The sequence below is a fragment of the Lonchura striata genome, chromosome 1, assembly GCF_050655825.1.
Source record: "Lonchura striata isolate lonStrDom1 chromosome 1, ASM5065582v1, whole genome shotgun sequence".
NCBI lineage: Eukaryota > Metazoa > Chordata > Aves > Passeriformes > Estrildidae > Lonchura > Lonchura striata.
In genome coordinates, this window is record NC_140703.1 from 51,662,996 (window position 1) to 51,951,353 (window position 288,358).

The following is a 288,358-nucleotide window of genomic DNA, read 5'->3' on the forward strand; positions in this document are numbered from 1 at the left end:
TGTCAAAGCACTTCAGCAGTCATTTTGCCGTGAGCCCCTGGGCTTCTGAGAGAGCATCACAACCTCCTCCTCTTTTTCCCATCTGTCAGCTCAGTAGTGACAATAGGGCAGACTGGAGTTTCTTTCAGCTCATTCGATTTCTATGGTTAGCATTTGCCAAATGCTCAACCATTTGTAAAAATCATGTCATCAGTTGTCATTAGAAAGAGAATTGATAACTGGTACTTAACTGAGCTTTGCAGTCACTCAAACAAATTTATTCTCTTAGCTCAAAAAACCAAAAATTACACAAACAAGCCCAGGCGTTAAGTAAGAAATTGCTATAATACCATGCTTAGATTTTTTCAACTGTTATATTGATACCCAGTGGTACAACTATGGTTAATAATCTGTGAAATTCAGCATTTAAAAAAACCCCTAAAATAAATTTTAAAAATTTACTCAATTTAGTCATCTGTAATGTGATATGTACAACTGAGTCCAGATAAAGCCTCTCAATGCTTGTGTGTCATCAACAATCCATATCAAGAAAGCATACCATCCAGAAAATAACCACGATCATGGATATGTCCATGATGCTCAGGTGCAAACCCAGGCATTTCAAGCCTACCTAATTACATAACAGAAGAGTTGGAAAGAACCATTTTTCATTTGCAGTCACAGAAACATATGCTGAGTTGAAAGAGACCCATCAGAATCATCAAGTCCAAACTCCTGGCTCAAGAGTTACACGCTGTGCCTCAGAGTGTTGTCCAAACACTTCTTGAACTCAGATAGGCTTGGTGCCATGATCAGTTTCCTGGGGAGCCTGTTCCAATGCACAACTACCCCCTGAGAGACAAATCTTTTCCCTGATACTCAACCTAAACCTCCCTTGACTCAGCTAATGTAATTTCCTTGAGCCCTGTCACCAGTCACAAGAGCGGTACCTGTCCCTCTGCTTCCTCTCACAAGGAAGTTGCAGACTGCAGTGAGGTCTCCCTCAGCCTCCTCTTCTCCAGACTAAACAGACCAAGTGGCCTCAGCCACTCCTCATACGGCTCTCTCTCCAGACCTATCCTTGTTTCCCACTTTTGGATGCCCTCCAATAACTTCATGTCTTACATTGTGGTACCCTAAACTGCACACAGCACTCGAGGTGAGTCTGCCCCAGCACAGAGCAAAGGGGACAATCCCCTCCCTTGCCTGGCTGGTGATGCTGTGCCTGATGCACCCCAGGACAGGGTTGGCCCTCCTGGCTGCCAGGCACTGCTGACTCATGTTCAACCTGCAAGTACCTCTCCCCAGAGCTCTGTCCCATTTCTAATCTGATTTTTAATCTCTTCCATTCTTGATGCTGGGTTAATGCTTACTCAATTGAAGAGTTTCTGGTACTGGAAAAGCCAAGTTGAATGGCCTTGAAATCAAAATTTATCAATACGGATGCTTTAGTAACACCAGAAAGCATCTGTAAGATGGGGAGGAGGAATGCTGTATGAATAAAGAGGAAACATCCAAGTGCTTATGTGTGGGAGATTTATTCTGTTGTAATTTATTTAACACTTCCATGGAGAACAAAGAACTTTGCTAAATTAAAAACAACTGGGATAAAAACCCTAAGTTCTTGCAAATATTTGTTATACCTAAAATTTGTCAGGAAAAGCATGAAAGATTGTTATGATAATACCTGCAAAGAAGATATCCCAGATGTTTTTGGCTGCCTAGTAGATGCAAAATCCATGTCCAGCTAAAGGCTTTCCTTTGCTAACCTGACTGCAGAACGCTCCTTATTCCTGTGCACTACCTGCCGATGCTTCTGAAACATTTCTTCTGGCTTTGAATCTTCTCCTCCCCTCCAGGTCTTTAACATGCAGAACTTCTTTTGGAGCCTATGGAACCCAAGCACAGGGAACAAGTTAGACATCATCGATTTTACAAAGACGCAGTGGAACACAAAATTACCAGGAGCCATAGATAACACACGACAGTAGGACTTAGAGGGAAAATTGGGAAGGATTGTCTTATACAATGCCTGTATCTTACCATGAGAAATGTAGTAGTTCTAATGTTCATGTGAGACTACTGTGTGCCTCTCTTTATAAAGCAGTTTAATGGATGACCTGTTTTTTTTTTTTGGTCTTCAAACCAACCAAACAACACAGTGTTTAATGCAAGGAGCTGAGATCATGGAATTGAACACAGACCTTAAAACAATGTAAGAAATTTTATTAGGGTGATATTTAGGTTCATAAATTCAGCTACAGAGTTTTGAAATGAAAATACAGAGCAATACATTCCACTCATGGGCATTGCATTGATATAAGTATTCAGAGCCAGTAAATGCTCATTGCCATTTCTTGTTTGCTTTTTTTTGCAAAAATGTTAACCAAACATTGAAGATATACACATATCAAACCTGCCCCAGAACATGTCCTTTGATGACTTCCTACTCCCTATTAAATTTTGCCAGTCTCAAATTATACTAAATAAGGAACTGTTCCTCCTGTTCCTCTGGATTTTGAATAAGATCATAAGCCTTTAAGGGCTCTTTCTAAAAGAAGGCAAGTTTGAAAAAAAAAAAAAAAAAGCATGATCTCAGTTCAAGGTTATAAAAAGGGCACAGAGCTTTTGGATCAAGGGAGTGAAGCATTAATACTTTGTGGCCCCACTTTCCTAGAATATGTGTCTTGGCAACATTGCCAGTCTAAATCAGGCAAATTGAATATTTTGATCTCTGTCCCTGGAGAAAAACACACACCTATTAATTATATCGGATTATAATTTTCCTCTCTTGTGTAATGTAACTGAACTACTCTCCATTATATACTTTATTGTATCATAGAGGCTTCATTGTTTACACTAACACTACCATTTATGCAACGAGCTAGGTTGTGTATTTTTAGTGGGGGGGGTTTAGTATCAGTGGGCTGAAGGAAAGATTTCCTGACAGCCTAAGAACAAACAATTTGTTTATAAGACATACAGAAAAAGATATGGTGTCCAAAAGCTCCAACATTCATACACAAGGAATACTACTGCTGATGTTTGAGTGAGGCCCATGAAACTTGATAGTTGTGCTTCCACATTTTAGACTGACTGTTTTGGTTAATGGTCACCTAGAAATTGACTACAAAGCTTAGCATTCAATGGCAGAGTGGTATGCATGTTGAAACACTTCCTAAGTAGGTTCAAAGAAACAGAAGTTGATGTCCTGGCCCAAAAGAATCTGTACTCTCATGCTTGATGCCAGCTGTCAGATAAAGGGACAAGGTCCACATATTCATGTTGAGCTTAACACCAGTTTGAATGGAGAAAGAGTGGAGGAAGCACTTTGAAGATGACCACAGGCTGTATTGCAAGACAGCAACCATACCTGAAAGGTTGTATCTGCTGGTGTGGTCAATTCCTTGGCAAAGAAAACACATTTATTTGCCTGTATCCAAAAGGGAAGGCTTGTGAAAGGAATTAGTAATACAATCCCTCAGCTGTAGGTATTTGAATTGATTATCTGTCAACCCAAAGGTTTCTCTAAGTTCAGCAAATGAACACAATCTGTCTTCTAAAATGCATCATGTAATTTGTTAAAGCTTTTGTCTAACCATGCATCCCAAATAGAAATGCATTTAGGTTTTTGTTTGAGTAGTAAGGTTCATATTTTTTTGTGTGTGTTGTTTATTTGAATTAAACAATTGAATGCTATCTGAAATGGAATATACAATAGGTAACTTAAGTGATTTTTTAAAAAACTGGTGTTAATTTAAATTACAAAATCTCTCAATTTCAGGCATTGTTAAAATATGCTATTGATTTTTTGTTTTCTTTTGTTCTGAGGTTCCAGTGTGCTCTCTGCTGGTGGTGCCATTCTCCATTTTGAAAAATGATTGGTTATTAATATAACCTTAATGCATGCCTAAAGGTAGAAGTTGCTAAATTGCATTGAACAGTATTATTTATTTGCACATGGATGAGGATCTAAGACAAAATTACAAAACAAAGAAGACAATGAAGAAAATTTTGTATCAGTGGAGAGCAAAAACAGGAGAGATGAGAGGTTGAGGAACATCAAGGGTAGATTTTGTAGCATCTTGTTTTTGGTAAGTTTTAGGAAACTCCATTGGGGAAAAACAGCTACAGGAAGACTGGAAAGAGCCACCTGATATTGTAAGCAGTGGGACTCAATAAAAGTGATTCAGTAGTACTGCTCTGTAGGTAATAGGGAGAATTTGAGAAGAACTACAGAAAAAGTCTAAAATCACACATAAACACAGTTGTCGAGCTTTAGAAAAAACAAGCAACCAAAAATGGTCTGTGGGCTGATTTGTTCTCCTGGCTTCAAAAGTACAGTTTTCTATTTTTAGAATAATATATGGCAGTACACTGTTACGGTTACTGTTTCAAAATTCAGGACTGTGTTTCTGAAAAAATGTTGAAAAATCCTGTTGATCCAAAGGAAATATAATTAAAGTTTCTTCTTTCAAGGGAAAAAAAAAGAATAAAAGAGAACTTTCTAAATCTTGAGAAATACAAAATACTTTTAAAGTATTTCTGTGTTAAAATGTAAGCCAGAACATTTTCATACTGACAACGCACACCCAGCTTTGTTAAGCTAGAGGAGACTGGAAACAGAGGGGTCAGGTGTATGGAGTGAGCCAAGATGGTGATTTAGTAGGACAGATTTTCCATAAAAGCATGTGATTGAGAACTACATTTCTCTATAAATCTGTGTTATATATCAAATACTAATGTGTAATATCCCTACTTCTGTATCAATCTATTGATATATAATCATGTAATACATTCCTCTTGCAAACGTAACCACATATTTTTTTGCTTTAGATACTGCCCTGCACATTCATGTATATGGGTAATAGTTTTTAGTAGCAGGCAACAGACCATGTAAACAGCCAACATAGCACATAATGAAACTCAAGAAGAATGAATTTTATCACCCAATGTCAGTCAGCCAATGCCTCTTCTAGATGATTTCTTAAGATATTTTATATAAATGAATAAAATATTTTTAAGTATGACAAAATAAATATTGATGTTTTAAAATATTTTATCTGAAATTCAATGGAAATGAGCTTTGTCTTTTTCTCAGGGCACAGCAATGTGTGTAATGCGATGTTTCTCTGTTACACACCTTATCACTGTCTACATGCAATCTTCTTCTGGCTATCACTATTCATTTTTCGTGTGCCAAGTATTCATTAATCCTTTAACCTCGGTAGGTAGAAACCAGTTTTTTTTTTTCCTGCAGAACACTCAGCGCTCCCTGTTCCAAGTGGTTAAGAAGGATGAATGTTGTTAATACTCACATTTTTTAATTGATAAATCTGAATATAAGCTATGCATCTGTCCAGGGAATGTTTCCAGCCATCTTCTATAGCAGCTGGCTTCCTATGGGATTGCATATTTTATCTTTTAAAACAAGTGTTACAATGTTAACTTTTGACTTAGGTGAAATCTAATGAATCACATATGTAATTTACCAGGAGCTGGAGCTGGTTCTGATCTAAACTACTAGCATAAGGAAATATGTCAGTTGGGTCATTAGATTCCATTTTACTCTGTGCTCACTTTTGTCCAAAGGAAATTATTAGACCAGAGACAACATTACAATAGCAAATTACGCTTAATCCCTTTTATGCCTTTTGCAGATATCTACTTCTGTTTATACCCATTTTAACATTTCTTATTTATTATTCTGCATTTTTTCCCCTTGTGGAAATAGAGGTAAAATGTAAAATAGTAAAGGGTTATATTATCCAAAACATTTATGCCAAGAGGAGGCAGAGAACCATTACAGGGAAAGAGATGAGTAGATGTATTTCTGGCAGCTGGCATGAAATCCTCTTTGGGAACAAACATTGGTTCTGGTTCTTCTGGCTTCTTCAGTAAATACTGTGATGAGCAGCAAATATTAGTTTGTATTTACTGAAAGTAATAGCATTTAGCAGCAATTATTTATCTGCACTCCGCCTGGCTTTCTGTGCAAATACACAAGCTGTATGGGCATTTACAAACACCTTCACATGACAGGCCAACCTCCTAGACACGGGATCCATCCCTCTTTTTGCTTTTTATTTACCCAGTAATTATGATGGGGACTCTCAGGAACTGTTGAGCTGACTGTGAATTTGAGAGAATAAGGGGTGGCATTCATAAAGAACTTGCCATTTTGTACCTGCTCTGACCATGGCTTCTGCCAGGGGCCAGCACAGCACCCTGATTATTCAAAAGGCTATTAAGGTTCCTTAAATTGAATGGCCCCTGACCATTGGCCAGAAACCATCTGAACAGGCAGCGCTGGTCAAAGCTCACCTGTGCTCTGGCCACACCGTATTTACTTTATGCAACACCAACCACAGGCAAGGAGGCAGAAAACAGCCACAGCAGTTTTACATTAACAAAAGGCTCTCCAAGGCAGGAGAATCCATAGGTACCCTATCAGGCCAGCTTAATAGCTTCAATACTGCCCAGGCAGGGACAAGGATCCTTCCACCAAAATACTTCACAGTGTAAACACGTGTAAGAATGCTTGTGAAAAGAAATAGATATTTACTTCTAAAGGTTTAACTGACTCTTAAGGGTTTATATTTTTTGTTTCCTAAGGTTCTGAAAGTTCTTTTAAAACAAAGACTTCGTGTTTTAAACAAACTTTAAGATTATGGAATCTGTTCCTCTATACGTTGTTATTAAAATCTTTACAACTCAGTATCTGCAGCCCTTACGTGAGAAAAATCTTCCCCATAAAGGAAGTTCTCAGTTTGCAGGGGCGCGACTAGGGCTTACAAACGCTGACCAAAAAAAACACAAAAAACCACAACCCCACGCCTCGCATACTTCTCACGAGCTGCAGTCTGGCTGTGCGAAGAAAACAAAATAAAAGAGAAGGGAAAGGCTTGCAGAGCACAGCCCCAGGTAACAGCGGGGGCCGGTCCGGCAGACCCTCTGGGGCGGACACACCGCCCGGCGCGTCCTGTCCCACCGGGACGGCCCCGGGGTCGCGACCGCGTGTCCCCGGGGCCCGCTCAGCGCGGCCACCGCCCCGCGCCCACCGCCCCGTGACCACCGCCCTGCGCCCGCCCCTCGGAGCTCCCCTTGCTCCCCTCCGCCGGCTCCCCCAGCGCCTCGCCCCGCTCAGTGCCCCCTCAGCGCGCCCAGAGCCCCGGGCTCCCCCATGGCCCCGCACCCCCCCACGAGCTTCCCCCGGCGCCTCCCTTCCCTTCCCTACCCCGCCCCGCCCTCGGCGGCCCCTGGCCCCGGGCCTCCCCTCGGCGCCCCCGCTGCCGGCCGCGCCCGGCCCCTCCCCGCGGCGCCCCGCTGCCCTGCCCCTCCCCGCGGCCGGGCCGGGGCCGGGGCCGGGGCCGGGGCCGGGAGGGGGAGGCGCGGCCGGGCGTTCCCGTCCCCACCCCCGGGGCGGGGCGGGCGGCGCACCGGGGCGGCCGCGGGGCGGGGGCGCGGCCCCTCCCTCCCTCCCCTCCCTCCGCCCGGCTGCCGGTGGGGGCGGGGACGCGCCGCATGCCAGCGACGCCACCGGCGCCCGCTGTGGCCGGAGCAGGGGCCGGGAGCTGGGGAGGGGGACACCGGTCCGGACCCTTTGTCTGAGCGCCCGGCGGGGCGTCGCGGCGGCCCCACGCGAGGCGCGGCCAGGCGGCGCCGGGAGCCTCCACCCCCGGCCCACCCTGCCCGGGCTCATCATGTGACGCGGTAAGTCGGTGGCGAGCGAGCGCCGCGGCTCCCCGGGCTGCCCCCATTCATTTCCCGGGGACGGCCGCCGGCTGCCTCCGCCGGTGCGGTGTGCGAGTGCGCGGGGCACTGCCCGGGCAGCGCGGGGCGGGCGGACAGACAGACACAGAGCGGGGACCCTGTGTCAGGGAAGGAAACAGTTTCTTCTCCTGCTCTGCCGCTTCTGCTCAGGTCTGTGCCGATTCCCTTTCTTAGCAGGATAAACGGCCAATGTGTGTGGGTTTTGCTGCTGCTGTCCCAGCCAGCCTCTATTTAAAAAAACAAACAAACAAAATACCGCTCCTATACTGAAGTTAAATAATTTTAAAGAACAGGCGGGGGGGCAGGGCACCCCCCCGCTTCCCCCGGCGCCGCCGGGGCGAGCTGGGGGTTAACGGCGGTGCCCTCCCTCCCCCGCTCCCTCCCCCGCTCCATCCATCCCCTCCTCCCTCCTGCCTCCATCCCTGCCGGTGCCCCGGCGGCAGCGATACCGGGGTAGGGTGCTAGGCGCCGGCCCGAACTTTTCCCTCAACTTTCCCGCTGAGGCTCTAGGAGGGGGAAAAAGGGGGTGGGGGCGGCGGTGAAAAAGGCGAGGGGAGGAAATAAAAAGCGATAAGCGGAGGGTGATGAGCAGCAAGCTGGGAGCGCCTAGCCCTTTGTGCTGCTGTCCCCGGTGGGGGGGGTGGGGGCGGGCGGCCCCCGTGCGCATTCGGGGCTAGGCAATTAATATAAAAAAAAAAAAATATCAAAAAAGTATAAAGTGTAGCGCTCGGTGGAGGGGAAAATCGAAGTGTAACGCTGTATGAGGGGAAGAATCGGACTATAACCCTCTATGGGGGGAAAAAATAAAAAAAGAGTGTGGTGCTGTATTACCTTCTACAGCTTCTGTGAACAAATGCTCGCTGTTGGAGAAGTCGGGAGCTTGGGGAGCAAACCGCTGGTATTTACATTTAACGCGTGAGCCCAGAGCCGCTGCGGGAGCTGGGTTACCCCGTGGCATAAGCGTCACCCTGTGAAGCCCTCCGAAAGCTTTCCGCTGCTGGGATGAAATTTCCTCTGGGATGAGATGTGGCTCCTACCCGCCTCCCCCAACATCCAACCACCAGCGGTGGTGCAGGATTTTGGGGGAGGCGGATAGGAGCTACGAGACGGGTTATTTTATATTCTCCTCCCCGTGGTTTGCAGGGATGCGATGCTCCGGTCCAGACAGCGGATATTTTTTTTTTTTTTTTTTTTTCGGATCTCCGAGTGCAATTCAGTCCCGCAAACGGGCTTGCTTGGGCAGTGAGGTATTTTGTGCGCTTAGGGAGGAGGTACGAGCCGTTTCGGTGGGAAGCACTGAAGAGAAGTTCACTTGATCGGGGTCTGTATAGAGCTTGTAAAATCCTGCTACCTCTTGGCAGCCCCCCTTCCCCTGAGTAGACAGTAAACTAGTTTATTTTTTGAATTACATATCGTGAAGTAAATGGTACTCTTCTTCCTCCCTCCACCACCCTTTTTGGTTTTTTTTTTTTTTTTTTCCTTTTCACTTTTCTGCCTTCTCGCCACGGCAGGTAGATTATTCGCGGCAACTTTGCGAGGCTGCTTTATATAGCGCTGGCATATGGGCTCCATTTTCTGCTCTCTGGTTGGTCTACAACTCTGAAATGCACAGGAACAGCAAAGTGGTCACAGCGTGGGATTAGTAGCTGTGCTGAATAGGTCACAGATGGGGCGATAGGAGCATTTTATTAGTGACGTAAGGCTGCATAAACCGAGGCTGCTTTTTTTTTTTTTTAATTTATTATACGTGCTGGGAGAGGGGGAGTGTCTCAATATCTTTCTAATGGGACGTAATCAAGTTGAAACCGCTCTCTGCAAGCTGGCATGTCACCTATCGTCACAAACGAACCGCGCATAGCGAAGGGAAACATTGCGGATTTTTTTTTTTTCACCGTCTTTTTATTTTTTTGCCCTCCCCGTGCTGCCGGAGGCTTTGGCAGCCGCTGCTAGGCTGCTGCTGGCAGGTGCCCGGGCTGGAGGCTGGTGGATGACATCACCCCCTCGGTGACACCCATGCGCGCCCCTCCCCGGGCCAGCACCCCGCCCGCCCCACCACTGCCTCCAGAACAACAGTGGTGGCATTTTCCTCTTTCTCATTCTTTTTCTTTCCCCTTTCAGTATTTTTTTCCCACTTATTTTTTTTTTTTTTTTTCTTCTTTTTTACTGTGCGTGGTACCTGGAACTGGGAGGAGGGCGCAGTCTGAGAAGCTCCTTTTTTTTTTTTGTGAGGAAAACAGCTTTTTGACAAAATGTATGTCATAGGTCATTTGATGAGTGAGTGCATCTATTCTGGAGGGGCTGGGAAGGAGTTTAGAATATGGGAGATACTGTTTATTTTCTGTTTCTGATAGTGAGGCAATATCAGACGTGTAAATAGAGGGGATGGGAAATTATGTATTTTTAATTCTGTCTTTTTTTCCCCCAGCAGTAGTTCATGCTAGTATTTCCAGGCCGTTCTTTGCTTTCTCGTAGAAAAACCTTTTCTGGAAAGTCCTCTGACAGCCCAAGAAGACTCTGTGTAACAACTTTTAAAAATAAACTTTAAGATTCCAGGACAGGCTAATCGTGGAGTCTTCTGCCAGCTGTTTCTGTCAGGATCAGCCAGACCTGAACATGCATGAGCAGAGTTTCACTCCAGATGAGAGGAGGCAGAAATGTGGGGCTGAAATAGCTCTTCCCCTGGGAGATGTTAGAATGGAGTCAGCAAAGGGCTTGGGCTGCAGAACCCTGTGGTAGTGACTGTTTTCCTTTTCTCCTAGACCAAGGTGGTATGTGATGATAACCACTACAGTGAAATAGAAATACAGACCATGTATTTGAGGAAAGTGGGCAACGCCTTTTCTGGATGCTTGGGGAGCTCTATGCTGCACAGGAGGGTTGCAGAATGTCTGTGTAATTTGATGGAGTTTTCAGTGCTTCTGGGGTATCCCATTGTTTAGATTTTGGATGATCTGTAAAATAATGGAAAGCTGAGTGCCCTTTCTCATGGCTGGGTGCATGATGTCCACTTATGCAAGCATTCCCTGAGATAAAGTGCTGTAGTCTCCTTGCTTCAGGCTGCTGGATGACCTCTGTGAACCTTGCATGGCTCCTGGCACCACTTCTCTGCATGGCCAACCTCCTTGCTCTTCCCTTCAGTGTTTGCTTTGTGGAACAGGTCAAATCAGTACAAAGTTGGTTTTGACCAAGTCTTTGTTTGAATCAAGTAAAATAGGAGAGTGTGAATGATGTGTTTGTTCATTAATAAAGATGGAGATCTGAAAACACTTATTTTTACTGATGTGTCTTGCTTGTGGCTTTTGAAATACCATATCTTGGTTTCTTTTGTTGGAGAATGATTGTGGTTTGCCTTTCCTTGACATTACTACAAAATGAGTAAAAAAATTAATTTCCTGAAATAAAAATCTTGTTTTTAGAAAGGCTGAAATGGATGCAGCACCCAGACTTTGACCTTCTCAGTTCTTGACTAGTGGTTGTTTACTACAGCTGCAGCTGTGTGTCTTTGAAAGAGGAGGAGCTGCAAACACAAGCATGCTCACTTTTCCTGCTAAGAGGAAAACATGTAATAAACATATTGTTTCAAAGTGAGTTGTTAAGTAAAGTGTTGAGCAGCCAGGTTGGGGGTTTTCCTTTCCCTTGTGCCAATTGCACTGTGCTGTATCTGTATGATAAGTTTTGAATCGTGTGAATGCAAAATGTGAAAGCATGAAATGACTATGTTTCCTATGCACTAAAAAAGATTTTTTTAAAATTAAATTCATGCTTACACTAGAAAGGAGAAATACTTTTGCACTGAAGTATTGAGGACACTGTCAACATTGTCATTGGAAAAAGTTCCGTGTAATCTTACCCTGCGTTCAACAACTGAACTTTAGACAGTCCCCTTGCTTCAGCTGAATGATTTTTTTTAAAGTTGCTGCTAAACACAACCCCCAAACAACAGCAAAAGTTATGTTTGATGATTCAGTGTCAACACGATTGCATTAGTTTATAGCTAGATAGACATATGTTGACAAACTTGACTGTAGTGTTGATCAGTCCTTGTGGCACTGTTGCAAAACTGGGTAAAATTGGACCAATTTGAGGAAAGCTGTGGAGTCAGTTTTGGTTTTTCTGTATATATGTGTGTGTGTATGTATATATATATATATATATAAATTCCAGCCCTAATAATGCTGTGTTTGCATTTTGAATCTTTCTTCTGTGCAGAAAGTTTGCTTAGATTTTGTGCCCTGAATATGTGAACTTTTTCCTACTTCTGCAGAGTTTGGTGTGTCTAACAGGTTTGAAGTTCGTATGAAATCTATGCTCTCGTTTGCTCCCAAGCAATGACTATAGGAGATGAGCTTAGTCAGACAGACAGACAGACAGACAGCTTAGTCAGAGCATGGTGCTAATAGTGCCAGGGCTGTGGGTTCTGTCCCTGTATGGGCCATTAATTTAAGAGTTGGACTCAATGATCTTGCAGGTCCTTTCCAAGTCAGAATATTCTGTTATTGTATCAATGTGAAAAAGATAGACTGTTCTTTAATTAGTTCTGTTTACCTTTTGACTGCAGAGAACTCTTAAAATAATACTGAGAGATAGGAAGATGAGGGAAAATGAATACGTTTTTTGCCCAGAAAGTGTATCTATGCTGCATGTAACACCGAAGCTGTATGGACTTTCTTGAGTTCAGTGTAATAGCTCTTCTTAATTAGAAAGCCTTACCTAAACTTGGGAATAAACCAAAATTTAATTATTATGTACATTTATTTTTGCATCTATGTCTGCTGCAGAATGATGTATTTTGATCTGGAGAAGGCAAATTTAAATTATGGTGTGTCTTGGTTCTGTAGCTATTTCTGTAATTTCTTGGATTTTTGGGATGGCATGGTGGCATGAGCTATCCCAGTGTTTCTCAAATACATGGTAAAACTTGGGAGTGAATATGTAAAGTCATGTGATATATATTCAGGGACTGTATGTTATGATCTATGTTTCTTCATGCACTCAACATCTGTACATATCAACTCCTGTGCCAGAAGAGTCCCTTCAGCTGCAGCTACAAGGGTAGGACTTACCTTGGTGTTGGCTTGCTGATTTTTTTTTTTTTTTTTTTAAGTTCGGTATAATTACAAGGATGCAAAAGCTAAGGTTTATTTGAACTAAAACTGTTTGTCAGGATCAAGGGAGATGCTATGATTCAGGACTATTAAAAGTATATGTTTAGTGATACTAAATAAAGTTGGCCAAGATTGTCACATGCTGATATTTCTGACCCTCTGGATGTGATTCTAGTACTGTCTTGTGATTTTTTAAAAATCTGTTTTTTTTATTTATACACAGAATTGTTTTTATTTTTTGTTTGTTTCTTAAAACAAACGCCCTCATGTGCAGTGGTGTTTATACTTTCGTGGGTGGCTGGCAGTGCTGGCACTAACAGCGTTAGGCATTGCAGTGCAGACCAGCACCACTTGAGTTAAGGAATGTCTGGTTTGCAGTAGCAAGCTTTTGTCCTCTCTGTGAACCAGCCTTCAGGACGGGAATGAGGCGTGCTCTTTGCTAATGGCTGGCACGGTATTTGCTACATAGCAGAGTAATGATGGGACTCAAAAATCCTGAGCTTTGTTCCTGGCCTGGCTGTGGGGCGAGCATGTTCTCCTTGTTTTAACATAGAACAATCAAATGCATGACCTTGGACATCAGTGCCACTAAGGGGATAATTAATTAATCAGATGATGTATCATGTCGGGACACCCGAGTTCTAGTCTCGTTTTTGTCACGTGTCACCTGGGACAGGCACTTTGCTACCCTCTCTGTAAGGTGGTAAGCAGTGACCCTAATTCCCTATTAATGCGGGGTGTTGTCCAGTGGTCAGAGCAGCAAAGAGCACAAGGTTTTGCGTGCTAATGCTGATCCTCCTTCTGACTGCCTAAATAATTTCTTTTTCTCTGCCTTGCCCAAGAAGAGCTTTTCTGGTGGTGGTGTTGCGCGTCTGTTCTGGAGCCTTACAGGTCCCTGACAGCAGCATGGGCAGCACTGATGCTGGCAGGCTGCGTGGGTGCGGGGGGTGTGTGCACAGAGCTCAGGCCAGCTGGAAACAAGGTCAGGTCCATTGCAGAGCTGGAGATGCTATCAGGGAGCTCTGGAACCCTTCCTGAGTGTGAGGGAGCTGTAATTCTCATATACTTTGTTCAAGTCTTGACAGGCTGCCATTGACAGGAGTAAAGGCAACTATATGTAACCCAGTATTTTCGTATTTTCTATTTGTAGATACCTGAGAGAAGAATCTTTCAAAAAAAGTACTCTTTACAGAAAAAGTACTGAGTTTTTTTTTGCTTTTTTTTTTTACTACCAAAGTTGTCAGAGGTGGCTGGTTCAAATACTCAGTGTTCTCAGATGCTTTCAAATCAGACTTTGAAGAACCAGTCACTGAGCATTTCTATTTAAATGATTGAAGTTTGTTAGCTGGAATATGCAGTATTAGAAATTTGTTATGTTAGTTTCAGAGAATACTTGTGACTTGTTATTTACCATTAATATTATTCTCCTGTTTTTTTTCCCATTCTGTTTTTTTCCCATTTTCAGATGGTCTGCAAAAAAATTGAAGGGACCTGTTATAGCAGACAGAATTAGTTGTCATCTGAGGTAGTCACTGAAATATTTAGGATTAATGATATCAATTGCCAATTCCTCCGAGTAAAAAAAAGGAAAATAATGACTATTAATACTATGTAGTAACATTTTACAGGAATCTGAGTAGGACTTAATATTAGAATAATATAGAATTTTTTTTTGTATCTGTCTTTATTTTGAATGTTTAATGCTGGCATGAAACACTTTTGAGTTAGTCTTCAAATGTGAGTTGGCAGTGCTCTAGAAGAGCATGTAAAGACCTGTGATTGATGACACTTTAAAGTCTTTTAAAGTGTTGGACAGTAGTTGGAGCTGTTCCAGTTCCTTTTTCAGAGAATCTTTCAGTTGCAAGAAAATTCCAAGTGGGAAATGAAAACATTTTTCTTAAAAAAAAAAAAAGTAGAGAAAAACATTCTTTTCCCCTTTCTATAAATTGGTAACAGTTACAAGGTGACTTAATTTTTCCCTTGTTCCATTTGACAAAGGAAATCTTTTGTATAGACAGTGCCCTACACAATTTTGAAAGGAAAAAATGAGGTTTTGAAAGTGAGAGCATGCAGAGTTTGTCTAGTTAAGAGGCAGATTTGGAGGCTGCTATTTCTGATAGCATTGCCATTTTAATTTTTACTGCCAAGATATATATTCAGCTAAATCAACATTTGGCTAAAGTGTCTATCTTAATACTTGGAGACCTCCTATTTTGAGAAGATGGTAGATTTGTAATTTTTGATTGTGTCTTCAGTGGGATAAAGTTTATAGTAGTCACGTCAAACAATTAAACATAGTAAACTGAAAAAAAAATTTATTTAGTGCACATTCTCTGCTTTGCATCCCAGCCAGTATCTGAGATTTATTTTGTGCTTGCTGGAGATGTGCTGCTGTTTGGGTTTCATGTGTTGCTGGATTTAGGAACACAGCATTTCTTCTGCAACAGCGATGCTGAAGAAGTATGTGGGATAGGCAGAGATTGAAGACAGAATTCTATGCAGAGCAGTCACAGACATCTGCCTAAGTCAGTTCTGGTGGAGAGTTTGAATAAAATACTTTCCTTTTCCAAAAACAAAGTGCTTAGCTCATCCTTGCCTCAGAAGTGTGTACTAAAATCACAACACCAGAATAATTCTTACGGTCAAGAGACCTTCAGAAAACCCCTCTGTTGGCTGACAGTACAGGAAGTCTCAGATGTTTAGTTCACACGTAAATGAGTACATTGAACTTGCTAAAAAATAAGTGAGAGATCATTCGTAGTGCTCAAATCCTGGGAAAAGCACTGGAGGCCCTGAAGGGTTTGGTGGTGGTGAAGAAGGAATAGCAGTTTCTGTGGGCTTCCTTATGGCTTTAGTTATTTGGTGTTAACTTAGCCCATGTATTGTGAGAGCAGTAGACTCAGCCAGGCTGGGATTTTCTATAGTAGGGACAGCATCAGGAGCATAGTGTTTTGGTACCCAAGTCCTCCTGAGGTCATAGCTTGAAGTCCATCAACAGAAATAAAAGTTATTTATACCTTCAGATCCCACATCTGCCCAATACTACTGAAGTTGACTTGTGTGGCTTTCAAAACAAAAAGGAAATAAAAAAGAGGAATTAAAGGAAAAGAAGGAAGTTTCTTCTTGTGATCAATTCTAAGTGCAGTTGATGCTGCTTTTTCCCATCCATCAGTTCTCATCCTTTAATGTTTAATTATTGCGTTGCTTTCTGCCTCTTGCCAGCAGCACTGTTCAGCCTCTCTTTGGGCGAAGAATGCTGCTCTCTTCCTCTTGCTGTAACCCTTCTGTTAATCACTTTGTCATTAAAAAGCTGCTGAATTCTTATAAACAACTGCATTTTCTGGATACTGGATTACTTGAAAGTGCATTCCCTTTAACAAAAACCCTAGCCACTTTACCTACTTACCCCCTGTTTTTTCTTAACATTTCTGCTTGTACAGTTGTGTTTTCAAGACATCTGATCAAAGAAGCCTTTATAGATTGCATTTATATGTGTATGTGTGTGTATGTTTGCTAAAATTGCTACTTGCTTTGCATAAGGATTATATTCTCAGTAGTTCGGTGCCTAACTGGCAAGCCCTTGGAGCAGGCCTGCCCTCCTGAAAGCATGGCTTTCTGTGGCAGAGAGAGGGAAAGGTGGGGTGAAGGTGTTCCCTGCATTTAGTTGTGGTCACCATAGTAGTGTCTTTCCGCAGATCAGAGCAGGCTAGGGTTACTGCTATACCCAAGCTGACTCCTTGCATATTACTGTGATATCAAAAATAGAAACGTGAGGTTAGTGTGAAAAGTCTTTTCATATTGCTAATGTAATAGAAACACGAAAATAATCAGTGGAAATACTCCCCTTGTGTAAGGCAGTGTTAGAAGTAGTTCAGAAAACCCAGAAGTTCTAATCTCTCAAAGAATCTGTAACAGTAATTTTTGAAGGAGAGAACAGAAATGAGATTCATACTACGGTAATAATTTGGTATGATCTAAAACAGTAATTCCAGTCAGTATTTGACAGACATTATAGAATTTTCAAGTTTAAAAGTTGAGTGACTAGATTGCAGCTCTTTTGAAGCTTGAGGTTTGGCAGCTGGTTAAAGTACAGAAATTGTGTCCTAAAAGTGTCTTGCCAGTGCTGAAATGCCATAGAAGAAGTGAACCCACAAAGCCACATTTAACTAACATACAAGTTGCAAAGACTTTGCAAAGACTTCTAAGGATTTCTGCCTGGATGAACAAGTTGGAATTTAGCCACAGATGTTCAGAATCTTAGGCGGTGATGGACAGGTTGGCATTTAAGCAGGATAGCAGGAGGTTTGCAAGTCAAATTCAGTATACTCACTGGAGGCAGCACTTGGTGAAGTGAGAAGAAATAAATATTATAGTATCTCTCATGGGGTCAAATTGTAGTTTCATTGATTTGTGTATCAGAGGAGACCACTGTGATCATCTAATTCAATTTCAGTAATGCCATCAGTAGAGTATCACCTTGTCCTGTGCAAACCATGCATGGTCTCTTGGAACTGGAACATTCTGTGAGTAGATGTTTGTAATGTAAAAAACTTTATGCAGTGGGCAATCAACTGTCGCCTTTGGTGAGCTGTTCAGTGGTTATAATTACTCTAATCTCTATGCATTATTTCTTCCCTGAATTTAGCTATATATTTGGCTTCCAGCCACTTAACCTTGTTATACTTCTGTCTCTTAAATGAGTGGTCAAACTAGTCTCCTGTCAATTCCTTCTCTATCTTATTTTCAGAATATGCATAATTGAACAGTGTTTACTTTGTGGTTGTTAAAGAAGGTGAATTGATTTAAATAATTTTGACTTCAAAATAGTGGGCAAGACAACTCGATTTAAACAGTTTAAATCTTGTTTGGTTCCTGTAGTTCTTACTCATTTTGCATTCCTAGTATTGTCTTTTGGGTAAGTGATGCTTAGTGTGCTGATACACAGCAGATTAAATAGTCTTTACACAGAGAATACTCAAATTGTTATTTGAGTGAATGCATTGTATGGATACCTGTATATTTTAAAAGTTCATGGAATTAATGTTCATTTGCTGTGTTTGAATTTTCATATATTTAATATTACAGTATGGCTGATGTGTTTCTGATTTACTAGGTAGTTCAGTTTTACTATTGACTTTGTCAGCTATACTTAGAACTCATAAACCACGGAAAACATAATTAAAAAAATTAATAATATCTTGATTTCTTTTTGATATGCCAGGTTTCTTTAAATATCTTAATAAAATTTATTGGTATATAATTAACTTTTACAGTGAATAAAGGAAAAGTGTTATTTTATTATTAAGACAAACTCTCAATTTCTGTTGAAAATACCCTTGGGAGTTTTAGAACTTGTAGCTATCACCCTTCAGCATATTATTTATATTTAAATACTGTAAGAGAAACATCATTACTTAGTTTAATTTGCTCATGGTAGATTTTTTCAACTTCTGAATGATCCAGTAATTTGTGGTGGTTGAATAAGCTGTGAGAAATGAGATATTCTGTTCTGCACCTGCTTATTGATTAGTTTGTGTTTCAGTTTTGTTTAGTCTGTGTTTTTTATAGGGTAAGTAGTTTCTTTGAAACTTTAACAGCAAATGGGCACCACTTGAGCATTGATGAAAGAAGGAATGTAAATTAGTTTCATAAATTCAAATGTAATTTTGGTGAAAAATTTAAATAATAGAGTCAGAATTTTTCATGGGGAGATAAAATAGTGTTACAGAAAAACGCCATTTCTTTACCAAACAGGTTTTGGAGCAGCTTTGGTTAACCTGCTCTTTCTAAACATTGTCAAAAGGTAGGATTGGCCAGCTACTCTTGCTTTGTGAAGCTGCTTATGAAAATAATTTTTTCAAATACTTGATTTATTCTCAGCTGATGACACTGCCACCCCAGTTCTCAGGTGCCTTTTTGAGCATGTCTAGTCAGTGTATTATCTAAAGTACGAATAGAATGCTCTTAGGCCAAAGGTACCAGCTGAGCAGGAGCACCCAGGCTCCAGTGTTTGGTGTCCTTACCTGGTGCTGCACTTCTCAGACCTTCAAGTCTCTTGCTCTGTTTTTTTTTTCTTTTTCTTCCTATGCTTTTTCTAGATAATTACATATTTAATAATTCAGATTTAATCCTGGGATAGTCTGCTCCCTCTCCCCTGCAGCTGCTTTTCATTAATTGTACCAGTTTTAAAAGAGTTAGTAAGAAAACCTGGGAATTTTTCTGAGTTTTGCTCAACTTGGGGAAGTTTTGCTCTTTAACAGTAATCTTATCTTTGAAGCCCTGCTTCAAACAAACTGTACCTTTTCACTTTAATTATTTCATCTTTTTTTGGGATGTTTTTCAGTGCTTAGGTATACACTGCTCTATTTCCTCAGTCTTCGAAGAGATACACTTATCTAAATAAAACTTAATTTCTGCTAATTCTGACTTCAAAACTGTGATCATAAGTAACCTTATATTACAAGGAAACTGTTTAAAGGTGTACTTTTCTCTGGTTTTTTCCCCCCCACCTTCTCCCTGTCTTCCTGAAATAGCAACTAAAGGCCAAAGCAAGATTTTTTTTTTTGCTTGCCTGTTTTTTCGTTGTGTAGTTTTACTCAGTGTGATAACTTTCTTTCTACTTCATCATGGAGCCAGGCAAAATGATGTAGGGCACAGAGCTATCAAAAAGCAGTACAGCTGAAAAGGTAATTTGCTTCTTCCTTAAAGAGGGAGAAGGAAGCTTGTTGGCTATTTTGCTTTCTTTTTGCAAATTGACGTAACTAGTGCAGATCCTGTGAGAAGGATCAGGGCTGGAAACAAGGACCATTGTGCAGTCTAGCCTTGTGCAACAAGTTAGGAACTAGAAAGTGGTGGCCAGAGGAAAGGTTTTATTAATGCTTCAAGCTGCTTGAGAGCAAAATGAACCAGGTTAAGAGCACTAGAAACACATCTTGGCCCGATGGAGACTCTATGATGAAAGAATGTCTCTTTATGTTCATGAGAGAAGTCCAAGTGAGTGTTTACTTATCTGTGCTTTAAAAAAGGAAAATGAAATAAGTTACAAAGCTAATTTTACAGTCATCTCATGCACTGCTACTGTGAAACAAATTGGCCTGTGAAGAAAGATAACACCTTTCTAAGATCCAGTTGACTTTCGGTGATTTGTTAGTCAAACATTTGCTCCAGTTCCTCCTCCTTGACAGACTGTTCTTCAGTGAAGTGTCTGTTGAGGCTTCCAGTGGGATGCTTTCACTTTCCTCTGTTGAGCTTGTTACTGTTTATGATCTGTATGCTCTTTAGGAGCCATCAGTTTATTAAGATAGCCCTGTGCTATCTGGCAGTGATATGCAAAGCTCTGAATGAAGTTCATGAACTTCTCGACACAGAACTTCTGAACTTTGTCATCTGAGTACAGTGCTTTGCATGGCAAAGAAGAAATGTGACCTTAAAGCATTTGTGGTCATTAGCTTAAAATTGTTTCCCTGCAAAGGCTAATACTGATTCCGTTTTCTTATTGGAATGGAATGTTAAGGTGTTGTTTCTTGCTCTTCGCCAGTAATGTTGCTCTTGCTTTCTCCATGCAATGACTGTTAGCCCTTTTATCGTTTTTACTTTTGAGGTTTTAGGGATTTTAAATGCAAAATTAGTTTCTATTGCACAATTCTAAATGTAAAAATCAGTTGTACCTTATTTACATTTTTATGTTATAGATGACATAGCATGTTATAGGTCCCTGGAGCCCTGAATTTCTGCTGAGGATTTATTGCAGCAGTTCCTGAAAACAGCGTGATGAAGCAGTAACCCCTTGGTTTCTGGGCAGGTGCCATAGGCAGCTGGAGCTGCATGTGGTGGCTCAGTGCTGGTGTCTTGTTTTACCTCTGGAAAAGCTTGTAGTATCTCAAAAGTTGCTACATGGAAAGCAACTCCATTTCTTTCAGATGCTTTATGTGTCCTGCTCTTCTGTAACTGGGACAGCTGGGGTTTGAGGTGACCATGACTTTACTTGCAGTCCAGCATGAGGGTCCTGGGGGTGCTTTCCTCTCCTTGCAGTCTGGGTGTGGTCTGCCTTTTCTATGTGTCCTCGTATTTGTTCTGCCTCCCGGATCTTAGGAAAGTATTTCTGTTCTGTACATCTGTTTCCCAGTTGTGCTCTTGAACTATGTGCATTGCCCTTCTCTGGGATGAAGACAGGTTATAGAGGAGAGGAACTACTAAATTAAAGAGTGTGGAGAGGACATAAATAGTCCAAGAAAAGTGAAGATGTGTGTTTCATGAATAAATGCTAGCAAAAGAAAACCCTTTGTTGCTCAGTGATGACTTAAGGTCTTTTAAAAGCTACTTGCTGCTGAATATACTTACCATGCAACGTGGATTTCTCTTAGTGCAGCACTGGTTATTATCCTCTGAACATCTTGTCCATTACTATCATCTCAATCATGAGCTGTGAAATGATGTTTTTTATTCTGCAGAAACCTTTGAGACTTAGTGCAAGGCAGAAACTGGTTTTTCACTGCTTGCCAAAGAAGTTCATGTACCTAGTGTGATGGCTGGTGTGCTAAGTGATTCTGTTGCAATGGATTTATTTTTGTTGTTAGAACAATCCTCTGTTGAAGTGTCAGAAGTCTTCTGGCTGCTCCTTTGAGGTTTTGGGTTTTATTTGTGTGCTGTTCTTGAATACCTGTCTTTGTAAGTTGCATGCTTGTGCTGGATGCAGTGATTTGCTGCAGCTGAAGCCCATGAGTTTGGCTCCATGCATATTACATCCAGAGGAGGTTCTCGAAGGGCTGGTGTTTCTTTGGCTGCCCTGAGCCACCAAAAAACATCCATGTCTTAAGCAGGGTTCAGTTTCTCCGAGTAAGCAAAATGCAGCATCTTGGGCTCTGGGTATATTTTGTGTAGGAAAACACTTGCTGAAGGTGTCTTTTGGGTAGATGTGAGCAGATGAGAGGGTATGATATGTATTTTTTTAGTCTATATTCTTTTGGTGAAGCTTCAGAATCTTTGTTTTTCAGCAGGAATGTTTGGCTACAAAATGCTCTCTAAATATATAGTGTAAAAACACATTACCTGGCTGTTTGGAAACAGGTCTTACAGAACTTCTGACAGACAGGAAAATGAATTTTTGTGTTGCTTTGATCTGTCTTCACTGTGAAAGAGCACAAAGATACTCTTGAAGGTATTTTGTTTTAAAGTTTTAAGTATTCACATTTATCAAAGTGGAATTCATAAGTTTGTTATTTCTATTTAAGACTTTACTTTTTCTTCCTTTCTTCTTCAGGTAGCGACATTATGTCATTGCTGCTTAGCTTATGATCTCGCTTCTTCCAAAGATCCTATCAACAAAATTATTTTGAGTATATTTTGTGCTTCTCACCATTTATTAATGTCTGCAGGCTGCAGTAAGCAGTCATGCCTTAAATTGTTGTAAATATCTGTCAAATAAGTAAAAGAGAAGAAAAAAGATGAAGTAAGAAGCATTCTGTTACAACATGCTGCTCTGTTCCTAGATTTGATTTCTATCTTCATTAATATTTGAACTGTACTATAAAATGCATAATAATGTTTTTAGAGAGGGTGGTGAGATACACCTGTAATTGATACACTGACTGATTTGGATACGTGTATAAGTGCCTCATTTGTACATGTGCAAAATGAATGTAATGCTATTTACTCGGGACACTTTTAGGTCTACCATTGCGAAAAATGCATACAAAAGCTGAGTAATACAGCGGCTCTAAGATGTGTGCTTCAGATAGCAGGGTCCACAGAGATTTCTGTAGATGTACATTACTTCAGTTGCCTCTGCATGCTGATATGTTTTTTTGGAAGATATAAGGAAAAGTGTAACTTCTTTGTCAGACTGAGAATAACTTCCGTGAGCCTTGTAGCCATGAAAAGTGTATTGAAGAAGGCTGCTTGCAAGAGATATTACCCACCTGGTTTCCTTGGAAACATGAAACATGATTTACAAATATTGACTTCAGAAAGCTGCAGCTTAGAGGAAATCCTAAACTGTTGGTTCAGGTTTTTAAATTAATATCTCTAAAGAGTACTGGCCATGTTGAAAGTCACTGCATGTCCACGAAATGCCATTTATAATAATTCTGTGTTTCTTGGTGTTATAGCAAATTCTGAATGCTGGAGGACTGTAAAGAATCTGAATTTTACTGGAAAAGGGATACTGAACTGGGAACCTTGGCTTCAGTTTCACCTGTGTTAAACAGCTCAACTCCAGATGAAATGAAAAAAATTGATGCTCTTAAAAGTCAGGTAGTGTCTTACTACTGATGGAGTGGAATACTTTCTTCATGGTGAAGTTTAGGTACCGTGAATTACCATTAATATATTATAAATGTTTTAAAACTCAGTGGAGAGGGTTTGAACGCTCCTTGTTGTGTTCATGCAAGAGATTGTGTGATAAGCTTAAGTAAATGACATTTACTGGATAGCTTACTTCTATTGTATAGGAATTTTCATATACACTTACTTTTAAAGACTTATGGTCATAATTTGGTCTTGCTGGTCTCCTTATTTTTTTTTAAATGGAAAGCTACTTTATCCCTGGAGCACAGTGTTATCTTGAAAATGGTGTTTGATTTATCCTGGGGGGTTGGAAAGGGGCACCAGTATGAGAGAAGTGTACAGCAGACTGTTGCATATGAGTTGTGAATGCTAACTGCTGGGTAAAGATTAGTGAGGAGCAAGTCTACAGGAGTCAGTCAATCTAACTGAGGTGCTTCTGGCTGTGGTTTAATTTGTGCTTCTGATGTCAGTACTGGCTTATGTGCTTCCAGTTATCACCCATCTGCTGTGGTACATGTCCTTCTGTCACTTGGACATCTTTCTGCTGTCAGCAGACTGGATTGGGTCAAGAAATTGCCCAAACTTCATCTGTTTCACTGGGTTATTCTTAATGTGTTATTTTCCCAGTTCATCTCCCAAAACAGCTGTGGCTGTGCAGGAGCAATCAGGTGGTTGGAGGCATGAAAGCACCTCTAGCCATTCCCCAATTTAAGAGTAGGAAAGCCTTCTATTCCCTGCACTCTTCATCTGGAGGAGAACACCTCAAGAGCAGAGATGAGGTGAGATCTTGGCTTTTCCTACAGAAAAGCCAGGTGTTTGTCTGCTGGTTGTAGTGCTAGTACTTTCATGGCCATGAGGAGGTGGCAAGGCACCGTCTTTTAAGAAGGTATGATGTAATAGAATGAAAAAGTAAAGTAATTTGAAGGAATATGAACGTGCAAAGTCTTTGCTTCTGTTTTGACTGGGGTAAGACATTGTGTCCCAAACCATTGGATTCTTTTCCCCTAAGATGTCTTCCACGTTTTATACAAAACATCATTATTCCTTATGAACTGGAGATTATAAAGGTGTTTATGGTGAGTAGCCTAAGGTGGCCTTATGTAGCTATATTAATTAAGGTAAGGATGAACCTAGGTCTACCTTCATCTGAGGTTGCAGGAGGATTTTACCCTGGAAATGGGAGGTGGGATGCAGGCAGGTGGCTGCACAGGTGCTTGTAAGGATCAGGTCCTCAATATGCAGAGGCATTGGTGGTGTAGGCAAGCAAGGACTGCAGAAACCTGTAGGTCAGCGTGTCAGATATAGATGGCTATGTGTGTGAGCTGTATGTCTTGTGAGACAAAGGACTGAGAGCAAATAATACACCACAGAAACCTCCCTGCATGGGCCAGGTACTTTTCTTATCAAGCCAGTTGAACCTAAGCAGAAATGCTTAGCCCAATGGTTCTCTAAATAGTGTCTAACATCCTGAAGGCTACAAAGCTGTTTGTCTCTCTGGATGCTAACTAAGGAAGCATTCATCTGTATTGTTTTTCAGTGGCTGATTCTAGCTGGTGAGGGCAGCTTGCTCTTGATTTACCCTATGCAATAGCTATGGATTACAGTGGAAGAGGGTGTGAGGAGATAGGGAGATTAATGAATAGGAGGAGGGAATTAGGGACCTGTGGAAAAGAAACTTCATATGCAGAAAAGATACAGAAAGTGGAAAATGGAAATGTTGCAAAATCCCAGAAAAAACAACGGAGACCCTTGTTGTTGGTAACACGTGTGCTGAATCTGTAAGCTGAAGGGGAGGTCAGTAAACTGCAAAAAAGTCTTCTAGGTGTTTGCAGAAGGAAGACTGAGAAAGGGGTGGCACTTGAGTTTCAGGGTGGGGTGTTTTTTTGTTTGGTTATTTTTAAAGGCAACAGATAATCAGAGCAGAACGTAGGGCTGTGTATGGCTGAAGTCAAAACAGGTATACAGAATTGTTAATTGAGGATCGTAAACATGCCTTAAAAATTGAATATGAAGGCTTAGGATGGCAAACATAGGAAGATAATGATACCAAAGGAACTCTAATTCTTTGTGTAACAAACTACATGGATTACTGCAAAGTCAGTCAAAATGGGAACAAGAATCCTGCTAAAATTAGGATTGTTTGAATGCGAAGCCATTGTGCCAATACAAAATGAATTTCATATTGCAGGATTGGTTGTAAGATAAATGCCTCCAGAGGAATCTGAAGACACTAACTTAAACTTAGAAGGACAGAGGAATAACTGCAGTGAAGATGTACAGAGAATTCTTAAGAATACAAAAGTAGAAGATAAAAATGTATGAGATGGCAGTGTGATATTGCTTTTATTATTCTGGGTTTTTTTATTTCATAATATGAGTGTCTTCTGAGTATCAGTCACTTTAAGTGATAAGGACGTGACCATATAAGGTATGCAACCAGTAAGGAAGAAGTGAAAAAACCACCTTTACACGTATTGCTTTTTACTGATTTTCTAGGATGTCACCCCTGAATTGGTAGTTGCAAAAACACTCCTGTAGAAACATCAAGGGAGCTTCATATATTCACTGTTTTTTCTGGCAGAATATTGATATTATTTTTAGTTTTAGAATCCTTGTTGTTTTTAGCATGTACAGGTAGATTTAGAAACAGTTATGTGATATTTATTTAGCTGTTGCTTGTGTAATACTGGAGGTGCAGGGCACCTCTTTTGTCTTTGTGGCTCTAAAGCAGCTCCAACCCAGCATCAGTGTCTGTCCTCAGATACATCAGCTCTTACTCTAGGTTATATTGACTTTTGTGAATAAGGTGATGAAAGAAGTGGGAGGTGACATTAGGCGCAGATAAATACCAATTCAAGTAGAAAGTAAGTATCTTTTTCTTGCTTGCCTTCAGCCTGTAACCTGTGTGAATCTCTGACCACCAGCCAGTTGTCTCACCAGATATGAGAGCTACGAGGTGTTAAAGCTTTCTGGATAGAGCACTTGCGTTACCTGTAGCCCGATTGTGAAAGAAAGGAGAGCTGTTTCTGCTAGAGGAAGATGGAGACTTCCATTTTCAGCTCCATTATAAGATGTTTTTCACGTTGAAGTTGAAATCACCATTTGAAGTGTTCAAGGCCAGGTTGGATGGGACTTTGAGCAACCTGATTTAGTGAAAAGTCCCTGCCCATGGCAGGGGGCTTTTGAACTAGTTGATCTTCAAAGACACTTACAATCTGAGCCATTCTGTGATTCTACATGAGAGGAGCTAGTGTGGAGGTAAGTTGGAGACGCCAAGTCCTTCAAATCAAAAAGGGCTGTTTCATGTCTTCCATTCTCTGTCTGTCACCAAGCTGTCATTGCTGACTGTGAGGTTTGAGCCAGTGGCAGATGGCTTCCTCTGAGAAGAGGAAGGGATGAGAAAGAAAAGTTACAGTAGAATTGGCAAAGCCCAAAGCCTAAAGAGTCATTCCTACTGACTGAAAGGATGTAATTATTCTGGATTTGTGTTTCAGATTTACTTAATCTGGGCTCAGATCTGTATGACTTGAAAATACATTCACCAAATAGCAATATACTGGACTGGGCACGGGTAAATAGCAAAGTTACTGGGAGAATGAAAGTTACTAGGTTTAAGGGAGAATGATTGAATTGTGAAATGGCAAGTTGAAATAGCCCAGTTTTAATGTACTGTTAAAAAAGCCAACACCAAATCTGAGATACTGCCAGACACCTCTTTAGTTAGCAAACTGCAGAAGCATGTCTGTGCTAAAAGGGAAATGTGTTTACTTGGCTAGCTTTTTTGAATTGAAACATTATAGGTGTTGTGAAATACTGTAGAATGTACAAATGAGCATGTTGTTCAGAAAATCACATTGCAACACATGGGGCAGTTCATATACTGTGGTGTTTGTACCTTACTTAGTCATGATGGTGGTCCCAAACTAATGAATCTTGAAATTTTTTGGACAGGACTTAAGAATCTACTCTTAATTGGAGTATTATGAGTATTTTTCTGTGTGTGATGGGGTGAGGTAGAGGTGGGAATGGAGATGAGGGAGGAGGAGCATTTGCTTCTTACCGAGTTAAAGTTGTTTTGTGTTTCTGAAATTAATCAGTAATTGAATTAAAGCAGGGAAGAGTTGGGGGATCAAGGTGGGCAATTTAGAGGGGAGGTGCTGGAGGACTAAAGTGGCTTTTGGTAAGGGGGCAGTGGGAGGTAGGGTGTTTCACACCATCTAGTCTCTTCCTAGTGAATCTGAGAACTGATTGGGTTCCCACTTGGTAACGGGCTGTTTAGGAAATGACAGATAATAACAGAACAAGGGCAGCAAGACCCAGATTCACTCACCAAATAGCATGGAATGAGGGAATAAGGTTGTGCTGCTCAGAAGTGATAAACTACTGGAAGTGCTGTGCTGAAAGCGCTAGGGTGCCATCTGCATTGGTGAACAAGGAATATTGAAATTATGCATTGGTGGGCTTTGTAATTCTCAGTTGAAGTGCCTGTGTTTCTGCAGGAGTACGTCCAGGTTGTTTGATTGTAAGAGCAGCTCTTTGTCCAGAATTGTGCACCTGCGCAGCATCTGTCTCTTTTCTGACTATGTCACTTTCCACGTATTAGCAGAAGCCTCATCCTTGCAGAGGACTGGAGAGGACACCTCTCTGAACCAGAGGTTCATCTCAACTGGAGCTGAGATACTCTACAAATACACAAAGATTGTGGCATAGGGAAAAAAGTGTTAACATTGGATTTACTGAAAGTTTAAAGAATGAAGTTTTCACTGTTTACACAGGAGATAGAAGAGTATCTATTCAGGGAAATAAACCACTTCATGTCAAAATCTAAAATAGCCACTGAGGGATTTTTTTTTTAAACAACTGTGCTTTTGAAAAGTCAAGTTTTTTTAATTTGCAAGCAGCAGGGACATTGCACAGCGTAGTTTCACTTTGAGTTCTGTCACTAGCAGCTTTTTGCTTGAGTTGTTACTTTGGTGTGTCCTGTATGTCACTATAGCTAAACTGAAATATTCCTATAGTTTCATTATAATGTTTGGATTTCCAGTAACGAAAAATCCTGTAGTTTGTAGATACTCTGGGGCCTTCTTTTCTTCTTTTCATAGATACTTAAGCTAACTTTCCTTCATGCAGATTTTCGTATTTTATAATTTTGGTTGGGCTTCAAGTTAAAAAAAAGGTTAATTTTTTTTCCTTTTTAATACTTGACAATTTGAGCTGCCACTTGCTTCCTTTTCATGATAAAAGCACAGCAGATAAATAGAGGCCTCCATTCACATGCAGGTGATAGCAAAGGAATTAAATACAGACTGCTGCATTGTCTACTTTCATTTCCCTGTCTAAGAAAATAGCTTACTTCTTTGGGAAAATACAGGAACTCAGCCCTGTTCATCTTGTTGAAGCATAATACATAGAAGAAACTATTAATTCAAGCTTGCGCTTTTATTCTTCATAGCACTTAAAAGTTCCGCCAGTCTTGTTGCCAGCTGTTCCCCCTTAATTAATCTCTGTGTGTATAATTTCCTTTTCCCCTTTTTTTGTGGTGTTGTTACGCTGTCCTTTATTTCTGGGCCTTGAAATCTAAGCAGGTAATCAGGCAACAGCCTTCTCTAAATCCACTTCCCAGTGGCTAACTTCTCTAGCTGATGTAGTAGTGTACAGAGGAAGAAAAGACTGGGGAGTGTGGGGGTGTAGGCAAGGGCTTTCCCTTTCAATTCCTGGTACAGATTGTCTGTGTGAATCTGGAAATGGTATCAGTGTTCATTTTTCTCTTATTTAAATGTTGGTGATAATACCTGAGGGAGGTGAGTGGTGTTGTAAAGCTTCTAGGACTGGGGGTTGTATTAGATTGGATTGAGACAGTCTGCGGCAGACAAGAGGTGCAGAGTTTCAGTGTATTTACTGAAGGAATAAAATTATCCTGAAAATTTACCCATAGGGTAAATAGTAGGTATCTGCAGTTGGGTACTGAAAAAGTGCATCTGCTTTTGAAACAGAACAGATTCTGGTGTTGGTCTTCATATTGAGACTTTGAAAAATGGGAGGGTTGTATATATTTATAAATAAGCATAGGATGTTAATGACAAGCATTCTTTATAGATGGCTCTCCTTAAAAGTTCTTGCATGAGTAAATGGAGAGAGTTGTTATCCTTCCACATTTGAGAGATACTGAGATGCAACCAAAGAAATTATTACCTTTGCATCATTTGCCTTTGTGTTCACAGACATAAAACTTGGTTTAATATCAACAGAAAGGAGATAGTAACTACTACCCTTTTCTCAAGAAGTTTTGTTGTAATTTTCATCAGTACAGATTGTGAACGGTATGAGATGTTTTTCACATTGTGTCACTTTAAAGGTTTACAGATTTTACCGGGATAATGGCTTCAGACAGATGAAACATGATTCAGGTTTTAACTCTTGCAAATTGTAACATAGCAGTGTAAAGGAGGTGAAATCTTGGAGAGTCTGGCTTTGGATGATATGAGATTTCTTTCAGTGTTTGTACTAGAATGAAGGTTGCAAAAACAATTCTGATTTTTCTCTTCAGATACCAACTATATGAACACATAACCCTATCTCTGTGTTTAGTGTCTCGGAACCCTCTTAAACTGAAATCAGAAAAGTTTTAAAACTATTTCTTCTGTTTTCATATTGAATTATATCAGAGTTACAGCACATCCAAATGGATTATTCAATATTTCAGGAAGTGTATGAATACTATAATCAACCTGTTTGCCAAGATCTTTTGTGCAGGATTTTTTTGTAATTAAATCAGTACTCAAAGCACACTTCAGTTTTGCTACCAGTAGTGCCTGATCAGAAGGCCATGAAGAATAACAGAGAGTGGGTGGTCCCCTTGGAAGAGAAGCTGATCTCCTCATTTGGGTCTGTCCAAAGACTCAGTGACTGCAAATTGTGTAATTTGCTTTGAGAGCACAAAAGCTATTCAGTTATGTTAATCAGTGGTTCTGCAGCATCACAGAGTTGAGCTGTGCTTTTCTTGTTCTGTCTGAGGATTTTATCTATAAATGTATCATATATGTTCCATTTTCAAATAATTTATTTGTAGATCATAGGTCAGGATCCTCTTACGATAAGCATTCTACAAAGGAATTTTTAAGAATCTTTAGAATAAGACAGGGAGTAGATGGACACAAGCAGGCACACAGCAGGGAGCCATGAGGTGAAACTGATCACAAAAAAAAAAAAAAGCCACAAACAAGTCAAGTGAAAAAATAACCCAGGTCTTAGCACATCAGCATCATGCTGAAAGTTTGAATGTGGACAAACCCTACTTAGGACTACAAAACACACTGTAGTGTTTGTGTATGTATATATATATATATATATATATATATATATATATATATATATATATATATATATAGACACTTACACATATAGTGTAAAGATGGTCTTTCCTGTGTGTTTCAGCCATTTTTCATTTGATTGTTGCTGTGTTGTATGTCAACTGCCTTATTCTTTTTTGAGTGTTTGTCATTTCAGTACAACTGGTGCTTGTGCAGCAAAAGAGCTTGTTTATAGCAGCGATGGTTCACTGCTCTCACTGTCTCTTCCCTCTTCTTGACCTCCTCTTACTCTTCCTCTCTACTTAGAAAGCAGCTCCTTCCATCAAATCTACCCGAAATGAATCAAAATTACTTTTCCCTTAGCTTTTAAAACCATTTGCAGCCCTTTATGGTTGGGGTGGTTGGTTGGTTTGGTTACCCCCACCCCCCCAGTCCTGCTGTGTCTTGTCCTTGTTGTTGCCATTCATTGTTGTTCCTCCTATTTTACCTAATTGGCTGACATTCAGGCCAGTTCAGAGCAAAGGATACATGCATTCTCATCTGTCATATTTGCTCAGAATTTTTATTTATCAAGGAGACAACTTTGTCCCTTACTGTGTGTTGAGTATCTTCTGTTCTGTGTCTTTACTGTGCCTGCTTTTAGAGATTTTGAGTCCTCCTGGATACAGACTTAAGAAGTTGGGCTTCATGATGGGTTCTCAAAAATGCTCCCCCACTCCAGCAACCTGTTAACCCAAACTCACCTGTAAAAGTTGAAAGACTGACTTAAGACTGCCAGAGTCTGGTGAGGGGAGACAGGAGGCACAGAGTTAAGGGCTTTGCTGCCACTGAAAGTGGAGTGCATCTCTGCTGGTGGCAGCTGCTTTGCTCTTTGCACACCTTTCACTTTGATGATCTAGACTGCTCTGTGCATGGGGAGGGTGCTTGCAGGCAGGACTGGTCCTGCTGGGTTTGCAGCCCTGTGCACAGGAAAAGAGGGTTTTGGGTGGAAAAGAGGGTTACCAGTTCAGCACTGCTGTGTGAGCTGTGAGAGTAAGAAAGGTGAAATGTGATGCTGTGTGGTGAGCAACTTTGCTGAAAAAAAGAAAGGAGGGTGTAAAATATGATGCTGTGAGAGTAAGAAAGGTGAAATGTGATGCTGTGTGGTCAGCAACTTTGATGAAAAAAAGAAAGAGCGTGTAAAATACAATGCTAATAGTTTAATGGCTGCTGGGAGATTTTTGGAGAAGTCTGGGAAGTTTATGACAGTTGTTGATAATATCATGCAAATCCTTATGCTTAACAAAGCTTTAATCAGCTATCAAGTGACACTAGCTACTGACATGGTGCTTAACTCTTACACCATAACATGTATAGCTGAACAAGAAATGTAAATATGAGGTTGCTTCATGTCATTTCTGGCTGAAAATGCCATCAGAGAAGGAGTGCTTGTCTTTTTTTTTTTTTTTCTTGGTGCATTACTGCATGTAGAGAGATCTTCAGGCAAGTGTGACTTGCCAGTGGTTCCTCAGCCGAGGCATGTTCTGTGGTGTGCTGTAGTGGTTTGGTCCCTGTGGTTCTGTGGTGTTGGGGCTCTGTGTGCGGGAGCTCCCGGCATCCTGTGGGACGGCCTTTGCACGGCCAGACTTCAAAGCTCACTCCTTCATCTCGGATTCATGCAGCAGCCGGGGCACTGACATGGAATCCTGCTGTGTTGGAAGTGGAAAAGAAAGTCGGTTGTGGACTGTTTTTAGAGAAAACTTTACAGACAAAGAATTTCCACTAGGAGCCCAGAACAGGATCTGGTACTTCCATGCATCTTTGTGGGAGGGAGTGGTTGGAGAGAGGAAGCAGCATTGGGCATACCAAGGCCAGCATGTGTTTTTCAGGGATCACTTACATTTTCACCGATGATAATTCTTGTTTTCAAATACATGACTTAAACATGGGGATAAATAAATTCCTAATATATCATGTATGGTTTCAGATAAAAAAGATTCTGGAGTAGGTGAGGCTCTGCTGCATCTCTGATTCTCACCTCCAGTTTTCTTTGTCATTAAGTTGCCCTACCCATGTGTGTAACTTCAGTTGAAATTAGAAACTTGGATAAGTTCAAGTCAGACTTTGCCAGATTATGACCTCCACTGTCTGGAGCATGAGCAGGCTGTGCCAGATAGATTCTTACTTGTCAGTTATGTCTGCTCAGCAGTAAGAAATGTAGCAAGGTACTAAAGAGTTTTTAATGCTCACTTTGAACAAGTTGATAAAACATGATGGAAATAAGCCAGAGATTAATTGAGTGCAGTTTGTTAATAGTACTGCAGCAATTCATGTAGTTTGAGTGGTGCCCATCAGCCTGGTTCCTCCCTTTGCGTTCCTCTTTATAGCTTCCATCATCATCAGACTTCATTGTCCTTGAGTTTTTGGCAGCATTCTGTTTTGATCAGTCAGAGCCAAATCCCCCAGTTACTCCTCTGCAGAAACTCTGCAGAAGTGTGCTGGTTGTGGTGGGTGTCCCTCACCGTGCTCTGTGCTATTAAACATTGGAAGAGATGTTAAGTGCCATGTGCCAGGAGCGTATCTACCTCTTAGGTGCTTACTTAATTTTGACTTGAAGAATGAGCCTTGGATATAAGTACTAAAAATCTTTCCACTAGTGGTTCTTGATCTGTGTCTTCATCCCTCTCTTTGTCCCCCAAGAAATTAAAATTCTATGTGTTTTGTATGCTTTCTCTAGGTTATCTTCTTCCAAGTGCCCAGTAGTTCTGTCACCTTGCAGACTGAGGGGGTGAAAGTTGAGGAGGCTGATACAGAAAATATTGAGTAACAAAAGCTGAAGAGGGTGCAATAGTTTTGATGTTTGATGTATCTCCACAACGAGGCCTGAGTAAAAGGTAAAGTTTCTTGGAAACTTGATTTACATAATGTGCAAAGGATGGTTATCAGATCAGTCAGGCAGTGAGGTGAGCGTGCATGTGTAAATTTTCTCATTAGTCACTCTTTCCTTTCCTTTTACTCTGAATTCCTGTCCTTCTGTTCTATAATTTAGTGGTGCTCTTAAAAAATCAAAACAAATTACTTGCTTTTTTCTTCTTTTTTTCCTCTGAATTTCTTCCCCACTTGTGATCTACGTCTTTGCAAATCAGATTTATTCCCACATTCCCCTGACTCACTGGTAAGTATATTCAGTATTGTCTGGGGAAGAGACACGAAATTGTTGTCTTCCTCTCTTCCCTCTGAGAAGTTTATTTGGCACGTTAATGAATTTCCTATATTCCCAAGAGCAGCTCATAAAGGGGAGATTTCTTCTCCCAAGGGCAGTGAATGTGAAGTGATTGCCAGAGCATTGTTCTTCTAAATAGCTTATTTTTTTCTCTGTCTGGACCCTCCCCCCACAACTATTTTTAGAGTACTGATTATGTGATAATTTGTGTTTAGGCTTCCTTGAAGTACCCAGTAGGTTAATGCAGACTCACCTGTGGGTTTGGTATTCATTGAAACTCAGATGAAAAATATAATTCAGGTTTTCCAGGGGAGTTCAGGGATCCCTTAGCCCATCTATTCCACTGTGCAATGTCACCAGTATTCAGCTGGGCTGTTTGAGGTGGCAAGGAGAAGATGGATCACCATGGTGAAGTGGCTGGATCGGTACTCACAGTTCACATGTAAGCAGGAGTGTCCAGCAGCACGGCTGCTCTGGCACAGAGCTTTGGGATGACTGGAATGCACAGCTGTAGGAGGAGGTGAGCCAGCAGCTTCTCCTGAGGGTGATGTTTCTGGACTTTGTCACACAGAGCACTGTGTCCTGCGCTTGAGAATGAGACCCCCCTGAGATTAATTTTCACCTCCCCCCAGCTCCTTCAAAGCTGATGTACATGTTTTGTGTTCCTCAGAGTATGGGCTTGGCCATTCTGGCCTGCCTGCCTTGCTGCCTCTCTGAGGAACTTTTTCCCCTCTCCTGCACTCTTACTCAGTGCAGCTGGATTGTGTCCTGGCTGCAGCTTCTGCCTCTCTTCCCTGCTGTGAAAGGCTTGTGAACCTTGCTGTTGACCTCTCTCCTTTGCTAGAAGGTTTCTGCATCTCCAGCACAGTCTCTGCGTCTTGGGAAGAAGTGTTGCTTGCTTTCCCTGGCCAGTAGCTCAAGTAGTCACTGGCCCAGTTGCAGTGTTGTGCAAGGATTTAATAATTTGTGCCGATGAGCCCTTGCAGAAGCCCATGGGCCTGATAGGTGTGACATGACTCCTTAGTGGACAGTTACCAGCAACTTTCCAGTGTTCTTTTAGTAATGTTTTCTAGGTTTCGTAAAAGGTTTACTTCACCTTGGGCTTGCAGTGGTCCTGTGCTACGAGGCTGGAGACAATTGAGCAGTTCTGTTATGTTCTGAGCTCTGGTCATCCTGCCTCTGAGGGGCTCGCACCTACAATAACCTGCCAAGTAATTGCTGTTGAAAATTCGACCGATACTGTTGGGCTGTCAGCTGGGATTAATTTCTTTTGAAGTACAATACTCTCAGAAGTATTTACAGCAATGGCACAATCTGTGAGAGTGTTCACAGAAGTCAGCTAACAGTTGTACAGAAGACTGCTCTCGCAAGCTAGCCCTAAAGCATTAGGGTAAACAATGGTTGTTTTATTAAAAGAAGAAGTGTCTCCTTAGGAGTGCCTTCTTGCAAAGGGCTCTCTTTAGTAGAGGTAAAGTGAAGACCTGTGCAGCCAGGAGATAGGTGACCAGGACACCCTGCCTTGCTGCTGTCATGGTGACTTTCTGGCATGAATGTCACAGCTGCTCTTAAAAACAGTGCCTTACCCAGTTCCTTCCTATTTCAACGTTTCTCATAGCCAATTTTTCTACTCAAACCATTCATATTTTAGTTTATTTCTGGACATAAATCATGTGTTAAAATTTCAAAAAGCTTCTTGGTCACCTTGACTTTGAATGAGAATAGGCTTCAAGATGTAGCAGCTTCAGCAATGTTTCTGAAGCATCTGAAGTGGAAAGATGAGTGGGAAAATTACCTAGGTGGTAGTGAAGTAGTTAGCATAGATTTTTCATATCTACTCAGTTCAAACATTTTTGCATTACAATACTTCCTATAGTATTGACACCCATGACTGCTGCCAGTGCATCATGACCACACCTGGGCTTGGGTTAATATCTTACAGGGGCAACTCACATCTTTGATAATCTGATCCTGAGAAGATGTAGAGTGGTCATGGGCCAAAAAAAAAATCATGTTGACCATGCTACCTCACCTGTAAACACAATTTGAGGTTGCTCCTCTGCACCTTGAGGTGCACAAGGGAGATACTGAAGTCTCCTGAAACACTGCTCTGCAAACTTGGGTGGTTGAGGTAGATGCAGCTGTGGCAGCATTGCTCTTCAGGCTCTGTCTGGAGGCAGAGCTGTGAAGTTGTGATGCGTTACAAGCACTTGCACTCTGCATCTGTTTGTGCATTGAAATGTAAAACATTGATTGTAAAATATTGCCCACTCATTTACAATCTTGTTGGGGCAAAGCTTACCACAAATGTCCGTATGGTGAACTTGCTGATTTGCGTTTAAGAAAGTGTACTGAATTCAGATAATCTTCTGGATTATTTTGTACTGTTTAGCAGGCTGAACATCTATCTCCTCCCACTTCTGGAAGCACTGGAGGTATTTTGAGTGCTTTTACTCTTGCACACTTTTCTGAACTGTCCTGTTTTGGTGTGCTCCTCTAGCTCTTTACATCTTTCTTCTCAGCTTCTCCAGAGTACCCATAATTTACAGCAAAATAGCAGAAGTGCGAAATTTGGGCTTGCTTGTCAGTTTTGGGGTTGTCCCCAGGTTTTCTGGACAGAAATGTTTTTGCTCTGAAGTGATGCAAAGAACTAAATCAGCAACACTGGGAGCATTTCTGTAGCTCATTGCTTTGCTATAAAATTCCTCGTGTTATAGAGATTATCTCTGCAGTCATAACTTTTAGGTTGTCTTAGTTTTCAAACAGAAGATTAATTTTTGTAGAACCAGATTACACTGGTGAAGTTTTCTTACTCTCCCGGAGAAGGTGAATGTGTGAATTTTTCAGATTATGTATTCAAAGAGAAATATTTTATTTTTTTCCCATGTAGTCAAAATGAAAGTACATTCAGACCTGGGGAACAGGAAATAATACACTATCCTTTTCTTCCCAGAACAGTACTGCTGCCTCTGCCAATGGGCCTCTCTGAGAGAGCCAGTGAAGTTGTCAAGCCCGTCTGTTTTCATCCACTGACACAGGGCACCAAGGCAGCTGGAGGTGCAGACATACAACAAGCTAGGGTGGGAGGGTGGGGTTTATTTTTCCTTCCTTTGCTCCCTGAGCAGCAGAAATTTTTTCTTGCTCACTGACAGCATCACCGTTGTCAAGATTTTGGTAGATGGAGTGATCTGAAGGGGATGGAAACTTCTCAGCTAGAAGTGTTGAAAGGGCACCTCAACATATGTCATCTTAAGAAGCTGGTCTCAGCCTTACATGCATTTGTTTCAGTGTCAATCTGGTGTTACTAACCGGGTTGCTGGGGGTACATGAAACATCCACTGTAGGGGCTGCAGGCAGAATCCTTAATTTAAACAGCAGAATGGTTTGTTTTTTGTTTTTTTTTTATGAAGTAAAGGTCAGAAATGCTAAGGCTGCTATTAGCTGACTCAATCCTGGAAGAGATAAGAAAAGTGGTAATACCAGAAGTAGGACACACATAATTTATAATTTATCAGTGTATAGGAAAGCATATTTAATGTCCTGCTGTGCAATAAATGTATCTGCTATAGGATCACCAAACAGCGATAAGATGCTCTGCTTGTTCTTTTAAATAATCTTTTTTTTCACCTAGTTAAAAAGAAATTACTTTTGTTCTTTATTGTCCAATTGATCTAAGAGCTTTATTTCCTGTGCTTGTATCTGCTGGGTTAGAAGAATGAATGATGAAAAGGAGCCTACCTTGAGGATTACATATTTGCTGCTACAGCATATATAAAGGTATACCATGAAGTTCATATTGCGGGCAATTAGTGAAAACTTTTCTTTCAGAAACATGAAAATGTGATTAACTGAAGGCAGCCTGAAGGAGCATGCTGGCAGCCTCTCGGCTGGCTTGGGGAAGAGGCAGGCTGTTCTGGAGGTAGGCACAGAAGTGCTATCTCACTGCAGTGTAGTTAATGGAACTAGACAGAGTTGTGGCATGACTGCGTTCGGGGGTCACGGCGGTGAGGGATGCCATGATTCAACCTGATGTAGCAAGGGAGCCTTGGCAGGGAGCCGCTGTGTTTGTAAGGAGCGGAGTAACCACAACTGCCAGCGGCCTTGAAAGATTCCGCTGTGGCTTTCGCTATGAATAGCAGGCACGGCTGCTGAAAGCTCGGGTTAAAAAAAAAAGTAGATACCAGTGGGAGACACCGTGTGAAGGAGACATGAGTTCTGTCTCCCAATAACAATAAAAATTTGTGGTTCTGCACCTGTCCTGGTTGTTGTAAGACAGAAGAGGATTGAAGATCACATAATATTAAAACACCAATTATACTGATGTGTGAGAGGAGTGTGGACAGAGGAGAGCCACCATAGTTCTGGTTTGTTTCAGTAGATGTGGAAAAGATGAGCTCCTTACAGTCTGCTGCTCACTACTGGTTTAAAAGACCTCTCCTATCAGTGGTTTTATTCTGTTGCAGAGATCAGATGGGTTTGTTTTTATTTTAAAATGCTTTCTGAAAATGATCGGCTAATTAGCCCAACTGTAGAAATGTCTTAATCATATGCCACACAAATGCATCTCACTTGTAGTTTGACTTGGAATTTAGACCAAAACTGTTAAACAAACTCTAAGTACTGCAGTAGTTTTTATTCTGTACAAGGGATGTGCTTTTCTGTCTTAAGGGAAGGGAAATCTCTGGATTTAACCTAAGTTAAGGCTGACTCTATCCCAATGTGTTTTGCAGTGTAGGTAGATGATATTTAAGCATAAAGTATCAGATGTGAACTTTCTAGTCTGTGGCTGCGATAACAAATGAAGCATAAGAGCCAGGATTTTTGGCTGATGTGTTGTGAAACAAAATGTCAGTCAGTTTTGCTTTCTCAATGTAAATTACGTTAAAATGGTTTAAATTGCCAAAGACAAATTGAGAATTTTGGGCCAAGCTTTTCCACTGCAAATCTGTTTCTCTACCATGAAGGAGGCATGGATTTTGCTTTTAACCTGCTATATAAGAGGTGATATAAATCAACTTTTAAAATAAGTTTGCTTTCTTTGTTGGCTTTTCATTCTGCAGCCTATTAATCTCTTTTCTCTTTCAAGTCTTGGATGTCTTTCTCTGGTGTCACTGTGGGTGCTTAAAAGGGTGCTGACCCTTTGTGGTACCAGGTTCAATCCTGACTTTAGTTTCTTCTGTGTCAGTATGGACTTCTATGAGATTCCTCCTATTTTGTAGCTCTGAGCTGGGCTTGCCTTGATCCTTGTAGGACTGGGTATCTAGTTGCCAAAACTCAGTGCCTTGCGCTGCTTCTTCTGTGCCTGGGGCATCTTTCCTGGCTTTGCTTGCCCCTTCCAGGGAGTCAGGACAAGGGCAGCCTGTCCCTGCCACCCTTTGCTAACCTGCCACAAGGTTATTTGTGATGAATTGCATAAGCACAGTGCATGAAATTGGTGCAGAGGGGAAGGGGTGGGGGGTGTGGAGGGAAAGTTGCTACATATTTGTAGTTGTGTTCTTTATTGGTGCTTCTTGGTGTTCTGCGTCAGAGGGAAATTTGACAAAATGTAGTTATTTTTTAACTTTACTGATGTTACCTGCTTCTTCAGGAGTCAGGAAAAAGAAAACTTGAGCTTGGTTTGGTCACTGCTGGCTTTGAATTGCTAGTATGGAGTGTGTGTTGGGTATATGAGGAACCCTCCAGCTGGGAAGAGAGGAACCAAGAGATGGGATCTGACTGGCCTACACCTTATTTTGTAACTGATTAAAGTATTTTTCTTGGTACTTTGCTCTTGCCCAGCATTCACAAATAGCATGCAGTTATGGGTAGTCTAGATTCCTGATAACTTGGTTGAATGTAGTGGTATTGTCATAAAATGTCTTGTTAGGTTGCAGAGGTGATGATGGTAGTCCCCTGTCTTGTGATGTCTTTGTAGAAAATGTGAAATTTCCTTATACAGGTTGTTTACATGGCTTTTTGTTTGACTTACTGTGTAGTAAATCTCTGGGGAGCAGCATGTGCAAGAGTCCCTTTCTCTTCCTCTCTGATACCTCTACTCTTGTGATGAGAAAAATTACTCAAACCAGAGTCCTTACCACATTGAGACTGTTATTAACAAGACATTTTCTATGGGAGCTTTAGACTTGATGAATTTGCCCAGATCACTGTTTACTGTGGAGCACAGTGCAAACCGCTCATGCCTGGATGTCTTCTGAAGAGTGGGGATCATTGTAATTTGTGTGCTAAGAAATGAATTTTGCAGCTGGCTTGGGTTTTGCATTTGGATTTTGGTGAGCAGTTCCTGGCTGCTTTCTTGTGTTTGTAAATTTACCAGACTTGGGAAATGCCTAAAACTATGTAGAGGGTTTTTTTTGGTGGTGGTTTTATTTATTTTTTTTTTTTTTTTTTGGTGGTCTTTTTTTTTATTATTATTCCCTTTTGTTCCCCTGTGATGCAGATCTGAAGCTGCTGGGTTGGAAAACTTCAATATTGCAGAACAATGTAAATACATAGGGGGCTGTGATGCCATTAAATCTATTACAACAAATTAGTCTTGTAAAGTCTGCATGGAAGAACTAAAGGTCAAAGCACTGTTTTGCATTGACTTGCAAACTTTCTGAAAGCTACAAGAGTCTTAGATTTTTTTGATAATATGCTTCCAACCTTAAAGACTAGCTTTTAAAGTAATAGCAAGCATAAAAACTAACCACTTTAGGACCTCTCCAGTTGGATACATAAGCTCTGAGAAGACCAGCCTCCTCTGAAAATCCTGGCTGATTTTGCAGGTTTTGTTTAATTTTTTAATGTTCTTGGTGTTTGGGTTTTTGTATGTAGACTCTAGAGTTAGCAAGGTTGAGACCATAGGGCTTGCAGCAGCCTGAGAGAGCCTTGTGAGTGAGTCAGGGATGCATTGGAAATGGGACACCCTTTCTCTTTCATTCCCACGTCTGTTCCCAGCACCTGGGTTTTGGTGGAGCACTTCATCTGGTGAAGGAAGCCTGGGTTTACTTTCTTATTGCTGTGGTGCAGGTCAAGGGATGTGTAAATGAATACAAAGACCTGAGATTGTTTATATGAGGGCAGATGAGAAACCAGCAGGCCTAGAGGACTGATGTGTTTGAGAGATGGGGGAGTGCAAGTGGGGGAAGTGGGAATGGTGGTGAGGAGGGACAGGTATAATACATGGTGTGGGGGTCTTGCTCCCCATCACATTATCCTCCAGTGGGAAGGAAGGGGTTTAGTCCCTGTGTGCTGCTGGCCTGGCTGGAGCAAGTGGCTGCTGCCTGTCAGAGCATGAGCCAGTGGTCTTCAGTAGCAGATACCCACAAGAGGGGTTTTTTTCCTCCTAAGTGAAATTTGTCAGGTTCTGTGATAAACTTCTGGTTCTGGCTGCTCCCACCTACCTGTCTAGAGCTTTCCATTTAGGTATTTAGCTTCAAAAGACATGGAAAAGTATTTGGGTTGAGCCTCAGAGATCTGAAACTTAAAAATGGCCTGGTAGACCAAGATTTGATTTTTGGAAGTTCAAAGTGACTTCTCTGACTTTACCCGAAGTCTAACTGCAGAGATGTACTACATCTTAAGAGCCTATGCATGGATGAGAAAGGTACAATTCATTTGCCAAATCAATGAGCAGGTAGTCTGATGACAGAAATGCCAGTAGGGGAAACCCTGGCAAGTAAGCATTATGATTCAAGAGTTTCCCAGCACAGATGTTTAAGTGAAATGTGAGTTTCTTTTTTAGGGGGGAGGAGAGGAAGAAGGGAAGACCTTTGAAGATGTTTTCGTGGTGATGGTGCAAGTCATGATTGAATAGAATTAATTCAGTTGTGGACATGGTTACATTTTTGCCTCTTCTGTGCTTCAAAATTGGGCAGAAAGCTGTAATCTTTGTCTTTTTCAAACCAAATTCTGCTTTCCAGGCACACTGTAAGTGTGGGAATTCTAATTCTGAATGGTAGGAGCTTCCTGCTGAAGTGGCTGCAAGAGACTTAGGATGGCAATGCTTGCATGACTCCAGAGTTCTCCAGGGTTAGAGTGTCTATTTTAACACCCAGCCATTAGTCATATTACCCACTTTCATTTTTGAGTGTCTGAAGAGAAAAACTTTGTATTTCTTGGTGACTGTAAATATCTCCTTGTGTTTGGGTCTGATGCAGTAACCAGTTAACAGTTGTGTCATTTTAAAATTACCTACAGTGCCTGAAAGATGAAACAAAGCTTGAATGACCTTCTCAGGTGTTGCCTGGAAGTTGTTACCAAATACATTGCAGTTCTGTGTTCCTCTTTGGGGTTGTTTCCTGTTTGAATGTGGTGGGGTTACAGCAAGAGACTTATGTACTTTTTTGTCCATTTCTAAATCTCAAAGAGTGGGAACTTTGGGTTCTTTTGATAACGGCAAGAACACAGGAGGGTGGCAGAGCGAGCATTCCTTGTGCAGAATATGGAAAGCAGTTTTGAAGCTTGGAGCTACATTTCCAGATACTTAAGTTGTAATTGCCTTACAGTATTAAGGAAGAAAAAAGGGAAGCTGCTTTTATGGTGAGAGGTGATTGAAATGAAATGAGCATGTTTGGGATCTATAACTTATGACAGTTAGAAAACCTTGAAAAACTTGATCTTCCCTAATACAATCCTTGTTTCATTTAGAAGTCATTTAGAAGATTGAAGATGCACATAGTGTGTGTTAATTTTTTTACAGCAAGATATGTTGGATAAAGTAAGTTGTAGCTTGTCTTTTCTCCTTTTTGACTTTTCTCAGTTTCTTGCTACAGACCATCTATTTCTTTAATGATGCTTAGACTCACCTAGATCTTGCTGCTCCATCCATCTTCCCTGATGCCATTATGAAATCATCCATGTTCTCATGACTAAGGATAAACAAATGTGCAGATGCATGTGAGGGGCAAAAAGAATGAAAAAACTCCAAATCCCCCAAAAGACTGCAGTACATGTGTGGTTTTTCCCAGGAGAGATTTGATAGACTAAGCCCAAGATGACATCTGTTAATTACGATTCTTTGCATTCTTTTAGAAGATGCTCAGACCCTGTAGAGTTATGGACCTGAATTAATGCTGTTTGTTTAAATATACTTGTGCCTTTTACATTTTGCTTTCTTTATGGTTAGCGGACTTGAGATTGTTCTATAACTGCCTGATTTTTTCCTGCCTGAGGCAAACATTTTAAATGTACTAACAATGTATGAAACCCTTTTTGAAACTCTCACATTTTTTTCTTATTTAGAACTAGTCATACACCAAAAAAAATACCAGTATGTTGTAAGAGAGGCTTTCCTTTTAGTACATTGATCTCTGCAGTTATGAAACCCCTTACAGGATAATAATCTAAAATTTCTGTTACAAAGATTTGTCTTCTTAATGCCAAAGCATTTCCTGGATTTGGTTTTTACCTGGTATTTCAAGACCACTGGCATTTTTGATTTCAAAGTAGCTCAGTTTTCAGCTGGCAGAAGTCTGAAGCTGTATTTTTGATTCCAGACAAGAAGCTGGAAGGCTAGCAATGCATTCTTCCTTCTGTGACAGGCTTCCTATTGAAATCTGCTGAACTGCTCAGCTTTCTTGCACTTCACTATGTGCGTTAGTAATTGGAAATTATTACTTTGGTAATTTAAATAAATTTGGAGATCATTGCATGAAGATGATCTCATGCAGAGTTGAGATCTTTCTTATATAAATACATAATTTATATAAATTACATATATTTAATGCCTTATATTTAAAGGTAAATATCTTAGCAATAAATGACACTATATAGAAAAGAAGGGGTTTTAATCTTTAAAATTCAAAATTATTGAGAGCAGCGTACCATTTGTTCTTGATATATGTTATGCTTTGGCTTTCAGAATTCAACATAGGTTAGTTGTGATTCTTTTTCTCAGCTATTATTGGGGGACATGATAAATATTTCAGAGGTGGGAGGTGATGATTAAGAACTGGAAAATAAGGGAGAGTGGTTCAAAGAAGCAGCGAGAGCCAAGCAGACTAAAGGGAACCATAAAATATTTAACAAATACTGATATAGTAATATTAAGGAACTCTATGTCTTATGTCAGCAGCATGAATTCTTTTTAAAAGGGATTTGATGTGGTTGCAATACCTTGAAATTACCAGATTTAGATTTGTTTTTCCTAACTATGTGCTGGAGGCCATCTCTACATGAGCAGGTGTTGTGCAGCAGCAGGTGTAAAAGAGAGGAGCAGTTGTTATTGCAAGCCCTTATTGCCTTGTTGGGGTTTGGAGTACATTTTTGTGCTGCTGGAGAGGGGCTTCTGGTTTAGCTTCCTCCAGAAGCAACCTGGTTTACAGGTATTGTGGTTCTCCTGGGAACTGGGGTGAGCTGGTAGTCCGGGCCCACCTGCTGGTACAGAAGTGATCTCTGTTGGAAGGTATCTCCTGAGATGGACGCATCTGCAGGGAAAGTTCTCTTGAGTGTATTTGAAACTTAGGGGTCACCAAACTGATTAGGATGGTTTGGCATTTAGAGCTTACATGCAGTGAAACTCAACTGCTTGAAGATTAGTAAAAAATTGCTCCTTTTGCTGTAGAGTTTGTGGTCCTGTGATAAGACTCTTGTTACCACTTGTTTTGATGAAAGATTTCTTGCATGCTAAATTTTCTGAAGTTTAGAGCAGACCCAAATTTACCTAAAAAAGCTTCTTCCCCTTCTCAGAAAGGTAAGAGGGCTCGCTTCATGTATTTACTCTGAACTTGGTTTGCGGAAGGATTGTTTCTTTTGTAGCATCTTTATTTGGCTTGAATATTCCTCAGGGCACATGGATGAATCATTTATCTCTGCACAGGTTGAGACACTTCAGTTTTTTAATGAACAGTGTGGCAGAACTTGTGCTGTGTTTTTTTCCTTGGGAATTGCTGCTGCATAGGAGATCAACCAAATAGGATGTAGCTATACAAAAACAATTTGCCCCTTGCCTTGCCTTGTACTGGAGGATGTCTCTGGTGGTCACAGTGCAACGTGCCATGTGCATGCTGTTCATTTAAGATGTAACCTTACAGAGGACCATTCCCCCATGTCCCCTCACCTCGGGTCTCTGTCCCTTTTGGCACCTGGAGGCAGTTTCATTCTTTACTATTCCCATATCTTCTACAAGGAGAATGTGTTGCCTTATAGCAAATGGATAACTGGAGCTTTAGTTGTGTTTTATAATTTGTCTATCTTGCTTAATGTGTCATAATCATTTCGACTTTCTTGCCCATCTGATAAATGAGCTGTAGGATTGTATAATTGTTGGCTTACACCATAATTGATGTTTTATTTGTGCCTTGGACCGAAGGGCAAGGGAAAGGCAATAACAGTCATGAAGGGTTTAAAATAATTGGACTTAAGTCAAATCCCCAAAAAGTTAATACTCGGAGAATATTGGAATAGGAGTATGTTTGAGGAGTTCAAATGCATAGACTTCCAGCATGGCTAATTACACCAAATTTCCCTTAAAACACCTTAAAATTCAGTTAACTATTACATGCAAATTACTGGGTTTTTTGTGCTGCGTGCAGTTTTTTGTAGCACGAGAGAGATTGCCCAAGTGATGCCTCTCACATCTGCAAGTCTTAGTTCAGGTCAAAAGTGAAATAAACCATACGTGTTCAGAGCAGACGTGCATATATCACAAATGCTGCACAGACTGGCCTGGTCTGAGAGTTGAGTTCCTTTTTTCTGTAGGAAGGATTCATGCAAAAATCCAAGTGTTTCATAAGTGGTACAAATTTAGCCTCAATTGTTACGAATTTTTAATTTTGGGGATTTGGATTAATCTCAAAATGATTCTTATTGGAAAATTTCAGTCAAACTCTTTTACTTAAAAAAAAATTAAATGTATGTTACAATCTTGAAGTTGTATAGCCACAGGATTTGAAGGACTTGCATTGTCTGGCATTTTTCCAGCTAGTCCAGCTGTCTTTGGAGGAACTGAGTAGGTTGGCAAAGTGTGGTGTGAGCTCCTTTGTTAAATGCGTCAGAGAGTAACAGGCAGTAACTGTGGTGAGGGCTTTATTGTATGAGTACTTTCTGTCTTTTCATCTGGATCTCCTAAAATTCTCTTTCCTTCCAAGGCTTCCCTTTTTCCTGAGGATGTTCAGACAAGCCTGGAGTTACTACTCTGCTGTCTTCTCAGAAGCTGCTGGGAGAGCAGCATAAGATTCTGTTGCATTTTTCTCTGGTGTCTGTGCTGCCCTGAGATGCCTTTCAAAAATATGTGACACAGCTTTATCCTGAGGGTGTTCAGCTACAGGAATGGTCTCTGAGCATCCTCCTGGAAAGCAGGAGCAGCTTTCTCATCTTTCAGTTGTAATGTGTGAGGGATAGGATTTCTGAGACTTGTTAAGACCACTGGTGAGTGTGGGACTTGGGCTCTCAGGTGGTTATTTGACATGGCTTACTTGGAAGTATGGATGAACAAATACAAAGATTAAAGCAAGCAGTGAGCTGCACGTATGGACACTTCAGCAAACACAGACAAGAAAAATCAATTTTTCACAAATGAAAGAGGAGGGAAAAAATCAATAGGGAAAGGACTGTTATTTTCAATTTAAAGCCAGAGGACTTAGGGTTTGAGCTCAGAGTTTATGCATTCCTGTTCTCATTCACATGTTGCATGGCTCTTTTATTGGGAGAACTGTAGACTATGTTGTATAGAGATCATTAAATATAAATGGTTGAAAAAATGTGAAATGCTCCCCATCCTTATTTATTTACTTGTCTGCCTGCAGACACTTCTCCCACTGTAGTTAACTCTTGTGGATGCTACTTCCCTGTATGGAGTATTGGAGTGCATTGAGATTTCTGTGCTGTGAAGTCCACCAGCCTTTTCCTCATACATGTTTTGACAATATTTAAAGCACACAAATCAGACTGTAGTTATTGATCTGTGTTTGTTTTTTTTCAACAGACTGTGATTCCATCTGTCTACCTGATGGTGTGTGAGTGCCCCACAAAAACATGACCAATATTTTAAGTTGAAATACAGAACTCGACTTTGCAGTATGATCTGCATGAGGTCTGGTAAATACAGCATGAGTGGACAGAACAAGGTGGAATGCAAAGGACCCTCTTGTCTCGTCTTGGTGCAGCCTCCTGTAATGGCAGGGCAGAGTGCCAGTTTTTGATGTTAAAAACAGAAGCAAACCAGTATTTTTGGCTGATTCCTGATTGCTAGATTCCACATTGCCAAATGCATGTCTATGATCAGTAACAGTGTGAGAGCCATGCTACCTTGTAAATCCCCTTGTCCGGGAAGTAGTAGGCAAAAGTATGAAATGATTCTTCTGACTCTTTCTTTACTAAAGCTCTGCCTGATTGGAAGCTGGTTCTTGCTAGGTTTTGGCTCCACTGGCAACTCAAGAAAGCAAGCAGAAGTGATCATTAGGAAGGTGCTGCCAAATTCATGAGTGATCTGCAGAACCACACATCTGTCTTTCTCTTTTATCGATGGTAATTACTTTTTCTAGAATGTATTTTTTAACTTAATTGGGATTATTTCTTTGCTGTGTATGACTCTACCTATTTCAATGCAGAAGTCTTGGGAGAAGCACCCTCACCCACAAAAGGCTTAGAGATTCTGTAAAGGTGGGTGGAAGGAATGTCTGTTCTGGCTTGTATCAGCTAATTTCTTTGCTAAAGCAGTTTACTGCTTGAGTGCAAGAATATCAAGAACAGTTTTGCTGAGGAATGTGTATGTACTCATTCATGAAAACGTATAGCATGTGTAGATGGATAAGAAATACATCCATAAGGGAAGGTGACCTAAGCTTGTTTCATTTGACACCTGGTGGAGGTACTGTGCTCAGGTAAATGTGTAGCCAGCACAGTGCTGTGGGCAAGAGAGAGCTAAAAAGCCCTTCTAGATCTTGTGTGGACTATGAAAACCTCCAGAGATTCCTGTTCCAGTGCAAATTACATGTAGTGAGAATCTAGGACACCTTGGGTCTCCATCTGATTACTTTGATTAGATGCCTGACATTTGGGGGAAACATTATGATGGCAAAAAATAATGTAAAAGGTAGGAATTTTCAAATTGAATGAGGCAACTAAATGTGACTCTGGCTTGAAGTGGGGGGTGTCTGAGATGCGCTTAAAAATGCCTCTTAAGCTAATACAGAAGGACTTTCAAACTAAACCATAAGAAGCATACAGATGGCAGACTAGCTGCCATGTAAGAATGTGAGACTACATTCCTGTATTCTAGGAGATCCTTGGAAAACCTGATACCCCAACCTCACCCCATCGTAAGTTGCTACATACTCAAGTGTTTAGGGTATTTGAGTATGTTATTGTTCCTTAACAGGAAATACTGGGTCTGAAGAGAGCATACCCACTGGCTGGGACGGATATGCCTGAGCCCTCTGGCACATTGTGTCACTGTGTGGAGAGTGGTGGGAAAGCACAGCTCAGTCCTGTGTTACTCTCTCTCCCTTCCTTGGCAGTTTCTTGTGTAGCTTTTTGTCTCTGCAACTTCCGATGTGAAGTGAACCTGCTGCATCAAAAGAGGGAGAGTTGTTGCAGGAAGAATCCTTGGCAAGGGTTGTGAGGAAAGGTGGTGTTACCGTTCTGAATCTTTTTTTGGCTGGAACTGAATGAAGATATGAGAGACAAAATGGGGTAAAAAGAGCATAATTTATGTTGGAAAATAGCTTTAAGATCATTGAGTCCAATTGTTACTCTTCATGAATACTCAGACTAACATTTGTAGGGAATTCTTATAATTATTATGTGAATGCGTCTAGTGGGAAAACTGACAAAGAAGCTGGAAGAAAACAAGATATTTACTACCTGGAGAGCAAAAAATACAGAAGTGTGCTGGACCCAGAGTGCTGCTCCACTTTTAGGTGAGGTTAATGGCAGAGGGAATAAAACCAGCCCAAGTCTTTAAAAGCAAACCTCAGCTTTAATTGGCTACTATCAGGTAGGGGTTGGAAAAAGTAGAAACTTCTGTAGGATAGTACAGAGCTCTTTTGTTGTGGGATTTTTTTCCTTTCCACAGAGGTTGCTGTAGTAGCCAGCAACTGAAAGTACTTCAGAGAAATTGTTCTTCAAGTAAAGCAGCAACCTGTGGAGGGAGGACTCACATGCTCCTGCAGAGCTGGAGCTTGAGTACAGTAGATGTTATTTGCTCTTAGTGTCTTGCTACTGGTTTGCTAAAACCCAGAATTACCAGAAATACTGGTATAATGAAAGTATTCCTACCATTCTTATCACCATTTTGTTATGCATGTGGAAATTGCCAGATATGTGTATTGTAGGAGCACAAACATTACAGCTGTGTAACTTGATAGTTGCATTTTTCTGAATTTTTTGTCTTCTTGTTTCTTTGAAAGCCTTTTTTAGCTGTTTCTGTATCTGGCTCATCTTCATACTAGTGTCTTATATTTGTCTGATGGTTCCTTTTTATGGTTCACTCACTTCACCTTTTTGTGTCTCATTTCATTCTAGTCTTTTGCTCATGAGTATGCATATGCAAGATGCTCTTGCTATTTAAAAACTTGTAAAATCAATACATGCAGCTTGTCTCAATGACTTCATTTTACTTTCTGATACTGGTTAACTCACTCAATTTTCTTATCCAACAATTTGTATATAAGCAGAAGCAGGAAAAAAACCCACTACACTTAATAAAAAAACAGCAACTGAATGGACTTTTTTTTCATCAGAGGAATATTCTGAAACTTCTTAATGTACTTTAAGATTTTCCATACTGAAAGAGTGATTGAAGTGTACACCATTTCTTTTGTATTTTTCTTTCCATCTCTTAGCCTTTTTTTCTTCCTTTCGACCATCATTTTTTACATTGCATATTCTGTTCTTGTCCTCATGTTTATCCATCTGGTGCTCTTTTCCCTTCCTTTGTCTGTCATTTTTCTTATCAGAGAGGAGGTTATATTGGTGCTGTTCTTCTTGTCCCTAAAGGTAGCTGCTCCTGCTTGCCCTCTCCCTCTCTTTGTTTTTCTGTGTTAGTAAAAGACTTGGAGGACACTCCTCTGCTCTTGTGCAGCTGTGTTCTTTGTTGCATGTCTGATGTGCTTGGTCTGTTCATCTTGTTCCTTCAGGGTAAAAGTTCATGAGTGCCTAAATTCTATTGAAAAATCAGCATATGCTTATGTATTGATGAAACTACAGCCCCAGTGGCTGTTTTAGGAGCTTCAGAGAAGAATCTTTTCTAATTACAGAGCAAGGCAACTTGGTATCCACCAGAGAGGGTCATCCAAGGTGTACATGAGGCTGGACCTCAGTGGAGGATTTAGCAACTTTCTTCAGTGAATATCCAAATTAATAAAATGGCATAGGGAAGGTGGCTCTGCCTTTGCTGCACGATTGTTTGTGCTGTTTCATGCTTCTCAGTGGCTTCTGGAAGAGGGAATCTCTTGTTCCTGGCTGGGAAAAGCTGAGCGTGGGTTTTGACCCACCTGATGCAAGAGGAGCAGCTTAGTCTGCTCTGCTGCTTGTGATGGGTGTGTAGAGTGGTGCTGACCCCCTGTTGCTGCTGCTCTGTTTTAGCCTAGAAGAATGGAACGTTGTCAGCTCTTCTCAAGTGAATAATGTTTGTTCTTTGGTTGTGGGAACCATGGAACTGGTAACTTGTGCAGAGGATTTGGGTACTGTTTGGTGCAGTAGCAGTTTGCTAATTCTGGTCAGCTCTTTAAAAGTGGGTGAAGGTTTTGATCCTTCTGTGAAGTGCCTCTCTCTTCCCACAAACAAAATCCCAATCACGGGTTTTGGCTGCCAGAGCTTGAGGACTGGGATACCTGTGAGTTTGGAGCTGCAGTAGGGGATGTGTGGACACTGCTGTGTACTCAATCATCTGTTTGTAGGTGCCAAATAATTCCACAAAATGAGGCAATTCCTTTAGCTTTGCCTTCTAAGCATCACAGTTTATGGGATCTTTGTTTGTGGTTTTGATACTAGAAGGTAGTTGAGATTATGAATAGGTAGCTGGTAGTGAAAAATCTTTGGGACAAAGTCAAAATGAAACAGTTTGATCTCTTGTTTGAAGGATACTTCATTGCAAGAAATCATACAAAAGAAAGAAAAAAGCTTTTAAAATGAAGGCTGAGATAAGCACTATCAGTGAAAGGACTTTAAAAATGCTGCAGCTTGCAGTCATAAAGATAGGACATGTATGGAAGCAATTGTAGATAATGGCTTACCTTGAACTGTCCATTTCTTTTTATATTAGCCTTGTTATCATAAAAGTTTTTGATAATTTTAAGTAGCTGAAACCCCATATTTCTTTTATCATCTCAAGTTAAATATGTCTGCTGGAATTCCTGTCTTCAGGGAGTGATAAGTCTCAGCTGTAAATATGTGTTCTGAGCAGAAACTTAGCATAGGATAACTCATACCATCTACCTGTAGAAAACAAATTAACAGGACTGGAGAAGATCCATTGTACTGTACTGCAAGGAAGTCCTCTGTGTAATGAAGGATTGATGTATTGTCCAGAAAAGGAAGCTACTGGACTGGATGTGAGGGGAGTTAAGGTGTTGCTCAGTAATACCGTTAGCTTTGAATTACCTTGGAAAGATCAGATTTCTTAAAGAAAAAGAAAAAAGAAAATGAATATGTTGCTTGTAGAGACTATACCAAACTATTCCTAGATGTATGTAGAAGTATGTGTTCTACACTGGCTTAGCAGTTGGATCAGGAATACTGTTTCTCTTTCGCTGACCCTACCAGCAAATCTTGGAGGTTTCATTCTAATTTTATTTTCTTTTCCTCAATAAATAAACATGTAATTTCAACACAACACAACTTCTGTGCTGCCTGCTGTCAGAGGCCATGCATGTATAGATTTGAATGTTTGCTTGTATGGAAACCAGCTCCTGAAAGTCATCACAGTATATTCTGCCTGGTTTCTGATTGCCTGGTCTTTGTTAAAGTGCCTGTTGGCATTGTATCTGACGGATAAATATCACTTGTGGGTTAATTCAGTTTACTATCAAAGTACTACAAAGTAAAGAGAGTGTTCTAAGAAGTAAAAATACTCCTGTGGCCCCTTTATATACTCTTTTTTTTTTTTTTTTAAAGAGTTCTTTTTATGTTTCACTTACTGTTTTGGGAGTACAGTTACATTAAAGATCGATCCCAGTGAAGTTTAATGAGAAAATGTATAGAGATCTCTGACAACAGTAGATGAATCCTGAGACAATTTCAGAATTACAGGAAGAATGAAATGATTGCAGAGCCGGAGAACATCATTCTGCCAGGTCTTGCTGATGAATTCTTTACATCTCCGTCTTTATACACCAATCTAATGTGTTGTCTTACATGGTTTTTAAAATTCATACCACTAATGAAGAATGTAAAAAGTTCTGGGAAGTTTTTCAGTTCTGCAGTAGCAGCAGCTTGCCTGTTCTCCCATTTGTCCACCAGTTATGGTTTTGATGAGACTTTAAGCAAACCTTGCACCTTGCTGTGCCAGAAGCAGTGGTCTCCATCTGCGCTTCTGCTGCTATGCATACTCCCTTCTGTGTGTTGGTTCCAGCAGTGATTTCGCCTCTGGGCAAGCAGAGTTCACTAATCTGGCTGAAAACTAATTATTTTTAAAAGTCAATCATAGATTTGTCTGTTTGGTGACCTTAGTTCTCCAAAGCATTCAGTTCAACATCAGAGGTGGGGAACCTCTCGTGAACCAAGAGTCAGTGATGTCAGCTGAGAGTGGGGGCGGGGGTGGGAAAGAAGGAGCTAGTGGCAGCATTGCTTTTAGATGTGTCCCTCTGTTTTGATGAATTGTGCCCTCACCAAGAGCATGACTGTCTTCTGATAGAGTTGCTGCTCTGTTTTACAACTGAAGTAGCTATGGCCGGGGTGGACAAAGGTAGTACAGCATGAAGAATGTTGCTGGAGTTGGACTTGTACTTGGTCTGGTACCTCACACAATTGAGGCAGTGTTTTTATGTGTGGATAAAGGAAACAGTAGGCCCGTAGCATTACTGATACGTTATCTTGAAAGACAAGTTACAAATTTCTGATACTAAAATTTTGAACTGACCTATGTGGGATTTTTCTCCTGCCCTGGTTTATATTTATGTGGTTGTAATAATTGTCATAAGTGCTTTATTTCCTCTGATTTTCAGTGAGAGCTAATATGTAAAACTGTATTTGCCATACTTCCCTTAATAATTGTATTACTCACCAATATAGTAATTAGCTTAAATCACCTGTGTTTTCCTCTTCAAAATCCATGAGGGTGAAACTGGCATTGTGTTTCATGAATAGTAATATGACAGTAAATGTGTCAATTAACAGATTTAAGATGTCTTAGGCAATATGTATTTATCCTCCTGCCTTCCATCCCTCCCCTGGAGAATATGGGTTAAAAGTTAAAAGAGCTAAGACTTGTGACTATATTTTGAGAAAGAGGATTTTTTGTTTTGTGGTTGGATTGTGTTTTTTTCTTTCTTGGTGGTACAGGGTTTTTGGGTTGTTTTTCCTCTTTTGTCTCCAGAGCTGTATATTTTTGTTAGCATATGATTTGATAGTTTAAAAAATGTGGTATTTCTCTTTGAAATTACTGTTGCAATGCACAGATGGTTATGGGACAGAGAGTTGGATATTTGGCGTCAGCTCCAGGATGTGTTGGGGTTTTTTTAAAATTTTTTTTTGTTTTGCACTGTGTACTGCTGCTGACAGAGAGTTGGATATTTGGCGTCAGCTCCAGGATGTGTTGGGGGTTTATTTAAATTTTTTTTTTGTTTTGCACTGAGCACTGCTGCCAGTTTCTTGGTTGCTGCATGCTTATACAGCACGTTGAATGCTGATGACCTCTGGTGTGATGCTACACAAGGAGGAAGGTATAGTTGCTTGCCCTTGGGCACCTGATGGTGTAGTCTGTGGAGAGCCTTGCTGGTGAGCATTCCTTGCTATTCCTTGCTGAGGGTGGTGGCTGCTCTGGAGAGATGCCCAAAGGTGCTGTGCATGTAGTGAGCTGGACCAAGGCAGAACTACTTTGCTCTCTTTGAGATATTTCTGAAGGATAGGTTTGTCCCACAGCCTGAAACCAAGCATGACCTTCATGATTTACAGTTGAAATGCAAGCAAAATGTTCCACAGTCTGTTTTGTGTTCCTTCTTCCTGTTTCTATGTGGAATCAGTTATACCACTGAAAAAAAAATAAAATTAAAAATTACTGATGTTGCTGAAAACCAAACTCTGAGTGTGGAGTTATTAAGTATTTTGGAATTGACATACAATGTGGACACCATTATCTTTCTAAAAGGGAGAAAGAAAACAGTCAGAGGCTGTAGCACTTTTGAAGTGAAAAGGGAACTGAACTTACCCTCAGTACTGTGAGTCTAACTTTAGCATCAAGGTATAATAATAGTTGTGGATTCCATATGCAGTTCTGCTGATGCAATCTGTGGAGTCCTGGGTGATTAATACTATGTATGTGTCCTGGTGCTCTGTTCACAGATGATGGGAAACTACAGAAATCTGTTGTTCCTTCTGTTTTGTCCTGTGATCTGTATTCTTTGTTTGTACATAAAAGTCTGAAACTACAAATTTCCTTTTGGCATATATTTTATATCTCAGATGGTATATACATGCTTACATAAACATATCATGTGTGCATAGAAGAAAACAATCCAGACTGGTGGAATTGGTATTACTTTGCTTTTCACATCTTAAAAGTTTACAAAGTCTTTGACAGAGCAGTTGATTTGAGTATTGAAGTAGATGTAGTGCAATAGTATGTACTAGTGGTGGCATGTGATTTAGCATTGAAGTAATGCAGGTCATTATATTCAGTTCAAAACCTCCTGTCACTTTTCTGCTGTCTGTATAAGCTATAGCAATAGCTCTTGTTACACTAGTCGGCATCACAAGTATAGGAAACCTGTGGCACAGGAACTGATTTAAAATACAGTTTGTATTATGGGAAATCTGAAATGTCAGTGAGATAAATAAACAATAAACACTGAAAATTAACTATGTGATTTGTATTTCTGTGGTATAGTACTTAAATATGAAGCTGCTGCATTCTTTACCTCGTCAGAACCATGAGAATTTGGAGGCTTCAAGATATGTTAGCAAATGGACTTATATATATTTTGGACAATAATGAATGGACAATATATATTTTTACATACATACTTACCTGCATATTTATGGTAAGGTGTTCTGAAGAAAAAATGCATTTCCTTTTTAGCAGCTTAGAAGGAAAACAGAATTTGGAGGGTTTTTATTTTCATTCCAATTGTGTGAATGCTAGAACTTGTGTGAAACTCCCCTGAGCTTTGGGTCTTAAAAATTTGTGTCACTGGGAATCTTTTTGTACTCTCAAGAACTGTATTGTCAAAGTCTTAATGCTTGGAGAAACCTAATGTAAACAGGGAAAAAAACCCCTCCGAATGGTAGACTGATATAGGTTGCAGGGTGTGTCTGTAGACTATTCATTTGGTCCAGTCCCTGCACAAAGCAGGGCCAAGTTCACTGAGGTTGCTTCAACCCTTGGGTAGTCAAGTGTTGAGTATCTCCAAGGATGAAGATTCAATGACCTTTTAGTCAGTCTGCTGCAGTTTTTGATAACCTTTATCATAAAAAATTCATCTTCTAATTTCCTTAATTGAAATTTCCACTTGCTGCACTTGTGGCCTTTATTCTGGGTTGTGTTCCTGCCTGCCTCAGAGAGGAGTTGAACTCCTCTGTTGTCTTTGCAGTGTATTAAGTAGTTGCAGAGACCACTGAGTTCCCCACCAATTCTTCTCCCTCCGCAGCTCCAAGTCTTGCAGTTCTCTTGCTGGCCCTTAAGTACCACCCTGGGTTTCAGATTGGTGACCTGTCTTGGACGCTGTTGTACTCTTGTGCTGAGAAGCTCAGCGCTGGACCCAGTACTCCAGACATCTCAGCAGAGCAGAGAGGAAGGATCATCTCCCTTGACTTGCTGATAATGCTCTTCCTTATGTATTCCATAAGGCTGTTGGCTTTCTTTTCCAAGAAGGCCCATTTCTGGTTCATGGCGAAGTTTTTGTCAACTGGGAGCCCAGCTCCTTTTCTGCGAAATTGCTTGTCAGCCCCCAGCATGTACTGGTGCTTGGAGTTATTCTTCCATAGGTGCAGGACCTGCCATTTGCCTTTGCTGAATTCCACAGCGTTCCTGACAAAACATTCCTCTAACTAGCTGAGATCACTTTGAATGGCAGTGCTATCCTTGAGTGTGTTGGCCTCCCCAGATTTTGTCACCTGCAAACCTGCTGAAACTTTGTCATGTCATACCAGTTTTAATGAAGCTGTTGTACAGTGTTGGCACCTAGAAATTGGCTGCTAGTGGAACTTGGAATAGCTGGTGAATACATCATGAGGCCAAGTGATCTAGCTGTGCTGTGTAGTCCAGTAATTGGAGGTGAAAGATAATTTATCTGGTGTACGTGATAAATCATAGTAGGTTTTTTGCTTTGCTCTAGGTAGCAATTTTAACCCTTCCTCTTCTAGATTGCTTATCTATTAGCTCATTTTTCTGGTTTTACATCAAAATTTCTGTCTTGGCCGTGCTTCTTCCTTGCACCTCTCCCTGCATGCTGTTTGCAGCTTAGGAGGCAGGGTTTCCTGTTGGTGTGTGAAAGAAGGCACTTAGGCTCAGGCTTGTTCACACAGGAAGGAATCGCTAAAAATGACAAAACTGGGGCACTGGAGTGTGAGCAAGAAAGCAAAAATTTACAGATACACCTGTTTTAAAGGCAGTGGAAGGGCACAGTCACAAAAGAGCAGTCAGTTGCTGGGCTCATCTGCTACTTCCCTGAAAAAAACTCATTAGAATATTAGACTTACACAAAGAAATTAACAAACCAAGTAAATATAAAATGTATTTTTCCATTAGTTATATTTTGCATATCTGTTTAATTTTTTAAAAGAAATTTTATGTAGAACCCTAGTTTTACACTCCAGGGTTTGAAGGTTTCTTCTGTGGTGGCAGTAAGTTTGGTCGTCTTCCCTCTGATTAATACACCTATGTTTCCATTTCTGAGAAGGGAGGAAAACACAGATGCAGCAGCATGAGTTGCAGTGCATGCATTTGTTTTCCTTCTCTACTTTTCATCTGCTTTTGAGTAATTTTTTATCTCCTTCTTGGTATTTCCCTACCATTCCTGTTAGTCTGGCCTTGTCTTCTACAGGTATGTGTTTATGGTCATTACTACTTTCAACAGCATTGTTGTCTCATGTGACTATAACATATAAGAGAAGATAATTAAAAGTTACGTAATTGCTCCATACCAGTGAAAGCTTATGATAATGGATTTACTAATACCCTTTTCAGTCAGTGCATCCCTATGCCACAGTACAGCAGTGAATCATTCTGTCTGACCATTACTTACCTAAATATCTATATAGCCAAAACTATATGATCAAATTATAGTAATATTAAATAAATTATTTTGTAAGGTCCTGTTATGCAATAGGAAAAAAATCCTAGTATTATTTGTGGTGACTCTCTGGGTGTGACTAATCAGCTATAACAAAATCCCAAAAGATCCAGATGTATTTAGAAGTGTCTGTAGATATAGCTTCTGCATGTGATTACCTTGAGAGTGTCTAAATTTTCTTGTGTCTTTTTACTGTACTAAAAATATTTTCATTGTAGTTGTGAAAACAGTGCTGAGTGCATTTACTACTGTTCATTGCTAACATGCAAACTTGGGTGTAGATTTACACTCACAAACTTAATGTTTGTCTTTTTGTACCTTTAGATGCATTGAAATTAGAAAAAAAAAACAACAACAAAAGAACAAAACATGGACCAAATACTGACTCATATTTCACTAGGGATCACAACCAATTAGATCATCATCTCCACAGACTTTGTAATGACCTAGATGTGCCAGTATTGGAGTTCAGTGTTATCTTGAAACTTCATCTGACTAGGGTTAGCAATAGCCTTTCCTCTCTGGGAAAATAAATTTAGCCAGGGTAACATGGAGTTCTGCATGAAGGAACTGACTTTGTCACTCCTGTTGTTTTTTGGGGGGCATGGATCACAAAGCTTGTGTATGAAGTCAGTTTTAAAGAAGCTGGAGGAATGATTGCTATTGTGTATGCTTTTTTTTTTTTCAATTTAAAAGAGTATTCTATTATCTCACACTTAGGAATGAAAACATATTGTTCTTACATTCCCTCTTGTTCAGGACAGCTAAAATTTTATCATAGAAGTTCATAGTGCTTTCCATATTCAAATAATTTTGCAGACGTCATCTATGATAGTTGATTTGGAAAATATCCTTAAAAGACATGTAGTGAGTCATATTTTGTGGGCAGGTTTAATCCTAATTTTTCATTGAAAAATATTTACTTCATAGATGTCTTTAGGAGCAATTGAGGTAAATATCAAAGCTCTGGGAAGCTTTCAGCTCCATACCCTGAGTATTGTTCTATTTGTGGTCCTAGTGGTATGCTAAAGCAGATATTCTGTCTTTAGAATGAATCAGGATGAAATCTTGGTGCTACAGGCAGTTTTTCTTCGCAGGTTCAGTGAGTCTTTTCCTGAAACTTGTCTATAATAGTTATACTAAAGATAGAATGATTTTTTGAGGTAATCACAGTGGAGCAAATTGCTAGGGAGAGACTAGATGATCTTTTGATGTTTCCTCTATCCTAGTTTTTACAATTTGTGTGAATTTTCTATTGATGACTCTTTAGGTGGCAATAAAGAAAATGAAATTGTGAAAGCAGCAGAGGGCCAGGTGATGAGTATCCTGATCTGGCATACTGCTGGCTGGAGTGGAGGAAAAAGTCAGATACTGTTTTAGCTATGCAACCCCTGCTTGCTCAGTTCTTTCAGTTTGGGAACAGCTTGGAAAAGGCCATGGTATTGTGGGGCCTTGCCTCCAGACTGGTGTCAGCTTTAAGCTAATGTAGACCAGCTGCTTGAAGCTTAATGTTCACTTAAGATAGTGTAAATGCCCCTCACTTCTGTGGAAGGGGTGTTTTGTCTTGATTTAGCTTGGGAGATGACTTGGGCAGGAAGCTGAGTCCTGGAACATTAGAAGCCGACACAGCTATATCTTGTCCTTGTTGCACTTCAAGAGAAGGCATGTTACAACTATTTACTAAGTCTTCTGTCTTGAGAATTTATTGCCCTTCTCCTTCCGGAATCCAGAAACAGTGATAGTCTGAGCACACTGGGTGCAGGGTATGGAAAAGCTCGCAAGAGAGAGCAGGTGCTGCAGTTGCCCTTTCTGGCATGCTGGCTTCAGGAAGCCTCTCAAGAGCAGCTTCTATGAAACTGCTGCATCCCTTCTACAGTGTAGAGATGTTTTTTTTGAGGGCGTTTACAGCATAGTAGGAAGACATTTGTGAATGTCATCCCTGGGTTTTAATACAAATGTGCGTATTTAGATAATATGCTCCTTCTGAACTCATTCAATAGAGTGTTTTCTTATGGGCTCTTTTCAAATGCAGATAAGAAAAACAGCAATAAAAATATGGCATTATTTCTTTCAGTACGTGTTTGAAAGAGCTTAGTTGTATTTGCTGACATACTGCAGGTTAAGATGTTTCCAGTTAAGCTTGTAGCTTTTTGGTGAATTTGCTTATTAGGAAGCCAGACCTCTCTGCTTTTCAATTGGAAATGGTGCTGGCTTGTTTTAATCCTTCTTCGCTTGTCAAAGCCCTTTAAACTGCTGGCCCCAGTCTGTGAGATTTTTTTCCATAAAAGAGGATGACTTAACCATATTTGATGCCCTTAAGATTGGGGGCTTGTCGAGATTTGTTGACTGCTTGACACTTGTATTTTAGCGTGCCTGCTGTGCACAGCAGGATGTGGAAGCAGACGGGAGGATGGGTCACTGGGCTGATCTCATGTTGTTGTCACTTGGTCAGTTGATAAAGGAAAGAGAGATGAGAAAAGTAGGCTTTCTCCATGTATCAGGTTGGAAAAGCAAAATAATCTGACTAATGCATGAATGGGATTAAGACTAAAAGCAATGGAGCTGGTGAAAATGGCCCTTAAATGCAAGAAGCCCTGTTAGCCCTCCCCAGCTGTAAGCCTTTGGTTTGGTACCAGGGCCTCATGGGCCAAAGAGGGATAGTAAATCTGCCTGTGCTGAATATGGCCCTGTTGGGAGCAGTTTGGGTTTTAACCCTTATGTGCATTCCCTGTGTGGGTTTGTAGAAATATCTGCATACATTTTTTTAATTTACTTTTTTCCTTTTTATTTTTTTAAGCTAAGCTGTGAAGGGTGTAGTAGAGTGTAGAGCAGACATTGTTTTCACCTCCATATTTTCTCCCATATCAACTTCAGGCCTATAACATGATTTTTGTTCTGTTCTTTTTAAACTGTAAATGCACACTTAGGGGACTCTTATTTTCAGTGGTTTACTTTTTTATTATCTATAAAACTTGGTCTGTGTAACCAAAATTTATGATTTCTGTTTTTATTGACTTATATTACTTTTTCCCATATATATTGAAATTGGTTTGATTTCCTTTCCCCCCAGAAGAGGCTAATCTTTATTTTATTTTTCTAATCTTTAATTCATTGTCTTATGAAAATCATCAAGTTGCAACCTGCTTCATATTATAAGTCTGAATTACAGTTAATTAAAAATAGATATTTGTAATGGGTATTTTAACAGGGTCTTAATTGTGATAACTCTACAGGATGCAACTCAGTAGGGGTTATCATTAGGATGATGACACTTGCCACTTGTGGGAGTGTAAGTTGCTTGTAGTATTCCTTATGTTTATTACAAAGACTATTGCAGCTACCTCTGCTTTTAATAAAACTGTTTTCAGAATGTCTTAATATTCCAGCATGCAGCGAAATCTGCTGTTCACTTCTGGACCACTGTCAGTACTTCGATTGTGTCTGGAGATGTTATTAACTGAAGTTTGCTCCTGTGGTGATGCTCTCATAATTGCTTTGTCTTTTGTAACAAAATCTCTCCAGTAGGAGAGCATTGTGTGAGACAGGTTGCATTTCATGGTGTCTTGGAGTAGGTAGCACTGGCCACTGTACTGCTGACAGTGAATTCAGGATATTGAAAACTCAGAAGGTGGAGAACAGGGAATATTTGTACCTAATGAATAATCAGGAGCACAACTAAGGATATAGAAGAAATAATTAGCTTTTATATTAAAAAAGAAACTCAACCTTGAAATCTTTCATAGTAATGTATTAAACAACAGGATGGAGTCAGGATTTGGCTGTCTAGTGGGAATAAAGCCAGTTTCAGTGATGCTGAGAGGGTTGTTGTTGGATTAGTGCCTCTGGATGAGTGGTCTGCCCAAGACTGAAGCTCAGGGAAGAAGGTGAAGGGTGAGCTTTGGTAAGAGTAGTGATGAGGGTAGGTGGGACAAAACACAGAGGAGTGTTGGGCTCGCAAATTCTACATCAACTTGTTTTAGATTGCAATTTTTAACTCTTTTGAAGCCACTGAATGTCAGGCAGTGGAACATGAGATTATTCACTCCATGGGGTGAGGACAGGGTGGTCTGGTTAGCAGGCTCACACCGCTGAAGTGTGGGGCTGTGAAGGTGCCAGTTGTGGCACTGATGCTGAGGTATGCATAAAGACAACTGCATTTGAGCTGCAGAAGCTGCCAACTCACCTGCCAGAAGTCTATCCTGGAAGCAAGGGAAGGTGGAAAGGGATGTCGAGTGACTGAGCCAGGACCCTGTGTCTCAAGGGTGGCTGAAGGGTTCTTTAACCTGAGAAAGATGGATCCTTAAGGCTTGAGATAGACAACTGCAATGTTTCTGTGTCAGAGTACATGAAAAGAAGAAACTATGTCACCAAAGTGGGTAGTTGGTAGAAAAGGCACAGTGAACTCCAAGATACTGACAGTAGATGATGGGCAACTGTTTGAAATTGGTAAAATGCAGAAGCTGTGTTGGCTATCTCTTACATAAACAAATTACAGAAATATTTTTCAGTAGTTTGTCTAGTTCAGGAGCTTCCTCATAATTGCAAAATACCAGGTAGGTGTATTCCTGGCAATAAGCTAAGGATGGGTATAGCCCCAGTGCATCTTCAGCTAATGTGTGTCCTGTTGCCAGTTGGACTGCTTTAAGCATTTGAAGTCATATATCATGTTACCTGCAAGTCAAAAAAGCAATCAAAGGGAACTGGTAGAAAAGCTTTGATTGTCAAGGAGTTGTTGAATTTATCCTTGGGGAAGTGGTGAATCAAGTTGTTTGTGTAATTCATGGTGTTCTGCATCGGGATAATCTGTGGGGGTTATGGATCATGTAGGTTAGGAAAGAACAGGTTTTTGTGTGTCTTGGGTAGAAGGCATGCTTAATTCTAAACAGCATCCATATTGTCACATTCTTTTTGTTACACCTGGAGTATTGAGGGGGAAGAAAAAGGTGCTGTTTCTCGTCAGTAGTATTGCCTCTGGTTTTCATGTCTCTTGTGATTAATTATATGTATTAATTTATTTGTTGCATTCTTTTCCCTGAAAGATAATTAAATACAGTGAGTCCACTATCTACTATGGGAGTGAGAATATTGGGAGCATAAACTTGAAGTTGAATTTTTTCACCTGGGTGACATAGAGTATGGGATTAACAGTCTGGCCAAGTTTATGAAAAACTTCGGTCTTTACAATTGTGCGTTTCCCCATAAAATGCAGGATTTTTCATTGCAGTGTTTTTGTCTCTCATTTACTAAATCAGGCAGTGTGACTGTTACAATTATCAATTTCTGATTTTTGTAATTTTTTTTATGGTGATGTCTATACAACTGATGAGCTTTGGTGTACAGGAAACTAAGCGTGACTGGTGTCACCAATTCTTGCTTGCCAGTAGTATTTAACCAAGCTTAAGTTGCTTTTCTGTTTTTCCTATTTTCCCTCTAAGCTCTTGTAAAAATGGGATGCTTTTCCAAGTCCTCCTGGCTCCATTGAAATGGTCTCTTCTTAAGTCTTAAAATTAGAGTGTTTGATCAGGAAAACAAAAGAACCCAAGACTGGTTTAAAAAACCAAAGCTCTTAAAACTTACAGTACCCTTCATTTTGCAGACAACTAGGTACTGTTTTATTTAAAAGGATTTTTTGTCAAAAGTACTTGCTGGACTGGCTGCAGTGACAGCGACTCAGGCCCTTACATTGCCCCTTTCTGTCCTTTAGCTGCAAAGCCATGAAGGGCAGCTAGTGCAGGTGTACGTGTCTGTCAGTAGGTTAGATGAACCTGCCACTTGGCAAGAACTTTATCTGCTAAAGTTGCTCTTCAGGTTATGGTTTCTGGGCTGTGAATGTGAACAATTGCCAAACCACAATTACAGGGGTTGTTTGCCCGTGCTGGTCTGCAGAATGAAATGTCACTGGCTTGCTGCATGCAGATGGTGAGTCCTGCAGGCTGCTGCAGTCATCTCAGTAGGAGACTGAAAAGTACAAATTACCTTTGGAAACCAGGCTACTTCTGGATTTTGGAATTTAATCTGCGAATCTGACTACATACTTAGGTCCCCCTGGAATACTTTATGAAATTATTTCCCAACCATCCCCTTCTCCGAAGGGGAGAAGCAAATATATTTCTGTCTAAACAAGGACAGGAAAATAATCAGAGTATCTCTGTGTCCTGTCAAAAATATGAGTGCTGTTGCAACAAGGAGGAAAATTATGATGCCTAGGGAGGCTGACAGAATAGGACCAGGTATGTATTGGGTGGATCTCCAGACATGTGTACCATTTCCTAAGGTTAATGCAGCTTTTCTGAACTTTACCATGGATTGGTAGCTTGAAAAGCTGGGATGGAGAGTTTACAGTGGAAATTCTCTAGGAACAGTACAAAGATAAAGTTTATTCTCCTCATTTCTTCTGAAGGCATGAAGAGCATGAGTATGTTTCAGTGATTTTCTCTGGATTTCAGATTGCTGCTAAAAGATTTGTAGCTCTTGAGTCTGGTAGTGAAGCTGTTTTGAACTGGTCAGTACCTGATGGGAATGTTGTATTGACAGATTTTGGAATTTCTCCCTTTTCTGAGCCTTTTGCCTTCAGTATGCTGAGAGATGATTATTAATAATAATGCCAGTCTGCACTTTTCAGGAAGGGCAGGCTAGGAGAAAAGACATTAAAAATTATTAATTGAAATGCTTATGGTCAATTGATCAATTTTAGAGAGTCTACTTTTCTATTAAAATAGACACTCATCACCCACATTTATAGGATGCCAGCCAAATAGGCTCCTTAAATTGATTAATAGCATCACTGGTGTCATGTAGTGCCCCTCATTTAGAGCCTGATTATATAACTACACAGGTACATAGATAGATAGATACAGTGCTGTGGATACCATGCTGTTTTCTTAAAAAAGCATGGTAGAAATATTGATAAATTTCTAATGGAAAGCAAAAGAAGGGGCCCAAGTTTTCAAAAATACAGTGTTGGAATTTGTCGTGCAAAGGCAGGAATAGGACCTGAACATTATTATCTACTATATAGAGCAGTATGCATTCAGTTTATGACTTTATTTCTTAGAAGTATAACTGAACTTGGAAGTTGGGTTTCTTCAGTGTGTATCACAACTTGGAATAGCATTTACTTGGTTTTCTTTGCTCTTTTTTCCCAACTTTAGGGTAAATTGTGGAAGCCTGTCCTTAGATGCTGTGGCTGTAGTTAGGCAGTCAAGGCTACCTCATAACTATTGCTGCCTCTCCTTTGGAGGATCAGAATAGATTTGTTTAAGCAGTTTGGGGTTTTGCTAACTTATCTTGCATTTATTGACACAGTGAGGTAGAAGTTGAATATGTGGGCACTTGTGAAGTGGTGACCATCTCTAGGCTGGGGCTTGGTGGGGTGAGGTGTTGGCTCTTGCTGCCTATGTGGGACTCAGCAACATCAGCACTGGTTTTACAAACACCTTCTGGTGATGTATAAACTTGAAGTCTGTTCAGCTTTTTTCTGCTGCTTGTGGGAACAATTTTGTTCTCTCTTTTAAAGGAATTTTAATGGGCACAAGTTTCCTTTTTTTGCTTATTCTTTAAGTGTCTTTTCTGTGAAAGTTGGCTCAGAGTGCTTGACACTGTGGTGGAGAGCTGCACAGTATTTTGTTTGTGGTGAGATGGTGGTTACTGCCATTTTCTAACTTCTGTTACAACATCTTGCACAGTGTAAAAAGGGAAGACATGCCAGGGTTTATATAAGCTACTACATAGTGTTACATTTTTTAGTCCTGCTCTGATTTTTCCATTGTTTTGGTATTCCCTCTGAAGTCAACTGTGAGGATACACTTCAAAAATTTTGAGTGGTGTATGGGTAGTATTTGCCATCTGAGGCAGTATTAATCTGTGTCAGGCATTCATGTGTTTCAGACTTTATTGCAGGCTAAAACACCAGTAGCTCTGCTCACTACAGCTGGCTTGACCAAAGAGCAGATTTTGACACAGGTGTGCAGTGAAGTTGTGCTCATTCCTTTGGACTTGTAGCATGAAGCCTTAGGGGTTCATCCACCCTCCCTCACATCAGGTAGTCAGGAGGTTCCCATCACATTGAGAAACATCAGAGACATGATCCACATAGAAATTGTGTTCCTAAGTAAACTGGTTCTTAAGATCAGGTCATTTCATTTATAAGTGCATCCAAGTGTGATGCTTATTTATGCTTCTCATGGTCTCTGGGATTCGGCAGCATCCTAACAGAAGGTGAAGAAAATACTTGTTTTATTTTTGGAATGAGTTAGACTATGGAAGATGATGTTGTAACTCGGAGAAGAGAGAATAAGTACTGCTGCCTGTACCTCAAGTAAGGCTGGCTCAATTCTGTACTTAGCATAAACCTAGTTTGAGTAAATCATTAAACTACAAGTGGGACAATGAGTGATAATGTCTTGTAATGCTAATCTGTATTATTATTATTATATTATTAGGACAAAATAAGAGTAGGAAACCTGTAAAGTTAGGACCTTTCCTCTGCAGTATCTATTGTGTCAACCTAGTCTTGATGGAACTCTCCTGTTGGTTGATCTTTATCCCTTCCCCTACTCCAGAGACATGGAAAAGTCACTAGCAGGTCTCTTCCCTCTTATCCTCCTTGAGGCACAAGCACAAGCAGTTTACCTGTGGTATATTTACCTTTTCATTTAAAGTTTTACTTCATTTTATTACACCTAATCACATTTGTTTCATAGGAAGTCCAAACAAAATGTAGAAACAAAACATACATAATCCCAATCTGAATTAGGAATAACCACTTTTAAATATTTAAATATTATTTTAAATACTTCTTTCAGATGCTTATAAGCCCTTATGAGTACAAATCTTGAATAACCCTTACATGGAGAGAAATATATACTGTTTGCTGAAGAAAAGGGAAAAACAAAGTCTGAAGGGGAAAAGATGACATGTTTTTATTAATTTCATTTCTTTGTGAACTCAGAGTTAAGCTTTTCATCCAGGCTTTAAAATGTGTGTTGTTTTGAATGATATATTAGAAGTTATGCTTTATGCACATTCCTTCAGAAAATGCTTGCCAAAAAAAAATCTAATTAATAAAAAATTTGTGCATATTCTTATATTACTGTATAAGTACAAGTGTGTATGTATATAATTTTTGTAACAAGACAAGATTCATCAAGTCCTTTGACATTGTGCACAGGCTGGTAAATAAAATTTTCACTCTAACCGAGTTTGAACTGTATGTGAGGATAAGATGATGAACTAACAGACCCTGTCCTGCACTGTAACTGATCATTTCCGTATGTCAGAGAAGTTGCTCAAAGTGATGGGTGATTGTGTTTATCACTATTTGTTTCATTTGGATCTAATAAAAAACAGCGTCATTCTGTTTAAGCTAGAATTGTGAAGGGAGCATCAGGGTTTCAGAACTATCCATTCAAACAACTGGGTGTTGAAGTTCACTGCTTTTAGAATAAGAAGTCAAGGAGTCATATTTGACTGTGTTCTTCTCTGCTCCCTGCAATTTATTGCACTTTCTAGATTGACCACTGATTATGACCTAAATACAGTCATTTGAGGACTCCACTACTCTAGAGTTTAACTAAGTCCTATTCTACATTTAAGATACTATCAGTGTGCACATACGCTTTCTAATGTAATTTGTGTACACTGATGCAGTAGCAAGGCTTTTTAAGTATTACTGAAAGACTTCATCTTTCTCTAAAAGTTTATCTAATAGTTGTCAAACCAGACATTTAAGTTCTAGGGAGAGCAAATTGTTCTTGGAATTTATCTTGAGGACTCAGGAGGTCTGGGATTTACCCTTGAAGCTGTTCAGTTCAGAATAATTCATTAATGTCAAATAAAAGACCCTGTAAAGAATAATGTTTATTCCTCTAAGCTTCTACTGAAAGACTGTGTAAGCACTTGTTGAATGTTTAGTATAAACCTTTTAAAGTGAACAGCAGGAGAAACATGGCAGGAAGGTTGTGTGTTCAGTTGATTAATTGTTTGTCCACATTTGGCCAACTGCATGCTTTTTTTAATGGAAACCTGTTATGGGAGTATAGTGATTTGGGGAAAAGTACCCCAAGCATCAGGAAAACAAGACTGCTTTATAGTCAGGTAGCCAAGGATGTGTTTACTTGTGCTGCCATGATTGCAGTGACATTGAGATCATTTTGCTTTGGCATGCACATAGTGGAGCCATCGCTCCTATAGGCTCAGTAAAAGTTGGGGTAGGTGTTTAGGAGGAGCTGCATCATCCCCATCCCAGACTGCAGTCCTCTCATCTTAGGTGTCCTAGGGACCAAGCAGGTGGTAGAGTTGCTGCTTCTTCGAATCCTGATGTACTTTAGTACATGTGTGTGTCTCTTCTCTCTGCTAGATGTCATTCTTGGTGGGAGTCTGGATAAATATTTCAGTCTTTAAGAGTTCAAGAGAGCTAGGTATCACCTAGCAACAAGCATCCCACTCTCTACGTCCTGCTTCTCTTTACTTTTATTAAAGTATCTGAAAACCAGAAGTTGAAGCATTAAGGTAATTTTCAGAAATATTTTGAACAACTTTAGATATTTTTTTTTTAGATATTAGCAGAGCAACAAAGATGTTGGCGTAGTGGCTGGCATACTAACGTAAGTAACTGTACCATATTTGAACAGCAGTTGCAATTAAAAATTAGCAAAAACTTCAGCTGGGGACAGAATAACCCTTATGATCACAGTTGTTAAGATCCATAGCAAGTGATCTTTGGTCTTGTGAGGTCTGCAGTTACACTTAAGCTAAACTGAATGAGTTTTAGGCTTTCCTATATGGTTTGTCTTGCAGCTTCTAGTGACTGCTGGTGGGACAGTGCCTTGTATTGGAATTTCAATTTAATTTTTTTTTTTTTTTTTGCAAAGCTTTGTGGCAAAGTGTATTGGCTAGTTTCAGTTACAGTGGTACAGCATTCAGTTTACAAATATCCTGGGGACCAGACCCAAGTCAGGAAAGGGAGACACTTGAAGTGCAGTTGAGGAAAACTTCAGGATATTCTCCGTTCAGTCCTGGACTGTATGCCAGCATGTCATGGTTTGACACTGGCACAATGCCAGTGCCCCCATGAAAATGTGATCCCTCCCTTGAATGCTGTGAAGTGGAATCTAGAATAGAGCAAAGCAGGCCCAAGCTTAATAACAGGAAAAAAACTTTATTAAACTACTACTACTAAAGGGGAAAAAAAAAACACACAAAGATCAAATGAAAACCTTGCAAAACATTCCTCCCCCCACTACCCAACTCCAACAAACCACAGTGAGACACAATCTGGACCCCAATCAGGTTTCCACCCTCCAAACAACCGATACTCAGTCCATCGAGGGAACAGAGTCTCTCCTGTGCCACAGACCCCCCAAGAAACACAGCTCCACATCCTGTGTTTCCATGTCACACATGGCACTGCCCGGAGAAAAGTTTGCCATGGTGACCTTTCTCCTTTCCATGCACAGTGCTCTCACCACCAAATGCATGGATGGACAGACTGCTTTTAGGATTTTTCCTTTCAAGGATGCCCTGCCAAGAGGGGAGAAAACAACAGTTCAGTTTTCATTGTTTGGGACCACAGTCCCCCCCATTTTCCCCTGGGGCCGAGGGCTCAAGAACAGAGATCTTCTTCTCTTCTCTTTCCTTTCCAGGACAGGGGCGCCACCACAAACCCCCTAACCTTTTCTCTGTTCACTCCAATTTTGTCTTTTTCCCAGCTGAAGCAGGTCTCTTGACTCACTGGCATCCTCCCAAAACACAGTCCCTCTTGAAGGAGAAGATTGGTTCAGGTTGTGGCTAACATGGAAAAGTCCAGCCAAAAGCCACTCCTTGTCCCCCTCCCATCCAGAATTCCTCCTTCTAACATCCCATCCCAGGGTCCAAGGTGTCCCTCTTCCTCTCTTTCAAACTGAGGAGGGGAAGGAAAAATTCACAAAGCTTTCATTTCTCAAGGAAGGGTTAAAAGTCCGAACTCCCAGGATGGCTCGATGCCCGGACATCCAGCAACTCCCACGCACTGGGCACCTTGCAGCAGCTCCCCCCGCTGACTGCCGCTGTCTCTTTCTCTCTCCCTCTCGGGAGAGAAACTCTTGGGGGGGGAAATGGAGACATCCCAGATTTCTTCCACCCTTCCATCTGCAGGGGCCAGCCCGGTTCCAGTCCCTCCACCCTTGGCCTACCTTTCAGGCCATGGGGGCTTCCCCACCCAGCTTGTGGCTGGGCAGGGGAGGTTTGCACTGCATGCTGACTGGAACCAAAGAGAGCGAGTTCCCCTGGGAATTCTGCTCTTAACTCCTCTGTGTTCTCAGAGGCGTGTTCACCTTCAGTTGGTCAATATCTAAATTGACCTCTTCCTTCCGGAAAAAATTATCTTTCCGTGTCAAACCACGACACAGCATCTCCTATCCTGTATCAGTTTTAAGTGCCAAGGACTGATGTGGATCTGTAGCTTGTGGTTAAAATATATTCTATCTGTAGTTTGTGCAAAATTTCACTTCATGTAATTTATGAATGTCCCTGCAAGAGTCAGAAACTTAGGGAAGAAGGACAAGTGTGTGATTACTACAAGGGTAGCTATCCTTAACATTGGGTTGAGGATAACCATTGTTCATCTCTGAATACTGCTGAAACTGAGCTTTCAGTGATCCTGCCTTACCTGCTGGCCAGAGTGGTTTTGATGAGTCTGGGAGAAGTCTTGCTGGTTTTAGGGAAGTTTGGTGTGACTCAGAGCCTTTGAAAGGGGTTGCAGAAGTCAAAATACAGATTTAAGGGCTTTCAAGAAGAGAAGTGCATACTTTAAAAATAAAATAGATTATGTAAGAAGGTGACTAGCCCCCTTATGTCCAAATAAGGAGTTCGTTTTGCAGAGGGAAAAGTTAGTAAATCCTGATTCAGCAAATGACTTAACTTTGCAAATGAGTTGATCTTTTCCAAATGTATGTTCCCATACCTATCTGAATTATAAAAGAGTAAAAATAGCACAAGGAGTAATTTGTTAATGTATTAATGTGAGTTTCCTTTAAAATCATCAGTATATAAAAGATAAGTAAAAGTGATACCGGTGTAGACTTGTGAACTAATGAACTGTGTAGGTTTGTATGTTCAAAAGTGTTCTATTTGTAGAGGTATGGCTACCTCTGCACCCGGAGGGATTTCTGTCTTTCCTGAAATATGCTCAGCATGATTGTCCTGAAACTCTTCTCATGCTCCTTTAATGTGGTCCAGGAGTCTTGCTCAGCTCCACCAGGTGGCAGCCATGCTGGTTGGGGTGACACAACCAAGGCATCTAATCTAATAAAGCCAGGTTTTCAAAATGGACTAGGTGTAGCCAACCAAATTTATTTGGTTTCTTCTTGCTGTAGAAAAAGGAATCTGATGTTTGGTGGCATTCATAAATTCCTGGTCCCAAACCACTAATTTAAGGTGCAAGTTAGGCTTTGGGTAGAAGAGGATATAATTCTGTGTTTGCTGCTTAAATTTCATTCTTTTGGTTGAAAATGATGGTTTGTGCTTTGCTCTATGATTACTTAAATAGCCTTTTTAACTTAAAGGTTTCAAATCAGAAATACTGTGCAGCTGTCTTGTTGGGTAGATTTTCTTCTACTATAAAACCTGCTTGATGCAAATGGAAGATGTTTCTGCTTGGACTTCAATATCTGATTTCATATTCCTGATAGTAGAAAGTAGCATTTCACTGCAAGGGACTGAAAACCAAAGTCCAAAGCAGGTTTCTTGGCAGTGACACGTGTGGCAGAATGGATGGGCCCTTTTTTCACATGCATTTCGAAGTCCTTTTATATGAAGTCAAGGCTTTTCAGCACTTTTGAAAGTCAGGGCTGACATTTGCAAAGTTACTAGTTAAATGTTATTTTCAGAGGAAAAAGGTTTGTTCTTAATCTTCTCAAAAGCAGTCTAAAATAGAAGCCCTTCCATAGAGGAGAACACCCAGTGGTGCAAGGATGTGGGCAATTAAGTGCTTGTTAATTGTGCAGACCTGAAGAGCATTAATAAGCAAACCCAGTTACTTGTCATTGCTAAAGAAGTAGCTTTTCCATGAGGAGGACCCTTGGACTTGACTTAATAATGCAAAACCACAGCTGCAGCTCTTGCTGGTTGGATAGTGGTTTGTTAGTTCTGAAGCACAGACCCGTGTTTGCTGTGTCACCATAGCCACCGTAACATAATAGGACTCCATCGCTAGTGTGTAACTTGAAGCTAAGTTGTGTTGTAGGAACATGTGGGTCTGTGTGCATGTAGAGAGGAGTAATGATGAGAAAACCTGGAGAACTGGAAACAATTACAGTTCAAACCCTGTCTTCTCTCACAGATTCTCCATGAAGCTTTTGGATACGTTGCACTTAATTTAAAGAAAGGAAATGACTAAGTAATTTCCTGTACAGGTTAGGTGACCACATCATGTAAGTTTAGGATATGGAAAATACGGTCCAGTTGTCCCATTTTTGGACGAGAGCACAGAGGAAAGAATAGCTGTAAAGTCAAAGGTCATCCTTCAAGTGTGCAGTTTTAAAAGGAAAAAAAAGGAATCTACTACATGAGATTTTGAAGTAATCCAAATAACGCCAAGGGAGATTAAATAACAAAAGGGAAAGAGGCTACAAGATGCACGAGAGAAGACAAATGGTCTACAACAGTTAGCATGCTTACAGTCTGTGGTATTCAGTTAGGTCAGTGTGGTGACTTTGCAGCTTCTTATAATTCATACAAATATTTGAAACTTACTTTCTTCTATGAAATGTAATATTTTCTTAGGAATAAAATATAAGTGTGTGGTGTTTAGTCAGTATGATAATAACACACTATATGAATGGACTATTTTTATTTTCTTAAGGGAGCTTCTTGTCTTCTTTTCACTGTGAAAGTTTGTGTAGTATTTGGAAACCTGTCATGTTGTCATATATACAGCAGTAATGAAATGCTGGAATGTGGTTTAAAATCAGGCAGGTGATGCTCTACTGGTATTTGAAGGATGGCCTTATTTTGAATGACAGAAAAATAACAGCAGATTGTTTATACTAACTCTGACAGCAGATTTAGATTCTTGACTTCACACCATTTCCATTATTAAGAAAGACATATGTAAGTAGCGTTTGCTTCCAGATACATGAATATAATTCTGTCAAGGAGTTTAAGACATTCTGTCTATTATTTAAATTTTGGACATCTGAAGATTTTTTTTCTCCCCCAAGGCTTTTTGAAAAAGTTGGACTCCTGAGTTTATTTTCTTAAACCTGAAGGAGCCTCACAAAACATAATATTTGAATCTCTATATGCTTTTTTCTTTTAACATAGAATCATAGGATGTTTTGAGTTGGAAGGGGTATACTGTTCATGTCGTTCCAACCTCCCTGCCATGGACAGGGATGCCACCCCCTAAGTTAGGTTGCTCAAAACCTCATCCAACCTGGCCTTGAACAGTTTTAGGGATGAAGCATCCACAACTTCTCTGGGCAGCCTGTGCCAATGCCTCACCACCCTCACAGTAAAGGATTTATTTCTAACCTTTAATCTACATTTCTCCTAATTTCATTTGAAACATTGTCTTGTGGTATGAGCCCATATAAAAAGTCCTTATCCAGCTCTCTTGTAGCCTCTTTAGGTACTGGAAGGTGCTGTAAGATCTCCCCAGAGCCTTCTCTTCTCCAGGCTGAGCAACCCCAGCTCTTTCAGCCCCTCTTCACAGGAGGGATGCTACAACTCTCTGTTCTTCTTTGTGGCCCTCATAACTAAACTGATCATGTATAAATACATATTCAGATTTTGTGGTGGTTTTGGACAGATTTTTGTGTCACTGTTGGGATCATGCATAATACTTTTGGGAAATACAGTTTGAAATATTTGTAAAGAATGCTTGCCCTCTGTAGCTGCTGGAAAGTTTTCCTGTACAAATGCAGGGTACTGGTACATTGTGGGCTCAGAAGACTAATTAAAGCAGTTTGGATTTAGTGAGCTGAAATAGCAGCTCAGAAGTTAAAAACATAGAGCTTTGACTAAAATCATTAGTTAAGAGAAATCATAAGGCTTTCTCCAATATACTTTTTTTTGTTGTATTTATCCATTTTTGTGTTAAGTGCTTATAAAATTACTATTCTTCTGACCTATGTTTTACTATGGAATAGATGTCTGTGGTGAGATTTTTTTATATTTACATACACAACATACTTGAGAAATTATTGAACTTCTCAGAATGCACACAAATTAAATGATTTAATATTTTCTTTTTCAGGATTGAAGTGGATCTAGGGACAAATGGATGACTGAATATTCATATGAAGAGGAAAGCCATAAAAGTTGGTTGACATTTTTACAGCCATTTGCATTATATGTATTAATGCTGGTATCAAAAATTTACACTGTGTTATGAAACAGAATAGCTTACATAACTGGCCTGAGCTTTGTGTGCTGTATTGTCCTTGAGGCAGGGGAATACTGTAGCTTAGCAGCCATGGCTTAATGCAGTGTTTGCTGACAATACCTGAATGTTCAGCAGGAAAAACAGTAGTATGTTAAGGAAATACGCAATTCCTTTGAAGCCAGGTGTTTGAGTGGACTCACACATAGCGGTGTTCATCATTCTTCCATGCAAAGATGAATGGAGAATTAGAGGGGTGTTGTCTTAAATTATAGCTACTATGATGGTTAGTATGCCGTGGAGTGGCACTCAGATGCCACATTGACAGGTGCTGTTTAAGAACTCGATCAGGAGAGGATCTACTTGAAAGTTACCTTGGTACTTTGTTTTCTTGTGATAGAGAGAAGGTTGTGAGAGAAGGCACTGTGAGTTTTCAGTGATCATTAAAAAGGAAGAAGCTATTGGTGGACCTCCGTGACTGGCTAGCGTTTTAATATACCAAGCCTTGACCTCTGCCAGTCTAAGTTATTGGTGACTATGAGGGATAATCTTTTTCTGGGATACTATAATAACCAATTCCCACCAAGGCTGTTTAAACACAGATGATGCTGCCTGCGGATTTACACCAGAGCAAGTGAATTGTATTGACAAATGCAGGGTGTGGTTCAGTGGGATGCAGGGCACAGTCCAGGGGAATGCTGTGCAGCAGCTTCGCTAAATGAAGCATTCAGAGAACTCTAATAGTCAAGGAGGGGTGTTACTGTGGAAAACCTGTTTCCTTGAGAGCTTCTGTCAACCCCTGAATCCCAGTCAGGGATGGAAACAATCAAAAACCAGCAAAATCCCTAGGTTTTGTTTTTCAAAAGCACAGTATTAGTTCAGTACAAGAAATGTAAGTTTACAGTTCTTTTAATTTAGCAAAGTAGTTCAAGAGGACAGAGTCTTATTTTTTTCAGTGGTAATTTGGTTTTATCGAGCTTTTAGTGGTTCAGAAGTTTGACTGTTTATGAACTACTGACCTGGATGCAGATGAGTGTAATTCCTTCTTGGGTAGACTTTGTGAATGTTTGCAACAGAAAGTGGACATGCTGATTCCAGCTACCTTCAAATTCACAAATGGTGTGAGATTTGAGGGAATCATCTGTGTCTTTGAATTTTGTTTCCTGAAATAACAGCCAGCAAAACAATCTTCAGAAGCATCCATAGAACATCTATTTTCTATGCTGCAGGTCCCAGAAAACACCTCCAGCCTCCCAGAGCCAAATTTAAACCCTGATAGAGACAAAGTGGTATTAGTAGCTGTGCAGAAATGTGCACGATTTTTTCCATGGGGTCAGGGGCCCATATGCCCACACGAGGCAGCAGTTGTTGCCTTCTAAAACCAGAACACAAAATCTTGCGGAATTTCTCTTTGGTTTGATTGCTGACAAGTCAGTGGCTGCTGCCCATACCGATGTCTGATAGCTTGGGATGGGCCAGCGTCATGGCAGAGCAAACGCTTCCCTGGTCAGATCTCTTGGCTATGAATAGCAGAGTGAAAACCTGATACTTCCTAAACCATGCTTGCATCTTTCAGAAGTGAGGTGATAAAATCTTGTATTTACAAATGTGCAGAGGCACTTCACTGACAGAAAGTGTGAGAGGGTAAAAAAACCAAAGTAATTGTCTGTAAGCCCTCTGTGGATATAATTTTTTTACAGTGGACTACTCTTGCTGTCCAGGAGACAGAGTAGTACTACAATAGTGTGGTAGTGTTCTGTGTTGGATTGAGAAGTAATGTTACTGGGACAGGCTATCACTTAGGTATTTGGTTTGGGAAGTGACACCAGGGCAGAAAAAGTTAAGGATTTATTTCTTGAGAGGGGCTGTTGTGTGCAGAGGAGGGACAGCTTCCAGATCAAGCAAATGTAAAAGACTCTTGAAATAATTTGACCTTTTTTCAGGCTTCTGTAATTGCACGAGAGCTGTATCACTGTTAGCTTTGTATCACTGTTCGTCTCTTTGCTTTTGCTTTTCTGGTTTAACACAGAGTGGTGGAATGAGGAAGGAAGAACTGGAGAACAGGGTGACCTCTTTCTTGTCAAGCCATAGTTCCACTCTCTCATGCCCTTCTGATGACTTCCCGTAATAATTGTGGGGAAGCTGCTCTAAATATGTGCAGATAAGGAAGGGGGTACTGAGTTATTTCTTTACATGTATTCTGTTTGGCAGCCTTTGCAGATGTAGGACGAATCCTACTGGTAGTCTTTTATACTAGGAAAGTACCGTGATTAAATCATACCGCTGAAGGAATTCAAAGTTCAAGGCTAAAAATTCCTTTTCTGGGAAGAAATTATTCCAGAAGGCTTAAGCAATAGAGATGGAGAAGGCTTCTCTGTGTCACTGTTAAGATCAGTTGATAAAGTTGGATTTCAGCCAGCACCTTCCTTGCCTTAGCTTTTTGTTTTATTGCTCCTCTACTAATCTTATTTTGAAAGATTTTCACTGCTAACATTGAAATGTTGGCGTATTGTTGGGAGTGTAAACAACTTGTGTTGCATTGACTGTATGTTATATTGATATATTTAAGGTCTTCCTTTGTCTGTGTCAAAATATGTGTAAACATTGTGTTGTAGAAATAAGTGATATCTAAGCATATATGCAACTGATGAAGGAAAAATGGGCATAATTCTTTGATAAAATGAAGTTAGATGAATTGAGCACAAAAAAAGAAATATGCAAAAGTAAATCTGATGACAAATGTGTATATTGAATGCATGCAGTTTATAGTGTTTCTGCATTCTCCTTCTGCATCCAAAGGTTCATTTGTCTGTGAATCAGATATATGAAGTTTATTTAAATATTTAAAATTATTTTTCAGTGTATAGTGGCTGAATGGGGGTGTAGGGGGGTGAGACTTGGGTAGGAGCTGGTAAAGAAATGGGTAACTGACAGAGAAAAACTATAGCTCAAAGGTTCTGGACAAAATAAAAATCAAGACTTCAAAACCAGGTAAACAGGACTGAAAGAAGGTCAGAGAGTAAAACTTAGGGGGAAAAAGGTTCAGATTGGAAAAGCACAGATCTGGGTTTTATTAATAAGTGGTCATGTGTGCAATCACACCACTCACCCTGTGGTTTCCATGAACAGCTTCTAGAAATAACACTGGATGGTTCAGCTGATCATGTTTAATGATGTTCCAAGTTATTTAATGCTGGAAAAGTGATGAACTATACTGAGTTTAATTGTGTAAGGATGACTCCTAATTTTCTGTATGTCATGTCTTCAAAAAATCAAAACCAGCCGTTTAGAGGAAGGGACTCAAGAAGGTGTTTCTTGAACTGTTGAAAGCCCACTCCATTTCAGGAATCTCCCAACCTCTTATGTGCCCTTGCCTCACCTCCTCTGGCTCTTGCATGTAGCAGGGCATGGAAGGGTGCAGAGCCTGCTAGCTGCTGGTTGCAGGCCTAGGGCTCTACCCCATGCTCCACTGCTGGCTGGGTCATCTCATCCGGCTCAGGATCTGCCCTGGTTTTGTACGGAGTTTGGATTTACTTGACTTCATCTTTTTCCTTTTTCATGCTTTTTAAAGTCTGATCATAGTAAAAAAATGGCTTTGTAAAATGTATTTGAGAATGCTTCCAGGAACTTATATAGTTTTATTTGCATAGTCAGTATAGTGGTAACAGTGTGGTGGTATGTTTGGTTTTTCCTGTCAGCAGTCCCCACTGTATTGCAAACAAATGCAGTTTTTCTAGAAAGAAAGTGGCTGCTCTTAAGGACTCTTTCTCATCTAGCATCATTCAGTGAATTCTTGGAATATCATTATGATTAGAAACATCAACTTGGTAAAATATATTAATCTCAAGGGAATTACTTTGCACTGACCATCAATCTGTCTTTTTGTCATATGCTTTTCAGTTTAGATTACTCTCAGGCAAAGAGGCTGTAGTTTGATGTTTTGTTTTAATTCATTGTGATTATAAATTAGTTGGATAAAACAGTGTAACAAATGACTACTTAAAAATGACTGATGGCCCCATTCAGCAAGGCAGGGGAATATGAAATTTTGGTTTCATCTATTGTCTAGCATTTATCAAGATGGGAACCTTAACAGTTGATTTTTAATGAATATTTCACAATGTAAATAGATAGCAGGCAGTTGTCTGGAGCTCAGTCATATTCATAGGACAGATCTGCTTTTACTTGCTGTTGCTGAAAAATGTAAAAGTTAACGCTAAAACTGTAGAGTGGGAGGAAAGCTTTTCCCCAAAGCTTATGTTGCAGAAAGGGAGGAGCAGCAGTGATTTTCTTTTTTTTCCTGTTCCTCACATCAGCAGCCACATCCTGTGCTGTCTCTTGTTCATGTCTTTTCCCACTGGTGCTAGAGGGCTGTGCATGGTGTGCACTGTAGCCCCAGGTTGTCTCACTGTGGGCTCAGCCCTCCTGCAGGTGGGGTGAGGTGAATTTGGAGCTGATGCCCATGACTGAAAAATTGCTGAGGTCATTTCCAACACTGAAATTTTCCAAGGAGAAAAAGGCATTTAAGATGGCTTGCAACAAACCAGTTCAGCTTTGCCTATGAGCTCTTTCCTGTTTCCCTTGCATTTGCAAAGTTACGGAATAGTTTCTGGAAAGACCCTGGTGTTCTTATTAGGCTTTCCTTATGAACAACAGTACAAAATTTGTTCTACACAGCTTGTTTCTTCATTTCTTCCAGACAGATGCTTTCATAATCAAAGAAGTTTCTTGTCTATGGATCCTGGGTCTTGGCTACATTCTGTTAGTTTCCAAACTCTCTTGGTGACACATATATGTGTAGATTGCGGACAAATCATATTTAGGAGTTGGCTTGTGATCCAACCTTGTTTAAATAAATTTGGGTTATGGTTTTGAGGGTTTTGTTTTTGTATTTAGTTTCTACCAATGTGGGTTGGGGGTAAAACATCCATGGGGTATCCTAACCATTTCTTTTAAGTTTTATATATGAAAAATGCAGTATATTTCAGAATTATTATTTTAGTGATTGAAGATACCTGTGGTCTTTTTGCACTCTCAGTTTTCAGAAAGGCGTAGAAAGTAGGCACAGTTAGGCTTGCCCTGTCAGAGCCTGGTCTTCTGCAAAATCTCAGGTTTTACTCTAAAATCAATACAGATATCTTCATATGTTATAAATAAGGTTGTATTCTCAAATAGTCAGAGCAAAGTTGCCCAAAAGGCTTTGCTCATGGTTGGGGGAAACATCTTTGGCTTGGCAGTGCTGTGTAGGGTTTGCCTCCAGTGTCTGCACAGACTTCTGCTCTGCTTGGAGCTGATGTGGAATATTTCAGATGCATTGGTTTTTGAATTAAAATCCTTTTTATTAAACCATTTTTTGAAATAGGAAGAATGGAGAATTGCATGAAAGAGGATTTTCATGTGAGGTGATGTGTGGGGGAGTAAGACAGCCCACATTATAGTGCAGTTTACAGGAGAATGGTTTGTCTAGAATTGACAAAATGTGATAAAAATGTGGAATATTTAAAATGTTCTTTTCACAGTTCAAGTCATGAAAATTACTAAATTACCTGTGATTGTAAAGCAAAGGTAGATCTTGCTGGTGTTGCCTGGATCACGTCTCCATAAAGAGATAGGTGGTGAGGCTGGTCTGTGGGTAGTAAATTGTGGATGTAGGTGAAACCTGTTTAAGAGATTACTTCTTCACCTACTGGCATAACTCAGTTCTGTAGAGTGCTGTATAAACTACTTCTGAAAGTTAATAGATTACACTTTATGATCTTATTTAGTAAATGGTTTAGCGTCTATAATTTGTATTACATACTACTGTTGATTATAAGACTTGGGGTGTGGTAACTTCATCTGATTATTTAAGGTGAGTGGGGGCTTTTAAATGCATCCTGTGATCACAATCCTCCTGTAAATGTTGCTTTGTTTTTTGAAGTTTGAGGATTTTTTTGTCAGATTGAGGGTTTTCCTTGTTTGGTTTTTAATTCATTTGGGAATGGAAAAAAGTTTTAAAAACTTCATCTTGAAAAGGTCAGCAAGAGCTGAGAGCAGAGTTAACAAAAGCTAGCCTGTGAGCATAAAATAACAAATAGCTTTATAATGTGGGCAAAGACAGCCTTGGTTCCCATTTCTGGTGTTGAAAATGCATGGTGTGTGTTGGTGTTCCCCTGCTGGGAGGCAGAGATGTGTTAAAAACAAGAGTTCCTGCATCTCAGGTGGAGCAGAAACTGATACCGCCTCTTGTCTCCAAAATTCATCTTGTAGGCTATATATGAAATAAAATGGTGGAAACAGCCTAAAGATCTAGGTGAGACATTTTCAGGTGAGCATTTCCTCAGCTCAGGCTATAGTGGGAAGTCAGCTAAGAGCGTTACTGCTTTAGCTTAGATCAGGAAATGCTTTCATACATGTCCTGGCCCAGCAAGCTTGGTTTCACCTCATGCCATGGCTCAGGGCTGCACAAGCTAGATGACTTAGAAGAAACATGGTTTGGTATTTCCAAACCACTATATGTTTCAAACCACTTTCTTCAGTTCCTTTTCCAGCCGTGACATCTCTTCTGGGGACTAGTTCTAACTGATGGGACATAATCCACAGAGAAGTAAATGGCAAATGCCTGGATTTGTTCAATTTTAGTCATTTTGCTGAAGGCTTCTGTCTTGTACAAATCAGCAGAGAGCAATAAGCATCTCCAGAGGGCAGTTCTTCCATGGGATTTCTCTGTCCTCTCTGGAAGGACATCTGTTCTGCCTGTAAGATACGATGGTACATACACTATGAGTGCACAAGGCTGCTGGACTCATTCTCCAGCCCTTTGGGTTTAGAAAACACCCCTGAGCATCCCTGCTTTGCAGACTGACTTCTTTGCTACCATGCGGTCTCTTGGGAATGAAAGAGCAGTCACCATGATCATTTCATCTTTTAATCCTAGTGCATTTAGTGAACAATTATACTAATTCTAGTAATGACTAAATTTATACTACTCCAGAGAGGGAAGCACAAGACATTTAATTTCAAAGCTGTTTGACAAGACCATTTTGATGTGTGTATTTTCAGAAGTATGACACAAGTTTCCAAAGTGCCAAAGGGGACAAAAATGTTTAAATTCATACTCTCAGGTTTTCAGTTTCCAAGAAATGGAATAATCTTCATTTCTGTTGAGCATAATCCATAAAATAAAACAATTTAAAAACAGATATACAGGACTTGCTACTTCAGCTTATTATGACCTCTTTCTGGTCATTAGTTATGAGCATGCAAGTTTGCATGGGAAAAAAGATACTTCTCTTGTGTGGAGATATTAATTCTCAATATCATGAAGCATCACAACTCATTGCATTTTGGAGTTAATATTTTCTTTGTGATGAGGAGGGGAAGAATCTTCTCCATCTGAATAGTGGTGCAGATTAAGATATAGCAAACTAGATACTGAAATACAACATGTTCTTGTTTTCCTTTTCCTACATATCTGACAGTAAGAATTTACTGGTAGAAATAAATGCATTTGGATTTTAGTATTTTTGACATCCTGTGGAGAGCATGATGTCAAACAATGGCAATTTGTCAGTTCTCATATGATGGTGTAGAAGAATGTGTTAGAATTCAGTAGCTAGCACGTAAGGAGAAGACAGTTAAATACTGGTATCCACTGCTAACAGACCTGACTAATGATTCCACTGAGCATGGTATTTCCTATACCCAAGGACATGTGTCTAAAAGAGAAAACAAGCTCCCAGTATTAATCTAAATCTCAACTCGCTCTTATGCTTCCCACGTGATGATTCATTAAATCTTTCTTATGCAAAGGTCTAGTGATGATTCAGGAAAGGGCAAGTTCTCTGCTTTGAGGCTGTCACCTTCTTTTGAACTTTGCTATTTACTGAAGTTTTTTGATGTTCAGTTTGATAGCAGTCAGCTGCAGCTGTGATTGCAGTCAGCTGTGATGGACATGTGGGCATAGCTCCAGTGAAAACAGGGCCTAGGCTTTCAAACATTTTAGATAAACGTGCTGAGTTTCCACCTTAATTTTAAAGTAATATGGAAGTATTTCAGTATTTGTATTAGGAAAAACAAACAAACAAAACCCCCCCCTCCCCCAAGGCTAAACACGTGATAAAAGGTGCCTTAGAAATAGCAAGATACAAAACATTATTTTTTCCTTGGCTTTGTTTTTCCTTTTTTTTTTTTTTTTTTGAGAGCATGGTACAACCCTCAAAACCCAGACATTTGGAGTACAGTCTGAGTTTCATTTAAAATCATACGAACTTGGCATTAGGTGTTTCTGAAGTGAGATGACAGTGAGAATCTCTCTTGCAAATTAAGAAGTAAGGAGTGCCTGTTGGTCTTAGGAAGATGAAAATTAACTTAGATGTGTAGGTTGTCTTAAGTGCAGTGGAACAGAGATGGTGTTTGTTGAACTACTCTTTGGAGATTTACATAATGGATGAGATACAGGAGCTCCAGGCAGCAGGACAGTGGAGTTTATTTTATCACAGGATGTAAAACAAGTGAATTGCTGTAATAATCTCTGCACAAAGCAAGGGTAATCTTTTAATATTGAGAAAGAGAGCCAGAGCCAGAGAGTTCACAGTATCCGGGCTGTTCATGTACAAGGAAGCAAACCTTTCTTTGGAATGACAATCCATTCAGCCATCATGCTTTCTTGTTGAGCTCTTCAGGGAACATGAGCAACATACATTTCTGAAAATACATTTTTTATGTAGTAAAATGAGATAATAATTCATGGCTTGATATAAGATGCTCATAACAGCTTGGGTAATTATTCTAACTGTTATATATTTAAATATATGGAAAGCATTTATAAACCAAGCCTACCTGCTGTTAGTTCTATAGTCGTAATGATAAATTCAAAAGGTTTAGAACCTTTGTAATTTAAAAGTGGGTGCATTTTGGAAAGAAGCTTTAATGTTAAAAAGTTGCAGGATTTCATTTTTTGTCAAACCAATTTAGCCACTTTGGTTGATGTGGAAGATTCTGTTTTTCTAATTCGGCTGATAATATCTTTTCAGCATGGAAAATGGACAAAGAAACACTGGGAAAGTAAATTATTTAGTATCGGTGGTAATAACAACACCCAACTCCTGTTGTATCCTTTTCAGCTGTGTATTTGGCTTCAAGCAAGAGTCGGACTCTTATGTTATTCTGAATGTAAATGTGCCATTGCTCTTTGATCTTTTGCAGAACTTCCTAATGATCAAGGCTACTTAGCACTTTTTCTTGAAGGAAAATATTTACTTTTGGGCATAGCAAGTTTCCAGAAGAGTTAATGATGTCCTTAGGTTCTGAGTTTTCTGAGTATGCAGCTTAAGAATTCTTTTGTATTAATCTTATGTCAATTGCTTGTTCTTCTAGAAAAGCCTAGTGCACAGAAATAAGGCATTTAATTACCTAATGTGAAACCAGGTTATCAGAAAAAAAAAAGTCTTAATTTATTGGATGTAGTATTATGTAAGTTTCTGTTTTTGTTAATGAAAAAAACATATTTCCAGTGATTTCAGCTGTGATGGACAATAGCTAGGCAATCTACTAGGTATGCTGTACTCCACTCTTAATTCCCAGATGCAGATTGGGATTAATTATGCCAGATTGCCTCTGGATACTGGATAGCATTTATTGTTTATCAGTTGATGTATAAAGTTAGCTTTTTCTTTTTGCCAGTCAGAGTTTTTTTCCCTGTGTTTCTGGTAAATGTGTTATTTCTGTCAAGTCAAAGTCTGTATCAGTAACAGTTACTGCAGTGTGGAAGGAAGGGCACCAACGTGATAACCCATCTGCTTATATTTGCTGGTGTCTCTCCACAGTGCCAGCCTGGTGGGATCAGAGACCGAGTAATCTTTTACAAGAACGGGGTTGTTTTCATCAGAAAGTGTTTTAAAACACTGAAATTCTTCCACCCCGTTGGCTCTGAAATCTCCCACGTGGGGATCTTTAGAGTAAATAAATAAAAGATTACACCAGGCAAATGTGATTTAAAGTGTTTGTAACTGTTCCCCAAACAGCAGTAAAATCCTAAGTATGATATGAGCAAGGCAAACAAGGGGAAAAGTTCACTTCAGCCTCCAGACTTAGTATTTGCACTATGTAGTTATGCAGCACCAGATCCTTGCGTACACAGGAGAAGATTCTGAAGAGTCTTGGTGCCTGAAGGACATCCCTCTGGGTTAGGACAGCTTCCTCATGCCCTGCTTCTCCACAGCTTGCCCTTCTTTGGGCTGTGTGTGCATTTGTATCAGAGAAGTCTCTTATTTGTAATCCAGACCTAAGTGACCTACCAGTAGTTGCCTGCACAGAGCCAGAAATACTAAATGGTTTGAGCTGGGTGGGACCTTAAAGATGCAGCCCCACCGCTGTGGGCATTGACACCTTTCACTAGACCAGGTTTCTCAGAGCATCATTCAAACAGGCCGTGAACACTTTAGGGATGGGGCATCCACAGCTTCTCTGGGAAACCTTTTCCATTGCTTTACCAACCTCACAGAAAATAATTTTTTCCTAGTATCTAATCTAACCCTACCCTTTTTCAGTTTGAAGCCATTCTCCCTTGTCCTTTCACTACAATACACTTGTAAAAAGTCTCTCTCCATTTTTCTTGTAGGCTCACGGCAGGTACTGGAAGGCTGCTCTAAGTTCTCCCCCTGAAAACTTCTCTTGTCTAGGCTGAGAAATCCCAATTCTCCTAGCCTTTCTTCATACGAGAACTGTTCCATCCCTCTAAACATCCTGGTGTCCCTCCTCTGGACAGGTCCATGTCCTCCTTGTGTTGGGATCCCAGAGCTGAATGCAGGGTTCCAGATGGGATCTCACCAGAACAGAGGGGCAGAATCCCCTCCCTGTCCCTGCTGGCCACACTGCTTCGTCTGTAATCCAGGACATGTTTGGTTTCTGGGCTGTGAGTGCACATTGCTGGATCATGTCCAGCCACCAGCACCACCAAGTCCTTCCAGCACGGCTGGACTTCATCTGCTCTAGCATGACTGTGGTGGTTTTGTTAAATTGTTGTTCCTTTAGTTAAATATCCTGAATGTTTCAGTGGAAAAAGTTTACAAGTTGTACAAATCTTAAAGAGTAAGCATTTACTGCTTGTTGTGTCGTACCATGAAGTGTCTGCTGCCGTCACCTCTTTCTGAGACAGCAACTCAGAAATGCTTATCACACTTTGATGAACCTGTATTCTTTGCTAGTGAGGAGTGAAGCTGGGCATTTCCATGCTGCATTGGCTTGCACTGCTCTGAACCCCGGGGAACATTCTGGGCAACACCCAGGATTCTGCCCTGCATGGGTGCATGTTACTACTAACCTCTTAGTATGCATTTCAGAGTGGTGAGCATGTGAAGTACTTAGTGGTATCCACTGCAAAATTTCAACAAAAATAAGCCAATCCAAGTTTAAACCTTTAAATCTGACTCTAAGGCAGTTGTGTGGCAGAATGGATAGGATTTTTTAAGAACTCGTTTTAAAAGGCCTGCTTTGCCCTGTTGAGTAGGGTTCTATGGGACTTGTTAATTAGGTATAGTCAGAACAATATTAACAGTGATGTCTTTAATTAATCTAGTAGTTCCTCACAGTTGAATGGGTGATACTACTATTTTTTTTTTCACATTTGTGGTATGTTCTGGTTAATACTTAATTTTGTGCTTTGAAGTAAGATATTAATCCACTAATTTTGCAAGTATTCTTTCATGCTGCAAATAAATGTAGAGTTATCATTACTTAAAAAAAACCCAACCAAAACAAGAACAAAACTACCATAAACTTCCAAACAAATGGCAAAATACAGACAGGAATCACCACCCCTGAATTTTTCAGAGACAGTTTTAAACCTAAAAAACAAATTATGGTAGAATTTCACATTTTTTTCCTAGGAGTGGATAATTTATTCTCCCTGGCACCAAACAGGTAATAAAATTGCCAAGCTTTTTTCTAAAATTCTTGAAATTAATTCATTAATGTCTTCAGACAGTATAGAGTATACTTCCACATACTGAAGGCATGCACATGCTCACAGACATTGGATGGAAGCTCTGTCTTGATGGTGCTGAGCCAGGGAATGAACATTTTAGCAAACAGCACTAACAGTGATGTAACTTTGGTGCTTGTCATCACGAAACCCATATTCTTTTAGCTGTGAAGTCCCATGAGGAATGCTTTTTAAGAAAAGGTATGTTTTCATGAAAAAATTCTTAATTTTTTTTTTTTTACTTCACATATGAAGTTTTGACTTGGCATGAGCTTTCAGCATAGAAAGCATTCTCATGAATCAGCTACATTGATCAAGGGAATCACTCACCAGATTTGTGTCCAGCATCATTCAGTGTCTGATAAACACTGCTCTTGAAATGACTGTGGCTGTGATTTTAGTGGTGAGATATTTTAGTAATGTTTATTGAATTTCAGCAACCAGAATAATGATGGGGGTAGTTTGTCATATTATTAATGTTAGAGGTTTGGGTATCTTCAGAAAGATTCAGTACACATAACACTCTATGTCTAAACAGATATTGTTGTTTAAAAATATGAGCAGCTTAACCCATCCAGCTCTTGTGGTGCAAAGTAAATCTAATAAAAGCATTCTAGTCTATGTGAGACATAGCTAATGTGGACAGGAAATCGTTTCCATCATTTTACACAGTGTAACTAAGCCACGTGTTGGGAATAAATATGTGATTTATACAGGCACAATTTCTTTTTATGTCTTAATGAGAAATGTTAAATATATCAGTATGACCTGGGGCTTGACACATGCTCTAAAGGCTATGTATAGTGCCAAGCAACCAATTATTTCAGTGCATTATTTCTTGAAAGCCTTGACATGGGTAAGGTCACTATACATTTTTAAAGGGAGTGTGATGCTAGGTTGATACAAGATGAAAGGGTGATACAAATAACAACACTTCGTTTGATCTTCCTGCTGTGCGATGTATAATCAGGTGTTCTGGCTTCAACACTAATGAGGATTTAAAGACCCAGTGGTGCACATTTAGCAGTCACACGTGATTCTGACAAATGCTTTTGCAAAGGGCACCTCTGATGTAAAGTACAGTTCAAAAGCAGGTAGAAATGAATAGTTTTATTGTATAGCTTGGTGTAATAGTTCTCAGTGTTTCAGGGAGCACAGCAATAGGTTGTAGTGTGCTGGTGCTTTGCCAGGTGCTGTTGTTTGGCTGTGATTTTTACCAGTTGTGCAGCTGGCCAGGAGCAGTAGTACGCATGGGCAGGCTGTATCACTGCATTTTCAGTGTTCAAATAGTCACTGAGAGGAACAAAGGGAGAGGGTTCTTAAGTTATTGTTTGAAGTCCATACTAAGCTGTATATGCCATGTGCTGACCATCTCATTTAGCTCTACAGTAAATGCCAGGTGGAGAGATCCTGCATAAGAGCAGATGGTGGCCTACCTAGCTTAAGGTGCTTTTTGGCAGTGATCTGTACCAGGTACTTGGCAGAAGAATGTAAATTCATTCTGGAGCTCTTGAGACCAGAATGTCATGGTTTAGAGCTGATTTAACTTCAATGTTTTTGGTGTGTATTATACATATAGAAAAGACATAAAAATATAAATGAGTTTTCTGTTAGAACAAATGAGCATCTACCTTACCTGCTTCTGCTTTCAATAGTCAATAATGAATGATTAGGGAAAGGATGTAGCAAGGCTGTTGTGTGAGTGATGGTATTGCCCCAGCAGCACTTCCAAGTTTGCATAGCCAGAGGTTGTATCTGTATTTTTGTGCTTGATGATAGCTCTTGGTAAACAAATCTATAGAAAAGTCCAATTGTTTTTCAGCCAATATCCAGCTCATCAGACAAGCGGGCTTGTCATGAGGCCAGCTTCTCTCTGTGTGTAAGTTATGGCTTCCAGTGCAAATCCCATGGTTTCCAGTTACCGCCTGCTTTGGGTAGGAGGTTGGACTGGAGATCTCCTGAAAAGCTTTTCCACTAAATTATCCTGTGATTGTAAGAAAAAAAACAGTTTTGCTATAGTATTCATTGTTCCCCTAGTTTTTTCCATGATATTTCATGCTGTAAATGACTTGGTATAAATGAATTATGCATTAGCTTGTCTTTTGCCTAGAAACACACCCATATATTTTGTTTATAACCTCTAATTTAATATAACTGCGAGTTTGATTTGCTTTATATAGCAAATTTGGTATCTCTGCCTTTTAAAGAAGTTTTAATGAAAGTTCAAAGTGTCTCTCAGTATACTACTATATGTGCTACTTGTAGATCTCTTTCTTATGTTTTCCAGATTTTTATCACTGTCTATCTAGAATCACTTAAACTATTCTTTAATCTTGATGTTTGCCATTATTTCAATAATCTGCAGTAATTTTGTGCGGACCACTTGTTTTGTAAATGAGTTTGAAGAATCACAGTTTCTTTTAGAATCTGTGGGAAACGCATGTTGGTGATATTTAAAACTTGTTAATTAGAAATTCTTAGCACTTAATTTAAATTGTCTTTAAAATGGGCCCTAATTCTACTATGATTTATTGCTTGTGGAATCTAATTTGGCAGTTTTGTACATAAGCATTTTGATAATTCTGTCTTGAGTAAGAAAGTACTTCATGAGTAGTTGGGTATTGGCTTGATGCAACCAATCTGAGAGCAAAATGTTATTTTATACAATTTTAAAAAGTATTTGGTGGATACTTAAAATTATTAGTCATGAATTGAGGCGCTTTGTATTTCATTCACTAAATGAACAGAAGTCCAGTGTTCCCTTTTTTTAAACTGTTTTCCCTTTTTTTGAGCTTTGTGCTACTCACCAGCTTTAATATTCATATTTTCTCAGGAGTTTCCACTGAAGTATGCAAGGAGCAGGAAACCTCAAGCTGTTGTTAAATAAAACAGAGATTGGGTTGGGACAGGGTGTTAAATATTTGCAGTTTGGGAGTTTTATCACAGTATACTCCCTCTCTTTAAACATGTCAGAATGAGCAGTGAGTTTGCTCCATGGTGAGAAGCATGTACAGTTGCTGTTCCTCCACATGCTTTAAGGTGTGGAGAAAGGTCATGGTGTAATGCTCAGTTTCTGGCATGTAGTCTGACTTTTTCATCTGAGTGTGCAATCATTCAGTTTTGTTTAATTAATCCTGTGTTATTTTGGCCTGTCCTTGAATCAAATGAGCTTTATATATGCTTTGCTAGCTGATTGTGCTTCTGAGGCTGAGACTGTGGTCACAGCTCTAACTGGCAGCTGGAAGTTGCCATTGAAAGAGCACTTGGTGTCACCACTTACTGCCTGTGGTATCTGTGACTTTGTACATGAACTGTGACAGATGGTTCCTGAGGCTCTGTGTGAACCTCTGTGTGCTTCGCACTGTGTCCTACCATACCTGCTGTTGGAAGGTGCGACTGCACACAAGGTGTCCTCCTCCTCCTCCTCAACCTCAAGGCTGCTGTTCCTGTCATAGGCAGCATGGCAGGCTGAGTTGGAAATGAGCCACTAACTTCTGGGAACAAGTTGATCTCTTATGGGTGTCATGTCCTGCTCTGTCTTTAATAGTAAAAAACTCTAGAAGTTATTAAAAATTGCATATAAACAAAGTAAATCTGATATAAAAATAAATCTTAGCTGAAGTTCCTAAATTTTAGTTGTTACAAAATCTGGCTTTTCCTTGTTTCCCTTTTTATTCTGCCTCTGTCTTGGAGCTCCCAGATCAGCGAGAAACAAGGAATTACCCTTACTTACCTGCTGTACAGAAGCAGTGTCAGTTGCCTAACATTTCTGTGGTTCAGCTCCTAGAAGGCACTAGGCATATTTAATGTTGGCATAAGCTTACATTGCTCTCATTCAGAGGACACAGTTAATAATGTCTGTGGTTTATAAGAAGCCAGATTTTGGCTCTGACCATCAGTCTATTGCCATGTTTTATTTTAGGGGAGTGAACATGGCACCTGGAGGAGCAGCAGTTTTGTTGGTGATCTGAAGGGTTGGGTATGAACCCATGCAGCAGTGGGACAGACAGTATTATTGGTAGTGTGTTTATTTTCTTTGAAACACAAATGGCAGTGTAATTTCTGAAGCAAGTGTTGATGCCCAGGCCTATGAAACTGCTTACCCAGTTGTTTCACTGCTCCCTCTGGAGCTTTGCAGTTGTAGAGATGAAGGTGCTGTTGCTTTGAGGTGATGGTCCCTTTGGACTGCATGGAATGATGGTGCCAAGCAGATCCTGTAGAGAGCATCCTCTCTTCTTGGCAAATAGCAACAATGTTTGGCCTGCCTCGTACCACCTCATGCACAAATTTTTGACTAAACTGTGGCTACTGCTACAGGCTAAATATTCCTTCTATTCTCCAGCACACAGAGTCCTTGTATCTGTTTTTATGGAAGCACATTTTGCAAAGTGGAAGGTGGGGGAGCTGTGCCAGCCAGCTCCCTGTGCTTTCAGCAGTTAATTTTCTGACCAGAGAAGGTACAGTCAGGATTCAGAGTAAAATTGTAGTCACTGTGTATCTGCTGGCAAACTCCTGGGCAATGCCATTTAATATTCATTTGCTCAGCAAGTACAAAATAGTCACAATTTAGACAACAGTTAAGGTAACCCGTAAGTAATATGTGCAAATTTGGTTGCTGTAATACTAGAAAAAATCTTCCATGTTTCCTGTTACAATTTTTTTTTTTTCCAGGTGGTGAGATTTGTTTTTAATTACAAGCCTTATTAATCTTCAAACGCTTTTTAAAATTCTTCTCCAGTCTCGAGGACAGTTGACATACTAGAACACTGGTTTGGAAATTGAACAAGAGTTTTTTAAAAACACTTGTCTTATAATAGTGGTCAAGGAGAAGTGGCAATCTAAATCAATTACTAGAGAGTTTTTTTGTTGTTGTTTTTGTTGGGTTTTTTGGGAAAATGTAATGAGTTTTAGCTTGATGGTAGTCTTTCCTACTTGTCTGCACTTCAAAAACCCAAAGGAGAAACTATCAGGAGTTTATTTTACTGTTACTTATCAAGTGTTCTGAAAAGATGTATTTTAAAATAATTCTAGTGTAAAGATAAATGTAGTACATGCTTTCTGCACATGTACCCTTTCTTAAATATGTGTCACTCCTAAATGATGGCTCTTTTCCTGCTCTCTTTTTGACTGAGAGGTTGGGCTCTTTTCATTTTGTGGGACTTTTAAGTGTAAGGTTAAGAAAATCCACAGATACTTCCTGAATCCACTGATATTCACAAAAATAAAATATTCTGTGAATGTTGTATTAGGAGGAAAACAATGAAGTTAATGTTGATAAATGTGAGGCTTTGGTGTAAGTACTGTTGGTTGTAACCTGTTGTGTCTAAATTCTGTGCCATAGGAAGGATCCATAATTCTTTGTAGAAGCACTAGAACTGGCAGGACAGCAGAGCTGATGTAAAAGTATTTTAAGCCATCAAAGCTGACAGAGTTGCCTGTCGAGTTTGAGAAGTAGCAGATTGGCCTCCAGTTGCCAATGCATTTGATGATCCTCTGTCACCTGGAAGCTGACCACATCTCTTCAGTTCTGTTCTAAAACTAGCTTAAACCCAAGCTAATAAAAAAGATTTTAGCAGCAAAATTTGCGATCTCTGTTATCTTTACTGAATATTGTCTCAACATGAAGTCTTTTCCTGGAGACAGATCTGTAAAAATATGTTGCAAATTACAACACAGCTACATCCTTAGGTATTTGAGTACTTCATAATTTTGCAAGTCTGCTGTTTTCAAAATTAGTAGTATTTTTTCAAGAGATCTAGGCAATGGACCTGGAATTTGAGAAACTTGTGTTGCATGTGCACATCTTTTTACTGGTACGAGTGGGATACAGCCGGACATGGTCTGGTAGTTCTAGCAAGGATCTGAGCTGGGGAGCATGAGCTGATGGCTGACCCCTGCATGTGCCTCAGGCACTGACAGCATCAAGTCACAGGTGCTATTGAGGTCTGGGCTCTACCTGTCAGGCATAATTGTAATAAGAGACCACACTCAGAAGCCGTCCTAAAAAGCTTAGAGCTGTGATGCCTCCCTGCTCACTGAATACCATGCAGTGGAATGTTTGTGTCTCTTCTCACCAAAGAAATTTAATTTTGAATTGAAATGAACTAGAATCAACCCCACCCAGTTCCATATGAAAACAGTAAGAAGTCTAAGGCTTTACTTCACTTTTTTCACACAAAGTTTTTTCGCTTTCCTTGAAGCATCAGTAAAGGTAAACTATAGTTTTCTGGTGAATTTGACTGAAAATTCAAGTTTGGAGTAAAATACAGAACTACCAGAATCTCTGCTTTCATTATGAACATTTCACACAGCTCTGGATATAATTGCATATGATGATCTTATGGCAAGTCATGGGCTGTTACCCCCAGTTCCCTGGCAGAACTCCCAGTTAAGTGATTCTCTTCTTGCCACATCAGTGTACTTTCTTTAGCTGGTGTGTTTCATCATAGAGAGAACTGCATTTAAATGAATAACTGATCTTGTATGGTGTATAAATGCCTTCAGAAAACTGAGTTGACAGGTTTTTTTGGCTTTTGCTCCCTATGAAGATTGTTACATTCGATAAAAATGGTGATCCTTCAATCTTCTATTATCCCTTGAAACTAGGAGAAAAGACAATGTCATGTTTTGGAGAACTTGCCTAATAATACCTTTAAAAGGTTCTACTTTACCTCAAGTGGATCACTTCAGATTTTTCTCTTGATGTGTTATGCTGACTCTTGCTTTGACTGATGAATAACTTCTGTATAGTGATATAAGAAAAGAGAATAATCCAAAGTTGGGTATACGTATTTGGAAAAATCCACAAGGTAATCTTATTTATAAGGCATATAACTTACATAGGTTACTTCATGGTTAGTTCAGTGATGTTTCTAAGATGTCTGTGTAAAAAAGCAAGACTTAAAACCCTGTGTTTATAACTATCAAGAACATTGTTATAACAAAAATTACCCCAAGAATATAATGATGAATTAAGAAATTATTACAGGTACATAAAACTTGTGTAAAAAGAACTAGAAGATGAGGCAGGGGAAGTTTGTGTCCTAGCTTTGGGTGAGAAGGACTGCCTGAAGGTTGTTCATGGCTCTTAGCTGTTCAAATGTACTCCCTTAAGCTTGAAACTGTACTGAATTTGTGACTGCTCTTCCCCCAACTGATACTTCATTTCTCAAAATCAGAATGTGTCATGTTAGAAGTTAAGTTTGTACAGAAAAATAAAGAAAGATTTGGAATGAAGTGGGCCTAGGCAGAAGAAGCTGGGGATGGAGGTGCTTAGTTTTAGTCTTTGTTTCTCACCATTAATTGGCAATAAATTAATTTTCCCCAAATCAAGTCCATTTTGCTTGTGTCAGTACCCCATAAGTGTTTTTCTTGTCTTTATCTCATTTCCTAAGCTTTTCTTTATTCTGTTCTTCCCTTGTTCTATTGAGGGAGAGGAGGAATGCAGCAGTGGCTTGGGTGGGCATATGGTAGATGATGAAGGTCAAGCCCACAAGAATTTTTAAAGACTGAATTGTCAGCTGAACCTTTTAGGTCACCATGGAAAAAAGCAGAAGCATCAGTGTCTCTGTGTGCAGCTCTTCAGTGAGACTAAGCCTCTCATTAGTGGCAGCAGTAGCAAGCATCAATCATCTGCCTTGCCTCTCTATCACTTTTGTGTTCAGGAGTGAAACAAGACGAGGAGGCTTTCTTTCATAGGAATGTAAATGTTTGTCAATCCGTGCAGGAAATGTGATGGCTGAGTTCTGGGTGCTCTGAAGCCTGAGCTCACTGCTTGCTTTCTGGGGTTGCCTGGGGTAGGGCCTGTCTGAGGGGTAAAGCTTTAGTACTGTGCAGCTAGATGTGAAAATCTTGGAGGGTGAGAGAGACAACTGTGATGTGGGGTGGGGATATCTGGTTTCAGTCATCTTATGCTCAGAAGAAATTATAAAGGGTGTTTAGGGGTGTCTTTGTGGTGTCTCAGAACAGGAGGTGAGTTGTGGCATAAGATCATCTCTGACTGTTAAGAATTTGCAGTCTGATTCTCAAAATATATGGCTTGGCCAAATGAAAAACTTGCCTACAAAACCTTAGCACTTCTTGTGGAAGGCAAATGTCATAATAGTGTAATTCATAATTAAATAAACACTACAGGGTTCTGAGAGGGTTCGTATCAGGATGAGATAACAGGATTGGGGTTTTTTTTCCTTCTGCTGAAGTAGCAAAAGATAATTTAATTAAAAATTACAGCAGAAAGCCATCCTCATGAAGAATATACAAGTGATGGTTATAGAGGTGCTGTGCAGAAAATGTAGTCCTTTTAGGAGTGGGGAGAGTCTGGTTATCAGCTGACTGCTACAGCTTCTCAAAAGAGCTTGTAAGCTTGGAAGCGTATGTGTCTTGTGTAAGAACTGCTCTAGTAGCAGTTTCCCATATGGATCTGTGTATAATTTGTGTTTTTAATTAATATTTCAAGGGAATAAGTGTCCAAAAGTGATTAGTGGCAGGCTCCAGCGGATGGCACTGAGAAAAGAGAGCATTATCTCTGTTAGGATGAGTTACTTATCCAAGAGAACAGATGTTTTGGTAAGGTCACGCAGTGTTTGGCTTCATTGTCTGCCCAGCTTAGGACCTACATCTGCTGTGTGTTTTACGAAGGTGGTAAAGGAATCCACCAGGAGGGTTGAGGTGGGAGACTGCAAAAGGAAGGACTGTCACATGAATTAAGGTACCTTTCACCTGAGCAATTCTGGGGGCTGGAAGTTAGCTACCACAGTTAATGAAGAAAATGGGGTTGCCTGAATAATGCATTGACTCAATACATCACATCACCCATCTCTGCTGGTGAGTCTCATGAGTGTCATCAGTTAATGTGGGTGCTGGAGCAGCTTGGCCTCACTCTGGTGTGGATACTCCATCTGCTTGCCTGACCTTGGAGGCTCCTGGAAGAGCTCAATTCATATCCCAGCCCCAGTGGGAGTAACTCAAGCCCCTTTGCCTTAGGTGACAGCCCACTCTATGCAAGCCTCAGCAATTATACCTGGTTTGCTGCATGGCTTCGAACATACTGTAGTGCAAGCACTGGTTATGGCAGGAGAGTGCTGTTTGGCAGGATCAGCTCTCTGGGTGACTTTGGGCTGAATGTGTCTTCTCTGTGATCACACACAGACTGGATCTACTCGGCAGTGGCCTCTCAGGATGTGTCACACAACGTACTTCAAGTTATAAATGCAGAAGAGATCAAGTAGTTTGGAAATAATTTACTCCTGTGATTATTGCTCCTGTGAATTATAAATTACCCAAAAGGCAAAGCTGTTTGCAGCCAGAGTATTTGCTCTTCAGACCAGCATTCAAAAGGCTGCTTTTAAGAAATAAGATTTTTGAGAACAAAAGGAGAAGCAAACACGATGAAAATTTAGTTAAATGTAAATGTGTTAAATGGTACATGAACTAGTCAGGTTTTCATGATTTATCAGTTTTAAACTTCAAAGGCTCTGTTTAGCTTGCATTTTTAAAACTAATGAGTTTATCACAGCCAGTGGGGAAAAATGGTTCAAGTATATCAGCTGTAAATTGGTACAAAGCACTAAAAGGGACATTAGCCTCTAATCAGATTCTAACAGTTCATTAAACCTGCCTTTCCTCCGTGGCACTTTGTCTTCCCCCCTCCTTCTGCCTGTGCCTCCTGTGTAAGCCAGCGTCATCCCTTTGCTCAGGCGGGTAAAACTTCCTCAGGGACACGGTGCAGCATCAGCTCATCCTTCTTTGTCTATGAGCTAAACAGCCTAAGGGATGTTTGATGATGGTGTATTCCTGATCTTGCTGTAAAATACAACTGTGCTGCCTATAAATCAAGAAAGCAGAGGGACCTCTCAGATTGCAAAATAGGCACTGGGGGAGCCAGGAATGCCATGCTGGCTTCTGCTCTTTCTCCACCTCAAACCACATCCAGACTGATGTGGCTCAGTGGCACCTGAGATCTGCTGCTAATAAGTAAACAATGCAGTGGCCTTGTTGGGAGGAAAGATGTAAAGCCAGGCAGAATTTCATCCAGCTTCTTTGTGGCATCAGAGGCTCTTCCTGTGTTTTTTCCACCTCATGTCTCAAACACTGAATGCACATCAAGGTGAGGAAAATAATTTGCTCAGCAAACATAGGAAGAACTTGTCTTTCTTCCTCTTCCCGTTGTGTCAAGCTTTAAAAGTACAGTAGGTGTACAGCAGTAGCATAGCATGGTGTGAGACATCTCAATAGCTTGACTGGTTTCCATTCTTGTATATCTGATTGCAGAGGTGTCCTGCTGAAAATTACTTGTTCAATCTGAAATTTTATAATTCTAAGCATTTAGGGCTTCTTGTGAATGATCTGAATCTACTTTTAAAGGTAAGAAACTGAGATTGCACTTGCTTATCTACTTCACCATCAAGCTGCTTCCTGTCCTGTAGTAAGTAGCCACAACTTTGGGTGCTAAAATACACAGGACTTAAAGTGAGGGTGACACGGATTTTAAGCAGGTCATTTGCTCTGCTTTTGGTAGCATGTTGGGCATATCAGTTTCCCTTTTCAACATGTTCTTTAAATTACAATAAAGAAGTGTATAAAAAATAAACAGTTTCTGCAGTATTTATAGCCTGGAAAGTGGAGGTCCTGGGATGAGGTGTATTGGTTGGAAAAAAGAAAATGTTTAAAGTAGTTTAAGTTTTTAAAACGTAATTTGGAAGCTCTGTTCTGATAGACCATTTTCCTTAAACTTCGACTGAGGCAAGCATGATAAGAAACGGGGCTATGAATGCATTACTTATGAATAATGGCACCACGCAGTGCTGAATGGATCTGCTGCCTGTGAAATACAGGGAAAACCAGTTAGAGGACTACAAGGTACCACAGCAGAGGTGAGTTTCCAGTCTAGAGCCTTCCAGACAGGGCTGTAGGTTAATAACTGACTGTGAACGGGTTACTTGTAAGTGAAGTGTGCTCCGGTTACATTATGTGGAAAATGGGTGTGATGTTTCCACATTTCTGTAGCACTGAACAAGGTGTCTGGATTTGTAAGCTCACATTCTAGCTTGAAGGATAAAATGTTTTTTTTTTTTTCTCTTCATGTTGTCCAGACTAAATGGCAGCTGAAGGCACTTATTTTCAAACACCAGCCTTGAGCCTTGTCTGGAGTAGAAAATTGGTTCAGGTTGTGGTACTTTTGATTTGAAGGCACAAGAGGACTGTCCTCATAAACTGTTCCAGTAACAGCGGAAATGTTGATTCAGGGAAGCACAGTTTGCAAATTCTTCTTCAGCTTGAAGCTCTCAGCATATAGTGTCCATAACTACATGGACAGTGCATGTTTTTAACTTGCTTTTTTATCTCTCCCAGAGATAATTTTTATTGTTTCAGAGGTGTGTGGAGATTTTAATTTGCAAATGCTGATAACTTTATAAGACGATAAGAGATTTGAGCAATTGTATTTTAATTTGTAATGTGTATGGGTACAGGCCTTCACTGTAACTTCTCTCCATATAAGCTTTCTCTACCAGAAGTACAAGTGTTTTGACTGAAATCAACTATACCTAAGCATACTGCCGAAACCTTCAAACTGTTTGACACTACTGCTTTCTTTTCAGTTCTAAAACAAGGAATTAATATATGTGTACCTGTGTAATTAATTTCAAATTACAAAATAGTAATTGGAGATGATTTTTCCTTGTTGCTTACAAGGACTTTGTTATCTTTTAAGGATGACTGAAAGTATGATTTACTGTTTTAGCAGAAGTAGTACCTTGGCAGCTATTCCTTGAAATTATTATTACATCCTCCTCATTAACTTTATTTCCGTGGAAAGAAACATACTTCTACAGTATCATAGAACTTAAACCAGTGAATTGAAACAAGTGGTTTTTTTCATAATTTTTTATTAACCTTGTCCTTTTTTGCCTTAGGAGATCAGCGCCTTTGAGAACAGAATGTTAATGCTTGATGGGATGCCGGCAGTCAGAGTCAAAACAGAGCTGCTGGAATCTGAGCAAGGGGTAAGCAGAGGTTTGTGTGACCTCACTCTGGTAACCCTTCCCCAGTTTCTCTGTGGTTAGCTGTCCCTCCCATTTTCTTTTCTGTGTTTTTCTTTATTTCCACTGTTCTGGAGCATATTTTCTTGGACCTTGTACTGGTGAACATCTAACCTGATCTGCTGAAACACAGAACAAAACTCTGCAGAAGACTTACTGGAATCATCTGGAATAGCTAAGATGCTGTTGGTGTAATTTTACACCTATTAAAAATAGGTGCAGTTTAATTTAAAAAAAAAGGAAAATGAATAGATTTCAGTAAAGGAAACCATATGTCTGGGAAGTCCATATAAGTATGTATGTATGTATGTTTGCTATTCTGCCTTCTGGGGATATTTGCCTTACTGCAATTGTTTAATCCTTTTTATCCTCGTCCTACTCCATTTTCTGTTTGTGGAAACCTGCTCTTTCTCTCTGGTGAAATGCACTTGTTTATCATTAAGATAAGAGGACTAAAGCTGGTATCACGTCAGCTGCTGGATGCAGTACAGATCATGAATTGGATTTTGAGTTTTTTTACAGAACTTGGTGTTGGAGTGATAGCTTTTAGGAAGATGGGAGGGTATTTTCTTGCATATGTGGTATCAATGATCGTAGATTACAGCCAGGGGATCTATTTTAATGTATTTTATTTCTTGTTATCATGAAACTTTGTTTCCTTGTGTACATGATATGTTATTCCAAAGAATCCAAGCCACTTTAGTAATCTAAAGACATATGTCTTCAAAAGCAGCCTAATAGAAGCAGCAATGCTATTACCTTGTAAGGCTGGGCTTTTGTCTAATTCTGTTACTTGGCTTTTTCCCTTTCTGCTATTTTCTCAGTTATTTAATTGAGAATTGGAATGATATGGAAAAGAGGGAATTAACTTTCAGGATGACTTAATTTGAAATACTTGCAAGGAAATACCAGTTATTTAGGGTATTTTTGAGGCTTTAAGTTTGAGAGGAAGAAAAAGGTTGGCATTTAATTGAGTTCTTGCTCACCACTGCCTTCTTGAGAGCAAGTACCCTCAGAAGATACTCCAATATAATGTAATTTGTGGGAATGTAAAAATTGAACTGTTGTGTGAGCCACAATGATGAAAAGACAGATCTGTTCATTTTTAGTACCTTTTGGATGCTTTGCATGTCTTTGTGTGTAACAAAGACATTTCTATCTAGTGTTCAGAAGACAAAGGTTCCATTGGAATTTGCCTTTGTTCAATATAAAATAAATTCTGTGCATGATACGTATTGCTGTGTCCTTTATGAAGAGTATTTCCTTTTGCAAAGCATGAGTTGTTTCTGGAGTACCTACTTGGTGTTTTAGGAACTGGAAGGAAATGAATAATCTATATAATTTTTTAATTTCCTTAGAGTTTTTAAATAAAATTTTATGGACTTCTGTATAAACAGAAAATGATGTCACTTTTTCCCCCAGTGACTGAGCCATTATACAAAGAGCTTGTTTGATTTGGAACTTTATGCACTTTAGTACTAATTAAGTAGTGTCTGGTCAAGAGTCTCTGGCACCTTTATGATTCTTCATTAGGGAACAATCAATAAATACAGAATGAATTCTCCAGTTCACTAACAGAGGAGCTGGCCATTAGGATGGCAGTTGTCCAGCAAACACCTTATAATCTGAAGAGAACTGGTTGAAACAGATGTTTGGCATATACTTTGGAGGTATGCTTTGAATATGTAGATGCGGTATACATAACAGGGACAAGTGTTTGAAGGTTGTGATTACCAAAATCAGCATGTGGATCTCTTTGGGAAGATGAATATCGTAACTGGGAAGCATGGAGTGGGAACTGAAGTGTGATCTAAGTAGTAGGAGTTTGAAATTGTGGTGTCTGTCTGTGTTGTTATAGCGCCCAAAGTGCCTAGAGTTGCACCTCTATTACAGCATATGTGTGTGCAGGGAATGTGACTTCTACTTAAAACTTTGGGAACTAAGATGGCGTTTTGAGTCTTCTGAGCATAATGGCAAAAGCTTCATCACGTAGGAGCTGAACACCAGACAAACTCTTAAAAACCCAGAGGGGAAGACATTTGGGTTTTTTGCTGTTCTGGCTTGGTATCAGCTGTTGGCTCTAGGTTTGCAAGGGCAAAAGTGAGACGTGGGTTAAGGGTTATGTAAAAAAGGTTTAATCTGTGATTGGAGAATCATGAAGGCAATATCAGTTGTGGAGGAGTGAAACCAACAGCGTCTGGAGCACCAGTGGCCCCTGACTAGGATGGTGAGCATTGCTCTATCAGACTAGAGAACACTGAGCTGTCCTGCATTGCCCATGAGGCTTTAGGGTGCTATTGTCTTAAAAGTGCTGCAGGACCACTTTGAGTTGTCTCCTGTTAAAGTGTGAGCCCATATTTCAAATAAACATAGTGTTAATTTTAAAGAATTTTTAAGGATATATGCTGTTCCTTGTAGGAATGTTGAATGCTTTTCTGCAGGACGCATGAATATGTCATCCAGAAAATGTTTTGCACAACTCTGTAGTTGTGCCTCAGATAACTCTACCTTGTGATTCGTGGCCTCCAAGGTGGGATTCACCCATGGGACCTTGCTGGGGGAGTTTGGGTGTTGTCTGGACATTTATGAGTTTAGGACTGTGTTGCACACCCAACTGGTCCTCCCCTTGACCTATTTACTAAAGAAGTAGAAAACCCCTGGCTTAGAATTCTTGGTAAAGTGAAAATTGATCATTCCAATTACTGGACAGCATGGAAGTAAAAAAAAACTCAGAAGGAACATACCCACCTAGAGCACCAAAATGAAAGTACAGTTGGGAAAAAATAACACCAGCTTTTAACCTTGAGTTACCTTTTCACTTACTTTTTGTGACAGTTGTGGTAAAAAATGCACCATGTGCATTAATAAAAAATTCATCTTCCCTGTCCTGCTCTGGGAAACTTGGTCTTCACCAGGTTGTCTCTTGACTATGTATGGTGGTAGTAGAAGTCATGCATGCATGGTGTAGATGAGAACCAGGACAGAGCAGATTCTAGCAGTTCTTGCTGTATTTGGATAGCAAGCTAGACAATCAATCCATTATATTCCCTTGTTTCTTGTTTTAATTTGGAGACTTCAGTGTTTTGCAGAAGAGATTAAGTATAACACAAGGTTATTCTCTACCATTTGTGCATGAGCTCTAAGATATTTTAATTTTTGTGTTACATGTTTTGCTTCGTTTCATGATTCCTCTGTGTCTTTTGCTGTATTTGGTTGCTCCATCTAAACCTGGTCTGATACCTGGTCTGAACAGTTTTTAGGTAGTTTTCTTAAATAGTAGTCCCAGCCCTTATACTGCACAAGTGATACTTACCTAGAGCAAGTGAAGGTGAATTTAAAATGCAATACTGCAGAAGGAATAAGCAAAGAAAGTGTAGTCCAGCTGAGATTTTAGGGTAGCCGTGGGAGAATGAAACTGTGTGAAGTACTCCCAGCTGCAAAGCAGCCCAGTTCTCTGAAGGGAAATTAGAGCTGAGATTTCAGCTGTGCCCCATGCACTGGATCCTTGGAGTCTGTGACTGGAGGTGAGCAGGACACTGGAACTGCAGCCTCTTGGTGTAGTGAAGACAAACCTTTACCAACCCAGATTTAAGACACTGAGTTGAAGGTGGATCATTGTGGGAGAACAGGATTTAGACAGTGCATAAGGAAGACATGGAAGACATGCCTTATGAGATAGAGGTTACTAGTCAGATTTAGAACAAAGAGGTATTTACAAAGAAAATGGATTTTCTCTTTGCTTTGGAAAAAGTTAAAACAGTTCTGTATTATTTTATTGTTGCCGATTTAGAGTAGTTTAATGCTTTTAAGAAGGCCATCAGCATTAGTAAGAACACATGCTTATTTTTCCAGTGAGCTACTGTCCTTAATTTTGCACAGGAGATTTAATGCAGTCTATTGTTTGAGGCTTCAGGAAGACACAGTGCTGCTTTAATGACTTTATCACAAATGAAAAAAAGACATTGCATAAAAGATATCACATCACCCTTTAACAAGGCTTCATTATTATCTCCCCTACTGTGGAACAGGAGCTAGCATTGCTAATAAATTGGCAAAATTACTTTTAGAGATATGAATTTGCTTATCATTTAATATCCTCCAGTGACCTACAACTTTAGATCTTTTGGGCTGCAGTAAAATCTTTCTCAGTTACCAGCTTCAAAAAAGGACATGAAGGTGGTCCCTCCCCATGAGGCTGAAGGTGGGGTACTTCAGCAGGAAAAAAAAAAAATTTCATTTTTATCTGTGCCAAAAACTATTTTGGAAGTAATACTTCTTACTGTGAAAATATGTGGAACCTGGATTAATGTATTGGTAATAGAGACTGGGTGGAGAATTTATTAACTGGTGGCTACTATTAAGAAGTTGGATGAATAGTGTTGACTGGCTTCAGTGTGGAGTTTGAAAATCCTTCTAGTCGTTGCAGAATGTGGCCCAGTTTCTAAAAATTGGTAAATTTTAGTGTTCAGTTCCACTTTTCAAGTATTTGCTGAGTTGGGCTGTGAGCTGTTGTTAAAAGGGGATATAAATGTGGGACTTATATTCCACAATCAGTCTTAAAATACAGAGAATGATGAACTGCTAATTTTCATCAGTCTTTTTGTTTCCAGATCTGCAGTCTCATCGATTCTTTTGCCTATATTTTTTTTTCTCAAATCATCACTGGAGGATTATATATCTTACTCTGAAGTCTCCTCCTAATTCTTCTTGATCTGTCTTCATTCAAATCACTTATCATTACTGAATTATGAAAGGAAATTATAAAAATGACAAAACCCTTTAATAAGCTAATACTGTTCTGTGTCTTTCATAGCAAACCAAATTATCCTCTTGTCTCATATTTGAAGAATGCCTTCCATCCTTATGTTGTTATATACATAAACATGTTTTACCTCAGCCTGGGTAATACTGACATAAATATCTTATTTTTAAAGATTTCCAAAAATACCTATTCACAGTCAGTTGATAATATACTCCATGACTGTATGAAGAACTCTTTTGCAGTGATTCAGCTTGGGCACGTTCTTTTTATTAGTAGAAGAAAGAGCACTACTGATATTTGCTATTCTCAGTTGTGAGTTTCTGCTTCATTCATTTACTTATTTTTTTTTCTGAATTACTTAATGTTTAGCATGACTGATTTGGGGAAACAAGTTGTGTAAGGACAGTGCACATGTATTGATTTCTTCTGCAAAGAAAACCCTTCTTGCTTTCTGTTGGTTTTTTTCGGCTTGCAATTGGCATCACTTAAGGAATTATGAAGTGCTAGAATCACAGCTGGTACAATTCATTGGTTGCTTTACAGTGCCATAAATCTAGAACAGTCTTCAGAAAGAGGTCAAGATCTGACTCCAGATGCTGTAAGGACCCAACATACAGGGCAGGATGCAAAGCCCTGTGAGATGTACTTAAGGGGATATACTGTATTTCCTGAGCACAGCTGAAGGTTGTGCTTGCAGCCCAGAAGGGTGCAAGTCACATCCCAGAAGGATTTATGTCAGTTGGATTAATTAGGTCAAATCAAGCATCACAAGCTCACAAGCACTGCGGGTGCTGTTTTGAGTGGAAGCTTGCAGGAAGAAAAAAGGTAGCCAACTCCTGCATCTTTGCTATCATCCTGGCATTCTTGCTCAATCCATTGCCAGTGACTCAATGACACTGGGGAGTGTAGGGTCAACTGATCACTGGTCCAAGAAAACCTTACCCAAAGGGAGAGAGGGAAGGGTTGTGTAGGTCCTGCAAATCATACTTGCATGTGAAGTCATGGATTATCCTCTATTATATGGAGATGAGGAGAGTGGGAAAAAGATTGTGGGTGCTGCTTTTGATTACAGCTGGTGACCTGTATTTAGAACTACATCCTGAGACATTTTTACTACTTCTGGGACCCCAGCTGCCCACTTCTGACATGTCTCTGCACTGCTGCTTTATCAAACATTGAATCTTTTCAATGGTTCATGTTTCTTATTCCTTTCAAAGTCAGCTCATGTGTAGGGAACCAAGGGGTTTGTCATGGATGTAGGTGTGGTTTCCTTATTTGTTTTTTTCATTTGTTTTTTCTCTCCGGGGATCAGACCCAAAAATGCAATAGAAAGGTAATAGATTTAAGACCAACAGGAAATGATGGCTTAACCAGCTCAGCACACTTGCCAGGCAGTCTCTTTGCCAAGTTAACCAAGACTGCAGACTAAAAATGCAGGTGGGGTGGTAAGATGTATGATGCTGTCTGAAATTCACGCTAAGTGAAGTATCCCAAATCCTCTGAGAGTTAATTTACTGTCCGCTGTCTGCCATTGCTTTCCTTTCCTAGGCAGCTAAGTTGACTGTTACAGAGCACAGCACAGAATGTGCTCCTTATTCTGTCTGGCATTGTTTGTTGTATGTATGGTAGGAACAGGGGGATTTTCACTTGTGGGTGAAACTTAATTGTGTGAGGTGTTGTACTGATAAAGGGTGGTCCCAGGGTATCTAGGTTTAATTAATCAGAAATTTAGACAGTCTTCTAATGGTATTCTTCAGATATTAGTGTCTGTGCTTATTAGGAATTCAGCAGCAAATATAAAGGAGTGAAGCAGAGGAAGATCTCTGCTCCAGACAGTGAATTTAGCCAACAGTGCCAGGCTCAAGAGATTTCCTGTGCCTGTAGTAACAGAAGGGCAGCAATAAGGTGGTTTAAATTACAAGAAATTTAGATTTTTAGGAAGAACTAACTGGTAGAGGAGAAGGATAATTCTTTATTTGCTAAGGTTGGAGGAAGTTTCATAGAGAATGTGGGATGTTACCCAGAAAGTAACATTGCTTAATATTGCTACAGTTCCATAGCAAAAGCACAGTTACGGAATTTATCATGTTAGATACAAAAATTGGTATGTTTTACATGCTTATATGGATTAGAAAAATAATGTTGCCTTTGGGAGAAGAAAAGTTGACCCTTTGATTGGAGCATAGTGCTAAAGTTCATTGCAAGATTATAGTTTGATTGCCTTCTATCCCCAGTCAACTATTTTGTGAGCTCACCTTCAAGCCAGTCTGCTTTTTTGATGACGTATGACCCCTTAGCTTGCTCTGCTACTAGAGCTTATGATGGGAGCCTCCTGGAAGATTTATTCAGCTGAGAAACTGGGCATAAAGAAAAACAAGCATGATTTATACAAGCTGTATATCTGTGGTTACTGTGAATTCCAAAATCTACATTTTGTGTTGAAAATAAATTCCTGTTCAAGATGTGAAAGGTCAACATTTCCATTACTGCACTAGAGAAGTCATTGAAAATGGTTTAAAAAAAAATCTCAAGAAACATTTTAGCCATCCAAATATCTACAATTATGAAACTCCCCCTGATAACCCAAGTTCCCATGACATTCATGTGCGCTCCATTTCCTTCTCTTTGGGGAATCCAGTATTGACAGTTTAGCTGTAATTGTGATTGAGCTTGCAATCCTAATTGAGGAACGAATGCGGGACAGATTTTTATGCATTATGCCAGAAGGGTATTAACACTGTAGTCTAGGAGCTCAGAGCATATATACATATATGGTATACAGCACTGTATTCTAAAATCCTGTTGCACCTCTGCCTTGAAACTCATCACAGTTTTGTGTTTTTTCATGTTACAGTGCACTTGAATTCAAACATACAGCAAGGAGTATTTTAGACTTCATGTATGAAACTATTACTGACATATGAAAAGCAGTTATTCTTCTTGTCTGGTAACTCACCTGATTTGGCATCTGAAATTTAATTTAGGCTGCAGTGGCAGTGAAATTCAGTAGGTTACAAGTATACATAACCCCTCTGTTCATATGGAAAAACTGAGGAAGGTGAATTAGGTAATTTCACTTTCCTTAAAAGAAAGCTACCTTGAATTACCTCTTGTTTAGCTCCGTCTATGATTATATATGTGCATGGCTAGTGCAGGCCTGGTGATGCATGCTAACTTTTGTGGTCCAGAGCTCTTGATTAAAAATGTTTTCCATTGAAACATCTCTGTGAAATAATTGTTACTCACAAAATCTTTAAGTTATTTAGCTGGGAGAAAAGTTAGTCATTAGGTTTCCTTTTGTTCTACTCACAGATGAGTTTAATGGATTTTTTTTTTTTTTTATAATGCTCATTAGAGTAGTCAGTTCATTATGACAGTATATATTTTGCTCACCAGAGCACATTGGTATGTTCAAAATAGAAATGAGATGGAAGTGACTGGGCTCTTGTCCTTTCCTTTTGTTTTGACTTTGGTAAAGTGAAATCTTCTCTCTTCCTGGCTCTTAGTTCAGTAATTGCTATACTCAATTTCTTCAAGGACTCTTGAAGTGAGAAGTATTGTGTAAGTGTGCATTGTTACTATATTTTTATTATATACTGGCTAGCCTAAGAAAAATAAGCATAAGCCAATATAACTCAATAATTTACAGTATCATGAGCACTTCAGCGTCATGAGGCAAATGCCATTATGTTATGAAGGTGCCAAAATGATTTTAATCCTTGCTGTTCAGTATAAGAAAGGATTACTTCTACTTTTCTCTTGTTCATTGATGTTCTGTTAGCTTTTCTGTTGGAGGTTGTCTTATAAATACTGTTTTTGATGTATATTTTACTTTTGTTCTGTATCCTGCTGGGGAAGTACTGAAAGAGCTGTATATATTTTTTAGCATATTTGGCTTTTTTCATTATTTCTCCCTGTGGAGTCCTTACATAAATTACTGTAAGGTTTCTGTTTTCTTGAAATTCTTTTGTTTGTTTGTTTTAGGTTTTTGTTTTGTTTTGTCGTTTTTAAATTCCCTTCACAATCTCCTCACTGTCCTCCTCTTCCCACCCCCACCCTGTTTCACATTGCGAGGATGAGTATTTAATAAACTGTTATTTAGAGGAGCATCTGCTTTCAGACATCCTTTTACAGATGTTGTTATTGCTTGTTTCCATCACTTAAACATAACAGACAACCCTAGGAACTGCAGGAAAAAGCCAGTAGCAACCACCACCAAAGGTGGTGTTTGTCCTCCCCTGCCAGCACAGGCAGCTGCTCATGCTTCCCATTGCCCAAGGATGGAGTCTAAGCAGACAAGTATGGTAAGACCCAGCTCATTGGGGTGGGCAGGGAACAAGGAAGAGGAGAAGAGGTTCTGAGGATACAGTGGAGGGAGGACAGGTGATCTTCCCAGGCAAGGCTTGTTCATGGAAAGGATTATGTTAGATTAGCCCACTCAGCCCTGTCTCCTCCAAATTGCCTCCATTCCCCCGGTGCCTGGAGGGAACACCAACCACACAGATGTCACATGCACCCTGCCTCCTTTGTCTCTGTTGATGTTTGTACCTTGTTTCCTGCTTTCATTGTAGGAGGATACATTGAGATTGGTACTGATGCCGAGACACTGACTTTGATCTTCCTCTGTGATGCTCTCTGTGGAGCGTATGCCATTGCAGTGAGGGAGATACTGAAAATTCTGTAGCAGTCATATCAGTTTGTCCTTGGAAGACAGCAGCATCACCCTCTCCTGTCTGGGTTACAGTTAGGCTTGATTATGTTTTTGATGTCATGGGTGCCTTCCCACAACATTTTCTGCTTTCTTTTTGCCAATTTCTAGCACCTTTCACACATAGTTGAGGAAGGTGCTGCAAGGATATCAGCAAGCTGTTCCCTGTTTCAGCCATGAACCCAGATTTTCCTTGTATTGCTGATGTAGTGGTAGAAGTTCTTGTTGCCTTTGATATTCCCATCAAGTCTAAACTCTAGATGGGCTTTGGTTTACCAACACCACCCATGTGTTCCTGTGTGATATTTGTGTACTCATCCTTTTCTTTCTCCTCCTGCTATACTGCCTTTTTGTACTGGAGCTCCTTCATGTGTTTTATGTCTCCCAAACTGGTGTTCTAATGCTTCTTGCTTTTCTGAGTGGTTACATGTACTAGTGTTGTACTTTGATCTCCTTAAAGACCTTCCAGTACTCCTGTGCTGTTCAACCCTTTTAGAGGTATCTCCCTTGAGATCCCACTTAGTTCCCTGACAACTTCTACACTCCTCTAGTTGAGAGTCTAGATTGACCTGGACTGGGTGAGTGTTAGTACCATTCTTTCTTCACTCTCCTCTAAAACTCCATTGCTTAGAGGTCATGGTACCCACTGATTACCACAGCTCCACTTGTTCTTTTTTCCACACTGTGGTCATTTTGTTTTTGTCTGTATAGGATTTTACAAGAATGCAGGAGTGATCACAGTGAACCTCAAGAGGGGTTCTTTTTACGCGTACAGTGGCAGCTGTTACCGTGTACCTCCAGAAAGCACAGGCAAAAAGCAAGCATTCAGCAACAGTGCCCTGGTACACCTACCTGTACCTGTCGTTCTGCAGGGACCACATGAGCAGAAGGTTAGGGTTAGAGTTAGGGTTTGATGTTTAGTATTGCAAGTTTTCACTTTGTGCTCTGTGGAGATTCTCCTGATAACCAGAGGCTGTGGTGTAGGTTTTGACCTGTAAACCCTGTCTTGCACCTTCCTACTGCCATCCTGAGACTGCAGTAGGAGCTTGAGATGTAGTGGTGTAAATGGTGGTGGCAATGAGAGCATTTCCTGTGACAGACTCTTGATTTATTTTCCCATTACTTATAGTAGAACAGAATTGTGGATTTCTGGGGAGTCCATATGGTGAGGTGTCTGGGGAGGGCAGAAGCTATGATGTTGAGAAAAAAAAGACTTCAGTTTTTATTCCTTCAGCTACTGTGTATTGTGGAACAATGCTCTGTGATAACTTCATGGTACTATAAACCTAACGTTTAATAGAGTACTTAGGGCTTTTATACTAATATGTTGTTCTGTTGTTGAGTAAAAAGTAGTAATGTTTTTGACAGCTGTCACAAAAAAAAAGTCCCCTGTGGAAGTAGTAGTGGTCTGGGCTATGATTTATATGGCAGAACAGCTGTTTGGAAGCTCCTGTCCACTGTTAACTCTTCTGAGGTTGTGCCAGTGCAGAGATGTGCTCTAAGGTAGGAAAAGCAAAAGGAAAAAACTGAAATACCTTTAAGAGTTTTTCCTCTCTAAATTCTGGTTATTTTACAGATCCAAGTTAAGGTGTAGGTATGGACTAATAAAAATGTTAGATCTGCAGCATCCACAGTTCTATGTGATCTGCAGATCAAAACATGCTGTGCAAACATGGCACAGAAACATTATTGATTTTCATTATAGAAAACTTATAAAATCGAATAGAAAAAAAGAGTAGAAGCCAAAACAGTCTCGTTGGCTTCTGAACGGAATAAGCTAAAAAATATAGAGTGAAAGGGTAAGTATTACTTATGTCTGGTCTTGGAAAACAGTTTATAGTTTGGTTTATTGAAGCTTGAGTTTCTTTCCTGTGTTGCTGTACATATTAGTTTTCATGAATGGATTTAGACTGAATTACTTGAAATGCGCTTAATGTTTTTTACTGAATAACCATTCATTGTATTGATGGGATAAAGAGTTTAACATAAAATAAGTGTGTTAAGTTGTTAGTATTAAATACTCAAATATTAATTTATTCTTACATAAAAATTCCATAAATACTTCTAGTCTAAAAAGAGGTCGCCTTGAGTTTCGTAACAATATTACTGTGTAGATTGTGACCTTACTGTTGTCAGAAAGAAGAACAAGTATTTCTTAAAGGCTAAACAATAAAATAACTGCCTGCTCTAGAAATTTGGTAGCTTTAAATGGATTATGGTGAGACACTTGCAGCTTCTGTTGAATTGGTATTTGCAAGTTTGTCTGCAAGCCCCAAGCTGAAAAGAAAAAAAATGGTACTCAAAGTATCATGAGTCATCAAGGTTGGAAAAGAACTCCATGATCAAATCCAGTGCGCTAAACCATTTCTCAAGGTGCCACGTTCACTTGTTCGTGGACAGTTCCAGGGATGGTGACTCCACCACTTCCCTGGGGGTCCTGTCCCAGTGCTTAATCAGTTTCAGTGAAGAAGTTTGTCCTAATGTCCAACCTGATAAAGTAAATCCAGATCACACATGCAGAGTATGAAATATCTGGTCTACAGTGGAAAGCATGATGTGGACTTTTTTTTGAATGATACTTACATTCTTTGCTGAATGCTTAATATTCAGTATCTGCTTGGCTTTTGAGAACTGAAGGAGTTCTGTTACTCATGGCACTGGCTTGGGGCCACGGTGTACCATGCAGGAGCCTTAAATCTATAAAAACTGCTACCATAATCTCTAGAAGTCTTTAACAGTCATTAAAATAATTGGAATAAATCAATTGAATTAAATGTCCTTGCATTCTCATGCAGAGTAAAGTATTACCATGTTAGGTTATACATTACTGACATGATGCTTGTTCTTAGTTTTGTTTAAACCCTGCTGTTAAGCTAATACACAGTACATCTACAGTGAGGAAAGTTTTTGTGAGGTAGTGAACTTTAAATATTCTTTATGGACTAATTTTATTTGTATCAAATGCTGGGATGAAGTGCGTATGAGAGGGTTTATTGTTGTTTATGCACCTGATTTTTAATAGATTCCTTGCCTTCACTCAAATGATTTCTAAAACCATATAATCTCTAAAAAGATAAATGTTTTTGTCATTATCCATCAGTTAGTGATTAGTACAAATTACATCAGCAAATGTAGTTGGAGTGCATCTCTGTTAAGCTAACTTTCTGTTTCAAAGTTCCATAATAACATTAGATGAATTTGCCTCACTCATTTTAAAGTAAGGGAAAATATCTTTTACCATCTAAAAGATGAATGATGTAGGTCAGTAACTAAGCCTTGACCATTTCTCTGGTGTGCTTAGGAGTTGCTGTTTACATTGAGTAACTGAGTAATTAAGTCCTGAACTACAGCTCCTCTGCATAATGTCATTGCCACAGAACACAATGACTGTGCACACCTATGGGTGCCAGATGCAATTCAAATAAAAGCCCATGTGAAGGAGTATTTTATAGGCAGCAATGGCATGAAAGGGTGAAGAGGGATCAGTGAAGCTCTGAGTCCTTGGGAACTGAAAGTAGGCAGAGGGATAGAAATTCGTGGTGGGAATATGTTGCCATGCCAACCAAGTAATTTCTCTAACAGGAGGAAACTGGTAATGAATAACTGCTGAGTGGGAACTTTAAGAGAAAAACATGCTCTGTGGAAAACCAAAAGGTTACATTTTTGATGCTCGACCTTCACCATTCCCTCTATGAAGTTCTGCACTGGCAATCTGTCTGTCGGAGCTTCCTGCTGTCCTGTACCAGACCCTGCTGTGCCCATCTGCTAATCTGGGAAGTGTCTGCCTGCGGTGTGGTGATGGGTACCAGTCCTGAGCCTGTGCTGCAGGCTGACCCAAGCCCTTTGTGAATCATTTCTCAAGGACCTGTGAAAGCCAGATGTGGGTTTCATGAGGCTGTCTCCCTTAGTAGCTATTTTGGGTGTTCCCTTAAATAATTGACTAACATATTTACTTTTTGTCTTCCCTATTTCTTCTAACACAGTATGAAAGCTCTGCAGAGAACAGACATCTTAAAAAGATACTTATTTCTAAACTCTGATAAGCCATATGTTCTGGAATTTGGATGTGTTTTGTTCATGTTTTGTCTGTAGCTCTTCATAGCCTTCTGATTTTATAAAAAGAGGAACAAAAAAATACCTTGAAACTTTATCTAATATGTTGATTTTTTTTTGTTTGTTTGTCTTGAGTTATTGCAGGAGTATTTAGAAGTGCGAGGCATTTGCATTGCTTTACCTACAGTGCCCTTAAAGCAGTATTCAGCTTGCACTGTGATCTGTGTTTAGATGGGTACTCCTGCTATGAGGGTTTGTGCACTGAGGGTGGTATGAGCCATCTCTGGGATCAGAAGAAGACAGACATATTAGCAGAGAGTATCTCTGGATAAATTTGCCCCTGCTGAGTTCTGAGCTGCTGCAGCTAGGCTGCTGCTGGTCCCTGGCATGGCCAGGTGTCATGGAATCATATCATGGTTCAGATTGGAAAGGACCTTAAAGAACATTTAGTTCCAGCCCCCTGGCATGGGCAGGATACCTTCCACTAGATCAGGTTCCTCAGAGCCATGTGCAACATGGCCTGAAGCAAATAGCTGTGCTGTTCACCTTGTGTGGGTGGCTTGTGCTCCTCTGCTGCCTTCTCTCAATTCCTTTCTCCTTCTGTTGTGTACATACAAATCTCTGCATTCTGAGTGTTTTTGTTCTAAATTATGACATCTGCTTTTTCTGGGTAGGGTTCATGGACTGCTTACCAGCCTTAACAAGATTTAATACTCCTTGTAGTAGTAGTCTTACTGTTAATTTTAGTGAAGGCTAGGTCAGACCTTTGAAGAGGTTGTCCCATTCCTGTGTTCTTTCCTTCCCCAGCTCCTCAGCTGCCATTCCCAAACTGATGCCGATAACCTCGGGATTGCTTAGTGAGCCAGTTCAGCCTGACAGTCTGACATAAAAGTAGCTTGGAGGGAGGAGATGAAAAACCCAACAAGATTTGGCTTTCTTAGGCATCAGGCAAATGCCAAAGTAGTCTCAAAGCAGAAGGAGTGTGCAGGGAATGGGAAGAGTGACAACACATAGCTGGATATGTGCTACCCTAATTCATGGCTCGTGCTCTTAGTCATGTCATGTGCATGAAATGCTGTTAGGGCTTTGCTTTTGCAGTTTGCAGGTGCTAAGTGACTGAACAAGGAAGGCATTTTGACTCCAGCAAAAGACTGCTAAGTGACATGGTTTGAAAGAATGGAGCTGCCTGACAGCATAGCCAGTGCTTATTAGGGTGATATGGAGATCTCCCTGCAGCTCTGTTTTTCCTGATGGAATCTTCTGGATTTTTTGTTTTGTTTTTGAATCTGTTTTTTCTGAGCATGAGAGATTGCACATGTAAAAGAACAGCAGTTCTCAGACACCATGGAGAGCTGTGTCTGAGGCTCATCCTTTATAGCACCTCCATGTAAGCAGTGCTATTGCTAGTAATGGAGTATATCAACATTTGCAGCCACACAAGGATCAAGGCCTTTATGATGGTGATGTATCTGTATGCTAGAAGTCTTGGGAGCATGTCATAAAAAAAAGATTAAAATGCAGTGGTAGAGATGTCTTAAGATTTATTGCATCATTATCTCACATGAAACAGTAATATTATCCTGGCATGACTGAACAAAACCAATAATGTGAGAGTATCATTATTTATTTTGTCAACCTGCTGATTATCTCTAGACATTTTCAGAAGCAAAGGCATCCTCAGCAGTGAGGTCTTCCGTTTCAGGTAGTTTGAAATACAGTAATTTCAGGGAGGGAAGCTGGATCTACATCACATTTTCATCTTCCATGTGTTCCATAGCTGGGATGTGTTCATCTCTGAGTTAGTGAGACTCTGTAAGTGCATATGGTTTCTCCTCCTGGCTTCTGTTTGCTTCTTGGAAAGCTGACAGATAAGCCCCTGAGAAGTTGACTTAGGAGTTTATACTGAAGAAACATAAAGACTGATCCCTTTCCTTATTGAGCTGGAGAAAGAAGGAGCTGCGTACAAAATATACCCTCTATTCTCAGTGTAATGAATCAGCAATTACAGCTGTCTATAAAACCTGGAGACTGCACAGCTCAAGATACAGCCCATGACATAATGCTGTTCCATCTACAGTCACAGGTTTATTTTTTGGAGATTGTTATTAAGGAGTAATAATAAAATGCTAATGTAATTCAAGAACCATCTGGACACTGCTTGAGCAAGGAGGTTGGACCAGGTGACCCACTGTGGTCCTTCCAACCTGACCCATTATGTGATTCTGTAATCTTAATATTTATCCCAAGAAAGGAACTTGAATAAACTCCCCATTTTTGTGAGACGAGCTTCGTAACCTGTAAGTGATGCACCAAACATGAAATTGCAATGTTTTAGCATGGATAGAGCCTATTGCTAGTGGAATGTCTTAAAAATGAAGGACACAGTAGCAGAAGATACTTATCCGGAACTGCATTCAACATTCAGTGATCAGTATGAATAATACTATTATTGGTTGGACATTATTGCTGTAACAGCATAAAAGCAGCACCAGACTTTTCAGTATGTGCCTAAGACTGTTCTCATTATGGATTTCTTGTTCTCAGTATTTTGTTTATCTATAGCACTTTGTGTATTTCTAGACATGTTTCTTAAAATTCACTTATCAGTTTGCTCTATGCAAAAAGTGGCTAAATTGAAGCTTTCAAAATAGCCCTTTTCGTATGAGATAAAGATAAATGTATTCATTTCGGTCAAGCTTCAGTTAGATGCTTGGTCTAATTTTAAATTCAGAGTGTATCTCCTCCCAAGTAAATCATCTACTTTACAGCTACCCACCACTTCAAGTCTGACCTTGAGGAAGTCAGAGAACTTCTCACATTCTCATTAAGCTTGGGGCAGGGAAGAAGTCTGCTGGGCCAAGGGAAACGCTCTTGTCATGAATGCCCAGAACATCTTAATCTGGTCAGATGTTAGGTGGAGAGGCTTATCTGAGTTCAGTTGTCAGGGAAGAATGTATGGAGAACAGTTTATCTTGGCTAACCAGCCTCTAAGTCAGAAAGGGATTAATAGATGAAAAACAATGGCTTCCCTTGCACCCTGATAAGAACAAGAAGTTTGTGCTATTTACAAAACCCAGGTATTGGTTTTGTTGTTGTTTGGGGAGTGAGGTGAATGCTGCTCTAGATGATGCCCAAATGAACTTTGTGTCCCTAATAGGAAAAAACAGGTTTTCATCCAATATATCTGGTTTCCTCTGTACTATGTTATACTAACCCCTGTGCCATGTTTCCTCAGTCTAAAAATCATGGCTAAAATACAGTAATCAACCTGTGTGTTTCACTACGCTTCTTAAATCTCAGTGCAGCTCTTTTTATAAATGCTTGACAACCTGTTCTTTATATTGGTATACAAATGGCATCTGAGTACATGGCATGACATCATGTGGTAATATCCACAAAGAAGCTTAGCTGACATTTAACCTTTGTTACGTGGGCATGTGGTGAAACATACTGTGCATTAAAGCAGTTTATGGTTGCGGTCTGGTTGTGTGGAGTGAAGTGGTAGCAATAGCAGGCTGATTTATTTAGAATGCTCATAAACACCATGGTGAGTCAAGCCATTGGACCACTCACTGTAGCAGGATCCCCAACAGGTGAGGAAAACAGGGAAGATGGAAAAAGTCCATGCAGTGTGATCCTTCCTTGGAAATAACTTAGGTCAGTCAGCATTTTTAGGTGATTTTAAGCCCATTGTTATACTTGAGTAATTGTATTGAATAGCAGCTGATGAACTCTTCCCAGTAAAACTTTTTTAATCCATCTTTTAACTCCTATATCCTTCTGAGTTCTGGGACACTGGTGGCAAATGTAGGCTACTTATTTTCAGTTATTTTGCAACTGTTGTCTGCCAGTTGCATTAGGTTTTATGTTGTGAAGATCAGTTTCCATATCAATTGTTACTTGGATGTTTAGCATAGAACTTCAGTCATCATTTTCCAAAACCATCTGCTTTATATATTCTTGAAAATTCTTGTCTCACATCAACTTTGTAAATGTATGCTAAGATACATTTTTAAATATCAGGTTCAGGGTCCTTCTTCAGTAAGTATTTAAATGTTAAGTAGCAGTGTTTGAGCTAATCATCCTTAATCTCTGGAACTTGAAAGACAAAAATCCTCTGGGTCCTTGGTTTTTCACCACTAGGTAGAATGGATACACTAACCAGTGAAGGTTAACGTGTCAAAAACATCAATAATATCAATAGCTCCAGGATGGATGTGCCACTGGCCCAAGCTGGGGCCAATTAGAAATGGTGGTAACACCTCTGTTAAGATTTAAGAAGGGGAAAAAAAAGAAATACTGCACAGATATATTTGTAGTCAGAGAAGAATAGGATGAGAATGTCTGAGGAGCAGCCCTGCAGAGACCAAGGTCAGTGGAGGAAGAGGAAGAAGAAGGTGCTCCAGGTGGCAGAGCTGGGATTTCCCTGCAGTTCATAGTGCAGACCATGGTGAAGCAGCTGCCTCCCCTGCAGCCTGTGGAGGTCCGTGGGGATGTAGAGATCCACTTGCAGCCCATGAAGGAGACCAGCACCAGAGCAGGTGGATGCCTGGAAGGCAGTTGTGACCACATGGGAGGCTCATGCTGGAGCAGAATCCTAGCAGGGACCTGTGGACCCATGGAGAGATGAGGCCATGCTGGAGCAGGTTTCCTGGTAGGACTTGTGACCCTCTGGGTGACCCGTGTTGGAGCAGACTGTGCCTGAAGGACTGCAGCTTGTGGAAGAGTGACCCATGCTGGAGCAGTTTGTGGAGAGCTGTTGCCTGTGGGATGGACCCAGTGAAGAAGTTTGTGCAGGACTGTGTCATTTCACAGGGACCCCACACTGAAGCAAGGGAAGGACTCTTCTCCCTGAGCAGCAGCAGGAAAAATGAACTGATCGTAACCCACATTCTCAGTCTCCCTGTGCCACTGCAAGGGAGGAAGTAAAGCTGAGGAACGGGTGGGGGAAAGGTGTTTTTAAGATTTATTTTACATCTCATTATACTATGATTTTTTTAGTAATCAGTTTAGGTAATATCCACAGTTTGAATCTGTTTTGCCCATGATGGTATTTGGTGAGTGATCTGTCCTTATCTCAACCCATGAACTCTTCCTTGTATTTGTTTTCTCTGCCCTGTCCAGTTCTAGAGGGGGGTGATAAAGAGTGACTTTGGTGGGTGCCTGGCATCATACAGATTCCAATGAGTTTTCATGCTTTAGGTTTTGGTTGGCTTAAAACAAAAATGTTACCAAAAATGCCCCAGCCCTGCCAAAACCAGGGAAGGCCTAAATAATTTTTGAAAGATAAGAGGTTCTTACCATTTTACTCATGTCTGTCTTCCATGCAGCATTTAAGAACAGGTTACATTTCATATACCATTACCTGACATTGTTTTGAAGGCAATGTTCTGTTTCCCAAGAGAGCTGCTGTAATGTAACCCATTGCTCTCAGACAGCTACATTTGCACGTCCAGTTTACAGGTCATCCTTGTATAGGCACAGTAAGGGTTAGTTCTCCCTCATGCATTTTGTGTCATTACCTTGTCACTCAGTTTTGCAAGTTCATTCTGCAAGTCTTTGTAGATGATATTGAATATAAAGAGTCTCTGAAAAGTGACTTAAAATCCAGAAATGCCATGTGTTGTCTTCTTTAAAGGGCCAGGAATACTACATATTAAGTAACATGACCTTTAAGTGCCAATCTCTTGATGTAATTGGCATCGGTCTTCTCATTTAAGCAACTTCTATATGTCAAGTGGCAAGATCTTTCTTGGCACGGTGCTGCTGAGTGTGAAGCCCTCTTGCCTAGGCAGTGTATCTGTGCACGTTGTGCTTTGGCCGTTACTCCAATGTCTCATTGATTCTAGGCTTGATTGCATGCAAAGTATATTTTTTTAAAAAATCCTTTATGTGTTTACTTTGAAATACAAAATATATCCTTCGTTTTATATCTGAAAAGTGCTAATGGGTTTATTGGTTATTTATTTAAGTAGACGCACTGTTCTTTGCAAATACACTGTTTGCAAAGTTAGTGACATGACCAAAGACCATTTTCTGTACAGCTAAATAATGATTGTTTTTCGCTATCTTGTTGTTCTTAATTGGAAGTATATTGAACATAGGATCTGCAGAGATCTTAGTTTGTCTTTTAATTAAAAAATTATACTACTTTTTTTGATTTGCTTACCTGTGCCTGCTGTTCATAAGGGTTCATTTGGATGTAATACAGCTTAAATTAGTTTCCACTCTTATTCAGCTTTTTGTCTTTAACTTCTTCAGCTTCTGAAATGTAATCCTTCTTTTCTTACACATGAAGATGGTCCTTGACTTTACCGCCCCATCTTTGGGTCCTTTTAGTTTGGTGGGGATGTTTTTCAAGTCCACAGAGCCTCATTCCTGTGGCAGTTCCATGTGAAGGAGGGTTTCTAGAAAGGTAGGCTGGTAGGACAAGCAACATGTTTCCTGCACCCTGCTGGGAACAGAAGTGGAGATTCTGGAGGAAGCAATTCCTCTACACTCCAAGGTCTTGGGTTCCCATGGTGTTGAGGCCCAACTAGTAGGTGTGGGGAATTTAGTAAACCTGGAACTTGGATTGATTATTTTCTTTATGACATGAATAAGAAAGCATCAGTATTACTTGAAGTGTTTGAGTGCATCTTCCAGAGGAAATGCAGCATTGAGCAGTCACTGGTGACGGTGGAATTATGAGTACAGTCTGTTGCCTTGTTCATTGAGGGTTGTTTGTCATGAGCACAGAACAAATGGAGAGCTTTGCACAAGTGATAGTGTGCAATCATGTAAATGAAACACAGGGAAACATTTTAGGAGCAGTGGTACAGTGAAGTTGTCTGTGCACGGTCCTGTTGATCCCAGGGGATTACTGACAGAAGGCACCACTGAATGTGAGTTGATGATACAGGAATCTGGCTGCTCAGGCAAATGTCAGTGCCCCATTTGTTGCCCTCAGACCCCCACTTCATTTCATTGTCACCATCCCATAGTATATGCCAATACTGCTGCCAGCACACAGCAATACACTCCCACCTTGTTTTCACTGCACATGGTTGACCTCAAGCTCCTTCTTTATCACCAACAGTAGTATTCCAAGTGCATCAGATTGAGGAATGGATATACAATAGAAATGATAAATTTTTGGGGAGAAGGAGGTGATTTTCAGTCCACCAGTTCCCTGGTACTGGTGTGCAAGTCCCTATGGCAGCCTGAGGGAAGAGCCAAGCTGGGGGCAGGACGGCAGTGGGGTTACTGCCTCTTGTAATATCAGCTTTTAATATCATTTTGTACTGATGTAGTGCACATGCTACTCTTGGTTAAAAAGACCAAGGTGATGAGTTAAGTTCTTACCTGGTGGTAGCTAGGCCACTTGTTATTTTATGAGGATTTTCAGCCTAAAGGTCTGTTCTCCAGTATTTATGGTTTTAAAGTTTGCATAAAAAGCATATCCCTTGGCTTACTAAGAGTGTTTTTTTTTTTCACTGAAGGGAATAAGATCAAGAAACAAAATAAAGATGTAAAAAAAAAAGAGAAAAGGTTGCCTTTTGTTGTTTGAAAAGAAGTGGTTTTAATTATTGACTGAACTCAGTGTTACTTCTGGCCCAGACACAGATTTTCTAGGGTCTGTGGAGAGATTTCAACAGATTTATGTGAGTCAGCAGTTCAGAAATAGAACCTAAATTGCTGTTCATACTCTGGATAGCCTGATAAAATAACTTTCATTTTAATTTTGAGGTTACAAGGTATTTGGAAAATTATAGAAAAAAATATAGGAAATATTTTTATTATGATTTTCTTTATCTGAGAAACTTTAGAGACTTTTCACTAGCAGATATAGTTTATACTAGGTAAGAATCAGCAGGAATGGCTTAGTATTTCCTGGAATTATTTTTAAGTCTGTTTTTCCATGAATTTCAAGTTTAGTTCATGCTGAAGAGGTTGCCTGTGCTTTCTTTGGGCAGCACTCTTAATGAGTCTCTTCAAAAGTCTATCATCAGATACTTGGTGACAAAAATTAATGTTGCAATGGAAGCCATTAGGGAGAACTTTTGATTGATCTTCTGTTCAAAAGTTATTGGCAGTATGAGATATTGTTAGAGTAAGGAACATTTTCAGCTGCATCCTCTGTAATTTTGGTGAAGCAGTCAAAATGCTGTTGTTAATTGTGAACAATGTAACTTTGGAGCTTGGATCCCTCACTCTTCTGGAGTCCAGTGGTTCATACCTTAGCAGAGGCTAATTTCTTTCTTCATTTATGTGAAATAAGTAAATTGAATACTGTGCACTTGACTGTGGGTGTGTTTTGGATGAGATCTTAAAAACTGAGATCCTGTTTATTCTGTGTGGGTGTTAGAGATGCCCCTGTTATGCTATATGTCATTTGCAAGTTACTTAGTACCATCTACCCTTTGAGATGACTGCATTTCAGCAGTGTTAAGTGTACATAGTTGCAAAATGTTTGGGGATCCTTCTGGGCAGTCTTCCACATGAGACTGTCTGTTGCACACATTTATTGTGCCTGTTGCTGTAGTGTTCCACGCCATTTGTCATGATTGTTTATTGCATTAGTGATGGTTACTGTGTTAATCACATAGTTTCAGAAAGTAATCATCTGTTTAATATTTTGAGCTGGCATGGTTTAAGTTTCATCCAAACTTTTATAATGATGTGAAAAAATTTAGCCGTGAATTGCTCCCTGGCCTTCAGAAAGTGCATTAGTGATTGCTCAGAGCCTTGACCTATCCCTGTTGCTGAAGATATGCAAGACTCCATGGAATAAAAGCCATGCAACATCAGGCGACTATTCAGTTTTCTGAAAGTCCAAGATTTTACCCTTTTATGTAGCATTTGTGACTCCTCCTTTGGAATCCCTCAAAGTCATACAAAATTATAATTTAGAATAATCCAGTTGGGGTGAGTTAGTCCGTAATTTGTATTAATACTCTAAGAAAAGCATAATAATAGGTTAATACAGAGGTAATGTGTGGAGCTAAAGACAGCTTGGCCTGCTGATATTTCCATGGCAACAGAAAGGTCCCTACAGATGTCTTCTTTCTAAACCTGATGCTGTTTATTAAAGGCTGTCTGTAGTACAATCTGTAATTATCATTAGCTAAAGAAAGGTTGTGAACGTGGGTGTACTGCTTCTCTGACTGATTTGTTTAGCACAGCTTTGAAATACAGTTACAAAAGAATATTAAAAACCTGAGATCATTTAGCAGTTTCTCTCTGTAGGTAAGCTGAGACTTCATTTGAGACTGTTGGCTAATCTGAGTGAAGTATCCAAACAGCAGTACAAGGATGATAGTTTGAAATGCTGACAAACCCTTTTGGCACTATGATTATTAAAGATAAAAGAACATGAGAAGCATGCTGGACAAATTATAAAATGCAGAGCTGCAGATAGTAAGGGATGTAGTGCACAACAAAATAATGTTTTGTAAATAGCAAAAAGCTTCTCTAAGTAAAGGGAGACAGAGGAAATTATAAGACTGTTATCTGCGGGAGAAATTGAGAATATAATTGAAGACAGAAGAAGTTGGAATAGTAATCTACCTCTCTTCTGTTTTTACAAAGAAGGTTGATTTGGATGAGCTACTTAGCATGGCTGAAGCTAACAACAAGGTGGAAGGAATGCAGGCCAGGAAAAGGAAAGAACAGGTTGAAGAATGCTTTCAAGTTATGAGCATTCAGGTTTGTAAGCTTAAGGTGCAGTTTATTCTTTTCTACCCAAACAACTAATTGAAGCAGTTTTGAGGCCAAGAACAGTTACCTTGTAAAAACCATAAAGGACAGGTGGTATCCCAAAAGAGGGCATGTGGAGAGTATGTTCATAAGAGACAAAGAAGGAAGATATTGTGATTGCAGACCATTCAAACAAATTTGGCAACCATAAAAGCTGCTCAGATGCATAACTCTTCAAAAGCATGTGCTCATGAGTAAGTGTAAACTCATGTTTTGTGACGGTTTTGTAACAAAGCACATTGACTTTAGGTCTTCTAGTTGGTTACTGTACTGAGGATAAAGATGTAACGATGGAATGTAGTGAGCTTGTGAAATGGCCTTTATGAAATTTCTGCTTGAGATAGAATGACTTGGTGACACTGTACCTCAGCTGGGGTGAAAGAGCAGTCCAAATGTTTCTTCTCAGTTTCAGTAAGACTCTGATGGGAGTCATATTCAACATCTTAGAAACAATCTGGAAGATGTACAGTGTATATGAAATGATGACTATGTGGATAACTGCAGACATGCACAAGCATATGATGCGGATGACTGCAAACAGATTAAATGGTGATGGTAGTCTGTCTAACAGAGGGATATGTATCTGGTGGGGTTATCAAATTACAGATGGTAGGATGAAGTTGAACATAATCACAGGATGGTTGAGACAGGAAGGCACTTCAGGAGCAGGACCACCCAGAATAGGTTGCTTAAGGCTGTATCCAGTCCCTGTCTGCATATACAAGGCCTCTATCCTTGGAGCCTCCAAGGATGGAGGCTCCACAACCTTTCCTGGAAACTTGTTCCAGTGCTTGATCATCCTGATAGTGCAAAAGTTTTTTTTTCTTATGTTTAAATGGAATTTTCTGTGCTTCAGTTAATGCTGTTCTTCTTGTCCTGCTGGGCACCACTGGGAAAGGCTCCATCTTCTCCACTCCCTCTGATGGGTATTTGTTATAAACATTAAGATCATTCCAAATGCTCTCTCCAGCTCAGAACCAGTTACCCAGCTGTTCCTTCTGGCTTGGAACAGACATTAGCCAAACATTTCCTTCAGCTGGGAACCACCACCACGCTGACTTAACTGGAAGGAGCGTCGTCTTCCTACAAGAGACTCCCTTGTTCTCCTCTTGTCCCTGGCAATGACATGAGATGGTACAGAATAAACTTCCATGTCCTGGCTGTGCCCCTTCCCTGCTACTGCAGAAATTACCCCGGCTTGGCCGGAACCAAGACAACAAAGCCTGTGAACTTCCAGCTGGACTGCAAGCATTCCAGAAGCAGATTAAAATTGGTAAGCTGGAGGTGAGATCTAGCATAATTTAAGAGAAAGATCAGTACAGAAAAATAACAAATAATTTTAGACTGGGGAATGAAGTCACTAAATGCATAGCGTAAACTAACTGGATAGAATAAGTCTGATGGATAAAAATTCATTTAGTCAAGAAAGGAGAAAAAAGGGCAGTATCCAAATTTTTTAAAAGGCTGTTTATAGGCAGCAAAATAAATGTTCCATATTCTCTGAGAGCATGATGAGAAAGTTTAGTTTTCCCAGGAAAAGCCATATAACTTTGATAGCTAAGCACTCTTAACAGGTTCTGAGGTTGTAAAACCTTAGTTTTCAAAGTTTTAACGTTAAGTTGAACAAACCTTTCTAAACCTATCGGATTCAACTTCTAGGACAACAAAAGTCATTAGTTTCTGCCTTATTATCATGTGCAATCTTACATTTCTATGCTGCTGCAATCTTCTAGAAAGGGATTTTTCACTGTTGTGAGGGGTGGGCTATACTTTGAATGTGCTGTAGGATGTGGTCTGTCATTGTTACATTAGAATTTGCCTGGTTTTCAGTTCAGAACTCTAGCAAATGTGAAAACCTGAGTCAGCTGTCAGAATTAGGGTGATCCTGTAACTCCTGGTAGTGTGCACATGTCTCATTAGGGGCCAACTCTGTCATTACTAGAGGAAAACATTTAACAGTGGTCCATTTTACAGTGTTAATAAATTATACCCTCATGAGTTTTGCTCACTTGTTTGCCTAGAACTGACATTTAAAATTGTATCTCAGTCAGAAGATGTTAGTTGATATTCATGGTAAGGTTCACATCTGCATTTGAAATTTAGTGGTTTTGGCAGCTAGGTAAACAGCAAGTAAGAGGAGTGGAGAAATGCGGCAAATAGATTTGTGAAATTATTTTTTTATAATAATATCTTGCATGAATAATATGGTACAGTGGTCTTCTGTTCATATTGATAGAGAGGCATTTTGCATATGTGTGGTGCAAGATCTCAGCTAAGATGTGAGCAAGAATACAGCACCCCAATAACAGAAAATCTGCTAAAAACAGAGGGACGTCTCTGTGTACCTTAAGATGAACATATCAATCTTTGATTTCTTGCTAGTCTGTCTCAGCAGTTTGCCAGTGCCTAATCAGTGTTTGAAACTCTCCAAAAATGAAAGAGAATTCTGACTGCTTCTACAGCGTTTAAAATAAAAAGTAACTCAAACACAGAAGACAGAAGTTACATACAAACTTTTGCCTTCCTCTTCTTTTTCTTTTTGATAATCATTTTAGCATCTCCTGAAGATTATTTTATTGATTATTAAGTTTATTGCAAATTATTTCTGGTTTAGTGTCTGTGGGGAGAAGAGAAAAGCAGTGGTCTTGCAAACACGGGGCTATTCTTGAGCCTTGTGAACCTAGAGCATTTTGATTCACTTATTTTCTCTGAGCCTTACAGCTATTTTGTGCTATTAATTGCTGCTATTAATTTTTGCAACTTTTAATTGCCTTAATTGCAGGGAGTTTCCTGGGGGTTGTCTGTTTTATTTGAATTCGACAATGATGGTTGCACAGTTCTAGAAGTGTGAAAGCAGAGATCCTGATGTACTTGCTTGAGGCTAGTCAGTCTCTGAGCTGAATGATAAGCTAATGCATTTACTTTTTAACCATATCTCACACTGAATATACTTTCTTAATGTTGTAAGGGCTTAATCATCTACTAGTTTTTAATAAAAAATGAAAACAAAAACCCCAAGACTTTATTTGTAAAGCTTTTATTTGTAAATTAAATGAAAGAGGCACTTGCCTCAGCCTCTATGCTTTATGCAAGCATAGATAAAGTGACTAGTGCAGGTATAATCTTTGGCATCTGTAGAGGAGGTGAGTAACATAATGCAATTAATACAGTCCTTCCTTCCCTAGTGGTGTTTGCAATGGGAGTTTGGATTTTGCATTGCCTTGGGATGTAGAAAATTCTGTCACAAGACCTGAACCCCTTCTGGTAGGAGCTTGTCCTGTCCTGGCTCCCTACACCTGAAAGAAATCCTGTCCTTTATTCTGTTGACTACTCAGTGCAAAAGCATGTCTGTATTTGACCACATAACTCAGTTTATTTTCCAAGTGTTCTTCAGCAGAAGAGTGGCTAAATCCATATTGATTTCAGCTCCCCATAGCTTCCATCAGGTACAGAAGGGTGCAGGAGGGTTTTTCTGAAGAATTTTTGTGTCTCAAAGCTGTACATGACCAAATCCAAGGTATTTGAATGTGATACGATGTGTTATATTGCTTGATTGTACATCTCAGGTGTCAGAGAAATATATGGGTTTTGTGCCCTGTTTCTATGTCCCACTCATAATTACAATCAGAAGAGGGCAGTGATTTATTTGGTGTTTCTGTTAACATCACTGTGAAGTTTGCATTCACTTCTCTGTCAAAGTTACAAACATCTATCAGTGCTACAGTGGAAGCAGTGCTGGAGTGAACTGGGGGGGGTCTTAGACTGTGGGTTTGTGGACACTTACAAGTATAATATTAAATAATCCTTGAAAACAAAAATACTATGACGGGCATCGTGTTTCACTCAATTCTGATCTGCTGTTGTGTTTTAAATACTTAAAGCAACATGGTCACTGCTTGCGACTCAAAACACAAACTAAAGAAATCCCAGCGTTTTTGTTTCAAGTGCTGTGTGCTGCTCTTTTGCACACTCTATGCATGTCCAAATCAGAGAGCTGCTGCTGCTTGGCATATCACTCTTCCCTGGGTCATTTAAGGTAACTGCTTAGCTTCAAGTGTTGCAAAGAAAGTGAACTTCATACACTTGCATTTAAAAGCTTAGATAATGTCAAAGTTGGTTGAGACAAGCTTGATTTTAGATACCTTCCTGTAGCAGACATTGTAATAGGTTTTTGAATGGTGTCAAACTGCAAGGCAGCTGTTACCTGAAAGAACTGTGTTTATTGCTGCTGGAAAGTAGTAGTGAAAAGGACTTTGGAAGGAAATTGATAGTTAGCCAGCAAGGGATCAGAGCTGAAAATGCCTTAACAATGAGGGTGCTCTGGAAAATACGCAAGTTTTAAAGGTGCAGGGAGATAACATGTCAGTGGGCTTTGCTGCACCGTGTGAGCCTCAGTTCACAATGTAGTTTTTGCAATCATGTTAACTTTACAATGAGTGGGGTTCAAATGTCAAAACTCAAGATATATCTGTCTGGAGGTTTCTAGCTGTACTACAATGAAAATTTAGTTTAAAAGTAGTAAAAATAACCCCAAATGTTGCCTAGTGGTAGGTATTGGAAAAATACTGAACTAGTATATTTCACTTACAAAGAGTTCATATAAGCTTGCTATTCTGTGGTGGGGGGCAGGGGGGAAGGAGGAAAGCCCTAAAGAAGGAGTCTGAATTGGAGTACCTGTCATGATACTGCTTGCTTTTTAAAAGAAACTCTGTTTGCTACTGAATAGAAAACATAAGTTTGTGGGTTTGGTTTCTTTCTTTGCTTGCTTACTTGTATTTTTTCAAACTTTCTAGATTGAATGCAATGTTAGAGGGCCACTTTCTCCTCGTTTTCTAACATCATTTTTGATGTAGAAAAGTTTAGAGACACTAATATGGAAGTGTTTTGGGTTTAGATTGCCTTTACAATCAGTTTTCTGGATTCTTGGGTTTCTGGATTGTTGGTGCATATATTTAGTTGAATCCACTCACCAGGGCACAGGGACTATCTGAAGGTATCTACTGTTGAATTTTCAGTATTTACATTGTATATTTCTTGACTTCAGATACTAAAATTCATAATCTTTGGCCCATGTCTGTGGCTGTGGTTAGAACATTTGTTTATGCATGCAAAAAAAATCCATCAAGAATGTAATCTAACTTTTGTGAAGTTTTCAGTTTCAGACTTTTTTTGAAATCAGAATAAAACCCTGTTGAGTCTTGGTAGTGATTGAAAACAGCTCCAAATTTTTAAATTGGCTTCTCCTTGATGCAGAACTTCTGGTATCACATTTAATCTCTCTCCTGCTGTTCCAGTGGTTAGACTAGCATGTCTGGGAAGAAGGTCCAAGTAAATTTTGGAAGATGTTGCACAACAGCATGAATCAGTAATTCTGGACAAGAAGGTAGTTTTAGGGGCAGCAGTAGGGAGCTAGTGAGAAGACCGTGTTTTTATTATGGTTTAAGTATGGAGTGCAGGGTAGAGCAAGGAAGAGGTTATGATCTCTGTGGGTGGCAAAAGATAATGTTTAATGTGTGGGAATGGCCTTTAGGGACATAGTCTTTATAATGATATCTGATTTAAAACTAAAAATATGACTTGCTGTAGCCCTCTAAGATACCTTGTAATTTGTGCCCTCGTGTCTACTCCAAGAGCCACGTGATGGTGTTTGATAGAAATGGATTTAGCTGCTGTTGTAACTGGCAATGCCATATCTGTTATTTCCCTCAGTCTTTGGCCTTTGTGTCCCCAGATGTCTTTCTGTGGTATCTCCTGTGAATGCAATTCTTGTCCCTCTGTAACTGTAAACCAGAAGGAGTTGGCTGTAGTTACCATTATTTCTGTCCAGTTCTGGTGAGAAGATGGGAGTAATGTTCTTTCCAGAAACTTCCTTCCTTTCTTCAAAACAGGTTAAGTATTTCAGTTACTTCTGAAATTTTTTCACTTGTCTTTTAATACCTAGTTGGGTAGTGTAGAAGAAATACAAAGCCAGTAAAAATAGGGTCTGTTAGGAAAGGAGATATTTAGATAATATCAAGATGATCAGAAATGTGTGAAGAAACATATGAAGAAAGAAAAATGTAGACCATGCTTCTCTCAGAAGGACTTGTAGATGACTACATGAAAGTGACTGATGGTTCACTAGAGAGCTGACAATGCTCCAGTGCAACTCAGGCCTTTGCTGAGGGATGTATCCTGTTGGGCAAAACCACATATGTGGGCTGACTCCTAGGAAATAAACTTATGAACTTGCATTAATTACTGAACATTCTCTTTGAAGCCTGCTGGAATACCCAAAGGAACAAACTGATGTAAAATTCATGTCAGAGTTTTCTTTAAATGGATCCTTTTCTAATAACACTGTAAATTCAGTGTATTATGAATGCTGTATATGGGGGAAGCACATGGATGTATCACAGAGGGAACAGAGCTGAGGTGAGGGCATGTCTGTATTTCTTACAAGCCCCTTTGGCCAGTAACATTAAGAAAACAGCACAGGATGTTTGAGATTGCCCTACAACCTCTGTCTTCGCGAGTTTGGTAATTTTTAGGTGTTTAGATTTGTTGTTTTATACTTGCATCTTGTAAAAAGAATGATTAATGCAATTTGCAAGTATAAAAAGCTTTTGGAATTGAGGCTGGTTTGTTTCTGAGTGCTTTTTACCTCTTTAGTTGCAATGATTTCAATAACTGTCTGAAGATTAAACTTCTTTACTTTCTCTGGTGGATAAATCAATGACAGAATCAAAACCTTGAAGAATGGGAGCAGGAGCTGTTTGACCTGTCTTGAAGATTGAGACAGAACAAAGCTTCTTAGGTTTCTTCTGCTTGCGCACATTTTTCCTGTTACTTTTTGTGCACCTTTTAATTGATTTCTTTCTCTGTTAGCAGAAGTTCTTGTGCCTTGAGTACCAACTAGCTTTACAGGTTGGAAACTCAGATGTCCTACAAACCCTTGGAATATTCTTTGGAAATGCAATCATTTGGTAGTCTCGAAAATTTTTCAAAAATGGAACACATTTCAATACAGAAGCTCTGCAAAGCTATGTTGTGTTTTGTTTCCAGACTTTTTAAGTCTTTGAAGAGTATTGACAGTGCTGTACTTCTTAGTCTCAGCTGTGCCTGAGCTGAAATCATATTTGGGAATATCTGAAGATATCAGAAATAGGGTTGGTTTGAATGACAGACTGTTTCAGTTGACTGCAATTTTCCCGAATTTTAAACGGGCACTGAATTTTCCCTGGAACATACCCCTAGGTTCTGGTGAAGGCCATTTTACTCAGGTCAGTTCATTCTCCTCCAGTGCAAAAATGATACAGAGGGTTTCTTGGGAAGTTTGTGCCTCTTACTCTTTTCCCTTCCAGTAATCTATGCTGCAGCAGTCGGGAGGCTGGAGCAGAATAACCTTCTGTGGTTAACTGACAGAGAAGAAAGGAATGGAAGGAACCATTATTTTCCTGTCAAGATTTCCTTGAAACAAAGAGGTGTGGAATTATGCATGCTGAGGGGTGTCTTTGGTCCTTTGATTAACAGCAGAGGCCCAATTTCGCCATCAAAAGCATTCTTAATTATAAGTCCTGTTGAAAAGGCTGCCTTGAACATTGAAGAAATGACATTACAGAGCACGTCTGTCTCTGCTTAGGTGATCTGCAAGCATGTTGTGGGAGTATTTTATTAAGAGCAGTGGAAATACACTGAAAGTAAAAGAGGAGACCAGAAATATGTTATTTGTTTCACTTTACTCACAGCAGAAAGCATTGCATCACTGAGGAACTCAAGTAGCTGTTCCTGGCTTGAGTGTGAGAAAGCTTACTGCTTTACTGCCCTAGCAAAGCCTGATAGTCTCTCCCTGCAGCTGGTGACATAATGTGTATCACAAGGTCTTCTCAAATAAAAGACATCCATCTTGGTTATTTTATGAGTGTGCTGATTGAAGTGATTTTATTGTAATTACTATGACTAAAAGGCTACAGCAGAAGATGGAAATGTTAATTTACAATCTGCTTGCTGACCAAGTGTCATGTGATAATGGATTGGGACAGATTGTGGTTTGCAAATGGACCTGAATATTTGGAGCCACTAATTTGAAGTGGCAGATACGGTGCCATCATGCAGGTTTCAAAAGGGACACGTTTGATTAACTAGCTGCGGTGCAGCAGTGGTTGTGTGACAGGTTGGTTGAGAAGTTATCACCTTTGGTTTTACACTGGTGGTGGCCATGCAAATGGTAAAGAAAGAGAGAGGAGAGGGAAGAAGCAGAAAGACAGATGATCAGGGCTTGAAGGTAAATCTCTGCCCTGTAGTAAGCAGACTGTCCTCCAGACCCACCACAGCATTTACATTTCCAATTTCTCTTAAACAACAGGGATTTACATACTTATCTAGATACGTAGATCAGCTCTTTAATTGCCTCTTAAATGTGTATGTATAGTCACAGATGCTTTATTTTTCCAGCTGTAGCGTTGGCCCTACTCTTTTATCAGAGGTCTTATAACTCAGGATGCAAGATATCAGGCACCCACACTCTGATATTGTGCTAAAAATATCAATGTTTTATAGGTGTTTCAGACAGTAGCAGTGGTGGTAGCCTTACAGCAGTTTGAATGAATTTTACTGTTTCTGTGGAAATTCTGAAATGGAAAATTCCGTAGCAGAGGGATGATCTTTCCTGAAATCACCCATCCTGATCTACGTGTCCTGTTAAAAAGATAATCCTAATGTATAAACTTACAAAACAAATTTCTACATATTTTTGTTCTTTATGTATGTTACTGAAACCTCATGTACAGGTTAATTTATTTGTGGTATTGTTGAGTCTTGTTACAAGCTCTTAGTACATGACTGTACTAAAACTTTAATTGTAACTACCTTGAACTAACAGTAAACTAAAAGAATATAGATTAAGTTCTTTTTTTTGGAAAGTGATACTATATTATGGAAAGAATAGCTTGCAGTGCAGAACAGCTCGCTGTGTTTGTGTGGTGGTTTTTGAAGTAATTTTTTTCAATTGGTCACTGTAAAAAGTAGTGATTTATCTGACATTATCATGCAGAATTTTGTGGGTTTTTAAAAAACATTGCTACTTTTTCTATGATAATTTAAGAGTAGAATTTACGTGCAGATTCAGGACAACAGATCAAGGAGTGTTTATGTAGACATCATTGCTTTATAGAGCAATGTATGACATGTTTCTTTGTTGTCCTTTAAATTATGTATGATTTGTAAACGATCAATTACAGTTGTGCTCCAGTGGTGACAGTGGGAAAGAGGAGCAGCAGTAGCCTTGTGGTATTAGGTCTGTTTAACACACTGAAGTATTGTGGGCTGGAAGCAGCAAGTGTGTATTGTATGCTTGGGATTTGTTTCTGGGAAATAGTCACCACTGTATATTCAGTACAAAAATATTCTTTGCTGAATGTTGTGAGCAGCTACTGAATTTTTGAAGAAGATACAAAAAAACAGGAAGCCAGAACTGAAAAAGGCATCTTAGTGATTGGCCCCTAAGGAACAGATTCATGAGCACAGCTTGAAATCTAATGGGATTAGAGCTGATGTTATTAGAATTCACTCTTTTCTCTTTTGATCTTTGACAGTGTTAGGACATTATTAGACTTTAGGTGGTGTCATAAGCAGAAATTAGTTGGAAATTCTCAAACTAAAAATATTTACTGTAATATTGACAGGAATAGTAATAAAAACTTAACTGGCTATAAAGGAAGAAAGTGGTGCTCATTAGTGTTTGGTTGTTTTTTTCTAAAGGGTTTCCAAAGGTGAAGAAGAACCAGAAAAAATAGATACTCAAGTGAATTCTATGTTTCATAGAGATTTTTCAGTTGTTCTGCAGGTCACTGAGTAGAAATTCTGAATCAAAGAATAGACCTGGCCTCAAAAATTTTGTCTTTATAATACTTGTCTCTATACAGATTAAAAGATTATATAGTATGATTAGAAATACACATATCTATCTGTATACAATGATATTTAAATATTTCAATTTTTATAGTTTATATTTTTGTATGTGTATTGCTATGTAAATAATAATTGTTGTTCCAGTCTTCCTGATGGATCCCACAACGAACGGATTTGGGTTGGACATTAATATAAACAGATGCATTCTCAGGCTTGAGCTTAGATAAAAGCATTGTCACTTGTTGATAACAGTCTAAAGTCAGAATGAAAAAGATGGAGTAATTTGGTAGGTGGTGGCAAGGCAGATGTTTAAATTATGAGGTGCCTATTTTGCAGTGGCAAAAGTAGTATGCTGTGGTTTTTTGGGATTCTGGATTCCACCATAATAAATACTAAAGCAAAAGCACTGATCTCACCCATTCACTATCCTGAAGTGCATATGATGTGTTTATTGACTTTGTCACATCTCTTAATGCTGAGGCAAAATGTCAGTGGATCTGTTATAATTTTATTAGGATGTCATTTGTGATACAGCTGATATGCCACAGAAAATAGCTGCTGACTTATATGTAATTATCCTGTGACTGAGAGCGCTGCTGTGGTGGAAATTTGTGTTCAAGAGACCATGGAGGATGTACCAAAAGCCTAGGTCAGTCCTTGAACTAGTGCCAGATTCTGAGTTGAGAGGCAAGAGGGGAGGTGGGCAATAGATCTTGGCAATGCACAGCACTACTGAAGAGCCTGTGTACAGTAGTGCAAAATAAAGATGCTGCACCTCACTGCCATCCCTGTGGATTTGGAAGGTAGCTGCAGTGCCACTTCTGGTGCATGATGACATCGGGTAGGTTTCCTAGCCCTGGTCCCGGGCAGCCTGTGGTGAGGCTGCCAGGGGCTTTGTAGGGAGCATGATTTCAGAGGTGTGCTTCAGCTGAGTTTATGAAAATGCTGTTCAGTCATTTTTTTCAATTTTCTAATTTTTGCACGTTTATTCAAAGTTTTGATAGGACTTTGAAGTATTATTTTGTGATGTGACTTGACTTGAATTTGAAGTCGCTCACACGGGAGGAGATCTAGCTTTCTCCCTTGATACCATTGTTGACACCCAGCATGCCTTCATTGCATCCTCAGTCTTGTTTTCACTAGGAAGGAAAAGATGATCTTTATTGACTATAAACAGACTTTTGGACATCTCCTGGCAAGTGGTCCCACATTCTCAGAGCTTGATGTGTGGCTGGCAAATGCTAGTGAGCAGTACTGAACACAGCAACCTTTGGCTATAAGATCTTCTGATCTCTCCAAAGCAGTCTCTTGACATGACTCTACCAGGAGAGGTGTTCATTGTCCTGCCATCAGCCCCTTGCATAAAAGAGGTTTTCTGTGCAGTGAATGTACCAGCACTGTGTGGCTGGGATAAAAGCGGTGATTCATCACCCAAAAATAAGTGCTGTGCTGATTATAGCTGCCAAATACTCAGTCATCAGTTTCCTCCCTGTTAAGCATTTGCCACCTCTCTGACTGTGGTGTAAGCAGATGGAGGGCGGTGAGAGTTAACCATTGATGAAGTCGCTCATTGCTGGAGTGAGTGGGGGTCATGTAGCTGCCCCAAGGCTTCTGGGACATGTGAGGCTGGGTGTGCAGTCTTCCCCTTTTTTTGGTAGTAATCTTGGTATTTTAAGCAAGCAAAAACCTACAGCTTATGCTCTTGGAAGAGAGTTAAATTTAGTTGCTATTAAGGGCAATTAAATTTGCTTTTCATGTTTGTGGTCTTCATCAGAAATTGTTACTCCATAATGTGGACTAATTCATCAACTTCAATGCCAAACTGAACTTGGTCACAAGCACCTGTGCTATTTAGTAACCATACAAGTGTCATATTATCTTTCCATTTATTTTATATCTATAGTAATATTGTAAATCACAAATTATATCAGATTATGTTGTCTTCAGTAATATAAACTCAGACAATATTTTCATTTTCAGTAGTTTTTTGATACACTGTAGAACAGAAAAAAAAAGCAATTCACATGTATCTTCATCATTCTTTCTAATCACCCATATATTTTTACTTTTTCCTTTTCAAAGATTTCTCTGTCATGAATGCAAATAATGAACTTCGCTCCATATTATCAAAGTAATTCATTGCTGTAGAGATATTTTTATTGTGCTGGTCACTTCAGAGTTTTCTGTTGAGAATAAATTGAAATACTTCACTGGTTTCTGGTATTAAATATGCTTAATAACGGTAGTTCTCTTGATTGCCCTAAAGACATTAATACCCTTCCTGGGAAAGCCAAGCTAAAGTTAAAATTCAGGATTCTGAACATCATTGGAATCTAATGCCTTCTAAAAGGTGCCTCATTTAAAGAAGAAGAAAAGAAGTCTTTCTGAAGCATCCTATTGTCAGCTCTGTTTTAGTTTGGATGAGTAACATTGAGCTATTTGTGCTCCCTACTGTGCTTTTATTATTTTTACTGCAGCTTCATTCTGACCCATGTGTACCTTTGGCCAAAGTTAATCTGGACAAAATGTAAGGGATATTGGCAGATGGAGAAAATCAGGTTTTCTCAATGAGACTGTCCTTTTATAGCGATACTTTGCTTCCCTTCTTCATTAACTACCCACCCTGCAGCTTGAGGTCTACAGGTAAGATTTAGAAAGGGGCTAATTGTGCAGCTCCCAACATGAAACCTTGCTTATCCTTTAGAATGTTTTAGTTAGGGTGAGAGATCTGTTTTTTCACCATACAGGTGGAATGTTAGAAAAATCACCAAAGGGATGTGTTTTCTTACCTTAGTTTTAGCCCATTTCAACGCATGTATGGAAGCTGGTAGCTGGACCTGGTTAATGAGGGGCAGCTTTTTTAGGTGGAAGCCCAGATCTCATGCTTTGGGGAGACAGCAGCTCAGACCAGGAGCTCTCTGGCCTCTCCTGACTCTACTGATTATAGACAAAGATTATTTTCCCATAGCTCACCTGTGAACAATTAGGTTGTAGACATTGAAATGCAGGGTCAGGAAATATTAGCCTGCCTAAAGCCTGTTTGTGGTACACCATTATGATGGCAGGTCTTAGTGGATTTTTCCCCAGATAGTCATACTTAAGTCTAACACATGTTATTGTAATAATAAAATCAATTTGACACGCTCCTTTCAGCATTAGTATTTTTTCTGGATTTTATCTTCTGTAATGTAGGTTATTGGTTTATTAACTTAAGCTGTAGTATTTTATTGAGTTTATTTAGTTAAGTTAACTTAAAGTGAACTAAAACCCAGCTCTTAAAACTCACAGCAAGATTCCAAGAGGCATGTTGACCCATTAATGCCCTAAATAGAGTAATATTTAATAACTAAGTGGCTCTCAAATTTTCGTAAGCTACTTACCTGTTAAGGAAGGAAGTTTGTCTGGATTAATGCAATAGCAGTAACGTACCAGAAATACCATGTTATGATAATTTAAATAGATAATATATTCTGGGGTTTAAGCCATTTTATCCAGGGATTTTTTAAAATTTTATTTGCCTATATCCTTTTGATTGAGGAGTGGAGTTCAGTGCTAATTGTGGTTTTGAGATCACCTTCCCCAGAGATCTCTTTCCCTCTTTCCTTCACTCCTCTATAGGGTGAATGCAAGACCAGGAATTTTAAAAGGAGGGCTTGCTTTTCCTAATTTTCTTTCTTGGATCCTCCAGTTATGAGCTGGATGAACTAAATGAGTTAATCTATTTAAATTTCTCTCTGTTTAATGTAATTTTTAATTTTTTTTATTCTCTCTTAGTTTTTAGAGTGTTCTGTATCATTACCAAAAATGTATAAGGAAGGAAAATGAGTGGCATACTTCTCACTATTTATATACCATGAATCAGACCTATCTGACACATCTGAAATATTGAAGGTGAGACCCAGAAACATCTATTCCCCAAGAGGATTTGACTGCTTATTTAAGTATAGCCTGACTAGTTCTTTTGCTGGACAAAGCTAATCTGGAAGGGAAATACTGGAAAAAATGCCTCACATCATTCACAACCTTTCATACAGGAGAGGCCTATTGAACTCAACATGAATTTAATGATACCTTTCCAAGCACCACCAGTTAGTGTGTTTGTTGCCTTTGTTGTACACAATTGCTACTGCAAATGCTGCATTATCCTCCTAAGACTTATTTTGGGATTTTAAAAGAGTTATAAATAAACTAATTTTCCAGAGGTAGCTGGTTTAGCCTCACAGTGATAAACATATCCCTGAATGGTAGTATCTGTTACTTTAGGATGTAAGGAAGATTTTATTTGAAATATCATAATTTTGGTGTGTAATCAATATTTCTAAAATCAGATGTGTTTATATTGTTCTGTATATAGAAGTTGTTTGAGACAGGATGAAGGCAAAGAATGAATTAAGTTTTACTTGTCCAACTTCTCCTTTTCTTAGGTTTACATCTTATGTAATACTGTAAAAAGATTAGATGATTTGTCTTACTGCTGTTCCTAAATCTTTCATGTTTAGGCACGTCATGACCAGCATTTTAAAAGAGCATTGATGCCTGAAGCAGGGCACAGTCTGCAAATTCTGGCCTAAACAAATGTTCTCTCTTTTGGGATCCTCAGTATGAATAAATAACCTGAGATTTCCCTCAATAGATTCACACATTAGATTTTTTTGAGGGTTTTTTGGCAGGCAGCCGGCTCTACTATTTTAACTATCAACCCTGTTGGGATGTATTTTTAATAGTCAGAGGGGATCAGTTGGTAAGCTGTCTTTCTTGGCCATTTGGAAAGTGCTTCCCCCAGAACAGGAGTCATTAGTTGGTTCACCAGCAGCCCTGGTCACTCTAAGCAATGCCTGTGTCCTACAGGACTGGTAACTGAGCTGATTCACTATCAATGTTATGCTGAACACATTATACATCAAAAAATGAAATTAGCTTCCTTTAATCTAGAAGTATATCAGCTTGGTTGTATTCCTACAGCATAGTCACTGTAGTAGAGTCTTTGGGCTCATACAGCTGGCTTTGTAAAGGCCAAATGAATTAAATAATATGCAGTATCTATGACAGATAGTAAAATAAAACTATTTTCATTCCCTATGAGAAAGCTCATATTTGAAAAGAGAGAGAAAGGGCAAGAAATGGTGATCAATCTTGTAATTAGATTCCAGGATAATAAAGCTATTGATTATGTTCTGTGCAGGCACGGGATTAGTTAGTAGTTAAATATAAAGGTCTGTCTAAGCTGTAAAGTCACAGGGTTTGAAGTTGAACAGTATTCAGAAATGCTTAATGCACTTGAGGAGTAGTCCCGTGTATTAAAAAGTTCTTGTTACCATGAAATGTGATAAAGTACTTCATCTGTCTGCGAAGACCACCTCAGTTTATATGAACTGTGGGCCCTTCTATCAAAGTCTTGTAATGGGGTTATAAAACCTTTTCACAGCACTGTTTTTGTGTTAAATGATGCCCATGTCAGATAGCCACTTGGGCACTTTGTCACAGGCAAATATTAATCTTTTATTCTAATTGTCTACACAGCACAATGGATGTTTAGCCTGATCTGTTCCTGAAGTGGACCATCAATAGGGGTTTCACTGACAGAATTCAAAAGTGAAATCCTTAACTCTTCTCATTGACTACAAAAATTCAGAGGAATGTCATTGATTTTAGCTATACTATATTACATTTCTTAAGGCCTAAAATAATGGATCCTAAAATGGATCCTTTAAAGGTAGAGCAGCTCAGAGCTGTGTGCCTCTAATCAGGACTAGGAACAGAGGTGATGTGCATCTCTTCCGTTGAGGGTATCTGACCTGGTGGTTGAAATGTTAAAATTTCCACTGATGTGACTCAAACTCTGCTTTAGATGCCCTGAAACCCCATATTTTAAAGTAGAGAAATAGCAGGTAATATTCCTGCTCTCTTTTTTACTTAGAAGCATGGGTCACTTAACCACTAATGATGTGGAAGACCTGAGTTCAGTTTGCACCAGTGCCTGAAGGGATTCAAGTCTGTCTCCCATGCAGGCAAGGAGAGCTCTGTTTTATGAGGCTTCTTGTGATTTATGAGGTGCAGTTACGAGGCCGTTGTTCTGAGATGGGATCTTCTGATGCATCCTCTTCAAACTAGTGTGCTTTACAGGTTCTGAGATTTACAGGACAGCAGTGAGAGAATGAGAATATTTTGATCACAGTTTACTTGCTAGGCAAATTTTCAAGACTTGTTCTCAGCAGGATTTTTCTCTTAACTGGCTGTGTATTACCAGAGAAGTAATTCACGATATCTTGATTCTGTGCAAGACAGATGATTTTAGCATCTAATTCCTGCTGTGTGCTACTAGCAGTCTACCCACATGCCACAATTTAGCACGTAAGCCAGAGGCTGCTGACAGCTGTGCTAGAGGAAGACAGGCTTATATCACCTCACACACTGCTTAGAAAATACACTTCACTGATTTTGTCCAGTGATTATCTAAATAATGTAGAATCAGAACTTCAGACTCCCTCCTCAGTGTCGTTATTTTCCTATAAAATGTAAAGTGAAGGTTGGTGTGAGACTCTGTTTTCCCAACTTCCTTTTTCCAGAGGAACTTCACTGCTGGAGGCTAGTGGCAGGTGGTGAAGGTGCTGGGTGGCTTAGGCCAGCACCAGCTGGACAGGCAGTGCAATGTTCTGCTGCCCTGAGAAACCACTTTCCTGCTAGCTAAGTTAGGGTTTTTATTCAGTGTGATGGAGCTTTTTCTGTCAGGGATATTTTTTTTTTCCTTCTTACAAAGTTAATCTGGAGCATGTAACTGTGGCACGTCATTACTGAAGGTGTAGGAAGCCTTCCTTGCCATCAGATTTTTCCATACCTGCTTCAGTCTTTCTTGGGAAAATTGGCTTGTTCACAGTTAGTAGACCTGCTGTTCTTTGCTGCAGTTACTGTTGCTTGGGAAGTACACAGAAGATGAGCTTTTTGCTGTGGCCAAAATACCTGTAAGGGTGGGCAGTAGCTGCCAACCTTACTCTATGTAGTGGATTGCAAGTCATGGAGTAGACAAGCGGTTGAAACAGCAAGAGTACTGCAAAAAGGGTATTACATATATTATCAGAGCACGATTGTAATTTATTTATGTCACTGTGCCTCTAGAAAACCAGTTTGAGGGGTGGGGGAATGGTTGGCTCTCTATCAACTATTCTGTGTTGAGGAGTAACATTTAGACTTGGTCCAGAGGGAGGGCTACATAAATGAGCAGTATAATGGAACAAGTGCTATGAAGAAAGGCTGAGAGAGGAGTTGCTCACTCTGGAGAAGAAAAGTACCAGGGGAAGCTCCAGGGAGACCATATTGCAGCCTTTCAGTATTTAAACAGGGCTTATAAGAAAGATGAATAAAGGCCTTTGGCAACAGCACAAGGGACGATGATTTTAAACTGAAAGTGGATGGATTTAGACTGGACATAAGGAAGAGACGTAAGTTTCATGGTGATGTTGGTGAGACTCAAGAATCACTTGCTCAGAAAAGCTGTGTATTCCCCATCCTTGGAAATGTTTAAGGCCAGGTTGGATGGGACTTTGAGCAACCCAGTGCAGTGAAAGAGGTCCTTACCTGCAGCAGGTGGGTTGACTGGATAGTCTTTCAAGGTCCATTTTCCAACCCAAGGTTAGCTACAGTTCCCTATGTTTGTGTTGTGACCGTGTGCGGTAGAGGGAGTGTACAGGCATTCTGAGGGAGTTACCTGAGCCAGTCAATGAGCAAAGCTACACTGTGGCTGTGCCATAAGCAGCTCCACAGGGGGAACCATGGCCCTATCTATGCAGGTGTTGTCCTGTGTCAGAATCTCTGTCTTCTGTGTTGCTTGACAGCAGAAGTCTTGAATTTCCGAAGTGAAGTTGTGAGATTCCAAACCATTTTTGAAACAGCTGCACTTTGCAGCGTGTAGTTTTCTCCTGTTAGATTTTCATGCCTCTAACATGCAATTACTTATATAGTGAAGCTACTGATACTCTTTTAAATTCAGTGGTAAAGAGCTCCTAAATCCAAGTGTGAATTCCCCTATTTAATTTGTAATATATTAGGAGCTGTCAGTACTAATTAGTACTGTAAAATAGCTTAAGCATAAGACCCACATGTCAACAAAAGTAATAGTGACTGTGCCTCAGAAGAAGCAGAATTTTGAGTATCTATTCAGAGATGTATTTGGTGTGCTCATCTGCATTTGGCTGGGCATGATATTTATGGTTAATGGAAAAAGAGAGTGATTGAATCTATACTTTTTTTAGGTTACTTCATGCACCTCTCCCAAAGTAAATAAGCACACTGGGTTTGCAAGTCTTCCTTCTGAATCAGAGCAGCAAGGCAGTGCACATGTAGGAATCAGCTCTTGCACTTTAAACAATTGTACTCCTAAAACAGGAGGAGTATCTGGAAATGCTTGGTACCCTTGGATCCCTCCCATGAGCCTTGACTGGTGAGAAGGGTGTATCCATGTGTGTGTATGCATGTCAAAATGCAGCAGTAAGTTCTCAGAGTCGATGGACACACGCAGTTAAGCACCTTTCTTCTTTGACTGTAACCATCATTTCTACTCAAATATGGGTTGTGATATCAATGATGTGGTAAAACATCAGTTCCATAACCAGTACCAGGTGATGTGTCCTGTTTGGTCTAAACATGGGGAAGTGTGACAGTTCTTATGCTGATGTCACTGTTGTGATGTTACACAACATCACTTTGTAGGCGATGCATTTCTGTCTGTACTTGAAATAAAGATTTACAGAACCTATTTTGAAACCAGCACAAAGCAAATTTTTTTTCTTCTGTCCCTCTGTGTGCTTCTAAGAGGTGCTTGTGTGCATCTTTTGCTGGGTTGGCATAGGTAGGTAATTGCACAGCTTGTGTCCTTGGTGGGTACCCTGGTCTACCCCAGCCACTGCCAGTTCCTCCCCATGAGGGTGCCAGAGCTGTCCCTGAGCTCAGTGCCATCCTCCACACTCCAGGAGGTCTCAGGTGGCACCATGTGCCTCTGCCTGGACAGCTGAGTTCATCTGTCTTAGTGAAAGAGCCAAGAGAAAACCTCGTACAGAATGTTGGTTTGTTAACAAAGGAAAGGGGTGAGGAAGAGGCAAGGAAGGAGGATTTAGGTCAACCAAAAACTTGGGGAATTGCTTTCAAATGCACTAGCTGGTTATAATCAGTAAAAAAATAACAAATAGACCAGAAGATACTTCTTGATGTGTTCTTTACCTAAAGTTTAAATGGGTCAATGTGCATCATTTAACAATGGTTCATTCTAATATTTACTTCTCTATCTCTTCCTTTATTTTTAAATAGGAACTTCTACTTTGAAGTAAAACGAATTATTCTGTTGAAAATAATTTGTGCACCAAAATAAAGGTTCCTTTTTTCCTTTTACATTTCTTCCATGTTTTCTTTTCACAAGCAAGAGAAATACCTTGTGTCTGGTTCTCCCTGTCACCATGGGTAGCATAAAAGGAGTTTTCTTTAAATGTATATCTCATTGGGGGGGGGGGGGGGGGGTGTGGATGTTCAAGAGCATTGTCATTGTTCTGCCTACAGTTTAGTTTTAGGTCCCTAATATGGCATTTTTATATGTATTACTTGCTGTCAAAACCCAATTGTTTTATCTCTAGCAGAATTTAATTTTAGGTATAGTAATACACTCTGAAGTTGATTTAAGCTTAGGAAATGAAAAGTTATTAAGCAGCTATTACAAACACCTTCTTTGAAAGTTGATGGTTTTTTCTATTTGAAAGCAATTAGTTCTTCAGAGCAAACTTGATGTCATCCATAAGTAATAACATGGTAATCATAGTTTTGTATTAACTCTGTTCTGAGAAAAACAAGTAAATACCCAGTTTCTTCTGATGTGTAATATCACTGTAATATTGTTGGCTATTAAAAATAATTAGTTTGAGTTCATTTTAGTTCAGTTGCTAAGATGTTTATTGTTTTAAGATTAAAACTATAATGAAATATTGAGTGTGTACAGTTGTCTCAGATTTCAGAGGTGAGCCTTTCAAATAATGGACGTTGTTACAGATACACATTGCAGGCTTTACTTTAGAGCAGGAGAACTACTCTGAATAATGATACTTTTTTATGCTATTTTTATTCAGCCCTTAAAAGTCAGAAAGAATGAAATAATATAAAGAGGGTTTCATACTTGGAATGCATTTAATTTTTATACCGAGTATATGCAATGTTTTAGCTTTACTGTTACAACTCTAAATTTGATGCTGTAGTGTGGGAAAATCTCTAGAGAGTCTTCCCTACATTTCCCCTTCTGTAAAGTGGAAGTGTAGTCTATTTTATCTACATATAAATGAGATTTCTGAAGACTAAAAATTTTGCGGTAATCAGTAAGTGATTATTATTGTCGTAGGATAAGAACTGAAACAAGGAAATCTTGATGGTCAGCTCCAAAGTATTGCATTAAGTGGTTTGAACTGGAGTGTTTGTCTGCTGGTCCACGTGTGGTGTGAGTGGGTTGTCCATCTCATAATCCATATGTTGTTCTACTTAGCCTTTAACTGTAAACTTTATATAAAGACTCAAAGTAAGTGTGCAGAGAGGGCTTGGTTTTTATTCTTGTTTTTTTCTTCTGTAACAATAATTTCTTCTGTAACTGTGATGTACCAGGACAGTGAATTGAATCAAAATCCAGTCCAGAGGCATTAGGAATTAATTTCCCAAATATACACGTTCATAGTTTATATGACTGTTCGCTTTAAGGGTAAAAAGTCAGAAATAGCCATCCCAATTCTACTTTTCCAAAAGCCATGCTAAAAGAACATTGGTGAGCCTAAGCAATGAAGCAGTCTGCCTTTGGGCAATGTTGGTCTGCCTTTGGGAGGAGGGCTGTCTGTGCTAGTTTTGCTCAGACCCTTAGTGGGCCATGACTGCAATATGCATTTCTTGTCTTCATTTTCTGTGGACTAATGTCACAGAGGGACAGGATGTTTCACCAGTGGGTTTCTGGGATGTCTGCTGACCGCAGAGGAATGGTGAAGCTCAGCAGTTTCAGGTCCCAGGTGCTGGTGGGGCATTTTGCTTTACTGGGCCCAAGCCCTTTTGTGTGGTCACTCCAAGACTGACCTGCCTCCTCTTCTCCAGGCTGGGACACTCCCTGACATCTAGTCAACCTCTGCAGCCTTTCCAGCCAACTCCTCATCCAGAGGGATGAGCACCATCTCCTTCCCACCCTCATCTTCATCTTGTGGGGTTCCCTGTTGTATATGAGATGATATCAGGTGATGTAATGCTTTGTGTAGGATTTAAAGTGCCTGATTTCTTTCATTTACAGAATTACTTAGTGTGACCCCTTGGAGCCTGGGTCGCTTTGCTGGTAGCATCCCTGCCTTCTCAGCCAAGACTAACTAGGTAACTTTCCCCTTTCTGACAGTTTCAGACCCAGTCTCTGCATTTTGTCTGCCTCTGTAGGTCTTTTTTTTTTTTTTTTCCTAGCCAATGATATTCTTTTCATAAATTTGGCTCCTTTTCCTTCCTTGAGGTCAGCTCGTGTCCACCTCAATGCTGCCTGCTCCCAGAGGGAGGGCAGCAGTGGGAAGCAGGTAAGGATTTCAAGGGGGTTAATGTGGCAGACTGCTTGCACCCAGGTTAATGAGCTTGGAGTAGAGCTATGCACACTTGGAGGTTGAGAGGTTTTGGATATACAAACTCAGGTCATGTTCCCTCAGTACCAGTGTACAGTACCAGCCATCTTTGTTTTACTAGGACCAGCAATAAGTTTGAGGAACAGACCACAGAAGGTATTAGTTTTAGTAAAACTTGATTTAAATGTTTTCTCTCTGGAGTGAACAGAAAGGGTTCATTTCAGTCAGACTAACTGTACCATCTCTGTGCCATCTATTTATTTTACTGAAGAAATGTCGACATTGAGTGCAGCCTCAGGTGGGAGGGCAGAAGAACAAAATGAATTGAAACTTCAGCTTGAAGGATAGTAAAGAGAAGGAGGTTCATTTAGGAAAATGAATTCTTCTGGTGGAAATTAAGATGAACAATGACAAGCAAGGAACGACATGGAGAAGCTCAATTGTAGAGTATGGATCACACACTAGATGTGAGTTTCGGGCAAGGCACCTCCATCACCACCCACCTAAGTGTTGAGTAGGTGCATAGGTACTGAAGCAGTTAATGGAGACCTTCATGCCTCAGAGCAAGACTGAGTAATGAGGAATGATTGATAAGAAGTACTGCCCAGTTGTTTGTGACTTTTCCACACCAGTTCTATTTACCAGTTGCACAGAATCTGGCTCAAAGGCTGGTTTGGTCAAGGCTGAGTTTTGCCTGGAACTCAGTGATAGCTTGCAGGTGGTTAAAGGACATAAATAATAGTTTCATGCATTATTTGTCATTGTCCTTTTTGCTAATATAGTTATGAATATTTGAGAGTAATGTGCAGGGTAAGAAAATGTATATCAAAACTTTGCATCAAAATCTTAACTTAAAAAATTGTTGACTACTAATTTTTCTTCAGGCTTTCATTGTTTTCATTGTAAGTTGGGGGGAAGGATTAGAAGGGGAGCTGCTAGGTGATGGAATTCTTGTTGTCTAGAATTTTACAAACTAACATTTTTTTAAATCCTCAAAATTGAATTATGGTAATATAATATTTTTTCCTGGTATTTTGCTTCCCTTTACCAACTATTTATGGATCTACCATTTATTTAGAAATTATTTTCACATCTAAAATGGATCACTACAATGAATACAGATATATCACCAGTATTCTTTTTGTGCTCAAGAAAGTAATAATCCAAGAACTGTGCTTTATTAGATTGGTTTCTCTTCAAGGCTTGTGTCATAGCAATGAGCATCAATTTGCTTCTTTCAACGACTTCTTCCTTTGAACAGAGCATTCTAGTAACACTTGTCATATAGAAGTAAAACATCTAAGCTGAGCATCTAGTGTTCTGAATGTGTTCGTGATTTAGGGAGCAAGGTTTTGTTAGGTTTTGTTGCTTATCAAATATATCACAGCAGGCCCATGTAGAATTTGAGGTACTGACAATTTGTCTTCATTTTCAAGATATGTACATTTTTTACACTTAACATACTAGATAGCACAGAGCCTGATTAGCTTGTTTGGAATAGAAATCTGTAATCAGTTATTTTTCCCTCTTTGCTTTTACAGAAATCCTTGGATAAACCTGTCAGTTTTGAGATAGGAGAGCTGGATGCAAAGTAATGTTAATGCTTACGTTTTTGCAAACATATTACTTAAAAATAAGTCATTTAATATTAGATGTATTTGCACTCATTGTTAAACATATTCAAAAATTAATGCTGTTTGCTTAGGGATTTCCTTTCATTTTGAAGCCTGTTTCCCCAGTCCCTAAGTATTACTAAAGGTTGCAGCACGTGGTACTTTTTTAATGTTGAAGTAGCTGTGGAATAATATCATTGTGTCACCGATCAGAAAAAGTTAGAAGATAGTGTTGACAGCCTTGTAGTTTCAATTCCGCTTGTATGTCTATGAATGGTTGATTTGCATTTGGTCTCCTCATTTCTTAGGTAATTCTCTTTTTATTTTGGGGCATCTTCAGTAGATTCTACACATTTAGCAGTACTCAGCTAACAAGGCCATCTGTGCCTCATAGGATATGCTAGGGGAGTTTCTTTAGCCTCTTCAGACTCGCAAAGAGAATAGAAATACTGGTTTTGGGCCTTGAGGGTTGGAAACCTCCACTTTGAAATCAAACTTCCAAGTGTTATGCAGAGATAATGGTACATTAAGTGAATCATGAGTATTTTAAAGTGAGTATCTCTCAGTCTCTCTTGTTGAATCAATTCCAATTTAGTTAAATGCATTTTCATTGAGCCTTTTTTTATTTTAATAACTTCTGGACTTTACCCTCTGTCTTTCTCAGCGTTGGTTGCTGCTTTTTGTAAAAGCTTCAGTATGAGTCGTCGTGACAGTCTGACTCTACCTTACTGGGGAGTGCCATCTTTTGGTGATCTCTTTTCTTCCCTGGAACATAAACTCAACCTTGACCCTGAGCAACTATTTGTTGAAAACTGACAGTATGATGCATTTTAATTTGTGCTTCCGGAAAGGAAGCAGAATGATCTCGTTGTCTTGCATTTTACCCTCTTCTTCAGCATGACCTCCTGTGTTTCTCCAAGCTAAGCAGTTCTGTGAGCCTGGAAAAGCCTACAGGATCAGCCTTGAGCAAAAAGGCAGAAATGCCTGTTCTCTTGGTGCTTTAGCATGTGGAAACAATATTAAGTATTTTGCTCAGATTTAGTTTTCAGCTGTGTATGTGTTTGTCCTTCTGCCTTTATACAGCTATCTGTTGCCACTGTTCTGGTGCATCCTTCATGTATAGATTAATAATAATAGCTTCATCTCAAATTGAGCATAGTTGAGTCTTGGATGTGTCATGTTTTCAGAGGGATAGCAGAGTATTTCAAGTAGAGGTTGTTTAGTTCATTTTTTTGCAGGTTGTATTACTTCTTTTTCTGAGAGCATTTTGTGCTTTGGTTAAAGTGGGGGTTTTCAGGCAGAAGTGAATATTGTGAAGGTAATTTCTCATGCTGCGAAGGGGTTTTGAAAAACATCTCTTCCTGTAACTTCAAAGAGCATTCACTCCTAGATTAGCAAAATAAGCCCTAAAAAGACACTAAGTTAAGCGCTGGGTACTTCAGCCATAACCTACATGTCTTTTTTAAGTGCCCAGGCTGCTACTGACCCTACCTAGCTGCAGCCTTCTGTGCTTATCAAGTGCCCATGGGGTGGGGTAGCACACAACCTGACATAGGCAGATACGTTTCATGGCCAGGACCTACAGAACTGCAGTTTCAGGGGGTATGAACTTTCTACTGTATCACAAGAAAGATAAGGAAAATATTCCATTTTAATTTTAAAAGCAAACTAAAATAGCAAAAGATGAGTACACCATGTTCTAAACCCAACCCACCTACTCATCTCATGGCATCAGAGTTGTAAGCACATCTGTGTGCTATGCTAAAGCAAAATGACTCCTAGAGCAAGTGGGTTTTGTAATTTTAAATGTGTTGGTTTTCATTTACTGTGACGTGTTAGAAAATCTGTGACTTGCACAGTATTTCTGATTATTAAGGTTTCACTCTCCAGGCTCATGACCAGAGCTGAAAGCTGCTCTAGCTGGGCACACATTCTGCATTGCCTGCCCATGCCTGCACTGCCAAGCTTTGACATTCTGGTGAGGCAGTGGCAATGATGTGGTTAAAATTGTGGGGAGCTTTTCAGATAGAGTATGATTTTTGTTATCTCAGTCTTCTTTTACACTGACAAAACAAAATCATCTTGTCTAAAATTGCTCTTGCCAGAGCAGAATGAGGTGGGAGAGCATAATGAAAACCAAGAAGGGGTTTTGTGTGATTTGACTGAAGAGTTAAACGCTTAGCAATTTATTTTTTAACTTCCTGTCCTCAAAGCTAGCTTATTTTATAAACGCTAAATTTAGTCTGTTCTGTTTCCGTCATCAAGGACAGCTTTTTTGGTATGCTTTCTTACAAAATGTTTGACCTTGGGAGATTGCTGCCAGAAAGGAAGACACTTCAAAAACCGACAGCTGATTGTTGGAGGTTCATAAACTCTGTTGTGTGGCTCAGTTGTGTGGGCTCAGTAGAAGTCCACGAAGGATTAAAGACTCACTGTGGCTTAGTACCCTATGAAGGTGGTGAACTGCAAGGCATCAGGATGAGTGGCTGACAGCAAAATGATTTTTGCTTTTTCTCTGGTTTTAACCTCAGCTGTGTGCAAACTGTGAGCTCTTCATGGCTTCTTTAGGGTGGGAGACAGTGCTGATACACAGAGGAATTGCCATGAGTAGAATAAGAGTAGAGTCAAAAGGGGCTGTTGCAAAATTTTCTCACAAGTAAGTTAAGAGGAGGTGAAATTCAGAGGGCTGCAAAGAAGATGAAGAACTGTGCAGGAAAGGATGGCTGCCCAGCAGATAGGATGTTACCAGCCACAGCGTCACCGTGTTTCGCTCTGGGTACTGTGGCGGGTTGCAAGGTAGATTCCATAATGGTGTGGGAATAAGGAGTAAGGAATGCTTTTTTATTCAGCCAAAAAAAATCTTAGTGAATAGGAAAATCACGTGTTATGTTCCTGGCGGTATTTATTAATGACAAGCTAATGAAACAGAGCACTGGAGAGAATACTGGTGTACAGCTTTAAAAGGGCAGGCACAAAAAGCATGAGCCAAGAGCACTGATTAATAGAGGCTGCAGCTTCATTAAAAAGCCTTTTCTAGCAGGGAGCTATCGTTACCTGCTTTCCAGTTCTGGCTCAGCCTGGATTGGAGTGGATGGTGAACAGCATAAGGATACAACAGCAGTGTTGCAGAGACATGCATTGCTGAGATTTGCTCCCAAGTCCCAGCTGGTGGCAGGGCTGAAGCTGTCCCTCTTCGCTGTACCAGGGGGCTGAGCAGTGAGATGAGGGAGGCCATGTGGAGATGTAACCCCTCATGTTGTATTTCTATGGTCTGGGCTGGTGTCCAGGGCAGCCCACTGAATTACAGGGACCTTAGGATGAACCCTTTCTAAGCCACCAAGTGTTCTGAAAGCTGCCAAACTCTCAGCAGCAGAGTTTAGACTCCTAAAACCAAAATGAAGTTTGCAAAACCAACACAAATGTTTCTGGGAGCGAGACAGGAAAAGCCTGCTTCAGATGCCCAAACTAGCAATCCTCTGAGCCCACACCACCACAAGAAGCCCAGACAAGAATGGAAAGACAGAATTGGATAGACAGAAGAAATGAACACCACAGCTATTTGTTTCCCTTCCAGTTGAACTCACAGAATGGCTGAAGGTACACTGAATATTGCAGCCACTTCTTTATTATCTTCTCAGTTAGAAAAGATGTAGATCCATTAAACTAACAACAACACTCAGTGTCTAGGGAAATGAACATTTATTTCTCAGTTAATAACATTAGTGGGAGATGCTGAGAAATAGTGTTCTGAGAATTAAGCCATTCCTTTTGGCTTCCTTGCTGCTCTTCTTCCCTTAGTTCCTCATTCTGGAATAGCTGTCATCATTGGGAAAAGTTTACTTATGTGATTCATTTTTGGAAAATAATGATAAATTTAATGTTCAAAGTTTTGATTCACATACTGCTTAATTAAAGTTTTGGCATGTAAGATGAAATCTGAGGTCATGGAGGAACATATACCACTTGTAGCTCACTGTAAGGCAGTGTGAGTTGTTGGGGTAGACCACTTTGTTTACCACCAGCAGAAGAAAATATAGTGCTTGCTTACAATTTTTGTCTTAAATATGAGACACACAAACCTGTTTTGATAAGGATCTTGCTGGTTTTTGTAATGTCAGCTGACATCAGTCACACCCTGCATTTACCAAAGAAAGGGTATCCTTAGTCTTAGAGTTTCCCTTTCGGGAAAGGCAGCTATGGAAGGACATGCCATTGTCATCTGGTTTGGAGATATTCATGAAGGGATTGTAAAGGTTTCGAGCTTTGTTTCACTACTGAAGACTGAAATAATAATATCAACTGCATTACCATAGTACACAGAGACTGTGTGACCCCTCCAGCAGCTCTGGACAAGAAAAGAGTACCTAGGGAAGGATATACGGAATGGAAAGAATGTACAAATGAAAGTAAATGTAGAAGAGTTGTTAAAAGAGAGAGTGATTTGTATGATAGTCTGAAGTTACATGTTACTTTTTTTCTGAATTCCCAAAGGAGTAGGTGTAATTACTATAGTGAAACAAAGGCCTGTTCTTAGCACAATTTAGAACAATCTGTAAGTCATGACCTGTGCTTTGTCTCAAAGACCATTACCTCTATCCACGGAGCAAATACTTTGTGTGGTATCAGCTACAGGAGGGTTTGGGGCTCTTTACTCTTCTTGTGAGGAACCTAGCAAAGGCAGGTAGGACTTCAGGGCAGATGCTCCCTGGGCAATAGCTTTTGAGATCTATGTGGATCTCTTGTGCTGAGTCCCTTGTGGCAGTGGGTCAACCTGATAGCTGCCTCTGGCATCCAGGGAAAAAAAATAGGATTTCTTGCATGGTGAATTTATCTGCACTGTGGATAGATAGAGCTGGCAATTCATGCTTCTTCTAGATGACACTTGTGTGGCCATGTGCATGAGGGGATCTCATCTCTCTTGCACAAGCTGATGCCATTTATCCCTCTCCTCTCAAACATTTAAGATAAGAGATGCTGCCTTTGGCCTTATGAGGGTTCAGGTGCAGGTGTCCCTTTCCTCTTTGCCTTTTCTGTGGTGCCTCTCTGTTCAGTTCAGCAGAACCAGTCTGTCCAAGTGCATATAGATGAGACTTGTCAAGATTTGACAAAGTAACTTCCTGTGCCATGTATGTTTATGGTTTTGTCTTTATGATGGCATGGTGGGGGATCTCATTATGGACAATAGCCAAGGTGTTTCAGAGGAAGTTACCAGGAATCATCACCTGGCAATTACGGGTAGGTGTGCCTTCTTGAGAAAGAGCTTTACCATAGCCTTGTCACTCATGGCTGATTATGTGCTTTGAAAAGTAACCTGTTCTTCACTTTGTGTGCTTCTTAGCAGAATTTCCCATTGTCTTTATAAAAAGGTATATTTTGGTTTTGTTACTTGTATTACAACAGAATAGCAGGATCCAGGTTTCAGGTGCATCCATTATTTAGATGGTGGTCCCTTTATTTTAAATTGATTTGTGTATGAATAGAAGAAGAGAACATTCCAGAGATGTTCTTGCTTTCATATAGTGGAAAATGTCAGATCCAAGAACCAATCTAAATCAGCTGAAGAGATGAGATCTACTAGAACATCTAATCTTTCAGCATGCCAGGAATAATATCCAGTTAGGTCCTTATTACTGCAATTTTCAGTATAAGCATTTGTATTTTTCTTTTTCAATAGAATTTCATTCCTTGACTCTGACTCAAAACAAGGAGGGCTTTCTTTGGAAATATTTAATGTAGTTGATTATAAAAACCCCAAAGGTAATTCATAGCTTGATTGATTGTTAGTTTATTGACAGCAGATGCAGTACAATATTTCTAGCTTAAATATTTCTGACTTAATATTTTTAGATACTTAGTAAGTACTATAATCTAGAGATCAAATTAATTCATTTGGAGCTGCTTAGGTCTGTACAGGGAGCCATTGTTTTGGGTCAAGTGAGGTTTGAAGGAGCAGTGTTTTGTGTTGAGGTTGTGGTTTGGTACTGCACTGTGTGAATGCCTGTCTGTAGAGATGCTCTGCTGCAGTGCAGTGCCATGGAGTTCCCTAGCTAAGGAGCTGAGAGCTGTGCTTTGAGAGCTGTGCTTTGTCTTATGACCAGATCAGTGATGGGCATTTCCATCCTTGCTCTGCCTGGTGAAAATTGCTTAAAAAAACATCATTAAAGACTAGTTATTAATGATGTAGTGTCGAAATGGAAAGATATATCAAATGAACTTCTCTAGGGATCTGTCTTTGGTCTAGCATTATTCAAAAATTCTATTAACCTCTTTGATGATGGAAATAAGGGAAAACGATAAAAATAGCAGATGGTACTGCTCTAGAATAAATTTAGTCCAACCAGCTTTGAAAGGATTGATTTAAAACATAAAATTATTTCATGAAGTCAGGAAAATTGTTCTCAATTAGTATGGAAATAATAATAATAACAATGGGAAAGGCTATCTAATGGGCTAGTTCAGAATAATGAGTTGCTGTAACCATTGCTCGCTCTGACAGGGCAATCAGACAAATGTGTGGCTCTGTACTGACATGTAAGTTCATTATCAATGACCATTCAGAGTGCAGAAGTAAAACATAGAACTGAAGGAGTGAGGGTAGCATAAGATGCCACCTTCTGAAAAGTGTTGTGGACAAAACTTCAAAGATCACTGTAAAAAGCAAACAGGTACTAAGGCTTGTCCTTTTAAAGCAGACATGTGACAGAAAGAAGCAGCCAGGTCTGCCTAGTCTAGAAAAAAGTAGACAACTGGGCAGAAATTACATCTTTGAGCATGCAGAAAGTTGTTTGAGAAATGGTGGTAACCATTTTTTCTTCATGTCTGAGTGATGATGACACAAGAGAGTAATGCTGTGGTTTAAAATTAGATGTTGGAAAATAATGTTTGTCAATATAAATAGTTGTTATTGCTGCAGATACTAACATTTTTGTCACTGGTGACTTTGCATAGTGCAAAGAAGCAGGATGATTTTGTACTGTTAATCCTGACTCTTTCTGAGAAATGAGAGTAGAATTTTTTTTCTTTTTAATGTTTCATTCAAACAGAACATGTCTGTGCTTTCTAACACGATTTGTACTTTAAAATTATAGACTGACTCAAGAAAAGGAAACAAGTTCTGTGGCTTTCATGATCAAGTAGTGTGGTGTGCATTAGCAACTGGGTGTTGAAGTCGTCTTTAGCCACATGTGTAACTATGTCCCTTTTTCTTCCTCAACAGTCTCCAAACGTCCACAACTACCCAGATATGGATGCTGTACCCTTGTTACTAAACAACATGAAGGCCGACCCCATGGAGGATTCATTATCTACAGACCATTTCCAAACACAGACTGAACCAGTGGATTTGTCAATAAACAAAGCCAGGTCATCCCCTACAGCAGCTTCATCTTCACCAGTTTCCATGACAGCATCAGCCTCCTCCCCTTCTTCTACTTCTACTTCTTCTTCTTCCAGTCGGCCAGCTTCATCCCCCACAGTAATAACATCAGTCTCCTCAGCAGCATCTGTACCGTCAGTATTAACTCCAGGTCCTCTTGTGGCCTCTGCATCTGGTGTTGGAGGCCAGCAGTTTTTGCACATTATCCATCCAGTACCACCTTCAAGTCCCATGAACTTACAGTCCAACAAAATGAGTCACGTGCACCGTATCCCCGTGGTGGTACAGTCGGTACCTGTTGTCTATACAGCTGTGAGATCACCTGGGAATATGAACAACACTATAGTAGTACCACTGTTGGAGGATGGGAGAAGCCATGTCAAAGGTAAGGTGGAGCCAGTTTTGTGCATCTGTAGCATCTCTGAAACTGGTCTTGTATGAGAAAAACATAATTGATCATAAAGTTGTTCGTTTCCGCACTTTAAAGTAAATAAGTTTTTTAATTAAGATTGAGTTCAACAGTGTTGTTAGATGCTCCAACAACCTGTGGCAGGTTTTGTCCTGAGAGAAATAAGTCCACTCCAGAAGCTGAAGAAGTAGGAGATTGGGAAAAATGTCAGTGTGTAATATTTATGACAATATATAAAACATCATATGAACATGGAAAACTCACCAGGTGTTTCAGATTTAGCAAGGGGAGGAATGTCAGAGGGTTTGTTCTCCCAGCAAGTAGAAAACCATAATCGGGCTCTAGGAATGTGTGAAGGAATGGCTTGTGGACTAAAGAGCATTAGCAGATGGAGAGAAGTAGTTTTTACTATGCTTCAGGAGTGGCAGTGCAATACTTAGAATTAGGTTTCTTCTTCCAGGTTAAATAGCAATAGGGAAGGAAGCCACCCAGAGTGTTTGTGTTGGGAATGAGTTTTGCAGACACAGAGGCACATGGAGGTGTGAAGGGAGGAAGAGACACATGTCAGAAGGACAGATAAACTGTTGAAGTGTCCAAAGAACACAGAATGGGGAGCTGGAAAGCAAGAAAGTGTGAGAACCCAACAGTTACTGAGGGAGCAAAAACTTGTTAGGGATAGTGAAATGATAGGTGGAGGAAGGAAAGAAAAAATAGATGTGCCCAGAAACTTTGAAAGCACAGCTTTATAAAGAGGGCATTAGAGACCAAGATGGGAATATGAGGAAAGGAATGAGATACTCATTCCAAGGCTCATTGCATGTCAGTGAATAAAATATGGTAATTTTCACCTGAAATGAGGTATTGCTTTAGGCAGAAAGGGAGGATATTGATAGATAACCTTACTTTGGGGCTTATGAGACTGCAGGACATTTAGTCTTGTAGCATCTCTTGTGTTCCTAATTACTTAGTGAGCAGGTCTCAAAAACTTGTTTCTTACCTCATGTCTGTTTTTCATTAACTGGCAACTGTGTTATTGTGCAGAACTACAGTGATGGATCATTCAGAAGTTTAGGGGTATCCTGTTGTCTATTAATCTGCGACTCTCCTACTGGTCCCTCACTAACCAAGTGGGTACTCTGCCCTCTCATTAGGCTTGGACATAGGAAATGAACTCACTGTTGATCTGAGTCTATTTTTAAGCCTCAAAATGATGGTTTAAGTTTTATTACACTTCATACAGTGATGTAATTTTTAGCCCTGTGTGCCTTTATGTCAAGAAATTATGAATAAAATCAGAACTTTGTACCACTTAGTCTAGGAAAAAACACCAAACAGAAAAAGGAAAGTTTTAGCCTGTATTTTGATTTTGGAGCTTCAAGGTGCACCTAACCATGAGCTCATCGAGAAATTTCCTGCTTGTTTTCTTTTCAAAGGTGCTAGTTGGCTGTGGTAATAGTCTCCTCCATAGGAAGCACCTCCTGATCTTGTAAAACTAGAAAGTCAGTGCCCCGGTTTCATCAACAAAATTCCAGAATTTTATGTACTGTAGGGATTTCAGCCAGTGAACTCCATGGCTTCAGACCTGCCCTGACAATATAGCCTTTGTGCTCTAATTGGCAGAGGTCATTAGCCATTAGCTCGTGCATCATCTGTTAATGCACAGTTAAAGAAAAAGAAGGCATTAACAGTTCCTCAGTTTATTAATTTTTTTCTCATGAGTTGTACTCATTTTGTTGTCCCTAATTATTTTGATTAAGAAGTTCAGGTTAATTTAAATAAATACAATAGAATTAAATTGGGCACAATCCACTCTAGGTAGTAATCTTTTATCAGCTCTGCTGGAGTGTTTTTCATTCTTTAATGCAAAACAGTATAAATAATTAAATGCAGTGATATTGCACCAATTAACAAATTAAATTATTTTAATATGTGTGCAGACTAAATTCCCTTCAATGATCAGCTCTTGTGTTGATAACAAAAAATAAATGTACACAGATCCTAGTAGGGTATTGTTGCCAAATTGAATTAGTTCCTAATCCTCTACCAGCTGATGGACAAATGCAGGTTTGGAGTCATTTTGAGTCACAGCTTTCAACTTCTACATGAATGCTGCTAATTTTCAGAAACAGAAAAATATGCACACTGAAACAGTTGATCCACAGAGAGCATCAGCAGCATAATCACTGTGTTACTCCTGCATTGGTGCTAATTCAGAGATGACATTGATGATCCAGAAGTGCCAGTTGGGAAGCACTTAAAGTTATGTTTTACATTAACCTTTATTTAAGCCCTTTTCTCACAATTGAGACTAAGGCACTTTCTTGAAAAGAGATATTTTTAATATGAAAATTGCATCAGACCTGAGCTCAGACCTCCCTCTTTTTCTAGGTTTCAGGTGCTGAGTGGAGCAAATACAAGAAACAGTGCATAGAGAAAAGCTTTTTCCTTGTTATTCCCAATTTTATTTTTCTCATGCTGAATTTTCCTCTTCCTTCCAAGTTGTACTAGAACCATTTAATTTTTAGTTTTTTTGCAAAACCTTCTCAGTCTGTCACCATCCCTCTAACACTGTCTCCAGGTGTTTTGTGCCGGTGGCTTTCTGCTTCCCCTGATGCTTCCCAGTCCTCCTTTCTCTCTCTCTCTCACTCCCAGATAAAACTCTCCTGGTGGCTGCTTTTTTAGGCAGTTCAAGCAAATAGTCCTTTCTTCATGTTCTGTTTGAATTTTCTCTTCCCTCCAGCACAAAAAGTGGCTACCTTGTCTTCTGTTTCCCCATCTTTTTCTATTTCTCTATTTTTTCTAGTCCTTGCCATCTTGCTGACTGCTCGAGTGCCACTTTCAGCAGCTCTGCTTTGTCTTCCCCTCCTTTTCAGTTAGTATTTCCAACCTGTACTGTCATTTCCTCCTTTGCTTCTGTGCATCCTTCTCCACAGTGCCATTCATCATGGTGTTCTTTGTCTCACCACCTTTCACAAGAATCTCAGGTCTCCTTTTCTGCCTCCCAGTTTACTGTTTATTTCTGCTGTCTATCCTGCCTCTTCTCACCCTTTTTTTGTCTTTTTGGTTTTTTTGCTTGCAAGGTTTCTTTTTGTTTTGAAGACACTTAGACCTAGTCTATACAAGGTGCAGGAGCATCCCATCAGGTCCTGTGCCACGTACTACACCCCAAGGCAGGCAATGGGAGACAGGTCTGTCATGCTACAAAAGCACCGTTATGTCAGAGTAATGTGCTTTTGTAGGATTAAAAACCTAGTCTAAATCAAAACCAGGATTGGTGCGTTTTTAGGAAGTTATTAACAATGTTTAATTAGAAGGTAATTAGAGAACACTATTTTTGGTGTCAGTAACAGCACTTAGCATTTGCAAATCCTAATAAATTCCTGCAAGTTGGTAACACCACAACACTCAGTTGTATGCAGACTCCCCTGCTGCCCTTGCACCTTCCTCCCCTGATGCACCCATTGGGGAGGACACACTCGGGGGAGATCCCCAGAGCAGCAGGATCTCTTGCAGCCCCCACAGCACCAGCCCAGCTGTGCAAGTTGCCCCCTACCACATTCTTCTCTCATTATTTCATGCACACAAAGCAGAGTAATGTGTTAGGGCTGTTGGGCACAGAGGGGAAGGGAGCCAGGAACAAGTCCTCATGGACACCACGGGGCCAGGCTGTGCCCTCTGCCACCCCAACAACACCGTAGAGTCAAAGTTCAATTCCTTCAGTGGTCACTGCTCTTGTTACAGCCTTGAAAGGTGCTTGGAGTTTTTTTTCTATGAGGATTAGGTGGTGGACTAGGCATTATTGTACATTAGAATATTTCATGAAACAGTATTTAGTCCCAGAAGAATTCTTTCCTTGCCTTTTTTTGCTCCCTGTTTAGCAACACTGCTAAAAGTTTAATTAGAGGCCCAGCAGGTAGCAGCACCTATAGATAAGACTGCCTGATGGTTTCCCTTAAAATGCTATCTTCAGTTGCTCCAAGTTTGTCTGTATGTTAACCATTGAGACTAACATTTTCCATACAGCATGTCTGCCTCAAGTTATTTCTGTGTTTTCTCTGGTTTTTCTTCCTCTAAGAAGAAATGTTAAAGAAGAAAAATTACTGCACTCTTCCTGAGACTGAGCATAGAGGAAAAAAATGTAGCATTTTCAATGTTGAAAAATTTATTCCAGCCTTGTTTTTTTTTTGGTTTTTTTTTTTTGTTTGTTTTTTGTTTTTTTTTTTAATTTTTTTGTGGGTGTTTTTGTTTTGTTTTGTTTTTTTTTTGGGGGGGGGGTTTGGTTTTTTTGGGTTTTTTTTGTGAAAAACTGTAAAACCTCAGGGTTTGAATGTCATGCTTGGTTTGGACCATTGTTCTTTGCTTTCAGCAGATATCCATGGATACTGTTGGCAAATGATGTCCCTGTAGCAGCAGGTTTTGCCAAATACAATATCCTTGAAAATTGTTTTCTGTAGTTTAGAGGAGTTAGTGCATTCATTGAAGAGCCCTGGTGCAACTTCGATATTTCTGGAGTTTTGGAATCAAATTTATGGATTCTCATTCTTACGGGGTTTTTATGTTTTCAGAAGACACAATCACTTGCAAAATTCACAAGTCAGAACATTATACATTTAAATTTGTCAACTGAACTTTGTCTGCTTCCCTTGTACATAAACAGCTGTATTCACATGATCTTGGACTATTTTTATGTTATATCTCTATATAGACCTGGCAAAAATACACAGGATTTGTCTTTTCACAGTTTGCACGTGGCATATTCCCCACTGTGGATATATTAATAAGTAGTAAATGCAGTATCTTTTGCTGCAGATTTTTTGTGACTTCAAATAGGTAGTACCATTAGATTACATTATCCACTGCCCTTATTGTTATTTTTAAAGTACAGCCTGTTATTTCTGCCTACTGTAAAGTTTATTTCGCAAAAGTAAATGCAATTTGTAGTACAAAGATATAAACTAAGATGTTCCATATGTTTAGAGGTCAGATGATATGGTCTGTTTGTATAAATTATACTATGGAAGAGACTTCTAATTAAAACCAGTAGTGTTGCCTTTTTTTGTTTCATGTGGAGTGATTATCCTTTCTGCATTTTAGTAGACAGTTATTTTGGATTTGAGTTGCTTTGAGGCTGGGGATTTCTACTTTAGCTACATCGTTTTGTTATGCACAAAAATCTTCTGTGGCTGTATGTATTCCAGCCTGTCCACCTCCCCCCTGCTGCCCCCCAGAAAGTTAGATCTCTCTCCCCCTTGTTTGGTTGGTTCAGCTGGAAGAAACGCTGGTGGTTCTGGGAAAGCAGGAACAGGTTGGCAATGGCTGGCCAGGAGGAGAAGCAGGTGGAGGAGAGACTTGTGTTCATGGTGGGACCTGTGCTCCTGAAGATGGTGCACGTTATTTAAGAACTAGAGTAAACAGTAGTTTTTGCCAAAGTGGAGAGTTAAAACACAGGCTATATGATATGCTGTGGTATTTGAAACTGAGGAGGTTGATTTAAGACAAAATGGATTAAGTTAACTATAGGGACTTCCCTGAACAGTCTTCTACTTAAATTTCCAGAAAAGTGCTACTTCTAGTGATTCACTAGTGAAATTCTTGGGTTTTTTCACTGTAAAAACAAATGCTCTTTTACGATTCATCAATATGATTTGTTCATGTTGATGTTAATTGTTTTTTTCAGCTATGAGGGATTTGAGGAAGGGAATGAGGTACAGGCATACTCCAACTTGATTTGCGAAGCCCAGCATAAGCGGGATGAGTAAATCTATTTTGATGTATCCTGAGGACCTGTACCTTTTGGAAGCTGTTAGTTCCTTGTATTCCACGCCAAGAATGCCTCTGGCCCTTCAGTTCTCTATTCTCACCAGGGCTGAGCTTTGATCTGCTTGCTTTTATCCCATGATTTTGGATCCAGCAGAAACACATGCCTAAAACTTCTCATTTATCTTCTCTCTGCCTTGGTTTTTATTGTGCCTTGGGTCAACCTGCTGGAAGCTTCCTGATGTCTAAAATATCTCTAGCCTGTTGCAGTGTCTAAGTTACAGTCTGCTACCATTGTGTAGAAGTTTCACAGGATTTTATTTAATATTAAATACATTCTGTCCTTATTATTTTCCTTGTTTACTTTTGACGACAGAGTGTTTGTATACTGGATGCTCAGCGAGACATAAATCTCAATAGTCTTAGTAGTTTCCTTTTTGGTGTAGATGAGGTCTCCTGGCATTGAAATACCTTAGAAAGAGAAAGTTCTTTGTTTAAAAAATGGGTTTGTATGTTTATGTATACAACCCAATGACAGAGATGCTTAAGTATGTGCATATATTACATCCATGCAATCCCTCTTACTTCTGTATTTCTCCATATAGCTATTATTTTACAGGTTTATGGAAAATTACTTGACTGTTGAAATAATTTTAAATATTGCCTTTGATTGGATCATAGCAATTAATATTCTCTGCTAGATTAGTTACACTGTGCATTTACTGCCAGTTCCCATTCTCTGTGAACCATAACCATGCTAGGTGCAGTTAAATGCTCAAGCCATATAGTCCCATAAAATCTTAATAAAATCTGAAAACTGTGGAGTATGGGTAATCTTTCTATGAATTGTAATAAAAATTACCCCTGTAGACTCTATATTCTGACCATTATGTTCATGGATACTGCTGCTTTGTACATAAAGTTTTATGAAATAAATCGACCAATTCTTCTGCCCCTACCAGGCACCAAGCTGTTTTGATCAAAAATCTGATAGGTGCACTCAGAGCATTTTTCTGATGCATAAAGCATTTATAATGAACTTTAAATAGGAAGAAAAATGCCATATATGTGCTTTATACAGTAGGAACCAGCTTAGGAAAAGGAAATCGTGAATAGCATCATTCACATACATTTGGTAGGTCTGCAAAGACACAATTTTGTTTCCTAGAATGCATTAAATAAACCTGAGTACAACACATCTCTGAGGTTGTAATTTTAAGTAGCTCCTGTACATCTGCATCTGGAAGTGTTGCTTCCACCATTAAAAATGAATAGTGATGTCTGTTGCAATCTTTTTTGATGCTCTACTGCTAAGCCCATGACGGTATACTGTTTTCTAAAAAAATAAATTTCTAAGAAGGGGGATGTTCATTTGTTTCAGACATCAAACTGTGGTGTGAGGCTGACTTCCACAGTTGAAAAACAATTTTCCAAGAGTAACCAAGAAGGATGGAGATGATTTCCCTCTGCTTGGTGTTTGATCCACTGAGATGCATCTGTTATCAGAGACATTTGAGACAGTTTCAGTTTAAGAAAGAGCAGAAGATTTGCTCTTGGTCAGGAGCTTTCTCGCAGTATTTCAGATACTGAACTATGCTGTATGCTGAAATTAAGGGTCCAAAGTTACAGTTTAGACACTGCAGTATTCATAACTGCAGTGTTTCTGATGCTGGCAGATTAATTTCGTATTGTGCTAAAACATGAGTGCCATAAAGTTTACTTAGCCGTATTTTCCATTTCCATCCTTCTAGGAGTTTGGCAGCAAATGTCTGTTTGTTACTTAAATCCTTCATGCTCTGCAGACACAGGGACACACATGTAACAGCAGTAGTAATGAGATTCTTGTTAATGTTAATTTTGACATGTGAGGTAGTATTGTGTTTTCCATTTGTAATGGAAGTAAGTGCAAAGCAGCATTACTTGCAGCTGGAGACAGTCTTTAATCTGTCGAATGCCAACATGGACTGAAATCAGCCAGAGAGGAGTTCACTGAAAATGGCAAAGATTACTCTTTCTGGCTTACTGAGGCATCCCATGTTTCTATTTTATTCTGCTTCCATCACAATAAAAATCTGTGGCTATGTTTCCGAGACCAAGCCCATCACCAGGCGTGGATCTGAACTGGCAAGGCTGGAGGGGCCTCCCCACCATCCAGGCTGATGTCTCAGCTAGCGCAGGTCTTGGTGTCACTGCCCACTGCAGAGCTGTGTAACCCTGCTTCTGGCAGGCAAGTCCTTGTGCATGAAATGCAGGACCAGTTGGAAATCCTGTCATGAACAATCATTTTGAGTAGCAAGTTGATAAGGCATCCTTCAGAGAAAGCAGGGTGGGGAGTCTAAAATGTGAAACAAAAGCAAACAAACTCTGAATATGGAAATCCTTTCAAAGAGCAGGAACAGATTTTTAATTATTTTAAGAGTAACAGTGATTCTTATTGTGGTGTGGTGTGTTGGCAAACTTACATTTGGGTAAGTTTACAAAGTTATTAGCTGAGAAGGTAAGTAAATGCAGAAAGCTGAGTTTTTAAGCTGAAGTGAGACAGAAGTATTTCAGGAAATACTGCTGAAATTTTCTCTCTGCTTTCATACCAGCAAGCATCATCTCACAGAGTCATTTCAACATCAGTTAATTACTATGTGGCTTAGCTATAAATTGAGGCAAAACTCCTAATGGTTACTTGGTTCTCTCCTGCTCTTAAATATTTCATTCATCTTTTGCCCAAGGGTCTCATATTTACCTTTAAATCAAAGATAGGATGTAGACATAAAATTATTTCTAGTGGGTGTTCATGAGCCTAATGATGAGTTTTCATCCCTTTCACTCACAGGAAATTTGACTAGGGAAAGTAAATCAGGTTGCGGAAACTGAGAACTGCCAGTAGTGACAGCAGTGTTGCGGTGTATGGCCCTTTTCATGCCACCTGCAGGCATCCAGATGCAAGGCTTCTGACAGTGCTTGGCTTTGTCTGACCACATCAGAGCACTTGAGGTGTGTATCCCTGATTAATCACTGAATAAAAGCAAAGATGTTAGGACATACCTGGCTGAAACCCAAGTGTGTGTGACAGATGGGGAGAAAATTTACCTACCATCCCAGTATCAGCAGCACATATGTGAGAAGTGGGAGGAGGGATGCTGGGCTCTTGTAAGCCTGGAGTGATTTAAGTCCACAATCCCTTCCTTCACAAGAGTTTCCAGAATGTGGGCAGGAGCCCCAGTTTATGGAATGAAGAAGGAAAAAAGTCCCCTGATGGTGTGGCTGTGGGCTCAGGTTATTCCCCTGGGGAGGTGGAGGCTTGATCCTCTTCCAAGGGGTTCATCTGTCCTTAGCAACCGACAGGCTGGATCCTTCCCAGAGATTGTGCTTCCGTGACATGGCTAATCCTGTACCATGTCAAAACCAATGCAGTGTGCCAGAAAGCACAAATGTATGTAGTGCTCATTAAAAAGCTCCTATGTAAGTTTAAATCTCTTCCAGCATTGTAGAACAGGCAATTTTGTCCTCAGAAGTAGGATCAGGTATTGTCTGACCCCACAGCCAGAATAAATTTTAAAGCCCCAAACTGTTCAGTTTGACAGAAATAGAAGCAAGTTTATATCTGATCCAGATCAGACTTTTTTCCTACTGGCAACTGGCAGCTGGCAGATACAATATTAATGATGATAGACTTAAGTTGTGTAGTATCTACTGGCTGGTATGTGCTTTATGTGAGATCCATTTGCAAATCTTCACTTAAAAAAAGTTCAGGAAGTGAATTTGCTTGTAGGGAAGTTCCTTTTAGATACAGTTTAGGAAGAGAATTTGCCAGAGGGAAGCTCCTTTTTGGTACAGTTTGGCAAAGGGGCATTAAGAAGTGATTGCATGTATTTGTGTCCATCACAAGCAATTCTCTTTACTTTTCTTAGCAAAAAAGGATCATTGTTTCTCGAGGCTAACAAGACTGGGAAGCAGCGTGGTTGCTTGCAGCCTTCAGCACTTGTAGATGTTCTTAACTCCCCTGGCTCACCAGTCTATTCAGCATGGAGAGCTAACAGCTTGCTTCTGTAGCTCTTGTGCACTTACTCAATGGCACCTTTGTCCCATGAAAGCAGCAGTCTTTGACTGGTTTCTTTTTGCTTGCCTCGCCTTAACCTCATTCACCCTTCACAAAACCACCAGATAGCTCTGTTGGACAAATCTTACCTTTCAAGAGGCACTGCAAGGGCAAGAATGCCAGTTAAGGTTTAGGGCTGGAGCTGCCTGTGTTTGGGGGGACTTGATTCAGTGATCCAGACAAGTCTCTTCTGGACCCATGGTCATGAGTTCAAGGAAGAGCTTGGTTGTTAGAGCCAGGTATAGCATCAAGGGAGGTTAAAATACATTGGCATGTTTTATGGGCTTTCCTCCACCTTGCTTGCCAGTTGCATTCTGTTACTCACTTGTCCTCCACCGTTTTTATCTCATTTGCTAAACTATGTCTTGCCTGCTTCTCTTCATCCTCTCCTGTTTGATGTTCATTCGGCCGGTAATTACTTCTAATTCAGTTCTTATGAACTGAGGCTGGTATTTATAAACCTTGATGCCAGGAGTTCAACAGTTGTTCTTAGATGTCCAAGAGAAAGTCAAAGCTGTTGACATAAGTAGGAGTCATGAACTCCTAATGTGTAACAGTCCTGTGCTGCAGTTTGCACACTGCAGAGTGGTGAGGAGGAGATATCTGCTAGGCTTTTGGCCAGTTGGTTATTCACATGGCTCATTTCAGGGAGGAGAATAGCTTTAAAGACTGTTCTCCCCTGGCAGCTGCAGCCATGCTGAGGAGAAAACAGGGCAGTTTACACCAGCTGGCAGCAGCAAAGCTCAGCCTCCTGGTCAGTCACCTCAGCTCCCAAGTGCCTTGGCCACCCACATCTGCAAGCTGGTAGGAAGCTTGAAACTAAGAGAGAGACAAAAAAGGATATATATGTGGGCTGACATAAAAAATAAGGGAGTAATTGTTTTACTTACTTACAATCTTTAGTTAGGTTTTCTGCAAATATATAGCAGTACTTGAAATACTCTGAATTAACCCACTGATACATTTCCATTCCTCACCTTTTGTCCTCTCCATACTTATGTGTGGCAGCATCTCATAATGTGCTCAAGCACTGGTGTCTGATGGGGCAAACTGCACCTAGTGGGTACAGTAAATTATCCCTGGGTAAAAAAGTACAGCTCTATTAGCAACTTTGAGTCTGTGCTAGAGGTGTACAGAGTAGGACTTACTGAGCAGAAACAAGGAGAAGCTAATTGAGAGCTTTCATCCTGGCACATGCCTGTAGTAACCTAAAATCAATACCAGATGTCACAGGAGTCTCAATAATATCGTAAGAGCCAGCAATCTGCAGTAATAATGAAACATGTCTTATAAAGAACTAAAGTATGTAAGATTGTTCATATACATTTATACCATCTCTTTTTATGTAGGTGTATTCTCACTTAAGTGTTCAGAATTCACATATAAGAACTGTATTAAAGACTAACTTATGTAACAGCTTTCATCATTTCGAGTTAAGTTTAGTTTCTGAGCTAGCTAATTAAATCCTCTGCTGTAGTACAAGTCAGATTAAACCTCAGTTAACAAACACAGTTTTTTTGTTACAATTTTTCATTCTGTGAACAAATAACTTGCTCTCACAAGAGCGTCACTTGTAGCACATTTAAATATTGGGCAGATACAAGCATAATTTTCTGTAATGAGATTCACTTTAAGGGGGAAATAAAAGCTTTTTTCAGAATGTAGTAAACCACTGGAACCCAGAGAAGTTGTGGATGCCCCATCCCTGGAAGTGTTCAAAGCCAGGGTGGATGGGGCTCTGAGCAGCTGAGTCTAGTGGATGGCATCACTGTCCATGGCAGGGGGGCTGGAACTAGATCATCTTTAAGGTCCCTACAAACCTATGCCTTTCTGTGATTCTGTGAAAAGAATATAATCTTTTCTGGATTTACTATCAATGAAATGAGTAGTAATAACCTCATTCTTTTAAGAAGGAGCATTAGGGAGCAAGACAGAAGTGGCACTTCTTTCCAGATAGTTTTCTGGGGCTAAATCAGCTGACCGGGTGGTTCAGTTGCTTTTAAATAAAGTACTAAATTATCCCTAGTGGTCAGATTGAGGTTACACATTGAATATCATCATTTGTAAATTGTGATTTTAAGAAGCACAGTCAGAATGGTACACATTCTGCCTAAAACAATTGAATGTTTCAGTCAATTTCTAAGTTGTTGTTTTGTCTCATGTAGGTCATGGTTCATTGTCAATAGCCTTTGCTTTGATAAGCAAAAGGTGTTTACCATACGTAAAGAAATAGTAAACAGTCCAAATGTAGCCAGCATTACTGAGGCACCTAACCTGTGCCTGTAGAAGGGTAATAGAAGAGTAGTACTGTGCAACTGTGCTCTGCACTGTGGTTCCAGAAGGGGTGTTCCATCAGCTTACTGAACATAATTAACAGTATTTTCCTTACGAAATTCTGTAACGTAAAAATCACAGCTGAAAGTTAGTTTATAATCAGTGGTTTTTTTACTCACAGGTTGTTTGCAGTTAAGATATAAATTAAAATTTAAGACCAGCTTTCCCTGGATTCATCATTCATCTGTGGAGTGCTTTCTTTTCAAGAGCTATTCATCAGTCCTGCTGTTATGGCTGCACAGCTCCTGAAGTATCTGCAGCCCTCCCATTTTGCATTGTAACTCAGTCCCTTTTGTAGAGTCAGTAAACTGTAACATAAGAAAGATGGCATAATGGCAGATGTAACTGTGACTTTTGGAGCTGCTGTGGGCCCACTGAACTGTTCATGATCTCTAAAGGGAGCCTGTGATACCTATTGTCTAGGTCTGTGGTTAGCCAGAGTGGAGTAGGAATTAATACCTTTCTCAAAAATCATGGTGCAAGACCCAGAAGAAAGTGTCCTGTCTCCTCTGCAATACAGGAGAGTACAAGCTAACAAACTGCAACAGTTAGCTCTTTAAATAAATAACCACGAATTCCCCTATTTCACCAGAGTGGACAAAATAAACACATTTTGACATAAATCTCTGCCTGTCTTTCCCCTTCCTATGCCTCCCTTGCACAGTCAGGCATCTCTTCAGTTTTACTCTCTTCTCCAGTTGCTTTTGGTGTCTCTCAGCACTTACTAATTCTATGTGTATTTCATTAGTAAGGAGAAATGTCTTTCTCCACGTCACCTCTGAAGTTTATCTATGGCACAAGCAACCCCCAGTTCCTCTCAGCACTATCCCAAGTCACAGTTGTGCCCCATATTTCCCCTCTATACCCATCTCTTGTTTCCCTCCCCCTATCCTGCCTAATTGTGCCTTCTTCCCCTTTGAAGGACAACAGCCAGCATAAGAGGGAAGGCAGGTCACCTGCCTTTCTGGTCTCCTCTCCTTTCCTGTTTCTTTTTGGCAGAAAAGCTAACTCTGGTGGCCGTCTGCCTGCTGCACACCCAGCTGTTCTCATTCCTCCTCCACAGAACAGGGGAGAAGATAAGGTGCAAGAGCTTAAGGCTCAAGATAAAGGCAGGGAGATCATTTACCAGTTAGCTTTATAGTCAAATAGGACTCAGTGCAGGGAAGAATAACTAATTGCTAATTAAAAGTAGATTAGGATGGTGAGAACCACCATCCCCAACCCCCTTTTCCAGGACTCTACTCCTTGATTCCCAGCTCTTCTCCCTCCACCATCCCAGGGGGATGGGGACTGGGGGCACTGGTTAGTCCATGATTGTTCCTCTCTGCTGCTGTTCCTGCTCACACTGTTCCCATGCTCCATTGTGGGTTCCCTGTAGATAGTAGTTCCCATCAGGACAGTGTGCTTAGGGGCTGTTCCATTATGAAGAACCTTCTCCCTTCTATCTCCTTGCACATTGGTATCTCAGAGCTGTTTCACATGATCCCAGAACTGTTAGTATTGGAAACAACTTCTGGAGATCAACCAGTCCAACATCCCCAACAAGCCTGGGTCACCAGGAGCAGGTGACACGGGAACACATCCAGGTGGGTTTTGAATGTCTCCAGGGAGGGAACATCCACAATCTCCCTGTGCAGCCTGTTCCTGTGTTTTGCCACCCTCAATGTAAAGTGTTTCTCACACTTTTTTCCCCTCTCACTTCTTTCTTAGCCAGTTGTTTCACCTTTTCTTGAACCTGTTTGCCCTGAGACACCTCTGCTGTCTGCAGGGCTCAGCTGTGCCCAGCAGTGGGTCAGATGCAGTGAACAGACCTGTCTGTGTCTGCCACAGGGCAGCCCTGGCTGCTCTTTATACAAGTCCCTGCGGCTATTGCTGCCAGGACCCAGGCACTTACTCCATTGCCATGCAGTATGGATACTGTAAGCTGTGGACAGGTAAAACAATCCTGCAATTCCTGATCTTCAGATATTTGTAAGACATGAAACTGGGTGATTTTCCAAAAAAACGTGTTAGCCCTGCTGATGCTGGTCACCTGAATGTTGGTTGCCTGTGTGAGGTTGCATGTAGTGTGGAGTGAAGGATCCTTCAGAGGCTGACAACAGTATTGAATTATGTCAGAAATCAGGAGGACTGGGTTTTGTATGCCTAAATTTTGAGTGGAGTGACATGGATTCCATCCTGATACCTCACAATGAACACTCAGAATCAGAGATTGCTCCTGAAATTTTGCTGTCAAATGTACTCTTGAGTGTTCTGTGTTGTACAAAGCAGATGTAACCCTTTCCCTTCTTCCCTTTCCCTTTGCTTTGTGAAGTCAGGCAGCATAACTTACTTGATAGGAAACTGGGTTTTTGTTGGATGCGGTCTGAGCAGTGATGTTTCGGTACTGCTGAGTGCATTGGTGTAACCTCCATGAATTCACAGACCTGCATGCCCCTGGAAGTGCTCACATCCAGCTGTGGAAACGCTGGATGGCTTTGTCCACCTGTCAGCTGATTTGGGAAGCTCAGAACAAGCGCTGCTCTCCAGCCAGAGCAGGCAGATGTGTTGTGCACCCTGATGTTGTTCTGGGACAAGATTAATTTCAGCACACTCATATTAATCCATTATATGTCTCTTTCCAGCACAAATGGACCCCCGAGGCCTATCTCCCAGACAAATTAAAAGTGACAGTGATGATGACGACCTGCCAAATGTGACCTTAGATAGCGTTAATGAAACTGGATCTACAGCGCTCTCCATAGCCAGAGCAGTACAAGAGTAAGTATCACGTTCCCAGACAAGATGAGTGTTGTGAGGTGTGCCCAGGCTGACGGAGGCACTGGTGCTGCAGGGCTGTCCTCCTGCCTGCAGGCAGCATACTTGCCAGAACTTTTTCCATGGAGCTTTATTCCCTTTTCTGGAAGAGATTACTGTATCTCTTATCTCTCTCATGATCTTTTCCTTTCTTTCTCTCTGCCCTCATTATTAGGTTGAGTTTCATATTGAAGTTGTTTCTTCCCCTTTATATAGCTGGAAAGCTTGCAGTGGTTTTATATCCTCTCCAAATGGAGATCAGGTTAGATTACCACTCAAAAACAATGTATTTTTGACTTGACTGAAAGCAGCATCAGGAAGTTGATTCTAGTTGCTGTCAGATAGAAACTAGCAGCATTTTTCCTGAAGGACAGTATCATTGGAAGGAAATTATTGAGGGCCTTCAAACAATTTTCCACTGTGGTTATTTTTCTGTGTACTTTTGCAAACTGGGTGGACAAATGATTTCTTAATTTCGTACCTGCACTGCTTGTTTAAAAAGAAAGAAGCAGTTTATCCTGAACATTTGCAATTCTGTAGATGCATGAGGTTGGTCAGTCACTGTAGCAGCTGGAAGGGAATCAACTGTGAGGTAAATTAAGTATTAATATCCCCATTCTATAGGTGAGGAAAAGGAGGTTATGCATAAAGGTCACCCTGTAGGTCTGAAGCAGAGCTGGAAATAGAACTAGAGCCTCCAGGCATTGAAGCCTGTGCTAGGCCCACAAAACACATTACTTTATCTGAGAGGTTCAAAATATGGGTATTCGGGACATTATTAAATAAAAATTGGTATAATGAGGGCTATTAGACATTGCTATTGTGTAAGTTATTTAGATGCATTTTAATATGGTATCTAAAAATGTTTTTTTTTGTTTTACTGGACATCAGCAACTAAAAGAGCTGACATTTCTAAGACACGTTTGGGGAAGTACTGCCTTTGGGTTTTTTGGGGTTGGTTTTTTTTTTGCATTTCACCAAACATGAAATACCTCATCTTCCAGCCAAGCGCTATAACTGTGAATCTCAAACTAATACTCTCTTTAAGCAGAGAGAGAGAAGTGTTTGTGGGCAAGGCAAGACAAGGTGTTGGCTCTGTGATTAGAAGGCTCCCTTTTAACAGTGATAAAGGAGGGGAAGGTTTTTTTGCCAGTGAGGCTACTGCTTGATAGACAGGTCCCATATGTATTTCCAATTTTCTAGTCACAACAGCAGGCCCTGAAGTGCTAAGTATTTTTTCTCAATTTATAACACACATAGTAAGCCAGAAAAATAAAACCATGCGTCATGATTTTGCGCTGTCTAATTACTGAACAAAGGAAGTATGGAGCGCTAGCAAGTAATTTTAATATATGACTGGCAGGCAGATACTGTTCTCTGTGATGGACATTGCTTGAACACTTAGAGAATTGGTCAAACCATGGGAAGCTTTTTTAACTTTTGTATGATACATTCCACAGTTTGTGAAGGTAAATATGTTGAGTATTACTTGACTGGCTCTGGAGCTTAAGAATCAAATTAAGAAATTTAATAATATTACATCAACTCATTCTTGTTACAGGTTTATTTAAACAGTAATCTGTTAGTTTATTTCAAAAGCCCCATTAGGAAAATCTAATTTGACTGTGATCTGCAATTTGTCATCTTTACTTCATTCTCAGTCACAGACACCACACATACAGCTGCTGAGTCAAAAAGGAATGTTGGCATTTCATGCTGACTGCACTCAATCGATTTCTTACTTGGTCTGCAATATTGTGTCCTATGGGCAGGCTCTAATTTGATTTTAAGCATCTGATATGTACCTTAATATTAGATGTTTAGGAAGGGCCTCCACTGAAAAAGAAGCCCTCATTCTACATAGCCTTGTTGCAGAGAGGAAAGTGCCTCTGAAGCCTTCCAAAGGGAGATCCTGTGTGCTCAATTTCAGCTTCTAAACTTAGCAGACAGGAATTTCCTCTGAGGACAGGGAAAGGCACCTACTGTTCTGCTGAATAACCAGGCAGCATAGGGACATGCATAGAAAGACTTCTTCAGTGGTCAGTGAAGCATAGGGCAAAGCCTAGGGCCTGACAGAGGCAGGTTGGCCCTCCAGTCTGGGTGACTGTCCCACACAGTGTGTTTTTTTCAATGAGCTTGTATGCTCTTTCTGGTGAATAGTTGCCCAAAAAATAACTTCTTTCAAAGAGTGGCTGGGAAATATACCACAGTACTTCCAAAGCATTGGCAGCATCCTTTTCTTCAGTACCAATTGGTGTTTTACAGGCTTGTCTTTGTTAAACACAATACCAGTTTGTATGTGCTTGGTAGCAGGTGTGAGACAACAGCTGATCTTTTCCTGCTTGTTTTTCAGACATGTTTTATATTATTTTGCATAAGGATTATGAATATATGTATATATATTTGCCTACTGCCACCTATTCTCCAAGAGCAGTAAGGGGGTTCAGAGTCTGGGGATTTCAGTATCTGGTGATGGGCATTTGCTTTGGGTTGATCCTGTAGAGCCCTTCACACAGCATGTGGGGCTGTGAGGGATTGCCTCGGTGCCTTGCCTTTCCTTGCCTCCTGCCTTTCGCTGTGTGCTGTCAGTGGGGCTCAGGATTCATCTTGCCTGCATGGCTGTCTGCATCCCAGGCAGTTACCTCACTCTCTGCCCTGTTGGAGCTGTCTCATGTAGGGACAGCGAGAGGCTCCAGCCTGTGAGCTCCCGTTCCTCCATCACCCACGGGTGGTGCAGCTGCCTGGGACACACGGCAGCGCTGCGGATCCCTGGCGCGAGGTGAGGCCACGGCAATCCACAGCGCCTGACTGGGGAGCTGCTGCGCCAGAAGCTGGGAGTGGCAGCGTCCTACTGAATGCTCCTGCATCTTCCCTCGCATCTCAGTCTGCCAGGTTTTAACCACAGGGAAATCAGTTGTCAGTTTTTGGGGAGAAACTGGTTTTTTAATACAGTCATTTTAAAGCTTCTTTTTGAAATGACGCTTACCTAGCTGGGTTGCAGGACAGTTTGGAATGCCTGTTTGAAAGCTTTGCTTTTCATGTCCTCTTAAACTGGATGGTGTCCACATATGTTGCTGCTTTGTTTTGGGTCCACTGTAGTCTTAGAGGAACAAAATTCTTAGGAATAAAAATTGTGACAATGAAACACTAAGAGTCACGTGTTTGGCATTAGTTCTTATTTACATAAACAGAATGTAATTTGCTTGCATATTTGTAAAGTGACCAAGTATGACTGTTTTTTCTCAGGGAAATTGCCTTCTTGCTGCAAGCATTATGTTGGCTGAGCATCCAACTCTTGGAAGCTTACTTAGTAGTTCTTTTGGAATGAGTTTATAGTTCTCCTTCAGTTCAACAAACCAAATCAATAATGTAAAGTTATAGATAAAGAAAGTCATTATTTCAAGCAGAGTACTTCAGTGAAATTTCTTGCCTGTGATGGTAGTTTATGGTAGTTGCTATGCCTTACAAAATAAGGACTAAGAATTGTTTATTAATCTCAGATAATACGCTCTGGCTGGTAATAAATACTGCAACATTATGTAGATTTCAGTAGGCTTTGCATTGTAAGCAGCATTTCATCGTTTCTATGGTGTGTTTTACAAACTCATTTTGACATGTAACATCTAACAAAGAGCAGATTTGCCTCTATATGCCTGACACCACTGATGCTTATTACACAGCAAGAATAGAATCATATATTCAGAACCAAATCTCACATGCACTCCAGAAATCTTTATGAAGCTAAGGGAGGAGAAGGCATTAGTCCCCACCTCGAAGAACAGTAAAACTTTATTAGGGTCCCTCTCAGAGGCAACATGCTGTTCTGTCAGCCTGGCAGCCTTTTCATCCCTAGGCAGAACTGATGCAGGATTGGCTCAGGAGCCGTCTCCATGGCACATAGTAATGCAAACCCTGAACAGAGCATTCATCTTCTTATTTCCTGCACACTTGTATGGTAAAATATATTAGTTTACAGCATGCATCTCTCACTCCCTGAATATAAGATAATTTAAGATCTCCTACTTGAAGAAGCTGAGGGCAGGAGAGGCAGAAGGTGATTTTTAGCATGAACTTTTGACCAGTATGTTAGTAAAAATCCAAAGGTGCAGAAATTCCTCTTTCTATAATTCTTTTCTCCTTAGGTGTTTTAAGTGGAGGAAACTCTTTTGAATTTTTCTTTCAAATGTCAAGGAAAAGAGGAACTGTGCATATAAACTGATGATGCTTCAGATAGTGTATTGTTTTTCTGGAGTAAGGGAGAGACACAAGTTTCAGAGAGGAAATCCTGTCTACTTGTAGTTAGAGCTGCAGTTAATTCACAGAGATAGGATTTGTCATTTGTATGTGACTGCTCTGACCTTTAACATGAATTCCTCTTTAGGCTGAGCTGGGTGACTCAGAGTGTTTGTATGAAAATGAGATTAGGGACCTACCCCTGTTCTCTTTGGCTACTTTATGTTGTTGATACATTGGTGCTAATGTGATCATCATACTTCATTTTTAAAATCTCTGGCATCTATTACTGCAGTATAGTAGGAGTTAGTTTTGAATACTGCAGTTAACAAAAAAGAGACTCCACTACAGACAGACATCATAGCCACCATACCAATGTACTCTCTTAAATTAGTACATGCTTTTCAAATCTGATTTTTTTTTTCCTAGATCTCTTTTTCTCCATTTTCTTCTTCAGTGTAAATCAAGTTCTGTGGTTTATTTTTATTTCTTTTGATGTTTGTATCTTTGTTTCCATCAGCTATTAATTTCCCACACTGGTATAGTTTGTTTTCCTGCTTTGGTTGCAATCATTACTAGTATTGTGCTATTCATTATAGAGAACTTTCACCTCATTTTTTCCTTCCACTTGCAGACAAAATACTTTGTCCTGAGTTTCCAAAAAACATAAGCAAGGCTGTTTCAGCACTGTTTGTATAAACTTTGCTTTCCTATTCTCTGGTACATCTGCCTGTGCTCATTTTAAAACTGACACACAGTTGAGTGGTGATTTTACATATGGAGAATTGGCTAGTGCTCATCCAGAATTCCTCAGTAAAGGATTTTTTTTTCCACTGGAGAACACTAATTGGTTTAAAGTGAAATTGTGGGACTATATCAGTTTTAATTTTGCTTATGTTATAAAGAATACCCAAGTCTGGGATGCATTTTTCCATTGCAGCAAGACTTTAGAGCAGAAGGTTACATAGTTGCTGCAGTTGGAGGGAAATTAGACCACACACTAAGAAAGAACTGTCTATGGGCCTCTGACCTCCCCACAGGCTCTCTAACATGGAAAGGCTTCTCCTTGGTCTCCTCCAGAGTTGTTCTACAAACTGAACTGACTTGCTAAAAGCATTGAGAGGCATTTGTGCAGATACGTAAGCGAAAGGCAGTAGCAACGCAGAGCTCTGCAAGGCATCTGTGTTATGGTTGGTGCCCCCACTGTGTCATTATTTCAGGGAGGTTTTGTTCTAGTTTTGTTTTGTTTTTTGTCAGCAGTCTCAAGTAAGTATCCTATGGCAGAAGAGGTTTCTGCAGTGAAAAGTGTTGCTGGGTTGGATGCTAGCTAGTGACCCAAGGGCACTGCTGAGCTGGCAGTGTGCTCTGTCTCAGCTACCTGAGGCAAACCCTGGGTAGTGGTGGACTGTCCAATTTGGACATAACCTTGCAGCAAAGTTCATCTCTCACAATGCAAGCTATCTAAAAGTTAGTCTCAAGTATTTTGGATTTCTTTAGTGGAGAGATATTTCTTGGTCCAGTCATGCTCATCTACCTTTCAAAAGGTCTCTGTCTTCTCCAGCAGCTGTAAAGAAACCTGGACAAGTGATGTAGAGAGTGATAAAACTTTACATTGCCGAAGTTATTATCTATGAGGAAACCCCCTCTGTGTTATTTTCTAAGGCCATGCTGGAAATCTGTGGCTTGAGAAGAAGCTGAACCTAGTACATCTAAATTTGACCTGCGGCAATTACTACAGGTGTGATTCTTCCTACCTGTGTGCACTCCCTGCAAGCAGTTCAGACAGCTTGTTGAAGAAATACTGACTTCTTCTACAGTGTGTTTATATGGCATTTTATAAAGTTATTTCTAGCAAAATCTGAATTCTCAGAAACATCTGTTTGTATATAGAAATGAATTGACCTAAAGCTCTTATTAAGGATTTCAGGAGCTTAAAAGACCTATATACCTTTGGGAGTTGCTCTTTAGGCACTAAGTATGAACCTGGGGTTTCAATAATCCAGTAAACCCATATTATTCTAAAAAGGTTCCTTTTTTAAAATTATGTGATGTTTGACAAAAGAAGCGTTCAATAACTTGACAGTTGGGCAGTAAAATCAAATAATGCATGCACTAGGATTTTTTTGTATAAAAATTTTCTGCTATATGTCTCAAGGCCTTTTGCCAGAATAACAAGATTCCCTACCAGCCGGTGATCATTAGAAACAAGGACTAGGTGAATGGCAACTGTAAATCAAAGCCGGCTTCTACAAAGAAATTAATGTCCCTTCCTGCTTTGAAAGGGCTATATTGCTTAAATGGAAGTGTATCAGGAGATAGACGTATTGTCAAATTGTTCCCTGAAGAAAGTTGATTTGAAAATAAGAATGCTTTTAAGAGTAGACCTTGGTCTATATCAAATCATATCTTCCTGTGTCCTCTATAAGAATATGTTTCCATGACTATTGAGTAGGTAATTCTGGAGCTTTTATCATATCATTTTTACGAGTAATATTTTCCTTTTGAGAGAAATATTTAAATTAATTGCATAATAAGCTTGAAGAACTAAGAAATCCTGGTTCTGATAAAGTCCAAAATCCTATTTCTGTTTGCCATTAACTTTGTTTGGTCTAATAATTAGTCCTGAAACTAACAGAAGTCTGGATGCTAAAGAAAAGTAACTCAACACTTAGGCTATTTGGGGGACCATTATTTTGCAGTGAAAGAGTTACACATATTGGTTAATTGATAACTTCTGTATGTCTTTTTCACTTCCTTTGTCTGCTACAAAGAAACCTTCAAAGATCTTGTTTCCCAGCTTCAGTTTAGTGTCTGTATTGAATTCACATATAAATGTCTTCTTAGCGTAAGTTAAATTTTAGTCTAAGAAGTGCCGATCATTTTAAAGTAGTTGTCAAACTTTGCCATTACTGGAGCTTTACATTTGTAAACATGTTTACACAAACAATATGAAAACAAACATGAAACAATAGTGTGTGATTATCATTGATACGGCATTTTTTATCTTTGGAGTGCTTTGCAAACACTAACTAATTAAATTGTACAGATCCCATGTGTGTTCAAATATTACAATTATCTACAGGTTAGTGACTTGCTCAAGGCCATGCAGCAAAGCAGAGAATGAGTTGGGATCAGGTCCATCTGCCTCTTACTCCTATGCTTAATCCACTAAAATGTGTTTCTCTAGAGTAAAGCTCAAGTCATTAGTTGTTAGATATGTGAAATGCATTTTATGGATAGTGAGGCAGGCATTCTTTAATTGCTTGAAGAGCATGACACCCAAGAATGAATTGTAAATAACATTATTAATTACTACTACCCAGTTAGCAGTTTGTACACCTGTTTGGCACCTCTTTCTCCAGTGATTAGTTATTCAGCTTTTCATGTTTTGTCTCTAAATCAGCACAAAAAGTAGGGGCAGAGCCATGTGCCTTAAGAAATTTAGAGCTCTAACAAATACTCATGGGTGTGGATTGGATAGCAGAACAGAGCCAGGAAAATCCACAATAAAACCTCCTCAGTGAACTGCTACTTTGACTTACTGATAAGAAAAAGAAAGAGCATTGTCCTCTGCTGTCACTTGAGCCAAAATTACTTCTTGTTTCATTATCTAGATCAGATAAGTTTTTATCTTTCCTTTTCTGTAAGGCAGTTCCTGTGATTCTGACAGACGTACATGCAGCACAATTAAATCTTAATAGCAGTACTTATACTGATTTATGGAAATATTGTCCTGGGTGTTTAGGTCAATGCATGCAAAACCACAAAATTTGTGTAGGTTGCGCGTATGTAAACTGCATGTAAAGGAGGGAACTATTAAGAGGGGAATACTGTTTGGCAAGGCATAATTGAATGAGTATATAAATACAGGAAATAAAAAAAGTTAACCTACTTTTTTTTTCCTGCTATCTTCCTTTCTCCTGCATAATGGGAAAAGATTTTGGTAGATTTCCCTGTCTTTTAGTTAAATCTCCCTTGTGATTTCACCACAGCCTCATTTCTCACAGCAAGTTCTTTTGATGCTGGAGATAAAGGAGGAATAAATGGGAGGTATTGGGTGATGGATATGAAAAGAGTCTTTTTTGCATTGTGCCTGTGTGCCAAGGAGGTGTCATTGTCCATGTGTATGTGACTTAGAACATGAGCATTACTATTCTGAATACATTGCAGAAAGGATACTTGGACCTTACAGCCACCGCACATAAGAAACTACTCTAGTCAAAATAAAGGAATTGAAGGCTAAAATAAGGAGTGAAGCAGCATAGTGGCTGATATTATAGCATCTAATCCTGGAGTAATGACAGTCACAGGTTTCAGAGTCAAACCCTGCATCTCCATCATTAGAGCAGTGACAAAAGATGTGTCAAGGATGAGATTCTGGGTCATATTTTTCTTTATTTATCCTTGTGAAATATACTGAGTTGCCAGAGGATACAGCAGTGTAAGGAAATATGAAAGCTGAGACAAGCAGAAAATAAGGAAGAGACCAGGGTGGATCAGAGGAGGCAGGAACTGCCAGAGCTCTCTTGTCTAGCTTGTGTTTCTAGCTCAGGGGGGCATGGAGCAGGCTGGCAGGCACTGAGGCCAGAGGCTGCCCTAGAAGTGCTTACCTTAAGGGCCGTATACAGGATCTGCTGCTGGCTGAAAAGCCCAGCATTGCAAACAGAGCCTGGAAAATAAATTAACCTGAAAACCACCAGAAGCTGACATCAGACAGTAAAAGAAATACTTGGTTTATGTACTCATTAAAAGTCAACAGTTCCAGTCTTGTCAAAATATGTCCCTCAGTTATTTGCATGAAAAGTACGATATTTAGCATAGTGCTGGGATAACGCATGATAAATCAGGAACACACAATGCTGTCAGATAGACAGGTAAGTCACCATGGTGTTTCTCTTAAGAACTGATGAGCACTGTAATCAGTTGCTTGTCAAGGCCAAAGAGTCAAACCACTGATAAATAAGTTCACAGGAAGAACTATAATAATGACCAAAATCTCAGTCATAAAAATTTTAAAAGCAAAATAATAGGGTAATGTTGCATAATAAATTGTTTGCTGAAAATTATTCACCAAGCTGAACAGGTTGATTCCTTTTGCACTCAATTTTTTCACTTCAAAACTGCTTGCTGTCTGTATCACCACATGATTTCTGAGATCTTCTGCCATTCCTAAAGTATAGTCAGGATAACAGAAAGTGGTTCTCTTTTTGCTTGAGAGGAACTACAAGTACATGCAATTCTTTAACAGGTACATCCTTGTCAATATATTGCAGGTCTTGGAGGCTGCACTATGCCCAAATGCTTGCAACACGCATGAAGTACTGCCAAGACCAAGACAAGCCAAAACAGCGCAGGCACTTGAGGCAGGATGAAGATTTTTAGCTTTGGGGGAGGTCTCATGGAGGTGTGAGGTTCTGAGATAGGTGGTTGGCTCAGCAGTGTGACAGTGCACTTGCACAAGGCATTAGCATGCCCACTATTGTCAACAAAGAGTTAAAGGCTTTGAAGTACAACAGCAGAGCAGGGCAGAGCAATCAGCTTCGTAGAGATGTCTCCACTTACATCCTGGGTGGGTACTTGGCTGTGAGTTGTCTCTGCTCTCTTTGGAGCCTGGGCTTCTGAAATGTAGTAGTTCATTAAAGTGGTTTGGAAAAAAAAAAAAGAGCAGCTCACGTTCCCAACTTTCCGTTATGGAAATGAAGATATCAAGTTCTAAGCTTACCTATTTCGGCCTGTTGTAACACCCAGATGTCCTCTTCCCATTGGCCATGTCTCAGTGTAAAAATGTGACAACCAGCAGTGGTGCAGCCACCCACCTATGGCATAAAAGCCTGATGTTAGAGCACTGACTCAGGAAGCCAGATATCTACATTTGTGTGCAAAAAATACCCAGGAGTGGTCCTTTTCTCTTCTTTGTTCTACACTTGCATTTTGGATTGGGAAGAGACTGTTACAGATCCTTTTTATGCTGATTACACGGTCTGAGATATGTTTCAGCCATTTTCATAGCACAGATAAGCTTCAAGTTCCAGAGGCAAGGATTAGGTATTTCTCACCATTTTTAGGTTTCTGGTTTGGAGAAGAGGCTGGGTGGGAGGCCACAGCCCTTTGGCTTTCACACCAAACAGAAAGGAGCATAGTAACTTTCAGGAGTCAGTGAGGTTGGTTTGGTGATGCCTGAGTGTCTTTTGCTTCAGTGCCTGGATACTGTAGGTTCTAAACAGAGTTTTAGTTGTCAGCTGAATTTCCCACTGTCAAAAATTCAACATGCAAATACTTAACCTCAGCAACTGTATTTTGGTCTGCCCTCTTGCTTAGTTGTTAAAAAGGGAACTTTATGAAAATGAGTGTCCAAAATTTAGATTTACAACTTCCAGGTAATGTATTAATGTTTATATCACTTGTGTGAATAAATGATTTTCCAATGAGACACAGAGATGGTTGCAGATTAATTGGCATGGAAGAGAACCATTTGTGTTAATGGTTTCCAGTAACCATTTTTCCAGTGTATATTGCTTTCAGTTGAGGGCTGATGGGGCAGGGGAGATTTTGTCACAGTGTTCTTTGATTAGGTACTGACACAGTTGTAAAATAAAATCTGTACCTATTTGGTACTGTGGGACAAATACCTGATAAATATTTCTGAGAAGGAAAAGACTCTACTTGGAGAGTGGGAAAAGAGTGTGGAAGAAACCAAAACTGTATTAGGCAGTGATAGAGCTAATAACTTATACTTCAAAAATTCTGTGCATCATTTTGTCATCTGCATGCCATATTTCTGTCATTATCAGAAATTTAGCATCTAAAAACTGGCAAAAACAGTAAAGAGCCAATATTTGCTATACACTTGAGGCAGGGAATTGTGACAGGTTCAAAGCATTCAGTGCAAAATTTTGAGAGTAAATGGATTGTTTGTAGGTTTCCAAGGGCCAGTGGAAAATGCAATTATATAAATGAAGCAAAGTTGTTACGAAAGTTTCCTTTTTACTTTCTGCAGTTCCTATGCCAACCTGGATATTTTAATTGAGCATTATAAAAGATCCAAAATATTTTCAGTGCAAATACATTCAACTCCTAGTGTGATAGAGCTTTCTTATTATTCATATTGTTATTCTAATATTTTTGCTAGTTTCTTAAGCATTGGCCTCAGACAACTTTCACAGTACATTTGAGGTCTGAACCACAAAGGACTAAAGGGGCTTGTTAATGTTCTTGGCTTTCTGCAGGTTTTTTTTTTCCCCTAACTTGGTGGAACTTTTTCCAAAAAACATCTGTATGAACCTTCTTCTTTCTGTATGAAGCTTCTTGTTTGAGCACATGCAGTAGATCAGAATTTGTCAGTGAAAAGGAAAATATTATATAGTCCAAATCTCAACCAGCATAGGAGTTTGTACAGCTATGGCACTGTATATTGGTGTTGTTCATTATTCAAAATTGTATTTTAGAAGATTGTATATTTTCCCTAGAGTCCCAGTTCTAAGTAAAAATGTTAAGGCCTAAGTTTTTTGGTTTTGTGTGGGAATAATATTACTGATACAGCAGAATTCTGGGAGCAGACATTCACTGCAGCCATAATTTCCTTTTCATGCAATGCCTGCCTGCTGTAGATTCTCATTAGATTTTACCTCTTCGTTGCTGATTATTTTTTAAATGAGAAAACATGATTTATCATGATCCAAAATTACCACTGAGCGACATGTGGGCCCTTAAGCTTTGACTTTGCTGCCATGAAAATTAATCGCAGTGCTCCTAATGACTTACTTACCATTAGATGGGGCATCTACAGAGCAAATTCAGTTTGAGAAGAGTTTTGAGTGAATGGGAAAATCCTAAAGTGCCTTCCACACTGAGGCTGTGTGCCTTACTTACTTTGCAGTAAGTGTTCTTCAAGCTTGTCTAAGTCCCCTTCGATTATTTGGGGTAACTTAAAATTCCTAATTGTCTGTGTTCAATTTCCAGAGAGAGCATGTGGGGCTGTGCCAGGTCAGCTGTTAACCCTTTTCGTTTTTTCAACTCCAGGTATGAAGCATTTTATTGTGTATTATATAATATTCTGTTTTATTGATAAAGTCTAGAAGCAGTACTTTTCAGATTTCTTTCCCTCTTTATGTCATGACTGGGGATTATGTGGGGGTAGGCAAGATCTGAAGTTGAGTTTTACAATTGCTTTTTTTTATCTTGTGGCTCAGGGGGTGGTGGGAAAGCTGCAGGTTTGGTTTTTTGTTTTTTTTTTTTTTAATAAATCCCAGTGTTTAAAATATGAGAATAGAAAATACCTTGTCTGATGTTTAATAATACAGTTTAAAGTGTTCAAAGTAGTCTACTGAAATTAAGTAACAAAGATAATGTGCATCAGTATAGCTCATGTAACAATGGATCATTGCCAGTTACCGTGAAGCAAAGCTGCAAAATTAGGAAGAGCTCTTTGCAAACATCTCCTTGCTTTTATTTCAAGGAGGGCAAAAATTTAAAATCTTACTGTGTAATGTGCCTTGTAGATGGCACAGGGTTTACATGCCACTCGAGTGATGGGGGGTGACTGGGAGGCCTCAGCAGGTGTTGTGATACCATAAGGGCCCTCGAGTTCACCCCACTTGCCCAGGCAGAAATGATGTCAAATGACAGAAGGATGTACCAAAGCTGGTAGGGTGCCTGTTTTTGTGGGATTCATGGCTGTTGCTTTAGTGGATTTAAAAATAGTATGCAGTGAAATGTCCACTCTCGGTGTGCTTGCTTGCTTGCCTGTCCTCCTCCCTTCTTTTGTTTGTTTTGTGTGCCCCTCAAAAGGTTCCTTTGGAGTCATGTTTTTTATTATTATGGGACAAGTGTAAACCCATCAGCTCACTGCTTTATCTGCTCTTAGTGACCTGTGTGTCCTCTGTCTGGAGTATAGAAGAAAAAACAACTTCTCACATTCAATATAAGCAAGTATGTTCCAGAATAAATCAAATTCTTCACATTTATAAGTACAGCTAAGCTTTGTAATAAAATTAGGAAGAAGGCATGTTTAAGAGTAATTACACTTTCAAATTGCTAATGAGTATTCAAATACAGAAGTCATTCCTCAAGACTACTCCTATCTCCAATTTGCAGTTAATTACACTACAACTGGTATATTTTTATTAAAAATTTGCAGGATCGTATTACTCAAACATAGCAGCAGTAATAATTTCTCTGTTAGAGCTAATCCAAATATTTTAAGTTTTCCTTAACTATGAAATTGAAATGATACATTTATTTTTAAAAATCCTTAGACTTTCTTTGATCTATTATCAGTGCAATGTCAGAAATTATTCTGACAAGCCTTCTAGTCTCTCAAAATGTTGTGTTTCTAAAATATATGTATATTTCAGATACAGTTTTTAATGCAGGCTTCTTTAGGTTGTATTAAATTAACTATGGAACATTTTGTGTATTGGCTTCTATTCTGCAGGAAGCATTTTCAAGAAAGAAACTTGTGTTGTTATTTTTTTGCTCTTTGTTGAGGTTGTCAGTATTTTGCTTTAAAAATCCATCATGAATTTACTTGGTATTTACATAACATAGTAATGAATATGAGATCCTACTAATGAGGCCCCCTGAAAAACATGCATGGTTAGATGTAGATGGCTAAGTCATCTCATGCAGCAGTTCTAAACTGCTGAAAGTTAGTGTGCTCTGACTGGAGTGAGATGGGACTGAAAGATAATATTTGGCAAGACAAATAGGTTCCAATGAAAACAGAAATTTGGAAAAGAGCTGTAGGGGTTTTTTTATGTGTTTTTAAAATAAAGAACCAAATTGATCAAGAAGAACCATCTGTCAAACCTCATTTGAGCCATGTGGACCTGTCTGTAGATTGAAAGGTGGAAGTAAGATCAATTAGATTAACATTAAAGTCAGTGCATTATTTAAAAATACAAATTCTTATGTTGCATTTAAAACTGCTGACTGTGCTGGGAGTCTTCCCCACAGCTGGTCCCACTTTTTGGGGTACGGCACTGCTGGAGTTTTGGAACAGTAAATGGTTGTCAGAATTGTATTCTGCAGTTAAATGCAGCTGTATGAGTGGATATATTTAATTTGAATTAAATTTCATGCCTACCCAGGTTTGGGTATTTTTCAACTTTGTATTACTAAACTTATCTTTTCCACTAAATTGCAAGAAAGTTACCCTTCCATAAAATACAGTGAGAATTATGGTATTCCAGTTAGGAAAGTACAGAAACATTCTTTGATACTTAAATTTCTTTGTGATGATGGAGGAACAGAGGGGATGACAAAGACTTGAAGAAACATTTTTTGTGGGGTTTTTTTACTGTTTTTTTTCTTACTGGGTTCATCAAATCTACTAAAAGTTGTAAGTTTTACTCCAATTCTACACAAATCTGCATCTGCTGACCTCGTGGATTGCCAGAGGCTGGAATGGTTGCTTCAGTTCATGCACATCTAACTATTCATTTCCTCTGAAACATGGAGCATTTTGTCCAGTCTGCCTTCTCTGATCCACTGGGAACAAAGTGATAATGTGTGTGAGTTTCACATGTTGGGGGCACAGTGTGCCTCTTCATCTTTGCTGTCTTGCAAAGGCTACTGCTTTTGCTCTTGTATAATCTTCCCTGATCTTCTTTTTAACACCTCATCCACAGGCTCAGCCAGATGGGAGATGTTTGGCAGCTGGAGGGCCCAGATGCCAAATTCTGAAATACAGCTTTCCTGTATTGGCACGTGGGTTCATGGCTGGCTTCTTGGCTTGCACCTCTGCTAACTTCTTGGCTACTGGCTAGCTGGCAGCTGTGGCACAGCCTCTGGGGCTGTGCTCAGGTCAAGCTGCTTTGGAGTTGGATGGCGTTCCTGAGCTGAATTGCTCTGCTGGACTCCATTTTCACCTTAGTTTGCTGTGACTCTCCACTGTTCAAAGACGAATGTTTGCAGTGTTCTGTTGTATTGGTGACGTTTGTAAGACTAAATCAAAGCAGTCCTTCTCATTTGTCACCAGTTCAAAAAGAAAATAAGCACTGCAGTGCTTCTTTACTTGTTAGCATTCCCATTAGTTAGTAAGAATGTTAAGGCCCAAGTCTCCATTTGTAGTTCATCTCCAGGATCAAATTGTTAACTGAAGAGAACAGGCTTTAAAGGATATTCCTTTAAAGGCTATTTAAAGGATATTTCTTGTGTCTAAACTTCAGTTGCTTTCAGCTGAAAGTGAATCTAGCATCTATCAAACAGAAAAAAAACAACACATTTGCAAAGGTAATCTGGATCATTTTTAAAGAACAGGATAAAGAATAATGATGATGATAATAGATAGGAAGTTACTGGTAATAATTAAGAGCACTGCCAGCAGAAAATACTTGATCTTCTCTTTGCTGGATTTGGAATGTCTTCATTTCACATTTTAGTTTTACTTTATGTTTTTTATTGGGCTTTTTTTGTTAGTTTTTTTTGTGGGGTTTTGTTGGGTTTTTTTACATAAATGAGGTAATGAAAAATAAATGCATCTAGAATAGTCAAAGAATTTGAAGAAATTCCCTAATCCACATATTTTCCTTCATGCAGCTCATTGCATAAACATTACTTTCAATGGGAAAAACTGCAAAATCAGGTGGTCACTTACACTTTGTATACTTACAGTAAAGTTCAGATTAATCATACTTACTCTGAAATTTTCATTCCTTCTCTCAACTAGAGTGGGTCTATGTTGTGCTACGCTAGAAGCACTGATACCTCTGTTACACTGTCAGACAACTTTTTTAATGCTTGAGTGAGTAGCACTTGTGCTTCACTGTGAAATGAAACTTCTACCTGTATATTAAGGTTAAGCTTTGTAGGTTGATCTGACCTCTGAGGAAAAGCACTTGAACTCCTCATTATAGTCACTAGAGGGAATTGCATGTCCCAGGAATAACCAAAAAGGAGCCCCTACTCATCTAGTTTAGGTATATACTTTGATGGCCTAGGGAATGTAAGTGCTTCTCTGGAAATACAGCCCAGATACATCAGATCAATCATTACGGATTGTTTAGAGAACCAGTAGAAAATAAAAGCATTGTTGTCCCTTAGAGGTAGTCTCTGAAGCCCTTTCTAGATTATAATGGAGCAGAGATGAGTCTTCTGTCAAACAAGATGGCAACAGCAACAGCAATTTTGCCACTTTTGCAGATAAGCTTCATGAACTAGCTTGTCAACAGACTGGGAGACCCGAGGTGTAGGTTCTGAGCACAAGCTGATCTCACTGGGATCTCACTGCAGGCCTAATCAGATAAGATATGAGGGGAGCAGTAGAGTGTCATCTCCCTTCTTGCTGAATATGGGCAGCTGTATAAGCAGGAACACAGAAGTTATGGGATGGGGAAGGAGAGTGGGTAAGAAGAACCTGTATCCTTGCCTGAGCATGGACAGGACTGGGGCTGTAAGCTCCATTCTCTGAAGCATCATCATGCCAGAAGGAGCTGTGGATACTGAAACAGACCTTTCACTGTTCCTCTCTAGATGCTTAGTGTCCAGATTTCCAGTATGGAGCCAGGATCCTCCTTTTCTGCCCAACATCTTAGTCTTGTGGGTCTTGCATTCCTGATTACAAAGTAGCCTCACTCCATGGACACTTAGGCAGAAAGCCCTGCATGCATATAGCCAGATAATTCCTGGGGTGATGCTCCTTCTCTGAGTGAATTACCTGAATGCAGGGCTACACCACCTTGCCAGTACTACCACCATCAGCCCTCTGCCTCCCTTTTGGGGCTTCTTCACGCGACACAGGCAAAGTTCAGGACAGGGCTCTGCCTGTAGGTGGTAAATGGGCGGCTGCCAGAATGAGTATGTGTGCCCATGGGCCTAATGGCTGGTACCCAGAGAAGCTCCATCTTAACAGTGAAGGACCTCATGGGTTTGTGGGGGAGGCTGTGTAGGACTCTTCATGGGACAGTGGGTGGGGATGGAATCATGGATCTAGGCAGGTTTTTGGGTAACAGGCTCCCAAATCAGGGTTTCAGCATGCCCATTCTCACACTTCACCACTTTCCAAACTGTATTTTCTTTCAAATTAGCAAGCTTTCTGTGCTTTTTAATGTAGTAGAATTAAAAACATTATTCCATTACATTGATTATACCTTTTGCCTGTTTACCTGTTTCTGCCCTTTTCTTCAGCTGAGACACACTTTTGCCCCATCAAAGCTATTCTTGTCACTTTCTGTGTCCTATGGGCTTTTGAAATCATAATCATATATAAAGTTGAGCTTATTCTCTTCTTCCTTTTTTTTAAGTGCCTGGGATTGTTGTCCCTTTTGCATTCTATTCAAGCAGAGAAACAATGTATGCTGTTAAAAAGGGAGAGTAAGCAACCACAAAGATATTTTCCCTTCTCTTGCACCTGCAGTACATTGTTTAACCCAGTTACTGTAATTGTTTTTAGACTTTTTTAAACATGCGTACTGTCAAGAGATTGCAGTAAAACAAGTGTTTCTCATAAGGCCAATGAGACTGCAAGCGATGAAAAAAGATGACAGAGCAAACAGAAAATCCCATATTTTGTTTATCAATTCTTTTTTTTTGCCTAATGGCAAATTCTTGGAGAAAGGATCTGTTTACTTCAGTGGAAGACTAGCTTAGGGTTTGCTGATTCCCAAGGCAAAAAGAAAGCATAGTTTCCAATTTGCAAGCTATTCAGTGTGTGTGATGAACTGAAGTCATTTGTGGATTTGTATGTTGCGTTTTGATGTGATTAAATGTCTTAAGTCTATTGATTTCATGCCGGGGATTAATGATGCTGAATGAAAGAGCATCAAAGAATAAAACATGTTTACATGCTTGATTAAAATACCTTAAAAAAACCCACCAGAGTACCTATTGTTGGATAGGAATGCAATAAGAGAAGCAGAGGACCAATCACATATACATTCACATGCATTTCCTGCATCTACAGGAAAATGCATTAACTTCTTTAGGCATAGAAAGAAGAAAAGCAAAGATTTGATAAGGATTGACTGTACTTCTCTGAATGCTTAACGCTCGTGTTTGACTTGGTTTTTTTGGAAGAGGGGATTAAAGAGGTTTCATTATCAGTTACCACAGATCTGTTTTACCGAATCAATCAAAGCATGATGCTTAGCTGCTTGGTATTAATGAGACGATCTTTTAACTGGAAAACTTGTTGGTAACAGCAGTGTTAATAAAGGACAAGACCTAATGATACTCAGTGCAGCTGTGGACATGAGATACAATAAAGGTGGTGTTTGCTGCTTTGAATTTACGTAATACTTTTAGATCTGTTTGCTTTTGCATGTTAGCTCAAAAACATATCATTATCTTAAAATGTTCATAGTCCTAATTGGTTTGTATCTGCTCTCTGCAAGTGCACCTAATGGCTCTCCTAATGTCTAGATTCATGGGTTGCATCTGGAATTGCAGTTAGGTGTCACATTTTGTTTACCAAGATAATAGTAGATAGAGATGAAAAAGATCTATTTGCTTGTTAAATCCACCCTGTTGCAAGCACAATATAGGCTTTTCCAATAGTATTAAACTGCTAGCACCCCTTATGTCAGCCAGGATGCCAGGCAGAGAATTTACTTGTGGTGTATCTGGGGAGAAGTATGCCTTAATGATCAGGTTAGCATATGAAATACTTGATGCATGTGAAATACTCCCTACTGAGCTTAGGAAGAAGTTTAAATGTGCGATTTAATGCAGCTGAGTAAATGTCTGACAAGATGGACTCGAGCACCCATTCGCTCTTTCTCTCCTGATGCTCTGATCTGGATTAGCATATGTAAGATAAATTCAGCATCAGTCCAATACACCCTACAATTCATTTGTCTAAGAACAGGGTTGAGTGATTATCCTGGGTTTGAGGCTGGAGAGGAGGGGGGGTTGACAACATGCAGTTATTTTTTTCTTTCTCCCATTCCTATTGCTTAATACAGGACCTAAAGCCCTTGGTTACAGAACAAAGTGTCTGAGCAGTAACCAAGCTTGTGCAAACCCAAGAGAAGAGTAATGACTGTTCTTGCAAGCTTCCTGCCTCAGTGCAGGTGCAGGAATCAGGAGGGCCTGAATAATTCATAAGGTGCAAATTAGCCCCAGCTTGCTCCCAATGCTCGAATTTTGCTTCTGCTTACCTACCTAGTTGCTGGAAAGAAAAGAATAAAGAATGCTTGGGAAAACAGGGAGAGAAAGGCAAAGAGTGTTACAGTTTAAAGGCCAGAGTCACAGAGCCTGCTGAATGCTGGGTGTGTTTGAAGGTTTGGTGCTTGTTGAGGAATCGGACTCTACATTGATTATTCATAGTGTTTTCTCAGGAAGAAGGAAGCTCTGGGGACCCATTCCATTGCTCTTGGAGAGGAAATAAACTTCCTTTTAAGAATTAGGTTTTTCCTGCTTTTATTGTTATGGTTTTTAAAAATTATTGGGTTAAAAAATGTTAAAAGTTCATTTTTAAGTCTGTTAAGGTATTGGAGAGAGTAAATATATATGGTGTCACTCAGCTTAAGGGTTCAGAGAAATTTGATGAGAGATCTTGGATGTTAATATGGTTACTGCTTTGAGTAAATACGGATTTCAAGGGCTTATATGAAACTAGTTAGATATGGAAATGCAGTGTGCAATTAGCTTGTATTTTCATAATTTTAAAGGTTTTAGTTAGTGATGCTTTAAATAGTTAGTGATGGTTACCTTTTCTGTTGGATTACTTACCTGCTTTTTCTGCCCAGAAGACTAAAATGAGAGGCGAGTAATGTTTAATCTTTCTGCTACACAACATTGCATCTCACCCAAACATCAAGTAAAAGGTTTTGCTGAGCACTGTTGTGGAAGAAGGGAATTCCTTACACAGCTCTTGGAGCTTGTGTGTCACCATGCAGTACAGAGAGGAGCTGGCCTGAAAAAGGCAGGTTGGTTTTTTCTGCTGTGTACCTGAATATCCTTTTAACATCTCTCATATAGGAGATGGGAGCATCTGACAACTCCAGCAGGAGTAGGAGCAAGGTTTTCCCTGTTGGCAGGTGTTCAGATGGAGAAAAACTCTCCTAATGTTTTTGCTGTGCTGAATATGAAAACAGAACAGCAGGAAAAAAAGCTTCCTTTAAGTGGTTTTGGAGGTTTTCTGGTTTTTTATTTATTTTGGGGTTTTTGTCCAATATTTACCCCTTTATCTATCCCCTCTACCCCACCCCCTCTTGGCTCTCACGTGCGGCAGCTAGATCACGTTGCCATCATCTGTTTTTGTATTTCCCTCATTTGGGTTGCTGGAATAGGAGCTGGCTCTCATTTCTAGCTGATTCTGTCATTTCCGCTAGGCCCCAGCTTGGGAAAGTGCCAAGACCAACAGGTGATCCTTGTAGCTGCAGAGCAGCAGGAAGAAGGCTGTGCATGGAGGAGACAGTGCACCAGAGGGGCTGCCTGGCCCTGCTCCATCTTGCTGTATAATTAATGCCCCCCTCCCCAGACCCTCATACTGAGCAGAAAATCTGTGCAGAACAGATCAGCTGTAGGGAAAATGGTCATAAAGAGTCCTGGAAGAATATAGGCTGTGTAAGTGCAGAGATGTGCTCCCTCTTGGGGAGAAACTGTGGCTGGTCCTTTGTAAGGAACAGGAACAAATTGTATTAGCTTCTGTAAAGTAATATGCACTCCATTGACCCATGCAAGAAAGAAAGCATTTCAATAAATTTCAGTGTTACGCTCACGGGACTTCTTATTTGTATAGGAACTAGTTTAGAATGAGGTGATAATTTAGTTAAGCTTTTCTCTACAAGGAGTAGCTTGCAAAGTCTCATGGAAATTGTTTGGGCAGAGATAACTCTGGTTGGGGAGGACCACCTCAAGCTGTACGGCTGGGGGCACCTGGAGCAGGACCAAACAAGGTTTGCATTCTCTGGGCAGCATTGATGGGGAGGCATGACTGTGCAGGGCTTCACAAGGATGATTTTTAGAACATGTGAAAAAATTCCAGAAACCCTCAGGATGGCCTCAAAGAGCTATTTTTTCAGAGAAAACTCCTAAAGGACTTTTTTTTTTCCTATGAAAACTAAAGTTATATTTAGTAGGTGACAGTGGCTTAGCAAAACCAGTTTAAAATCATACCTCCAAGGCTTAGGTTAACCCCTTGTCATATACCATGATGTGAGATAATGTGTCCCTGAAAACTCTAACTGCATGTTTGTATTTGTGAGGCAGGCTGATGTTTTGAGATAGACACATGTTAGCTTTAATCCTTTGAAAAATAGATGGTATCTCAAATTCTTTCTGCTCAGTATATATGGAAGCCAAATTGCTTCTTCCACCTGTGGACTCACTGCTAGTAGTTTGAAAGCTGAAGATTCCATGTAGACAAGGTGTAAGTTTTCTTCCGTAGGGAGCTGGGCTCTCTCAGTGCACTGCAGCACATTCCCACAGCAAGGGGAAGCTGTGGGAACTGGGAGGCCTGGACCAGTTCCACCGGTGAAACTGAAGTGCTGCAGCAGATCTGCACAGCAAATGCATCACCTTGACTGGCTGTTCCTGCTGTACACAAACAGCAGTGAGATCAAACTGTTATGAAACATTAACATATTTAGTAATGTTTCTAGCAGCTATCTGTCTGAAATCCTTTTGACTAAGCCAGCAGTGTTTTTTGTGTTGTTCTGCAGTTTGTCAGCCATCTGATGGGGGAGGAAGTGGGGGATATGTTGCATCTCAGGGATATGTTGTGTGTGTGCAAACCTAAGGGTGCTGCAAGACCTGAACTGGCAGCGGATTGTTCATGAATACGCACTTCCCTTGGACATGTCTCCCCATGCTGAAGGGTGCACCATTACAATAGTGCAATGGATACTGGCATCTCAGTATGTTTTCCCCCTTGTGTCCCTCCTTTTCTCCATGCTGGTTTGCTGTTTTTGCCCCCTACCAAAATCGCTGGTATAAGAGGCTGTTAGCAGGGAGTGAGGTGTTTCTGTCAGCATTTTGTGAATTTTTCTGTTTTCTCCCCTGTATCTTGGAAGACTGTCGTAATCCCTGCATTTGCAGTGGGTCCTGGGCGGACCTGAAAAGTCCCTCTGTCAGCCTCCATTGTTATTTGCTTTCTCTTGGGTTACAGGGCTAAGGGGAGTGATTTCTTTCTAAGATACTTGCCCGTGACTCTAGTGACCTCTAAAAAGCCCCATGAGCATGGCAGGATGTCATGGAACCACACGCTTTTATCTGTGGAGTGGTGAGGGATCCTGGTGGCAGTTCTATTAGGAGGCAGCAGTACCAATTGGAGAGGCTGGAGAATGAGCAGGGATACTTCCCACCTGCATTTGGTTCCAGTACAGCCCAGTCTGGGTAAAAGCCCTCCAAAGAGTACTGCAGGCAAGAGAAAAGCATCTTTGGGCAGCCTCTGAAAAGTCAAGTTTTCCAGTGCCTTTGGCAGGCAGCCTGGAGCAGATCCATTCCTTATGCCAGCCCCGTGGAGTGCTACCCCTTGTGGTTCTCCCTCCTGCTGCAGTACATACCTTACTATTATTAATATTCTGGAGGCGCCAGCAGCATGCTTTGTTCTGGATGGAATGTGGTTGCCCAGAGTGCAGGGAACTGTGTGGCCATTGTTTTAGTATTAGTAGATGGACTTGATAATGAGCACTGTAGTTTTTCCTAGTCATTTTTTAAAATTCACCTTCCTCTATTCTGCCTCCTCCCTGGGCTGTCCCCAATGTACTTAGCCCGTGAAGGATGCTGTGATCCCTCTGGCAGAAGAGAGGGAAGAGCTCTTGGGACACCAAGGTGCATAGTAGGGGCAGGCTCACACAGCACCATAGCACTTCAGTGGGACTAGACCACACATTTGGCTACACTTAGTTGTCTGCAGGAGTCCCTAAGTGTGCAGAGCCCCTCAGTGTGGGTTGTTGGTGCACTATACAGTGTGCCGGGGAAAGAGCTGCTCCTGTGCATTTGGCTTCTGCATCTTGGCCCAAAGTCTCAGACTGTATTGTGCCATCACTGTAAAATCAGTGAAAGTTTCAAAATCTGTGGCTGCTGCTGCTGAATCCTTAATAGGCAAATTTACTTTGGAACTGTGAAACTTTTAAATGTATCTGCTTTTAGGCTGCAACACCTTCAGAGAAAAAAATATTAAGATTAGCATGCAAACAAACATCACTTCAGAAAAATCAGTGGATTTGTAAAGCATGCTAACAAAATGTCCTGTTACAGGGATTCCTGTGAACTCAGTGTGGAATAAGAGGGGGCAGCGTGCACTGAGCCTCCTGTCCCCCAGATCAGTAACTATTTAATGTTATTCCTGTAATCTGTATACTTCCTCCTGTTACACCACCTCCTTCTGTTTTTCCGCCCTGTGTAGTTCTACTGTTTCACTGAGTATTAGCCCTTTGTAGCACATAGTTTGTCTTTTTAACTACTTTGTGAAGTACGTAATGCTCTTTTGGGTGCCACATAAGTGATAATAACAATAATGATAATAATAATAATAATTTTCCAGGTGTACTATACCAAGTTGTGTTGTTTGTTGCACAGACACAAAGTATAGGAGGGCTGTTGAATGCTGATAACTCAGCTGTAAGGTAAGCCTCTAACACAGGAAGGGAAATGCTCTAGTTTATTTATGAGTACACTCAGAAGCAATGTCTGCCTTCCATGATACCCATGCTTTTTAGGATAGCACATTTTACTTGAATACAGTATTGCCAGAGGTCAGTAATAATCAGGGCTAAATTGGTTCTGACAAAAAGGTAATGAAACATTCTCATTACACTCCGGTCCTCATTTTCATTGTTAATTCAATGTTGTTCAACTTTTCACTGGTTTCTCCCTTACAAACGTGGCACTGAGACAGCCAGTCTGAGCCATCTGCTGCTGGTGCTTGGGAGGTGCAAAGAGACACCACAAAGAAAATTGATTGACTGCAGTTGACTGTATTAGGGAGAGACCTTATTTGAACCGGCAGTAACTGGAGGGAAGTGTGAACTGGCTTTAATTCTCGAGCAGACCTCTGAATATTAAGGATGTACACAGCATTTGGAAGGATACATTCAGAGTCCAGTCATGTTCAAGATCACATCCCCTTGGCTTTCTCATTGTTGCTGTGCTTGTTCACAGCTGAGGGGAATTCTCTAGCTTTTGGATTTAATGTTAAATATGTAATTGGGTGGAAAATTAATGTAAACTTAAAATAATTTGGTTTCTCAGTCATTATACTCCTTAGTGGTAAATTATTAAGCTTTGTGTCTCTGGTATCTCCCAAAAGCCCTGCCATTACCGATCGTCTGACTGTCTTTATTAGCTTATATTTTTTCCCTAAAAGCAAGGCCTCATGTACAGTGTAATTATCCAGCAGTGCTGATTAATGACATAATTCTCTTTTTCTGTAAAACTGCTGTGTAAATTATTTTAATTTCATAAAAATTACTTGTCAGGCAATTTTGTGGAGGGTTTTTTCAATTTCTTTTTTTTTTAGGTTTTTATCCACCCTCTCTATCACGTGTCATGGTAATATCATTAACACTGTTGTGTCTGAGCCTGGTATGAGCACTAAACACTACAATGATTTCAGTGGAGAAAATTAAAGTAGTTTTCATGCTATTGTTACTTCTACTACCACACTTGGCGAACAAAAGTAGCTAAGATACCCTGTTCTGAGAACAGGAGTGTTTTTGGAGATACTTGTCCCAACAGTGAAATCAAGGAGACTTGTTTTGTTGAGGCAGCTGTTGAAATCTCTGCCATTTCTCAACCTTTCTGATTTCCTGCTGGCACTTAGAATATGTTTTTAGGAACCTCAGCAGCCTACATGGGGGTTTTTTGCTGCTTTCAGTTCCCCTTAGCAGTGTCTCCTCTACCCTTCCTTCTCTGAGACTGAGAAGTCCACTTGTCCCTTTTCAATGCCGTTAGATATTTCTTTATGCTCCCTACACCTGTTTCCTGGGCTAGATGATACTGAGAAGATTCCTGGCACGGACTTCTTGGTCTGTGAAACGTGCTTGAATAGGAAGTGGTACTATGCTCTTCAGCTTGTCATCTGGGTTTGACGTGAACAAAACAATGGACAGTGTACAGTGAAGAGCCCTGCCGTGCTGGACTGCAGGACAGCCTGGCATTGCAAGTTGAACCTTCTTCTTTCTGATGAGCATGTTTCCTTTGCTCTGCTGTTTTAAAAGCTGTTATTTTAAAGCTGTCATTTTAAAGTTGCCATGTATTTTGTAAGCACTCCAGGTAGTATCTTCCTAAGACCTTTTACTGATGGTCCTCCTGGTCCTGTTGGCATAAGGGCTAGGAAACCCACTCCTCTGATATGGGAGTCCTTCACTAAAGCTGGCATGCAAAAGCTAGTTTCAAAAGGGCAAGTTTCACTAGTGTGTGCGTGTATGTGTGGAAACAACTGACCAAAGTCTAAAAGTGAACCCAGTGGTCCAGGTGAACCAAGTAACCTGGCTAGTGTTTACCAAAAGAGCAGAGAAACAAGGTTGTGATAGAGCGATTCTTCCTCTGGAACACCTGCATCCCCTCTCTCTATCCATCTTCTACCTTACAGCACTAAAAAAAATATTAGTAGTTTCTGCTCCTCAGCTTCTGAGGCTATTACTTGACCTTAATGCTTAATATCCATATATGGCTCTGCCCTTCCTGAACTTGTCTAATCCTCTTTTGAGTCATCTATATTCTCGTCCCCTGCTGTATGCAGTGGCAGTGAGCTCTAAGTATGTTATGTGAAAAAAATAAAGAAGTTATTCCCTCTGTTCAATTTAAGTCCTAAGTTCTTTGAAAAAATAGTGAATAATCACTTCCTATCATTGCATTCTTGGCTGTGCAGAGCTCTACTATCTCCTCTCAGTTATCTCACAAATTTGGCATTCACAGGGTAACATGGTTCTGGGCCAGCTGTCAAAGAGGTGACTGAAATCTTTTTCCTGGGGTGCCTTTTCCACTCTGTACTCTCTTCTTGAGACCAAATTAATCCTAGATCTGCCATCGTTTGAATCTATTACTAAGACTAGGATAAATTAAAGAAACATGCTTACCATGGACTGCTCTGTCACTCATAACATTCAGAATGTCACTTTTTCTGGCACAAAAAGTTAGAAAACATAAAACTGCTGAAATACCAGTCATTTAGCTGCTCTCACCATTTGCTTCTAAAGAGATGGTAGTTTGTTCAATTCTCGTTTTTAGGTAAGGCAGAATTATGCTTATTGCTTGTTCAGCTGCTTGACCTGTTGGCGTATCCCTATAGAGCTCCTCATTTCTGCAGCACCAGGAAGAACTAGGATTACTGTGCCTCTTGGTGTAATTATTCCAGAATATCTCTTTAGCTTGTATTTCTGGAACTAATTTGTTGTCCTTTTACATTATTTTATATCTTTTTGGTTTTTGTTTTTTAATCCCATGCACCTGTGCTTTTATACATACTTTCACTGATGCTGTTTGCTGCTGTGAACTACAGCAGTGAGCAGATGGAGTCGGATGAATCTTTTACGATATAAAAAAAAAGTTTATTTAGTGTGTTTAAAAATGAAAATGTGTATTTTGTATTACATATTTCCCTGAGTTATAGACTTGAACCACTCGTGTTAAAAATGATCCTGATATTTTTCCCTGGCTCTTCCAGTCTCAGTGACCTTAACAACCAGTATTTTTGTTGACACATGGCTTGGCAAATAAAAGCTGAAATAGTAAATGGACTGTCCTCTCTGATGTGTTTCGTAACTGTTTTCCATCAGGCATTTGCAATACTGATTTTAAATGTTTAATTATACTCAAAGTTATTAGAAACTTACTTATATATGTCTGACTTAAAAGTGAGAGACTTCAATAAACTTCTCCCCCTTCCTCCAATTCTATTATAACATTGTGACTGATAATATTTTCTCATTATTAATTAGTTTTTAAGGGATTGTTGTCTTTAAGTCTCCCTAGACCTTCAGCTAAGGGTGGCTGTTGAGGCTAGATGTTTGCAGGACATTAGGGAACATTGTTCAGAGCTGCATAAACCTGCTGTGTTTCAGTACACCTCCATACTGCAGAAGGGATTTGCATCAGGATGTGTACTAAACAGTAGCTCTACTTTAGCAGTCCTTTCCTTATAATTGGGGGAGGAAAAAAAAGGCAGAAATCTGTTGCTTTGCAGTAAGGCTCTGCTTAATTGTAACAGAGGTAGGGCTGTAAACCATGCTAACTCATAAAGGTCACAGCTTCTGTGAGAAGTTTCTCTATTAATAGTCTATAAGTATTTTGTTTCTGCCAAGCTAGTGCTTAGAACCAAATTAGTCCCTCATTACAAGTCTGATACATTAAAGTCATGGGTGTATCAGCATGCCCTGTGTTGCCACCAGACACCTTCTACTGTGCCTCACTCAGACTGCATTTTCATAAATGCACACATATGTAAATATAAGTAAGCAAATGACTTAGCAATTTGTTGAGCAATCAAACAGCTTCTAAACCAAATAAGTCTACTGTTTGTTTTTTTTTCCATTCAGTTTTCTCTGCTCTTAAGAATATTTTGCAAATCACCACCTTTTTTAATCAGCTGTGTGAAAATAGTTGCTATGATTTCCCAGTGTCGCCTGTTGCCCTCAGCATAGCAGCTAAAGATACTGCCATGGATAAATAAATATAAGGTGCTTCTCTTGGCATAGTAATTCATTCTGCATTCACTGGAGAGAGGTGGACTTTTTCATCCCATTTGAAGACATTGATGTCTAAGACACATACGGTGAATTATCCCAGGGACTGTCGGTTTCTCCCTGGATCTGTTTTTCCTTTGGCCATCAAAGGAGTCTAAGCAAACCACTTAACTAAGAACAGAAAAAAATAATGAGTTTTAAAGAGAATGTAACAAATGGAGATGTAAAGATATCATCCTGGAGAAAAAAAAATCCCTCTTTGAAAATTATTATGTGAGTTGTAATCCTAAACTGAGCACCTAGTGAAGGCCAGAAAAGCGGAGTTTGAAGGATGAGTTACCTTGAATCACGTACACCTTTACATTCAGTAGGTATATGGGACTGTGAGTAAGGATTTTATCTGCTAAATGCCACCCTGGTTATCATAGATTTCTGATTTTTAAGGATGCCCCAATCGCCTATATTTGTCTTCCTATTCTATTTCTATTGTAAAAAGGAATACAAAAAAAGAAACAAGAAGATAGAAATAAAAACTGGGCAGTTAATTATTCTGTGTGTCATTTCTTTCTCTGAAAAATGGCAGTAACATTGTCCATCAGCCTCGCTTGGATATTGAGAAAATAAATTAATAAATATGAACTCTGTTCAACAGATTTTATGTTGATTCTCATAGTAAAACTAATGAATTATAGATAAACCTGGTAATAATTGAGAGTAAAGGGAAGATGGAGGTTTACTGCTTTGTTTGCTCTCTTTTTGCTCTTTCTGGTAGCACAAAAATGAGTTGTTTATCACTGTAGTCCTAAGGGTGTGACCACTGGTGATTTCTGCTGCTCTCATAAATTGTGTTGGACCCTTGAGATGCAGTTTCTAAAGTGGCCATGGTTCAGTTGCCATTTCTGAATTGTAATTGTGTTAGACCCAAAAGCAAAGATTTTGATCCCAGTGGTGCAAGTACACTCATTCAAGCGAGCCTTGCACTTTCAGAAAATGCATTTCATTTTTGTGGGGTCCCACATTGACACAAGTTTGATTATTTGGATCCAACTGCAGGATTTAAGGTATAGATCCATCAGTTTCAGGATTTTTTTACCCACACAAAACACAGAACTATTTCTACCAGTGTTGGGTAGTTGGGGCTTGCTCCTTAAAAAGCACTGGGATGGTGTGGGTGTAGTCTTCTAGAAGACACTCTGGGTCTGGGATGTTTCACTTGTGATGTGACAAGGAAGTCAAGTTTTGGAATATATGTCAGTAGAAGTCTGCACAGATGAATGGAGAAATGTAACAGACAGAGTCCAGTCCCTGTCCCTGGTCATGGGTATTCACCACTTGTCTTCTGTGGGTACCCAAGTTAAGCTGAGTTCTGGTGAATCATGCCAGGGAGGGCACTGGCACATGTTGGCTCCCTAAGCTGCTTCTCCATACTGTTACAGGTGTCTGTGGCTTGGGGTGGAGAGGGTTAGGGTTAGAGTTTTGAAAATAGCCCAAACATTATATGTTGATTCCCTACAGTGCCTTCCATCTGTAACTATTCCAAAAGGCTGTTCCCTGAGTGCTTTCTGATGTCCCTGTGTGTCCCAACCATGGCCACACATGTATGTGGGAATCCTCAAAATTCTGATAGTGTCTGTGAACTTAAAGTATAGTAGCTTGGTTTTTAAAACACATTTATGGGAAAGTCCACAGAGAGGTCTAATCCAGCTGAACTGGGATTGTTTGCTCAAATAAAGTGTCTTGTGTGCTCAAGGGCTCACAGAATCAGCTCTAGTTGCAGCAGTTTACAAATGTTAAGGAATTATGCATACATGAACCTCTGGAAATTTCTGTTTAAAGTATTTCTGTGTTTCAGTTTCATTCAGTGTGAATGTTGGAGTTCTGATCATGTCAAAGGGCATGTGAGAAATACTAATGAGCTAGAGGAGGTACAGTACCCAACCTAAACCCATTAGGGGGAAGACTCTAGCAACAGGATGGGGCAAGGACATACTGGCCAGTATTAGTGGCTGAGTGCCAAAGCTAAAGGTAAATATTTGGAGAAAAGGAGAGCCGTTCAGACAAGGTATTTTTCCTTGAGCAGTAGCTTTCTTTATGTGTTAAGTTTTATTATACATAAAGTAGCCTTGGCTCATCTAATAGACTCCAGCAGCATAGTGTCAGTATACCGTGTCCTAAGAGAGAGTTGTGCAATTGTTCAGTGCTTTAAAGTCATATTGTTTAGGTAGACTTTTTTCCCAGTTCAGATTCATTATGAAATGGCACCTTTTTGTTCCATTTCTTGGGTGTCTCTTCTTTGTCTGTCTTTTGCCCTTTCCGTTCTGAGGGGCAGTTGTTAGCTGAAAAAAAAGCACTGTTTTCCAATACTTCTTCAGGTGACTGATAGGAAAGGGGGAGGGAGAAAAATCTTCCTTTCTTTTTTCCCATTTCAGGCCTCAATTATCCTGTATGCTTTGAAGAACCTTGTAGCTTAACTGCAGGAATGGCCTAATTTCTTTTACTGAAAATGCCTTCCAGTCACCTCCCCAAACTGTGCAGCTTGGAGCACTGAAGTCTTTATTTTGGGGGAAGAGAAAGAAGTATAGGATTGTTTGGAGCATTAAGGAACAAAGACCAGGACACTAGGGAAGGAGAACCAAAATCGAAAGGAGGCTGCTGCCATCTAGAGTCAGGACCTGATGTTCTTTGCCTCTTCCGGAGTGGCATTCAAGTCGTATGTATGTGGAAACAATAGTAGAGGAAAACCCCTCAGAGCAATGGAACTGCTTTCTTTCCTTTGCATTTCAGTAGTAATAATAGGAACTTCCAGAAGTATTTTTTATTTTTAGTAAGTGCTTTTTTGCTTACATGTAATTTAATGTATTAATTTCAGTTAAAATATTCTCATCATGTGAAAATTGATACTTAACATAGTGATAAAAGGGGCACAATACTCCTACACTACAAATACAATTATTACATGATTAGAGGAGTTGACAAAAGATCTTGGCTAAGCTGGGTACAGATAACTAGGACTGAAAACATTCCCTTCAATATTGTATTCAGTATGATGTAATTTTCATTCCTATGTATGATATTGCTAGGATAAGCAGAAATACCTGGTTTGCTTTTTTTGATATTTTAAAATGTTTAATTTTACAATCCAGTATTGAATTCCAAAGTTCACCTAATGGCCTAGTTGAGTTGTTGAGGTGTTTCAAGTTTTCTTTAAGTTTTAATTTCAAGCACAAACTGTGCAACATGACAACAAACCTGAAAGTATGTGTATAGCAGGTAACCAAGATGGTTAGAAGATAAGTTTCTAAGGTGGCATGGCTGCTTTCTGGCCAATGCAATATTTGACCTGAATTTTAAACCCTTCTGTGACTGTATTTCTGTAAGTAGTTGCACTGAAAGCAAATTAGATTTAGAAGAGTACACATAAAGATCCTGCGAGAATTATGGTCTGTGTTAGGACTTGTAATCCAGCAAGTGTCTTTTTGCTTGCTCTTGCTTGATTTAAAAAGTCCACTCAGTACTTTCCAAGTTGATGGCTTTCTTTGCAAGAGCTTGCAGAGTATCCTGGGAGTATGGATGGGAAGGGGTCCTGTGTGTGTTAAAGGATGTATATAGACGGGCTGTCCCCACTGAGGTGTTGCAGGGCTTTTCTTTGTGCCTCCTCCCTCAGATTTTTCTTCAGCTCCAGCCTCTCAGTCCTTTGTGTAACACCATATTGAGAATTTAGGATGCACAACAGGAGCTTAATGGGGGAGATGGAACAGTGCAGGAGCACAAAAAAGGTCCAGTGTGGAGCTGATTGGAGGAAGGCTGTGATTTTGGACTCAGTCAGAAAGAAGCTCATTTAGTTGTTGTCTTGTTGACTTGTCTTTTCCCTCTCACAATGACCTTAGTCTGCACAACTTGAAGACTTGCACCTCAAACTGGAGCAATGCCAGACACGTTTTTCTCCTGTGACACATTTGATGCCTTCAGTTGTCTTTGTCTCCTTTGCTGCTCCCTCTGCTCCTCATCATACAGTTTCACAGCCCCAAGGGAAGATCCATGATGGGTCTTTCTGGGAAGAGAGCCTCTCTTGTACAAGACCAATCTCTCCCTTCAAGGCAGCACCTTCCCAAAGTCTGAGCATGCAGGAGCAAGCAAATACTGTTGATGAGACCAAGAACCTGTGCTCTCCTGATGTGGAGCAAGCAGAAAGTCATGTTTTCATAAGGACTGGGAAGCAAGCTGCCTCATAGCACAGCCATTGCATAAAGCAGCACATTCCATCCAGTTCCTGAAGTGATGGATCTCATTGCATGTGTGTAGGAGTAGAAGGATGGCATTTCAAGCAGACTGCCCTGACTTTAATGTAGGAGAATGGCCCATCCCTACAATGTATAGCTTGCAGGGTGGTGGAATGGCCTCATTCTCCTTGGTGGGTTGTAGATGGGGCCAGGGGAAAGAGGGCAGACATCAGGTAGAGCAGAACTGGGCTTAGTACAGCATATACAGGCTTGAAATACCGTGTCTTAGCATTTGGTTCTGTGTGTGCTTTCAGAATAGATACCTATTGGCATTGCAGGATCATTATGTCTTTCAATCTCTGGTGCATCCTACTTCAGAGCCTTGATATAACTGTTAATTAGAAAAAGCATTTTGAGTAAGTTTGCATATTTCCATTCTCTGTGTTTCAGTTAGCCTCCTTTTCACTTGAGTAATTCAATATTCTTTTAATTTTCAGCTATATAGACTTTGACCTCTCAGTTTTAGTCAATTAAATGTGTAAAGACACTCTGTGCTGACGGATCACATTTTAGCTAGATACATAGAGGCACTTGTGTCTATACATGGAGCACTCCCTAATTTAAAATCAGAAAGTGCTCTTTCTCCTTTCCTTTGGTGCTGGCAGCATTTCTTTGACCTACGAACAGAAAGGAATATGATTCTATTTTCATGGAAGTTCAGCTTAGGATCAGGCCTTTCACATAATTTGATAATTCTGTTCAGCCACTTTCTAAAAAGAGGGCTGTCAAAAATCACTTTATAGTGTTACTCTTACTTTTTGTTCTCAGTTCTTTGAATTATCCTATTCTGAGTCTTGAAAATGACTTCACATTCGTTAGTAGTTTCATCTTTTTCCATTTTCCTCCAGTGTGCTCTTGTCTTGTTATGGCAGCGTAGACACAGCTATTAAGAAGGAGTTAGATTCACAAAGTACATCAAGTCTTTTTTCTTTCATGTCCTTTGAACTACTTGATCTCTGTATTTAATTCTGAAGCCTAAAATGAAACTCTGGCACTGTATCTTTCTCTACCTTGCTCAATTCTCCACAGCTCTGAAAGGAGAATTAGATACATGACACATTACTCATACTATTTTTCTTTGTAGTTGCTGCAATTAAAAAGCGTCACCAAAAACTTTTTGAGGGTTGAGGGGGGATTAAAATTCTCTGCTTGCTGGTCTAACATGATTGCCACCTTCTCAATCTCCTTTTCATGCTTCTGGTTTAATAAACTTCCACACTAACCCGAAATTTCTGTTTACTTTCCTACTTGGGTACAGACATCTCAGAATATATGAGCAAAACCTTAGTCCAAAAAAAAAAAAATAAAAAAGGTAAATTAGTTTGTTTGTATTTATTCATTAATAAATTCATTGCATTATTTGAAGTAAGAGTTTACAAGAGAAAAAAAATGGAGGGGAAGAATACATCACAGCAGGTATTTACTGGGGTTTTAGGTTTCTGCATGCTTTCTTCACTCTTTATGCTGGCCACCCATCCTCATTTACCATGGCTTTTCCTACATGGCATCCACACAACATAATATCGTCACATTACACATCCAGCATGTGGGTCTCGTCCTGCAAATGCTCCTGTCCTGCATTCAGTGAGAAGATGGCGTTATTTCAGGAAGGGTGCTGCATTCAGTACATGTACAAATCCAAATAAAACCTGAGAGAAGCAGCAAACTGAATAAAAGAAGCAGCGAACTGCTTAGATTGCTGGAGGGTATAGCTGAGAGGGCAGAGTAAAAGACTTAAATACATTTGGCTTGCCTGAACAGCAGTTCAGGGCAGTGCAACCTCATGTCTTGGAAATTGAGAGAAGATGGAACAAGAAATAATCAATTAAGACTGTACACACATTAGGTGAAAGCAGTAACAGCAGATTAATTTAGTCAGTTTAGTCCTCAATTTAAAAACTGTCAGCACCTTACTTTTACATCACAACATATGGTGGAAAAAAACCCCTTTAAGTTATTTAAAAGAAGCAAAAGAATATAAAGATCTTTTGTGAGTGATCTTTTATAAGTGGGAAAGAAGAAAGTATGACAGTGAGCTCTCAATTTGCTGGGTGTTAAATTTGAGGGAATCTCCTAGTCCTGTTGTAAAGAGTAGCATATGTGGCTGCTGCTCCTTGGATGGTTGATATCGCATCCCCCTTTCTTCTGTCAAGATGTCCTGTAGAACTTTTGTTATTACAGGTGATGTACCTGTGCAGCTGCCTTCAGGAGAGAGGCTGAGGTGTCAGGTGAAGCATATGTGATTCAAAATTCTGCTACTTTGCAATGTCCTGTCTGTGGTAGGAAAAGGAGCATGACCCATGCTGTCTGCGCCGCTCCCTGTACTCCCGTCATGTTAATCCATGTTTCTGTATCAGTCGTCATGCTGATAGTCCTGACAGTTTTAGCTGTAGACCTACAGCCAGGCAGAGCTGCAAAGGGAGTGGAGAGGCATGGCTTAAATCATGGCTCCATGGCAATCAGTAGGAGGTTGTTAGCCAGTGTGACCAGAATTTTCCCTCAAGATAATGATGTCTTAGTAGAGTTATCTTCTGTGTTTCATAATCTGAGTAATTGGAGATTTTACTGTTTCAATTCTTTTTTATTTCTGATATTCAACGAGAAGTTCTTCATCAAGATGCTCTGTTAGATTTTTGTTAGCTCAAGTAAAAAAATATTTTTATTACTGTCTTTCTGTTTAAATAGGCACTACTGTCCTTGAAATGTCAAATAAAATATGAAGTGTAAATTAATGTATGTCAAGCACATGATGTATTTTCAACCACTGTTGATTTAGATGGGTTTTGATGTGTGCTTGATGTATTCTAATGGTGCTTCTTCAGTTCAGTGAATGTCTTGAAAACAACATTAATGGCACATAAATCACAGCACCACCTTTTTCAGGGACTTCTGCCAGAACATGAGGTTGTAGCTTTGAGTTCCTTTGAATATTTGGTCCATAATGGCTCTTTCGTGTCAGAGTCAGGAGCCTGTAGTTTCTGGCAGGTTTGCCAGCAGAGCAGAAGCAGTCTGGTCACACCACTGTTGTATTCAATTATTTTTTTTAATCATTACTTTAGAAAAAGAAAACCTTTTCCTAAGGACATTTTCCTAAGGATCTTTTAGAAATCCGATGCCAGTATTTGGATTGCATTTTCTCTGGTGATGTGTATGTGATAGAAAAGCATGAAGTAGCACCATAGGCATCGTCACCATATTAGTGTCAGTAAGGATTTCTCCTAACCACATTCACCTAAAATGTGCACCTACTTGAAGGATAAAACACTCACTTCAATCATTACAAACAGTAAGTAGCATTTCTGGCTTACAGCCCAGTCAGAAATGAGGACAGGTTACTTTCTGATCTTTTCTACTACCTACTTCCAGGTGAGTAGTAGAAAAGATCAGAAAGTAACCCTTTGCTGGTTGTGTTTAGTGCTAACATTTGCTCTTCTGCCTGGAGAACATGTACATTCATACAGCGTGATTCAGTCCAGTCCCAAAAAGATTATACCACTCTGATCCTGTGGTGGCAGGAGGAAGAGTTAGAGGAGGTAGGGGTAATATGCCCACAATTGCCCCCACAAAAATGATACAGAGCATGACTAAGAGTACCTAGGAAAAATCACAAGTAGTGTTCGGGGGCTCCAAGCCATCTTTTATTCCTTTCCCTATCTTCACTCTATTAAAACTTAACACACTGCTTTAATGAGAACCTGTGCATTTAACTTGTCTTTACTTTCAAAGGGTATTGTTGAGTAAGATGGGCACTGAAATAATGTGAGACTTCATAACAGAGTTGTCTTTCAAAATACAATTAGCTTTTAAATGCAGTGCTTTCAGATGGGTAGGGTTAGACTTCAGCCCTTCAGAAATACAACCTCACTCATGGGACATCTGTGTAAACCACATCTCTGCTCTTTGAACTTGAGAGGCTGAAATAAAAGCACCCTGTCATAAAACCAGATGAGCACTGGACAATTTTTTGTTACTGCTCAATTTTTTGTCACAGAAACAAGACAGTAGGATTTACCATCCTGGTGTGAATCAGAGAGCAGTGCCCTATGCACCACTCATTTGGCTGATATTCTGTGGTTTTTTCATACCCCTTCCCTGCCTGCCTTTTCTATAAGGCTTCTAGTACAAAAAGGTGCAGAAGGTCCACCTGCCAGGCCACCAGCCACTGAAAAGCTTAAAGATATTATGAAAATTACTATCATTTACTGAGTATAAAATATACTGAAATTCAGACAGCTTGTTTTTGTAGAAAAGACCCTAACAAGAGCAAGAAATAACTAGCCAGGGAACAAAGCTGTTTAACACTACCTGGAGCAAATACATTGGCAGAAGTGCTACGGCTTCATTTTGTGCCTGCTGTGGGGCGAGTGCATGGCAGGAGAGGGACTTTATTGTGCCATAAGGTTCTTCTAGGTCACAATTAACATTATTACTATTAAAAAATCCATTCTATCAGTATGAAAGACTACCTATGTATGTGTAACTCATACGGTTGCATTTGAGTGGCCAAGTGTGAGATGTAAATAAGAAATGGATTTTGTGGTTGCTGTTACAGCTAATATGAAATTCATTACAGACTTCCACTTTCCTACCCAGGCAAAGGGGGAGAAGGTGGCCTTGGAAATGAGAGCTTCCAAATAGGATTTAGGGATGTAAGTGAAGTGGATGGCTTCTCAAAAACAGTATTCCTGAAAAAAAAAAGCTTAGCACATTGCCGTGTGTCCACACTGTGGTCTTGTGTCAAACTCTACTTCAGTCTGCAGCAACAGTCCTCCTTGCTCCATCCCTTATGTATAGGAGAAAAGTATGTAATGAGGCAAAGAAATGAGAAGTGGGGTGCAAAGGCAGAGCCCTGCTCTTTCTGCCCCTTGGAATATGTTTCCTCGCCTCTGAGTGGGTGTCACAAGGTGCCTTGAGCAGGCACCCTCATGTCCGAGGCAGTATCAGCAGGGCCACCTGCCCAGTGTGGAAGTGGCTCCGTGGGGCACACGGGGTATGGGGACCCCATTGGCAGGGTGACATGTCTGGCTTCAGTTGCTTGTGGTGGCCATTGTTGTCTTATCTGATGGTGTGCTGAATGCCACTGTGATGCTCCCCTCCATCTGTCTAACACTTTCTCTTATTTACTGCAGTTACAGCGATGCCATTCTGTTGTGCTGGGAGATTTGGATTTGGATTTGGTTGTTTTTTTCCTGTGCCTCTTCCAAATGAACAATTGTGACAGCAAAATGCTTTGATAATTATCCCTTTTTACTGCATGTGAAGGCTCCAAATGTTTTAGGAAATTATGGGTGTTTTTTGATCTTTAAAGTTCTGGTATGTTCCATCCCATTTAACAAAACAAAGCAAAACAACATATGTGCAGAGTTGAGTTTTGCTAGATTTTAACAGACTCCGATTTCTCCCATAAAAGCTTGAGTGTAAGCACACTAGTTGTTCTTAATTACTATATTGGCAGCACTAGCTGATGCTTTATTTAGTGACTGTTTGTAAAATCTCATATAGTAAACAGGCAGAGATTTTAACAGATTAGGAAAAGGAAAATACCTAGAAGTGGATGTGGCGATTTTCTTGTTGTTTTTTTCTCAAAAATGGAAATTTAAAAAGTAGAACTAAATGAGTCCTGATGTGGATTTAAGTTATTAAGCCAAATATCCTGTTGGTGAAGATTTGGGAGAATAAATGTTTTCAGGGAAGTAATAGGAATTCCAGAGATGAATGAATTGCATCCTGGTCAGCACAACTGGCTTTGAGCTAATATATGCAGGACACCTGTGGCAAGCAAGGGACCACTGGGTCCCAGACCAGTGCTGCTGACTGGTACAGTTAAGATACTTGAAATTCAGAGCACTGTCTTCCAGCCACTCAGATCTATGGACCTGCGCTAATGAGCAGCATGCATAAATTAGCAAGGTGAATGGAGTGTCCCATTGCTTCCTTCCCTTGATTCTCAGCATTGTAGGAGATGCAGTTGGGAGGGATATGACAGCCTCCAAGAGAGCAGATTCCCTTTGCTTCTTTGCAAGGTTCCCTTTGTAATGTGAGTGTGCTTCCAAGGGTGAAAGTAAATTATAATGATGGTAGTGTAAATAATAAATACATCAAGTGTTTGATAACAAGGCCATGGAAATATTATCTAGCACTAAATAGGATAAGGAACATCATGTGGGTGAAGGATGTTTGATCTCCATTACTAAGGTGTCTGCAAGAAATTCTGCTGGTGACAGGATGATTTTTCTGCATAGATGGAAAATTGGTTCCTTCCCTCGTCCCTGAGACAATTTCAAATCAAAGGAAAAAGTTTGCTGACCTGAAAAAGGGTGGCCATTTAATCTCCTGTTAGAAAATGTTAATTTAATTGCTGTACTGTATGACTATGAATTCTCTTTCTTTTGTTGGGCAGCATTGTTACCAAGTGATTAACCTAACTAATTCTTGTGGGATGAAGTGAAATAAAACTGCTTTCATAAAGCCTGCAAATACGGAATTTTTTCCCTGTTGCTAGTGTATAGGGAAGGGCCAGGTAAAAAAAATCTGACAGTTGCAAAGCTTGTTCAACTTTGTATGTTTTTATCCTTTCCTAAACAGAACATGAAATGTCTGTTGAAAATAGCAGAATAATTTCTCTCAAATAATTATATACTTGACATCCCAAGGAGAAACATATGCCCTTTTACCAGTAGGGAAGCATTCCTTGCCAGCAGAATGCATTATGTTACATTTCAAAAAACCTGAAGAGGCAACTTCATTTAAATCTTACCCAGTTTAAATCCCCGCAAAAATTCACATACAAAGTAATAGTGAATATAAACATCCAAGTCCTCAGTTCAGTTTTTGCTTTAGCAGAGTTGGAGCATGTGTGGAGTAAAATCTTGAGCTTTATTTTGATGGCAAAAAGCCATCAGTATTTTGTTCTTGCCTTTCTAAAGAAGAGTGTTATCACCCTAAAGATACTTGTAGTTTTCCCAGACCAGGGAATAGCCACAGTGAGGGCCACCTAGTTTTTCAAGTGGCTGACCATGAGAGCAAGCTCATGAAGTCACTTTGGCCCAGTGAAGCCCAGGGGAATGAAGTTTCTCTCCTACCAGCCTAACCAAGGCACTTGGAAAATTGTTATGGTGTATTTATCAGGAAAAATAGACTTTGTACTCTGAGTCCAACTGGAACAATTTCTGTGACAAGCAGATGTGTTATAGATGTGTTTCATAGTAGAAAATGTAAACTATGGTCATACGCCTGCTTACAGAAGAAATTTTTATCTTAATCAAACCTTGCCTTGCTCATGAGACTCGAGAGTCTATATGCAGTTCTGGCTTGGTGAGAAAGTGCTAAGAGGACCAGTTCATGAAAACAATACTCTGGTTTCCTCCTATTGGGAAATCTCATGTTTAACTCCACTGAAGAGAATGGGAACTTTGCCAGACCTTATGAGGCCTGTGTCCAAGCTGGATGTCATTGTGGCTGGTGACCTGGTGTAATAATGATAAACAAGGAATTGTTGAAATTTGGCGTTTTGATATGTGTGAAAAGTATATTAGTGTTGTGCTGCATAATTAATTACAAGTGGAAAACCTCTACTTACCACAGACTTGCCTATTCACTGGATGGAAATTGGGTTGATTTTAATAATAGAAGAAAAGGAATGTTGTCCACATGATGCAACATCTCTGCAAGGCCAGTAAAAAGATGCAGTAACTCTTGCAGCTCATAGTTGGTAGTCATGAGTTCCCCTTTCTCGGAAGTTGTATGTCTGAGTGGTTTCTGCAGCTTTCAGGAGCACTTTCCATCCAGGGTGCAGATGAAGTCACCAGAAATCTTCCAAATACTAGCAAATACAGAAACTTCAGCTATGTCAATTTCTACCTCTGTAAACTCTGACACTCAGTGACCAAACCTGGCCCTGTGATTCTCTAGAGAGACAATTTCCAAGTGGGGAATAGGTAGCAAGTCTGGGGGAAGAGGGGAGAAATTAAGGAAGAGAAAAGAAGTGGCAGTCCTTGGGAAAGTACTATGAGAGGCTGGGCCTGGTGAACCCAGAACATTGCTTCAGGTGAGACTGTTGCTATAAATAGGTGTAGAAAACCACAGATGCAAGGAGAGGTAGTGGGTTTTCTTCATATTCCAGTAATGTATTAGTACTCTGTTCATGTACTGGGACCTCACTCTGCTTTGTTGTGTGAACACAAAACAGCCGTGAAGATGTGGCAAGGATCTCATAATCCAAATGAAGGAATGCATCATTGATATGCGTGGCTGTAAGGCCAGGTGGAAGGTAGCATATTGAACAGAATAGCTGATTTCTTGTATAAAATAAATACATCAGGGTTCCTTGTTAATAAAAATGCTTAGAAACACAATCTGTGGAGCCCTTGATTGGTACAGTTTGGATTTATAGGTTGTTTTTCTTTTGTTCTTTAATTAAAAATTCCTTTCAGTAAGAGAGGGTGCTCTGCAAGAACAAAGTAAGCAAAACTATAAATCTCAGAAGATATTGATTAGAAAGTATCTTAGGAAGAGAAACCCAAATCCCTGAACTGTAATCTTGCACTCAGTAACTTTTTTGTCCCCCAAATCAATTAAATTATTTAGTCCCTTTTCTCCTAGATGGACCAAATAGGTATGATAGTTACATTATCTCAGTTATAAATGAATACTTGGCAATATATACTCTTACACAGGAGCTTGTAAAGGGCTGTGGGGAATAAAAAAAATGGTATTCCGAGATGGCTTTCTGTTGGGGCAGGCTGTCTTTACATAAATATGTATATAAACACCAAAATGTACACTTCAGTGTAGTCAACCATTTAGTAGTTAACAAAATCTGCTTGATGACACAGAGTATGACAGATGACCACCCATAATTGCATTTCACATAGGTATCTAGGGTAATCAAATATTTAACTTATCAGTAATAACCCTTCTGAACAGGAAGAAAGTAAAGGTCATTCACATGAGCTTCAGTCCCAATGGAAACAATGTCCTCATTTAATATCACTGACTTGGCAAGATGTTAGTGGCAATTTTGTCAGCTAAGGATACAGAACAGAGAATTTTTAATCACCACTACATTTGTTACTCTGACCAATAAGAGGAGGTGGATGCACAGGCAAGAGTCATCATTGTTCAATCACTGAGACTGACTACTGTGTTGTACAGTGTGAAGAGTCAGAAATAGAGATAGTAGAAGAATGTGAAATCTGGAGAGCAAGGTAGAACATTCAGGGAATCCTGCACTAGCAAGTGGAGGGTCTGTGCTCTTTGAACAAATAACCAGAACAAAGGTGAAAGACATGAATATATGTACATACTTATGTTATTTCCACGAAGAACATTGCAGCTCATCCCGTGTCTGCAACGGAGTCGATTTTATTTCCCTTTTTAAATAATTTTCTGCTGAGATTACAGTGTTGATAAGGCTTGTTTGCAATAGATGTTGCCAGAAAAATGTGAAGAAGCAGTATGAATCAGAAACAGAGAGGTAAAAAGCAGGGTCCTGTGTTCTCAGACCTGAGTTGTAGGTGCTCAGTTACCCAATTTTCTGTTCTGTTTAGAAGGAAACAAGAAAGAAAGAACAGACTCGGCATTGATGCAGTCTGTGTCTGGAGGGAGAGTTAGTGTGGCTGGAGATCCTGTGAATGATCACTGCTGTTCTGCCACCTCTGGAAGAGGGGACAAAATAAGATGGTTTTTCTCTACTGGACCAGGTTCAGCTCCCAGGCCTGAACTAGCATGCATGAAATGTGTGGCATACAGGATTTCAGGAATTCTTCCTGCTTTCAGGAACATATACAATGCTTTGTCTTCAGATCCAAAGAACAGACCCTTACCAATGCACTTAAGTCCACTTGCAAGTTCATTGTGAAAATACGTTTCCCCACTGCTTGAGGTTTCCTTTTTTTCATTAATTTTCACTCCTGTTGAGAAAAAAACATCAGGCTAAAGCAAAGTAAGCTAATTTTGGAGGTTTTTCTAAGAGAAGTGAAGGTTTATGTTAGCTCATGGTCACTTAGTAGTCTTTCATAATAATGTGTAGATACATGTGTTCATGAATATAAACATCTTGTAGGAACTATTTAGAAAAAACAAGCATTCATTAGAAACTCTCTTTAGAATATGAGTGTGGCTGAGCACTGGAACTCATTGGCCAGAAAAACTGTTGCTGGTTCGTTTTTCTGTCTTCAAACATTTTCATCCTAAGACAAGACTGTGAACATCTTGGTCTACCTCTGAAGAACTTTGCTGAGCAGAAAATTTATAGTTCCCTCCACAGATGAGTTTTTCTGTTAGTCTTTATTCCATGATAATACACCATGTTAAAAAAAAGAGGTTTTAACATGGGCTTCAACATCCAGTGCAGTCTTTGTACTCTGTTCAGACATCTTGATGAACTGGAAGGGTCAATATTGCAGCTGTACATCCTGCACATGTTAGAAAAAATATTTCTAAACATAAGCAAACTGCTGTCACGTGTCCCCTCAGAATCTCTGACAAAATCTAAGGACAAGTGTCTCATTTAATATGAGTCCATCTGTCCAAACCAAGGGAAAGGCAGAGCACTGAAACAGAATTATGTTTAATATTACTGAAGATGTTGATTCTGTGTGAAAAACATAATAGCCTTCCTGTCAAATGTTTCTAAAACCTTTGCAGGTAGAAACAAACTCTGTATGCTCTGGCATGTTAGGAGAAACATGAAATTCATCCTTGTTAAGGAGCATCTCAGTAATTCAGTAGGGCTGGTGTGAGAGCTGCTGTTGCTGGGAGTTGCTACTGCTGGATGTGGTAGTGCAAGTTGTCATACAGCCATGATCTTTCTCAAATCCAGGAAGAATCATTTTAATAATGTAGACAATGTCTAGGTGCAAGGTAGTTAGCATGTAATTCCTTTGCTTTTTCACACAGTAGCTCTCTAGGATAAAACTTTGTTGGTTAATAAGGGTAAAATAGATGGAAAAGTTTTGGTAGGGTTTTTTCCTGTGACATTTCAGAGTTCATCATAGATTCAGTTTGTGGATTTTCTCTGTCAGAAGTGCTTTACAGTCCTCCAGTCACCAGATCTGAGGGGTGTGCTGGAGCATGTCAGAGATGCTTTCTGGCCAACTTCCTTTCCTTAGAAAGCCAGAAGAGAGGAGCAGCATGAAAGAGGAGAATAGGGAGTGTATTTGGGTCTCAGCCCACTGTGGAGATGGACTGCACCTCAGAATACCAAATCCTAAGTGCTGGAAAGTATTCATGGATCCCAAAGCACGAATATAGATCAGAAAAATCAAACAAATGTCTCGTGTCTCAGCTTAATGCAGCTGGTAACAGAAGTGATGAATAGTTTTGGTAAGGTGTGCCATGGTTTGCATTTGTGCTTTTCTAAGTAGGCCCCAAAGTTCTTTACTTTTGCCAGAAGATTATTCCATGTGTAGTTGTGCTTCCTCTTCCACCCCAGCCAGAGCAATGTTGTGGCACACTCAGGTTTTGCAAGGCAACTCAGCAGTTCAAGCAGTTCAAGTTCCTTTATCTCGTCTCAACAGTAAATTCTGCAGATAAAGTCATGGTCAAAGATGTGCAGGATGTTTTGTTTGCTGACTGCCCAGGTCAGGAATATAACAGCATGGATGGGAATGGCCACATGGAGCTGGAGCAGAGGATCCTCTTTACCAGGGCACTGCCTCTGGCAGCAGCCAGTGGTGGACATCTAGATCAGAGCATAACAGAAAAACTTCTGTGCTCCTGCTATCATCTACCCACCTGCTCCTTGGGCTGCTTCACTCCAGCTCCAGCTCAAGCACTTTCTGAACCAGATGTATTCAAATAATCTTGTATCTCTGTCTTGTTTATCCATGTAATTTTCCCATTTAATATGTGTGCTGTTTGTGTGTGCTGTCAAATTCCTCCTTTCTTTCTTGACAAAAAGTATAATTTAGAGTATAACATCACCTTAAAGTACAGTGATTGAAGTAACTACTGCTAATAAAGGAGTAGCACATATTTTCCTTTTATGATCGCCTTAAGTACTGCTTGATATGTTCTAATGTCTGATATTCCTAAGGCAGCTGTTTGCCTTTCATGAAACATTAATTAGAATCTAAGAATCAAAGAGGAGAAAAAATACATGTGTATATATGCATGTGCATCTGTGTATGAACAGGGGACAGTAGCAACTTTGTAATTAAAAAATAAATAAATATTTGAATATTTTTATCAGGAGATAGCACTGATATTTAAGCATTTTATAGCAAAAAACCTACGATGTTTTATGTACTAGGATTTTGGCATCTGACTACTAGAAGGAGTTTTATAAACTGTAATGATAAATAAAATCCATGTCATATTTCTTCACGGTGTAGTGTGTAGTGTTACCACTATCCTGAGTGGGATGGTAGCATTACATGGCCTACCAGAAAATGAAATTACATTATGTGAAAAGTTGTTACAAAATAAAGTAATTGAGAGCTGGAATCTGGGAAATGCCGCTTTTCAAAAAAGGCACAGTACTCACATGTCTGTTAGCACATGTCTGTACTCACATGTCTGTGAAACTTAAGGTCTTAACTAATAGAAGATACTTTGTCTTGAGTGACATCAGCTCCAGGAATGAGTGGTGTGCTGCTGTGGGTGTGTTCATTCAGAAAAGTGCCAGAGGAGCCAAGCAAAGGTGTTGGGACTGTGCTTACCCCTGCTTCTGAGGGTTCTTGGTGGGCAGCTTCCCTGAGAACCAAAGGAGTGAGAGCTGCCATGGGAGTGTGTGCGCTTGCTGTTCGATGTGCCCAGGGCATGCCATCCCACACTGAATCCAAAAACTGGGATTTAAAATATTTATGTCTATAGTTAGTCACTTAACAGCTCTAGTTTCTATAAATGTTAAGCAGCCAAAACCCGTGATAGTTCTTTCTGCAGCCCTGGTTCCCTTTGAACACTGAACAAATGCTAGAGATCCAAGGATTTTCTTAAACTGCTCATTACCCTCTGAACACAGGCATGTAGTACTGTAGTTTTCTGCTTTTATTTAATTTGCCTGCACTTTTAATTACATAATTTACAGGCTGAGCCAGAACCTTTGCATGTCTCATAAAGTAAAGATTCACATTCCTAAATTTATACATTATTTGAATATTTGAATATTGTATAGTGAGATATTTTTCCCTTAAAAACATAAAACCTGTAAATATCTGAATATCCAAAATTGAACTGAGGGTGGGCTATGACTGCTTCTATCATGTATTGCCAAAGCACATCATCAGCTCATAGTTATTCAACATGGTCATACCTCCTAATTTTTGTTTTCAGCTTATCTATTTATGTGGTTATTTTTCTGTGTGTTTTATATTCAAATGTTACAGGAAGCAACTTTTCTGCAGAACAAAAGCTGGATTGTCCAGATGTTTCTGATGTTGATCACTTATGTCCACATTCTTGATTTCTTCACACATGTTCTAAATTAACATGGAAGCTGTGGTAATCACAGCTGGTTGCCACTAAAAGGGGTGATGACACTCCCCTAACCCATGGCCACAGGTTCCCATCCTCTGCCATATGTCAGTGCAGGTGCTTGGCAGACTCTCCTACTTAGGGAGTCAAGCTACCAAAAGCTTCTCCGATTTTTTTTTTGGCAGAATTTGTTCTCGTTACTGTGGGTCCTGCACTGGCTTGCTGCAAAATCAGGGAAGCACTGGTGCCAACACAACAGAAAGCAGCTGGAGTGGGACTGTCCTGATGTGCCATCTTAGCCAAATCCTCTACTCGGAGCCCAGGGGCTGAGAAGCAGGACGACAATTGGTGTTACACGGGCTGAGCAGATGCTGCATGGGTGTGAGCCCCATCTGGTTTTTCTTCCTGTAGTAGCCAGAGAGGAGGGGACATGGCTGATACGTCCTGGGTCTCACCCCAAGGGGAAGAGAGCATCTGCTTGTAGCAGTCCTGGACTGTTATTAGGGTGCAGCCACAAGTCTCTCAATTAGCTACAATGCCAGCTAGAGAGGAATATAAAGCATCATGATTGCTGTAGAAGAGAGACTTAGGTAAGGTGACAGGGATGTTGGGTACAAACTGGTTTGACCTGTTAGCCCCGGATCAATGTGTTTTGTCCATGAGGACTTTGGTGCCAAGGCAGGATGCGTTGCCAAAGAGTCTGAGCTCATAGAGGAGAAGCCAAGGAGGAGTAAAAATGGTAATCACAAGGATGAAGATGCAACACTGGGACACTGTTTGGATTTGTAGAGGAAGGAGTGAAGCGTGGCTTGCTGCACGTCCCTCGCTCCTTGCTGGCCATGTCAGCCAGCCCTTGGCCACCTCACTGGGATGCCAGCAGCATCCAGGAGCTTGTGCTTGGGTGGCCAAAGGTAACCCTGTGTGTTTGCCACAGGGTGAGCGCACTTGAGCACTTGTGCAGCCAGCGTGCAGGGACTTGTGTGTCACGAGACTGAACACAGTTTGAGGCTTTAATAAACAAACTGTCTTCCCCAGGCAGCTCTGCTCAGCATATTGCTCAGAAAACACAGGATCAGTATAAATTAACCCATTACATGTGGTTTTTAACAGTGTTACTGCCGGTGCCAAGGGCTATTCACAGTCCACACAGAACAGAGACAAAACACCGAGGAGGTCATGGGCAGCATTCATGGAAAGGAAGAATAATCCTGCAGCCAAGGCTGTTATAATCCACATCTCATGCAGTGCAAATCCCGTTCAGCAGAACTTCATGGCCATCTAGTGGTGAAGCCCTAGTCGATGTTATGTTTTGCAGACTTTGTATCAGAGAGACAAGAACGTGGCCATGTGTGAGTTGCAAAGATGCATGTTTTCACTTCTAGCTGGAAGTAACATGGCTGAATTTTTATAAATCACCCTAAATGCTCACATTGGTTTTATTCATTTCACCTTACCAACCATACTGACTACAGGTGTTGCAGCAGCTCATGGAGGCAGCCAGAGGTATCCCAGGATTCCAATTAGATGTAACAATTTCTACACTAACAGAGAAATTACACTGATTTTAGAAATAACGAGCTGCAAATAAATAAACATAAATCTGACACATCAGAACCCAGTTTTTTTTGTTAATTTATCTTTCAAACTGCATGCTTCAGCAGTGATTTAATACATCCTGCTGATCTGTTAAGTGTGGTATCAGTCCTACTGCAAAAGTCCACCTTGAACCTTAAAGGCTGCCTGGGATTGTGGCCATTAACAGAAGAATTGGCAGCTCCTCCTCAGGGTACCCTGGTAGCTCTTGGCTGATGATAGGTTTCCAGGTTTTCCCTCTGTGCAGTCTCTGGGGGGACACTTAAATTTGCTAGTATATGGTTTGTTTGGGTTTTGCCTGGGGAAAGAGAGGCATTGAAGTCTTTTCTGTAGTGTTTTTTTCTCTTTATTTATTTTATATATTTTTAAACAAAAAGGAAAAGTAAGTTAGTTAAAAAAAATAAATGCCCGTCAATTCCCTGACACATCCATCTCAAAGTCTTTGTCTACCATGGTGACATCAAACAGTAGTTTTGGGAACCCTGTGTTGACCAGAGACAGCTGGCACAGCCCTTATGGCCTTCAGGAGGCACAGAATGTGGTTTTGAGGACTTTCCTTCTATCTATTTGGTTGATGAGGGTGTTTTATAGAAATTGCTGGAGAAAGAAGAACGTGTCCATTTACTGTTTGCATGGCAAAGGGAAAGAACATCAGCAAATCATCTGGAAGTTACTGTGAGAGGGACTAACCTGAGGAAACTCAAAAAAGCACTTTGTGCTTTTTTTAGCTTTTTTGGTGATATCCCCATTTAAAGTTACACAGCTTTTGCAAGACTAAAGCCAGGCTGGTGGTGTTAGGTGGATTCTGTCTCCTTTTCCACCATTGAACATGTCTGCACTGGGGGTTTCCCCATGGCACAGGAGCTGAAGTGGCAGAGGAAAACCACCTTGGACATATGCTCTCACTTGCCATAACTCTGCTGGTTAGTTTGTCATTTATGCTGCATGGCTGCGAAGGGAAGGCATGAGGTGATACTTGCTGGTTCTAGCTGACAAGAGCTTTTCTCCTTGCTGTGCTGAGCAAGTGATGACTGTGAAGCTCTCAGGGGATGGTGATGATATTCATCCCCTTCTGTGGCTTACTCAATTATTTTCCATCTTGTGGGATAAGTAGGGTCCTACACTTTCTAGAAAAAGGGAACAATCCAGTTAAAAAGCAGCAGCATTGATTGTGTGCCACCTTCATGGACTGCTCTGTGCCATCCTCTTCTATAGAAACACCTGGGAAAGCACAGAGCAGTTCCCAACAGTGAGATCACTTTCTCGTATGTGACAAATAGCTTTTTATGAGGTGCTGACTCTTCTCAAGGTTCAGTTTGTCTTAGGGTTAGAAATTGCACCAGCATTTTAAGCTTGATCCTCCTGTTTAAATGAGCTGTACTATCCGGGATTTGAACACTATGTTACAAAATAGGGTTTTAAGACAGCTCCTAAGTTGCTTGCAGAAAAAAAAAGATGCACAAATACTTACTTTTAAATATCAGGATTTCCTAGTTTTGAGCAATGTATTTTGTATGCTCAGTGTTGACCTTTACCATTTGATTTACAAGTTTGCTTTTATATCCCAGCTGGTGGGATATTTGAAAAAACCCTTCTGGAGCAGTGAAACCATTCTCAGTGAATTGTCTAACCCAAGACTTTTATTTGTTCTGAGATTCAGATGCTTAAATGCAATTCCTAAGCCATTTCTGTGAGAGCTAGACATATCTGTATTCCAGTCATATAGTTAAAGTGCTAATGTTTCTTACTCTCTTGGGGACAATTTTTGCCAGCTAATGTTGTTACTACGTCTCTCTGTCCACTTCTGTCTCCATTTCAGGAATTCTCTGCACATCTGTATACATGTGTCATATTGCAGGCAAAAATAATTAATCTGGAGAATCTCTTGCCTGCAGGGAAAATATGAATATGTGTTAAAAGAGTACTGCAGAAAGAGTACTACAGAAAGAAAGTACTTTTTTTTTTACCCCATTAGTGCTTCAAATTCGGATTATACTGTGAAATTATTTAAACAAAAATAAAAATAAAACTGTGTAATTTGGACTACCACTCATTCAAGGCTTAGAGATTTATATGCAGACAATTAGAACATCAGTGAAATAATTTGCTAATGGTGTGAGATGCTTTATGCAAACTTTTAACCCCATATTTTAACCCCATATTAGTAGTCCTCAGCAAATTCTGGAAAGCTCTAGGAGTTGTGTATGCAGTGACAGCTACAGCTGTGCAGGAGCTCCACTGACAGGAGCTTGCAGGTCAGTGTTGACTGAGGTGCTCCCCAGCAGTTGCATCAACATCTGTGCTCCTTTCAAATGCCTGCCTTAGTACCCTGTAGCTTCCCAAAAGTTCATGCTTCTCCTTCAGATTGATCTTAAGAGTCTAAGAGAGCAGGCTAATGAGTCTGTAGCCCATTTACTTTGAATGTCAATAAACCTGGGAAGCCCCAGAAACCTGATGAAGGGCAGAGTTGTTCCAGTGCTTACCTAAACAGGCTGCTGTAGCTGTGGGTGATCCTGGTTGCCGTGCAATATAATCGTAGTGAGGTTGATAGGATGATCAGTTAATAATGATTTATGGCTGAGTGGTATGATTACTGGCAGTCAATGAGGGTTTGAATCATGGCCTTCCAACTTGATAATAATTTATCTAATCAAGCCAAATGCATTGCAGTAGCAAGGCTTTTTTCAAGTAATGGGTCCAGCACACACTGTACTTAGAAACTCATGCAACATTACTTCAATGCTGTATTTTTAATTGCTTAAAATTAGGGTAACTGATAGGCCATAGGATATTGCTGTAAATGAAGTATCTTTGATAAGCATTTATGTGTTTCTGTGGGGATTGTTCTCTGGCCCTGTTCTAATAAACTTCATTTATCAGTGGCCTGAAAGAAAACAAATTTCATTGGCTTGCACGTGATAGATTGAGAACTGTTTAATGAGAAAATGGAAAAATCGCTGCTGCAGGGTGATCTGGATCTGTTAGCAGTTTGCATTCAAGCAAACAACAGGTGTTTGGCCTAATGCAAGGATCCATAGTTCAGATCTGGGTACTGGAAACACTTTTTCAAAAAAGGTTTCAGGCTTTTTATCTATTTAAACTTGTCAAAGAGAAGTTATTGAGGCTATATATAAACTTGTTTAGAAAACAGTTCAGTGAACTTGGACCTGAACACACGTCAAATAGAAATAGAGCTCAGATAAAGTCAGGCTGCTTCATTATTGGAGCAGTATTTCAAGGATCATGGTGGGGTTTTTTGGGCAATAAGCACTTCTAAATCAAAACTTAGTTATTTCATATTGCAGAATATGCTCTAGTTTAAGCACTAATTGCGTCAAAATGTTGAAAGGGAAATAGATAATTCATTTTTTATGTCACTTCTAGCACAGTCACTTCTGTTACAGCTGGTTTTTTTGGGGCCTGGGCTATACACCATGCTCTTGCTTCATTTTTTTGCTTCTGTTCTGTTTTTCAGCTCAATTTCACCATTCAGTATTGAGAGCACAAGGCGTCAGAGGAGGTCTGAGTCTCCAGACTCCAGGAAGCGGCGCATCCATCGGTGTGACTTTGAGGGATGCAACAAAGTATACACAAAAAGCTCCCACCTGAAGGCTCACCGGAGAACGCACACGGGTAAGATTTGCTGGCACTGTGGTTAAGACAAGCAGCAGGTATCTTTCCATCCAGTTTAGGGCATAATGAGCTTGTCATTCTACACTAGGAGCCAAAGGCCTGTACCTGAATAACGGAGATGTCTGTGAGTACACTGGCATTCTGGTGCAGATCAGGAGTGTTCTTTTGAGTGGAACTTTCCTGTCATCCCCTCTTGGCAGCCCAAGACTGGTGGCAGCACCAGCCAGACTCTTCTCAGATGAAACTCAACTGAAAAGTGGCCTCTAGGGACATACCTGCTGTGCTTCAAAAAAGAAAAGATGATCATTGCTTGGGACCAACCAGACCTCATCCAGAGAGAGAGCCATCAAGAGCATATAGTGTGGTCATGAATCTTCAGACACATTTTTTTCACTCTACAGACCTGTTTTTTATGAAATTACTTGCTTTTACAGATGTAGACTTTGGATGCCAGGAGCTACTGAAATCCTTCAGTTCAAGTCAAGAGTAAACTCAAGTCCTCAATATGTCTTTCTGGAGGCTTTCAGAGGCACCTAACCCATACTGGAGAGGGAAGTCATCACTGTATGAGAATCAGTCACACTAGATTCCTATAGCAGAGATACAAGAGAGATGCTTAGGGGAGCTGGGCGCCATTCAGGGGCGACCATACTTAACACCCAGTCAATACCTGGTGTCCTTATTAACTTTATGGGCTGTCACTAATCTGTATGACAGGCATGTAAGGGTAGCTGAAGCAGTGATATGTAATAGTTGTAATTTTAATGTGGATAAACTCAGGAGCAGCAATTTGAAGTTATCAAGAGCAAGTCTAAAAGGGGATTGATTGGATGGCTAGAAAGGCAGTAAACAGAACACTCTGAGCCTCAGTGCTATTCCTTACTCTGATGCTGATTTGCTTACATTTATTGATCTCTCTGCCCTTAATGGACTTCAGCATTCCTGTAACTCCTTGGGGGAAAGATGGTGTTTATCCAGCATTTAGGACAATGTTGTTCTTTGCTGAGAATCTGCTGGCACTTTCTGTGATCTGATGTACTCTAAAGTGTATGACGTATTATTTTAGAAAATTAAGTGAGGGCTTCTCCATTGCAATTGAGGCTGTATCTCAATCACTTTTTTCCAGTATGTCTCTTGGCTGGTAGGACTTTTTTTGAGAGCAGTTCTGAACAAAACTAAAACAAACTAAAACTAAACAAGTCCCTACTAAAACAAACAAGTCCCTTCCTTAAACAACAGAAATGTTCTGGTGATCTGGAAATTTCATTACATTTCCTTTCAGGCCAATTTTCCTGTTTTTTTCATATCTACCCATTAAGACAAACCCTCTGCTCTCTCATTATTTGTCATGTCCTGTCTTAATTCTTTTTCCATCTTCCCTCTTCTTTCCCATCTTAAATGTGGTGTTTCATCTCTACTCTTTTAATATCTTTTATATACCCTTACTCTGTCACCATTTTCTGTCATTCTTATTTTACCTCTTTTATCCCAGTCTAACCCTACTTTGTTGTTTTCCTTCTCCCTGCTGGATTTCCATGTTGTTTCTTTTCTTGCCTGTATAATCCTTTAAGCATTGCATGGCTGTAACAGATTCAAAGACAGAGAGCCTAGCAGAGAAGAGCCATAGAGGGTTTGGTTTGAAACAAAAATACCATTTATGTGCTTACACCACAGGGAAGTCATTCTTTTCTATCCTGCCAGACTGGCAACTAGCCCAGGAGTATAAGCAATCACCATGTGAGTTGCCAAACTAGATGTGGACAACCTCAGAAATGTCACACCCAAGGCAGCCCAGAAACAGAAGAGGCTCTTTTCTGCCATGACATTTTAAAACACTGAGAATTACATTTCTCAAACGTCTGTAATTTGTCAGTGATCTCATGGGGCAGACTAATGCTTGCAGGTAATGCATCCAAATCAGTGTTAGGTAGTCAACACTGCTGAATCTCAGGCTGTGCACTTAGGGTGCTCAGAAGTAGGCACTGAAGGCTTGGGAGGATGTAGGCAAATCCCAGTTTAAGCATATGTAGCTTGCCACCAGCACAAAAAGAGTTTGTCTACCTGCTGTAATCGTAGGATCCATATCCCCAGCTGTGGCTCCCAAGCAGCTGGTGTCAAGGCTATGCTATCTGTCTGGGATCTCTAGGTAGTTAGAGAAGAGGGATTGGCTCCTCTGGGGCATGTTATTCCCTCTTCAGATGTACCCAGAGATTGGCTTGCAAAGGTGCTTCTCTTTCACCGCTGAGTACAGAGGAAGCCCGGATACCTGCCAGGCTGTGAGCTGACTGAAACAAATTCCCATGCCAAAATACAACTGCCTGAACTGTTTGTAGTCATGCTGGTAGTTGGTTTATTACTTCAGGGAAAAAGAAAAATAACATCAAATCAAAAAGCTTCATTATATAGTCAGCTGATAACTGCTTTATATTGACAATGCAGCAGGCATGATGAAAGAAATATAGTGTAGAAAAAATGGTCAGTGCTGAATTTAGCCAGTGGATCCACTGAGAAAACCTGTGTCATGCTTTTAAAATTAAATGTGTTTTACGGGACACTTCAGAGGTCTTGATAAGGTCTTGGTATATCCAGACTTACATGTAGCCTTGGCCATGAGCGTCCTCATCTTGTACTTGGCCATGTACTAATCTCATCATTCATTTTTTTATCTTGGCCTTTACTTTTGCTTCAGGCAAAAGAAGTTAATTATTCACGTATGACCCACAGTAATTAGTGCAGTTTTGGATAAGTATAAATGAAGTATGACAGCTATGCACGCAAGAGTGAGCAAGTTTCAGTAGGAAACTTTCTGAGAAAAGATCACAGAAACTCAGCATTGCATAATCTGTACCTTTTTTTTTTTTAGGCAGGCTGATCTTGCTGACAGTTGTTTACCTAAGCAGTATGTGCTTGGGAACTTTTTTTTTTCATTTACTCGATGATTTTAAAGTTCTTTTCCAAAGTACATTATTTTTTTGTGCATAGCCACTGAAACATTCACAGTACTTTAGACACAGGAGGAAAAATAATGTGGTATTATGATAGGATGAACATATTTGTTGGTTGGAATATATACTACTTTTCATCCTAATGGAAACAGAATATTATAAATGGTAACAGTTGAATTTAATTCTCTTGGAGTATCTCCTAGGTTTTTTAAGTATGCTGTCATCTAGCTCCTCAGTACTTGCCACCAGTGTCAGTACTTGGTGTGCTGGTGTGGGCATGCAGTCCACTTGGGGGCGGACTTGAATTGTGTATTGTCTCTCTGACTGGGAAAACTGCGAGTGAAACCTCTGATAGATAGAGCATTGCATAAATCACAAGCACTGGTATGAAATTTCTCTTTCTAGTATGAGCTTTTTGTTTTTGTTTTGCCAGATCATCAAATAGAGCTACCCGGAGGTATCAGGTGTGATGGAGAGCCTTCAGGGCTTGCAGGCAATCTTGCAGCTCAGGTTTATCAACTCTTTCTGCAAGGAGAAACTGTGAGAAATTGACTCACTGGACTTCCATTGAGCTAGTTTCTGCTTCAATGAACTTAAAGAAAATTACTAATGTGTGACTCCACAAAGAAATAATCTTTAAAAATGGGAAAACCAGCAGGCATGGGTTACATTCCCAGTTTGTGTTCACCTGTGTTGCACTTGGCACAGGTGCTGGTGCTGGCCCCAGGAGTGGGGAGAGTGTAAATGCTGTTTGGGGGTGTGCACCTAAGGGCTGTGCAGCCCTGGTGGGACCCACCTTCTTCACTTTGCTGCTTTTACTTGGAAGTTGGAGAAGAAAACAAGTCAGAATGCTATTTTATATTTTATTATCTGTAGTGGCTATTTCAGTATTTTCAGTATTTTAAGCAGTACTAAAGTTGCCATTGACACTCCCAATATGACATCTGAGTCCTACTGCCTAGTAATTCTGGTTCTTTACACTGTATGAACTTCTAAACATCTGAAATTACTCATGGTTAAATCCAGTTCTAGTTCATCATGGCTACCCCCTTAGCACATGGAGAAGCCTAAGGATCTTAAAACATTGTATGAATCATCCTGAAGAAGTTAACAAAGAAAGAAGATGTCTGCTTTGAGGTAATGTGGGACACAGTTTTAGTGTCTGAACCACAAGAGATTTGTTCGGTCTCACCTCTGCAGTGTTTTCATTTACTGTAGTAGTAATCAGCGCTCTGTATTTCCCTGCAACCTTATTTCAGTTGTTAATTTAACATTTCTGAAAGGACACGACAGTGCGGCTTTCTGGGGTCAACAGCTGCAAAAGCTCGGGACTTGCCAGCATGAAGTGGGAATGGATTTAATCCGTGGGTGTAGGCACCATATATCCAGGTATGGCTTTGCTCCTGCCTCAGAGGAGTGGAGGAGGCCAAGGTCTGTAACCAGAGCACTTTGGTGGGACTCAGGTGCTGGGCTGCAAGTGCTGCTCTTCGTGCTGCCGCCGTGGGCACTGGGTCCGAGTCACCCTTCTCAGTGCTGCTGCTGCGGTAGAGGGGCTGCTCTGTCAGGCTCTTGCAGAGCCAGGCTGAATATAGCCCCCAGGCCAAGGGAATTGTTTTAGTGTTTGGTGCTTTGTCCTTGATCAACGCCTATATCATTCCTGAGAGATGAGAGCAAATACCTTTGCCACAGACGTAGTGAAGCCTATTTGTCATTGTCAAGGGGTCTTCAGCAATTTTACATGGAGACAGTAAACATCTCAGAAGTACAGATTTGTACCTAAGAAAATGACAGCATTCCCTCCCCAGGATGTTCCTTTGTAGCTGTGTTGAGACACCACCCTAGAAGAGAGAGGACTAGTGAGTACATGGGTGTTTTATTTAGTCTGTGCTTTTTCAAACATTGCATTCCTCTCACTCACTGTTGCTCCATATATTATTTTAATATGAAAGGGCCCCTGTCATTAGTCTTTGTTCACATTTTCCTTTGAGCACTTTCAGAGTGGACTTAAAAAGTCAGAGGCACCGAAAAAGCTATTTTTGTTCTGTAGGTTTGAAAACTCCATTCATTACCTGTTGTTTTTTTAAGGTCTGCTTAATGCCTTTTGCTAACTATAAGTTCCAGAGAGATATTTACAGATTGTAATCCCTTCTTTAGACAAATATTGGGAAGAAGCAACATTTTTTAAATAATCTGTCTGGATTTTACTTGAACTGTGTAGATTTTTGGTCTCTAGCACCTCTTTGTCACCTACCCGCCAGACTCACTCACTCAAAGAAAACCCCAGCTTTTCTTTCTCATGTCCTGTGTTCTCCTTGTCCCTGAGCTCTTCCTGTATCATGAAAATGTGTCAAGTGAAAAAACCTCCAAAAGCAGGTTCTTACGCTGTTTCAGAAACTGGGAATTTAAATAAACAAAGTCAATTTAAAAATTAATTTGCTTTAAGTAAAATAGGGGACTCTATTTGTGTTGGGTGATGCTTTTATTTTGTAAGAAATACTTTCTTTTAGTGTTTAAAGTTTACTGCCAGTTTCAATAAACAGTAGAGCTTTCCAATGTGAAAACTAGTATATTTCACAGAAGTTTTCCTTTCTAGCCTTTCTGCTCTTTCTTCATGCAATTTCTCTTTAGAAGATAAACTGATTATTTAATAAATGAAACTTCAGCCTACTCCATTGATGTGGCAGGCTTCACATTTTAGGACAGAAATATATTTAAGAGCAGATGTCTGCTGTTGCACTATGTACCAGGTGTGTAAGGGTACCCAAGCCACCACAGCCTAGAAAGGTGATGTAGAAGTGGGAACCTCTGGATGTAGTGAAATCGTTGTCTGAACCCAGCTAGTTACAGGCAGGTGTCCATTCCAGAAGGAGCTTGTATATCCAGTTCTCCTCCAATAGCTGCTCTGTGGAAAGTTAAATAATTTAGTTTCTGGCACATTTTTCAAGCTCTGAATTCACCTTACACACAGGGAGTCATTCCTCTGCATTGTAGGTCTGATGCTGTGCCGATATGGAAGAGTGCCTGTGTGGTTATTCCAAGGCACTTTGATGGGAAAGCGAGTCTAATTGCATCTGTGATTACTTTCAGTCTCAAGGTTATGAAAAATATTTTCAGCAGTGCCCCTTGACTTTGTAAATATGGGGTGCATATGTGTTTTGTCTGTGTGTGGCACGAGGGAATAATGATAATTTCATTATGCAGAATAAGAATTTTCTCGAAGCCAACCTTTTAGTACTTAGTGCTCTACCTCCAAAGAACTGCAGTTCATCTGAGGTCTCTGGCGTGATTGTGGTCTACAATGTGTAGCCCCAAAGTGCCATGAAGGCAAGAAAGATGTCTTTACTCCTACTACTTCCAAAACATTTTCCCAGTAGTTGCACCCAGACCTGGAGGAATAAGTACACACTACAGGATTTACAACTCTTGCAACCCACTCAGTCCCCAGCAGAGGGAACAACAATTTGTTGCTGGTGATAACCCATGTCTTTTGGGAAGTGTGTCTGAAGTTGCTTGTGCCCATCCTGTCCTTGTCAGGACAACCTTCAGTCACAAACACAGTTTTTGAGAGTGCAGCATGCTCAGAACTGCAAGTAAGCGTCATAAAAGCTTTTTTAAAAATGTTGTAATCAGGTTTTTTTCTTTCCTGCTTTCTTTTTTTTCATGCATAAAAGAAAACAAGAGTACCTCCTGAAAAATATGCTTTCACTCTCACTTGTTTTTGCAAATAAGCAGTTAGAAACGGGTAAATTCTACAAAAACTTCTTGTTTCATGGGAAGGTAAAAAGATCTGATGAAACCTGTGTAGGGTGAGGAGTTATTTTCTGTACTTCAGTGTTTTCTCCACGTAGGATAGGAAATAGTGGTAATTCAATCACACTAATGAGCTTTCCCCTTGTCCCTTCTCATGCATTTTTTTTTCAGCTGATATTTTTCTTGAGTGTTATATATATTTAGTCTGATTTTTATTGTGATAAAAATTAGTATATCTTCTTTTGGAAAGTTTAATTACATTTCCAACTCACTTAAAAGGGAGGTAAGTTTTTTAATGCTCTGTTTCTATACACAGTTTAGCACAGCAGTGCCCACCCTCTGCTTGAGCCTGACTTCTAGCACTGTGAAAAAACCTAATAATCAGTTGTTGAAAACTGAGGGACAAAGCTTATCCTTTGGAGCCTTTTAGTTATTTTTTATTTGGGGTGTTCTTTATTATTTCTTTGGCAGGTTTCATTGTTGGTTTGGGGTTTTTGGTTTTTTTCAAGAAACAAAAGGTCTGAGTTTCATATTGAGAAACATGAGTATTTCTTCTGCTGAGCATGATAGAACAATGCTAGGAGGAGTCACAGAACCAGCACTGAAGGTGGATGGGTAGGGAAGTGTGACTTGTTTGGTGTCTCCCTTTCAATTGTGGTCTCACAGTGAAGGAAGGTTGTTTTATTTGGGGAAGGCCAGACTAAAGCCCAAGCCTGCAGCACCCAGGTTACAGACAGTAAATGTGCCAATCTGCTGGCACCCTCCATACACTTGGCTGCTGATGGATCTGTTGCATCACCTTTCCCAAATACTTCAGTGAGTAAAGGCTGCTATAAGAAGCAAAACCTCAGGTTTTTTTCCACAGTACCAGAAAGTCAATAGTCCCATGTATTTGTTATGGCTGTTGTGAAGAAGAAAACTTCATGTCATCTTTCACTACAGATATATCTATAATATATATATGTTAAGTATATATGTATGTGCACTTAACATGCACTTAAAAACTTACATATACACACAATGTCATACAGAAAACAAATTTCAGGAAGGTTAATAAAACTATATTTTTCATGAACTTTTGGGATTTGTTTGTGCTTGGCTCCTGGATTCAGGTGCACAGGAGGAGGCCTTTTACATTCCAAGTGTTTTACTTTTTCTATTTTTAAAATTTGTCATACTGCATCAGCAGCACCCTTGGCAATGTATGTAACTAATCCTTGTCTTCAGCATTGATTCATTCATATGTCACATAGTGCTTAGTAGGGCCCATTCTGGGGCAAAGTCTCTGCAGAAGCCCCAAAAAGAGAAAATATGGAATTTGCTTGGATTCCCCCTCTTTCTCATTTTTCTGTGCATGCGGTTACAGAACAGACCAGAGACTGATATAATGGGTTTGCCTTCTTAAATTACAGCAAATTTCGTGATTGTAGTCCCAAAGGCTTTTTTGCTGGGATTTGTATTTAAATAACAACAGACTGGGGCAGCTGTATAGCTAGAGTGGCATGTGGGACAATAGTAGTAGAAGAAAAGAAGTAGGGAAAGAAACAAGGACTGGTCTTGCAGAGGGAGTGAAAAGAAGGGCCAGGATGACAAACATGACCAAAGCTCATCAGTGTAGTGAAGTGAAAATGTGTTTGTGTGTTTTGATGTGAGGAAAGGACTCCCACCTGAATTATTACAAGTGGAGTTTGTAAATAATGAGTTCAAGGGCTTCCAAAGTGTAATGAAGTTCTGTCTCTTCTCCTAGAGTGGAGGTTGTCACTGTATATTTGAACTGAAGAAATTGTTTTGTTTGTGGTTTCCACGTGAAGAAACCATGTCCCTGTCCTTTGCCTAAGTCAGACTGAGAACAAGACATAAAAACGTGAACTTCAAGACATGTCCCAGGCAGCACAGTATGTTCCTGTTCTGCTCATAGAAATTGTTTTGCCAGACTTGCTCAACTGATACGAAACTAATCTCTTCCTGGAAAGATATTTTATTTGCATATTTTGACAATACTGAAACATAAAAGTCAAATTGCTAATGTTCACCAAAGAGAGAATTCATAACTGAATTAAGTAAATAATTGAATTAGATTTTTGCATCAAAATGATTGAAAATATTTCAAAGTTTTAAAGTGTTTAAGCTAAGATCTAGCACTTTCATTAGAGAAAGTAAAGTGTGTCCTAATGTGTAAGTCATAGCCTTGCTGTTCACTCTTGGCAGTTTTGGGAAGGCTGCTCACTGGTTTGGTTTTCCTAGCTGCAGAATGGACTTTGATATTTGTTACACAGTACAACTGGGAAGAGAGACTTTTATGAGGAATTGCATTTTCAAAAAAGTTTTGTAAGGCACTTCAGAGTTGTAAAGTGCTTGATAAGTGCTCTATTTTTTCATTAAAAAATTATACTAATAAAAATATCACATAAAATGTAAGAATTGTCATTTTTCCCTTTCCCTGTGTCTGAAAGCTAAGTTACCCTCTTCCTCTGGGAGTGCCTGAGGATGTTTATTATCAGATAGTGTTTTTGCTGTTATACGATTCTTTTCTGCCTGAAATGTCTTATTTTTAGTAGAAAAGCAAAATCTAATTAGCCATCATCTGTGATTTTCAATGTATGATTTTTTTTCTCCTAGTGTCCTGTCAGTATGGGTGCACAAGGACTGTTCTGTATGCTTCAGAACAATTCTAGTGTTTACATGGGAGCTGAAAACAGCTGACATAAATACTATACATTACATATATTGCATAACATCCTGTAGCAGAAACCAAACCAGGAATCACAAGGAGATGTCCTCAACCCTGCAAAACTGCAGATCTGTTTACTTCGACTAGAAAATGTAGCCTAACAGACATAGGCAGAGGCATGCTTGCTTGCTTGCTAATTTATTTTCTTCCAATTTGTTTCGAGCTAAATCTTTATGACCTCAGTCTGTTTTCATGTGGGGAATACTTTCCAAAATAATGACAGTAGAAACTTGGGGCATTAAGATGTATTATAGCAGAACTGGGCATGTTCCACTTATTGAACTGTGCAAATTTCACTAAAAACCATTGTATTTTGTGAATGTGGTAAGCAGTTGTCTCCTCCATGCCCCCATCCTTCCTGTCTGAAATTACTACACAAACCTATACATCAGGTTTTGTTTCCATATGCTTTCTAACTTTGTCTTTCACAGGGTGATGAAAGCTTAACATAGAAAAAAAATCTAACTAGATTGTTAAACCTTTACCCCTGAACAGTCCCCTGTGTTTATTTCCTTATTGACTCTTACTTGGAATAAAAGTGTTAGTAACATTTCAAAATGCTGCTTGCCACTGCAGGAAGGAGCTGCAGAGAAGTGACATAATAACCCAAGAATCATGGTGACAGTTCCATGTGCAGAAAAAAATGATGGGGGTGTCTGAGGAGGACATAAATAAGAAGGGACATGGCACTTACCTGTAATACCAGAAAGAGAGGGGAGTTGATGCCAGAGCAAGAGAACTGTTTACAGCTTGAGCACTGGGATATTTTCTGTCTTGGTAGTAGACAGTGTTACTTCATGGCTTCCAAGAGCCTCCTAAACTGCTGGATAAATGAAACTTAAATAATAGACAAATGAAAGGAACTGCAAATGGGCAGATGGAGTACATAGGACATCTGCAGTTGCAGTAAATAAGGTTCCTCACCTAAGGAATGACTATAAGCCAGCTCTGTTTCCTGGAGTGCCAGAACAGTTTCCCTGCTGGCAGAATAACCCATAACTATTTACATGGTGGTTTTGTGGTGTCTGTCTTTGAAAAATCTGGTCTGGCATCAAGTACTGTTGATACCAGCTAGTTGATGGGCAGAAGATAACTGCTGAGGAGTATCCCACGGGGAAATTCTGCATGGTGCAGAACAGACCCTGGTCCCTTCATCTGTTACGTGGAATTGGGCTGGTACCTACACAGAGTTTTTTTTAATAAGGAGCACATGAATGTCATCGGGTTATAAAGTAAAAGTTCAAGAGATTTATTTCCCTCAGTGAATGGTCTTCCAGATGTCAGGGTACATGAATAAAGATATGGGAAGACAGATGTTGGGCTGTGTGAAGGGTGGAAAATTTTGAAGTGCCTAAACAGTGGTCATTATTCAGCATTATTAATTCAATACTTGAAGAGTTTTGGAGGATTTAATGAGCAGTAATTGTAACCATGTTCCTAAGTGCCTAAGTGAGAGGAGTCATGGTAGGTTAGGAGAAATAATATGGTAACAGTAATTAAACTAATTTGGTTTGTCGCATCTGGACTACAAAAGGCATGGTTTTGGAGGGCTCTTAGAAATAGATATTGCGTTAATAGAAGATTGAAAAATGACTATTCCCATTTGGAGCATTTAATCATCCCTTCAAAACTTTGTAATTAACTCCCCCAAATAATAGAAGATACTAATTTTCTACAGAGAATTGTCTAGAAATACTTTTTCATGCTCCAGGGTTCTGCTTGATCTGTGTAAATGGCTGTTGTGGTGTACTGTTCACTGTCCATGTATTGCTGTACAAAGCTGCAGAATAGTATCAGAATTTCTCTGTTTTGAGATATTTTTGTCAGGTTTCAGGATGAAACAATAGAGCTCTCAAAGGCACATGCAAAACTAGAGGGTCAGCAAATGTTCAGAGCTTCAGGCATCTGTTTTTAAATTGATAGGTTATTTAAAACTTCATAGATTCAGAATATTGAACTAACAGGATTTTATCTTCCAGTTTTCCTTTTCTCCTCCTTATAATTGCCACATGTTTTTAGTCTCTTACTGCAGCTCTTCTTGCTTCCAATTTCCCAAAACTGTCTACTGTTTTGAATTCTTTATTCCTGTGTTTCCACCACCCCAGGCAAAACTCACACAGCCTGCATTTGCTCCTTAAAGCTGAACAAGGCTTTTGAGTGTCTGGGTGCATGAGGAGTCAAAATGTGCCCATACTTGAAGCCCAAGAGTTTCTTAAACACTTAAACTCAAGTGTTCGCACAGAGACAGAAGTGTCTGAGTCAGAATGGTTGAGTGTTTGATTTCAATTCCACTGCAATTCAGTCTTGAAATGTAGATAGATAGATAGATAGATGTACTGTCATTAAATTCTTCCAGTTTTGTCCACCTCCTCACACACTGCTCTCTGGGTTGCCCTGCTGAGGCCATCCTCCTATCTGTTGGGTGCACTGAGGATTTCAGTTGTGAGTGCTCAAGCTCTCATCAGGCAAAGCTGTGTAGGATAGGTGACAGCAACTTCTCAATGTGTAGCAGTTCTGCTCCTGCTGGTCCTTCCTCCATCATTTGAACTCTTGGGTCTTCCGGTTTTGACAAACTCAGTGGTTAGTCTTCATGTCTGGGATCATAGCAAACAAAAGGTTAAGAGTTAGTATATGAAGAATTTTTTTTCTAGCATTTGAGCACGCACAGATAATATAGCTGTTTAAGAGAAAAGTAGTAGTACTATTCTTTCCCTAAAAATCAGACTTTTGAAAAAGGCTGATTAACCTTAATGAACAATTGTCTCTTTCACAGTTGGCTTTACAGTGGCCTTTTTAAGGTGCATGTGAGTGAATGTTTTCTTACACTAAATGTATATATTTAATTGAAAACAATAGGAGGTCCTCTTAGGTTGAGCTTGTAAGAGTGATTCTCCTTCAGTGGAGTAAATACCTTGCAAGGAATGTCATCAGTCCTGTCTCTTTCACATAGCTGAGGGCTGGGTAGGCAGGACTCACTGAGGAGGGATGCTGGAAGCAACATGTGGGAACTCCAGCTGGGTGATCTACCCTCACATCCTTCTGTCAGTTGACTTTTGTTTCTTACCTGAAATGATACTATTTTAATGGATGAACTAAAAACCTGTTTCTGGTATTTCTTATGCAACCCATCCATTCTAGCATTGGGTTCTCTGTTTTCTACTGAGGGTAGGAAGATCTAGAATTCTGTGTACCAAGGGGAAGGATTTCATTAATATCTTCAGTATTCTTGTTAGTGATCTGTACAAGGGGATCAAGTACACCCTTAGTAAGTTTGCAGATGACACCAAGTTTGGGAGTGTTGATCTGCTGGAGGGTAGGAAAGCTCTGCAGAGGGATCTGGACAGGCTGGATTCATGGGCCGAGGCCAGTTGTGTGAGGCTCAAAAAGGCCGTGTGCTGGATCCTGCACTTGGGTCACAACAACCCCAGGCAGCACTACAGGCTGGGGGAAGAGAGGCTGGAAAGCTGCTGGGTGGAAAAGGATCTGGGGTTGCTGATAAACAGCGGCTGAACATGAGCCAGTGTGTGCCCAGGTGGCCAAGGGGGCCAGTGGCATCCCAGCCTGTATCAGCCAGGGTGTGTCCAGCAGAGCAGGGCAGTGATTGTGCCCCTGCACTTGGTACTGGTCAGACCACACCTTGAATCCTGAGTTTAATTTTGTCCTGCTCACTAAAAGAAGGACATTGAGCTGCTGGAGTGTGTCCAGAGAAGGACAGTGGAGCTGGTGAAGGGTGTGGGCACAAGTCTTATTACGAGGAATGACTGAGAGAAGTGGGGTTTCTCAGCCTAGAGAAAGAGAGAATCAGTAGAATGTTTTTGCTTTCTACAGATAGCTGAAAGGTAGTTGTTGCAAGGTGTGGGTCAGTCTCTTGTCCCAGATAATACATGGCAGGACAAAAGGAAATGGTCTCCAGTTACACGAAGGTTGCAGCAAGGTAGCTTTAGATGGGATATTAGGAAACAATTCCTCACCCTGGTTGTCCAGTGAAGTAGTTGAGTCTCCATCCCTGAAGATGTTTAAAATTTCAGATGCTTGTAAGGAATAATCCGGAGCCTAAGAAATATCCATGTCTAAAAGTGTCTGTGGTCAGAAAAGCCAACTGAGGTAGTATCTAGTGATCAAGAGAGTTTAAAAGTGTGTTGAGGGGTGGGCAGGGCAAGTGCTGCACTTGGAAAACAATGCAGTGGGACGGGAGCATTGGAATCAACCTGCCAAGTTGGATGGGGGTACTGCTATATTTGTACAGTGCTCCGCACCAACTGTTTGTGGCAAGAATATCTATGTAAGACAGTTTGGTGGCAAATTTGAGCACATTTTGTAGCACTGTGTCATTGGCAAGAGTGTGCATCCCACCATCTGGCGTGTAGCTTGTGCCTGCCTGTCCAGCTCACAGCAGCTGCTGGATTTAAGATGCCCAACACTGTGGCCTCCTGGTGGCAATGAGCACTATTTGATGCTCTGTGCTTGGTTGGAGAGTACAAAATTATCTAGGCTGAGCTGCTGCTGGTGCAACTACAGGTTGTGGTCAGAGCCCTGATTGCTGGGTTCTCACAGAAACTGTTTCCCACCCTCATCTGAAATCAAAACTGCAGCACAGCCCAGATGGTGCACAGAAGGTACCAACCCAAGGAGCTCAAATGTTGCTGACAACCTTGCTGACATGTCATGCTGATGTATGTACAGCACTCGGTTTCCTTACAGAGGCCATTTCAGCTGGATTTTTCACGGCTGTTTGAACTTTGTGATGATACTCTTACTTGGGAATTTTCTTTTGAAACCAAGGGCTCTCTGCAAAGCATTTATTGACTTTTGAAGAGACGCAAGGAGGGAGGTTCTGCCTATGAAAAGGCAAGTGTTGCGTCACTGGTTCATGTAATTGAAATAGTTCCTTTCAAGCTGCTCATGATTCATATGAGATAATAAATAACTGTAGAATGATTGTTCCTAACAAAGAAAGTAGTTGTTGCAGAGATGTTATTTTGTTGTCCAGGTTGTGATTAGCTGGTCAGAGGGGAAGTAAAATTTTAGACACACAAAAGGAAGATAAATACGGACCTCACACAGTTTCCTTTCCTCAGTTTTGGTTAATGCTGAACTATGGGATTGAGGTAACTGCCCAAGAGCATTTCTATAGACACTGAAGGTGAGTGATAGAAGTCACAAAGAAGTATAGCCTAAAAACATGGCCAAAATGGGATTTCAAACAGTTTATGCTTTATGCAAGCACAAAATCCAGTTTGGCTGTATTAGTCTTCTCCTCTGACATGATACAACATCATTCTTTCCCTTAAATACAAAGCAAGATGGTGTGTTTTCCAAAAATCTGCATTAGCCCAAGTCTGATCTCACTAAAGTAAATGGGTATTTATGAACAGTGTTGTGCACATCCTATGGCTAAGTACATTTAAAAATCGTACATCATTCATAGTAACATCTTACACAAAATTATTTTTACTGAAAGTAAGTGCAGTAAATAAAAAGGAGGTTTTGCAGACTGAATTTTTATGTTTCATTGGGAAATTTTAGTTGATTTTTACCAGCTTACTAAAAAATGTCTCGGAATGCTGTTTAAACAAACAATTGGAAACCTTCATAAACATCATAAAATAATGGGAAGTCTGTGTCAGCCCATGGTAAATTGCAGAAATATCAGGTAATCTGGTCATTTGGGGAGAAAGTGTAGCCAGATAAGATGAGGGTTGCAAACTTGTATGGTAATGATGAAAATAATTACACAGCCCTCTGTCCTGATGTTAATCCTTGCATCACCCCTTTAAGGTAGGATCTATATTATTGCCTTAATCCTGTTAATTTTCTTAGTCATGTGAATGCCACGGGAATGATAAATCTCAAGGCTCTCTTCCTTATATTCAGCAGATCCAGTACCTCATAATTGTGTAATTTGGCCTAACAACCCCTAGGCAGTGTTTGTTCATGGGAAGCGTGCAGAGGGGATTTTGGGGATTAATAACAACAAGGGGAAAGTCACAACCTGTTTTTCCCCCTTCCCCTCTTTCTTTTGTTTCTCCCAGGAGAAAAACCCTACAAATGTACCTGGGAAGGCTGCACCTGGAAGTTTGCTCGATCCGATGAACTGACGAGGCATTACCGCAAGCACACGGGAGTGAAGCCATTCAAGTGTGCAGACTGTGACCGCAGCTTCTCCCGCTCGGATCACTTGGCGCTCCACCGCCGCAGGCACATGCTGGTTTGAGAAATGCTACCTGTTCCAGCCGAGTTTAAGAGCTGGGTCTCTTAACTACCCACAGTGAATTCAGCAGGGCTGAATCTCCCTCTACAGTGTTAACAGGCAGGGCTTTCCCTGATGTCTGTAACAAAAAATAATAACAGAAATTCAAAAAAAGCAGGAAAAGAAGTGCCACTCTTCTCCTCGCCATCTGAAGTTAACCCTGTCTGCCCCTCAGCATGGCTACCCCCTGAAAGTGTCATCAGAATCACCTGGGAAATAGCAGCCGAGATGCTACAGGAATGGGCATTATTTTACATGCTGCATCCTTTGACAAAAAGTGTTTATAGCTTGTATGTTTTCTCAGCTGCCAGACATTTTGTTCCTGAAAAATCACTGCTGGTTGGAGTATAGATACCACAAACTGATGATGATGATAGTGATGATGATGATGATGATGATGATGATGATGATGATGAGAGCAAGACCGCTAGATCTGTATTATGCCATCTTTTCCCCTTGTTTTCAATACCATCTGGCCGGTGTCAGCACTGCACAGGAGCTGTACTACAGACAAGCTGTGTGTGAGTAGGCAAGAAGATCCTGCTGGAGAAGGTCCCGCTGCCGGAGCTGGAGGTTTGCTTGATCAGACTTTTGCAATAATGATGGTGGCATTTTAATATCATACCACAACTTGTCATTATGCCGTAGAGGACACCAGCCATTTAACTTTTTTCTTTTATGTTTTTTTTTTCCTTCTTTTCTTTTGTCATTGTCATTGTTGAAGTCTGTAAAATAAGCAAAGGGCAGCAGCATCTCTGCTGAAATACCATATTAAGTATCTGTGTTTTACCATGGAATTAATTAGATCCATTTTCTGATTTGTATAGAAAGAGCCCACCTAAAAACTACTACCCTATTCTCTCTCAGTGGGCTGTTTTCTTTCATGCAGGTATCCTCTTCCCCACAACCATTATTTGAACCCAAGGAAATAGTCAGATCTTGTACTTGCTGGTACCAAGGTTAGTGGTATAGCCATTCATGAGATGGAATTGAATGTATCATCAAAACATAACAGAGAAGAAACGGCTGCATCTCTTGCAGAGAAAAAGCAATAATTAATAAAATGGCTCTTGAGACAATAATTTACTCCACACCAACAGAAGTGTGGGTATGCAGAAACAGCATGTAGGATTTAAGCATTTAAATTAATCTTTTTGCTGGTTTCACTGACCTGCTAGGCACCACAATTAAGTACATTTATTTCCTTTAACATAATACTTGTGGAAAGCAGGAAAGATAATTGTTGAGTAGGTAGTGGATGAACTGTAAGTAGGACAGAGAAATATGCAGTTGTGCTCTGCAAGACATTAGATTTCTTCCTGGGAGTTAGGGAATAACAAGATTTTGCCAGCTGTATAGTATGACATAAATGGACCTCTGTATGCATACCAGTGGCTGCCTCTGCTTGGATTCTCAATCCAAGTCTTTTCAGATAAAATAAAATGAAATTCTTGATCATTCCCATACAGCCCTATAATTGCAAACCGATTTGTATTAATTGAATTATGTAGGAAAGAGTGAAACTCTTAGTCATCTGTTATTCATGCAAACAGAATAGTGTTTTTCTGTTTTCTTTCCTCAGAAGGATCTGCCTATTCAGCTAAATTTGACAAAGGGGAGGCTTGGCAATATTTTCTAAGTGTTGAGATTTTCATAGCTTAGAGATGAAAGATGTAAACGTAAGGTCTTTTGCAATGCATTTAATTATGAATATTTTGTTTCAGGAATTCCAGATTAATTTTTTGATGCCACTTCTTTGTTTTTAAATGTTTGACCATCTCAGTTAATATCAGATTCCTGAAGTAAATGTAGTAATGTTGGGCGGATTCTGGAATCAAGATAATCTTTAACAAAAAACAACACAGAGTACCCATACACACATATAAAAGCAATTACAGTTAATTGAGGATTAATATGATGGGGATTCTGCTTTATAGCAGCATTCACAGGACTCCAGAGTTTGGTTGTCTTTAAATACCTTAATGTTCCCCAGTATGGATAGTTTATCACCTCTCTGAAAGAACTTACACAAAGTTCAGGCTTCCCACTGGCAAGTGGTGAGCAGAGAAACTCAACACAAATTATTCACAACTGTTGAGGGGAAAATGCCTCTATCAATTCCCACTGACCATGTTGGTGATCTACTTCCACCAAATCTGACAACATTCTAGAATCCATCCTCAAATCAGGGACAGAGCAGGGCTTCTGGATAGACCATGAGGCATTCCAGGACAGCAGAACTGTGTCTTTATGAGCAGCATTACTACCGTTGATTTTAAAAGCTGGTTTTCAAAGTATTGTATGTGAGGTGCTTCATGGATTATGTCTGAGGTCTGTTTTTTGTGTACTTCAATACCATCCCCTTAAATGCATCTGTCATTGTTGGCATTTAGGGGAAGAAGTCAGGTCAGGTAGAACTCCATTGATAAAATTCTTTTCTTGCCCAAAAATATTTTACCAACTAATTATTTGAATAGCAGTATGGCATACTGAATGGCAGTATGCCATTGAACGGCATACAGAATTACTTTTGGGATCTGTGGTTTGTTGTTTTTTTTTTCTCTCATAAAAAATGAAGCTTGCTTGAACAGAAACTCCTACTGGGCATTCTGTTAGCATAGAGGAGGATGTGACGTTGCTCTCAAACATTGGTTGCAGGGTGCAACTGGGAGAGATCAGTGTTCCTCTTTAGGCTTCCCCTGTTGTCAATGAAGACAGAGAAACTACAAGAGAAAGGGAGAGGCCTTTAATTTTAGTGTTCAGCTTTGAAATGCCCTGTGGAAGAGCATATGTATAACAGACCCTGGAGAGGCTTGTTTCCCTAGGCTGATGTTGTTCTGTGTGAATTCCTGGTTTTTCAGCTGGTTGCCTGTTACTATCATGAATTGGAAGCACTGCAACAGAATGAGGGTCTGGTTTTATTCAAAGAACCCCAAAGTGGTAAGAGGGTTAAAGCAGCAGTAATGCCAAGGGACACAGGCACAGAGTGTGGCAATGGTAGGAGAATTGAAGCCAAAAGGTAAAGGAATGTGTGCTACATTTTGTTACTTCACGGGCAGGAGGTGCATCCTCAGCCTTTCCAGCACATGTGCAAGGGCTTCTCATGCTGCTGTTACCTGTAGATGAATTGCACAACCACATTTCTGGGTTCCAAGTACACAGTATTGTTCTTGATGAGGTTCTCATTCATACCAACACCTTCAGGCTTTGATCCCAGTTACTCCATGGAGTTGTTTTATGGGTTTTGTCCCCTTCAGAAGTATTTTAAGAGAAGTTAGTCAGTAGGATGGGGGAGTGTTTGAATGTGGAGCTGATGTCCCCCAGATCCTCAATGTGTCTTTGCCTTTATTGGCTGTGGTTCAGACCTGCCAAGTTTCTGTGCTCTTGCAAAGGCCATGGGCAATTGCTCCGGGGTAGTTTCTTCAAAAATCCTGGTACCCCACCACAGGTCATTTCATGGCTGTGGCGAAGGCTTACGTCATGTGTAGCATGCAGAAATACCAGATCTCATCCTGACACGATGCAGTAGGGCCATCTTAATTGAGCAGCTGGTATACACAAACATACAGTGTCCCATTCCTTCAGAAAGACAAGAGATTTCAGTCCACCATGCCGTGGCACTGCACGTTACAGCTTGCAAGGGAAATGATGCCATGAAGTGTCAGATTTCATATATTTTGAAAAGTTCTAAATGGATTTGTCAGGAAACCTCAGGAGCCAGCATTTTAGGAAAGGTAATGAGCAAACACCTTTGATACTAAACTTTTGAAATGTTTAATTGTAAAATTAGCTCATTGCAACAGCAGTTTTTACTTGGGGATGAAGATGCAGTATTCCTTATTCTCTCTGATGTTTACATAATTAATTAAATAGATTTAGATTGACTTGTATGTATAATTATTTGCTGGAGTAATGTATAACAAAATTAACAGTGTTGAAAATTACATCAGTGATGTTGATGTTTGGGTAAACTTGCAGTGCAGAGCATGGACAAATAGCTGTACAGCCATTCTCCCCTTTTATAATGAGAATAACAGTGATCATAAATCTCGTTTTCCGTTAGCCACATTGAAAATGTATTCTAGTTGCCATTTATAAATTTAAATTCTGGTAATAAATGCTGTTTAATGTGAAAAAATATCTTTCCCCTTTATTGAAAGTGGGTACCTCAAAATCAGAGTAGGTGTGACTAACAATATCCCACTTACTTTGTAGTTTGAATTTGAGTTTGGAAAGGTCATAGTGTGAAACTGTGTCTTCCACAGCAGTCAAGTCTTAAGATCGTTCAGTAAATCCATGCTCATCCTTACACTCATGCATATGAACCCCAGCACTTCCAAGTGTCTCTACCCATGTGCACGTAATAAACAAATTTATTTAAAATTAAAATTTAGGGGGAAAAAAAGGCAACAAAAAAGATCAGAAAAGGAAGAATTTTAAGTAAACACTGTTACAGAAAATACTACCTTAAGAAACCAGCTCATGTTTTTGTGTTATGGCTTTGCCTGTGATACGTGACTGGAGAATTGCACAAAGAAATTGTTGTATTTTCACAGTTTTGCTACAGCGTAGCAGTTGCTGTGTAATGTATGCTTATGAAGTCATGCCCACTGGAACATTGAAAAAGCTTAAATTCTCCACAATAAATCAGATCTTGGCATAAAAATGTAACTGTAAGGATACTGCATCTTTATAAATCAAAGTAACTTGAAAGTATTTTACTATACTTGTAACAGTTAAAATGTGATACATGTGGTAATGGAAAAGTATTTTCAAACTCACAGTTTTACGTGGGGTGTTAAATAGCTGAAATTAAATACATTTTTAAACAATCCTTACCTTCAGTTTTCATTGGGAAGACTGTTAGGATAATGCCTTGCAAAGCTTAAACACAAAACACAAGAAGTAATTTGTTCTGTTTTATCAGAGCGTGTTTTCTCTGCAAAATGGAGTGGCCACTTCTTTGCTGTTTTGCAGATGGTGTGTGATATAGCAAAGTTATACTGGGTCCTGCCGTGTCAAATAAGTCAACACTCAATGTCTTCAACTGAATAAAGAAAAAAAACCACTCAAACAAAATGAAAACCATATGAAAGGTTTGTCGGTTTGTGATTTCTTTTTTTCCTTCTGGCATTTTACAATGAACTGCAGATACAGGAATGGCAAACATTCATGATTTTATTTCTTCTTGCATTTCCCCAGCTACAGTGCATCCTGATTAAAGGTTGCAGAGTTGAAATAGGCAGCTGCTTTTTGCTGATTCCAGGGGAGTTTAGTCTTCTAGGTGCAGTAACGTGTCAAGAATATCCATTGTAGCAGGACAGTTCTGACATTTAAAATACACATACACTTCAGTGAGATAACCTGAAATCTATTTTAGAGGTGAAACAGAAACTGAAAGTGCCTGTAATTAGAACTGATGGGATGTTCCTATACTTTTACACAGCAATAACTTAATGGGATTCTGTTAACAATAAGGTGAAAATGAAATTTTACTTGGAGAACAATAATGCAGCACAGAAACAAACACAAAGTGCCATTTGTATGTTCACATGTTGAGATACTGTGTTAGAGTTTTTAGTTATTTTCTCAGATAACATCTGTCATATATTTGTAAGAAGAAAATAAATCTTAGTTTACGAATTACTCGTAGCTGTACCGATTCTCAGTAGGTGTGATTGGAAGTCGTTGTCAGAGCAGTGTTTTAGGGGATTTCTTCCCAATTTATGTTGGATATGCCCGTGTATCCAGGGTATTCTCTAGTGAAGTAATCCAAAACCAGCAATAAGCCCAATGGAGCTTTTTTTTTAGGGAATATGACAGAACAGGGATTCTCTTGAAAAATCCTCTGCATCGAACTCTGTAAACATGAGAGTTCACCTTATGTCTCCTTTCTCTTCATCATGTAATGCTCATAGTATTAAATATCATCTTGGTTGACTTCATGAGTGGACAAAATATATCAGTTCTCTTTCTTTTGGGGACAAATGAGTGAAAAGTTAAGAGTCTGTCAGTCTAGAGACTTTTTTGAATAACAAACAAGAAGTTGATATTCCTAAGATGAAGTATGGAGATTTTTATATTGAGTGGCCTAAACATTTGCATCAGTAGACTAATTGATCTTACCAGAAAATGGCCAGCTGTAACTCTTGCATTCTTATTTTTCCTGAGTTTTTTTGTAAATACTAACTATTGCTAATGGATTCTTAAAATAGCAGTGTAATGCCAGCCCTCATGCTTCTTCTATTTTTAAAAATTAATTCATCAGAAATCAAAATGTAACTGGTTGTCCTGATGCCTTTGGCAAGGAAAATTGCTTTCCATCCTGTGAACTTGTACCTGTCATTTATCCAGGCAAAATTTTGTATTGAGAAATCCTGTGTTTTGTTTAGACTTCTGCTGCCATCAATGGGTTGCTGCTGGAGTCTTACTGAGGCTCATACACAGATGAAAGTGCAAGTCCAAAAACAACCTCTCCTCCAAAAAAAGTGCATGTGGACACACGTGTAACAATTAGGTATTCATGTATATGAGTTGATTACGTGACAAGGTTACTTGTTCAATAACAAATTTAAGTGTTAACCACTGGCAGACATAATCCCATCATAACATGCATATACTTACTGTTGTCCTGAGCTTATCCCCAGATATTAAGCACACAAAAGAATACAACTCATGCTAGGGATTTCAGGAGAGCACCAGGGAATGTGTTGTCAGAAGTACAAAGGAATCTAATTTTTTACGCAGTACCCGAGCCCTTCTTGGAAAGGAGCATTCAGTTCTTTGTTCTGGAGCAACACTGCAAGGGGGCACCCTAGGAAAGCTGCCATGTTGGAAGGGTTGGCTGATTCCAGCCCTGCATGTGTGTTAGGTCTTCGGTAGGAAAGGGCACTTTGTCTTTACCATCCCAAAATGATATAGGTTTTTTCCTCTTCATTCTGAAAAGCAAACAGTAAGGGTTCTTTTTTTTTTTTCTTTTTTTTTTTCTTTTTTTTTTTGGTTTTTTTAGTCTGTTTTGTTCTGATTTTACTTTTTGGGGTTTTTGTTTGTTTTATTTGGGTTTGGGTTGTTTTTTTGGGTTCTGTGCTTTGGTTTTTGTGTTGTTTTTGTTTGTTTGTTTGTTTTTTTGTTTGCCAGTATTATTCTGTAGAAGCTCATGCTCACTGACTGAATTATGAAATAATTACCATTGTGGTAACTTTCACATTATTCAATACAGAATTTTTCAGTCCTCCAGAGAAACAATACTGGGCATCTGAATGTTAGCTATTACAGAAATAAGAATACAAAAAATTGCTTTAGATCCTATTGTCCATATGATTGAACTGCAACATCTTTCCCAGTTCAGAGTCAGAAGCTTCAGTGAGCCAAGGTTCTCTCAGTTACAAAAGAAGAGGTGGGTCACACATTGGCTCGCTAATCCTTGCTCTGTGCTGTGACCTCAGAATATGAAAACAGTAATTCAGTGTCTGATACAGGATCACAGGCAATGGCTTTGATGGATTGTCATAAGCATGAACCATGAAATACACAAATAGGTTCAGATACGACTTTTCTCCCTCTCCCTGCCTTTCTAGGTATAAAAGAGCTTTGGAAAGACAGCTTGAGCCAAATCTTCATGGTTGAACTAATATTTTTCACGATTCAGAATTGTTGTCATTTCTGGTTTCAGACTCTTTGACTGCTACATTTTCATGTTAAAAAAATCTGCATGGTTTATTTCTTTCTTTATTGTCCTATACATGGCTTCCTTGGTAATGTAAATTCTTCACCGAACACCCACACAATATGCTCACTTGACTTTCTGTCTGTCCTTACAAAGTTGTATTTCCCATTTGCACATTTGTAGAATATACACAGAGATAGTAATGAATTACTTAAGTTTCATGCACCATCAGCCTTAAGACCTTCAACCCACACACAGGCACATGCATTTCATACACATCAAGGGAAAGAGAGATTTGGACACTGCTATCAACATGTGGGGTCAAAAATACCATTAAATCAGAAAGTTCTTTCAGCTGCGTTCAGGAAAAAACAACAATACTGAAAAATATAATTCTTGGCCAAGTTACTTATGGACGAAGCAAATTCCCCCATGGTGTTACTTGAATGAAAACCTAAGGATGGGAATGTATTTGGCCCCGAATTGTTCCTTCTAATCAGGTCATTAGTGTTGTATGTACCAATGAGTGTTCATTTGATCCTCCTGTGTAAAAATACAAAAACATCCCGTAGTTTACCAAGTGATTCATTTGGGACTGAGGCTTCACAGCAATGGAATTAGTACGTACAGCACCTCAATCTTTTCCTAGATAAGATGCAAAAGGGAGGGCCATTGTCGGTAACCCCATAGAGATAGTAGTGTCAATAGAGCTCCTACATCTAAAAGGAACAAAAATACCAGTACTAGCAGGCAAACATATTAGGTTTTTTAGACTTTATTTTGCCTTCTTTTCAAAAGCTTTTAAATACAAAAATTACTTTTCTTCAAAACTTAAAGTAAACTTCTGAAGATCTAATTTCCCAATAGTTTCCTCTGCATTTATATACTATGTAGTGTTTAGGCAATGCCTATGTTATAAGTTTATTAATATTATGTAAGTGTTGTTCTTGTATTTATGTATAGTGTATGTATTGTAAATATACTCAGAGCTTTTTTTCCTCTTACTGTAAAAAGGTGATTTTTGCCCTATGATAATGTAAAGGGAGTCCCCTAATGAAATTGTCAGAGGATGATTATTCCACTCTATTCTCAAAGATTTAAATGAACAAGTGTTATCGTTTTAAATGGTGTCTCAGACATATTTTGTTGGTGCATTGCTTTTCTGTATTCAACTTTCCTATGAATTGAGCTGTGAATTGAAATAGAGTTTAAACCTTTAAATGTATGCATTTGTACAATTATCTGAATGGAGGCATGAAGGTTAAATAAAGCATTTTGTATGGAACAAACATCCTAATTATTACTGTGGATGACTCAAACCTTCTGGAATACCTAGATACTAACTTTTTAAAATTAAATCTTTGTTTTCTATAAACATATAGTGATTTTTTAAATGGAATGTTTGCTTAAGAAATGGATTTTAATTGCTTTTCTGATTTTTTAAAAGCCACCATAGAGAGTAGACATTCTTTTGCCTTTCACAGAATTTGTGCATCTGTGGCAAAGCTGGAATAAATAAAATACCACTCAGCAGTATAAACAAAAATGTCTTGGGATGATATAAAAATATTTTGCATTACTATATAATCTGAATTCCTCAAGTACTTCAAAAGGGGAACTCTTTACTTCTGCCCCTCTCCTTTCCCTGTGTCTGGGGAGGCTGTTGCTGTTGATGTGCAGCATCTGTAAGGTGTTGGTGCAGCCAGGAGAAGGTTTGTTCACTGTGTGCCCCTGAAGTGAAGGAACAGCTGCTGGAGGAGGGCAGTGGCACTCTGGAAATTGCAAGTTTGTACCTGGTTAAAGAAAGTTGGTATTTGCAATTGCTCCTAGGGACACTCTACAGCCTAGGTGGGCTTCTCCCTTGTGTCTTGCCCTTCCATGAAAGAGCTTCCTTTATGTTTGAGCCAGTCTAGGACAACTGGATGTAAAGTCAGAGGCTTGGAGCTGCACAGCACCCTTATTGGTGAAATTTCTCCTTAAAATTAATTTTCCCCTTCCCCTGAATTCCCATCGGCTTGCTTTTAACCAATATGATCATTTATCTACTGAAAGCCACAGTGTTACATGGTTACAGGCAGAGAAATGAGTAAACAAAGTGATTTGGAGACCTTTGAGCCTTATGAAGAGATGTTTCTCAACCAAATCTGTGCTATAACAGATCTTCCATCTCTCAAACCAGTGATGAATTTAAAAATCAGTTGCATTGGTCCTTCCAAAGCACTTCTTCTTTCCACACAATAAGTTGTTTGTTCTTCCTCAGTGTCCTGTGTGTGTTTAATTTCATTTTTTTCTCCCAGGAGTGACATAAGTATAAAATACATCACTGCCTGTTTAGTCTGACCTCCTCAGTGAACGCCCACACCGTCCTCTGCCCTGACCTATGCTCTGTTCCTGAAAAGTTATTTCTTCCACTTGCACAAACAACTGCTCAATTGTCCTCTGATCCCTCCCCCTTTTTCCCCTTTGTTATTGAACAGTCCACTTGGAATGAAAAGTTGGCACGTTATGTTAAGTACATCGTACGGGGCACGTCTGGCTCTCTGTGAGCATGACAAGGAGTGGCCGCTGGTAACCACCTTCAGCTTTGCACAGAGTTACTAGATCAGATAAGCACAGTTCTCTCTCTACGTGCAGACAAAAGTCACATTGGCATCATCCTTGAACCCAGGGAGATTGCTGCCTGCCAGATGGCGTTCTGGCTATGCAGACTTTCACCCATGGATTCAGAGTGCAAGTTCTCATGTCCAGCATCTAACGGGGAAGCTCCTCCATATGAGAGGTGTGTCTGACGCATCTGCTCGCTGCACTGTGGACTGGTGGCATGAGATTTTGGTTGGGAGTTGAAAAGGCAATGCTATGGGAAAAGCATGTTGGTGGTCACCAAGTATTTGAGCTTTCCAAAATTGAAGCCAGCACTGTGGTCCAGGCTGCCACAGCTGTAACTGGTCTCTCCAGCAATGCCTGCAATTCACACTGTGGAAACCTGTCCCTAAACAACCCTCACATCCTAGCAAACCTGGCGGAGTTAAACCCCTTAAATAGACAAAGAGCCAAAGACATTTGACTGAAGCTGGAGTGACTGAGTAGTTAAGCAAAAAATGCCAGAATCACAGAGCACTTGGGGTTGGCAGTGACCTCTGGAAGTCATGTGGTCCAAGGCCCCTTCTCAAACAGGGACACCTGGAGCCAGTTGCCAGGATGGTGTCCACATTGGCTTTTGAGAATCTGCAAGGATGAAGACTCCACAACCTCGCTAGGCAACCTGTGCCAGGGGTTAGCCACCCTTACTCTGGGAAAATGTTTCCTGATACTCATAATAGCACCTGGCCATTTGGAGTCCCTCCCTCTCACTTGGGTCATTAGGCAGAACAGGCTCTCTGGTTCAGGTTTTGACCCAGTCTGGAGCTGACTATGGTCTTTAGACCCATGGGTATTTTCTGTGAGAGGCCGCAAATAGCAGCAGTAGCCATACCCTTCCTGTTGAAGCGTACTCACAAAGGCATTTACTGCCTCACATATTTGTCTTACCAAAAATATATAGCCCATAATAACCAGACCTGCCCCTTAAAAAGGAATGAATAACCAGATTTAGCCAGTAAGCTGAAACATGTCAATACATTTTATACTTTATGTTTTCATTTGTATCTTTGCACAACCTTGCTCACAGGTGCACTGTGCCCTTTCCTGGTTATCTTTCTCATTTGCTGGGGATATTGATCTATAAAACCTCCTTGTAAAATATTTCAAATAAATTCTTTGTTTTTTCTGGGGTGACTTCTCTACACCTGTATTTTTTGGGCCTGTGCAGAATATTAACAGACAGAAACTAACAATAAAGTCCAGAAACTACTGCAAAAGCAAACAGTGAAACCAAGACACTTGCAAAGCGCTATAAATCTCTGCTGAGCTCGGGTTGCTGTTTAATCTTTATATACAGGTACGTCTCAAGGTTATCTGCTCCTGAGGAGTTCTCTGGAGGCTTTTGTGATTTGTCATCCGCTCAGCTTCTTATCAGTCACAGGTATTTCCCCTTGTAACATTTATTATGGGTTCCCCTCTGTGTTTCTTTAAAATGCAATGCCCTGAAGAGGCTCTGGTATGCAGTTTTTAAGGAGTTACTAAATCTCCCTCTCCCATGATCAACTGGATCATAAATGTGGCACATGTGGCATAGCAGGTGCAGCAGCACTGGTGACTGAGCACCCTCACTGTGACTGGATGCAAACACAGAAGCTCTGGAAAGGAGTTTTCCATCTCCATCTTGCAGTCTCTGGCTGGAAAAGTACAGTTAAATACATTCATTGAATGCATTACGTATGTAGCAGAGAATCTACTGCAAATAGCATTAATAACATAACAGTTGTGGCAGCTTAGGTAAGACACTGTGTCTAATTTTTAGGGGGAAAAATCTCAGTCTTTTCCACCAGGATGATCATGGCCATCCTGCTGTGCCATTCCATTTCAGCAGAGGCAAATCCAGCCCTGGCTGCTGCAACAACGTGTCACCATTTCTGAGGGGCTGGCAGATTTGGGAGAGGGACAGTGAAATTCCTTCATCAGCAAGATGACAGGGAGCCTCTCTGCTCATGGCCAAGGTTTGGACAGCAGAGGATTTGCTGGGAAATTGCTTCCTCTCCTGTGTCCACAGCCTCATGGAAATGTGCTGCTGAAAGAGAGGGCTAGTTGATACGGGAAGCAGGATGCAACTGTTCCCCAGCTATTGCTTTATCCAGCAGATAAACTGCTTTAATTCCTTGTTTATCCTTAAATACCTGCTTTGTCTACACTGACATCTGAGTTCTGACTGCTAGCACGTAAAGGCGTGCAAGTACATGCATGTAGCTGCTTAGCACGTATATATGTGCATTTATACACGCACACATGCATGCACTGTATGCATGCATGGAGGTGTGCACTGACTGGCTCTTTCTAAAGGTAGCTGGGGCACCAGAAGCACTACTGGGAATATATTTAGGAGCCAGGTGTTCATGCAGTAGCAGAGTAGCAGTTTTAAAGCCCTTCACTTTGAGATGTTAGAGCCAGAATGGGTGCCACATCCCTAGAAATGTCACAGGCCCTGTTGGATGGGACTTTGGAGTGGAAGGTGCCCCTGCCCATGGCAAGGCAATTAGAATGAGATGATCTTTAAGGTGCTTTCCAGCCCAAACCATTTTATGATTCTGTAAAAGGTCAGGGGAGGAGATGGATGATCAGACTCCTTCTATGCCTGTCCTCTCACCTGAGCTGGTGCTTTAAGGAGCGCTCTAAAGCCCCAGTGCCCCCAGAGCTGGCCTGTTCTCATCTTCCCCTCGGGCAGCAGGTGTTCACCCCAAGCCTGGACTGCAAAGAGCATCCCATAGGAGACAGTGTGGCCTCCCCCATGACAGAGGGGTCCAAGGTCACCTGGGCAGCCTGGGGTCCTGCACACCATCACCTCAGCACCCAGGTGTGCACAGAGGCAGAGCCCAGGGGACAAAGGGACATGAAAGCAGAGGTTTAGCCTCAGTTGTGCTGGGGGGTTTGTCTCACATCCAGGGTGTGGATGGGACTGTAGTCAAGGGATGTGAGCAGGAAATGAGAGCTGCTCCTTTGGTGCCCATCTCTCATTCAGCAAACAGGGGTCTGGTACTTCACTGCTTCCAGCGGGAAGGAGCTTCGTGGAAATTGAAAACCCTGAATTAGCGGAGATGAAATTGATCTCCATCTGCAAAATTGGTAACATGGCTGTTTCAGTCTGCTGGTGAAGTATGCAATCTGTTTCGGAGGCGTTTTGTAGAAAATTAGAAAAGGCTGGTAGAGGGTTTCAGCAGAGCTTTTTTGGTTCTGATTATTCATTTATTTACAAACGATCATTTAGACCATCTGTGGGTTTTCAGTGTAACTGAGAGAAAACTCTGAGCTTCCCAGGACTTTACAAGTGTGCCAAGAAGGCAAGACTGCAAAAGCTTTTGGAGCTAATAAAACAAAGCAGAAAAGCTGCTTGTTGTGATGAGGTGGGGGGAGGAGAACACAGGGCTGGAGCCTTTTTCCTTCCTCAGCCTTGCTTTGTTTCCCATTTTGTTTGACATTTGTAATCAAAGCTTCAGCACCTTTGCTTTAGTTATAATAACTTTACTGGAGTTATTACATGAGCCTCCGCAGATGTACACACAGCCCAAGTTTTTAGCCTCCAGCACTGACCACTCCCCAGACAAGATGCTTGTTCCTGTACCACAGTACGTGTGATTCTGCAAGTTTCATTTATCACAAGGCAGCAGTACAGACACAAGAAAAGTACAGCAGGAGCCAGGGGCTCAAGATGAGGTTTGGCACACAGTACATCAACATCAGAAGACTTGTTCCTTCAGCTTTCATCACTAACAACATCTGGGAAGATGAATGTAACTCAGTCACGGTTGCTGCAAATTAAAATAAATGAATAACCTGCCAAGTGTGGGACAGAAGTGCTACATTCATGTGTTTTTGTGGGAAAACTAATGTGGCCCTTCAGGATTGTCAGCTCTAGTTTGATTCACATGGATGGCCATGTACCCATAAACTTTAAGAAGCTTTCAGGGCTTAAAATATTTTCCTTGACTATTCTAGCAGGAAGGATTTTGGTAAGAAGTAAGGATGGCATTGATAGCAATTTCATGCTTGAATTCAACTCCAAGAAATAGTGAGCAAATGTTAGTTCACTGGCTGTAACTTGCAGAAGTGGTGGTGATATCCAGTGGAGTGATTGCCACTTATCAAAAACACTATGGGCTCCTTTCTATAGAAGTCAGGAATGGCCTGATAAATATATGGGGGAATATATCTCCTGTCTAAGTGGAGAAGGTCCAGGGAGATCCTATAGCAGTCTTCCGGTACATTTAGGACTTACAAGAAAGCTGGGGAGGCACTTTTTACAAAGTTATATGACAAAGGGTAATGGCTTTCAACTGAAACAAAGTAGATTTAGTTCAGCTATTACAAAGGTCTTTACTGTGAGAGTGGTGAGATACTGGAACAGGTTTCCCAGAGAAGCTGTGGAAACACCCAAAGAATCAAACTAAACAAATACAGAAGCACACATTTCAAAAAACTTCTACAAAAACACTCAAAATGTTATTTGCATCAGATTTACCTCCATTTTCATCAGAGAAAGAATAAGCATTTTGTATCTTCTGTGAAAATCTAGGCCTTCCCATTCTTTTTGTAGTATAGAACCAGTATCTCTAATCACAGTAAGACCATGAGCTTAAAAGTTCAAATCAGCTTTAACTGAAGCAAATACAGCAAGAGTGGCATTTACTTCTTTAGGACAGGGGTTTTAAGTTTACTGATGGATGGGAAGCTGGGCTGATGCTTGAAAAGCATATATAAAATTATATTAGGATTATTTTAGGTCCACAAGAAATGTTTTTGTATTTGAAATCATGTTCTAGTCCAGTGTGAACTCAAAACAAAACGTTTAGACATTTCTACTGAACTTCCAGGAAACTTCTTTGCTTCTGCCTGGAAATAATGAACTTTTTTTTTTTTTTTTTTTTTTTTTTTTTTTTTTTTTTTCAGTGCTAAGAGAAAATAGTGAAAGTTGACTGACACAAGTGTGCATTCACTAAGAAACTGCCAAGGATACATAGGGTCCAAATAATTGGCACCATTAGATATTTGAAAACCAGCATGGACTCATTAAGCAGGCATTTAAGCATGGCTGGATCAGTGGAGCTCAGTAAACCAACACATTCTTAAAAGAAACTATCTTGTGGTGAAAAATTGTTGACCAGCGTTCATCTTAATGTAAGTAAGTAGACTGTGCAGGCCAAGACTGGCAAACAAACTGGAATTAAAGGCTTATTTCCATATTTGTTCTGGGCATTCTGTCTGCATAAGGGGCAAAGGTACAACAGGTTGAACCTACAAAACTGAGAAGTGTGTGTATCATTTTTTTATTCTGTATTTCCATGTAGAGGTACATTATCATATTTTAAACATGCAGCAGCAATCAACTAAAAAAATAAAAGAAAAGGAAAAAAGAAAAAGTTGTGGCCCCAGTGCTTGATTGTAGCACGAGCTTGAACTCTGGTGGGTTTATTGTGTATGCTTAACTGCAACACCAGTGACATATCAGCAGTTTATGGACTGGAAAACAAAGCCATTAAGCTCTTTTGGCACTGTGTTTCTGACAAAAAAGGTCTGAAGAAAGGGAGTTACAAAAATGTGTTTTACACTGGAGGCCCATTAGCTCTATTGATCACAGAAACTGCTTTGCAGCCTCCACCTGCATTATTGTGTGTGAGGGATTTATTTTATGCTCTGTTCATCACAACAAACAGACCTCCCGAGTAGCAATGTGCATTCTTATATAAAAGATAATTTGGGGGCTCTGAAGACTTGAAACTCAGATTTGGTCATAATTATTGTAAGGTCACCTAGGAATTCTGGAGAAGTTTGTTTATCCTGATTCCAGCCATCTAGGTCCAAGAAAATACACTTAATTCAATCCAGGTGACTTTCCATTAAATATAATCTTGTCTTAATTGGTGCCACCTTGACCTCTACTTGTGAAGTCTGTTTTGTGGTCTACAAGTCTAGCTTTAAATGCTCAAACACACATTTCTCCATCTGATTCCTTGTGATTTCATTATGGCAACAACACACTTCATACCAGGCTCTCCATGTGTGTGAAGTGCAGGGAAGGTTTAGTAACAAGAACATGTCCAAGCAGGACAGATGTCTTCCTCAAGCTGCAGGCCATGGTGTTCTCTGTTACCTGAGCCCTGCTCAGTTATCACAAACTTTAGGATGTTCAAGGTAAGGCAGTGGTTCAAAGACCCGCTCCCTGGGCAGCTCTTCCCACTCACTCTCCCCAACAGAGAGGCCCCAACTTCTAATTTATGGGAATCATAAATTGGTGGCTAGGATTTGTGGGCCCCGTGAGTTCCAGTTTACATCTCCACCAGTGTCCTTTCCTCCTCAAAATAACCCTCTTAGCCTGGCAGTTCTGTATCAGGCTTGAATTCACCCCAGTGGGGTATTCCCAGAAGATCTCAGGCTCTCTTAATGATTTGACACTTTAGCACTGCTAAAGTGAGAGGAGGAACAGGAAGGCCGAGATGCTCCTACAAAGTGGTGGGCTGAGGACCATTAAGAACTGCAGCTCAAAGCTTAACCCTTGTGCCTTCCCCTTGGCACAAGGATTTTAATCTGATCTGGCATTTTAAACTGATGAAAATATTGCTCTGAATTTCCATTTCTGACAGCAGCAGAGAAACAGAAGCTCCTTTATTTTACCAGAAGCCACAGTTTCCATTCTGGGAAGAAATACAGGAGTTGAGTAGCCCATATCACAGGCATTAGCCAAGTGGGAGCTTGTCATATTTGATCAATTGCTGGTGGTAGGAGATTTTCTGTGAAGTGTGGTTAAAAAAAAAAATGTACTCAACCACTGACGTGAATTAATACACTAACAATATTAAACTTTGGCTCCAATAGTGGCTGCTGCTTCAGAGGGCCTGAAAAACTGAAATTCTAAATTATGTACCAAACCCAGGCCACCGACTCATCTGGCAACGTTTACAAATGTCATATCAATGCTTTGCCAGAAAAGAACAAAGGCAAAACACTGACAGGACCCAGCAATCTTGGAAGAGATAGAATTTGGGTGGAAATTCATGTGGAGTGCTTCAAACAGGTATGACCTGGAGTGACCTGTAGGTTAGTGTTTCAGATACCATACAGAAGCAGGAAGTTTGAAAACTTTCATGTAAATTAATTTAAAATCAATACTATTAATGAAACTGCACCATGTGCCATAAGGAAGCCGAGCACTGCTTGATGTGATGCACAAACATAGTCATTGCCAAGATGATATAAAAGTGCATTTTATATGCAGAAGATAATATTTTGGCTTCTGTTCAAAGCTGCAGCATCTGAAGTCATGTGGCATCATGAGATGCAGTGCCCATTTGAAATAGGGGCAGGAAAAGATGATTCATGGGGTCACAGAAAAAAATCTAAAAATTGGAGTTGTTCAAGAACAGAGGAGGCAAAGAGAAGGAACAGATTTCTAGGCCATTATTGTTTTTAAGTAAAGTTCTCAGTTTGAACCCTAACATGAACATTTTTATAATATGTGGTATTGAAAATGCTACTTGGCTACTTGGACTAACAGGAATAATTATTATCCTAGTGTGCTTTATTGCAGAAAAGATTTTCATATTGCTACCCAGGAGCAACATACAGTTCCTAAAGCAAAATCCAGAATCTTCAGCTTCCCAATGGTGTTGTGGAATTCAGCATGTGCTACCTTAAGGCACCTGGTGGGATCTTACGAGAGGAAAGAGAAGCCTGAGTGGCAGAGGTGGGTCGGAACATATGTGAGACCTGTTAAATCTACCTAAAAAAGACACTAAGAGATTTCAAGGTCCTGGAACAAGGGTCTCTTGAGCAACAGTGGTTCTGGTTTTTTAGGGTATGTTTAAGGGAACCAGTTTAAAGGACAAACAGTATTTTATAAATGTGTGCAGTGAATTAAATTTCCTTTTGGAGAGCGTAGGCAGAATGAAGCAGTGATGGGTAGAGTGAAGGGATGGATCGGTGATGCCGCACATCATGTTGACCTGCACGTCCTCTGTGGCCTGCAGATTGTGCCAGTCTGCTGTTCTGGTGACACAAATAGAGACCCAAAAACTCATCTGTGCCAATGGACCTCACTACAAGCCAGGCATCAGTCCCACCATGACTATCTCTGTTCTCTTAGGAAAAATAGGTCACTATTTCACCTGAGAGTGCTCCCAAAGTTTGCCCCAAAAGCCCATGTGGATATGTTGACCTCACTGGATTGCAGCTCTGAATTGCAGTGCTCAATCAGAATCTGGAGCCAGAGGAGCAAAGCGTGACTCCCTGCCAGGGAAAGGATGGAAAGAGATTTCATACAGGGAACCACTTCAGGTTTTGTGCTGGGTCCAATCCAGCTACATGCTGATTCTGTGGTGAACCCCAAACTACTCCAGAACTGCTTTATCTAAGCTGAAATAATTAACAAACTACTGCCAGAACCCTCAAATACATATTTTGTTTTCTTTTGTTCTTTTTTTTTATGTTCAGCTGACCATGGTTTCCAAAGCACGCCATGCGCATAGAGGAGCACCATTCATTATGCAGGTTTATTGTTCCCCATTTAACAGATGTATTTCCAAAGGAGCTGAATTCACCTGGCTGCTGTTTTCTTTCACAGTAGCTTTGGCTTCCTTGATACTATGCCAAGAAAGACATTTTTGTTTGTGCCCTTCACTCTAAGTGGTGTCAGCAAATTACTGGCAACAGCACATATTAGTGTCTTCATCAGAGTGAGAATTTATGATGTCACCGCTAAATCCATCAGGGACATTACATCCTTATAATTCATAGCTGACTCTTGAACACATGAAAGGAATGGCAGTGTGCCAGCTAACAAAGAATAATTGCCCTACTTACTTTAGCCATGATAATTTGCTTAAATAAAAATATGCTGGTGCAACAAGAAGAAATAATTGCACTGATAAACACAAAGGAGAAAAACATGTAAGTACTGAGCCATGTATTAAATACCCATCTTTCTGGCAGCATCATTCCCCATTTCTGATATTTTAAGCTGATGGAAGCTTTGATGAACATTTATATTCATTCACACAAGAGGAGTATGGCAGCATTATTTTAATTTCATTTTATGGCCAAAAGGATGGTAGTAATTCATGACTGGAAAAAAATGGTATGTGCAACAAGTTGCAGTAATTGTATATTTTTAATGCAAAATTAATTGACTATGTCTGAGAAAGGATATTAAGGGAGAATTCCAGGAGCCTAATTAATTGGGAAAAGAAACTGAGATCACTGATAAGAGAAATTACTAAAAACAGGCCCTCCAGTATAGATTTCTAGATTTTTCACTGCTCAAGTCAGGCTCACCTTTTTCTTAAACTTTTTCTCAATGAGAAAGATACACTTGGCTCACAGTAAGAGAATTAAGGCACAAACAGATTTCTGTGGGACACAAAGCAGTCATCTTGGGATCTATACATCCAGGTTTTTTTTAATTTGGAAAGTATCCATTATTGTATCAACAGTACAACAGCAACAACAACAGCAAAAAACCCTTGCCCCTTCTTTCTCTACGCTTCACTCTGAAAACTCTCTTCAAATGATGTTTTCATTAAAATTCTGCTTTGATGGAACACTTTCAGCCAATACAAATGAACATGTTTTTGGTAAAACAGACTTTGGTAAAGCAAGATGAAGAGGGGCTGAAGACATTTGCCCTATTAACCCATACCTAACATATAAAAGACTGGAAAGGAATTTGTAGCCAAAAAGATTTGCTTTTCAAAACATCACACTTAAACTCAGAGGGATGGGGGAGAGAGGGAAAAAAGAAGGGGAAGCTTGGTGCAAGAAATCATCTATACGAGCTACAAAGGCTGCCAGACAAAATATTAGTGTTCTGCTAAATTATACAGCATGATATGAAAACACTTGCATTTCTGCAAGGCAACAAAAGAGAAAAATACTGATGAGGAAACCAAATCTTCAAAGCCAAAGCTAGGGATGTTATTCTATGCTCTATGGTAATCCTCAGCTTACACCAGAGCTCTCTGTTTGGTCCCCAGTGCCAAGGGACAGTAAGCTCCACTGATTTCACCACCACTATCCTGCAGCCTGTGAATCAGAGGTGTTGTATTGCCGCCAGGAAAAAGGAACCTGTTGAAAGAGATGTGCTCTGTAACCATGGCAGTCATCAGCAGGGTTATGGATTTTAACCACACTAGTGAGTAAAGTAAAGCAAAGCAAACTGTCAGCGCAAACCTGTGAAGGGGAAAAATTCAGATGGAGGCAAACTACTGTAGTGATGATATTTCCGTGATTATATAAGTCTGGAGAACAGTGCACACCTTGTTATATGACTTATGAAAGAAGTTATAATTTGTGCTCCTTACATTTTGGAAGATGTGTACTAGCATAGTTAAGAAAAGTTGTCTGTACTTAACTGCAGTAAGATGAACATGCAGCCAGACCAGACACTTCTGGTTTCTTATCCAAAACTCATGAAGCACAGTTTTTCCTGCTACTTTTATTATCTAGCCAGAAATATTAACATGATTGTTCTACAGTATGCCATGGATAACCTGGAGTACCTGAGTCACTTTGTATCCTACATACCTTTAGTTCTTTTAATGTTCAGTCTGAATGTTATCATGTTGAGGTGGGATTTATTGCTATAAATATTTTCCTTATGACTCTTTCCTAGTGCTTGTTTGACAATGATAAAAACTTAACTGACATATGTTCATTGTGTGGTAATGCACTTAATCCATGCCTTGTCTCTGGAATCTTATAATCTGTAGGCTGCATTGCATAAAGGAATGGCTTTTACAGTGCTTCAGTCTTTATAAAGCAACCATTTGTGGATTAAGGGTGTCTTTCCCTAGTGATACATGTTGGCACACCTACTTCAGCTTCCATTGTATAAGCCAAGAGAGAATTCTGCTTGGTAAGAACATGTAGGTATACTGATGCAGGTGCACTACATCTCAAGGGTTACCCAAGGCCATCCAAAAGCCAAATCTGCTCTTGAGTGTCTGAAAGGCCACAAGGTTAATGCAGAGGAAGACTTTCTTTTGGAACATTTTAGTACTTTATGTGTTCAGGCACTGCCAGCACATTTTTTACCCATCATTATGCTATGACAGGGTCAGGTGCACATGAGGAGGTCAGGCCAAGCAGACCTGGACAGACTTTTTGCAGGCTGCCTACAAGGAGCTCAGGTGGAGAGGAGGTAGGATTGTGTATTCACAGCTACAGATGTAGCTGTGGCATGTCTTGTCCAAAGAACACTTAGCACATGTACATGTGGCTCACTCAGGGAAGAAGAAAGATCTATGGCACCTTTATTTAAATAAAATGACCAGTGGAATTGGGACTGAATAACATCTTGTTCCACAAACATGAACCTACAGACACAGAGCACATTCACTCAAGTAGCTGAAGAAAATACTTTACCAAGGAATCATTTCCATTGCAGGTGAGTGCTTTGGAATGCTGAAGTATATGAAAATATTAGTCACTTGACCTGCTGTGTCAAAATGTATGTATTTATGAATAACCTGCCTCAAAAATGTGGCTTGTGTCAATCCATCTGTCCTTAATATGGCATCAGATTCAAAACATGATCATGGTTCTTGGATTTGATTCAGATGTGGCCAGAACCACAAGTGAATTATTTCTATATTTGGAAGTATATTTTCCAAAGGTCTGTGCATCAACACTGCTGCATCCAACTGAACTCCCATTATTTGCGTGCACATTTTGAACCCTGAAACAAACACATCCTTCACCTTTACCTGTGTCTTCAAGGTAACATGTTCCTACCTAAGTATTCTTTTTTTTTTTTGTGAGCCTTGCAAGAAGCCAAATAATTTATGTATGGCATAAAATGCATTTATGGTCTTTCACAGGTCAGCTTAAGCAACAAAAAAGGCAGCAACTTCCTCATAACCCACTGTGAGTAAAGAGGGTGGCACCAGTTTAGGAGGTGGAGTTGCTCTTGAGAGCCTTTTCAGCAACTTATTCAGGAATCATTGGAGGGCAAGTTCAAACCTGTTGATTTACAGGCCAAACAGTTCATAGCTGTGACACATGCTGCAAGTGTGAGATTATTGCAGCAGAACAGCTGTGGCCTCATGATCACTGACTAGACCCCAGTGCTATCATCCTTGTCCCATACGGACTCGATAGGCTGCACACGCTGTGTGGGGCAATGAGTCAAGGAACTTGCAAGGCTTCTGAATAAAATAGGGTGATGAGAGAACAGCACACTTCATCTCTAGATGAAGTATTGTGTGGTGATCACTGTGTGAGCCAGAGACCAGCTGATGAGGACTGTCTTTTCTGTGCCCCCAGTGCTCTTTCAGCAAGCTGCAGTGACAAGGGCAGAAGCAAGACTGGGTGTGGTGTTGCAGAGGACAGATAATTGCTACCTTAAACCTGAGCTTCCTCATGTTCAACAAGGGAATGAAGATCTATCTCTTTGTTTAGGCTTTTAGCCAGCTTCCCTCTCTGATAAAAAATAACTCAACAGTGAATGGCAGTTTCGAGCAAACTGGCAAAAGTTTCTACTTGTTTTCCTTTCAAAGCTGAAGTGCTTCAGGAGTTCACAAGATGCTTGTTTGTCAAATTAGGGAATTTTTCTTTTTAATTGAAGGTTTAGGAGTAGCTCAGATACTCGGAGTAAATAAAACAAAACAAAACAAAACAAAACAAAACAAAACAAAACAAAGAAGTGAGAAAAATGCACTCTTTATATTGAGGAATGCCACTGATCCCCACGACTGCTTTCAGCACAGTGATGTATGTCTGCCTGTTGCTGTACCCCTCTCAGCACAGCCAGCTGTACCTTGAACCTGCAGCAAGTCTGTGCTGCTCAGAGGGCTTTGCAGAGAGCCTGAAGAGCCTGCATCCATGTGTTACAGGCCTTTGTTCTCAAATGCAGATGAATTAGTTGTGCTATTTTCCTACAAGAACTTAACTATCAGTCAGAATGGTGACATCAGTGCCTGTCCAGGTCTAACACTTTTCTCAGCAAAAATTGTTATGTGGAGAGGGAAAGGAATTTTATAACAATAAAAATTATTGCGTGTTCCTTCCAAAGAAGGAGCACCTCTTTGAGTTTTCTTCATTTTAATGAAACGACAAACTCTGGAAAGGGTTTATACGCACGTTCCCACACCTTCACACATGTTTAGTTTATATAGACAACATGTTGTAATCAGCATCTCTTCTACTTCTCCCCCATCCTTTCTCTGCAAAGTGACCAGAGGAGTACCTACATATCTAATTCTTCAGTATCCGGTTTCATTCACAAAAGCACTGCTTTCATGCAGGAAGGCTGATTTGAAGGTACTTATGGAGCCTGTTTGCGCTGGGCCGGATGTTCAACACACTGTTAATTCCAAGTTTGGCAACAAAATCCTACTTTAGAGAAGGAATTGCAGCTCACAATGACCAAAATTGCAGTCGCACCTTGCTAATAAAAGGGCCCTTCTTTCTAGGTGACATTCCACAGAACTGAAAATTAGGTATATCTTTCTTTATGAGGGGGACTCTATATTGTATAAAAGTACTCTCCTTGAGATATTTTTCAATATCTGCTTGATTATAATGTTCTATTTAAACAAACTAGCAAGCCTGTCAGAAATGGTACTTATTGCAGGGTAAGAGGCTTTTGACCTTCTGTGTAATTATTCCCAGCTCACCCTTGGAAGTCTGCATTACTCTAAACTGAATTTGTGGCATTGTGTGGTGCAAAAAGGAATTGAATTGTATCCGTTAGTAAATTTGAACTGGAATGCACAGTAAATGTCAAGACTCTTAATTGAGCTTTCTATAATGGCTTCCAAGCTTACTAAGGAACAATCAAAAGGTATTAGTTATGACTAGGTAAACATTTTAAGGATATTTTTTTTCCAGAAGACTCTTTACTTCTATTTGATGAGCCTTTGTACACGACTTAATGTAAAGCTATGAAAGAATAGATGTGTTTTTGATAAAATTAGTCTGAGGGCCTTTATGAGAACATTCAGGGCTAAACACTCATGGTTTCAAAGTGTTAACTGTAAATCTTTCTGCATTAGTCTATATTGTAGCAAAGCCTTTTTTTATGCTAAAGTACCTGAGATGCATTCTTACCTATAAGTCTAGACTGTGCCACACTTTTCCCTGTTAGCTATTGCCTCTCTCCTGCTCAGCAGTATTAAGTTAACCATGGAAGCAATCTTTTTTATGTGAAATCAGTGATAGACAATCTCTTGTTTTCTTTTCTACAGCAAGATCTTCAAAGCTATACAACAGTCTTATGAAAGATCTGGTCAAGAAGAGCATAAAGCAAGTTTCTTACCCAGCATTTGACTGAAAGCTAGGTAGAGGGCAAAGACTGTGGCTGCTTGTAATAGCTCCTCAAAAGCCAGTGTTATCTGACTGACAGTAACACATCCTTATCCAAGACCAAGAATCTGTTCAAAACAAATATAAAGCAGTTGGCTGCTGCAGCAAGGCTGGTTAAGATGCAATGCTTCTACAGCCAGCAGCACAAAAGAGAACAATGTGTTCAGTGTTAGATGTAGGTCAGATCTCAGCTCACATAACCACGTACACATTTAAGGTACATGGAGTGGAAGGAGCTCACAGAAGAATGAGTTGAATTAAGTGCAGAGCACGACTTGAAATCTTATCAAGGAAGCCCTACTTGTGCCACCAGTACCCACAATCTCATTTAGACATTCAGAAGAAGTGTATATGAAGCTATGTTCCATGGCACTTCAGGTAACTTCTGAACTCTGATTCAGAGCAATAAGCAGCAGCAGCAAAACAACAATGATAACAAACAAACCAACAACAACAACAATGACAAAAAAAAAAAAACAAAATACAAAGAAACAAAAAAACCCCAAGACAAACAAAACCCCAACCAACCAACCAGGCCACTTGCTGAGAAGTAGTTAAGTAACTTGAGAGGTATTGGTGCTTACACATCTAGACATCAAGGTACAGACTCAGACATTGAAAACTTAATTTACATCCTCCTGTGCTTTGTGTGCCCTGTGTCCCTGCAGACACAGGGATGAGCAAAGGGAGACATGAGGTGTACAGAAGTAGAAGTAATTTAGACTGCCTGAATCTTGGCTCAAGTGCTTTAAAGGACGCCATGCTAAAATTTTCTTCATTCACTGCTCTTAACAACAGCTGCATCTTAGTTATAATGAAATAAATTTATGCTGATTAACCATTAGAAAATTATGCAGATTTTAGTAGAAGATAAGTGTGAAATCATTAAGAGATAGTTGCTTGGAACTGGTTCCTTTTTTTTTGCCCCAAATGGAAGCACCTATTAAAGCTGTACAGTTCATCTGAACAGGGCTTGCAAAATTAGAGATGTTGTCTTAGTGACTGTGTGTGAGAACAAGAATGCTTCTAAGAATGCAGTGAAAGAGAGATTTCTGAGAAGAAATCCAAAAGCAAGTTCTTCACAAGCAGTTTTTGAAAAGATTACTCAAGATAAAATGTCAAAAGCACATGACAGTCAGTAAGAAACTTACATTTTACATATTGATTTTTATATGTTCTCAAACAATAGCGTCATAGGAAACTGAAATATGTACTCAAGAGGAAGTCATTATAAGAAATATTGGTAGAAAAGATGCTATCACTGCTCATTGTCATATAGTTTGTTCACAAAATTAATTCAGGTTGTGGGTTTATTGATATGAAGAGGTAAACTCTAAGTAGAGAGGAGAAAAGATGAAAGATAACCACAGTAAAGGAGAAGGGATAACTTTCTCTATGCCACTAGAAAAGTGAGAAGACAGAGATAAACAAAAAGCAGTGGGAGATGATGCCAGTGATGACCTATTTCTTTTTCCAAAGGGAAGTATTGCCCCACTAATTCTTCTGCCAGTTCCCTATCTATGTGATATCTGCCTCAGTGCTTTTCAATACAGTTTATTTATCTTTTTGAGGAGGTGCTGCATTTGAGTGGAATTTGCCTGCCCCATCTCAGATAGCTGGGCTGATTTAGTCACCCAAATGTTTGTCATTGGTTCATATCATCCCCGTGCTACCACTGCTCTCCTGGCTTTAAGTCCAGTAAGAGACTGACCCTGAGTACTCTGACTGTGGCGGCAAATAGCCACATCTGTAACCAACCAGTTAATCCTGACAGGGACAACTCACCCCTACAATGTTGTACTTATGAAAAGCTCACAGGATTTATTGAGATTTAAAAATAGTAGGAAACATGACAGACGGATGAAGTGAACATATACTAAAAAACACTTTTGTCATCAAAGGAACCAGGCACTTCCCAGTCAGAAACCTGACCATCAGATTATGGCAGGCATTGCAGCTGTTTGTCTCTCCTGCCTGAGTGGGCAGTGATTCCATGGGGGCTGCTGCCTATCACCTGTAACACCCAAACAGTGCCTCAGGCTGCTCAATGGAGGCCTGAGGTTTTCAGGAATCCAGGGAATCACATGCTCTACAGTGTTCATGAGATGTGAATATGGCTTGCAGGACAAAAAAAAAAGAAAAAAAAAAAAAAAAAAAAGAAAGGTAAGGAGGTTGCAAATCCATGGAAATCAACCAAGCCTGTGAGGAATTTGTGGTTTATTTACTGAATTCATCCTCCTTTCCAAGGAAAGAGTCAGCCTGATGAACCCAAGCACTGAGGCGTCTGCTCTGGCTGCAGTCACACCTGTAAGCCAAGCAGTGCCAGGAAGCACTGACCAGCACTGCCACCACCTGTGCTTTTGTACCATTGGAGTGGCCTCTGGCCTGCATTAGCATTCTTCCAAACAACACCTGGGAATACTTGAGAACTTAGCACGGCCCACAGACCCTTCCCAACAGGCAGCTGGATGCTGCTGTCCTGTTTTGGAGACTAGGAGAGTTGAACAGTGTGGAGAAGTGCCTCATGCCAGCTGGCATTGACGCCAGAAGGTGGTTTCAGGGTAGATTTTTAATGTATTAATATGCCCCTAGGTAGTAGGGAAACTTGGTTCTTGTGGCTTGTGGCCCATGATTCCAGCAGCAAGTTCATCCACATGTGTTTTTGGAGGCAGTTTCTATTCTATCCCTCTTTACTGAAAGCTGAGGATTTCCTAAGGGCTGGGAGTCAGAAATTTAGGATATCATAGAATCATACAATATGCTGAGGTGGAAGGGATGAACTAGGATCATCAAAGTGCAACTCCTGGCCCTGCACAGGACATTACAAAAATCACACCATGTGCCTGAGACCATTATCTATATGTTTCTTGAACTCTAACAGGCTTGGTTCCCACTTTCCTGGGGAGCCTGTTCCAGCACTCAATCACCCTCTGAGGGAAAAACTGTAAACCATATGTTAGGACATATATGAAAGGACTTACACAGCTGTGAAGGGAGACAACAAAGGTGAGAGGCTTTGTTTTCTTTCCCTGTGAAATTTTGAATTAAACTCATTAGCTACTTGTGATGGGCAAAGAGCTGTGCACAGCGACCCACAGGCTGGGTGATGTGCAATATGTCAGCAAGTGGTTGTGGGCAGGAGAAATGATAAGATGTAGAAATGTTTATCTCAATGCGTGTATCTAGTGTAACCAGAGATGTCCTAGGATATGACACCTGGCCTCTGCTGCCTCTCCAGGAAGGCAAGGGTCACCCACAGGCCAGGCTTCACAGCTGCTGATCCCATGTGGATTGTATACCTGTCTGTGTTCAAAGCACTGGCTTGAATTTTAAAGGAATCTTTGCCTGAAGTAGCTGGAATATCTGCTGTCCTATCTGAGGAAGCCACCGAAGATGAAGACCTTGATGTCTTGGTGGTTGATAGTGGGTGTAGGGAAGAATTAACTCCTGCAGGCACCTTGTTTTGCAGCTAAGTGCCAACACTTAACTGGGAGAGGTGTCTACCTGTATTTTGGATGCATAGCTTAGGGCAGACAAATTGCAGTGAAGGAGTCTAATAAATTGCTTTGTCACAAGCATAACCAAAGCAGTAATAGGTTCTGATTCAGTGGAGCAGGCAAAGTTCTGTGGAAAACAGCCAGTATGATTTAGCACTAGCTTTAGCTCCTTGATGTTGTTTGCTGATGGTGCAATTGAACTTTTGGAAGGACTACATGGAAGAGCAATTACACTGCCTTGCAAAGGAGCTGAAAACCAAAGACATTTATAAGTGACTCAGTGAAGAACTGAGGCTACACTGCACAGCCCTTGTGGCCATCTCCTCTCCAGCACAAGTGTGGTAGGATAGATCAGGCAGACAGTGGTGCTTCCTTTGGAGTTTAAAAGCCTGGGCTAAGGTTTCCTCCTGTTTTCCCTATACTAGTATCTAAAATTCATTCAGGGGAGTCTCAGAGAGTCCCTCTTAAACTTTGAGCACACAGAGCCCTCAGCACAGCAGTGTGCTCGTAGCAAGAAACCACAGTACTCCTTGAGGCAAGCAAGGATTTCCTGGCACAAAGTGCTTGACCACCCAGTCCCTGAGAGGCCATGGATGAATTGCTGCAGTGCCTGGCTTCTTACTAGCTATCACAGAGGTAGGAAATGCTTCAGGAGAGGAAAACTTTCCTGTCGTAAAAACTCACACTGGTGATTAAGGTGACACCTCCTCAAGTGCTCAGGAGAGCTCAAAATGGTTCCATTAGAGCTAAAGCAAATCTCAGTAACTGTGTAGTATGATATAGCAAGCACACTCATCTTCAATATGTCTTTTTTTTTTTCCCTTGTAAACAGTTGGAAGAGAAAATGACAGTTGAGCACTGTGACGTAGATTTTGAATTTATTTTTTTACCTGAGTGAGCTTATAAATAGCAAAAGAAGCTATAAAAAATCCAATTCATGTACACAGGGAAATCCCAGAGGATACTGCTGAATGAAACAAAGGTAAATAATTTTAAAAACTGGATTTTAGCTATTTGAGCATAGCAGGATAAACAAGGTGGAGAATGTATTGTGCAGATCCTCAAAATTGTAGCAGAGGAAAAATAATTAGCCTTTAAATTATTTTTCTCCTTAGTCAGCCTAGATAAACAGCAACTTTTCTGTTTGTTTTATTTGAATCTTTTTTTCTCTTCTGGGTTTTTCTGAGGGAGGACATTGCAGGTACTGGAATAAGAAAAGATCTTAAGGGTTTGGCAGGTGAAAGCTGCTCTAAGTTTCACTTATGTGCCTCCCCTTCAGTGTTTCTGAAATAAAGAAGAGATTTGTGATGTATATATTTCTGACAGGACAACAAAAAAATCAGACCTGAGTAAACAAATCTGTGACTTGTTCCACCTGCAAAGACAGCCTCCCCAGACTGAGCACATTGGAAGTGACTCACAGTCACGACTGAGGAAAAATAAGGTTCTTATAAGAATTGCCTGTTTAATCACTGGGGATCTGGACTTGAAAACTCAGGCCTGCATGCCTAAAGTAAGTTATCTATGCCAATGCCAAGAAGGTGAAAACAGTAAAAATAGAACCACCTAGAAGATATTTTAGTGAGTCCTTCTCTTCCTCTCGTCAGCTAGTTCCATTTTCCAGCCTGGTGGAAGAAGAGATTAGACCAGAGATTTCTGCTGTATGCCTCATTTTCCCAGGATTGAGGACATTGAAGTGGAAGATCAGATTCTTCTCAGAGAGACATGCATCCTATTAATGTAAGTGACTTTGATTTAAACTTAATAAATTAAAAACAAAAGGACAGAGAAGTCTAAGAAGGAAAAGGTTTTAGGTGCCTCTGATCCAAAAGCAAACAGAAGCCTCACGCTTGCTCAGCCCAACCTGATTGAGCTCACCAGACTCGCTGAGCTGATTTGCTGTTTGACCTGAAAGTGCCTTAGTGTTCACCTGCCCCAGCATGTCCCAGAACACTGGTCTGAGTAGTTTCGGGGCTTAGCTCCAGTCTAAAACACGCTGAGATTGAGAGTCTGGCAGAGCAGAATGTCCTGATCCAGAGGTTTCAAAGGGTGCTGCCACGCACAAATCCAACACGTGTGCTGCAGACAGCAGGCACTCATTTTCTCATCACCTGGATGAGCTTTTTTGACTCCCAGTCCCTGGTGCCTGCAACTGGAGCATTCAAGAGCAACACTTGGAATCATTATCTAGAACCTCAGCCAGATCTGTTCCACTGTGCCACTTATAAAATTATTGTTTTATTTACAATATATACATATAGAAAATGTAAATTTTCAGCAGCTGGGGCATAGTGGCAATTTATTCAAGTAGCTGCAAGCAAATGAAAAAATGTCCAGACTTACTTTCTGCTCTATCAAAATATGTTAACTGTATGGAAGTGTCCCATTTTGCAACACTGTGTGCAAAGTATTCTTTCTTATATATGGCTTCTGGCTGAAGAACAAGTGCAACAGGAAAAACAGCAGTGTAAACAATTCCATTTAACTACATTTATCTGGGCAGATACACAGAAAAGTCTGGACAAGCTTTGGCTTTCAGAGAGATTCTAAAACTGAGGGCCGGAGTGCCAAGATTTCATTACTCTTATGCTGAAAGAGTTGTTGCTGTGCCCAAAATTGTTGGAAACCCACATCCAAATAATGAGAATGAATTTGTACTTAGCACTACATTCCTCCACTGGCAAGGGGAGAATGAACTGGGTGATGTAATAACTGTTTTCCATCTCAAAGTTCTACTAGATGTATATTTTCTTTGATATTTATTGTGATTTCATTTAATGACTTGAAGATAGCCTCAGGCTTTGGCAGAGAAGTGCCTTTTGTTAATAGCAGCATTATTAATTATAATAATTGCATATTTCAATAAATGTTTGATACTATGGCATATTTTAGTGAAATTTGCAGCAATTCCTATTTTAAACTTGGTGAGAAACTGCTCAAGACTATGTATTTACCCAACATTTTGTGGAGACAAAAAATGGAAGTAAAATTTTGTTTAAAAGCTTGACGTAATATCAGAACACAAGGCATCTGCTACTTGGAAAGTCCATTTTTTGAAATTCCTTGCAAACTGGAAATTCCAGAAGAAAAATTAAATAAATGCATAATAGCTAATTAACTAATTTTAAAACTCACAAGAAGTTTGGGGTTTTACTTATTACATTTTTGCTTCCTTCAGGGATCAAGTATGGACAAATGCAGAAGTGTCTCCTCAAGCAGGTCAGATATAGTTTTAGTGACTGGTTCTTGTTAAACTGAGTTACAGGATGAAAGAATTACAAGACTAAAAACTGTCTAATTACCTAAAGTATCTGCAATGACAATTAGGTGAGAGAGCAGGAAGGATTGTCATAAATAGTGCAGGAAAGAGAGGACACCTCATGCAAGCATCCAAAATTTAGTAGCAGTGGAACTTGCTTTGTCCATCCCTGGTAGTTTCATTTAGAGCTTTTGGTTGTGGATTGTTTGCCAAACATGCAGTTTGAATTTAATAACTTGCTTCTTCTGTTTTATCAAGGCAAGTAGAAGGAAACAGAAACTGTGCCATGATTCTGCCCTTGCCTTATAAGTGATCATAAGAAAAATCATTAACAGAGCAGTTATTATTCTGTTCCACTGCTGAATTGTAGTATAGGATTTAATGAAACTTATGCCTTATGAGCCTATTATGGGGAGATTTGTAACACAACTCAGAAAATTCATAGAAAAGATTCCAAGGGTAAAATACTCCAATCTGACAAAAGAGGCGCCAAGACAAGAAAATACATGTTTGTGAGAAGAAAAATCCCTATAACAGACAAATTATCATCTGTAACTGCAGAAGAGGGATGGAACATCTGCTGGAGGACTTGCATCTAGAAGTCATAAGGAAATTAACTGAGATTTTTGAAGGCCCACAATAAATTTTAGCAAAGCTTGGAAAACTGAGGGAATTCCTGAGGATTTAAAACTAGGATTCTTGTTTTTGAAAATGATAAAAGGAATGACATAGGTAGCTATCAGATAATTATCGTGACAGTGTTGGTTAGAAAACATAGGGTTGTAGATTTTGGATTTCAGAAAAAAAGTGTTAGAAGCTCTAAGTATTTTGCTTGGAAGGTAGGCTTTCTTTGTTGTCTTTCATTCTAAGTTGGCAGACAACGGTAACTATACTGATGTCACATGCTTGGATTTCTCCAGGGCTTTCTATCAATTACATTTTGACCAACAGACATGAATTATATAGAATTAACACAGCATAACACTTAACAAGTGTGTCATTAAGTGACTCCTTAATGACAAAGAGAGATCTCAGGCAGTTGTTACAATGGAAAAGCAGATCTGCTTCAAGCACTGACTTCTAAGCTGGCACTGTTCAGTGTTTTCATTAACAACATTGATGACCATACAAAGTGTTTTCAAGCGGGGTTCTTAGGCAACACAAAGTTTGTTGGGTTAAAATAATATGGAAGATAACACAATAAGGGCAGAATCAACATAACTGTCTGTTTAAACAGTTACAGTTCCATAAAATATGTTTCAGTACAGACATGCGTGAGACCTCTAAAAGCAATTTCTTACACAGGATGATGAGTTCATTGATTTTTTAAATTATAATTATTTTATTACTTATTATTTTGTCTTTTATGACCAACCTAAATGCAATCAGTTGGCCATGGTTGGGGGGCATAAATTTAGATGAGATGTGTGCAGTTCTGGGCCCAATTTAAGAACTATGGGAAGGTACTCAAGTGCATCCATAGGAGCGCACAAAAGTGGTGAAAGGCTGGAAGGAGTTTCCTATGAGAAGTGGCTGAGGACACTTGTCTAGTTTGAAGAAAAGGAAGATGAGAGGTGACTTTGCTGCTCATTCTACAGCTTTCTAAGGTGGGTAAATAGAGATGGACATGAAGATCTCTTCTCCCAGGGATCCAGTGACAGAACATGTGAGAATGCTTCAAGTATGTACCAGGGGAGGTTCAGGCTGGACGTTAAGAAGCATCTCTCTACTGAGTGGGTGATCAAATCCTGGAACACGCTTCCTAGCAAGGTAGTAAATATCCCAAGCTTGTCAATGGCTAAGATGCCCATGGAAAATGACCTTAATAATATGCTTTATCTTTTGGTTGGCCCTGAATTGGCCAGGCAGTTGGACTAGATGATTGTTTTATGATCCTTCCAGCTGAAATGATTCCACCCTATTCTACTCTATTCTGTTCCATGCTGAGCTAAATGTCTAGTTTCCTTTTTCCCACCATGGTTCATAAAGCAAAGAAAGGAAAAACATAGTCCATAGACTTGGTGCTTCTAGCTTAAGGAAGTCAACAGAATAATCCTCACATTTGAATCCGGTTTCTGGATTGGATTGCATCCTTAACAATATTTCTGACCCTATTTAGGAGATCCTAAATCTACTCCCATCCTGATTAAGCTTTTCTAGATTTTGACTTCTATGAAAATACATCTAATGTCAAGGCCAGTTTGCCTAAATTGAACTTCAAGCCATTATCTCTTGTCAAGCCTTTGGCAACAAGATTGGAAAGCATGCCACTATCAGGACTCACACTAACATATGGGATAAACAACCTCTCCTTTTCAGTGAATTTAGAAAGCTGTACATCTCAACTCTTAGGAAAGGTTTGTCTCCCAGCTGTTACATATAATTTTCAGTCATACTGGTATTTCCACATTCCTCGTGAAATGGGGATTTGAGACATGCTTGGTATCTATATCATAGTAGCAGACTTGTCAAGGCTCTGTGGACAGCCTTGGCATTTCCCAGTCTTGATGGGATAGTCTCCTTTTTGATGGGATATTCACATTTTTATTGCTCAGGGTTACTGGCACTGTTTTGTCACAGGAATACTCTGGGATTCAGTTTTTCAAAATTATTAAATACTTTTCATAGCCACATTTTCTATGGAGAATAGTCAAGGCAATAGAGTAGAACAGAATCAAATATAATTGAATCAAATAGAATAAATTCCAGCTGGAAGGGACCTACATCAATCATCTCGTTCAACTGCCTAACCACTTCAGGGCTAATCAAAAGTTAAAAGTCTGTTACTAAGTGCATTGCTCAGATTTTGAACTTGTTGAATTAATCACAGCTCGATGCTCCAATCTACCTAAATCCCTCTGCAAGGCCTCTTGTCCCTCCAGAGAATCATATCACCTCTCATGTCATGGGGAACTATGTTTGCTAACTTGCACCTTGTGACAGAGACTTGGAGTGTATCTCATATGCTGCTTTGTCAGTAGTTTGCAGAGGATGGTTTCCCACTCCTCCTTTTTATTCCATGTCCAGATACTTTTTTATGCTCTAAGAAGTACTTATGTACTTCTTCCCTCTGAATCAGTGCAGCTTCATCCCAGCTGGAGGAAGGGCTGCCCATCAATGTTCTCAGGGGGAGCAGATGCCAGCTTGATCTCTCCTGCTCACATGCTCAGGACACAACTAATCATCACGTTTGAGTCAGTTCAGGCATCACTAGGGCTTTCCAGCTCTGTACCTGAGGGATCTCTAATCCTGCTTGACTCAACCCTAGCATTCAAAATAAAATTTATTTATTTGTTTTTGTCCCTCATTTTGGGACAGGACATGAAGACTAGGGTCTTTAATAAAAACAGCCAGAACAAAATTGGTACCGTCATTCTGTAATCATCTGCCATGCTGTCTGCCAGCTACTTCCAATTAAGAATATTTCAAAGTCACAAATTATGATGAAGTACAGTGCACAGCTGTGGTCTGACTCTACTATGTTGTTCTACTATGCTGTTTCAGCTATGCAAAGCTGTATAAAGAACAGAGACCCACTGGTAGCAGTGGAAGTAAGTGAATTATTTCCTCTTGTGATTTAGAGGGAAAAATCTTCAATGTACTAGTGCTGGACTACTCTGTTACTTTAGTAAATATATACTGTCAGTATGAGTGATTTTTGGCTCTTGTGTTTCATGAGGTAATGGTCTACTTAATGGTTACATATAAGCAATTATAATAAAGGAAAACACTTAATACATCATCTTGCATTGCCCACAATCTAAGGCTGAACTTTAAATCATCTCATCCAATCTGATGCATCTAGGATACTGAATGAGCTTGAGTATTTTAGAAGCACCAAAAGATATGCTCTCTGATCTTGTACAGTACTCTGAATTCTCTCCTCCTACGCACATGGCATTGTCAAAACTTCATACAATTTAACTACTACTGGAAAGTGAAACAGATTTTAAATGAAGAACATCATTGGCACAAAGTGAAGACCAAGAGGTTTATCACAGGTCTCTCCCAGCTATCACAAAGTATTTACTTCAGTTTCAATAATACTCGTAAAGAAACTGGCAGCAGTGAAAAGACCAGCAAACCCAGCACTACTTAACTGAATTTCTGAAGTAATGCATTTATTATATTTATTTATTTATTTATTTATTTATTCTATTTTTATTTTTATTAAATCTGGACTTGGGATATGAAAGCCCCTTCAGGCTGCATCAGCAGAAGAGCTGGTAGAAGAACAACAGGGACAATACTTCTGAGAGTAGCAAGTTCTTGTGCTTCAAGGTACTCTGAGTGTGACAGTAAAGCTGGGACAGGCTTTATGTTAAAGCTGGTGTGTTCCATAGAAGTGTATAATATTTTCTGTAATGGTAGCTTGTTAAGTTTTATTTTCTACAAATTATACCAACTCAGTTAAATTGCAAGGTTTTCCCTCTTAATTATTTATTAAAGTCATGTCCACCTTCTGAATTATTTTGCCTGGTATTGAAATCAGGATGACAAATCTATAATTATCAAGTCACTCTAATTACCCTATTGAAGTGTTGGCAGAATGCTTGGTTGAGTGGGGGAGAGTGTTATTAATTCTGGTGCTGTTAAATTGGGACAGATGTTTCTGATTTCTCCTCATCTTTTCATTTTATTACTCTATTGTTCAAGAAATGTATGTCTGTATATTAAAAATGCCATTTGTTAGGTTTCTTAATTACTGGTATGGCAGAAAGTGCGTCTTCTTCAGAGGATGATATGATGATATAATGGAAGAAGATTTAATGACTTATTCTCTACTTTTGTGCATTAGGAATAAGTTACATGTAAGCATTAGGAATAAGTTACATGTAAGATTTTCAGATGTTTCTGTAAGGTATAGTTGTTCCAAATCTACTGGAAAGAACAGATCTTAAAAGTTTACTCCCCCTCAATTTTTACTCTGTATTCTCAGGGGTTGCCCAAGTTGTGGGGTTATCAGTAGCCCAAAAGATAGGATGTCAGCATTAGACATTGAGTGAGGATGTACAAGGAATACCCTCGAGTGATGATAGATCATCTCAGGGCAATTTTAGAAAGTGTTAAAATTAATTCATATTTCACCTTCAGTCTTTTAAAATGGCTGGATTATAGCTACAATGTTTAACATCTCTTCCCTATCATTACCAGTCATTAGCAAATATCACCTGTCACGTTTTGCAGTGCCTGCATTACAACATGCATTTCTGCTTCTCGATGACTGCGAATTGCCCCTGTTCGATCCTGAACTGCTGAGACAGCTGGTGGGAACATCCAAGATGTCAATTATCTCATATGCTTGGCAGATGGACAAGTCCTTTTCCAGAAGACCTTTCTGACAGACTCTTACTGAAGCTGTCATATCCCCCACCTGACCCTCATCTTACTACATTTTCTTCTGTCAGAGGACTTTGCTATGTGTTTTCCACAACTTATCATATAACTCATATTCTTAGCGATGAACTGTGAAATGTAACAGATGGGATTTCAAACCCCCAAAATACCAGGAAGCAGACATTTTCCATGGTTGCTATATAATCATGCAGGGATGTTAGTGACATGTGAAATTGCTTGAGACTTCCAAATCTTTCAAGAACATGTGCAAAAGGGGTGCTGATTTTTTGTTTGTAAAGTAACATGAATCTCTATTACTGTTACCCATATTGGGCTGTAAATGCAACCATTTGATTTTTAAAAAATGACCTTAGGGAGAACTGTCCACCAGAAAGCTTCTGAGGCATGTAAGGCACAAACTTGAAACAACAAAAAAAAGGTCTACAATAAAAATCATTAATGATTCTACACTGCTTTTTACACCCAGTGAGAAGAAATAATCACATTCTACCACTCTAGAGTATTATACTTGGTCTTGCACAGGTGCCAGCTTTGTACCCTTCTGCTAGGCATCATCCAATAATAATGAGCATGACTAATTGCACAGAAATTTCACCTTTTTGAAAAGCTCTCCTTTGCACCGAGTATTTTTGATGTGCGTGGTACCTATGCTTCACTTTAACGCTATGTGAAATATTCCAGGCACTAGAGAAGGCACATACATTTGAGGCTGGTTTTAAAAACTCATTGGAACAATGTCCAATTCCTGTTTTTAAGAAGAATGTTTACCTGAGGCTACTGGCCAAATTCCAATCCCACTAATTATGTTTTACTGAAATATGTTACCATCTGAAGTTTTGCTTGGATGGAGTATAGGTTTTTTTTTGGTTGTTGTTGCTACTTTTGCAGGATGGTTTACTTTTTGGTAAATAGTTCTGCTCTGAGGTGTTACCTCTTGCTATATTTCATTGATAGGTTTGAATCAGGGATTTTTTTTTTTTTTTTTAATTTTTTTTAGAGAATACAGACCAAGATGCTTCAGGCCTTTATCACATCTGGACAGGACATCTGGGACATTGTTTTGCAGATGAGGAGGTGGAAAAGCTCCCCTGAGGACTGATTCTGGCCATAGTGATTAATGTGTTCAGCAGGGTAAAGCTCCAGTCCAAAATCATGTTTGGCTTTGTAGATTTTTGGAGATACTCAACTTCTGCTTAGAGCCTGCTTCTGATGGCAGTTATGTGTGGAATCAATTTTATATACATGCTTCTTCCCGTTAACTAAATGGAATTAATTACATGCCTGGGATTGAAATATGGACTTCTATGTTTCTAAAGTGACTTGGAATGCATTTTTTGTATTTCTGGTTTTAAGTATAAGTAGTATAAAAATCATACTTTTTCAGGGATATTTTAATGCCTCTTAGAAATCTGTTCAGATTTTTTTTCCATTGCAGAAAACAGTTTTTATTATGCTTTCTGAAGACCAGACCTAAATATATATTTAATTTCACTTACAAATTCACATCCCAAACACTATAAAACTCAGTAAGAAAATATTTATATCCACATTCTGGCTTTATAATACATATATTTTGTCATCATTAACATTCCATAGCAGGTTAAAAATCAAATTGCATACAATATATTTATTTCCAAAGTGCTGAATATATTCCTTTTCAAAATATTTTCAAATACATTATAATTATTAGGATGAATCACAGAATTTCTTTGCTTTTTGGGCTAGCCAGAAGTACTATATTTATTCTCTCTTGCTTCCACTGGTAATCAAATATTTGGCTGTTCTCCAGAAATGTTCATTAGCCTGAAGAGAGCAGTGAACAGACAGCAGAAGATTGGCATCTTGGAGTATTTCTGCTGGAAGGATTGTTAAACACAATCACTCAGCTTATGGCCAGGTATGACTATGAGCCTGTCCATAATTTCTATGGCCCTCCCAGCAGCTGTGGGCAACATCTGATGCAGCCTATGCTCCCTGTGACCTCCTGCTGTGCTAATACAGTTCCTGTAACTCATGAATTCCAAGACTATTCCTCACCAGTTTAGGGCAGAGTACAGCTGTTCTCTCTTTACCTACCTGGAGGGCAGCCCCTCTAGACCTCCTACAGACAAAAGAGAACTTGTCACATTTATCCCAAAGTGTCTGCTTTGCCATAACTTTGAAATGCAATCACAATATGTGAAAGGAAGCACTCATAAGATACAGTTTGGAATATTCCAGATGATGTTGGAGCATGTGGATTTTGCTGCTACTCTCCTGGTGGCTCTGGGCAAGCATGCCTCATTTTTTGCCTTGGATTCTTTGGCTTTGCACTGAGGTTAATTACACTTCATGTTTGCTCTTATTTCTGAGATCAGCACTCTTTGGCCAGCAAGGCAAATAGTGCAGTGTTAAGTGTGAGGAAGTCCTTGGAAAGCCAGCTGTGGGACAATCTCCCACAGCTGTGGCCGTCATGAAGCTCCTCTCCACACCCCGGCTCTATCTTTGCCTCCTCCAAAGAGCTGTGTGGAATTGATTGTTACTCAGAACAGATCCAAGTCATTTGCTGAGAACTGGTTATTTTCCATAGTCTGCCACCCATTTGTAAGAATCTAGTTGCAGTTAGGGGTAGGATAAAAGCATCCTAAATTCTTTAGCATTATTGCTCAAACACGATCTGATCCAAGATGAAAGTTCAACTTGCCTGCTTTTCAAAACTGCTTAACATTACATGTTCTTAAGTTTTCTAGATCCTTCCCTATTTATCTGCAATGTTCTAAGACATATAGGTTTAGTCACCTACATGTAGTCAGTATCATCTCTTCCTGATAAATTACTTCTACCTGTAGGTAAACAGACATCTTAATGCTGTTGGTATTCCCTGAAAAAAGCCTCCAGGCTCACTTGTGGTAAAAACTTCAGCCAGTGTCATTAGGAAAGGTCATCCTTGGTGTTTTTTATGTATGTCAGGTAGTTTCACCTTTTTGCAAGAATTCTTCCTCCCCTTTACAAGGAGGCAGAGATTTCAGTTTTTAAGCATACAAGATTTTGGTTTATTGTGTCAGTTCCTGAGGCTCATGTACAATGAGCTATTCTTTCTGAGCCCAGTATCTGGTTTCCTACTTTCACACTGAAGCCAGGTCACTGGCTTCCAGGCATCCAAGGATTTTGGAACTGTGAAGGCAGTTATGTCAGTGCCTTCTTCTAGTCTAAATACTCAACTGCTCAGCTGAAGCAACTAGAAATTTGTTCTTAAACTTTCTTAGGAGTTACTGTTCCTTTCCAAGCAAGACTGTTCTTTGCCCAGTATCTTTTGTGACAAGCAGATACATCTGAGGGACTTGGAGAGCAGCTCTGGCTCTGCAGCACATATGTTGCTTGTAAACATCGAGAGAGCTTTTCTTAAGAAAAGTGTCTGCACAAGCACTCTGAGCAGGGTTATCTGGATTCACCACGATTGATGCTGCCATTGTGCTGCTGCTGCTCTTTCTCCCCAGAGTTCTAGAAAAAAAAACCAATCAGAGCATCAAGAAACTGTCATAATCAATAAAGATGTCAAAGAAGCCCTGGAGGATACAAGCACAAGAGTAATAAATGTCAGGCAACTATCAGTTATCTGCACATGTTGTATCCAGATTAAGGATTATGTGGGTCAAGACCACAGGGTCATATAAGCTGATTCAAGGTCAAGTCTTCTTTAGTAGTTCAGTATTGGCAATCCCTGAACACGAATATATTGCATCTTAGGGATGGCTCATGTGCAGAAGCATCATAGCTGCTTCAGTGTGTATATAACCCTGCTTCATATTCCTGGGATCCAAACAAGTAAAAATTATGACACATGCTACACCAGCAGTTCACACCTAGTAGGGTTTATTAGCCTTGCCTGACCCAAGTTACCTTTGTATAGTCATTCTGTAGTCAGTTAAAGAATCTCTCCTGGTCCTCAGGGTGATGGAAAACATGGATACTGAAGCACCAGAGAGAATTCTCTGGCTGTCTTCTGGGTTGTGCTAGTGCTTTGGCTAGTGCTTCTGTATTCTGATGGACATTAATAAACAGTATTCAGACACTGTGCTATCCAAGTTCTTTCACCCTGAGTAGCTCAGATAATGAGGAGGTGCTGGTACACTTCTTAAAAAATCATATTTGAGATAATCTACGGGTTGATGTTCCTATGGCTGTTATACATCATGTTGAAAATACAAACTGTAACTTAAAGAAAACTACTCCCAGGGCAGGCTGAGACTTGATGCATCTCACCAGAGGGAGTCAGTTGTGGAGGGTCTTTGTCTGGTGTGCCCCAGCTCTGGATTTCTGACAGCAAGAAAAATTACCAGGTCCTCAGAGCCATTTAAAAGCAGAGTGGGAAAAAAAAATCTTAGTTTGCACAGTCTCACAGTTGGAAAGCCCTCAGCTGACTTCTTGAGGGCAATTTTCTCTCTATCTTTTTTCTTTTCATGTACATTTCTTTGAAGTGTTTTGCATGAAAGTGTTATTGTATACTTTGGGAAGTATTATTGTCCCTGTGTGTTTTCTTCCAATGTAACTATAAATTTCTATCCAAATATGCTCAGAAGCTGTTTGCTGTCAGAACATGAAATCAACTAGTAGATAAGGATACATAAAGGTGGTTATTTCCATAGACAAATCAAAGGCACAAAACAAATGAACAACATTCTTTGAGTCTTAAACACAAGCAGAGCTATATGGGTGGCAGAATAGGAGGTTTTGCCTTTTAAAGTGTGTTTCCTTAAGCATGAGTTTTGATGTCCCCAAAATTAATTTGTGTCTGACTATTGATGTTCTTACCTTTTTTCCACAAGAGTTTGCTCATGAAACTCCATGTCATATCTCAAACTGTGACGGATCATTAATTTTACCTGCCTAAAATTTAGACATGTAGTATAAATTACATAATTTACCTGATTTGATAGCCCATGGAGGAAGAGAAACAGCTCCTAAAGGTACTAATCTCATACCTTAAATATATGATATCACATATTCCATATCAGTCTTAAAATTCAAAGAATTGAAAGCCCTGACCTGGTGAATAAGGAAAGACTGCAGACCAACTAGCTTGGATTAAGATGGCTAAAATGAATGACATAAAATCCTTTCCAAAAAACTTAGATGTCTAACTGGGCCTAGGTTTATACTAATAACTGATTCACCACAACAGGACAGATCAGTGCTTAACAGCAAAGACCTTTCAGCTATGGTTACTTCAGGCAGTGCTCTGGACTGAATACCCCTGCAGAGTCTCTGGTTGAGTTTCCTTCGGAAAGAATCTATTTTGTTTCCCCCCAAAACCACCTCGCAATGGTGCCAACATGCTGGGCTACCACTACAAACCCAAGTGCTTGAGTACAACCTCACTTTTTTATTAATGTCTGCTAACAGGGAGTGCTGTTGGCCATTAAATCTCAGTGAAATCAATGAAACTCACCAGGGACTGAAATGTTTCCATGGGCAGATCATTATCCCAGCTGCCAGCCACTATAAATATTTAGATAAGAGTTTTGTGTTACTACCATATTGATAAAGGTTTTATACCAAAATAAGCCCTTAGGCAAAGACTGATCAAAATGAGAACTTACAAGCAAATCATAGGGCAATATATTAACAAATTTAAGCCAACATAGTAAGGACAAGCCAAAATCTTTCTCTATTTTTTTTCCAGTATTAATTGTCTACATACTTGTTTATACTTCAAAAGAAATTTCCCCAATAATTTGTAAAACACAGGTGTTGGTAAGCTGCCACTACAGTAGTTTTCTTATGCAGGAATTTACAGAATGGGTAAGTTTGGAAGAGATCAGTGGGTCATCTGCTCCAGGCTCTCTTCTTACACCTTATCCCTCCTGTTTCATGATTTTTGAAAGACGGTGGGTTTCTAAAACTGCAGCAACAAAGACCAGAAGAAATAGTCTACCTCATTGCAAAAAGAAAGGAGAGACTTTTGGGGCTGATTCATCTGCCTGAGATCTGGAGTTCCTTTTGGACATGACACAGTTCAATTCAGTATCAGGATGTTAATGACTGGCAGTAGTTACCATCTGATATCAGGTTTTCTTCTGCATATCTGTCCCATGTGGTAAATTAGTTGCTTTATAATCAGTGTCCATATTGCATAAATAGAGTCCTGCTGTTACTTTGACCTGGTATTCCACTAGTTAACAGACTGAATAAAAAGGGTAAACACTACATGAACCAAATACTGAGAAGACAGAAGAGAAATATTTGGCTCCTGTCATCAGCAAAAGAATCCATCTGGGAGGAGCTCAGAGTGTTATGGTAGAGGCATGACCTGTATATAAAGGAAAATCAATAGAAAATTTTATTATGGCAAATTTACTAGTGACTAGGAACTGACTACACTGGTAGAATAATTGGGGAATGCACAGTGAATAATATTCAATGAGCTTTTGCCTCATGCTGTGTTTTTCAAGCTATCTTTTTTCTAAGGTGTTAGAAAAATTAAAGGTACATTATTTAATCAACAGTACTTCATGCAGGGTTGAGAAGATAATGGGAAGATGTGGGGAAACATTGACCCACTCTAACACCAGGCCAAGTATGTGAGATCTCTGAAAGTTTTCCAAACAAGGTGTATGTACCTCATAACATAGTAAATATGTAAAAGACAATTATTGCCTCATTTTCCTTACCAACACAAGAAGAACAGACTTCCAGCTTCTGCTAATGCAGCCATAAAATATTTTTACATTTAATTTTAGATTTCAAAATGCGCTTTTGATTAACATTCTAAAAGTATAGAATTTCAGTGACTTTCCTGCACTGAAATCACTTACTGTTCTTTTGTCAGAGGCAAGTGGAACACTTATAAAATTTACATTTTGTTTTGCGTGCTGGTAGGCTGTTTTGCGAAATATCCTCAAGGCTAATTGCTTAATTATTAAATTAATAGAAGAACATTATATAAAGTCAGGAAGAACATGTCAGTACGTAGTTAAACAGTGGTCAGTATTTTGGATCATGTTCTCAACTGCTCTAAGGTACAGGAGGTATGCAAATGTATCTCTGGTTTTTTTCACAGAGCCTGGACCTTTATATTCTTCTGCAATTCTGAGTCATCAGGCACAAAATCCTGTTCTCTCTGCAGAGCTGTTCTCCAGACTATCAGATATATCCTGGGCACTGAAATACATGAAATAAGTGAAAGTTCTGCTGAATAATTGAGCTGATAAGAGCAGGGAATGGTTTAAGAAGAAAATGCTCATAGCTGGAATTGCAATCATTGCAGTTACTGTGAGCTGGTCTTAAAGCAGATAGATTGAACTTTAATCAATCACTAGTTTTTTCCCAGATAGCCATAAGTATGTGTTTTATAATCTGCATTTTAAGGAGTGTTTGTTTCTTAACTCCCAAGGTAAGCCTAAATTAAGGCATAACATTGAAATCAGTTTAAAGAATACCAAAAACACTATAGCCTATTTTATTTCCAATATATAAATAAGATACAGCTGAGAGATTGTGACAGCCTCCTTTTCTCTGTTTCTCTCACAATGACATGTACTGAATAGTGTGCTGCCAACACCTTCATTACTTATTCATACACAGAAAAGCCACAAGTTTCTCAGGTCCAAAGTTAATCATCATTGCTCCAGACTTTTGCCTTTGTGTGTTGGACGCCAGCGAAGAAAACCAACAATTTTAAGAGCTCTATAGGCTCTAGGCAGAGGCCTTGGACTGCAGGGATCTCTGATTGCCCTCAGTCTACCACTAACCCAACTTTCAGTAAATCCTGGCTGTGCCACAGGTGGATTTCTCTGATCTATATTTCCAGATTTGGTCAATCTAGAAAACCCCTTGAGATCCCATAAAACCTCTTTCCTTGGAAACAAGCTTGTCTAGAGGCCAACTGGTCACCCAGCTTTTCACCACAGCAGAGTGCTTCAACTTTGTCCTTCCATCTCTAAAACTTTGCTGATGCTCAGTTGGCCTCAGAGAACTGCTGGAGCTGAGTCTGCCTTCCTTGTCTCCCCACCCAGCAGATTGCTCCAGAGGGTGGATCTCAGCTGCAAACTTCAGGATCAGGCCCCAGCTGAAGCAGGCAGGCAGCAGCCCAGACCTGGCAAAACGCACGTCTCTCTCAGCAACTTCTATTATCCGCCCTTAGGATGGAGAAGATCTGGAGGGAGCCTCAGTTGTATAACACTGGTATTAGCAGCAGGATCAGAAATGCCCTAATTCCTGGAGTAATTTGGGGTTGTATAATGCAGCGAATGAGCTTTGCTTTAGCAAATGCTCTGGAGCAGGGTGGAGGCACTTGGGGAAACAGGATGAAATACACTGTGACTCGAATGGATGCAGTGGATTAAACGGGATTTTAAAACAACACAAGCATTAGTTGTAGAAGCAGCCTCCCAGAAGGTGCTGCTTCTCCTTCTCTGTGGAAAAAAGAAATAGAGGAAAAATACACTACAAAGTTGCAAGACAGAGGGAGTCTTCAGAGCACAGAGAACATGGCATTTGAGGTTTCCAAAGTCTGCAAACTCCTTTTTAACAAGGTTGAGCCTTTCAATAACTACCACTAAGTTCCTTATCCCCAGTGACTTCCCCACTAAATTAGAGTAATACTTAACTTTTTATTATTTAGTATCTCAGTAAGTGAAGCTATTTTCTTCATGCCCCACTTTCTAGGGGAAACAATTGACTCAAAAATCAGGGAAGCAAAGAAAGTGGTACAAAGGAAGGCTTAAAAAGAAGCCTTTTTTCCAATATGACCATCTACCAGAGTGCTCTTGAAACACAAAGCAAAAAATGAAACTAGCTTATCCTCAATATCACAGAAGCTTTTCTAGGGACAGTTTAGATTCAGACCACCAGAGTCTTCTGGAAAATCCTCCCTCTCCACTGGCTGTGCAAAGAGGGTAAGATAGGTCTGCTCCTCACACAGGCTGTTGTGTAGGGACCTAGAGCAAGGTGGGATGAATCTGCAGCTGGATGATTATGTGTTCACCCGGGTGAACCCTATGCAATTTGCCTCTGAGGACTACAAAACAAAAAGCAGCGCAGCAGGTCAAGACGTAGCTGCAACTGTAGCTACAACTCTCCAGAGAGCTCTTTTGGTTTTTCTTATTTGGCAATAAATGTGTGGGAACAATTTGCTTTCTTTCTCCCTCTACAATTCCACCTTTTGATTTTGTTTTCTTCAAAGCAACGTCAAAAGATGTTCCTTCAGGACAGATCTGCACCACAGGCACCAGTATGGGTGGATAAATAATACGATCTACATGAAATTAAAAATCTGATTTAGAAACAGCCTACCAAATATGTATTTCAAACTCAGCTTGCTGGATCTTTGCAAAATATGTCCTGGGCATTTCAATGTGTACTGAAAAGCTCAATATTATTTTTTGTTTGTTTTGGATTTTTTAAAGATCTCTAAGAAATGTATAAAACATTAATTTATCTACTAGACTGCCAACACACAAATCCCATATATACAGCACTTAGGAGGGGAACGTTCCTGTAATATTCATGAAATATAACTGATATTGCTTCCTTCCTCTAAGTTACTATGGAAAATCTTCATGAGTGAGCAGATTCTTCCCCAGACCACCACATTCTAAAACCCAGTATTAGAGAAATGCAAAGGCCGTGAATGGAAACAAAACTTGTTTGCTGTATTTAATGTCTGGCATCGTGTGGCTACTCACATGCATTTGTGAAAGAGTATTTGTGTGCACAGAAATAGCACCACAAGGAATCTTGGCAGTGATCTTGAAGGTTTTTTAAGCTTATATATATGTGTATATATACACATACACACACACACACACACACACACATATATATACATATATTTTTTCTTGTTTCTTTAAATTGCTGCCAAGTTGAACTAGGAATTACTTTTGTCCACTTTCCTTCTTCTCAACTCTTTCTGAGTATATTATTACCTCATCTGCTTTATTATTGTACCTTGTGTTCTTTTCCTTCTTCATTACAGTCTGTAAAAAGCTTTTGGGCTTATTGTTAATTTTCTCTCTCTCTCTTTTTTTTATCTCCCCAGTCTTAATTGTATATCTCTGAAAATGTGTTTCTGAGGTTTTAGCTTTGGCTGCAAGCACAGTAGTTATATTTATGGGTCTACCATCAGTTTGCTACAGTTCAAGTAATTTTCTGCTTTTTGCTTGTTATGTTTTTCCCTGGACTTGATATACTTTATGAGTTTTTCTGCGATATTGGCTTGTATATCTGGCATAGATAATATTTTGCCTTGCTCCTAATATCCTATCAGAGACCCAAAGAGTAATAATTTTTTCTTCCTGTGTAATGTTGGGAGATTATTTTTTTAAATGAGCTGGAAAGCTTTATTAGTTTACCAGAAATGAAAGCTTGTAATGAATCCACATGGAATTCTTTAATCATATTTTTGCTATTTTTTAACTGTACCTTCAAGTGGAATGTGTTTATATTTGCAGAGGAAAAAAGTTCTCTTGTTTAGCGTTTCGGCATTATGCAGGAATTTTTGGTGCATGAGGTTGCTCATCATTTTTTCCTAAGTACAAAGAGTACTCAGAACGGAGAGAGGAAAGAGGTGAGAGGTGTTTTTCCAGCCTGAGAAAGGTGAAAGAGCTGTTCCTCTTTGTCATCAGAGATTAAACTTCTGGAAGGCCAATTTGTGTGCTGTCATGTAGAGCTGGGTTGTGATGTTACAGATGACACAAACAGCTTAATATTATACTGAGGGTTTTGGTGAGTACTTCTGCTTTATTAAACTTTCTCTCTGTGATAAAATCCCAAGGGAATTTTTGGGCTAGAAAATTTTTACCTCCAAAAGTTAGTAGATGTCCACACATTTATAGAGTGTTTTGACATGCACGTCATTTCAAACAAATGAACAAGAAAAACACACTTATCCATATTTGTTTGTACCTGAGAGATCTGTTATCGAGCCAGTATGAAGTCAAAGGTGAAGTGAGCCCAGCCAAGCTTGGAGCTGCAACTCAGACTGAGCTGACTGTAGCCCAGGATGGTCTGGATGGTGAGTACCAAGCTGTAGGTTGTGCTGGGTGAATCTGCTCTCTACAGATGGGCTGTAGGCGCTCTCAGGGACGGATCATCACCTGCTGCTGTGCTGCTTCTTCTACGTGCCCTCCATGAAAGCCTGCTGACTGCACAGCCTTCACTAGAGGCAGGTTTTTTAAAGACTATGAAGATACTCAATGCAGTGTGAAGGAAGAATTATCTTTGAGATTGTGTAGAAAAGCAGCTCCAAGTGGCACAACATAATGGTAAAGGAAAAGGTCCTCTGAGGGGCTGGGGAAATTTCAGTTCTTAATGTTAGACATCATTATTTAAATACTGGATCCTAACAGATGGCAAATCTGGTTTCAGGAAGGTGAGCAATAGGCCTGGAGTTTTTCAGCTGATAGCTGCATTTCATAACAAAGCATTAACTACTTAGCAAAAGATATGGGGGCTGTTTGGTTAAAAAAATCTAGGCTAAACAACCTGATGCCACTTTCTGATGTGCAGAGGAGGTTTCCCTTCTCCTACACTGCTTTCAGCTGCCTTGCAATTTCTTAACACATGGAGTAACATTAGAACATCATATTGTTATGAATTTTCATGCTTACTGTAAGAAATAAGAGACATTTATTTTTGAAAGCCACCTAAGGCTGTCTTTTACAAGTACTCCTACTGATTTCCAGGTTATCCAGATTGCTTTCTTAGATTATGGAGAGATTGCTGTGTCTCTTTCATATGTCAACTCTTTTTTCCACAATTGTTATATGGCACTCTCATCACTGTCTTTCATTTGTTCTGAATTATTTTCTTCCTTCCTAATGTGATCATACCTACATTGCTTCTTTTTACAATTTAAAAGGGACAAATTTGCTGTCATTCTCTTTGTTTCTGAAAATCATTTCTACAAAATTCATAAGTTAAAAAAAAAAAGACAGTTAAGACTGAAGTGGGATCAGATCAGAGAGAGAAAAGCAGCATCAGCTCACTGAAAACTTTTATGTATTCCTCTGTTTACCCACACTTCAGACATCTTCTCAGGAAGGCTGGGTGTAGAAAGCATGCAACTGGTAGTAAAGAGAAAGGAGGGAGGGAAGGAGGGAGGGTTGTGTGGAGTGAAATAGCGGATGCGCTGTGGAGAGCAAGCCAAGCGCCAAGGGCAGCCCTGCACCTGAACGGTCGCCAGGAGACAACGCCGGCAGCTCGCAGAGCTTCTGACGGTCTGTGGTTTGCTGCTGGGCAGAACTCTGGTGTCTTTTTTTGCGTGGGAGGAAACAATAAAAAACACCATCAGAGAGTGCCTGCAGGTGAGCGAGGGCATCTCATGATGGAGGTAAGTTGTGAGGCTCTGCTCCACTCTGAGCAGAGACGAAGCTTTATCTTACAGCCCAGCCAAGTGCTGCAAACTTTGGCAGAGTCAGTCTTGCTCTTAAGCTCCTTAAAATTCTCCTTTTCCTACAAGCCACACAGGAACAGCGTGAGGCAATTGCAATGACACCTTGCTTTAGATAAGGCTTCTTATAAGGATGAGGTTGTCCATATTCAAGCTTTCCTTTCTCTGAAAAAGGTACAGAAAGCCTTTAACTTCTGCTGTTCACTTCTGTCATGTTTCCACATCAGCAAGGCAAGGCAAGTTCCCCTTGTATCCATCTGGAGCTTGAGTAATGGTGCTGAAATCAGGGTTTGTCATAGAGAAAACATCTCAACCAGCTCAACTGAGCTCCTGATTTGGTCTAATACATACCCTGGGGTCTCTTCAACATGTATTAAATACGTATGTAAATGTCTTTTCATTTTTGTGACTTCTATGTCACATTGCACAAGCTGTCTCGAAAAAACCCGAGAAGTGCAAGTGTTTAGTAGGAGCTGCTGACATGCTTCAGAATTCCAAATAAAGTGTTTCTTCAGAGAAGTGTGAGAAGCATGACTTCTGACCTCCTTGGTGTCTCAGCACTCGGTCAAAGACAGTTTTAAAGGACCTTGATTTTCAAGAAGTGCTTTTAGCACCAAGATCTTTTATGCTGGCTACTTGAGCAACCTGAAACAGTTAAAAATCCCAATATATATTTAAAAATTTAAATCAAGAGTTGATTTTTTTGATGCTTCTTTTTTAGTCAAAATGCATTCTTTATTTCATCTCTTTACAGGAGATGGAGTGTATTCACACTATGTCTAAATCTTGCATGGATTTTTAGATTGACCTCCCTGTGGACGTGTTTTTTCACTTATATTGAAAGATTTTGTTTATCATGTCATTTGCAGTACCAACTTTTTTGCACCACACTACTCAGGAAAAATTCAGTGTCTTGGTAAAAATGGCACAATATGTCTGAGATTTTTCCATGTCAAAAGAAAAAAGAGTCAGGTGAAACTGGAATAAAATGAAGCCTTACTTTTGAATTAAATTGTTTAAAATATAACTTCTAAAAGGTGTAAATTCTAGTGCTGTTATTACATATTTGAAAAGAGAAGAGAGACAGGTCATGTCATAAAACTGTGTGACAAAGACAGGGAATTTTCTGTTCACTTTTGGAAGTTCACTTAGGCCACACTAAGAACTTTTTATTCCCCAGGGTCTCTGCCATCTCCCTATGTATTTTAATACTTGATTAAAAATGAAGAAATGAACATATGCTAGAGGGATACAAACACTAGGCTATGAAAATGACAGAAAGCCAAAATGAGACTAACAGATGGCTAGGCATGAGGTCCCATTTTAAGACACATACCATCACATTAAGCTACAATCCTTCTGAAATGTAAATGCAGTTAGAGAAAGAATAATGCTCCCTTGTTAGTTTTTCTTCACTATGTATATGGAAAGCCTTTTTATTTCCATTTCTACTTCAGTTTTATTTTTTTTTGTAAAACAAATATTGGAGATAGTTGGATAACTGTCCTGTGGAGATGTCTCTGGAGATCTATTTTTGTTATTTCTGTCCACTCATACAGCCTAGAAAATCCTTAGAACTCACTTCTCTATCTATCAACAGCACATAGAGACAGAAAAATGGGATTTAAGGGTTGTGGCATGAATTTACTACCAAAGATAGGTGACACATGGCTTTTTGCACCTAATTGTTCTTCTTCCTCAGAATTTCTGACTTCTTCATTTCCATCTCTGTTGTCCTGTCTGTGTGGTCCTAAACTTTTCCTCAGAGTTTCTCTCAGCTTTTTATCTTCACCTTCCTCTACCTACAACCCCATCTCGCTTCTGTATTGTGCTCTGAACTCCAGCTTCCCAATCTTCCTCTTCTGCAGAATCAGCACTTTTCCTACTTTTTTTCCAAGAGTGGAAAATGTGGCTACCCTGATGAGAGAAGAGGAGGTACTCTTTGATCTTAAAGTAGGACCCCATCTTGCCCCCACCACTTGGGCTGCTTTTGTGCTCTGCTCAAAATAAGGGGAAGCAACCCCGGGAAGAACCTCCTGACTGGCCATACACCACCAGTCCTTCAGAGGCCTTCTTCTCATCCACTGAATTGGCTATTTCTACCTGCCTTACTCCCTCGGGACAGGGGGAAACAAGGCTATACCTGGGGAGCTGTGGCCTCAAACCGATCTCCTCTCTTCTCTACTCACTGCCCCTTTCCCTTGCTATCAGAGAAAGAAAATAGATGGAGGTTATTACCTCTTAAAGACCCTTTTGAAAGCCAGAAAGGAATGTTCTTCTTTAGGCTGTATCCTTGCCTTAGATGGCACTCACAACAAAGAGGCAGTGTCCAGAGGTTTTTCTTGGTTCCTTAAAGGAGGCTGGGATGGAAAGAAGCAGGGGTTCCAAAATCTGTCCATGAAATCTCATCACCATAATGGAAAAGGTATTTGGAGGGCTGCTTCAGGCTTAGCAGTTCATGTTTCAAAAACCCCAGCAATCTGACTAGAAAGATGTCTTTGCTGTGAGGTTAAGTCTGATTTCTGTACATGAACTGCCTGTTACAAGCAGGCAGACAGTAAGATCCATTGTACATGTGTAGTTTCCCAGCACACATACAATCCCACTGCACTTTTCCTTTACAAAGAGTGACTAACCTGTGGGTATATATGCCTGCAAAATGTTGCCTTTTCCCTACTCATGAGGCTCAGCACACTTTGGGAATGGGATACAAGGATACAGAGTGCTGGGACTGTGCCTATGCCACAAAAATCTCCAGACCAAACTCTGAGCCAAAGCTTGGTTCCTCTGTGCTGCTTAGTGCAGGGTCCCACAAGTGAATTTCCATGGGAGGAGCTAGCTGGAGTGTTCCAGACCAAACCCAGGGAATAAGCTACACCCTGTGAGGAGCTGGAGCATCAGGAGACTCATGCTAGAGCTCAGTCCCTGGTTTTCAGCAGTGTCAACATGCCATAAAAACTCAGTCCTGCACATAATTATTTGTGTAAGAGCCATTTAGCCCAGAGAAGATCAGAGACAGTGTATTCCAGACAGCCCAATATGCCACAGCTCCAGAACTGACTCCCCAGGGATGGGCACTCTGCAAAATCAAATCCCCCACCACTTTGCAAATCTGCAGTCATTTTAAGTCTGGTAATCAACATTTTTTCCACAGATTTCCCTTCAAATGCACCTCTAATGGTTCTGCACATATTTGTTTCTTCATAATTGTCGGTTTCTATAAAACTTAATGTCTCCTCTCTAATTTTTCAGCTAGAAATATGTGGAGAAGATCTGACATGGGTAGGGATAGTAATTTTATAAACTCAGCCTTTAATTTTAACACAGGAATCTGTAAGATAAGCAATGTCTATTAAAAAAAAAAAAGGAAAAAACTCACGAGTCTCTAATGTTTTTTCAGGAATTGTTCTGTACATTTGTAATTAGGATATCACCATCATAAAGTCCTCCTTTCATAGTAATTTAAATATACTTTGATGTGTTTCAAATAGCCAAATAAGATGATTTATCATTAATAAGTCTAGAGGTAAAAAAGTCCATAAATATTCAAATGGAATTTAATCACGGAGTTAAATGCACAGTTTATCCAAAGTTTACCTTAGGTTGGATGATTCATGAATTGGTTTGCTTTTTTCCTTTATCTATGAACTGCTTAAATGTTTACTGCTAATAATAGCTTAGTACAATCAACCAAAATTGTGTTTCTTGGACCGTAAATCTTTATGTAATGGAAGAAGTTAAATTTCCAGTATGTAACAGAATCCTTTTCCTTCCTTATGATTTTTCTATTTTTTTTTAATTGAAGTAGCCTTATATTAGATGCCCTAAGATATACACATCCTAGTCATAATTACAAAAACTGATTTTCTGTTGTTCTTCTTAAAAGTACATTTTAATATAATATCCCTCTGATCTGTAAAAATATCAACATACCCTAAAATGGTACTGAGTGATTTTAAACTTGATAGGCAATCTAAGTATTGCCAAAGTGGAAACTGTATTTAAGAACCTGAATTAAGTGAAACAGTATACTACAGACACCTCCATGCAATTAGGAAGACAAGGAAAGTCTAGTCTGCAGGAACAGTACCTAATATATTCTTCCATACAACAGAAAGTACAGAAAAACAGATGCAAATTCTAGAGAAAACTGCAGGGCTTACAAGGTGGCTGTTAGTAATTCTGAAACATTTACCATACAGTAAAATGAAGGCCGAACTAATGGAGAAGCTGTAACACACACAGACTGTCTGCAGTAATACAAAATATGCAATACTATGAAAATATGATCACCTCTGACAGACCCCTAAACACACCAAACAAATGATATCTGAAGGGGCATTGCTTTGGCATTAGCAATTGCAAGACCTGGAGCAAGCCAAGAGTATAGCCTGTACTAAAAAACAGGAGCTGAAGTGACACTATTTCTGCAGAAAATAAGAGACCTGGGGAAATGGGACTGTGGTGGGAATGATTGCTGTCATTTGTTCCTGCTTAATGGAGATGATGAGAAAGGAGGGAGGAATTAGAGTTTAACAATGCTTTTACCCAAACCCACAGGGCATGCCTAACACAGAATATAATAAAACTTTAATATCACAGGACACCTATCCAGCAGGTGGAATGTGGGAATTGTAAGTACTGCTCTTCTTCCCATCCAAATAGTGGAGGTATTTTTAAAGCTATAATAAGGCATCAGTATTTGCTGTAACCTGGTAAATTGTAGAATATTCTACGGATTCACAGAGATTTCTCAAGCTTACAGCAGATACAGAAAATCATAGTTCAGTACTTCAGGTGCAGATCAAGAGCCATGTAAAAGAGTATCAGTGGTCCTTGTTTACAGGGTCTGATTCAGAATACAGTTTTTCACTTCCTTTACTGTCTCACTGCTGAAAAGGGACATCTCATACTGTAAGCCCATTTTATTTTTAAGCCCCTGACCACACATTTCAGTAAACATTATATGAAGTTAATAAAAATAAGCCTTTCTAACTGAATTTTATTTTCTACACAGGAAATAGGAAATATTCCCCTGAAATTAGAGGTGTGTGGATCCATTCTATTTCACAGACAAGAGTAAATTTTAAGCCATCTCCTTTTCTTGTTCTATAAGCCCTGCATTGAGCAATTCTTAGCTCTCTGTTGGATCACATCAGCAGACATGACATGATGTACTGTACATGTCAAATGCATTTAATTTTTTCACGCATTCTGTGGTTGGCTGAGAAACACACACATTCCAGGACCTTGAAAATCCTTCTTGTTCTGCAGAATGAGAGGGCATTTTTTGTATTATTTTTTCCAAAAAATGTTTACAGCTATCATATAGTATTCACACTGAAGGACAAAATGATCTCAAAGGGACAAGAGAGTAAATCAGCCAAATGCAAAGAAGGAAAGAAAATATATCAGCTCCACCCACTGTTTTAGTGATATGCTCACCTCCTGAGGTATACAGAATAGGTTTAAAACAGGAAAGCAGTTGTGCTGGCACAGTGAAGAAGCACATGTATGTTCTAGTCATTACAGTTTTGCCAGCAAAATACCACTTAATTCTATAGCTGATGCTTCACATTCAGCTTAATCTGCAATACCTTTTTTTAGCTACAGAATCAGCTGCCTTGGTCACACAAGGTTAGGACTATAAGTAGCTCCAATGAACTCTGGAATGTATTTTCCAGTAACAACATCTGGCTATTGAAAACACCACTGACAGCTGCATTGGTGGCTGTGAGAGGCTATCTCCAGGTCAAACTGCTGTAGGGCTGGCTGAGCCCTCCTTTTCACCAATGAGATTTACTCTTTCCATCCTTTTTCCTTTGGATCTGGATAATCTTAAGCTTTCAACCTTCCCTTGGACTCAATGAAAACACACTCATCATATTAATCTATGAACTCATGTAAGGATATAGTTGAGCAATAACATAGTTATGCTTGAAGAATTGAATTTAGTTGAGCTCATGAAAAATAATTTTGCAAGCTTTCCTTGCAAAAATTAGTCCAACAGCCACATATACACTATGAATCAGGTAAAGCAGCTTGCCCTGCTATCCCACCCATAGCTCCTGTAATTATGTTGTCTCATATGAGAATTCCTCATTTCTCTCTCTTCCAGAAGGAAAAAATTATCCCAGTGCCTTGAGAAGTGAGGTTTAGTCTCAGTATGTATGTTAACAGAACACAAGGAGGGGCTAACCTATATGTTTTCTGAGCTTCCCATCTTAATTTTCCTCTACCCCACTACTTGTGGCAAAGTACCTTGTGTACCCTTGTGCTTCCTACACAGTAGTCACACCAGAAGAGAACTCATGAGTGGAAGAGTCAGGCCAGCCTCACTCCAAGCCACAGCTGGAGACTG

The 288,358-nt window shown here is 39.9% G+C and overlaps 1 protein-coding gene across 20 annotated transcripts; it reads left to right on the plus strand.

Moving 5' to 3' along the window:
- The first annotated feature begins 6,784 nt into the window (after window positions 1-6,784).
- KLF12 (KLF transcription factor 12) lies at window positions 6,785-241,869 on the plus strand. Of its 20 annotated transcripts, none has more exons than XM_085556264.1 (9): window positions 6,796-6,903; window positions 33,168-33,324; window positions 73,254-73,317; window positions 97,254-97,343; window positions 150,958-151,501; window positions 166,334-166,469; window positions 178,698-178,757; window positions 217,073-217,230; window positions 232,689-241,869. In XM_085556264.1, the coding sequence occupies exons 3-9, from the start codon at window positions 73,297-73,299 to the stop codon at window positions 232,868-232,870; spliced, it is 1,191 nt and encodes a 396-aa protein (XP_085412390.1). In that variant the 5' UTR covers window positions 6,796-6,903; window positions 33,168-33,324; window positions 73,254-73,296; the 3' UTR covers window positions 232,871-241,869. The 20 variants fall into 20 exon arrangements, with proteins under 20 accessions (XP_077637494.1, XP_085412390.1, XP_085412416.1 ...); XM_021548069.4 differs by lacking the exon at window positions 6,796-6,903 and adding an exon at window positions 7,514-7,692; XM_021548070.4 differs by lacking the exon at window positions 6,796-6,903 and adding an exon at window positions 7,764-7,902.
- The last annotated feature ends 46,489 nt before the right edge of the window (window positions 241,870-288,358 follow it).

Coding starts and splice junctions, on each gene's coding strand:
- KLF12 (XM_085556264.1), top strand. CDS start 73,297: ATGAAGAGGAAAGCCATAAAA. Junction 97,344..150,957: donor TGCTGGAATCTGAGCAAGGG/GTAAGCAGAGGT, acceptor CTTCCTCAACAG/TCTCCAAACGTCCACAACTA. Junction 166,470..178,697: donor ATAGCCAGAGCAGTACAAGA/GTAAGTATCACG, acceptor TTCAATTTCCAG/AGAGAGCATGTGGGGCTGTG.